The sequence below is a fragment of the Sesamum indicum genome, linkage group LG11, assembly GCF_026168435.1.
Source record: "Sesamum indicum cultivar Baizhima isolate 11 linkage group LG11, ASM2616843v1, whole genome shotgun sequence".
Lineage (NCBI taxonomy): Eukaryota > Viridiplantae > Streptophyta > Magnoliopsida > Lamiales > Pedaliaceae > Sesamum > Sesamum indicum.
The window spans coordinates 16,004,402-16,209,743 of record NC_142667.1 but is presented as its reverse complement, the minus strand read 5'-3'; the positions used below and the strand labels follow the sequence as shown (position 1 = coordinate 16,209,743).

Sequence of the window (205,342 nt, the reverse complement as noted above, 5' to 3'; positions counted from 1 at the left end):
CTGCACCACACTGTTCTCCCGCTGTCTTGAGTGCAGCTGGACGGAGTCCTGGAGAATTCAGTTTTTTGCATCTGATTACTGCCCAACTACCCATGTCAATGGGCGTGACGTCCAGCATCTCTAAACAATTGGATTATCATCGGAAAGAATGACTAAAAGGGACCATAATGTCATTCTAGAGTCGATGGATTAAATATGTTGTGCCCTAAAATTACTCCACGAATCAAAACGGGTAGTATGATAGTGATAGATTGTAACTAATCTCTCATCTTAAATGCGAATTGATGACATTTTTGTGACTCAGGAATGACGTGAGCGGTGAGGGCATAGAGATGTTGTGTAGGTGAATTTGTACGTAAATCACTATGATATCATCATTATCATGTGTTAATTCAATAATTAGAAATCATATTAATAAAAATTTACATGGGCAACATCCAATTCCTCATTAAGTAGTTGAGTAGTTCAGAGTTGATGAATTGAGCAGTTAATATCTTTCCTAGTTAAATGCAAATGGAACATAATGATTGACAATCAAGCCATTAAACTTCGGGGATGAAAAATTTGAGGAATGAATGAGACAGGACTGTTGAGCGTGCTGATTGGTGCATGATAACCTCACCCACCCAAAAACACACAAGACAATTATGATTGTTAGTCCACAACCAAAGGAAATAAGATTTCCCGTTGGAAGGATAAGCAGTGATGGTATAGGTTTGAGGAAGTGTCACATCTGCTGTTTGGGTTGGGTTGGGTGGGTAGAAACGGAATATTGTGACAGAATGAGAACCCCATTATGCATACAAGATCATGTTCTCTGACTGCGTCCCTTCATACTTGGTATTTTCTGACTGTCGTTTCCAAACTGACACGCCCATGTGCGTGAGAGCAAAACAAAAGAGGAGATTGATTAATGAGTCGTTTGGCCAATCTCAGAACACCCATTCCATCTCCTCAACTCAAATCAAAAAATCAGTTTATGTTACTGGAATGTAAAATCTGGGTTGAACTTTTGACGTGTAAATTGAGAAGCCCACATCCATGTTCTTAATTTGGTGTTGTTACGGCTTTTAGTCTCATGTGCAGTAGTGTTGGTTTAATTGGTTCACTTTAATTTGTTATTATGTTGAAGCCGAGGTAAAGGGATAGGATTAGGAATAATGAGCACGACCATGACGATGGAGGAGTGGGTGAATGGGAATTGGTAATCTTCATACCTCGTATAGACATATATTATTTCAATTTTAATAATTTGGTCATCAGAATATGGGTGCAGGTGTAGGTGTAGGTGCAACAGCCCAAAACCCTTCTTCCACTGCCCTTTTCATTTAATAATCTAATAATAAAGAATTATTTTTAATGTATAAAAATATGATGCATCTCTCTCTCTCTCTCCCCCTACGTACAGTTCACTTTTTCTGTTGTTGGTAGAAAATAATTGACATTATTTGCTGGACCCACGGAGAAAAAAAGGAAAATTAAAATATTTATCACACTCACACAGAATTAATTAATAATGACGAAATGTAACGTATTATGTATTTAAATTATCATTAAAAATAAGAGAGGTGGCTGTTGCATCCAATACAAGTAACGTATGATGAATCTTAAATACTTGAAAAAAATAAGTTAAGGAAATTGGCATTTGATTTGCATTGCACCCGCAAAAGTCAGAGGAATACGGGAGGTGGTCCCACCTTCACCCCTTCATCCTCAGATCAGATGCGTGTCTTCTGCACAACAAATCAGTTCACGCCCAGACTTACTGCTCCAAGTCCCACACTAGCACTGCTCCTGCTCCATGCTCCACTCCCATGACCCATCACAATATCTCAATATTTTTATTAGAGTTGAGGGTATGCGTATTTTGTACAAACCTCACCATTCATTGCCATTTTCTTTTCCTGTGATAACTTTTATTTGACATTTAATTACTTATACTAATATTTGGAGAAACAAAGTTCAGTACAACGTAAATAAGTAGTAAAACATCATCGACATTAACTATGAGTTCAGATACAAATATATCGTCATAATTTATATTCAAATTTTTAAAATTAAATATACATTAAAGGAATTTGATAAAGCAAAATAGTAAAATATTACCAAAAAATTGATATGTTTCTCCATCATTGGTTAACAAACGAGCTAATCTCATAATCAATCTCTTTTCAAATATGAAGACATTGATTGTGACCTTCTAAAATTAGCAGCAGAGAAAGAATAGAACATTTCCTTTCACACATATGTATTATAATTACTAGATATATAGTATTGGTAGTATGAAGCCATATCTTTGGCTGGTGGACCATAATGCACGCACCATACGTATCTAAGCTTGATCATCATGATTCAGAGACTCACATGCGGCTGGCCTTTAATAATTTACCTAATGGACATATGTGCACCACCTGTAAATGGACATATATCCAAGTTTCTATTTAGTATTTCATGATTATCTCTCTTTAAATGTCATTTTCTACGTCTATTTTTATAATAATTTATTATTTATTTTGTTAAATTTTAAATTTATATATAAATTGGAAAGAGGTAATAAATTGCATGCTATAAACATAAAAAATATCAATAATTTTTAAGAAAAATGCAAGTATTGATGGTTAGAGGTTAGGAGTTGGCGTGTGAGATGGGTAAAGGTCACAAAGTCATTTATGAAGCACACTACAAAAGTGATTATGATAAGTCATAATTATAGCCTAATCAAAATACAAGCACTCCAACATCCCACCCTGCAAAAACAAAAACCCCAAACCTTCCACCATCGAATACCACTTAACTTTTTTGTTTTCTACTAAATAATTCTGTCTCACACGTACACTGAACATAATGACGAGTGCCTTACTCTGTATATGCAATTTTAATTCTTTGCCATTTGATAATTACGCAAGTGATTATTTATTTGTGGTATAGCGTAATTCAGCAGCTCACAATCTTATTATGTATGATTATTTAGTATTTTACTTGCTCCAAATTAAGATGAGACTTTTATGCTAGTTTAGTTTAGAACTAATCTCCTCCTATTTTCACAAACCAACTCTATGGAAACTAATTTTCATTGGTGTGAATAAGTAAAGTTAAAAATTAATTTCAAATATAAAACAAACTCTATTAGGATTTGGGTACGGACATTAAAGAAAATATATTATATAATAAGCGTAATATATTTGGTGAACGATTGGTGTATAACATTATATTTGTCATATAATTGATTTGATTTGATTGAATTCGATTATTTTTTGGAATAAAAATTTTCCGAACAATAAATGTGTGTTTTTTAACGTTGTAATTTGTTTTTCTTTCCTTCTTAAACTCTCCTTTATTTCTCAACTCGTAACCGAAATACTTGGACAATTTCTTTTTTCTCTGTACTTTTGTGTGGGAAAGAAAATAGGAGTCATATTCAGTTGCAGAACAACCATGGGGACTTGAAAAGGTCACCTACTCCAATACTCAACTCCCACATTATACTCGCAGAGTTCATCAATGGACAAACACAGAGTCTTGAACTCATTGAAATCTCAACGCCCATGATGAGGTTTTTCAGGGTTCATTCTTGCAGACCTTAATCGGCTTTCTGTGTCTGGAAACAGGCCTTTCATTCTCATCTTTCATGTATACACCGAGATTGAAACTTTAGCTTGTTGAGTCAACAAATGGGTTCTTTGAAGATTCAATTTTGAAGGCTTTTTATACGCTGTTTGTGCCTCAAAACAATAATTTCGGCTTCTGGGTCCTCAAAATGGCTACTTTAGAGATGTCCCACATAGATTTGGAGTGCGGATACCGGAGCTCCGGAGGAGGCCGCGGCAGCGGCGTGACCAGTGAAGTGGAGGAGGAGGAGGAAAGTGTTTGCTTCTCAGACGCTGATGACGGGTCTTGCCACTCTCAGTTCTATTCCACTGCTGATGGTGATGGTTCTTATGATGATTACAGCTTTGCCTGTGGCTCCGAGATTTTGGAGGATGAGGCCATGGAATCTAGGAGAGTTTCATCAGTAGCTGATCCTTCTGACTCTGTGGATTTAGAAAGTGGTGAAAAGAAGGCGCATTTGGGAAGCCTTGAGAGAGATTGTAGGATTTGCCATTTGAGTTTGGTGAGTAGTAGCCCGGGTTCTGGGATTGCCATTGAATTGGGGTGTTCTTGTAAGGATGATTTGGCCGCTGCTCACAAGCATTGTGCAGAGACTTGGTTCAAAATCAAAGGAAACAAGTGGGTAATTTTTTATTATCTGTTGATCATAGTTATAGTCTGTCCTGAATTCGCTGTTTCTGAGACGGTCAATTCCATTGGTTTAACTGTGTCTTGATTTTGTTTCTACTGATCACTGTTTCAAATTGTTAGAATTTCCATGTTTGCAACATTATAGTACTTGGTTATTGGGAATATTGAGTTTAGTAACGCTGTATTGGTAAGGCTGATAAGAGAACATAGTTTTGGCAAAAGACTCAAAAAAAAAAAAAAAAGTGATTATTAAATACAATGAGGGCAAAGAGTAAAGCAAAAGACAGTAAAGCAGTTGGAGCAATTGCTTAAGTTTGTTATAATCTCCATGATTCCTTTATGTTATGTCTTTTCAATGAAGTTTAGCTGCTAGCTCATTCTCGAGATTCTCTTTCTTTATCAAAGTGAAAATTTGACCCCCATTTGGTACATCCATTTTTTCTTGATTATCGTTTGCTGGCCTCCACTTTGTGATTTTTATTCTTCATCGTTGGATTCCAAAAACTCTATTGCTTTACATGCTCAATTAGAGGTCCATCACCTCCTGTATATTCGATTGATCTCAGATTCTTCACGTAAAAGGTGTTTTACCATGCTATATTTTGTGTAAATGAGGTGAATGCATGTCAGAGTCCGACTTTAGTCTCAGAACTTCACATACACAATTAACAGTACGAGGTTGATACGAGAGGTACCGTGTAGTGACCTATAAATGCAAGAAGAAGTGGATGCCGATAAAATATGATGCTACTATATGTGATAAATACGTTTACTATCATGATTAACTCTTATGCATATTAAGTAGACTATCCAAGTGTAATAGCAATGTTTCTAGACGCTCAACTTTAAACCAAAGATGCTTCTGGCATGTGTAGTTTCAGATGCTTTTAAACCATGGATATCATCCAAGAGAATAGAGATCATCTTCTGACAAGTGAGGAACTACTACTTAAACATACGCGTTGTTGGAGCAACTGCATATTAATATGCTTTGTTAATCTTACCACCAATTTGTTCTTATTTATAGTTTCTTTCTCTCGGACTATTTATTGTTTAAGCCTTTGGTCTACATTCTCCAGCACACCCTCCCCTCGACTCCCCCTCTTCATTTCTTGAAAGGAAAAGAACTCAAACATTGGCGCCTCTTGCGTCTTTCAACACATCCAGATTTGTCAATTTATATTTATCATTCAACTCTAACTATTATTGCTCTTCCTCATTCTCAGGACTTGTGAGATTTGTAATTCAATTGCATGCAATGTTGCCGGCCCTATTGATACTGAGACTATACAACAAGCCAGTGAGAGTAGCACGGTTGTTGCGGCCACATCCTCAGCTCCACCACCCTCCATTTCCGAAAACCGAACGTGCTTAAACGGTCACCGGTTTCTTAATTTTCTTCTTGCTTGTATGGTATTTGCATTCGTCATATCTTGGCTTTTCCACTTCAACATCCCATCTTAAGTATTTTGTGAGGGTGCTTGTGAAGATTGTAAAGATGATGCCAGATTTGATATATTGCAATTATGAATTAATAGGTACTAGTAATCATAGTGCTGCATAAATTTATCCCGCCGACTACTTGATATATTTCTTTTTCCTTCTTCATTTTTCCTTTTGGGGCTTGTCGGGGGGTTTTAGCTGGGCACAGTGATCATTGCGTTCATTGGATTAGCTATATTGTTTTGTACAAGTAACTGGTTCGTTGTATAAAATGTTGATGGTACAAAGGTGCCCGATGGCTGCTGCTACGCAGTTGTATGCCTTTTGTTAATCATAGCCGCAAATTATGTCCAAATCTCAATGTACCTGTATAAATATTTTTGTTTTTATAAAATTGTAGGTACACACGTCCAAGAATATTAGTATAGTGTGCGTGTGCAGGGGAACAGAATATTTTCGTTTTATAACTTTGACTTGAAATATTTTCAGTCATTTAACTTTGACAATATTAGATGTAGGTCTTTATCTATCAATTTTACGTAGGTTCGGTGCTTTAGCCAAATTAAGGACTCTTCATGATAAAACTTAATAATCCATCCTAATACTCTTAAAGCCTCAACATGGTTCCAAAATAAAATTAAATCTCCACAAATTCATACCTTCTTTCTGAGCATTAGTTAAAAATTAAACAAATAATTTTATCAGAAGTATAGGTGTAAAATTATGATAACCACTAGAGGTATATGTATATTTATAATTAAAATATCAAGTTGGTTAGTAATACAATTCAAAGTTCATTTTGATATTAGATAATATTTTAAATATTATTAATTATTTAATTTTTAATCTTGAATTATTTTTTAATTACTTATTTTATTTCAAAGTTTGAATTACTTATAATTTTTATTTATTTATTTAGATATTGAAGATATAATCTGTAGCCTTTCTGAATTTTATTTTGCCACTTGAAAAAGTATTGCTTATGCTATATTACACTTATCGTTCATTCTTACTTAAAAGATTTAATTACTTTAATTTTTTTTTATCATTATTTACCTATATTTAAAAGTAAATAATTTATAATTTTATTCATTTATTTTCTCTTAAAAAAGATACAATTCTCCTCATTGTTGGCACGATTACTAACCAAACTATTTATAATTTTGCAAAGGACGAAAAATATAATTATATAATTAAATTTAATTTTAAAGATTAATTTAATTATATATATATAATCGTCAATATTTTTAAAACATGCAAAAACATCATTTATCATTTGAATTTCAATTTTTTTAAAAGTAATATATAATAGAAAAACTATTTACTAATCCTTTTGGATGGGGTGACGTTGGCGGTCCTGATCTTCTAAGGGCCTAAGGTGCAAGCTAATATCCTTGCACCGTTTCACACCATAACATTATCCTTGTAGACCCTGTTTCGTCTGGCCTTCCTCAGTTTAGGGTTTAAGTGGCTAATAAACCTTTTCTACTGTGCACCTGTTCAAGATCGTCGTTGTTACTTAAAGTTCAAACTCTTTCTCAATTTCATTCTCATATTTTAGATTTCAAAGGAATTGCGTTATATTAGCCCTCTCCGTTTCTCCATTTCGGATCTAATGGCTGCAGGCAATACCCCCTCTGCGTTTGAGAGAGAACAGGTACTTCTATGATCTCTACACACCCCGTGTAAAACGGTCAGATTTTATGTAGTGGGCTTTCTGATATTGGTGGATTTAATGTCCCTTTTGTGTCTTTTTCCTCCGCAGATTATTGGGATGATGGAGAAGGAGATGGAGTATAGGGTGGAGATGTTTAACAAGTAGGTAACAGTTGTTTTGTGTTTGTAAAAATGCACCACAAGCGAAGTTTCGAATTCAGCATTTTTGCACTGCCATATTCTAATAAATTTTTGTTTTATTGGTGGGTTTATTATTTCTCGTTTATTTTATGAAAGCTGGAATGGTAGAGATTGCTGGAAACAAAAAGTAGGGAAGTGCTAGAGTTTCGATATGCATTAATTTGATGATATCTCTGTTCTAATACAGGCTCACGCACACATGTTTCAACAAATGCATCGAGAACAAGTACGTACTGCGGACCCCTGTTTGAAGTGCGAATTATATAATTGAATGTTAGAAATCTTATGATTTAGATCAATTATTAAAAAAAGTTTTATCTATTAGAATCATCTAACGTGGTTGCTCAATAGACTATAAATCCCTTATCTTTTCAGGTACAAGGATTCTGAGTTAAACATGGGAGAAAACAGTTGCATTGACCGCTGTGTTTCAAAATATTGGCAGGTGATTAGTTGGTTTCTGCACTTTGGCTTCATTTATCATTGAGCATTAAATGATTTGTGTGAGAATTTGTGCTTTTTCATCATAAGCTTCTAAATTTTCAATGATATCAATGGAATTGCTTTCACACTTTCTTGAGCCAGTTAACTTAATTATTTATTAATTTTCCTGTATGAGAATGATCTGATGTACATGTGGTCTGTTATTACCTTGATTTAAAATTATTTCAATCTTCTCTATTAGGGGCTTACAAGAGAAGTCTTATGTATGTTATAAATGGCGTCAGTATTCTTTCTTAGGAGTTTCCTTGCTGGCCTATTGTCCCAGAAAACTGAGATAAGTGCCACTTTTGCAAGTGATGGATCATTATTGATTACGTAGACCAGAATGATGATTCTAACTCCTCATGTAATGTAAATGTATCAATCGAAGAACATGCTAATTTTCAGGGTACTTCTATGATTCAGAGAACTTAATAGTGGAAATTTAACAATCATAAGTTCTAAGGGGAAAGAAGTATTTTTTGGTTGAAGGAATATCGTTGAAGAGTTTATTCTCAATGCTGTTTTAGAACAAAAGATGTTCTAAACACTTTCAGATTTGCAGTAGAGGATTCTTATCACTGTCCAACTTTATTTGAGTCCTCAATGCTAGAAAGGCTCATTGTTGTCTGACTTTTATTTGAGTCCTCACTTGTCTAATACTGAACTTAAAATTATACTATTTGCAACTTTATTCAGGATTTGAATCTTTCTCTGATACCTATAAGTATCTTGGAACAATATCTAGTGATTGATGACCTCTATAAGTATATGCAGCTGCCAGGCATATATCCTGTGACTCTATAAATTACCAATTCCTTGGAGCAATATGAGTATGTCAACCCCAGATTTCATTTCGTGTTTTAAAGTAGATCTTATTCCTGGATTCTTACTGCTAAAAGGCAAATCTCTGAGGAGATACTTCCATGCTACACCCACTGTTCTGATGCTTGACACTCATCCCCACAGTCGGTATGTGTATGGAGATGCAACACCTGGTGTTTTGAGCACCAGGAGGTAGCATCTCAAAGACCTCTCTGAAGTTTAAGAGTGTACATAATCTTTCTAGTTCGTAGGAAGTTTTACTTGGTAGTCTTCTCAATCTTTTAGCCGCTTACTTCTGTGGTTCTATATAAAGCCCTTCCTGACTGAGCTCATATATTTACTGCAGGTGACTAACTTAGTTGGCCAACTGCTAGGCAACAATCGACCTCCTATGTAGAGGAACTTGCTTTATTGAGCCAAGAAGAGTATACATCGATTATGTTGTATTGGGCCAACTTAGTTCCAGCAAATAAAAATTGAAGCTGACAGGTATTATTTGGCATACTTGTAAGTCAAGTTGGATGATCTTTTTTAGATTTAGAACGAGTTGTTGTTCCATGGAGTCTTTCGATGCAGCAAAGACATCACGTGAGAAAGATCAACATTTTTCTGCTGATAATTACTTTTTTTTTTGTTTTTTTTTACGGAAATTGTCATCCCAAGTATTTGAGAAGAGTTTGGTACTAGTTTTACAATTCATGGAATTCATATTAATTGCAGCAGCTAATTCATAATATATTGGTACAATTGCCAAAATCTGTCAAAAATCTGATAGCTTTCATGGCGAAATTGTTATTTTAGAAAATCTGGCAGGGTTTTAATGATGCAAATTATTTGTACAACTTATAGGTTCTTAACCAAAAATCAAACCAGATTCGTTGGAGGCTGATTTCATATTTTTGACAGAATCAAAAGCATGACGTAGTCTTGTGCTGAACACATCAGGCTTTCAAGCGTTTGCATAAAGCAACGAAGCTGTCAAGAAACCCGAACCCTCTAATCAACTAAAACTGTTCATATTGTATCACTTGATGTTGATGGTTATGTTATAACCCTAAACAGGATCAATCAGCCCGTAACTAACTGCAACCATTAACCTCTTACAAAATGGAAACTGAACAAGAGAAGTGAAGGGCGCAAAGAAAAGGGTATGTTTTGCAAGGCAAGAATTGCTTGAGAATCGATCAGAAATCTAATGAATTTCCATTCAACAATTCAAAGAGCTTATGAAAAGAGAGCTCAAGTCTACAAAACTCAAAAAAAATGAAAATTAGCAATCAATTTCAAATAACCCTCTGGTTTCCAACAAGGGCGGAGATTGGAAGGCTAAATACATGAGAATCAAATTAACAAAAGGAGAAATCTGTACACTTTCAGGTTTTGTTTCTTTTGGCTTCCAAATTTGTGGCTTCCCTTAGCGATTCTTGCGCATCATTTTCCATTCCAAGTATGAAGAGTGAAACCGCTTGAAGGTGAAAAGCAGTTGGCCAATCGGGTGATACTACCAGTGCTTGCATGGCATCCGCTAGAGCTTGATTAGGCACATCACTCATCAAATAAGATAAGCAGCGACGAGCATATACAGTAGGCGACACCATTGTCCCACCATCAATGAACTGTCATAGGAAACGACAAGATCAGGCTCTTGATCGTTAAACTCAAATTAAGATGCAGATGCAGCTCATAGAACACGGCATTGTAGAATCCACCAACCAGGTTAAGCTAAGTCTGTTCAGTCTAATTCTGAACAGATTGAACTGACAAACCCTTGATTGCCAGTACCACAAACTATTCAAATGGTAGGGTTACCTGTGTGTAGCAATCAATAGCAGTAGCGAAATCCTTGGCTCGGAAAGCAGCATCCCCTTGCTTCTTGGAATTCAAGGTCTCCTGCATTTGATTTGTCCACATTTGAAAAGATAGCTGCATCAAGAGATAACTCATAAATATATCATGAGAATGAAATGCAACTTTGGGGAAGAGATGAAATCATATCTATGACAGACTTCCTTTCACTTTGACATTTACAACTTTGATGCCGCAAGGGAGTGGCTGGAATCAGGAAATCCTAAAAACTTGTGAGCAATAAATGCAAATAACTTCTCCCCCAAACATTCTATTCAGGGGCCACGACAGCAGATATGCTACATTTTGAAATGTAAATTGAAGATACATGTGTCTTCCATTCATCATATACTTGACAGGTTTTACTTCAAATTATCGAGCCAATAATAGGATATGGCTCAAGAGTATAAGCAACATTTCGTGTTTCCTATGCAAGACAAGGAAGATGCATATGCAGCACAGAACTTGAGATATGCAGGGAACTTAAAAGTTGCACATGTTCAGCAACCAGCATTTAATTTAGATATATTTACAACATAGTGCAAGAAAATTTATATGATATATGTTAAATAGTTAAAAGTTAGATGACATGGAAATAAGAAGCTGAACTTTGAAGAGGAAAGTGCAAACCTCATTGGCAATTCCTTCATCATCTTTATATCCAGCCTTATCCAATATTTCATGTATGGCAGTGAGATCCATTCTCAAACATGCTTCACCCATGGGTGTCAACAGTAATGGCTGAGTTCCATTTGCATTTCCTTGTGGAATTCCCAGTAAAACATAAGAAGGAACCTGACTTGTACACAATAAGAAAACTATTCTTCTCAGCTCACAAACTAAAGAAGTTTTTGACCATGCGTACATATAAATGTGGCAAAATACAAATTATTCTTATTTTGATATATGCTTCAAGCTGCATTTGAACAGGATACTATGTTTTAGAAGAGCACTACAGTTTCAATATTCTACAATCTCAGAGGAAATTCTTGCAAATGAAAATGATGCTCAAACCCTCTTTTGGAATTTCAGAGGAATTCAATAAAGCAACAAAGTAATTCGTCTGAAGCTAGAAAATGACATAGCCATTGTAGGTTTCTGACTTATACCTCAATTTCCTTCTGAAGAGACATGAGAGAAGTGACTAGAGATTTGGCATTAGGCCTCTCTCTTGCTTCATATTGCAGGCAACGGGTTGCTAAGCGCACCAACTCTGTTCCGTCATCGTTTGAGAAATGACCCTCCAAGCAAGAATCCATTAGCATCAGAAAGTTTTTGCCACGGATGAGATCAAGTGCCTGAAGTATAAGAGCGGAGAATCAAATCCAGTTCTCACTAAAACTAACAGCTGACAAGTACTCTACATTTCATGCATTCAAGGTTTTACAATCAACCTTGACTTAAAATATCAGCATAGTTAAAAAAGCTCAGCTAATACATACATGGCTTGGAGGTATATGCTTGCCACTTAGAAGATCTAGCAGCATGGTTCCGAAGCTGTAAACCACACTCTCCGCAGTTACTCTTCCTGGACATAGATGTTATGAAAATTATAAATCATGAAGACATGATGAAACTCAGAAAGCCACACTAATAGTTAAATCTAAGAATGTAATGTGGAATGTTGGGCAGAAAGAGAAGTGGAAGGGGGATGGAAGACACATGATATGAAAGCCATAAAGACTTTTGCAGTGCATGATTACAGAGTTCACCAGATGCAGCACATTGTTGAATATTACTATTTGAGTATGTATACCAGTTCTCAAGTACTCTGGAGGGGTGAAAGCTAAGTTTGTACTGTAACTTTTGCCATCTCTGCTATTTTTCATCAGGCCGAAGCAAGAGAGCCTGGGATTACCGTCCTACAGACGAGTAAATAGCATAATATAAGACTGCAAAATTTGAGTAGAAATAGCAAGCTTAGGTGTAGCCAGTTTCACCTGATCAAACAAGACTCTGTAAGCATTAAGATCATGATATAACGCCCGACCTCTACTACTGCAGTAGTCCAGAGCTTGTGCCAGATACAAAGCGACCCTCAATCTCATTGCCCATTTCATTGGTTGGTTCTCCCCTATTTTGGTCCAACCACTTACATATATTAGACACTAATCCATGGCATATACTAACAAATTTTCTCACACAGTTATAAAAACGGCAGGAAGAGCATAATTCCAAATCCTAAAATCAAAACATTGCCTGTTTATCTGTGTTTTCATCTCCAGTTTTCAGTTTTTGAAATAATAATAAAGTGAAAATATGTTTACTTATACGTATTCCTATTGAAAATATATTGTTTTGACACATAGTTCAATATAATACATTATCTCATTAACTAATCCAAAATATTCTCATCTCACACAAATATCTATACAAAATTGAAAATACATATTTCCATTGAAAACTGAACATGAAACATGGAACCATCCTTAGCCAGCTTAAAAAAACAATAGAAATGCAAACAAATATCGGAGATGTAAATAAATCTTCAAAAACAATTTACAAACATATGATTCAAAATTCTGTGTTCATAATGAAATGGTATATGAAACTCACAGTGAAATAAATGCTTGGCAAGAGTCTCATTGGGCATAAATTCTGCCACCAGCAACCTCTCCTCCCCATCAAAGCAACATCCGACGAGATTTGCTAACCTTTCACTTCTCAGGTTTCCCACTGCCTTAGCCTCATCCTTCAATGGCAAAACAAAACAATAACATGACGAAACAGAAAACAAAAATGTAAACCCAGTCTATTACTTAAAATAAAAAACTGTTCTTGATCCTTGCTTATAAAACTAAGAAAAAAAATGTTCAACTGCCCATAACACAACTTTTTCAGAAGGGCTATAAGTGCATATAACGTTGAAACTAGTCGGTTGTTAAAAGAGTTTCAAACTCATTGTACGGTACCCCATGAAGAAGCCAGACAGACATAAAAGATCAAATATAACATATGACTATATACAGAGGAAATGCATCACAATCTAGTATTTAAGATAAGAAAACAACAAGAAGAATTGTTAAAACAATTAACTGACAAGAAATTGGCGAGAATCAGGCCAAGCAGACTTGTTAAAGCGCTTAACAGCAATCCATCCTTCACTTTCAAGGAAGCCTTTGTAAACTACATTAGGAGCCTTCTCGCCATGCTCAGACACAATGTTTTCCGGAGAAAACCCATTTGTTGCAGCTTTCAGCTCCTCCCAGCTAAACTCTCTGAAGTTAGGAAACGAATTTTTCTCCCCATTCTCTAAAAACCCAAATGGATGAAATGAGAAAGATATCACTTTTAACCCACAGAAAGTAAACCGATCAAGATTGTGATGAAGGCATAAATAAACAAACCCAGATCAGAGGATTGAAGAACAGTGGGCTTGAGGTGAGAATGCCACCAGCAGAAGGAAAATTTGGAACACCTTGCACCCATTTAGTGGTGGGATAAGTTGTGCAGACAAGAAAACTGATATTTCAGCCTTCAAACAAGAAATATAAGAATCTGTGGTGCCTTAGTATCAGCACTGGAGATTAAGCATTGGGATATATACGAAAGATGAAAGATGGGATCTCTGGTTTTATGGATCCAAGAATAGTGATTGTTTGTAGTGGGAGAATAGCAGAGAAAATTTCAGCTTTTTCAGATTTGCATTGTAGAGCATGCATTATAAATCCCAAAGCATGGGGTTGGTGAGTGATGTAATATTGGCATGCTGTGGTATGCTATGCTTTTATTTTTCTTGTTGTGTTCCACTTTGGTGAACAGTGGTACACTAAGATGTGTGCTGTGTTTGCAAAAGAAAAGGTCCTTTTTTTTTTTGGGTTCCTGGTTTTAGCTCTCTGCTTTATGCTGCTGCTTTTCAACGTCCTCATCATTCTTCACTTGTGCCTTGCTCTCTCTCTCTCTCTCTCTCTTAGTTGGCGTGTTTTCTCTTCTTATTGATTTACAGAATCTCTGAGAATGTAAGAATTTGTCTGCCAAACCACATTTTTTCTGTAAGAAATTAATCAGTCCGCTGCAACTTCAAGAATATCATGAGAATCGACAACGTAGAATGAAGGGTCATTTTGGTTAGTGTAGAGAGGTCAAAGTCTGAAGGAAATCCAATGACGTATGTATCCCAAATCCTTAATTCTCTACGTCCTTTCCTGTATTATAAACAAATACTAATAAGTTTGAATAAATATCTTAGATGAGTAGTAAGTAATTATATAAAGTAAGAAATTGTTGGTGTTAGTGCAGCGAAAAAGAGAAAAAATTGTCATCATGTAATCCATGCATGTTCATGTGCCCACGCTTTTATGTTTTTTATATCCTCCACCCCCCACCAAAACAATCATATAATTCATTTCTACACCACATGACTTTCTCACTTTTACCATTTATAAGCTATTTATTCCCCTTAATTCAAACTCATAATATATATAATATTTACAAGTAAATTACTGCACTGGAGAAATCATGATGAGAAAAAGGATATATATTATGAGGGATGGAGGGAGGGAGGTAATAAGCTGCATCTTGCTTTGGTCCCTGAGCTGAGAATAAATTTGGAGCCAAAGGCTGCTCAGCTTATGATTAATTACACTCCACAAACACAACTACCCCAACTCCTTCTATGCTCTCATTACTCATTATTCCTACCACCCATCTTGGGATCAAGAGGACCCACCCCCTTGCTCTTCAAAATTTGAGCAGAAAAGATGTGTGTGTATATATATATATGTATCTTAATTATTCAAGATTGAATTATTAGTTAGCTGCATAAATTGCGGGAAAACATGAGTAATCCTTCCTTCCTGATTATGGTCACAGAGGTGGGGTATGACTATGCACGAACCTTTTATCCTTGCATTAATTAATGTAGGAACTAATTGTAAGAAAGGAGACAGTTTGCCGCACAAAAGTATTACATCAACAACAATCACACACATGAAAGAAAAGGCACATGCCTGTGCCTATAGCTGTATGTATCCATTTCCACGCCTGCTGCATTCACAAATATTATTAAAACAAAAAATAGATTGGTTACCCAATAAGTAGGATTGAATCCATAAGTTTTCATTTATCATTTCCAAATAGGGAGATATATTCAGATTTGTTTTAGATAAAAGCAAAGGTGAATTTGAGGGAGAGCTCTAGTCCAGTTTGATGTGGGCTTCAGCGGATCAAACCCCACCCAACTCACTTCATTCCTTCACCTTAAGAAAAAACCTTCTCCTTCTACCTTATTTTTATTTTTGGGTGGTATATCGACAGCAATACCATACTGTACATACACATTTTTTGTAATATTTCTGAAAAATAAAATGAACTATGCTAATCCAAATAGAATTTATTATTTTGTGAAAAAATAATTATTATTGAAAAAATAAATAAAATAATAAGCAAAATATAGTATTTTTTCAACATATAGAAACAAAATGATCGTTATTCAATTAAGTTTCTTTTAAAAGTGATTTTTTTTCAAATATTATCCAATTTAGTTTTTATCAACTTTTGACTCTTTTTTTACAAATACAACCTACTTTTAATTTTCTACAACTTCCACTTTTTTTTTTATATAAAAATAATTTTTTTTGCAAACACTCCCTAAGAATCTCAATGTAGCTATAATTGAGTTACATCTTATCACAGCTCCAACCCCCCTTTTTCGCTCCTCAGTCACCAAACTTCTATTTACACAAAACTCAACGTGCCACCAACTATCACAGCCAACCTCAATAAATGGCAAATATTTCCACATTATCAAATGCTATCAAAAGTTGAGCTCTAATCACATCATCATAAAAGTATTAATTCTGATAGAGAAAGAGACATTAACAAACAAGTTGGAAGCCATTCATGTAACGTATGGGCCCTAAAACTCAACGTGCCAGAAAATCAAACACCAGCCAAGAAATTCTGGCAGAGTACTAAATAATTCAACAGATGTGCTCTGCTCCCAATTGGACATGGGATGCGCTCGATTTTTCTTCCTTCTCAAATAAAGTAATGTAGACTCCATTGGTAAGGCATGTGAGCCAGATGCAAATTTCCATTAAACAAAGAGACGTAACCCCAGTTCTCAAGATTCCTTGATTCTCCATGCCAGCTGAATGCATACAAATATAATTTACAAAACTTATGTAGTCGGTTCATAGTATAAGAGAGAGACCACCTAAGTATGGCAACCACGATATGTACAGGGCACCAAGGCATAAAGAATTCAAGTGCATCGACAGCCCATTATTGCTGTAGCCTAACGAAACAACAAATCTCTCAGATATACGACTTGGATGCACAAAATTTAAATTTAGTGAGACTTATACTACTTAATCAGCGTCACATAAGGTGTAACTCAATGAAAATTAACAAGAGATGAAACATAACTATGTGGGAGATAATGATTAAAATGATTGATGCAATACGAAAAAAATGGAATTCCATGATACAATATGGCATTGTTGGCCACATGTTGATTTTCCAACCGACAACTACAGGACTTTAAAACCCATAGACTGGACCCCATGATCTAGATTACAAGTGGTGATTTACCAGTTACGGAACTGTTCTGGGGACACAATTTGAAGCAGAGCAACGGAACCTACAGCAATCTCGGCAAAGCTGTGTCGTTCATTAATTACACACCGTTAATGGCTGCTTCAACATGCACAACATTTCCTTCTTCCATAATCTTGCCATTGATTTGAGTTCTTGGCCTCTGGAATGGCATCAAGAAATTTTCAGAGAACTGGTCCAACCCATAATTGAAAGTTGATTAGAGGGAAAAGAAACTGGAAGCCGTGTCATACCCAGTCAGCAGAATCACCAGAATTCCCGTTCAGTTGTTTGTGATTCTCTTCCTTAGTCTTGTTGTCCTTTGTCAGGGGAAGGAACAGTGCTGCAGCACCATTGGACCGATCGGGCAGTTCTGCATGCATGTAATCCAAGTCAGACACGAACTTGGAAAATCGTACAGGTAAAGATGATACAACCATTTGAAGAGCAATAAATACTAACCTGGCAACTTTTTGTCAATAAAGAACACAACCAAATTAACAGTGTACCTGCAACAAATACATGTTTGGAAATTCATCACCCAATTGTTTCAGTTCACAAGCTGCAAAATAGAAGTTCTGATTATAAACATGACTTACCATGCCACGACGACGTCAACTGTGTAGTGCTTACGGGATGCGACAATCAACAAGCTTTGAATTACAACAATTAACCAAGCAAACTGCTTCACAAAACTGCCATACCCACACCAAGAAACATTACATTTCAAATAACCATGGCACATGAGTTAAAATTAGCATGTAAAGTTGTAATGGCTCATCACCAAAAAGAGGAGGGGGAGGAGGGGGTGGGGAACAGAATATCTTGCCAACTTTAACAACCATAACAATACAATTTACACAAAAAGTATTACCTTCGAGTGCCATACTTATGATACGTCCGTACAAAGACTAGCGAGAATATCATGTGAGAAGAAAATATCAAATCACCACAGCCATAAAGCACCCCTCGAGGAACTGCACAACAATAAAAGAGTGGGCATGCACGCACTATCAAAAAGTGTTGCAATTAGAAAACTAACAAACGACGTAATTTCACCTACAATTAATCAATAGAACTTCCAAAGCACTATCTGGACGAGGCAGCCTGGCAAGCTTTGAGCCCTACATCATACAGAACAAAAACTTTCCAAGATAAGCTGTACAATTCACTTACAGATTCTGAAGAATGTACAAAATGAATCAGAAGATCTTAAGTATAAAGAAAGAGGACTCTAAATCCAGTGAAAAAGAAACATGCTATCTTACCTCTCGACAATGATAGTTTGGCCCAGGCAGTTGAGTAGAATAGAAAGTAATAATCCGAAGAAATTGACAAGCCTGTAGCAAGTAAAAATCATTAACAGATTTATAAAACTTTCCTCATACAACTATAAATGCACAGTCAGATCCCTTATCCCTTGACCATGTTCCCACACATAATCTTATGTACCTGCTATCCACAGATCAAAACTTCTAACTTTTCTTACAATCTCTCAGTGCCTCATTATTGATGAGGCATTCTACCAACTACTACTAACAAGAGAAAAAACTTTCAAGAAGGCGAGAAAACTGCTTACAACTAAGAATGCCAACACCCTGCACCATATGAGAACTGTGTAGATCTTCTTGCTCTTGAATATGAAGGGATGGAAAGTCCACTGCATGATTACAAATATTTAGAACATTGATCTTAGTTGGGACTTGAAGATAAAAAATAAAACAATTGGGTGGTAGGAAAACTCACCAAGACAAAAGACAGAAAAATGAAGGTAAATACGGTTTCACTAATGTAGGCTTTGTCTTGCCCAAGCTCCTACAGTTCAACGAGTTAAAATAGTAAGTACAAATCTCAGAAGCAGCATGTCACTCGTAACACTTGGAAATGAAATTACAAGAATAACATTATGTTACCGGAAGAAGAAAGAAGCCAACATCCTGAAGTGTTGGTCCTGGCCGATGTAAATAATGAACTCCTCGAGCTGCTAGCCCATGGATGTACTGATGAACGGAAAAATATATGGTTGCATATTAGAATCTAGAAGAAAATAAAACCCCACAAGCCACACCCACTGAAGTTACCTTTAAACCACAAAATCGTTCATAGTCTCAAGGGTTGACATAAAAGATTGAAGTTAACTTTAGTAAGAGTCATCAAGTCCAGCAAGAGCTTACTTAATGCCAATTATCTAACCTAATATAGACTTTCCAACTCACTATTAGCATAGAAACGTTCAACATTAGCTGTTCAAAAGATCGGACATCTTCAAAGTGTAAACAAAGCTCATAAAATCTGACGGACAAACAGCTCAAGAAAATTTCAAAGCAATTTCTATTGAAGAAGAGCAAAGATAGCACCGTTTTTGCGCTTATGATCAAGATGCCAAGCTATAAAAATCTAAAAGGATAATCTGTAACTTGTTGCCTATGCCAGATGATTTACCAACCATGATGTTGTAACTTTCGCGCAATCGAACTCATTGTTGACTTTGAGTAAAAGCCTCATGATTCAGTAAGGCTTCAGAAATATAGTTAATAATAGAATTTTGTTTTTCCATGATTTGACTATACATGTCTTCAATTCAGAGTTGTTGGTTCTGTCAGGAGATTCTTCTTGCATTATCATTTCTCACCAGTCACTACAAGCAAGCAGAGATCAACCAATAAACAAAAGTTGTATGAACAAACCTGAAAAATGAGACCTCCTAAAATATACTTCCAATTTTCTGCAAGAAGGTTGATTTCTGTTGTGATCTCCGCACAAAATCTCTTCCATAACTTCTCATCACAAAAACCACAAACACATGAATACAAATGTTGGCGGATAAATAACTGGGATCAAACTAACCACAAAGGAGAAACCCAAAAAACTCTTTCTTGAAAAGGTCAAAAAAAAAAAAGAAGATTTACTAGAAAGTTTAAGGAAAAACAAAACGGCGAACCTTTGAAGCCTCGCGACCAATGTAAAGCGACATTTTCTATGTTTGTTACAGCCAACAACAGTGCCATATCATCTCAGAAAGAAACAGTTTCCAGAGCAAACATCCTTCATCGTTAAAATATTTCCCTTTATTTTCAGAATTCAATCAGGAATTCACCAGAAAAAAAGAAAACTAAAGAATTCGGCGTCGAAGATCTAAAACCAAAAAGGCAGTTGCCAAATCGATGATATGAGGATAATGATCGATTAGAGCAGTGTCAGAGCGAGAAAAGATTAGAATGATTGAAATTGAAATCAGGCTGCCTCTTTCGCCCTCTAGAAAACTAGGGTGTTTCTAGTTGCTCTCTTGTTTCTCTCTCTATCTCTATCTCTGTTTTCTTTAGTCTTTCTCTCTCTCTCTCTCTCTTCTCTTAAGTCTTTCTCTTCTCTATTTCTCTCTCACACTAAATTTATATAACCAAAGTAGTTTTATATTTTTGATTTGTCTCCTATATCTGCTAAAACACGAGTTGAACACGGACAGACAGTTGAGCAACACTAATATTCATTTTTCTTTTTTAACACTATTCTATATCAAAATATAAACCCCAGATATTTCTAATTTATGACGTAGAGGATTACGCACCTCCACCAACTCCATTTCGCCTGCACTATCCCATTCATTATTTTTAATTACAAAATAATATTATATGTTTTTGTGATTATTATATTATTTATACTAAATTTTGGAGTTTAAGTGTTATAATTATCCCAAGCTGTAAAAATCAATGCAGCAACTAAGCATGCCCATGCATATTATTCATTACTCATGTAGCAACACTTAAATTATGTACAACACTTAAATGATTTTACTTAATTGGAGCCAACAATTTTTGTCTCTATCTGCTTTTTTCATTTTTGGGTTACACTGTTTCTAATTATGTAGACTAGTCAATTATGAATTTCATATTATTGTAATTGTTATCAAATTAAATTTTTCATTTATTCAACTCTTTGATTTGGCAGAATCGAAAGTCACGAGCCTCCCGGCACTAATATCGATGATTCATACGGTAAATCTACTCTCTCTCTCTCTCTACTTTTTCTTTTCCTTTTAAAATTTGAAAGGGGGGGGTAGTGGGGATCTATCCAGTACAACAAACCAGCGCAGGAGACAACTCAAACTCAGCATAATGCATAACCAACTTGGTCCACGTGGCCATCATTAACTTCAAAACTCATCCCGTTAATTTTTTTTAAAAGAAAAAAAAAAAAAGAATTCCAATTAACATCGGCTTCGAAACAACTCAGTCTATGGCATGTCTGTCTGTGGCCCACTATTTTTTAACTTTTTCCTTCTTTTCTTCCATCCAACTCCAACTCCAACTCAAACCCTCCTTGTTTAATTACCAATCCAATATTTCCCTAATTAATTACATCTAAAACATATAATTACAATATATATTACATACATACCCTTGTACAGAAATATGGAACTTGTACTTTAACCAGTAGTTGAAGCTTTCAAAGTCGGAATTGCCAGCTGGGCTGCCCACTGCCCACTCTTCCCTTCTTTCAACTCTATTTACCATTTCATCCCTTTCATCTACTACTTGGAATAGTTTGATGTACGTAAGAATTCTTCTTCAAACATCTCTCAATTTTCATTTTTCCAATACTAAACACATATCCAACACACTTATACTAATCTATTTCTGGGACATCATAAATAAGATAAATAAACAATACTTTCCTATAGAATATTGAATTTCCCGACAAATCTCAACTTAATCATTCCAATAATTAAATATATTACAACTTGAACTAATTACCCATATATATATATAATGTGAATCATGAAATTTGAGAGTGGCCTAATACAAGATTTGACTTTTTCAGATTTATAGTTTAGCATTTCTATAAAGCATAAAGCACAAAGCACGGCTCAATGGCTCATCACTCGCTCACTCACCATCCACATCCATCCTTAATTTTACTTAATTAACCCTCCTACCTTATAATATCTAGGCAACTCCAGAGCCACTAATCTCATCATACCCCCCCCCCCACCCCCACCACCACACAAAGTCCAAAGAAAATAAAGAAACTCTAAATGAATTATATCATGTGTATTAATCACGTCCCATCTATTTTTCTCATATCAATTTTAAAAGTTCGTGAATTCGAGTCATATGAATATAAGTATTTAATCTATTTATTTATAATAGTATGTGTATGTTATTTTTTGTTTATTTAAAAATTATTAATATAATAGTGTACTGTTTGCTTTAAGAACATCAATATATATTTTTTTTTAAAAAAAAAAAGAAAACCACCTACTTTTCCCATTCAATTTCCATGTCTACTTATAATTTTTGGCGCCAAAATATGGAAAGAAGAACAAAACAAGTTGTATTGGATTCTTCTGAGCATGCATGAACGAGGACCATTTAATTTATAATAATTTTGATATGTGGGTCAATGGTCAACGGTCCATGGTGATTGCTAGCCGTCTGCTCCGATATTTGTTGCTTCTCACATGATTCAACATGTGAACCTTTGAATTCTCCACTAAGTTTCAACTAAAAATTTAATATTTTGTATTTTATAGGAATTTTTTTTTTAACATGAGATGAGAAGAGTATAGTAATTTTGACCAAATCTAAGCATCAATTATATTAAAAAAATATGATTATAAATTAACCATAATTGGGAGATAGAGCTAAGAATTATAATATACAAAGGAAGCGCGTGCATGCACCCGCCAATGACAAAATTGTTCGTTAGCCAGAACTTTGTTTCAGTTATGGGGTTGGGGGTCCTCATGGAGACTTGACCAAGAAACGAGTGGGCGGCTGCTTCAACGTGAGGAGGACGTGTCTTACAATTTTGATTTGCAAACCACCTTCTAACCATGTGAATTTATATCCTTCCAATTTGCTACTCATAACTGATTGCTTCTTCAACCCATTTTTATAATCAAAACAATTACATATTAAATTTAAATATATTGATTCAATAAATAAATATATAATACAATAGATTAATATTATAATAAACTCATATTAAATGATACAAGTATCAATATGTACCTTTCGGGGATACCCCAATATTTTGGAACTCAATATTTCATTGTGGATATATTGAGTTCAAAACTCATTGAGAACGTGTATGAATGTGTGCATGCATAGATAAAAAAGAAGAAAAAAAGTATGAATAATATGACGAAATTGTGAAAGTCGAACCCATAATCTCTACATTATTAATACTATATCAGCATTAATCACTAAACTAAACTCCTTCTTTCTAAGAGCATTAAATATATATTGTTACGGTTTTCACGCGTTTGGACCCAAACACGGGAGGGATTGAATTTGGATTTGGTAGTGGTCCATTATAGAGGGTTCCTCCCATCTTCTAAGAACCCATTTACAAAGGAAAAAAGCACGGAAATATATGACTGACAATTGATTTTTCTCTTAAAAAATATTCCGTATCATGTATTAGAACTGTATTCTGGGGAGCAGCATACTACGTACGAAACCACATGGTTAAATCTTCATCAACTATTGACAGTTGGTATTTATTTACAGCATGACAATTAATTGTATTAAGTCAGAGAATTTACAGACGGGAAAATTATATATACACAACTAATAATTAAAAACATATGTGAAAATTATATAACTGTAATTTGAATATATGGTTTTAGTTTAGGGAAAAGAAGGTATAGATAGCATTAATTGAAGGTGAAAACATATGGGGCGGCTGCAACAACCAAACTATAAATATGGGTGTGGGAGGGTTTGTGGAGAAGTAGGTTCTGAATATTCCTACACACACATACACGTTTGTGGTAATTGAGAAAAATAACATAAAGCGGTTAGAAAGGAAAAAAGAAAGAAAAATCTACCACACTCTCTGCAACTTGGATTTTCCAGTTATAAAGGTCCCCACAAACGATTACTTCAAATTCCTTCTGGTGGATTCCACAACTTTGATGAGTTGGTATTCATTAGCCACCCCAACATTTATGAAATTCCAATCATCCCAAACCCAATAAGCCCAAAGTAATGGTTTGGGTCCAACTCCGCCCAAGATAATTACTAAACTCAAGTGAAAGCCCATTTGTAGATAAAGCAAATAGCCCAAACCCAATAGAAGAATGCCGTGCAATCCCACGGTCACGTTTTCCTCCCCCAAATCGCTTCAGCTACCACCCCCGAATTCTATCATCAATCTCTCTCCTGATCTCTTCAACCAGTCAAGGACTAAGTCCAAGAGGTTGCTTATCAAACCATGCAAATGTTTTCTCCAACTATTTCATTTATTCGAAAAATACAATGCATTTTGTGGGGTCTTGTTTGGTAATGAATTGTATGATTTTCTCTGTTATTGGCAGCTGCTCAGATTTTTTCTTCAATGGAGGCCTCGAATTTTTCCGCTCTGTATATGAAGCCTCGGCTGAATCGATCTAGTTTCTTCAAACATGCGAGTGATGTAAGTTTTTATTCTTGTGATGTACTTGCTCTTCAGTTTTACGGTGGTGTTTATTAGTTTTTCATTTTCTTTCGATTTCGGGATTATCTACGATGCTCAGTTTCATTCGTAGTTCGGGATGGTATGAATGAGAAAATATGAGATCCAATGTATGTCTAAGACTTGTTGAATTTAGTGGAAAATCTTATTCTTTTGCTATAGTCTTGATGGGGCGTATGCCAATGCCACAAGGGTTTCATTGACTTTTCCTTTGAATATTCGATATATATATCTAGATTTTTCTTATGTCAGTGACAACGGGAAGAGGTAAATTAAATCAAGGCTTCACTCTGATTGTGTCGTATTGCATGATCGTTATGGTTGTAGGTAATGCTGGATTCAAGAGAATGCACACTTGTACCTCGCTCCTGCATTGGTAGTGGTGGGATGTCTCGGCATCATCTCCCTATGTGTCCGCAGAAGGGAAGCAATTTAGCTTTCAGTGCAAATATGCGAGCAGGAGCCAACTTTCTACCTGCTTCAAATGGTCTAACTTCACGGTATACTATTGTTAAATTCTATTCACTTTTGTCCTATAGCTAACAGGAGCCAACAATCTGGCATTTGTTATATCCTATAGCATGAGGATGAAAAATTCCTAGCCATTTGTATCCTGCATAGTCATTCCGCCCCCCACAAAAAAAAAATAAAAAAAAAAGTTATTCTTGTTTTAGTATCGCTACAGCTATAGGATAGATATCTTAATTCTTTAACTTTTCAGAGCAGTGCCTTTCAGGCAAGCATCCAGACCACACTCGCTGAAATCATGCCAAGTTACAAGAGAAGAGTCTGGTGGAACTTTGAGTGGTGAAAGTATCTTGCTGACTGAAAAGACCTTAGAGCGAGAATTGCAGGTTGCTATAAAAGAAGAGAACTATGCCCAAGCAGCAAAAATCAGGGATAGCCTTCGACTTCTCCAGGAGGACAGCAAGGCTTCAGTATTAGCAGCAAATGCTAGATTTTATAATTCATTCAGAAATGGTGATTTAGCTGCTATGCAGGCTCTCTGGTCGAAGGGTGAGCATGTGTGTGTTGTACACCCTGGAGTGAGCGGCATATCGGGTTATGACCTTGTCATGGGAAGTTGGGAATTTGTATGGGCAGACTATGAGTTTCCCCTAGAAATCGAAATTAAGGATGTCCAGGTTCACGTGAGGGGAGATGTGGGTTATGTCACCTGCATTGAAATGGTTAGGACAAAGGGTAGTAGCTGGGGAAGACATTTTGCCACGAATGTGTTTGAGAGGGTTGATGGTCAATGGTTTATCTGCATTCACCATGCATCGTATGTTGATCTGTGAATTAGAATGTACAATGTGAAACTTCTCCTACTCTGCTTTACAAAAATGTAATGCTATCTGTAGGACATTAGTCTTTTTGCTGGCCATTGAGGTTTACTGTCATGTAATATTTTTGATACAATGAAGCTGCTGAATTTGGTGATCCCTCTCTCTCTCTCTCTGTGCGCGCGCTTGTGGGGTTGTTGGGTGGGGTGATGCACATACACTTCATGGGCACAGTCAAGTTGCAGACCCGAGAGAGCTGAATGTGACAAATTTTAGTAGAATGCAGATTGTGCCATATAGAAGCGTCAACTACCTTGCTTTGTGCACAATTGGGAAACTCTTCAAGGATGCATCTGCTTTGATTATGAACGAAAAAACAACTAGACTCCTGAAATCTTCGCTGGGATAGCACTCCCAAACAATTCTGCGACATTTGGGCCGTGAATTATGATTATAACTGATTTTTCATTTGGTGCCCAACTCATCACAAAGAATTACTGACAGTGAAAATTGGTAACCTGTGCTACATAACATGACCAATCTTTCAGATGTTCAATTTTCAACTTTGTTGATATATTTATTCATTCATATACATATTCATTGTGGAATATGACTATGGATGTCATAAATACAAGTATCTGCAGAGAAAATAACAAAAGGCCTACGTGTACCCCTCGCTGCTCAGACCTTAGAACAAATTCCACTGGATATTAGCAGCACAGGTACACAACCCCAAGAACAATCTGTGAAGGGCTAGGGAGGGATTACAATTGTAACATAATACCAGTAATCAGCCTGAAGAACACCATTTGCAACAAAATCTAACTTTACAGATTAAGAACAGTTGATACAAAATTTCAGGTCATTTATGATTCTGCAATAGATCTCTTTACAAGATTAGGGAAGTCCCAGTACTTCTCATTTTCCCCCAATTCCAATTGATAGCAAAAGGAAATAATGACTACTGCCATTGACGACTCTCTTTGAAATATAGATGCGGCCTCGGTAATTATATCTAAATGCTGTCTGAGTCCTTGCTGCAGCCTCCTTTAGATCCTTCCAACTGGTGACAAAGGTGGGCACGTGACATACTTTGCAGGGAATTGCTCTTGGAATGTGCTTGCTGTTTTCCTCTTATCAGCTCCTACATTGACTTCTGGAAGATGTTCTGCATCTGACCGACCATTGGAATCTATGATTTCAGGAAATTTCCAACAAGTGACGTATGCTACACATATAGCAAACGCCTCTAATAGAGAAACTGATGCATCCAATTCAATAGAGTAGAAGCCGTTGCTAAATGGTTCCAAGGTGAAAACAGGCTTGTTGCTCTTTTGTTTTTCACCCTGTAAGAAGCATAGCAGAAAATCGTCATTCTACTGAGTTTGGGAAGAGATGGGGTAAACTAATAGAGTGAAACATTACCTGTATGTAAAGATTAACATGATCGACAGTAGCACTAGACATTGATGCTTGAAGTATGTTGCTGCTGTTTTTATGGTCAGCAAGTATTCGCAGCTTGCAGCCAACATCCCATCCTCCACAATCACATGATCCACCAGATCTCCAACGGCTAATTAACGATGAAGGTGCACCTTTAATTGGTAAACCATGAACACCACCAGGAAGGATGGCGACTATGCCATTAGAGTTTTTATTTTCTCCTGTGTTTAATATCATCCCTGGTAGATACTCCCTTCCTTTGTTCATTTGGTGGTCATCACTTAACTCTGCATCATTAGGCTTTTTACTTGATTTTTTAACAATAATAGCCACAATCTCCTTGTTAGCTGCAAATTCAAGTGTTTGCTTGTCTACCTCCCCTGGATCAACACCATACAGTACGCACTCCCTTGAACATTCACTAGAATCCCCTGCGTCTGCTTTCAGGTGATAAGAGTTTGAAATGTTCATTTGACCAACAAAATTATAGCCAAGGCTGCAGCTTTTCCCTTTCGATCCTTGACTTATCCAGTTCATGCTCTTTTTCCTAATCTCATGAACAGAGTAGAATGAGAAGATCATGCAAGGATCACTCTTTTGAGATGTTGGCAATTTCTTCACAGTTGCAGCTAGCATGTCATTGCTATTGTCAACAACAAGTTTAAAGAAAGGGAGTCCATTCTTCAAAGTCAGCTGCAAAAGAGCCTGAAAACTTGATGCTTCGGGCTTCCTATTTTGATATGGTCCCTTGGTCGCTGTGGTCCTGACAGTCATTGAACTTAAGCCTCCATTCGGCACCCCCACATTCTCAGAAGATTGAGCTCCTTTGTTCTTCAGCAATGGCTCCAGTAATCTCCTTAAAGGGCTCGACCTCCCTCTGTTGCTAGCACTTGCCTTTTCTCTTTCAGAGTTATCCATACCAGAGGAAACTTCGGGCCTCACTGGGCCAGATTTGACACTAGTGTAAGTAGAACTCAATTGTGGAACTGCAGAGCTCTCCTTAAAGCTAAAGCTTCTGCTCATCCTCCCAAGGTTAAAGCTGAATCGACGAGCAGGGGAGGAAGCTCTTCCTTGCACAGTGGGCTGTGCAGCAACATCAGCTTGTGTTTTACTGGAAGCCTCAACTAAAGATGAAGACCAAGCAGTTTCTTCATGCATCATTGAAGGTTTACCTTCAGGTGTTATGGAGGTGACCGGATTCGCACTTGGGCATGCACTTGGACGGATATCTGTTTCAACTGCCTGAGAAGTCACCAAGTTATGTAGCTCCATGGCACACTCAACTGTGGCACCAGAAGGCAGGGGACAAGAGTGTGGAATATCAGCAGATAATTCTCCAGTGTAAAGCTCTTGAGAAGAAAATAGATCAGACAATCTGTTTCCTGCCACTTCTGCTAATTGTCCATCAAGTGAGGTCCTGGATTCTGTAAACTGAGAACTTTCTGAGCAACTCTTCTTCGAGAAATGTTTGGGTACTAGGAGCACAATATTTTTTGGGTCGGCGGTGCAGGATTCAGAAGTAAATTTCACTTCATTGCTGAATCTTATGTCACTCTTTTTCCCCTGAGCATTAGTTTTGTTATGTGAGGAGAGAGAAAGGTTATGTTTGCTCCCCTCTGATGGTGATGCTTTTTTTTCTGACGTAGTCTTTTTCTTTGAATCCTTCCTCATGCTGTTAAACTTAACAGCCTGCTGAAAATGCTCTTCTTGCCTACCAATGGTGCTGCTTTCCGCAGTTTGAGATTCTTGGTTACATGTTTCCTTTTCTTTAGACTTGATAGGCTCATCACGTTTTTCCACCTTGCGATAGCTAGCATTTCTTGCCTCTGATGAATTGACAAGTGAATTCTGAGGTAAAGTCGACTGTCTTTGAGGTGAACTAAATCGTGAACCATGTGGCATCTGCTGTTTTCCTGAATATAATGAACTTGGATTACGACCATGTGAAGAGGGTTGCTTCCTCAAGTTTGGAACCATTTTAGGCGGTCCATTTGCTGAACAAGATGATCTGCTTGGTGATGTTTTCTTTGGATATTTGCTAGGCATACGTTCTGTATACTTCCATTTCTCCAAACGCTTCCAATCGAGGACACCAAAATTTAGTGCCTTCTCTTGAATGCTATTTTCCCTCTCCACTCGCTGGAGAAAGCCAGGTAAATTCGACATGTGCTTGACAAGCTCATCATCATCAGATGTCCTATGCCCAAGCCGAGACCTTCGCTCATTCCTTTCTGAAGGTTTAGACTGGATTACTTTCGTGGTATTTGCATTGTGTCTTAATTCACTATTTGGATCAAGGGATGGCTCAGCAAAAGAATGCCCTACTTTGTGCTTGTCTTGATAAAATAAACTTTTTTCTTTCCATGGCAATGGAGTTTTCTCTTTAACAACATCCATGTTTTGTTGTGTTGAACCTGTCCCCTGCCCTAATATATGTCCCATCTCCCGAGACTTTTCTATACTTTCAGGACTCAGTTTCACACTGGATAGCATTGTATTACATCTTCAATAATTTTGGAAAATCTTGATGAAGCCTTCAATATGATGAGTGCTGCAACAGCTCTTCTTCCTGGGAACAGAAAACACTAGCAATCACAATGTATTCACATTTACAAACTTCTTAATACAAGGCAATGGGTGTCACAATGATCAGTCACATGTAAATTCCAAGGTGATTCATATAATGTCTATTCACACAAAAATTAAAATATCTATTATGAAAAATAGAACAAGAATGTCACAGGAGTAAACATTGAATTGCTCTAGATTCCGTCAACAACTAAAGCAGAGTAGAACTCTCAATAGAAGAAGTAACAAAAACAAAGAGGGCCTCAACAAATATAGTAAATAAGTAAATAGTGTAACTTTGAGCTCATATAGTTCAAGCCACCGAAATTTCTCAATTGTCAGATCCCAGAAATGAGTTGATTCTGCAGTAAAACTGGGCACCGTCACAAAATGTAGTATCAAACAAAACATATCTGAACAACGTCCATCTAAAGTATCAAAGAAGCATGAATTACTGCACCACATTTAGGACCAGTAATCTAATTTCCTATAAATCCTCATACATAATCACAAAACAAGAGGAAGTGAAACAACAAATTATTGACATGTAATCTACTGGAAACGCTATATTGATTAGAAAAACCAAACTGCAAACAATGTGCAGATGAACGAGTTCTAAGCCAGGGATCCAGGCCAATTAAAAGCTTCTATTATCTTGCAATAAGCTAATTCAGCTTAGCAGTATACTTACAATGTCAAGTAAGCAGACCAAAAATACACCCATACTGTAACGGTGCCCCAAGACAACTGGTGATTCCAGACCCCAAATTCACGTTTAATTAAATTTCTGGACCGGATTCGCAAAGTTAAGCTAAGAGCAAGAAAAATCTCAAATGTGCCATTATTTTTCTATAAAAGGTTACAAATCAAATGGCCAAGATTCTGCATCCAAGTCAAGAAAATGACAGATCCATACGATAAGCTCAAACACATAAACAAAATGATCCCGAAGATTTGCACTTATTGGCCCTAGTCAACAGCAAGCACAAAAAACAACTCGAACAAAATCAAGAACAAGCATCAAAAACCAGCTCCAAGAATCATATGAAAGCCAGGGAAAAAAGGATTTAAAGGAAAATGCAAAACCCAAAATGCGGATTCAGCAAACCTTCCATGCTTTCTCGTAAAAAGGCCAAAAAGAAAAAAGAAAAAGAAAAAAATGTCAGAGAATATAAAATACAGAAATGAACCAACACCGAAGGCAAAGAAAAGAATTGCAGAGATGAGGGGAGTCAGAGAAAAGCAAGAAATCTTCTTAGAACAAGAAGAAGCGTACTCTTCGAAGCCGGTGAAGATAGAAAAATAGGAGTCCCACTCCCACTCCCACAGATAGAAATGTATAGATACAAGTGCAGAAAGTATAATTATAGAGAGAGAAAAAACCCCGCGAAGAAAATGTGCCACTGCAGTGAGTGAGTGACACTCAAGTGAGAGAGTGCTAATGATAGAGAGAGAGAGGGAATTAGCGAAGAGAGGCGTTCGGCTTTCTAAAACGAATCGAACGGTTAAGATTGAGGTGGCAATAGATGGGTGGTCACAGGGAGACGCACAATGGATCGCAGCTAGAATAATAGATAATAGAATGGGCTTGTGGGCCCGCAATGGAGGCCCATTTGTTGAGAACGCTTATTCTTATTATTATATATTTCTTTTTCACCTCGAATGCCAAAGTTGACTGTGGGACCCACTTTTGGGCCCGCCCAACCTGATCGGTCCTCTGAATTCTGATCCTTGTAGTGTAATGAATCTAGGGCTACAATGGATGATCTTTTTGTTTGTGGCAGCCCCACCCTCACCCTCACCCTGCCCTCTCTATACCCTCTACACCTTCTCCACTCCATATGCTAATATATATAATTTTCTTTTTAATATTAACACCATATTTCCATCTTGACAAGCAAAAATAATATACATTAAGTATTAATATTAAATAATTTTATTCTTTATTAATTTACGTTTTCAAATGAGATGGTCGTTTAGCATTCTATTAAAGTCACGATAAAAAAGAAATATTGGATTCGCATCTTATTTTCATAAAAAAATTATTTCACGTACAGAATTTATATATGAGAAAGTGTGTTAAAATATTAATATTATTTGACTCTTCTCTCTAATAATTTAAATTTTTAAAATAAGATATATAAACAAAAACAAATAATGGTAGGTAGTATATAATTTGTTTTTCCTATTTATGTCAAACATAGCACTCCATTTGTCGCAGAAAAGAGCAAATAAAAAGAGTGTATCCACACACACTTTGTATAGACTATATAATGATTCCAATCTCTTGTTTCGAGGTGTTGACAATATTTTACATGAATTATTGAGAACCAAAAAACCCAATCTATCTTTTTGACAAAATTATATTAGTTGGTCTGTCGTATACCAACTCATAATTTTATGGTCATTTTTCAATGTGGCCTTTTGGACGTTTACTGCAAATTGGTTGGAAAATTGCCAAATTGGAATGCCCCATATTACACGTTCTTTCAAGTGCAATCAGCGCTGGGGATTGATTATTATTTCTATTTAAATATATGGGTTTTCATGTTCATAATCATCATTTGGAATAAAGATTAAAGGAATTCATTATTATCTTTGGCACGTGTTTAGGGTAATCCATAAAGAATTGTTTTCATACCAAATTTGGCACCAATTAATTGCTAGCTAATTAAACTGGCGCCAATTCGGAATGATGTTGAAAAAAGTATTAAAAGTTTTGTGAAATGATAATTTTGTTTAAATTGTTTTAAAAGAGAATAATTAGATTTTAATATTTTGACATGCGACTTTACAAGTAAATTTTTTTTAATAAATGGATAATAATACACAAATAATGCATAACTGTGATTTATTCTTTTCACCAAATTCACTTCATCTTTATCGTGTTCATGTATTATACGATAATTCTTGAAAACCAAAGGTACAATAAAATCAAAGTATTTAATGAATTAATTGTTTAAAAAACTAAAACGGGTAGGAGGAGTATATTGTACATGATCTCAACCATTAATTAATAAGTAATAAATAGAAAAGTAGAAGATGGATGCGTTTAGGAAAGTGAATTCACACTTGTGATGCAATTCTAGTAAAAGACTTCATTTATTGAGGATCCTCAAATACATACGCACATTCACATCAAACAAACCCACAAAAATAAAGAAAAGATAGCCTACAATGGAAAAAAGAGAGCATCATCTCATCCACCCCCAAAAGTCTTAACGATTGTAGCACGCTTCTCAACTAATTAACACACTACGTACTTGCTTTTTATATATAGTGATTATTACACCTTTTGTCTTTTCTTTTCTTTTCTTTTTTTTTTGTTTTTTTTTTTGTGGGGGGGGGGGGGGGTTGTTTGTTCTATACATATATATATATATATATATATATATGTATATTCCAAACTTGTGATGCATTCGTGCCCCAAACACTTAACTTTACAAGCAAAGCTTGTGCTCCATTTATCCTTTCCTGCAGCGCATAAATCTTTACAAGCCAGTGAAAAAGTTACAATTGTAACTTAGAAGAATTTTACTGTTTTTGAGTTTGATTATGGATATAATTTGCTTGGTAATGAAGCATTGGTTAAAAGCAAGTAGATCACTATAGGCTGTTATGATTGGCCTTATCACACTAACTATGACGTGATGATGCCCGTATTACTACTAAGTCTAAGCCCAATTAGCCAATTTGGGAGGAAAATGGGCCAGTAAGGCTTCTAAGGATGGGCATAATGGAAATGGTGGGCTAGGAATGCACTCACTCCGGTGGATAGATACAACTCCGACATGGAACCAAAGATTTGGGACCAGCCCATGAATAGGAGTTCTGCTGCTATTAAAACAGCCACTGTTTATCTATTTATAGTAGGAAGTTCGTATTTAAGAGAGAGGACAAGTTTTATTCATTACAAAACCAAGATTACATGACTTTTGCGGGTGCTGATGACAGCGATAGTGATACCCCCATGAAACAACGAAATGGAACAAAGCTGAATTAACAATAGAAACAATCCAGAAATTATTTAAACAACAGTTTGGACGCCCTCCCCACACTTGGAATCAATCATCAATTAATTGGTGACGATTTCAATAGTCTTGATCTCAGGCTTCTTGATTTCCTGCTTAGGAATGGTGACAGTGAGTACTCCATCCTCCATCGACGCTTTCACTTCATCAGTCTTTGCATTCGCCGGCAAATAGAACCGGCGCTGAAACCCGCCCCGCGGCCTCTCCACGCGATGCCATTTCTCATCCTTATTCTCTTCTTCTGATTTCTCCACAGCCCGCTCGCCGCTGATCTGCAGAATCTTTCCGCCGTCTTCCACCTCAACTTTCACCTCTTCTTTCTTCAGCCCTGGAAGATCAGCTTTCAGCACATGGACCTCCGGCGTCTCTTTCCAGTCGACAGGCGCAAGCGCAGCGCTCGTTGAGTTAAAGGGTTGATAGATTTCTCGCAGAAGCTGAGGGATCAATGACATTTTTGGTTGTACTGAGAAAATGAAGATAATGCAGAGAATTAATTAGTTTATGTCGGAGGATTTATCTCGTCAGTGTTAACTTGATGGAACTTAGTCTGTGATCTTTGATTATTTATAGTAATTGTAATAAGGGGCATGAAGTTTCAGGGGTGTTCTACAATCCATTATTTGAATAGAATATATGTCTCAATTATTTTGGGTGGCAACTCGCTGTTGTTATACTCTAGAGGGTGCTCTTCTGAGATAGTGTAGAAAGTTCCGGTTTGCTCCATACTCGAACCTTCCTGTTCTTTCCATTCTCGCAATGATGATCAATTACCATACCTATCTCCAATTAATTCAAACTCTGACTCTTCATCCTCAATACTATTAGTCGTGCTGCATGCCCTGTCAGAAAGCTTGTGATGTTGAATTAATCTGATCCTCTCCTTAGTATGATAGTATATATCTTTGCTTTTTACATTTAGTATCGATCTCCACTGCAGTTGCAGTTGTTTTAGATTTGAGTGGAGTCATGAAAAAGCCAAGATTGTTATGATCACTATTGAATTATTAGACATTTTGCTTGTCCAAGATTAATGAAATGCATGTGTGCCGGCCCAGCTGCAGTTCTTGTCAGATCAAAGATTGCTGAATCTAGTTCCACCAAATGATCTTGAAATCCTATCGCTTCCCAATATCTTACTTCCACCTTTTGAACCAAAAAGAAGAGTTTATTTCCTCATTTGGCAAATTTCAATGCTTCTCAGTTCAACTTTTCTTTCCACTCTCCCTATGATCTTCTCATCTCTTTTCCGGATTCTGTTACCTAAAAAATATTGATCCATCCTTTCACCTTAAATTCCTTTCTTTCAATCATTTCTTTCCACACACACCTCTGCTGCTGACATACGTACTTGAGGGATTGCTTGCGAGAGAGAGATATTCCGTGGAACAAAAAGAAAAGCGTAGGCCTCAGCTTTGCTTTTCTCAAGAACAAGTTAGAATAAAATGTTCACAAACTACCATTGAAACGTGCCTTATTTAAATCATTATCCCACAAACTCCAACCACAGGAACTAAATCATTTAATTTCTAGCATGGAGCTAAGACCTCTCCCTCTTCACCACAACATAATCTCCGCCCCTCCGCCGCCGGGCGCCGCCCACAACCACCACCATCTTTTCCATACTTCCTTTTATTGGGGTAAAGAAGCCCAATTTCTGTTCTCGGGTTGGCCTGATAATAATTCGGGTATGTATGCGCTGGCTCTGATTCTTGTCTTCGCCTTGGCCATCATAGTCGAGTTTCTCTCCAACCTCAATCTAGTCAAACCCGGGTCCAACCGGGTCGCCACCGTTTTCTTCCAGGCTGGAATCCATGCCATCCGGGCTGGATTTGGATACATGGTGATTTTGGCTGTGATGTCTTATAATGGTGGTGTGTTCATTGCGGCTTGTTTGGGCCATGCAGTCGGGTACGTTATGTTCGGGAGTAGGCTCTCTAAAAAAGGAGGCCAGGCCTAGTAGATCCGAAATGGGCCTGCTTTTGGGCCCAAATTATTCGGACTCTTAATTCTGTATAAGGCATTTGGTGCTGGGATGCGCACTTGAATTAAAAGGGCCTGAATTTTGTTGTATATTTCACACAATAACATACATTTCTCAAATTTTCAGAATTTTTGAGATGTATAGGCATCATGGATCCCTTACATATAAACGTGAGGGGAAATTCTGATTCAGTTAAACTAATTATATGATAAGTGTAATATATTTATGATGTGATTGTTATATATTCAGAGAAAGTGATCAATTACAAGTATATCACACTTATTTTATAATTGATTTGGTTCGATATTAAACTTGATTTGAATAAAAAAATTTTAAGTTATGAGTACTCCCACCGAGTTCTTTGGTGGGTTTAAAAAATAAAGAAATATGTAACAATAATAATAATAATATGAGCATGTATTTGCCACAAGATTTGGGTCGTCCAGAAGTGAGAACTTTGCTGATGATCTCTTTTTCTTTTTCTCATGCTGTTAACCTGCTTCCCTTGTCATTTTGTTCATAAAAATTCAAGATTTAAGTAGAGAGGAATAAAGCAAGTTTGAAATTCTTGCAAGATGTGAAGTCAATCGGATTGCGTAGCTTCAAAGTCAAAAGTAGTGGATAGTGAGCATTAATTATAACACTGAATAGAAGGAAAAAGGGAAGGTGAAAAAAGATCAATAATTGACAATTATTTCTTTTTTAATCCTCAAGCAATGCATGGCGCAAACGCAATCATTTTAATCCATACTCCGTACCACACCTTATTTTATTTAATTCAAAAACAGCCAATTCTTCTGTCAACCTGCTGCCTTCACCCACTCCACAATATATAAATCTATCAGAAGCAGCTGCACAAAGATCATCAACCAAAGCAAATCATCAGTTCTGGTTCTGGTAATTAGTGAGTCATATATATGGGCTTCCCTTTTGTTAGCAGCTTCTGGAATTCATATTTGATGAGACTGTTCCCGGGGTGGCCGGACCATCAAACTCCCTGCACCTACTGTTTCTCTCTCTTGTTGGTGTTTCTGCTCACTTTTACGGCCGAGTTCTGCTCCAAGTATCCTGTCAGCCCACAGAATGACCGGAGGCTGGCGGCACTGACCGGTGCCGCCTTGCGGGGGCTCAAGATGTTCATGACTTACTTGGCGATCATAGCCATAATGGCAACTGATTTTGTGTTCTTTCTGGTGGCTGTGGGAGGCCATGCCGTCGGAAATTTTGTTGCCGGGCTCTGTCAGTACCACATTGAGCAAGCAGAGGTCATGTTGTGCGAAGGTAGCGATAGAAGTTACTGTACTATGTAAAGTTCTGATTTGTAGTGCTGGTTATTATAAGGTTCATGTAATTGTCAGGGTTGGTAAATCCTATGAAGGTTGTCTTAAGATGATTGATTCTGAGTGAAGTAATCTTGTGTTTTGGTCGATTCTGGAAATTGAAAATGTTTTGTCGAAAAACTGCCGTAGAGAATTTGCTTCCAATTAAGGGTAAGAATTATAATTTTAAATAGTATCTTATGATGCATCACAAAAGAAGTTGAACTTTTTGAAAGAAGCAAAATACATTTTTGTCGTAAATTGAGATTAGGTCTGGGATATTTTGTTTTATACATGCATATCATATGTATATAATATTCTAGTGACATAATATTTTATACGAATTAATTAATATATATATATATACATGAAATATAATACTAATTTATATATTATAAAAACTTGGGTGCATGAGTATAAGGAAATTTGGTCGTGGTGAGATCACGAGTAAACAAGCAGCTTGAAAATAAACCTTTCCACGTTGGAACTTTGATTTCACTGGTCCAGAGAATAATTTATTAACGAACAAGCAGCCATAAGATTAGAAGCTTCTTTACCCATATTTTCAGGAGGAAAGAGAAGACATAAAGAACTGTAATGACTCAAAAGGTACAACACCTTGAAGGACACTGTTTATATGATTAACTTTTCTATGATTTGATTATGTTAATTCTCCCCCTTCTGATGGACAGCAGTCTCGAGGAATGTTATACAACGAATTGAAACAGGAAAACAACAAACAAAATCTTTCAAGAGATTTGGGCTTCATAAGGATGATCCAGATCCAGATCCAATGTCACAATATGGTACATCTGTCCAATCCCAGACTGGTAAAAAGTCTTCTCCCACTAGGCCATAACCTGGACCATAAGCTGGTGCGTGCTGGTGGTGGAGCAGTTGCCTCAAGAAGATGTTCCTTTTCACCATCTAAAGCATCCCGATCATGGCTTTGATCAGGCTCTTTCTCTCCCAGATCCCGACCACCAGCCTCAGCAATCTCTCCAGGTTTTTTGTCAAACAATCCCTTAAATTGTTGACGAGCCTTTCTGTGGATTTCCTGCTCAACCCGAACGGGGGCATTCATTAAAGTTGGCAATCCAAGCAATGCTAAACAGTAAAGAGTTGAATACAAACAAAATATAAGGGAAGCATAACAGAGCAATTACAAAGTAATTTCTCCCCATTTATATTCTATTTTTCTCATGTTATAATTCCTTTATATTTGTTCAACATCGGTTCTTATCCGATTCACATGAGTCAAAATTGGAAGTTCTGACACTAACCTGCTCCTCCTTTTTAAGTTTAAGGAGGGCTGCCTTTGCGGTTGACTCCGATGATTTATCAATGGTCATCATCTAGAAGCATGAAGTGCAATTAGACGAGAGTGAAAAGTAAACCGAATCGAAATTCTTGAATGAAAGTTTACCTTATTGAAATCTGCTCTAGCTTCTTCAAAATCCCCAGCACCCATGTATGCCATTCCACGGCGATAAAGAGCTTTGACATGAACGGGGTTGGTGTCCAACACCTATACAAATGTACAGATTCAGATCGAGATTTTATTTCACTTTACATGCAGATGATCACATGTCTAATTGATGCAAAGGAGAATGTATGTACATGAATGCGTGAATAGAACCCATCTTAAGAATCTAAAATTGGAAAGTGGCCAAAGCTAATATCAGATTACGTGCCAGACTAGAGCATAAGGTCGTGAATTAATTTCTCTTCTCCACAATCTTAACATTTCTACCATAAAGGTTACCGAATTACCTTATTGCAAGCTTCAATTGACTTCTTGAATTCACCCATTTTTTGCAAGCAGGCGGCGACGTTCAGGTGCAACAAATTCTTAAAACATGTTGAATAAACCACAAATTACGACATGGAAACAAAATATCTTTAATATAAAAATTAACTCCTCTCTCGAGATATCACATTTTGCTGGGTACAAAAATTAAACAGAATCCTTTCTAGTTCTTACTCTTGTATCTGAGAATTCTTTTCCCTCTTCATCATTTTGAGGATTGACATGATTAAATTCCCTTAGCACCTGCAAGCAAATCCCATAATTTACTGCATATCAATGTGGAGTAGAAAAAAATACTCAAACCACTAGGAGTTGTAGAATCACTTGTGAATGACAAATGGGGTTGGAGCACACACAAATGATAGCAAGTGATACTGATAGGAAATATCCAGGGATTCTCACAAATAATAGGCCTTTAAAGTAAATTATTCCAGTATATGGCTCAATGGTGGAATGCAAAGTTCTTAATAAGAACACAAAACTGAAAATGTGAGAGTACCCTGACGTATGAATAGCGTGTTCGGTATCACCTAGGGTGGAGAACAGGTATACAGATTCGAATGTTTCACCTGTGTAGGTGAATAAAAACCCTCCAGTTGTTTGCTATAACAGAAGGAAGGATATGAGACCCCTTCCCCTGTTCTTAATATTAATAATATTGAAGGATGATATACTTTTTCTAGTACCATCCGTACAAATCTTCTTCCAACTTCTTCCAAATTAAAGGGATGAATTTGTATTGTTCTCTATCAATACCTCACAAATACATCCTACCAAACTCACTTTTAATGGAATGAAATAGTTGGATTTGTGCTGCAACATTTTGCTGTTGAAAAAATCAGCAGTGCCTAGTGATGAACAAATAACGGAACCAGTTCCCTTATGCACAAACTAAAGAAAAAGAGAGGGATTTAGAACAGTTGCTGCTCTAGAATGCTGAACATAGTACATCAGTTGAGTTTAAGAGAAACAGAAGACTACATGCTCATATTTTGCCTTGGCAAGTTCATATTTGCCTTCTTTGAACAGCCTGTTACCCTGAGATAAGCAGAGAGAAAAAAATTATCAGTATGCACCAAGGGCCAGTAACAACAATTTTCTCCAATATCAGAAGCTTAAAATTTTAATATAACATTGCTATCATGTCGCACGCAGCAAACAAGTACAACTCTGGGCAGAAGCTGCTTGTACCAATATATTTAAATGGCAAAAGTTATGCCATGTTAAACATACAAGCTAAAATGCATATACAAACACGTTAAAGAATACTTCCTCCATTTCCTTTTTTGGCATAAACAATTTCTAAAGAATGAAAATGAAGTTTTCTACAAAGTCAACACGTACCGTGCCCTTAATCTTCTCAACATCATCCATTATTTCTCTAAAATTGAAACCAGTCCAGTCCTGCAGCAAGGATTTCAATTACTAACAAGACACATTATTAGGAGCCAACCGCACAAATGAGAAAACAATGTGAAGATTAAGTTAACTACCAGCAAATTACCCATTCTTAGCAGATGTAATATCATAAACAAGACCTCAACTGTACTTAATATCTGAAGTTCCCAAATAACACGCAAGCTATCAGATGTAGAGATTTAGAATCTAAATTATACAGTAAACCCATTTATTCACTATAAAAACCTAAGAATTTTTATTGGGGTCCTATAAAGTGGAAGAAATTGAATCCTGATGCGTGTAATTAGCATTCTTATGTACGGCCATGGATAAAAATTAAGTTTAAAATAATTTAGCACTCAAGTTTTTTCCATGCAAAGGCAAGATAGAAGTAATGATGAGCAACCACAAGGAGTGAAGAAAAAAGTAAGATTTCTTTGGTCAATTTTTTCCATTTTCTTTTTCATGGTTGTAAATTTGCACACCTTTTGCTTCTCATAATCAAGCAGCTCAATCTCCCATTGGATGTGAGCACCTTGGGGAACTTTATCTGGCCTGTCCATATAGAAATTAAGAGAATAAGTAAATAAAATTATTTCATATGAAAACAGAACCACGATGACACATTCAGTGTGCTGAACTGCAAGTGTAATACTCAGAAACGACCACTGGTACGCTAAAGTTAACCTTGGAAACTTGTCATAAGCATAATCAGGGGGGCATGTGACCAGAGCTATCTCCCCAGGCAACATCAGTCGGGTGCACATTTCAAACCCTTCCGGCACCTAGCCTCAGAAGCACACCATAAATCATCAGCATAAGTAACAGGAGAATCAAAACAGTAAAATTAGGAATCAAGGGTCTTAGACTGTATATCTGGCCTCTGCATGAGCAAATAATAATTAAAAAATAACGGAAACAAAAAGCATAATGTAGAGCAAAGCATGGCACATATAAAAACTTCTTATATATAATTTAGTTCTCAATTATGGCTTACAAGGCCTTCCCCGGATCTGAACTCCAACGGTTGGCCATTATTATCAACTCTGGTATCATAGAAAACAGTCTTTTCTTCATTGAGAAGCATCCCCTTGTAGTGGACATGTAACAGACTGTCATGAAGAGGGCAATCCATTGGAAATTCACCTAATTATTTGAAGAAATACATAAGGACATAAAAAATTTAGCAAGTTGCAAATTAAATATAAGGATCATTCGGCAGTAAACACACAACAGATTCACTATACAATTTGCAGAGTATAAGCAAGAAGCATAATCAGAAAATTCGGTGACAATAACCAGATAATGAGGAGTGAGAAAATCTGAATGGTAGCTGGAGCATTAATCACTCAACTAGCATAAGCTTTACATTATGAAAAAGAAACACATATATAAAGAAGAGAGGACAACCAACTATATCCTATAACCCAAAAAAACAAAAAATAATTTACCCAAGCAAAAGCATGAGGAAAACGCACCTAATAAAATCTGATAAAAATTTAAAACACCTTCTGTTAGTGTATCGAAGTGCATTATCTGAGAACTAAAGTCCATGATAAACCCAAGAGGAAATCACAACAATGTGCTGGTAACACGCCAAAAAATAGTAGGTTAAATAGATTCATTTTAGGTACTTAAACTCAAAGGTTTTGCAGGAAAAGATATTCCAGGATCCTTCTATTTTCCCCAATAATTGGTCAATCTAGAAAATGTCGAATTAATAGGGGTGTACTAGCATTGGAATGAGAGTGGGGAAAGGTCCACATAGTGGCTGTGAAGATGAGGCAAAGCAAATTGTGCACTAAGCTCAAATCAAATGAAGAGAACGTGTTTCATTTCAACAAGCCCTAACCAATGATTTCTTTTCATGAGAAACCACCCTGAAGGAGCTATGAACGATACACAGAGTAGATCAGTTATATCTTTAATAATAGAGTACATGATATTTCTTTCCTATTGAGCAGTCCAAACTTTCAAGAACAAGAAAAGGTCGGTGACTTCTTTTGTGCAATTTTCAGCAGCTTAACAATTTGCATCTGTACAATCATAGAACAAATAAAGAACAGAGCAAAAGTTGAGTGACACCTCTTCCATCACGGAGACGGCGTTTTATTAAGCGTCCATCTCCAAGCACATCTCGCACCTGTAAATACAAACTGAGTCATCTCGAAGAACTTAAATGAAAACAAATCACTGAAATTCTCTCGAGTTGCAAGAAAGTACTACAATGAAAACTAGCTTCCTCATGTAAATTTGAAATCTGTTTTATTGAGTCTAACTATGCAGAGCAATGTTTCTCTTGAAATGATTCTAGCCTGGATAATCATATTAACCTCAGCATGCAGCTATTGTATTTCCTTCTTCCACATTAATGAACAATCCTGAGACAACTAATGGTAAGCTAAGAATGCCAAGTTTACCTGGACAAAGTGTACCAAGTCCACATCAAAGTGGATTTCAGCAATACCTTCGATTGAGGGAATCAGAGAGCACTCAGATAAATACTCCTTGGTGACATAAATTACTGCCTTTTCTCCTCGTGCCATTGTTCCAATTCCCATCTCAAGACCTTTTGGTATCTAACTCAGGAAGAATTCAGTATATTAACTAAATGCAGTTATCACAATGTTTTGGAAAGAATGATTGACCAAAAGCTTTAGTAATATCCATCAGGCAGAATATGCAAAATAGCATATCAGAAGACAAATATAGCCAAGCTAGGCTTAACATAAGCAAGAAGAACAACTGAAGTGAAGGCTTTGGTGCTTACCTCAGATTTTCCAAAAGTAAAGAAAAATGGTTCCCCTTGAGTATGTGAAAAGATTATTTTTCCATCTGCTGACTTCCCTGAAATCCTATGAGCAATCAAATGTAAAATAAATTTATAGCCAAACCACAAAGGAGGACGACTGGAGAAGAGTATTGTAGTGTCTATAAAAGAAACAAAATGCGAAATGAGACACCCAAGAAAGAGTAAAACAAAGACTTTGCTGCATACATCCAATGTAATTTAAGAAAGAACCAAAACAAGGAGAAATAGAAAAGATAAAAACAAATTCCTACCAAGCTTTAACTTCATAGGGTTCCCTAGGTTGTTCCCAACCTTGTCCTTCTTCCTTCACCTATTAGAATTAGACAAATGAAAATCAAAACAGTGTGCATTCAATAGCCTTCTATGTAATTTTGTTTACTACATTTGCAAAGAGCTACAAGTTTGCAACAATAATTTTAATTCTCAGTCCTCCACCAGCGGAGTTTTTACAATTACCTTCTTTATGACGCCTAAATCTTCACTAATAACCTGAAAATTGATGAACGACATGTTAACAGATCTAAAAATAGTATCACATTGCAAAAATCTCGGACTCTTCAAAACCATAAAAATAGTAAAGATTACCCAAAAACTTCAGTTGGAAAATTTGACAAGGTTTTCAGTTTTTACTTGACAAAAAATAAAAGGAAAAATGCAGTTGCCAGGTCAGGCAAACTCACTCATAACAAGGTAAAAGTTTTCCATTGTGAGTAGGAAGGGTTGCCCCTAATATAATAAACAAGTAGCAAACCATATTACTTACATTTTTATAGAATTAGGGAATAGTTACATGCATTGAGTTAAGAACAAATCTAATATTCTTGCCTTGACTTTAGAGAAATCAATCAACTCAATCTCAAAATGAAGTTCATCATCCTTGGGAAAGCTATCAGCAACTGGAACAGGGCAATCCCCCTCACCATAATGCAGCTCAGGCTTCATCTTGAACTGAAATCAGAGATTACATCTCAGAAAGAAACAAGAGAATAGACAAAGTTAAATGTAACTTGGCTAGTCATCATCAGCCAAATTCAAGGAATTTCATGAGTCCCCTCTTTGACACTATATTCCATCTGAAATGCAAAAACTACAGTACGTTTTTCCACTCATTTCATGTCTCAAACCACAAAACAAAGTAAATGGTGATGCCATACTCCACAAAAACATTGAAAAAATAACCACTTGTTGATATTGGTAAAAGTTAAGGGTGAAAGAAATTGAATTACAAAGAACTTAGGCACTCGGACAAGACTGGAAAGTGGACTCAGGGAAAAAAAAAAAAAAAAAGGATGCTTATCCTAATCAGCCTAGTTCCTTTGTGTTTTTCATGTCCCTTTCTTCCTTTGTAGTCAGTGGTTCAGAAAGGTACAGCGATGGTCTTTCTTAGCAGAAAACACATGCTAGCCTTATACTTCACTATACTCCCAATGTATAACAAATAAATAAATAAATAAAAACGACTACTCTAGTTATGAACAACTGCATATAGAGATAAAGCATTTTAAGTATTAAATGAGGGAAATTGTACAATATCACATACAGTTCCCACATATGGCAGCTAGAAAAATTTTCATCGACAAGAACAAGTTCCAAACTTACCATTGCAACTTCACCATTCAACATTGTTGGAATGCCTTCCAGCAATCCCAATATCATCTTGCTTTTCCCTAAAACCTGCCTTTTTGGGATGCCACTGCCTGTAATTCAAGATATGTGACTTATGACAAGCGTATAACAAATAAGGAGCAAATGCATCCCAAATTAGTTAGACAAACTGTGATTAAAGAATGGAAGAATAACACTAAAGCAACAGGAAAGAATTGTTTGCCGAAAAGGTTGATGCAGGAAACAAAAAGAATAGCTGCTGGATGAATTATCAGACACTAACTACATTCAGGTCTACAGCTAGCTAATCAACTTATAACTTTTTAATGTGTTGTAATAAAAGCTTAATGCAAGTATACAACAAAAATATACTGTAGCAGCAGTATGCTCAAACAATTGAACTGGGATCATTAAACTGGAATAAATTCACTTGGGAAAACTGTAAGCCAATTTAAGAAAGCAGCAAAAGCATAGCTGCTCCACCTGAGGATGGGCAAGGCTGACTCATGGATGGAATCGTGTGGTTTGGCATGAGAAAGTTTGATGTAGGCTACAGAACCCCCCCCCCCCCCCCCCACTTCCTTCATTTCTTCAAACTTCATTAACTAAGCTGTCATTACTTCATAAAGACCATGCATGTGAGCAATACGTGACCACATCAAGATTTTTTTAATCTTAATGCATAAAACCTTCAGTTTGGCTCTAGCTCAGTTATCCACCCTTCTTCCCATGGTTTCTAATTCCAACTTGAAGTTATAATTGCTTAATAATCCATTCAATTAGAAAGCAAAAAGAATACTTTTTAATTCAATCAAACTCACACTAGAGAAGAACAGCACAAATATCAGCCAATATGACATTCAAGTCCAACTTATGAAACTTCAACAAGCGCATAAATTCAGCTAAAACATAAATTGATCATGGTGACATACTAAATCCCACTGCAGGATATACAAGCTGCTAACTGTTCCCTATTTCTTTGGGATGTTTTATGATTCCAGCTTCCTATTACTACTACATGTTGCCAACATCTTTTTTATCTTAACAAATAGCAGGTTTAACTCACCTCCAAATTCCGCTCTGGTGGACTCAACAACCACCCCATCTAGTGTACGGATAGTACATTGATATATAACCTGCATAAATTATCAAAAAGTCTGTTACTGTGCATTCTATTACTTTTCTTCCATTTCTACATACAACTATCAGATCAGCATGTGCGTATCGAACCGAATGTTATTAGCTTAATAGGAACGGACTGAACATGATCAATGACAAACCTGATCACCATCAGTAGGTGTTTTTTCACCAGCTCCAGGCCGTATGAGAGCTTTCATCAAACTACCAGGGGTAATTTTCTTTCTCCTATACATGATTCAAAACATGAGTTCATAAACCATAAAGTTAGAAAAACAACAAACAAAAAAACCGGAAAAAGGGGCGTTGCCTATTGTCATCTTCAGAAGCTGGTTTTTTCTTCTGGGGTTTAAATTCCTCCTCCGACTCTTCAACTACAGCCATATTGTCGACAAATTCAGCTGTTTGAGTCTAATTTTTGTTAAATGATTGAAGTGGAATGGCGAAAAACCCTAGGCAGCATCCAACAATACAAGATTTAGGCCAAGGATTGATGACTAAATTAAGTGATAGCCGTTGGGTATGATCGCAGACTTTCTGATTGCTGAGTGATGACTCTAAGCCGTTGATTTTAATTTTCCAACCAACTACTTGTTCCCTGCGTTGATTCCCCAAATTCTTGTTTTTCTTTTTGTTTTTTTTTTTTATATAGATCATAAAAATATTTGCAGGCCAGGAATTAGCCCAAGCAGTCGAGAAGTGTATGAGTTCAAGGCCCAATAATTGGCCCATAACAAACCCACTACAGTTGATGGACAAATTCAATTTCAACCCAACCCTACAATGCAATCGATACTTAATTTTCGACTTTAGGTCTCAAATCTACATTCAGCTGACAAAAATTTTAACCAAATCAAATTGATTCGATTTGAATCAATTATATGATAAGTATAATATACTTACAATTTTGATAAAAATAATCACTTATTCTATAATTAATTTAATTTGAATAAGAATTTTCTTTTAATTGAAAATAAAGCTAGCTATTTTAAGGGGAGACTAGAATGCATGAGCACTAACCAGGTCAAAGAAGAAATTTTCTATTATACTAATGGCTCCATAATATTTGCTAATGTTTTGTGTGTGTCCCTTTCGATGTAATTGTTTCTAGTGAAATGATTTGTTGACATAAAACCATAAAGGTTGAAATTCTTCTCACAATAAGGCTTCATTTATGAAATTAAAATCTAAGCAGATCAAAAATAGGTAGTAATTTAAGTTAAATGAGTTGTATGTTTTGTTAAACTAATTACAAATATGTGATTGACTTAGAAATGAAAGTAATTTTGATGGTGATACACTTATATTACGGGACTAGTTTATGATTGAAATACAACACACCACAATTACTTGACATGGACAGAAAGAGTTACTATGTCGGAATTGTTGATGAAGAGACTTGTTAGGCACATGAAAGCATCAATTCATCTATTATTGCGTGTTGTATGCCGGGGATCACGTTGTCGCCTGCCTAACTTTACCATTATTTTGTACGACTATCATAATTTTTCGTTTCTTAATCAACATAGCAGCTCGACTATTATGATTATTATTTCCATGTATATTCTATAATGAATACATACATTTGGCGTAATAGCGTGAAGAAGGGTTGTGGCGCTGATAGTTGGTGAGCGACCCTTGAATTTGGGGGAGTTGACATACTTCACAAACTGCTAAACGCAACATCCTCAAATTACTCCTATGTTGCCACATGTCACGTTATACTCATCATCACATAATACAAGTATTTGTTTCTTCGGCCGATTCGCAAGGTACACAAAATCCGAACAAAACTACCTCATAATTCGATTATTACAACCATGTAATTTCCTTGCCTATATAAATTCATTTCGAGTTCGGGTCAACTACTACAAACCGAAACTTAAGTAAACATCAAAGCTTAAAAATATAATAGTTGTGCAATGTCTCGTAAATCTTGCCGGCTTGGAACATATAGAGTTAAATCTTCTTCTTGTCTAAAATATCACACAAAAAAATAAAAAAGTAAATATAAGGAGTTGAGAACAGAGTAAGTACTAGGAAAAAAGTTGATGGGGAGCATGATAAAATTCTTACTTAAATCGGATTTTTTAAACAAAATAAGTTATACATATTTATAACGTGATTAATTACTATTTTTACATTATAAATATATCATATTTGTTATGTAAATTTGATTTGGATTAAAAATTTTGGGATAGATGGAGAAAAAGTAAAAAGAGAGAAGGTGGAAGTGGAGGGCTAAGTCCGAACAAATCACGTAACAAAAATCTTACAACATGGGAAGCAGAGCAGACAACCCACTTACCCCTTCATCAGCATCAATTAACACCCTCCTTAACCACTCAAATTCTCACACGCACCCGCCCCCCAATTCTTTCTTTAATGCCAAGATAATAATAATTGCTACAATTAATATGCGCTTTTTCAGTGGCGAGAACACAAAGCAAAATACGTCTGGCATTGATGAAAAGGTGTTGTGATCTGATTCTTGGAGGAAAGGGGGGGAGCATGAGGGGTGTCGAGTGAAGCAGAGGCACATGGCGTGGGCTTCATCATATAATATCTCCGCCGGCTGGGCTGCCCCAGCCCCATCCCCATCAAATCTAACTCACTATTTCATTTCCCCACCCAAAAATATATAAAGGAAACAGTGCGATATGGGTCAAGTACCCGGAGGAAATACACACAAAAGCGGGGGGAGAGGGAGAGAAAGAGAAATCTTCTCTTGTGTGGGTGTGGGTGTGGGACAAGCAACCCTCCACAATAATAATTCGTCTACCACCACCTCCACTTCAACCTATTGACAGCTATTCTATTCCCAAGCCTTTCCCTCCAAGCAATTAATCTTCTGCCTTTTGATATGTAGACTTTAACATCTTGATATTTCATTCATTTATTTAACGTTTATTACACAATCTCATCACAATCAATTAAGACGAACGTGGTAACAAGGTAGCTGAGGAGGCTCCGATGAGTGAGTCTTGGGCTGTACTCAACCGATAAAAGTAAACTATACTACTAGGTCCTAATGATGTCGCAGTTTGCGGTTTGAAAATTTATTTTTTATCCAACTCATCATCACAAGAACAAGAACAGAACCAATAGTTAAGTAGTTTGATTAAAGACACAGGAAGATATCAAACCAATATTTTTCATGTTAAATAGAGGCACATTAGAAGACAAAAATTAGAGGAGGGAAAGCGCGTTCACATGGAGGAAAGGAAACCACATCACTGTTTAGTGGTTGGAAATAAATAATTAGTAGATCTAAAGACAACCTAGAAAAACTTTATTCAGAGCAGACACCAAAACAGAAAAAGGAAGGAGGGGGAGATTGGACTAATAGAGTCAAAAGGCAGAGTGTACCGTAGCATGTGCCAGCAAGATGCAAAGCAAACTGTGCAAGTCTGCTTTGCTTTTGCTTCTCCCCATGCTTTGACCATCAAACACCATTCCACAACATTTTATGAATAATAATAATTAATTAATCAATAAGAGTGGCAAACAGCCACTTAATAAAGGCAAAAATGGCTACAATCTAGGCGTTATTATTAATTAATAGTAATATATATATTCACTACAAACAAACCGTCATTCATTCCAATTCAATATATATATTATATATAACTACAAGAAGTGAAAAATCAAAAACAGGGCTGGGGTTTCAACCAAAACGACACCCCAACTCACTGATTCAAAACAACCTACTCTCGAAAAGAAATTAATGAAAATAATAAAAGAAAACCCTTCTCCTTTTATTTCCATTTTTCCGACGGGGAACTGTCCTCTTTCCACTTTCTTGTACCTCGAGCCAAACAAAGAAAACCCTATTCCTTTGCTGAGATCTTGCCCACTGACAATTTATTTTTCCCTTCTGAAATATAGTAATAAAAAACCATTCCTGCTAACATTCTTTTTTAATCATCATCATCATCATCTACTTAATTACTACTGCCACTGTCCTATGCTGCGCCTACTAATCCACTGTCACAAACAAAAAAAAACTACTAATAAATCTTCCTTTCTAATAAAAATCAACTTCTTTGCTGCTGCTTCTGCTACTAATCTTTAAAAATTCCAGCACATCCCTTCAACAAAAAACAACCCTTCTTCATCACTAGTTAATAAGTCCACTCCTGAGGAAGCCTGAGTTCCTGATTCATCACTGCCTGCGGCATAAAACTTCTCCTCTGTTCTCCCATCATCATCACATTACTTCTCTGCTTCAAACTAGCGTCTGCATGATTTTTACACAAGAACCATTCTCATATAAGATCTCCACAATATTAAAAACAACAACCGAAAAAAAAAATTAGGCAGCACTGCTATTGATTTTTATACCATATTCAGGTGTGAAATTTCCATTGCCTCTGAGTTGGGATTGGTCATCCACAGACTCCAGATTCAAATTCAAGGCATGGACCACTCTGTCTGGTAACAACACTGTAGAACATCCTGCTCAGTCACATCCAAAAAATTCACAGGAATCAGCACATACAAACAGAAAATGGAACCCTCTCGACTTCTGTGGGTTTAAAAAACAAATGGTAGCCAAAATAAAGACAAGGTAGGAACACCAGATCTGGAATCAACCGAGACAGTGAACAAATACTAAGATAGAATAGCAGAACCCATGTGACCAGCAGCCAACTCAATTAATAACAGTAACAATTTAATTAGCAAATTAATGCAACTACTAACAGAAAGGTTTGGGTACTATTAAGGCTTGGATTGAGCTAATGACCTGGTTTCTTGCGAGTTTCAGTTGGGTTAGATCCGAATCTTCTAGGCAAAAAAACTCCGGTCCCAGTTCGCTCCTTTTTTGCTCCGGTATCTCCGAGGAAAACAGCTCTCATCCCTGAACCGGGTTGCTGATGCTGCTGTTGTTGAGACTGTTGCAAAGTAGGCCAAGCCGCCATAGATAAACCTTGAGTTCTGCCAACTATGCCAGTCCTACCATTCTGAAACTGATAATCTAATTTCCCCTGCCTCCAGACGTTACTTTTCACCATCTGTTGTTGCTTCATCCGCTGAAACTGTAACAAAGAAACTTAGTGGTATACCCACAAAACATGGGGAGAAAGAAGGATGTAAAACAGAGAGTACTCACTTGAGTGGCTTGCAATTGCAAATAAGCAAGGTGCGCTTGTGTTTGAGCTTGATTCGGGTAAAAGCCAGTGGCCGGGTTTGGCTTTTTGACGGGTACGGCAACAGGGCTAGGTTTTGGGGGCGGAGCGAAGAGTTTGTTTGAATGAAACGGGGTTGTCTCCTCGATCATTCGCATCCTTGCAACTTCCCCTGCTGCCGCATACAGCAAATCCCACCCGACTGCATCTTTTCCATCCGGCGGTGAAGAAACCCGGGAAACGCTGTTCGGGCTACCACGGCTGGACCCCGGTTTGCAACCGCACAGAGTTGATTGTGGCGACCCGGAGAGCTTCCATCCCTGAACAAAAAACAAAACTCACCTAAAACCCAAACTAATTAAGAAACAGCTAAATAAAAACAAAAAATGGCCAAGTTTATAATACCTTGGCTGTGTAGTCAGAGGACAAATTGGAGTCGTGCAACGTGGTGTGAGCTATCTTCCGGGTCAACCCAGTGACAAAGTCATCTTCGTCGCTCTCAGTTTCTGTGGAGCCCATGACCGACTCAACGGGTGAACTCAGATCAGAAGCGAAACCAAACGAGTTGCCAAACAGATGAGAAAACTCGTCGTCCCTCTTCATCTTGAAATGGTCAGTTTTGAAATCCGTTAACAGGTCGTCGTCCGTCAGAAACTCGGACGGCAACCAGAACTCTCCGTCATCCAGCTCTTGCGCCATGAGAATCGAGTAGAGATACACAAGTCAGGCTACCTCGTCCGTGTGTATATATTTATATACGTAGCAAAAGAGAGAAATATCCAGAGAATGCAAATATCGAAGGAGGCGGGTATTTGGAAAGGGAAGGGAGGGGGGTTATGGGGTGTTGCTGCTTCTTGAAGGTTTAATTATAGCCACCAGAGAGAGAGAGGGAGGGGGGAGAGAGAGGGGTGGAAAAAATCCCAGGGGCCCAGCAAAATATATAGAGAGATAAAAAGGCAAAAAAGAAAATCTCCAAGATAGAGAGAGTGGCAGAGGCAGTGTTAAGAGAGAGAAGAGAGGGTTGGAGGCCGGAAGCGGTTTTTTACAAGTAACAAAACAATGTACACTACACTGCAATAGTGGGGTGTGAGGGAGGTGGGAACCCTAGCGGAGGGTGTAGCACAGGCGCAATGGTGGAGACTGCAGGCACGCGCGGCGGCAGAAAAGTTTGAAAAACAGTTGGAAAGAGTTGTAGCCAGGTAAGAAGGTGGTGGTGGTGGTGGTGGGGTCCGTGTCTGACACCGCTCACTCGGTTCGCATGTGAGGCCAAGTGCGGGGCCCGCCTAAATTCAGTTGCGCCTTTCCCTTCCTCTGCTTTGTGTAACGCTTTCAGTAGTAATTCTAGTATTTGAATAAAGTAATTATCTCCTTTAATTCGGGGAATTCTTGGCTCGCTCCCTCTCGCTGTAACCTTAAATCGTGTTTTACGTATTTTTGTTTTTTCGGGGGGGGGGGGGGGGGGGGGAGGAAGGGGTAAAGTAGCGTGGTGACAACGTGTTGGCGCCTTTCTGATTCGTTGAATGGTGGTGGCAGAAGGACCGGACATTTGTCGCCATCCACTTCCACGTGGCCATTATGCTTCGCATGTAAGCAAAATTAGAAGAGGCTGGGGTGGGACTGGGAGGGACCTGATGTTTAGGGTTTTTAATTTTTTTCCCCTCTTCTTTACAATTTTGCCCCCGAGGTTTTACAGATTGGCAAGTTTGCCCCTCTGGTGGGTGGATATTCATCAGGTTAGCTTTGAGCTCTATTATTTTTGTTTATAAGATTGATTAATGGTTTAACGTATAACGTGCGCCCCTCTTTCTCAACAAAATATACTCTGCATAAATAAATCGGTGTAAATGATATCAAGCACATTATTGCGATTTCAGTTTCTAATTAGAAATCTCAATTTTGCCCTCCTCGATTTATTTTTTCTTTTTCCTCTTGTGGGTTTTAAGGCACTGTATATGCTCCAACACATAAATATATTGTGCAACGTTTGAGTCAAATATACTCCTCTTGTAGCTGTAAGAAATAGCAGCTTAAAATCGCACATTGAAGCCATTGATTGCGGCACAACAAACGGAACTGGCGTAACAATTATTTGGTCTTTTGCTTGTTCGGTTTAACGACTCTGTGTCCATTTCTAGCAAAGTCTAAGATTTGAAGTGCTCTTATGTTGTAATTTGTTGGGTAATAACGATAGAATTAGCTACTCTCGACATGTTTCTTATATATCTATAATTACCGTTACCTAGGACTGAAATGAAAGGGGAGAATATTTAAAATTTATACAAACCAATAAGTAAAAATACCGAAAAGACGAGTAATGTAACAAAATCCTGAATTTGGTATGAATGGTTGGACGAAGGGGAGTGGGGATGAGTGGGCTAACCTACACCACTGGTCTGGTTGGGTCAGGTGGTGTGTATGTCGTATGCGTCGGGGTTAAGGACGAATCCGCCTGCCACGCGATATTTTTTTTCACACAAAAATGGCAATCCTACAGTTTAAAGTTGCCTGCTCCATCTTTGTTTGATCATGTGCCTTGTAACCGGCATGCTTTTCCCTCAAGCACAGGATTTTACCATATAATAATTAATTACTGCTCCCTATCAATTTAATTACCATTTATGACCAAAAAAGTGAAATTACAAAGAGATTGATTGTTTAAATTTTGATATTATGAAAGATTTGTGCACATGATGTGACCATTGATAAGAATTTGAGCGGTGGGTATGTAGGTGGAGTTTAAAAAGGGAGGTGATCAAATAATGATGGTATTGTAGTAATAATTAGGGTGGCATTAACAGACAGATAGTAGTCTAATTGAGTAAACACAGATCTAAAATAATGACTTTGTTGGAAATATTCCAGTCAAATGGAATCCCAATCATGTCGGGTTTTTTACCTTATTGTCTTTATACTTTTCACCCTTACTCTCTTGTCCGATCTTTTTCTTGGATAGTCCACTCCACTGCACTCACCTTGTCTATACCTTAATTAACCTTTTTTTACTAATAATTCCTTCAGTCAAATGACCCACTCTTTTTTTTTTTTTTTTTAATTAGCTTTGTGAAAACAGGAAAAACAGATATTTTTTCATCACAAACACTGTTGAACTATAAAGATCCAGGTTATAATCTCATGATGTTTAATCCAATAGATTGTAAGATAAATGATAATAAAGATCGTAAAAATATTACGGCAGCAAAAGTTATACTTGATTTATGGAAGATGACTATTTACAGATGTCTCTCAACTGTATAATCTTATATGAATGATGGACACCAGTATTATTTAGTGGTCACATGAGTCTACACATGTCAGAATTTTAAGATGCACTGTAATTGTGTTATAAAAATCTTAAATTAACAAAATGAATTTAGAAATTGTCTAAAAATAATACACATTCTATTCAGAGGTTTGCATATAACCTTTAAATATATACACACACCTCACAACACAAATGTATCCACATTCCCCTTCTTCATTTTTTGAACTTTTATTTCGTTATATAGTTGAAAATAAATTAAATTATTTAATTGCAATTAGAGAATAATAACAAAAGATATTTGAATATTAATTAGTAAATATAACAGATTAAATTGAAAATGAGATATATCCGAATTCAACTCGACTAATAATAGATTGAAATAAAAATAACTAAGTTCGATCATATTTAAAAAAATAAATTTATTTGTTTTATGATATTAAAAAAAAAAAGAACAATAATAATAAGGATCAAAAAATTGGAACTGACTAGACTATTTTAAAATAAATAAAGCTTGTACGAGATTTTCGGATTTACACACTTTTTTTTTTAGTTGAGATACATGAATAAATAAGCGTTTGGCTTCCTCTAGTGAACAAAGGATCTGAATGCTTTTATTCCCCAATGACGTGGCGACACTGCCCAACAGCAGGTCCGGCAGCTCAACGGCCTATCCTGCATTTGGTCAAACCGCTTTTCCGTCTGTTTTAACGGACATCTTCCTACGGCCCGTCCTTTTCACTGCCGGCGTCAGACGGCGGGTTCTTCCCGCCTCGTCCACGGACACGACCTATCCCTCTCAAATGAATTGAATAAATTTATATGCATCCAATTTTTAAAGTTCCAATACCATACAGTTTTAACTCAAAATAAAGCAGTCGCAAAATTCATTTGCATCTTGCACCGTCTTCATCAACTCATTGAACACTGTATTGAATACAATGCGCATCCAATATTTGCTCCAGATACAGGCTCTGCCAATTTCCATAAAATCAATTAAAGTTTCAATATTTTAATTTTATTATAAAAAAAACTAGTGATAAGGGGATGAAGTATATATTTTAATGTATAATTTAAGGAGAGCGAATAATAATTATTTTTACAACAAAATGAAATAATTGGCATGTAGATAGTAGTGTGAACTTCATCATCCCTTCATATAGAAGCACTAGCGGTGGAGGACGTATGAGGCTGTAGCCATTACCATTAATTATTAAAGGAGGAGGACACATGACAACCTTGTACTTAAATAATTGTACATTCCACGAAACAATGATGGCTGTAACCCATAATTATTTGCGGCTACCTCTGCAGTCCTCCCCATATATCTATACTATTAATTAAAGATGGAGATAACTATATTAATTCATTTTGGTTGTGTAATAAATGTATATTGACATAAATATTATTTCCTTTTTTAGAAAAATATTTAAACAGAAAATTTTGGTCACTCAAATTAAAATGCCATCTACAACTAGTCTACTCTATTCATCTTTCAACTTTATATTTTCACATAATTGTTTTTATTTTTCTTTATACAATTGTAGATAAATTTAATTTCTATTTTACTTAATTAGAATCGTTAATTTTGCATCATCAATTCACTGAATAAATGATGTAATTTTTTGTACTATAACTATATTGTATATGCACACATGCATCGAGCGTGCATAAACTGCTAGTGTAACAAGAAAGAGGGCGATACAATCCAGGTCGAGGTTCTTGACGATCTAGTGATGACTTGACGACTTTTTGGGGTATGATTATCTTGATTTCAAAGAGTAAGGTTTGGTCTGAAACACAGATTGTTAAGCTTGTTACGGTAGCTCACAATTAAAATCTTTCGATACTTAAATTAGTATTGACCTTTATATCGCAGAGTGCAAAATGATAGTAATAAAAGGCATACATTATGAAATTACTCAACTCGTATTTATAGAGACTTATGTGTCAGAATTCATACAAGTAACATATTATTTAAATAACCATCGAATACCTTTTTTGATACTAATGGTTGATAGTTCAGATCATTGAGTCAGACACACCCAACCCGCTGTTAAAAAAGCGTGACGTTTGGAGCATTTGAATTTTTTCTCATTTATGAAAGAGAAATATGTGGTTTAAAGTTTATTCATCGTATGTCCCCTATCAGACTGGAAAAGGCAGGCACAACTATAATTAGTTTAAAATATTGTGAATGAACTCTTCATATATTAATAGCCTATAAATAATTACCGTAAAATGATTGGAGGATTCTTGTAAATTCTAACTTAGTGGATAAATTAATAACAATATCTCTTTACCAAAAAGATTGTGAGATAAGATGGTGATGGACCAAGTAAACGATTGCTTAGCTTATCTACGCGACTTGTTTCCGACTATTCAAAATTTAACCAAAAGTGATCGTCTGGGCGGACATTTTTTCCTATGTGGCCATTCAAAAGAGAAAAAAGCCCAATGATTCTTTTTTTCTTTTCCTGAAAAAAAGGTAAAAGAAAAAAACTTTCAATAGTGTAAGTCAATTTTTTTTAAAAAAAATAAATAAATACATCGACAGTTCTAAAGTAATCAATTTGTTATTAATATAACATCTAATGCACAATACGTCAATATTTTTAAATCAACTAACAAGTTCAGAATAAACAAATAAACAACATACTACTGTTAAAAATATATTAAATATCTATATTCGTACGATTCAAATCCACATGCGCTTAATAACTTTAAGCTCTCAACCTCACCACTAACACAAGTGACGAGGTGATTGCTTCTTAATCCCGCAAGAGATTAAATTTTGGCGCCGAAAGAGTGCGAGAGTATGTGATGATGTATTATTATTCTTTCTGCCTAAACGTCATTTTCAGTTAATTTATTACACAAACTCTTTTTTTGCTTAATTTGATAACGATTCAACGGCCACGGATTCTTCGACGCAAGTGGAAGACCCCACTTGCAGATAACACTTGATCGACTTGCCTACAATATATATTGTTTTTAGATTGGTGCTGTCACAGTTTACTGGAATCGCAAGAATTGTGGATTTTTGCTTCATGGTCCGGACGCAACAAGTTGATGAAGAGTTCAAACCTGGTACACCATCTGTTGGATGTTGGAAGGACACTCATCCGTCTACGTATTCTCACGCTGTGTATGTAAGAATGTGATTGGGAATTCACAAATTGTAGTATTTATATGCTATTATCAATTATTCAATCTAAAAAGTCTGAGTCAATATAGTATATTAATTAATGCAAGACTTTATTTTATCTTGCCATTCAAATAACTTATATCACAAAATAAACGGAATTTTAAGTGATATAAGTACTCGATATAATGAATGACAGAAATAAATATATATATTTATATACGATGAATATTTAATAAGTTGAATACTGAGATAATTCGTTTCAAGTCCAGATGTTGACGTTTACTGTAATCTTATAGGCTAATTCCATGTATGAATTAAAATTTTAGTCACGTTTTAAATGTACGTGAGGAATAAATATTTTGAGAATAAATTATTTCCATCATGAATATTAATATGAAGCTATCTCTGCTATAGATAGAGGTGTTCAGTTCGGTTAATTGAACCGGTTCACCATTTCTCAAAATAAAAAATCGAACACAATTTTTTATTTTTTTTACTTTTTAATAGAAAAAGCTAACTTTTTGGAGAAAAAAAAATATAAACTAAATTATTGATTAAGATTGTTATAAAATAATATAATTAAATTACCATATTTTATATATATATATATATAATATTGTATAAATTTAAAAATAATAATTTTTGGTTCGGTCAGCAAATCTGGAGAGAAAAATTGACAAAAAAACTAAAATTTCGATTCGATTCGGTTTCGATCAATTAACCGAATTATGCACACCCGAGCCATACAAGGTAAAAAAAACAAGTTAACTAATTACTCAAAGTCACTTAAAATAAATATTTTCTTAAAGATGAATCATAAGGATCATAAATAATTGGTTACCCTACCTTCATCTAAAAGTTGGAATGTTTATATTATATGCATCAGAATTGTGATTAGGTAAGGATAAAATAAAAGATGGATTAAAATTCCAATTGATAGGGCGGAAGAGATAAAAGTTTGAGGGTCCATAATTTGGTAGTATTACCCAATAAATATCCAAGTTAGTTGGATAGAGAAGTTTGTTTGCACATATACCCCCCATTTTGGGATGATTGATGATGGGAAACACACTAATTGTGTTACTTTAATTTCAGGCCTCGAGATTTGGTTTGCGGTTGAAGGGAAATGTTGATGAGCAACAGTAGTGCAATGACCAGATTAGTGAATTGAAATGGGGTCACCAAAATTAAAGGAAAAAGATGTTTGGTAGGAAAGCAATGTGGGAGGGAAAAATCAAGAAATAGGTAAGATGTTGATAATCAAAATTTTAATCAGGATTTATTCCAACAATTATAGTTAAAGGGCTTTTCTTTTTCATGAATGTAGTAGTACGTAGTGTCCCACCAATTAGATACCTCTGGACGAAGCTTTGCATGCGGACGGATTTAATTATGAAAAATGGTGGGATTTATCATGTCACAAATTCTTCTCTACCTAAAAGGATCATTTTGTAGGGACCATTCTTCACATGCCTCCCCCATTTTATTAAATCAAACTTCATGCATTAATGTTTCCATCAAGATTTTGGATTATATATATAATTTTATTTAATTCAGATTTTTATTCCATCACACTAAAAAAAAAAAAAAAACAAGCATTTTGAGGTTTGCAAGTTGATTGAGTTAGGGTCTTTGGGTCGGATCGCTTGATTTAACCCAATCTGATGGCAATTACTTAATCTAATCGTTTAATCTGTAATGGATATAAAGATCAGCGAAACACACTATTTTAATGTGACATATCCAACTCTGAACTTTATCTTAGATCGGCTTTTAATGACTTAAAAATTGGAAGGTGTGCTTTGTGATTGCGGAACTAAGGATCGAAGCTCGAATGGACATATGACTTGAAGCAAAAGGAGAGACTCTAAGGCGGAGATAGTATTTGATTTTTGATGATTAAATCCATAGACAAGATGTCGTGCTTAATCAAGAGGGAATGACTAAACATTCTTAATGATTTAATTTTTTAGCGTTCTAAAACTTAAAAGTTGTCGAGCGATCACAAATTAAATTCTTGACATATTTATGTGCTAATTGATTATACAACATATATATAAAAAAACGTACCTTTCCCACTAATTGACATGAAAACTAATAGCTGACTTTTTTTTTTTATCGAAAGACCTAACAAACTGTTTAAACACCCACCATCACGTATTAAGATTCTCATAACAAATAGATATTCCTTTTACCATCATAATCCTCATCCGCTTGATTAATAATGGACTCTTAATTAATGGTCTGAAAAATGAGATCCCGAGCACTCATTCCGCATTAAGAAATTAACGGTTGAGACAGTGGTATAAGTTGATATAATTAATTAATCAGAATATCGTAGTGATGATGGTGAGTTGAACTAATTCACGTATTCATGTTTGAAATATTAATTAATAAGTAGTGCATGGTAGAGAAAGTGGTGGTTTACCTGCCATGGCATGCTGGGTCTGTGTCTGGGTGCGTAGCATATAGTCCATCGCACGTTAACATTAAAATAGGATTGGAATTAAGGATATGGTAGCTAGGTGTCATACACAGTAATGGTATAAAGCAAGAAATGCACATGGAAATCCTCCCCCGCTGTTAGATCTAGATCTCGTTTTTGTGTCTATTATTCAAATATTTCAACGTAAATTGATACTTTGTTATTTATTTCGAATTTTAATAAACTATACAAGGATAGGAAGGACAGAATATAAATAAATCTTCAAGTATGTATGTCGGTTCTTTGTTATTACTAATTAATGGTGAATTCGACTTTTCTTCAATCGGTCATGGAATGATGATATTAGATGACTAGTTTTCTTCAATCTGCTAGAAATATTTTTCACTTTGAATATATGGTGTCTTCATCTGTTTATTTCAATTATATTATAAGTTTTTATTTTTCTCTTACTCTTTTAGTTTTAATTATCCAATTAATATAAATATATATGTAAATTTTATTACAAATTTAAATTTAATTATGCACACACATCTCAGTGGTGTTGTGGGGGTAATATTTGCTCGGCAGTGCTTTTAACTAGTGATTTTGCAGGGAGGGGTTAAAGCTTCGGACAGATCCATAAATTTTATGCGTTGGATATTAGTTAATTTTACTATAATCTCAGGACCCAGCAGAGAAAGCATACAGGGAATGGATCTTCCTGATTTTACAGATTTCAATCATTAAGGAAATATAATAATTTATATGTTCCTAATATAATATTTTACGTCTTGGGCTTTACAGTCTCATGAATGCTTTGGGCCTTAGGACATGAAATAGGAGGAATTGGGGTTGGGAGATCAATCTGTAATTTCAGCCCAAATGAGTTTGGAATGTCGGCCCGAAATGCAGCCCAAATGAAGAATAAAGCAGAAAGCATCACATTCACACTCACATGTAGAGTAGGCATTTTGGCGACACGAATCAGGTCCTTTTTGGCTTTCAGTTTGTTCACGCAATAACTCTTGATATTTTCCCGCAAAACATTCGAACAAGGCAGAAGAAAGGAGAAGAGAAGAGAAATGGCGAAAGACAGGAGGATCGGGGTGGCCATGGATTTCTCCAAGAGCAGCAAGGCGGCGTTGCAGTGGTCCATTGATAATCTGGCAGATAAAGGCGACATTTTCTATATTCTACACGTCAAACACCATTCCCTCAGCGAGTCTCTTCACCAACTGTGGTCGGAATCCGGTTCTCGTAAGCTACTTTTTGTTTGAGCCTATCGTCGATTTATATTTGTGTAAAATGGTTGTTGACTCGGTTGTATATGTTTTGTATAGAGAGGTACTCGATTTGGAATCTCATATTTTGCTTATTCGCAGCTCTGATTCCATTGGCGGAGTTTCGCGAGCCACAAGTCATGAACAAGTACGGTGTTCCGATAGACATTGAAGTTCTCGACACCCTCGATACTGCTGCCAGGCAGAAAGAGGTTTCCTGAAAACCTTCACTCCTTCCTTTTCTCTTTATATACATGTATAGAGTTTTCTATATCCAGTGTTTCAATCGAATTTCAATAAAGTGAAATTTTATTGATCAGATAAAAGTGGTGACAAAATTGTACTGGGGAGACGCGAGAGAGAAGCTATGTGAAGCTGTTGAAGATCTGAAGTTGGATTCTTTGGTTATGGGCAGCAGAGGCCTTACTACCATACAGAGGTACTTTCCCTTTTTTTCATTTTCTTATTTGGAGGTCAGCTCTTTCAAACTTGAGCAATGGATTTTTATCAGTTTTGCAAAAATCAAGAAATTTAATTGCTTCAGTTCTTGTTATAAATGTTTTCTTCTCGTAATGTTTGGATGATGCTGATATAGGATAATTTTGGGGAGCGTCACTAGCTATGTGATGGCGCATGCAGCCTGCCCTGTTACCATAGTAAAGGATCCCAACTTTTACAAGAAGAGCTGATCCAGAAACGTTGTCTCAACTCATGATGTTGTCTCTCACTAAGTTGCAATATTTTCATACTTGGCCATTTGTGAGTGAATGTTAGGACGTTTAATTGTTATCCTGTACCATATACAATATTCAGAATTCATTACGGCGACTTTCTTGTGTGCTGGGTTGCAGTTTTTGAGAAGCAAAGGGAACTTGTCCCTCAGATCTTTTTCTATGCATTAGTAACTCTGCCTTTTTCACTTTCCAGCTAAATGGGCTGCTCCATCCGAGTGTGACCCTTATGATAAAGATGTATTCATATCACTGTTTGCTCTGGCCCAGGTTTGCCTTTCGATGGCCCACCAAATTCCTCAACGCACGTTCATTCTGATGAGCTCGGCCCATGCTGGATGGGTTAAATGGCCCATTATGGTGCTTAGCAGTATGTTACAATTGGGCGTTTGTGTAAATTATTCTTCACTCCTTTCCATTTACTTTTACTTTTAGGTTTCACTGCATGGGAAAACCCGACATCGGATTCCTTATAAAAGCCTTCTTCTTTCGGGTTCGTTCTGCAAGGTCCCCCAATGCCATTCAAATTTAAACAAGCTACCTCATTTTAAAACGTTAACGGCTACGAAAATAAAGTGTTAACAGTCCTCAGGGACTTTTCCAAAACCCACTAGTACAGAAGAAAACCTACTAGTTTTGAAGTAGTGAATTAAGACAGTGAAGCTAAGAATAGCGAAGTGGTTGGGAGGCGGTTGGTCTTAGTATATTTCTACTGTTAGAACTACCACCAGCACCATGCTTAATTGGTACCTTACAAGTAAAGTCTCAAAATACAATTGGGGATGCTAGAAAGATACTGCTACCATAATTATTATGAAATCTCAACTGCAGCAGCCATACTAACACTTTGTGGTCCAATTTCACATTACTGTGAAATCTCAACTATTATGAAATCTCAACCGCAGCAGCACTAAAACCTTGTGGTCCAATTTGACATTACTTGCAGAATTCACTTTTGAGCATTTGCCTTCATAATTAATATCATTGTTTTAGACCATGGCTATATTAGTTTACAATAAAATATTTCTGACATGGAATAGTAGTTTTTATATTGTGGGACATATTCATGACCTTTATAAGTGCTTCAGATGTATATATATGATTCTTGAATTTAAATTCAATTGCACTGGTAAGTTCAGTTTTAGTTCGGATATTGGACATTCCAATTGGGAGGGATCAGAGCATTGTACTCTTGAGCTTTGAGGGATGTCAATTTTGTTGCCGAAGGAAAAAAGGGTATGGACAAAGCGTCATCATAACTTATCCTGCAGGTCATAATATTGGGCACTAGAAGAGCCAGTGAACATGATTTTTGTCACTTAGTATCGAATAAAAATGTCTTGACCCCATGCTGCAGCCGCATGTGTATCCAAACTTTCTTTTCTACTAAAACACTGAAAAATTCTATGTACTAGATGCTATTCTTGGAATTTTGTAGGGAGTTTTGCCTGAATATTATGTTACCACGAGTCCAGAACTAAAGAACAACCATTTGTGAAAAATCACAGATAGACAAATGCAACTTTTACACTTTTACGCTATAGCAATTACCTTCCTTCTTGCCTTGTTTAATCATCCGACGTAATGATTATGTGAGAGCTGCTCCTGTTGAAGCAGAGCCTAACAAAGCAACGGAGTGAAACTGTGTAAGAGCGTAATTTTAAGCGAAAAGGCCAGCATTGAGGAGCCGCAAACCCCTTTCTTGGTCTCCTTTAATGCTCCGCACATCATTGTGCATAAAAACCCTCTCTCATAATCACTCTCTCTCTCTCTCTCAGTGTTACACACATTCGAGCATCATTCTTACACTTCAGTGCTTGAGCAACTATCTTTGAATAATTATTGCCATTTTCCACTCCCGTTTTCTTTGCCTCTTATTTTCTAACTTTTATCCCCCCACACAGAACCAAACATGGTTGAGGTTGAAGTTGAAGTTGGAACCTTATGGATAGAGCTAAGTCGTACCAAGAGGAGAATGTGCTCAGTGCAAAGAACCAAACAAAGCTCAAGCCTTTCTTTCCTTTGAAACAGCCCGGATTACCAAGAAATTCAAATCCTTCTTCTTCATTCTCATTGTGGGTGTTGAAATCAGTCAAGTTCTTGAAGAATAAAGCTAGAGTGGCGGATAGGATTGGGAGCAAAAGGTTTCAATTTGATGGAATGGTAGTTAACAACTCTGTGTATTGTGCTTCACCAAATTATCTCGAGGCTGCGATGGAGGCATTGGTGAATGAGAATGATAAAACAGGAGTGGTTAGTGAGAATAAGCGCAAAGTTGAAAACTTAACGTATTCGAATGAAGAAGGAAGTGGGGAAAGCAATTCAAGCTCTGATTTCTTGGCTTCTGAGGTCACTTTGAATTATGAAAATAGTAGTTCTGAGGACTCATCTTCATCCCCTTCAATGGGTTGGCCAATGCAGAAGGACAAACCGCCTTCTCGCCGAAGTTCTACCGTTTCTGAAGAAGTGGAAAAACCCCATCTGGACAAGAGAAAATTAGAGAAACAAGAATCATCTCTATCAGGTGCTACTTCCTTCATATATGCCCTCTTTGTTTTGGCAATTCATTATCATTAATTTGTCTGTGTGTTTTTATCTACGATTCCATCTCTGTTAAAACTACTGAAGTAACATATCTTGTTTCCGTGAATATAGAAACTGAGATGATGAAAGAAAGATTTTCTAAGTTGCTGCTTGGGGAAGACATGTCTGGTTGTGGCAATGGGGTTTGCAGTGCTCTGGCTATATCAAATGCTATTACCAACCTTTGTGGTAAGTTATTGACTTAGTTCACTGTCCTTGAACGATGTATATTTTTTAGTTGGTTTTACTTGCGCTATGAACGGATGTTACAGTGGTTGATTCTTGAACTTTGCTTTTATTGCATTAGCTACTCTTTTTGGACAAGTTTGGAGATTAGAGCCTCTAAAGCCCGAGAAGAAATTAATGTGGCGTAGAGAAATGGATTGGCTTCTCTGTGTTAGTGATCACATTGTGGAATTGATGCCCTCTTGGCAGACATTCCCTGATGGAAGCAAACTCGAGGTGAGTATCATTTCACTGTGGAAGTACAATCCAATTCAGTGCTGCCAAACATAGCATCAGTGTCATCTTTCATTGACTTGTCCCAACTTATCCTTTATGCCCCGTTTCAGGTCATGACTTCCAGACCACGGTCAGATCTTTACATGAACCTCCCTGCACTACGCAAATTAGACAACATGATCCTCGTAAGATACTGATTTCTTCTTCGCCGACTGCTATATATTCCTGTAATGATTCTCATTCTCAGCCTCTTATGTAGGAAATATTGGAAAGCTTTAAGGGCTCGGAGTTCTGGTATGTCGATAAAGGGATATTATCCCTGGAAGCCGATGAATCATCCGCCTATCCAAGACCACTCTCCCGTCAAGAAGACAAATGGTGGCTTCCAGTTCCTCGTGTCCCAACTGGTGGCATCAGCGAAGATGCAAGAAAGATGTTGCAACACAAGCGTGATTGCACGAACCAAATCCTCAAAGCTGCAGTGGCAATTAACAATACCGCTTTAGCCGAAATGGATGTACCTGACTCATACTTAGAAGCTCTTCCAAAGGTATTAAGTACCAAGATATATAAGCATCTCTTCAATGTGATTAAGTAACAAGGTAGGCCTTGATTGTTGTCGTCGTTATCGTTTGCAGAATGGAAAAGCAAGTTTGGGAGATCTTATCCATCGGTACATCAATTCAGATCAATTTTCGCCCGAATGTTTGCTTGACTGCCTTGATTTGTCTTCTGAGCATCATGCATTAGAAATTGCCAATAGAGTGGAAGCAGCCATTTATATGTGGCGCCGAAAAACGAATTCAAAACCTTTACATAGCACACACAGGTCCAATTCAAAGTCATCATGGGAAATGGTAAAGGATTTGGTTAGTGATGCAGATAAAAGGGAACTGCTAGCAGACAGAGCTGAGAGTCTTCTGCTTTGCTTGAAGCAACGGTTCCCAGGTCTACCTCAGACCACCTTAGACATGAGCAAAATCCAATGCAACAAGGTTTGTAATACTAATAATATCACTTCTTCTCTCATATCTATTCATGGATTTCAATCTCTTGTCCATTCTTCTTCACATTTGTACTAATGTACATGTTCTTCACTAGGATGTTGGCAAAGCAATATTGGAGAGTTACTCAAGAGTTCTAGAGAGCCTGGCGTTCAATATTGTAGCACGTATAGACGACCTACTTTATGTGGATGACTTGTCCAAACATTCAGATCAGTTCGTGTCAATCTCCAAGGTTGGTGTGATTACTCATAAAAGCATTGGGATTGCACTCCCAGTCTCCAGCACTGCATATAAGACAGCTTTTACAACTCCTACCTTTTCACCTTTACAGTCGATTAGTCCTGCAAAGGGAGATAAATCACCATATATTGAAAGCAGCAAACTTTCCCTTCGTGGGCTCGGCGTGAAAAGGGTATTGACAGATTATCTGAGTATTGATGGAAAAGGAAAGGAATTGAGCAGCAATATGAGGAGATCAGATTCAAATTCAAGTACAGGCGGAGAGATATCAGCATCTGAATCTTCCAGATGTTCAAAAGAGGCAACCAGTCCACAACCTCACAAATCTGTTGAGGATGAATGAACAAAATGCATTAGAGGTACTTTGTAGATTTTCGTTGTCATGTACATGCAGAAAGAGTATTTGAAAGTATTGAGGGCTGTGATGTATCTAATTTTTTATTGTATTAAGATTGTCATGAGGTAAGGACTTTGTAGTAGCCATGCACTTTCATATTTGAGATCGCACAAACAAATTATGAAGAAAACTGGTGAATACATTATGCTTTAAATAGGAGAATAGTAAAATTTTTTAAGACTATTACACTTGGAATTTGAGATTTGCGAATATATATGCAAGACATTTTCGTGCCAAAAGATAGATAAGAGGGAATCGGAAGCAAAAGTGCAGAATGAAATGAATCACTCATAGAAAGAATGGGGCATTCCGAGAATTGAACTCGGGACCTCTCGCACCCTAAGCGAGAATCATACCACTAGACCAAATGCCCAAGATAACACGTCAAATGGTAAAATAGAAATATATTATTCAAACACCCAGAATGACTTGTATACAGAAGAAATCAATAAAACACTAGAAATGATATGTCATTCAAAGGAAATTATTTTTTACTGATATACCATTTCTACTTATTTTCTGATACATATATATGTATATATGTGCAAGTAGTCATCAGGTCGTTGTAGTATAGTGGTGAGTATTCCCGCCTGTCACGCGGGTGACCCGGGTTCGATCCCCGGCAACGGCGTTTCGGGTTTTGTTCCTTTTTACTTTTTTTTTTTGGTCTTCTCCATTAGGTCCTTACAGTCAATTTGGCGTCTTCAACCCCCAGATTAATCTTGAGTGACATCATATACAATTTCATGCTTACATGAGTACAATATCCCGAACCCACAAACGAGTTACATCAACCTTCTTTTTAGATATTCAATTTCCTCGAGCTAATCCCCCAGACAAGTGTCGGGATACTCTACACTAGTTGGGTGGTTGGATCATTGATGACTGATCTTTCCAGAAGCAGCAAAGAGAAAAATATTGAGGAGGCCGTTCTTGTATGTGGGTTGGTAAACTCACTAACTTGTCTATCCATATGTCACTTGTTAACATCTAAAAGGATGAGCAAAAAATGTTATAGCCATAGCTATATACAGATGTACATAAGCCCGCCGACAACAGAAATGAAAATTAAAACAACACAAGATCATGATTGTCTATAGGAAAAACAATGCTGCACAGCATTAGTGCATGTCCCTTTAGTGCTTCTTCCATTCAACTAAAGCAGATGAGTGTTCACACTCCTCATCACAGTATAAATTCACCAAATTTAGAACATCTGAAGTCGTGCAGTCGCATAGACAACATCTGCATTGATTCTAAAAGAATGGCTGGTTGGTTGAAGGTTCTCTTCCTTGTGTGCTTTCTTGTCATAGCAGGTGTCGGAAGTGTGAAAGGCAAGGGGGTATGTGGGACACTGAGTCCAGACCAAGAGGCCGTGCAGCTGGCGCCATGTGCAGCGGCAGCAAGGGATGGAAAGGCACCCGTTTCAAAGAGTTGCTGCCTTCAAGTAAAGAGAATCGGGCAGAATCCCCGGTGCCTCTGCGCTGTTCTGCTATCTAATGCTGCTAAGGCAGCTGGCGTCAAGCCACAAGTTGCTATCTCAATCCCCAAACGCTGTGGTTTTGCTCATCGTCCTGTGGGATATAAGTGTGGACGTAAGTAATTTTGCTGATCATTATTATGCAAGTAGGAAACGAACTAGAATTTGTTTTGGGTTCTGATTCCTGTGTTTGGCTTTGCAGCTTACACCCTCCCTTAGCGGGAGGAGTCAGAAATTTGGAGCAAAATGGACTATTACACTTGAATAAGAAGGCAATAGTTGCTGGTGTTTGTAGTGGAAGCATATCAGCTAAAATAAAAGGCAGAGCCTTGTTTTGTAGATGGAAAACAAGTTACCATTTTGGTTCATGTCATGTGATTCTTGATCAGCTACAGCTTTTATGTCGTATCATATTCTAAACAACCAAATAAATGGCCACGTTCTTTACGAAAATATTGTGATCATACTGCTGCAAATATTCAGAAAAGATGTACAGCAATTCAAGATATTCATGTGATGAAAAGATTTAGAAAAAATATGTTTCTGTAATGAATATGCCATTGAGTAAAGATCAGCAGTGTGGGCATCCTTACCAGCAGACAAGGAACAGAGAATCCTTTTGCCTTATCCGAATTATCTGGTTGAGGCAATAAAAGACTCAAACAGAACATAAAGGAACAAAAAAGTATACAATCCTAGAAGCAGCTTCACTGACAATAACATTCCAACCGAATTCATTCTGATAAAAAAGCCTTATCGTTAGGCTGCAACCTTATCAAACAAAAACCCTGAAAGAACAGCAGTGGTCCTTCCTCGGGTCTATGTCTGCGCGATCTACTAGGAACCTTTCCATAATTGTAGATATACTGAATTTACTGTGGTCTCAAAAATGGGAAACGTGGAAAGACTTGTCTGGTCGGGGAAGAAGATTCGATAAAAACCAATAGACTTTTCCATGCATGTTATTTTCTGTTCAAACATTGTGTGATGGACTTTCATAGATGAAAGAACACAAATAATTGGTGTCTGGATTAAGATACTCATAGATAAATAAAACCTTGTAGTCTTGAAGAAAGAAACCAGAATCTGCATGATGCAAAGATTATCTAAGACACACCAAATATCATATACATCGAACAGTCAGAAGCCCCAAAAGCACCACGTTCATTATCCTTTACATTATAGAGACAAAAGACGCAAGGTTACCAGCTAGAGTTACATATAATGGTTCAACGATAGACGAAAGTAGGCCGTCATTTAGCTATATAAAACTGTCACTATGCACTATTTTTCCTATTACAAGAGTAGGATAGACTGCTACAGCGCTAGATATATTTATCTTCCTGCAAATAAAAGAAAAAAATTGGTAAGATGCTTAAATAATATCAATTAGACACTGCACAAAATATTACATGATTATAAAATGATAGGGATAAAAAAAAATTTAAAATCTAAAAAGGGCTGATAGCGTCAACAACAGTGCAATGGATGATACGAAACAAGGCAACATCTGAATATGATCAACAAATGACAAGAGTATGAGCATCAAAATAGGTTGTTGGTGGTGAGTCCATTGATGATATCCAGGAAATGAATTGACAAATTCCAAAGTGTCTTCGACAAGATCATGTATTAGCATCACAACATAAAGATGAAACGTCAACATTCCCAGAATAAAATTCATAATGAGTACCTAATAGGTATATGTAAATTCACATGCCATAGTGAGCTCTTAATAGTAAAGTGATCCTGCCAAAACAAAAAGTAGTAGTCAATACAACAAATCCTTAACCATAGTCATTTCAGGGAATAGAAGCAAACATACCCTGCCACCAATTCCCTCTTGAAGCACTGCCTGAGTCATCTTCGCCGCCATCTTTATTGAACTAATCATCGAACACACGAGAAAAATGCATTATTTAACTCTGAATAGTATCATTGATATTCCCATTAAAACCTTCTGACCTGACAATAAAGGAAACAGACATATAGACGGAAGGATTTTATTTTCTAAATCAAAACTTTCTTTTCCAGAACTCATCAATGCCAACAACTGCAGTTAGTATTTCAACAATGGAGATACTCGCCAAGACACTGTTATGTCAAACAAGCTTCTTAAGGCCCATCACTGTGACGTTATTTTCAAGTGGAAAACAAATAGGCGGAGATACCAACCAAATCATATAAATGTAAATAGAAAATGGATACTGATCTCTATGAAGGTCATGACTTGTAACAACACTGCTGCAAGATAAAGTAGTTTCAGCAATAATTCACATAGTCGTTTAAGGTTACTCACAGTGGTGTTCTGGGCACTCTGGGGCCGAGAATAGACATCTTGACCACCATAGTATATCGACGAGCTGTAATGAAATGGCTGGACCTTTTCCTCCTGAAAATATGAACTAATGGCCTTGCTTGTCGTGTCCTGGCTTTGGCCTTCACCACCTACAGCCTTGTTATCTGGAAAAGAGCCAAAGGTTAATCTACAGAGACTCAAAATAATGACCGACTTATTATTATACAAGAAAAATAAAAGATCCATTTTTGCCCAAATCTCTGTATTTCATCTACGATTTTTGAGTTTGCTGGCAGAAGTCATTAGGTGAATCTCATCAAAGAATCCAAAAGGGATACAATAACAATGGAGATTTTCTGAGTTCTCTGACAGCACATGATGATTGCTTTAAAGAAAACATTACTGTAAATGCTATTAAAACAGAGGCGGAAGCATAAAAACTGAAGCACCACATAGAGTGTTTGATGAGCAAATCCCATCAGCAAACTGAATGCAAACTACCTGAAACTCCAGGCTTCGCACTCCATGCTGGATTTCCAGAGTCATTCTTCTTATCAGCTTCGGACGAACGCACCGACTCTTGTCCCATGACCTAAAGTGGAGACAACAAACAATAGCACAACCCAAAAAGCTTAGCAAGAAGAATTGAAATGCCAAGTACTAGATTTAAATCGAACCAATTCATGAATTTTTTTCAGAATTACTTCACCTGCATAAGAAACAATGGTGTCTGAAATATTCATTGCAACTATAGGCAAATTCAAAATTTTAGCTTTTATTTTTCCCCCTCAGGCCGACCAAAGAAAAACAATCTTTTGAGGTTTATCCCCGAAAAAGGCGAGCTTTAATGGTATTAAATAACTTTTCTTAACACTCCAAAAGATTTCAAACTCAAAACAAAGAAAGAAATCCATCACAAACATTACATGCAACAGAACAAAATCAAGCCCCCTCGCAGTCGAAAAAGGCATCAAACAGCCAACTCCATGCAATCATGGGACTGTACATATATTATACTATGACAAAACCGTCAGCCATCAACACGATCCCATTAAAACTATGAGAATGTAGAGGGCATATTATAAAATGAAGCAAAACCCGATCAAAAACTCATAGCAGAATGATAGAACAACAAAAAAGGACGGTCTTTATTACCTTGGGCGGAGGAGGAAAAATGGAACCAAAAATTCCAGAAGACGAAGCAGCTGTAGAAGAATCCTTTGCCCCGAAAAGATCAGAAGCAAATGAAGAACCCGATTGCTTTCCTCCTTCCATTCTGTCTGTCTATCTCTTTCTCCCCACTCTCTTGTGTAAATTCTTGATATCAGAATGAGAGGTTTGGGTTAACGAGAGCCGTCTCGTATATATATACAACACCCACCGTCAAGAAAACGTAACCGCCGAGAATCTTTTCCCAGAAACAAACAGAAACCTCAGAAGAAAAAGCGAAATCGGATGGGAAAAGGAAAAAGAAAAAAAAGAGGTGAGGAAAGAAAAAAAGAGAGCAAGACACGTGAATGATCTCTTATTATGTATTATGTATATATATGAAAGAAATTAATGTATGCAAGACAAAGGGGATTATATTAAAAGAAAAACATAAAACTTTATTTATTATTATTACGTTTATGCATCTTCTCCATTTCGCATACATAGATAGATATAGAGAAGATGTGTATGTATGTATGTATTTATGTATGTATGTGGCGAACGATCTCTCTCTCCCTCCTCTCCTCCCTCTCACATCTGTAACTAAGTATACTTTAATTTATTTTTCTTTCTTGGGGGGGGGGGGGGGGGGTTGGGTTTTTTCAGTTTCGGTTACTCGGCTTCATTTGCTCAAAGTGTCCTACCTACCTGTCTAAATCAAACAGAGAGATGCCACGTGGAAAAATCGGTGCTGGGGAGTGGGCCCATGATTTCAACTCCCAACATATTACTGCCACGAATACCTAGTGGATAATAACGATCCCTGCCACTCCCACTCCCCCCTCCCCCTCCCCCGCCTTCAATCTCAACTGTGCTGTTTCGCCGCCGTTTGTTTATTCATCTCTCTCTCTCTCTCTCTCTCTCTCAATGTTTAGGTGGCTGGGCTGCATTAACTCAGTTGCTGCCTTTATCTCTTCACTCTCCTCTTCCCCATAATTAAAATCTTTATAGTTGACATAAATACACTCGCAATTTAATGTTTGTTCCATCCTTAAATGTTCAAAAATTCGTAGAATTGTCTTAAAAATGGTGTTAATGCGTATTGAATTTTTTATTCTAAATTATTATTACATCTTTTGTTTCATTCTATACATGATTCGATCGTATTTAATAAATGTAAATGTTTTATACACATAACATATATATATACATCAATAGGATTTTGAAATTTAATCCATCTCAATTCAAGATTGTTTCTTCTATCTAATTTTAAGTAAATTTCTACCGGTCCGCCGTAAGGTTTCTATGATCATTTATGGAAATAGTAGAATATAAGATGGTCCGGACAGGGGGATCGAATTGAGCTCGTAAACTTTATCCGTTATTAAATCACATAAATTAAATTTAAATAATTACAACCCTCGTCAATAATTTTTAAACTCACAAATCATAAAAGTTGATGAAATCTTGAATGATTCGTGCCTATTTATGGTCATGGATATGGCACTTTTGATTCAATGAATCTAGACCCGATTGCATCTATTTTGACAATCACCAAGATCATGAACACATTAAACCTTTTAACAGTTAGTTATGATATTTTGGGAACACTAAGAATCATTAAGATTTGTTAGTTTCAACTTTCCAAACAATGTACACACCAAATCACAAAATATCTGCTTACATATATAATTTGGTACTCATAAAATTTTTACTGAATAGAGTTTGGTAGAATGAAACCAATCACATAATAAATATGATATACTTATCATATAAATCAATTATTATCTTTAAATTATACATTAATTATAAAAAATAAACAATTGTTATAATATATAATTAATTAAGAAACGATGAAATTATGGGCAGAGTTTGTGAAGGGGGGGTTAGGCTGCAAAAGAAGGGTCAAAGGACTGAGCCTTATCTTTTTATCTTGTCGGACAAACAGAGGTTGTGGTCTTGTTCACTCTCTGTCTATCCATTACACCATCTTCAGAAAATGGTACATATATCCAACTTATGAAGACTTAGCTTTTGTTCAGTGGGACACTGACATTACATTGTAATTGATTTTAACTTATCATCATATTCTTCTCTCCATCTTGCTTTAATTGATAATATGCCACTCACCACCTAAAGTAGTTTTTTTTTTTTTTTTGTATTTTTGTTTATAGTACTTATCCTCACTTATCTCATTTTTCAGATTTTTGGTCCAATCAGAGTTGAAAAAGAAATTAATCCTTTTACCAGAATTATAATGCAAGATGCTTTGTAGTAATGCATTTGGAGTACTGGGAGTGAAATTTAAGTCGGTGGAGTCGGAAGCAATTAGTATGTAATAAATGTAGAAACGTCTTGAAATGAATGAATATCAAGTACGCAACATATGTAGATCACTCGTTTCATGAGATGAGATTGTGTTTGATTTTGTTCTTTTTTCTGTTGTTGTTATCTTAAAAATGGAAGTGGGATGGGAAAGTCTTATCCAGAAAGAAAATTTGGGACTCACATTTATGACAAGAGACAAAGCGTTTGGTTTGAGCACTTAAAGCCTTTTGGACAACACCGAATCAGGATTTGGACATGGGTTGGAATATTCAATGGCTAAAAAGATGCAAATGCAAGTATATATGTACATAGACACCTTTTGAGGTTTTGCAGTTTGAACCTCAACTGGAATTGATCGCTTCATAGACCCAAAGTCCTGAAACTCAACATTCAAATTACGTACGTTAATGAATGTCCATACGTTACAGTTACACAAAAGAAAACACAACCACTCCATTTCTAAAATCATATATACCCATACCGTACAACCAAAGCATCCAATTTCTAAAATCGTATAGACCCATACCATACAACCTACTCATTCGGTCGGAGTCGTAATTATAAATCCAGTTACAGAATACTTACATATTATCTGTTAATACAAATTTTAAATCAATAGAGAAAATCCAACGCACAATTTAAATTGTTGTTATCAGTGGAGGTATTTAATTATTGATCCGGGGAAAACAATAGTAGAGTCGTAGTGTGAAAGAGAGAGAGAGAGAGAGAAGGGGAAGACGGGGGCCTACAAGAGAGTGTTGCTCAGACCACTGAGAGTCGCCGCATGCTCTACGTGTGTGCTTTCAGTGTTCCGCCACATGCTCCTTATTATTACATTTATATATATATATATATATATATATATATGCTCCACCTCCACCCCCACCCCCACCCCCACTACTCTTATCATGCCCATATCTGGTTTTAGTCATAATACTCTCCACCACTCCTATTCTCAATAATCATTTTTCACTAATAATATCATCATCCTACTAATTATAAAATGTACAATACATAAAAATCAAAAGGTGAAGTTAATTAGAGACGAAATTAAGTTTGCGTAGTTGAACACCTTGTTATTATACTAATTTAATGAGTGGGTGTATAGTTAACCTCCCTTCTCTACAAATATTTTTTTAATACACAGATGGAATATGTATGGAATTGATGATAAGGAGAAAGATGGATTGATATATTGTGATTTTATTTCAAAATGAGCATATTTATTGTGGTTTGTGGGGCGGGGCAGGGCAGGTGTGGGTGTGTCATTGTTGGACCAACTGTTTTATAGGGTCAGAAAGCCTACTTGCAAATATGATATGTAGTAATTATGGTCCTGTCCCGAAATAGACATTTTTATTACTCCATAATAATGAAGAAAGAAAGAATACCTGCTGTTACATCCATCACTCTCAATTATTATTAATTAATAATATAGGTTTAGGTTCGAAACTATAGTAGCATTTCATATCTCACATTAGGCACAGCTTCCCCAATTGAGCCCCATTTTAAAGGCGTAAAATCGGTCCTCAACTGTGTTGTATTGGGCTGGTCATTTTTCAAACTTGTGTGGAGTAGAATGGAACATCCGATGATATTAAGGGCTTCTGGCCCAAGATTAACTTGGCCCAGAATCACAAGAGTCAGCAGGACGATATCATGTTCATGTGTATGAATCCGAACGCACTGGAACAAGTTTCCTGACATGCTTACAGAATCAAAAGGAACAAGCAGTATGTGTGTGTGGTACATATAAAAATCAAATTAAGAATTTTTCATGTATTTAATACTGTCCCTTTCAACAGAAATTTAAGAAAGAGTTGATATATTGTAGTAGTATGTGTATCTGTGTGTGTGCGTGTGATTCAAAACTTTAGTGGAATTTCCATGATTGACAGTGGAGTTTGATGCAATTAGATCCTTCCCAGGAAGTTGCACACACTTGATTATCTCCACGACCACCAGTGCCGGAAGCAGCATCATCTACTCCATCACAGCACTTGCAAACCACCCCAAGAGTTGCAAATGCTTTCTTGTAACCTATTCAACATCATCAACACAAACCACTCATCACAAACACCATCCCATTTATAAAACAAAAAATAAACAATTAATATACACACACACACACACATTTACATACGGCCGGAAAGCGGGAGGGATAGAAAGAGAGAGAGAGAGAAAGAGAGTATCGTGTGTGTGTCCAGTTGCATACTTTGACGAGGCAAGACAGGAAGTGGCCTAGCGTCAGCCATGCTTCTAATTTCTTGATATGGAAAATAGATTGCTATAAGCAAAAGCAACGCCGGAAATAGGTGGAACTTCAACAAACCCATAGATGATGATAATGTACTCCAGAGCTCTCAACTTTTAGTACGGGTGGTGGAAGTAGGGTTTTCATATCGCCACCCTTAATTGTATATATAGAGAGAGGGTTCAGAGAGAGCAAAGGTTTCTTCTACCACGGCTTTCTGACTCTTGTATATTTTCTGAAGTGGAGCAACTTGGGCTTCTGGAACAAGATGCACACGCATAGACAACCCCTTTGCTACGTACGACTCAAATTTTCCCACTGTTTGAATGAAATATAGTAGTGTTTTTTACAAGTTACAAGGACGACTCTGATTTGGTATAAAGTCCCTCGTACTTGTTACGACGTGTCGCATGGGCTCCCGTACCACAAATACGTTATCCTTCATTTTGTGGTCTCACTCTCTCACACAGTCAGCTTTTACGAAGAGATTGCTCGCACACAATGAACATTCTCTCATTCTACCAAAATCATGCAGGTCTAAGCTGACACATTCCGTCCGCAGTTGACAGCCCCAACTGGCTGCGAAAATTGCTAACCGACATCAAGTTCTACTTGGGCGTAACATCTACCATTTGTCTCGCACATTAGTGCCAACTTTACCCAAGCGCACGTATCATGTGCATCTGTCCACCATTTTCTGCAATGTCTTGCACATTTAGTCACAAGCTGAGAACACATTAGCTAACGATGGCCACAATGCCAAAAACCAATGGACAACACCCCATTTTGCGCCTAAGGCCCGCACATTCACCTAGGGTGCAGCCAAATTATGCACCATCACCCAACGTTTGGAATTACTATTTCGCATTTCACTCAACATTTCCCAATTGATCAATATTTTTCAATAACTGTACCACGTGCTGCTACATAGCCCATGTCATGGCATTAATACCTCCCCCCACACTATGCCGGCATGAACACAGTGTTGAGTGTAACGAGTGAACCTGCCACTGTAAGATATACATCTCAAAGGGCCAACACAAGGGCACTATGAAAGTTCTACATTGCCCCGCTGCTGATGAAGCTTCTATCTAAGAAAATTCTACATTGCCCGCTGGCGATGAATAATCATTACTTCTTTCCACTTTAATTGCGAAATACTATACTATTTTGGACATCAAGAATTAACAAAATCAAAAAATAAGCAAAATCATCAAAATAATAATTACAGCGCCAGTCAAAAACCCGTAGTATAGGTATAGACAGCAGCAGCGAAACCTGTAGGCTGCTTCCCAGAAGTCGGCTACTGTGAAAAAATGTTGAAATGCTTTTCAAGCAGAAGTAGGAAGTTAAATTTATACATTAAACCTACGAACCACAAAGAAAAACACTCTTTTGCTTCCATTATTATAGTTTTATATACTCTTTCCTGTATCTGTTACATATCTTAAACAGAACTAAAATCTCATGTCCCAAAGGAAGGCCAGGTATGAGTTCTCTCCCGTCAATAAAATGTCTGCATCTCTATATAAAATCAGAGCCATCATGAAAGTGCTCCAGGTCTGGATGTGTACCTCCCCCAGGCCTTCGTGGGTTTCTGCACATCAGTTAGGTATACCCACATGAGGTTTTTTTTTCAAGTGTGTGTGTGTAAAAAAAGGAGACACTAAGTCAGCCGACCATTTATTCCTACCTATATCAGTTAAAAAAAATATTAATACGAGACATCATTTATTTCTACGAGCTTCCGTAATCGAATTGCCGTGGGATCTAATATATAGAGAAATACGACATACTTGAAAAGCAAATAGGAAAAAGAATCTATATTGACACACCTGACAAACCGACCCGGCTCAAAACCCGGCACACCAGGAGGTCCATATGGATCAAAGCGAGCCCCGGGTGGCACTCCCCTGCATCAGAAGATAAATCAGAAAACGAGCAACAGATGTAAACACATATAAATATGCTGACAGCCAGATAGGATGAGCGACAATTACTCACGGTAGACCTCCATGAAAGCCAGGTTCCCCAATTCTACCTCCGAAGAACCTTGGATCGTCAGGACCTGCAAGCAGGTGATTTTACATAATTTTTAATAAGCTCCGATCAATCAGATTGCTATGGAAGGAAGTAAGATACAGACCCACTAGCATGCTTCCACCACCAATATCACCCCTGTAAAAAGATGAAATGAATTTTACAATCAATAAACGCACAACCACCAAAGAGGTACTGAGTAAAATTCCACTTAATAAACAGTCCATTTAGCGAATGATAGTTAGAAGAAAGCTGCAAAAACCTGGATGGATACATTCCAGCCCCAGGCCCAGGGAAGATGTCACTGCCACCAAAACCAGGTACTGGAGGAACTACAAACCTACATGGAACGGCAATATATATAGAACTTGCTTCAAAAGTCACATAATTATCATTATATATCACAAGAGAACCAAGAAACTTCAGTCAATATGGCATAGCTATGTCTCAAAACCTCGTACTTAATCTATGCATTTGGCACCTGGTGATTCACACAATATTATGTAGTAATCCATAAAATTGCTAATTAAGTTATTATAAACCACCCTAAACATAATTGATGAGGAAAGAAAATTAAAGCAAACTTTTAAAGAAAGAATGTAAATTATAATTTCAAGCGGTTAAAGAGAAAAAACATTTCTTTTATTTTACAGTAAATATTATTGTAGCTTCACAAAAGAGGCACAAATGCGAGGTCTTGGAGAGTTCACAACAATTCGCGACACAAAGCCAACAGCAAATACTGCCATGATCTGCGAGAATTCAGAATGTAGTAGATGAAGTTTCAGAGACACTTGGATGATGGTTGCCTAAACAACTATCGTACTACCACAACAAGCTCAATATCATATAGAATTTCTTAACAAGTGTGATCACGACAAAACTTACCCTGTAGGTGGAGGAGAAACATAAGGATCTTCAGTGTCATCAGCTCCTAACCTGGGCCTACTTCTGTCGTCTCTTGTCTCGGAACTGCAAACCATACAGATATACAACTAAACAAACAGATACATAAACAATAAAACAACCTAGTGCTAAACTATGTGATCAATGGAGGGTTACATCAAACCAATAGCTAAACATGCAAACAATCACCTACAACATGGACCAAATTTAAAAAAGAGGTCACAAGCATCTCTATAATTGAATTTTAAAATATACTTGGCAAAAACAAGAAGAGATGATTTAAATCAACAAAAACAGACACAAAACTGAAGGACCTACATTTAAGATAACAGACTCCTGCAGTAAGCTTGAATATAAGGTGGAACATTGAACACAATCTAGAAAGCATAATCTTCATGCCAGATCTGGTAGACTCAAATCAAGAGTAACTCGGACTCGGACAGATGTAAAGTACCTTGAAGGTTGACTCGACGAGGTAGTGGCCAAAGAACCATCCAGTTTATCTAAGAGTTCCTTTTTAACATTTGCTACCAGCTTCCCCAAATTCTTGAACTGTGAACCATAATTTGTCCCTCCATTATCTTCCACATACTCCCCAACACTACAAACTCAAAAAAGAGTTAATCAAGCACATGAATAAATCGTTAAACAACGGGAAACAGAAAGATTGAATCTCTTTATGTTAATTTAACTTACTCGACTTCAAGATGTAGAGGACTCGAATCACCTTCCTTTAAAGCATCAACAAGCAACTTTTCATTCATTACAAGACACTTCACAAGCACTTTCTTGGAACCCTTCTCAGGATTAGAGTACACGAATGCATAATTATCCTCAAGATCGTTCCAATCCTCCAACCCGACTTCATCTACCCAAAATAAAACCCATATATCAAAAGAAAAATTCACATATAAAGATGAAGAGAAACAGCCCTCCGGCTCCGGAGACTCCATATCAGTAAACTTATAAAAAAACACGGCGTTTGTTTAATGAAAAGTCTATGCCGAATTCAGCACGTGCTTCAGTCATGGAAAGGGAATAACTAATAAGTAACTTTAAATCTACTCAGGGAATAGTTGGTAAATTACCGTAGGAGGGGGAGGAGAGAGCGTCGTCGGTGAAGGCGGGAGGACCAGTGGCGTGAAGGACATAGCCTGCGGCAACAAAGGATGCGTGGACGACGAATGCCACCTTGTCATAGCGACTACGGAATGAAGGTCGCGCCGCCCGTATCACCGCCATTATCGACTGTTCAGTCGCCATGATGTCGGTTGTTTCTGCTCAGTCGGTGTGGCTAGAAGTTGTTCGCTTCGCTTTCTTCGTCTTCAAGTCTAGGTTATTTATATTTATTTCATCAAAACCCCAAAAGTCAAAAGTGTAGCGATAAATATTGTAAGAATTGAGTCTTAGTGGACCATCATAGCATAGAAGCCCACACAATTGGGCCGAAAATCCTTGTCCTACTCAGCGGCCCATTCTTAAAATAATTGATCCCTTCTTAAAAAATGAAAAAGCAAAAAGGTCCAATCTTTGTTCTTCCTATATTTTATATCCAAATAAAATCTCTTAATACATAATGTTGTGATTAGTTATAGGTTTCGAAATCTAAGTATAGAAACAATTATTTAAACAGATCCAATGTGTAGTCAAATTACAATAAACAAATTAATTTTAGTATTAAAGTACCAAGCTGGTGCATCTTGTACGATGTTAATTATTAGATGAACTTTCTTTAATATGTCTGGTAGCATGAATTTTTTTGTTTATCAAGAAAAGACTGGCAATGTCTTAACACCCATACTCTAAGCCTCCTGAGCTTTTTTATGATTCTCCTCAAATGCCTTGGGTATATTTTGTGCTTTTGAGAGAATCTGTGTGATGTAAAATGGGTGAATACTTCATGTAAAAAAAATTTAAAAAATTATCCTATTGTTTTTTAAAAAATGAAACAAATTATTCCTTTATCAATAATTTATACATGAGGTACTTTTCTATTTTATTTTTTACAGGAGGATTTTTACTCATTTTTCGTATATCACATGAAAGTAAATTGCATTTTTTTTTCTAGAGAATATATCATCTATTGACTTATATGTTTATTGAAAGAATGTATCAACATATTTATGCTGAAATTATATAAACTTGCAACTAATTTCAATTATTGGTAAGAAATCGATGCTAAAATGGACTGGATGAATCATAATATTTGTAAATGTAGATAAATTATAATCAAGAAAATGTATCAATTTAATCAATGGGATTTATTAGTAAATAGATATGTACATAACATAATCATGCACGTCTAATAAGTAACAATATTGTGTATACAATTTTGTACTCGTTTTGGCCGTCTAATACGAAGTTTCATGGAGCAGTAGCAGAACCGGGTCCGGCATTCTTCCCTCCACCGGTTGCAGGAAGTATAGTTTTCCTTCTGGTAGCCCGGATGTAACAGAAAACCGCCACCAAGAAAATGGCGGCCAACCCTCCAAGAATAACTCCCCCACCAGCAACTGAATTATCAATTGAAGGGTGGTGGTGGTGGTGGGTTTTCATTACCTGTTCTTGCGCAACACTACCTCCACTTTCCTCTACCTTAAGAGCTTCACTCGGGCTCGATGCAGTAGTATCGTTGCTGTGGATATTATGCCCTCCAAGTTTGCGGGCTGTGGCTGCTTCCGTTATTACATCCTCCCCCACATCATCAGCTACTGCTAAAATCAAATGGGCATTCACCAAGAACATCATCAAGCTGCAAACAGTTAGAACCCTAGCCATAAATACCGATGAAGTAAAAGCTAGTATATATTTTAATTTCTTGAATTTTCTTCTTCTGTTTTTGGGACAGTAGTGCTGCAGATGAGGCATTGGGGTTCAGTAGTGTTATTTATACACAATACAAGGTTTAATGTTCTTGGGTGGGAAGATGATGATATTGTTGTGATGAGAGAGTGCATGGGCCGGGTTAATTTGATGGAAAGTTCGTTTTTTAATTGTAAGAATTATTAATATGGGGGTGGAGGACGGAAATCAACGAGGATACACGTGAAGTCATTAAAGTATAATTAAGGAAAACAATAAGTAGCTAGAAATTGACATGGAGGGGACATGACTGGCTGACTGGTTTTGGAAGTGGAAATAACACACATTTTTCTGTTCAGTTCAAGTACATTAGAAACTCGAGTCTCCACCGCCAAACAGCTGTCCTCACCAGTGAAGCACACTACTTTCGTAGATCCCAATATACTTTGCCTGGGGATGGATGTACAGAAAGAAGTTTAAGAAGCCTCATGTCAAAGAGATCATGCATTAATCAATAATCATGCATGGGGTTGTGCTTTCGTTTATAATTGTAATTGATGTAAGCTGCACGTGTAGTGTTGAGAGAAGAAGAGGGGCACATGAAAACTGGGATTTGGATGATTAGGATAATAATTATTGGTTGAAAGGGCAAATGAACAAGTGGTGAATATATATAGAAGTTGAGATCATGTTAATTAATTAATTAAGAGTTGATGTGGTAAGGAGGCGAATATATAGGCTGTGGGTAGTGGCTGGGAATTAATGCTGATTGAAAGGGGTGGGGGTGTGATTCAGTCTTGATGGATAGCTGGAGCCTGGACTCATCATTCTTGTCTTCCGATGTTTAAGTAAAAATCGGAGGGATCAGGGATGCTTCCATAATTACTATTGCCCGGGAGACTGCAAAACCAGCCAAAAAATAAAAGATATATGCACCAGCCGGGAATCGAACCCGGGTCTGTACCGTGGCAGGGTACTATTCTACCACTAGACCACTGGTGCTCGTTTGTGCATGGGTGACTTAAGATTTATCACATACTTTCTGAATTTCATATCGTAGCATCCATGTCCCGACCAAGCACATCCCAGAAAGACATAAATGATCAACTCGCGACAGTTTCTTTTATTAACTGTGCTGGAATATAAATAAAATACCATATGCATTCAGAATTGCTTATGGTATTGCTCCAAAAGGAAGAAAATTGTAGATAGATATAATAATTCTTTTGGAATTTTGATCTTAAAATCATATTCTCAAAGGTGGACACACTTTTACTCGTAAGTATCATATGAACCCAAATCTCCTATATTTTCATACTTTCTTCTGGCTTTGAATCAAACTCTGGTTTTCAACTACCGAGACTTCCCCACTTACCCACAAATGTGAACCCAATTTAAGAAAGCCCAATATATACAAAGCCCAGTATAAAAGTCGTTGCCTTCAAAATCAAAGCCCAGTTCACCGCCACCACCAGATTTTCAGCCTATTCTGCATTCTCATGTCTCTTTTTCATTTTTTGGTTAATTTTGCATTCTCATATTCATCTAAATCTTCATCTTCATCGTCACAGTCACACACGCACACACACACACAGAGTCGCATAGTTCGCTTCCAGCTTATTGCATTTTGCAGCCTGCATAATAAAATACTATGTCAATCCTGCACATGTCTCTCTCCCCACAATCTCTCTCATTAGCAAGAACCCTGTCAGGCACCCCAATACCAGCCCAATCACCATCCCTCACCATCACCACAAGACTTTTCCATCTCTCCCTCACTACTCCCACCTCCATCCCCCTGAGAACGACGCCGATTCGGATGGGCGGTGGCCCCCGGACCTATCCCGGAGGGGTCTCCAAATGGCAGTGGAAAAGAATGCAGGCTAAGAAAGCAAAACAGCTGCTCAAGGCCCGTCTCGCTAGAGAACGTCAAATATACGAAATGAGGAAAAGAGCCGAGCTCAAGGCCGCCATTTCCGAACTTGAACGCCCATGGGAGACTGTTGAAAAGCCGCCAAATTTGTTCTCCGTCAGTGCTGATGAGCAGTTGAAGGTGTTGGCTGATCGGTTTCAGAAGCCCGGTGGCCTTGACTTGTGGTCTGATAGGGACGGCCCGGAATTGTTCAGGCCGGGTAATGGTTTGCCCTCTTCTAGGTTTTTCCCGAAAGGGGTTGTTCATAGCTCTAAACCGTACGGAAAATTAGAAAAAATAACTACTACGTCTGAAGAATTTGAGAGTTCCGAAATCGAAGAAGATTCCGGTCCAAACCCAATTCGTGAAAGCGTTGGGAAAATCGGTGCACGTAGAAAAGGGTATAGTAAGAATTCGATGAGCAGTTCTGGTGGTTCAGATAAAGGAGGAAATGTGAGTGATTTCAAGTCCAGAAGCTTGGTGGGCGTCGCAGAAGACCGTGAAAGTGGGGATTTTAAGGGAAAGGTCAGAAAGAAGGGAAGTACGAGAACTTATTTGAGTGATTCAGAAGGAATGAATTCTGGGGATGTAGGATTTGGTAGTAGGAATGCTGGGAGAAACAGCAGGCTAGCTGGCACTGCCAGAGAATTTTGGAGGAGCAAAAGTGATGCCGAGGAAGAAAATATGAATTCAGAAGTTTTTTATATGAGTTTGCAAAATGATGGGAGCTATGGATTTGAATTGGAGAACTGAGGATGCAATATGTTCTGCCTACAAGTGAAGTTGAACTTATGGTTTGAGCTTCCACATGATGTTATATTGAACCATCGTGCAAAAAATATAATCTTATGATCGGAAATATTCAGGTTGATGGCATTTCTCTTGGCTTTTTAGTGTTAGCTAGAGTGGAAAGCTGAACCTTTTGGAACATAGGCAGGTATCTCTTAACCATTTTCTTCGCTCTATTAAGCAGATATGTGTATTGCTGTCGCTCTGGCATGTGTGAATTGTATATTGTAAGTGATGTGGATAAAATGTGTGCAGAAGATATGTAGTGGGACATTTCATGGTCAATGCATTCCATTGCGACTTACAATCAATTGTGTTTCTGCATTGTCGTTCCATTCTGTTTCAGACTTGCATAAGATTGGAGTTTCTTTGAGTCAATGCTATAATGAATCCTATTGCTTGTGGCATATGAGCACTACTCCACTAGTACCTGGGGCTTCGAGTCAGGTTAGGCACTCCTCATAATTAGATCCCCTCAGTGGTGTAAGTTGGATTAAATATTTCACAACTTGAGATCATCCTTCCCAAGACCCATATGGGTGAGCGCCTAGTGCGCTGTCATGACTTCTCGAATTTTCCTAGTGATGGTTTGCTGTTAGCATTAGAAAAGACACTGGTGGTTATTCATGTTGGAGAAAAACTGTTTAGAAGATATTGAAACTATGGAGGAAAAGGGCTGTTTAAAAGATATTAACTACCTAAAAAAAGAGTACAAAGAGAACTTGTGAAAATAAGGAATGGTCCCTACTAGAATTCAATGAAAGCCAAACGTTGAAGATTATACAAGGACCAGAGCTTGCCATCTTAATTTCTTGTACGTATAAATTTGAAGACTTAGGTACTTGAACTTGACGTGCATATCCAAAGATATTTTTGATGAGCAGGAGTTGTGATTGTTATGGGTTGGTTTGTGAAGTACTAGAAAGTAGCAACTTACTCATCGTAGATGAACCAACAAACAGGAAAATTAGCTTGGATAAATTTTCATCCTACTAAAAATCATAATTATATAAGGAACTTTTGAACCTGCAGCATGTGATCTTTTATCCATCCAATTCAGAGTGATAAATTTAGTTTGGTTGCTCAACTTTGTATCCTAAGCTTTGAAATAATCTGTGTTTTCTCTAAGTTTATTAGCTAAGTTCCTTTTTTCCTTTGTCATTTATGATTGAGAACTAGACTAACTGTTTCTACCCATACGTATTAGTTAGACCTTCTGGCTCCTAGGAATATTGACGTATATTCATCATATCTGCCTTTGTTTCCCAGTACATCAGGACATCACTATCTTCCCCCCTAAAAGATTGCAGTTCAATTGGGATGGCTACTGAATTTGTACCTTGCTTCTATCATCATACATATCTTATTCAAATGCCAAGTCGGAATGAGCTCAATTATACTTATTATCATCCAATTATTTCCAAATATGAGACTATGGGAATGGATGCTATTAGTTTGATGTTGGGATTTGCTGGCTGAATTCTATTTCACTTGCTTTTTCCTCTGTTCTTCTTACTATTTTTCTATTTTTCTTTTTGTGAGATTTTGGCATGAATCTCTTTGGTTCTTCTATGATGAGAAAGGAATCCAAGAAAGTACTTATGATTGTATTTTGACCAACAAAATTAGGAATATCATAAATGCTTCAGGGTTTCTTTTTGTTTTGGTAGGTAATTATCTTTATGCTGTAGATTTGTGGTCATGCTTCAAGTTGATTGAATCTAAGAGGTCGTCTGGTGTTTGAGTAAGTCAGACGCCTTATTGACTTATAAAAGGGTCCTTGATTTCATGATTAGTAACAATATGAAAATATTAATCTTCTCAGTCCTGAAGGTACCATTTCCAAAATGGTTGATCAACTTTAACCACATGGTCTAAAATTGGTAAAAGTGCTGTTGTCTTAAGTGGGGTGTGGTCAGTATGTTCCTACAAAATGGTTTTCTGTGTATGTTTAGTGATTCATCACTCCGAAAATGGAAAGTTATCATTAGAACTCAAGATGATGGATTCATGGGTGTCTTCTGTCTAGTCTGTAATGCTTCATCGGTGCAAATAATGATGGAAAGCAAGAATTCGTAATTATACTTATGCTACCATTACCACTAGCATGTAGGGATGTAACTGCACTTTGCTTTGTAGACATTCATAATGCAAGAGATCCAACATCTAGAACCTCCATCTGAATGATTTCCCATTACTCCAATATCGAGTTGTGATTAGAAAATGCTGTGATTATTTCTGGAATTAGTGGATAAATATTTGAACAGATTATGTATACTGGGTGTTGAACAAGATATGTATTCTTTTACTGGAAATAGCATGTGACATATACTTGATTAATTGCTGTTTGAAAAGTATTTTGCCATTTTATAATAACGTCTTTCCCTACTGCTTTCTATGCCGTAGCATATTAACTGTATGAATATTAAAGGGCTAGTCTTTCCAAGCAGATGATGCATTATACCCTTTTTCATGGTTTATTACATTGAAAGTATTTAACCCAAAATTGATATCCAGACTAGTTGGGTATCATGTTATGCCAGAAGGCGTAAGTACAAAGCAGCAAAATGAACTGAAACTATATGCCAGAGAGAGAGAGACCATATTCTTGTTGGGTTTAGCTCTTTCAGACTTGCAGTTTGTATCTTAGATGAAGAATAAAGACTTCTCTCTCCATAAACTGTGTGCTGAGTTTTGCATATTAGTTCCAAAACATGAATCCATCGAAATAGCTGCAGTGAAATCTTCTTTCACGAGGTTGATTTTTAGATGAGCCCAGGTCAGAATGAAAGTACACGAGCTTCTTTCTTCTAATGCGGAAGCTGTAGGATGCATGTTTTCATTATGATTCACTGTACTCAAATCTTTCTTCTGTTATCACCGGGAAACTGTATTGTTAATTCTGGCAAAAGTTTGTGACATGTCATATTGTTGAAGGAAGGCGCACTCTTTGTTCAGTTCCTATCCCCATGATTTACAGCAACCAAATTGTTTTTCTCTCTTTGTGCCGGAGAAACTTGGTTCCTCAATTCTCAGATAAGGATTTCAACATTGACTGACCCATAACCTCTTCTATTGGCAGACAGCGTATGAAGCATCATTTGGATGTTTTTCAGACAGAATTAGGGTATACACATCACAGGAGCTACGATGGAGTAGAGGTTTAATGGGTGGTGAGGGAGACAAGTCTTGTGCGATTGGACATTGATAATAATCTCAAAGAAAGAAAAGCTAAAGCTGTTTAAAGGAGGTCCAAAATATGGGATCATCACCATCTTTGCTTACGTCAAAAGCCTATTTCTCTACTAAAGCATAAAAGTTTCCACTTAATTTTGCTCTCCACGACAATAATTGCTGTGATTTATGGGCATAACCACAACGTTTTCAGGTTACAGTCAAAGAACCTCCAATCAGTCTGTTCTAAGTATCACGTTTTATACGTGCGTTTTAGAGCGTCATTTTCACCTTTGATGAAAGAACATATTCTTTGCAGATGTGTGAAATCAAACTCAGAAATACTTCTCGGACACATTGGTGTGGTGGGAGTTGACAGTTGAGTGAATGCATGCATGCACAACTTCTTTTGGTCTTCCTTTCTCACTGTGTTGATGATAACCATTACTATGTATCAGCAGTTGCCTTCAAAACTTGGATCAATTATTATTTTGACCAATGTTCAAATTGAGAAACGCAAAATCAAATTGTACAATTTTCCATACTGTTCAACAATATATGTTTGAAAATTGTCGACTCATTCTCCCAGGCCACTACATGAAAGATACATATTTTCATGTGTGCTACTAATAATACAAGACCTTAATTGGCCCAAGTTGCTATTAATTAATTACTTAAACTACACCTACTTTAGAAAATGAATTTATGATATATAAACAACACTGCACTCTCAAGTGGTAAGATTGAAACATCACAAGTTCATTGTTATAAGTTTGACTTCCATGCATACATGTTTATATCTATTTTCATAATACTAACTCATTATTTATTTTCTTTAGTGTATGCTTTATTTGAAATTTGAGATTCGAATATATCTAAATGATGTAATTGTTCAGACAAATCTGAAGTTTGCAAAAGACAAAAAGGTTATGAAATTAGAAAATATGGACAAAAGAAACTTTTATAAATTTAAATAGAAAATTACAAATTATCCCATGTTTTTCGCTTCAAATTTCAAGGACTAGAAGTTTGTTCTTAAACAAGAGTTTTGGATTTTAAGTCCGTGGGTATGTTGTATGTTTGTAGTGTGTCTTGTGTATGTGGTAAAGAAAAAATTAGGTTTTATCTTAAATTGATACATAAAAATGCATATGGCTTAAATATACAAAAGAAATCTGTATATTTTGAATTAGTGTTGTTCATATTAATCCAGTTAGAGGTTGGTGAATTAAGTGTGTGATTGAAGGCCAACCCATTAATATTAAATTGAAATAAATAAAATTGAAGGAGGGCATTGAAATTGGTATATATGGGCTACACAAGATTCCCAAATCCCACGCAAACTCCTATTCCCGAATCTCAAGCATTTTATTAGAATAGAATGGTGCATGTCAACCTGTGTTTTAAAACTCGAATCCTTTATTAAATTAAAAAAAAATTAATTATGGGTCATTTTTTTAATTATTAATTCAATCGTGATCGAATTGATGATATCATATATATGTCATAAATAATTATAAAATATATAAAATTAATTTTAAATATTAAATAATATAAATATACTTAAAATTTTATTTTTTAAGCATTTTCCTCTTTGCAAATAACATTTTCAATAATATATGCCTATAAATTAAATAACATAAAATAAAGATGTAATAGTCTAATACAAAAAAATATAGTACAAAAATAAATAATATTTAAATAATAAGCGTCTAATACCAATGACTTAACAAATATACAAAAAATTAAGGATTTTTGGCTGATAAAAAAAAAAAAAATTCTTATGCTCAATTTATACCACTATACAACCCGATTGATTCGACTGGTCCGGGACCGATTCAAGCGGATCGACGATTGGATCGTTGGGTTATCCGATTCTCTTAAAAAATGGCAGTTATTACACCCCACTGAATTTTGCCTTTTGCCCAACCCACCTTGTGGGCCAATCAGCTATTTGAGCGATCCGATTGAGTCGGCTGGGATGGATTTCACAACACTGATGCCAACCTCCCTCTTATCTATCACTCATCCTTCCTATATCATTAAATTTTAGGCACCTAATTAAGCTACCTATTTTAATTGCTTAACCAGATTCCAAAATAGACTATTAATTATGCTCACAAATATATATTAAAAATACCTCACTTTCTTTTCTTTAATTATTAATTGGGTGTTAGTGGGTACAATACTCCCCCCCCCCCCACCCCAATTGATGATTACTATGGAAGAATAATGATGAGGATGATTATCCACTTCCAATTAAATTAGGGCTATATAATATAATATGATGAAGTGGCTGTGACTGTGGCCTCGACTTGTTTTTTAATTTGGTAATCCCTAACTTTAGATATATCATATTATGATTGGTTACTAGTAATATATAGCACACCATAACATCATTTAAAATTTTATGGCCACTCTGATTTTCACCATTCCTCTTATCAAATTCTAACTTCAATCATTATTTAAAGCTCCTAATTAACTTCTAGTTTCCATTCTTTAATTGGAGAGTGTCTATTTATTTGATAAATATTTTACTTTGTAATTTAAAAAATACAAGAAAGAAAAAGATTATATAATAAAAAAAAATGTTCAACTTAACGTCTTTTAGTTTTTAAAGTGATGCAAACAGATTTTTAGTATTAGCGGGGTAAATGTTATACGTGCTACTTTTTTTTATAAATTTTTTTTTTAAATAAGGTGGTCGAGAATTAGGTAAAAAATATGTGAATGGAGAGCATCATTATGACTCCCACAACAGTGGACTTATCCTAATTCATGCGCACATACTTATTTTAAAAATAAATTAAGTTTTGGATTGTAATCCCATATTGTCATTTTTGGTAAGTTGGTTTTAATTATGTGGCTGGGAGAACTTATAAAGCCATCAATGAGAGGAATTGCAATTATTCTGGGCAGCCATGATAATCAGAGTAATGATCCCAGTCCCACGATGTGTCAGAAACTGGTGGAGTTGAGAGTTTTATTTGGTTTGACTTGCTATATATATATATATATATGCTCTCTCCTTGGGTTTTCTTTTTTTCTTTTTTTTGGCTAGTCAATAGTCATGTGAGGGCCGACGTCTGTCCTGTCGCTGTTCTTTGAATACAATAAAACATTTAACACATGGAAATATAGATCAAATTGCACTATATTAATATACCACATGGTCAACTTGTTTGATGAGATACCTAGTGTGAAATTATATGCAGACGAGTAAGTCCACAAACCAATGTAGTTTAGTAAGGGATTCAAACACAATATTGTTATACGCGTGATGTCTATTTGAATATTTATTAATTGTTTAGTCGAATTAAAATGTGTATTTTAATATGTCTGTTAATTTTTATGTGGTTTGCTTTTAATTTTTTATGTCAATTATAGGGATCTTGACCGACACACATGGTACAAATGAAGATGTAGATACAATTCTCCTAGACAAGTGAGAGGGAGAGGATATTTTCGTATCATTATTTGATTAAGATTTTAATGGTTGTAAAATCAATACACATAAAATTCTTACGGTTCTTTCTGTTTGAGGAAATATTTCGTGAAACATATCACTAATCAACTAATGATCTGATTATAAATATATTTGAATAGAATAAGCACTCAATTAAAAATCTGACAACGTGATGTACCTTAACTCATAATATATAATATCATTCATTGTATACATATTCTATAAGTTTTGGAAATCAAAATATGTTCCAATTTGGTTGTCAATTTCTCAAACCCTAGCTACAATTCTGATCATGTTCACATGCATCAATATGTGGGTCGGTTGTTGCTATTTTTTCCTCCTGCAAATAGCCGCCACATAAAATGATACCGATGTAGGAGAAAATGACAAGAGTCATGAAGATAGAGACACAATGACATGCATGAACCGATTATACAACAATTTATTGTTCATACTTAGGTAGATATTGAAAGAGATATAGCTAGCTAGTACCTTGAATTATGTGTCTGAAGTGGGATTTGGGTGTGAACGTATATGTATATATATATATATATATGTGTGTGTAATTATGACAATTTTATTCGATCATGAGATGTAAGTCCTGAAGCCGGTGTTGCTCTTCCGGGTCAAACTTAATTGCTTATCATCAACATCACATGATTGATGATTCCATTCCACTATGATAATCATGGATCAGACATCCAGGAAATTAAGATGAGAAGATGTGGATCTCATCTGATCATTAATGTGGTTGTACTGATAGGATATTGTGAATTCCCAATCTAGAAAAAATGAATTCTAATTATATATATATATATATATATATATATTGACATGTTGTGGATGCATATATATATATACCATACATGCTCCAAGCAGACCAAATCACACAAAACTTATAACTAATATTATATTTGTTTGGAGATACTGTCTTGATTAAATAAAATTAGAACAGGGGGGTTGAAATAATAGCAACTGTCAAGAGGCAGACAAGTCTGTTTAAAATTAATACTAGTAATACATTGGACAAAAAAGCAGGCAAAAAGGGTATTTTATTATTCTTGATATATATATATATATCGACGTAACATCTATATATATACTTTAATCAAGATTTGATTAGATTTGACCTAATATTGTACTCATGTCTCCAATGGCATCTTCCTTTCCATTATCGGAGTTAACTGTTAAATTCCATAATCTTCATGGGATCCATCGCACGTCTTCGTAGCCATATGTAGTAAAGTACCAATGAATACTAGGCGATCACACGGTAAAGATTATGCGCGGATGAGACAAGTACATAGTAGTGTGAGGTAGCTGCCCACATGCAAAGATTTCGAGCAAGCATCACATATTGTGTTCTTGGATAGATGTTGTGCATAGGGTCCTTAATGAAACCACTTTATTCGCTTTTAAAAGTTGCATTTTAAAACTGGGGAATGGATACTATTCCCCAGTTAGGAGCAACAAGGACTGCTAATAAGTGGACGAAATCGTCTTTTTTTTCTTCAATCACAATCATTGACAAGAATGTTTTTTACTACAATAATGTTTTTACTTCTTTAATCCACATTTTCTGGGTTATCATCATTGTGGCAAAAATTCAACGGGAGTGAGCTTGAGGCAGTAGGATTCTGGCCTATATAAGGACAACCAACCAAAGTTGCCAACCACCCACCAACAATCAGAGATATCTTCAGATAGAGTATTACATCCTTGGTGTCTTATAAGTATTAATTTGCTTACAACTAAAGAACTAGAGATGGAGCAAGCAAAGAAACAGGAATCACGAGGTGGGGATGAGGATAAATGGGTGCATGATTCTTCTCTTGATCACAAAGGAAGAATTCCTCTTCGAGCTTCCACCGGTGCATGGAAGGCTTCCCTTTTCATTATAGGTAATGCAATTTCATGACCCGGTTCATATACGCAACGGTATCTTGATCCAATCCCATGAATCAAACATGAAGATCAATTGCATGCTCTAGCTGCATAGTGCTCAAAATTGTAGTTAAAGAAGCTGAACAAAGATTTTCTGATCATAGTAGGATAGTATCACCTGCAAAGTGTGAAATAAGTCTAACTAATCAAGTAGAATCTCTTTGTATGTTTGTTCTTGGCAGCAATCGAGTTCAGCGAGAGGCTGAGTTACTTTGGTCTAGCAACAAGTTTAATCATATACCTCACGAAGGTGATCCACGAAGACCTCAAAACGGCAGCGAAGAGCGTCAATTATTGGTCTGGTGTGACCACATTGATGCCCCTGCTTGGAGGATTTGTGGCTGATGCTTACCTTGGCCGATTCTCCACAGTTCTAATCTCGTCCGTCATTTATCTCCTGGTAAAAACATTCCCTTCAATTTAATTTATCTTAGTGCTTTATGTGTCTGTTCCAAACAATAAAGTGATGTGTTTCTTTTTGTTCTATGTGAAAACAGGGCTTGCTTGTTTTGACAATGTCTAGAGTGGTTCCAGGTTTGAAACCTTGCGACGTTGGGATCTGTGAGAGACCTCGAAGGATCCATGAGGTTTTCTTCTTCCTTGCAATATACTTGATCTCAATAGGTACAGGTGGGCACAAGCCATCTCTGGAGAGCTTTGGAGCTGACCAGTTTGATGATGATCACCCCGAAGAGAGGAAAAAGAAGATGTCCTTCTTCAATTGGTGGAATTTTGGACTGTGTTGTGGTCTGCTTCTCGGCGTGACCATAATCGTTTACATCCAGGAACACATCAGCTGGGCTGCTGCAGATGTCATTCTTACAGCAGTCATGGCTTTCACCATACTGATATTTTGCTCTGGAAGGCCGTTTTATCGTTTTAGGAAGCCCACAGGAAGTCCCTTGACGCCATTGCTGCAGGTATTGGTAGCAGCTATTGCAAAGAGAAGTCTTCCTTATCCGTCAGAACCTGATCAACTCTACGAGGTTCCAAAATCAGACCAGACTCAGAGGAGGCTCCTTTTCCACACCAAGAAGCTCAAGTAAGTTTCTTGCAAACTAGCTCTTGGCATCTAGAATAGATCAATCAGATGTACTGATGAATGTCATATATTATTTGCCAGGTTTCTTGACAAGGCTGCAATAATTGAAGACGGACAAGATTCAGCAGAGAAACAAAATCCATGGAGACTTGCAACTGTTACAAAGGTGGAGGAGATGAAGCTTGTCGTCAACATGATCCCAATCTGGCTGACAACCCTACCGTTTGGCATATGTGTGGCACAAGCCTCCACGTTCTTTATCAAACAGGGCACAACACTGGACCGTAAAATCACTCGTGATTTCATGATCCCACCAGCCTCCATATATGCCTTGGCCGCCATTGGGATGATAATCTCTGTCACAATTTATGATAAACTCCTTGAGCCCATCTTGAGAAGAGTAACGGGACACGAGCGAGGCATCAAAGTTCTCCAAAGGATCGGTATCGGGATGATTTTCTCAGTTTTGACCATGGTAGTAGCAGCCTTGGTTGAGAGAAAGAGACTAAACGTTGTGGAGAGAAATCCACTGGAAGGTTCAGTTTCGATGAGTGTCTTTTGGCTGGCACCACAGTTTCTCATCATCGGAATAGGAGACGGGTTCGCATTGGTGGGCTTGCAAGAGTACTTTTATGATCAAGTACCTGATTCCATGAGAAGCTTAGGCATTGCATTGTATCTCAGTGTGATCGGTGCAGCAAACTTCCTCAGCAGCCTTCTCATAACATTAGTCGATCATCTAACAGAAAAAGGTGGCAAGAGTTGGTTCGGCAAGGATTTGAATACCAGCCGGCTCGACTATTTCTACTGGTTGTTAGCAGGCATTACAGCAGGGAACATCTGCATCTTTGCCTTTGTTGCCAGCAGATATTCTTACAAGAACGTTAGAAAAACAACGGTGGCTGTTGCTGATTGTTATGAAGGGGATCACATAGAAGCAATGGCTTAAATCTATATATATATTCGTCCAAATTGTATTCAGTAATGAGTATTGAGAAGATTAGTGTACGTACTACGTAGGATTAGCATGATGTACGAAGTGATGAGATATATGTGGTCAGGTGATTGTATGTTTCAACCTAGGTGGGAAATAAGGCCTAAATATGGTGCTATACTAAGTTGCTTGTTGCTATGTTAGATTTAAATCTTGAATTCCGTTGGTTGACTAAGATCGCATTCTTATATAATTTTCGATCATTCATCTTAGGTAGTGATGGCAATTGGGTGGGTTTGTTCGGACTCGAGACTCCCCCTGCTTTGTGAACCTCCGCCCCATCCCCTTAAAAACCCAAACCCCCGCTCCGTCCCACCTGGTCTAAAATTTAAATTTAGTAATTTAATATAATTCATTTATTTAAAATGAATTATATATTACAAAATATATATTTAACTAATGTTTTATTTTTTTAAATAAGTAATATTAGTTTAGATTTAAATATTCTAACATAATATTCAACCTGAAATTAATTGTATAAGACAAAATATACACCCAAATTTTTATTTTTTATTAAGTATAATTTTAAAATTAGTAATTTAACATAAATTTTGATCTTAAATGAATTATATGATACAAAGAATACAATCAAGTAATTTTTATTTTAATAACTAATAGCATTTTAGATTTAGGTACATACTTTAACATAATTTTCGATATATAATATAAACAAAATATTCATCTAATTTTTAATTTCTCAGTAAGTAATATTAATTTAAATTAACATAATTTCATTTACAATAATTATGTAATACAAATAATACATTCAACTATTTTTTTCTATAATTAATACTAAATATCATTGTAAATTTAGATAATTTAACTTTATTTTTTCATCTAAAAGAAATTATATAATACAAATAATACATTCAACTATTTATCTTGGTATTTCATATATAGAGTTAGATATATGCAAAATTATTTAAAAATTTACTTATAATATCATAATTTTCTATTAATAATGTATTGCATATGAATAAATAAATAATAAAAATTATTAAAAAAATACATAGGGACGAATCCGATACAAAACTCGTAACTCGCTGGGACCCAGCCAAATCCAATATTGTAGGATTTGAACCACCTTGAGCCCGATAATATGAGGACCAAATTGGTCGGAACTCCGAAAAATCAAATCCAATTACCAACCCTAATCTTAGGTAGAAGGGCCATTGGAGTAAAATTTTGCGCCAAAATCATATGCAACTAAGAATTTAATGTTTATTGTATTTGGTATATAATTAATTTAAATTTGACCAAAATCAATTTAAATTAAAATTTTTTATTATCTTCTTTCTACTCGGAATAAAGATTTTTTAATGTAACATTATAATCCATGATATCATGTCTTATTTTATATATATACTTGTTTGTAATCTTTAGATTATTAATATATTTAAAAAATATTAAAGTCCATGATATCATATCTTATTTTATATATATACTTGTTCATAATCTTTAAAGTATTTATATGTTTTAAAAAACATTTTACTGTATATAATAAAGAACCTTTAGTATGACGTTACTTTTCAATTTAAAAAGAAGATGAATTGCGTCTTTGTTCCCCTCATCTTGATGGTGCGAAGATGATCAGTTTATAATTACCAAAATTAATTCATTCAAATTAGGACAAAGGAAAACGACTTAACTGTATTAATTATGTGAACCATAGTCCATAGTCTATAACTCTCTTATAGATGGAGACTTGGTAATGGCTTTATTGCCTTTGAAATTGAACTTTCAGTTATTATTGAACATAAAATCGTAATAATAATAATAGTTTATGAGTTATCATTCAATAAAAATTGACTTTCTTAATTTACAAATATTAATGCAGCTAAATAAATTTTCTTTACCGGGACTAAAGATGAAAACATTGATGACTGAGGTAGCAGTAGGATTCCCACTCCAACTGACATAATTCGAGAGCATATATAGATATATATAAATAACGTTATTTTATTATTATTTCTCTTTGTCCTGCTTTCAGGCACTGGAACGTCATCGTCTCTTGGTTTTCAACTCTTGGACATCACCATCCATCCATCCTTCCTCACTGACACAATCCACTGAAACTCAAACTGCCCCTTCACTTTCTCTCACTAAAATTCCCATGTCGACCACCAAGCTTCTACTATTCCTCTTCTTTTTCTTCAATGCCGCAACCGCCGCGGACCTGCTTCCCGGCGTGTGGGAGCTTCTCGTCCCAGACGCCGGCATAGCTTCCATGCACACGGCAGTAACACGTTTCAACACCGTCGTCCTTCTCGACCGGACCCACATAGGCCCATCAAGGAAACTCCTACCCAAAGATCGCTGCCTTGTCAATCCGGCTAACCCGCACCGGAAAGACTGCACTGCCCACTCAGTTCTCCTCGATTTGCAAACCAACAACATCCGCCCATTAACTATTTTAACCGACACGTGGTGCTCCTCCGGCCAGTTTCTCCCCGACGGCAGCCTCATTCAAACCGGCGGCGATTTGGATGGGTTCAAGAAAATCAGGAAGTTCACCCCCTGTGAACCGGGCTCATTCTGTGATTGGGAAGAACTGCAGGATCTTGAGCTGTACCAGGGAAGATGGTATGCTACTAACCAAATTCTACCTGATGGTTCAATAATTATAATCGGTGGAAAATCAGCTAATAGCGTGGAATTCTTCCCACCGAGAAAGGAAATTGGCGCCGCGAATTTCCCCTTTTTGAGTGAAGTAGAAGATAATCAAATGGATAATCTTTATCCGTATGTTCATTTACTCCCCAATGGCGAACTCTTCATTTTTGCTAACAATAAAGCTGTATTATATGATTATAATACAAATAGTGTGACAAAAACTTATCCTATACTTGAGGGCGGCCCGAGAAATTACCCCTCTGCCGGTTCATCTGTCATGCTTGCGTTAACAGGAGATTACTCATCGGCTACGGTCGTCGTCTGCGGCGGAGCAGAGTATGGGGCGTATCTGCAGAGGATGACGGATAGTCCGGCTCATGGTAGTTGCGGGCGGATTGAGGCGACCCGACCCGACCCCGTATGGGAAATGGAAGATATGCCGTTTGGGAGGATCATGGGTGATATGCTAATGTTGCCCACTGGTGATGTGCTGATCATTAATGGAGCTCAAGCTGGGACCCAGGGTTTCGAATTGGCTTCAGTGCCGTGCTTGTATCCGGTACTGTATAGACCGGATCAACCTTTAGGACTCCGATTCATGACCCTAAATGCCGGAACGGTTCCCCGGATGTATCATTCGACGGCGAATTTGCTGCCGGACGGGAGGATTTTGATCGCCGGGAGCAATCCCCATTACTTTTACAAGTTTAATGCTGAGTTTCCGACGGAATTGAGGATCGAAGCGTTTTCGCCGGAGTACCTGTCGGCGGATAAAGCGAATATTAGGCCGAGTTTGGTTGAATTGCCGGAAAGGGTGGGATATGGGGAGGTGTTCGAGGCGGGAGTGACGGTGGAGCTGCCGGTGGTGGGGATAGTGGAGGTTAATTTCGCGAGTGCGCCGTTCGCCACGCACTCGTTTTCGCAAGGGCAGAGAGTGGTGAAGCTGTTGGTGGAAACCCCGGCGGTGGAGGGTGGGGGGAGGTATAGAATAAAGTGTACGGCTCCACCGAACGGGAAGGTGGCGCCACCAGGGTACTATATGGTGTTTGCGGTGAACCAAGGTGTGCCGAGTGTGGCTAAGTGGGTCCAATTGGTGGCTTGATCCATCCTTTTCAACTTTCCTTTTTTTTTTGGAAATATGATTATAGGTGTCGGTGAATTCAGTAATTTCATAATTTTGATTTCTTGAATGAATTTTTGAAACAACAAATTTATTGAATTTTTGGTTTTTTTGGCAGTTTACATCTACACAAATGTTAAAAAAAAAAAAAAAAAGTTATCCTATAATGACAAATGACTATTAGTAATACCTATAGCACAAATTTTTATATATTAGATACGGTGACATACAGTATTTGCGCGCATAATTTTAGTATTATTTTTATTTTATTGAAATGCATAATTTACAACCTCCCATACAAAAACTGTCTTGTAATTTTTTTTAATGCAGTAATTATTAATACATATATTGCTCAAATCAAATTAAAAAATGACACTAAATTTGTACAATAAATATAATATTGACAACAATGACTATATATAGCTAAACAAATACCAATATGCTATTTCAATTCTAATGAACAATAAGCTTAAACAAATGGGAGTAAATTTAATTTTTAAGCCCATGTAACTGCATAGAATTAATTTTTAAAGAAAGTCGATTGAGTAGTTAATTCTACATGAGTCATAAAATAGAAGGGTATTTTTTATTTGATGTAGTGGCATCAAAACTACCATTTTAAATCTATATGCTCTCCTCCCTTTATAATTAATTGTGATTACTTGATTTTTACAAAATGACTCCGTGACATTTTAACACGACTATATTAATTTTTTTTATTACGTCGATAATATTTAAAATTTATTATATACATTGAGAACCATGTATCACAATGGGTGTCAATTAATAATTTATGGGAAGCAAAGTCTGGTAACGGCTAGTTTATCATAGGTTTGAAGTTGTATGTAACGAGGAGGAGAAGGTTCTTAATGATTTTTAACCCATCCCCATCTATATGCGACTAAATTATAATGGGCTTTAATAAAGTTTTCTCAAAAAGCTGCTTTACGTTTACGTTACATAAAACTTTATGCGTTTTTGGTACCTTTTTCCCTTTAGAATTGGTTGGTATTTTTTTTTCCTTCCTAAAAAGGGAATTGGTTGCTACAATGTATTTTATTACGAAATATTTTCACTCGAATTGAATTGAACTGAATCTAGATCAATATTAAAAAAAATGATCAATAATATGATAATTACACTAATTATATAATTAATATAATTTAAATTAGAATTTTGCACTTCATTCCCCAAATATTCAGCGCTTATAAAAGGATTCCTCTACTAATAAATGTGTCTGTCCCCACTCAACATTGGTGTTTCTGTGAGTACCCCATGAGAGTGAGAGAGGTCCAAAAATGTTGAGTCACAAATTAGCTGTCCGGCCCAAACACAAACACATACACACACGCACGCACATGCATGTCAATTGTGAATTGTGAATTGACACCAACCAACCTTATTTCCCCTTTCTAAATTAGCACACTAATTCATTCTCTTCTTCTTCTACTACGAAAACGCCACTTAATTTTGAACTTGAGGATTGAAAATGTTGACCCAGAAGTTATTTACCATTTCCCAGATCAAATTCTCTCATGCATTCATATATGTTTAATAAAATTGGAGAACCCAAGCTGGTTTTCACACTGCAACTCAATAGTCCAATAATTTTAAATAATGAATATATATATATATATATATATAATTATATAATTTGCACAAGAATGACATCATCTTCTACAATTGAGTAAAGGCAACCATCTAACCATCAGCTTCTTGAAATTCAGATGGTTGATCACATCATCATCAAATAGAACCCCTCTCTGCTATAAGTTACCCATCCATCTTCAGAAACACATTAATACATTCACATTCACCCAACAAAATCATGCATAAGCTGTCCATCCATATTGATGTCTCGTCCAAATTGTCGATTTTGTGCTGCAAACCCACTCGCCACGTATCCGTCCCCCTGCGACTCCAGACCAAAGCGACGAGCTGCATTTATCGGGTAGGGATCCGATAATCCCATACCATTCTGATGAAGGCCCAGAGTTAACGAAACACCCCCATTACCCCCAGTGTGGCTCACACCAACCCCCAGCCAAGGATTATGCAACAAATTATCGTATGAGAATCTCATTGGCCCCTCGTTTCCTCTTGTAGCAGTTCCGGTTGGGTCCTCCCGGTTACGTTTCGAAGGGATCTCTCCTATTCTCTGGACGGAAGTTGATGCATTTTCACACTCAATGGAGCAGCTTGTGGGCAAGTGATCATTTAGCCTATTGGGAGGTTGTTCCTCTCTTTGGGAAGGCTTTTGGCTCTGTCGCGTTTCAAGCATGTGTATTTCCTCCACCATCGGCTTCCAAAGCCTCACTCTTGCATTGATAAACCAGTTAGAGACCTGATCCATATGACATGTAACGCATTTAATATTAATGCACATGACCTCGTTGAATGCAATAAAAACAATTTCGAGCATCCCCCTCACAAGAATATGAATGCAGAGGTAATAAAATGGAATGCACCTGGTTCCTCGAGAGACCCGTCTGTTTTGCCAACATTAGTTTGTCGGTGTCAGTCGGGTAACTGCAGTAGTAGCATTAAGTTAAAATAGTGTACAAGCATATGCATGTGTTGCCAAGTTGAAGACAAAAATAGATACAAGGGATGCTCACGGATGCAGAAAGTGCTCAAACAGCCAGGCCCGAAGGACAGTAACAGCACGCTCAGGAAGTCCTCTTTGTGGTCGCCAGACAGGTTGATCGATAAATCCCGTGCTCTGGAACGTCCTTTCGCCGTAAGTACTCTTTCCAGAACTCTCCAGTCCGTGAGTTTCATCCCTCTCACAATTTATTTTGCCATGAGATTTAGTTGTGAACTGCAGCTGATCTGTAATGGCATTCTTTAGACTTCTGAAATGCTTAGACATGGCCTTTAAAGCCAAATTTGCAAATGGAGCTGCACCGCTGAGTCCAGCAACAGACTCAAATGCTGCTACAGCAGCCTGCATCTGCTGGTAATACTGCTTGTACCTCTTGTACACCTAATCAAAATGACAAGCTTTTTCAGGGATTTCAGTGATGTCAAAGCTCAATTTCACATATTCATTCCCCATTACATATTCCCAGTGATGCTGGTCACACGACTGATGTGATTGCAAACAACATATGAAGAAAAGCACCATAACATTCCACATCTTTCTAGAGAGCTATACACATCATTCTTATGTCTCCCAGTTTATGGACCAAGGACATTATGCTAAACAGCCCTCAACTCTATTATAAACTTTGAGATCCCCTGTAAGGAAAGGGAAGTAAGAGAAGAAACCTGGACAAATTCAGTGAAGAGGATATTCCACAAGGACTAACGTTTCACATCAGTCATACTATAATCTAATACCTCCACAATCACGTTGCACTAAAATGAAACCTCGTTGATAGAATACTGAACATCACTACTATAAGTATTGTATTCCCCACTTGCTCCATCAATTAATCTTTGGAAAAGAAAGGATTACCTTATTCTCAATGTAGTCATCCTTGAGCCACTCACATGCTACAGCACAAGTTCAAAGTCCAATGATCAAGCTCTAGACGAGGCCAATCCTTTCTTCTTTTACCAATATTTTTAAATCGATTTGACATAGTGATCACTAGAATGGGAATTCTTACTGGTATTCTAATTTAATGTGCAGAGTGGGAAAATTCCCATGCTAACGCTAAATTAGTATTTACTTAATCCATATCAAGAGAAAAGATAATATTACGAACTCCATATATGGCAAATTCATTGTCCCATTTTAACTTCTACGACACGGTTATCCAAGTAATGAAACCAAAACCCACTCCCATCACTTGTCACATGAATACTATTGCCAACTTTTAAGAAAACATCTGATTTCAATCATCACTTGCTGTTTTAATTCAGTAAGCCCCTCCAATTCTGTGAGCTCATTATGCACATCAACTAATGGCTGTGCAACTCATGATAAATTAACTTCTTTTGCATTTCTATTAACATGTTTACTGAAACTTGAAGGAGTAACCTCAACATAAGAAATGCATTATATGGTAACTGAATTTGGGAGTAGGTAGTGAGCGTCTGGGTCAATTTCTTTGATTAACAAACCAACTTTCACAAATTTCATTTCCATTTTGCTGAGGTATAGATGATTTAATTATACCAAGTAAAAAGATAGAAAAATATATAAACTCAAAGTAAATATGTCTATAGGACGATCACCAAATTTGGCATTTCACAGAAACAACTCAAATTCATGGTAAAATCAGAACTCTAAGTAAGCTGAACTTCACGAGTCGTTAATTTATCACACTATTTACGCATTTCTTGTAAGTTATTTTGGCTCAAAGGCAATGTAATGTAACAAGATGTATTGTTGAAGTGAGGGACAACAGACAGAATCATGTTCTTCCACTTCACAATATAAAAGAGGACAAAAGAACTCCAACACCATTACTTAATAAATATTAGAGTATATTCTCATTAGGCATATATAAACTTTCTCAAAATCTAACTATACACATGTTTCAGCGAATAAATCTTTTCAATTGATTCTCTTAATAACTTTATGCAAGATGGAAACCAAACTTGGTGACAATATCAGATATTAGAAACTCTCACTTAGGTTGTCAGACACTTTCTGGTACCATTTGTAGTGCATATATTCTCACAATAATACTTCCCTAGGAAAATGCATTCTTGACACCCTCTAGACCTATCTACAAGAATCTAGATGGCAAACATTTCAGATGGACAAAGCAGTACAGATCCATTTCTACCACACATGATCAAAGTTTAATGCTTTTTCTACCACTAAATCAAGCAAAACAAACCTTGCATGCTACTATCAGCAATGATGACTAGCCCTTTAGAGAATCTATCTTTAACAAGTTAAATAATAATATGACACAGTATCCACAATCAAAGTTTAGATACACCTAGATAGTACTACTAGGATGAACAGAAATATACACCACATAATGTGTACTGACGAGATATTATTTGCTGGAAATCTCAAGCTGACAACAAGCGAGTAAAGCTAGTGTTTCAAAATTATGATTAAGGTATAAAAGATTAAGTTTTGAGTTAACATATGTAGGATGAAGTTAGTAAAGTTACCTCATGAAGCATTGAAAGTAACCTTGACTTCTTTCTAGTTTGCTCACCTCCGTCAGTACTGAAATTCAAAGGATCATCGACAATCCCGCTCAAACTTTCCATTGGAGGAGGGTCTAACAAAAATGAATCAGCTCCAATTTTTTCTGCGTAAATTCCAATTCCCCTACCCACATCACAAAGCTCTTCCAACAACTGCTGAGCAGGTTTCAAAAATCTTGATCCCTTCAACACAGAAGCATAGCCAGTGAAGGGCCCTAAAGGCACTGAACTCTTAGACAACTGAATTGAGGTGGAACCACCATTGCAAGAAACGAGTAACCCTCCACTAACCTTGTTGTTGCTAAACATGGAAGATTCGTATCTCTGCAGATTGAGCTCCAGAGGAAGATTGTTACTGTGGTGGGAAGACAAAGACAAAGACAAACTCTGAGCATTTGTTGCAGCGGTGCTACTGTTGGGGTTGGGGTGTTGATGGGGTATGGACAGTGTCTGATCAGGCTTATACACCACAACTTCGTTTCCATGAAAAGACTGATCAAGAAGTAGTCCTCTATAACAGTGGGGGGATGGTGCTGCATACACACATGGGCTGCCGCTAATATCTTGAATAGAGGTAGGGTTTAACTGTAGGGGACCTAACTGCGGATCCACATACATATGATGATTTCCTCCCACAAAACCCATCAAATTCATGCCCTCTTCTTTCACACCAGCGTTAGTATTCGGAGCAAGACTGAAACTTTGGCGGTGGAGGTTGAAATCTGAAGAGATGAGTGGGGGATCGTGAGCAGAAAGTAAAGGAGCACAACAAGATTGGAGGTTATCAAGGCAGGCAGGTGAATGGTTGTTTACTCTGAGCTTATCTCTTCTGCTTTGTTGTGGGACATGATACGATTCAAGTCCCTCGGCCATGAGTACTCCTACTACTTACTGTGCGCTAAAGACAGGGAATCTGTGAGGGGTGTGTGTGTGTGTGTATATATAGTGGGAAGAGAGAGAGAGAGAGAGAGAGAGAGATTGGTAGTAAAAAGATGATGAGAGTTTAAGAGAAGAAAAAGAGAGCAACAGTGAAAGAGACGGGGTGATGATGAAATGAGAGGCTGTCTGCCAATGCCATACTATCATATGTAATCAAATTTCTGTTATATAGATATTTAGAAATACAAATATGTAATTTCTAAATCTCATTAATTTGGTTTCTTTTCCTGGAACAGCAGCAAGAGAAAGAAGAGGCCCCCGCCCCTTCTTTCTCCTGCCGCAGCCTAATTACCAGACAAAATCCATACGTCCAGTAGTGAAAGTGGAACTACTGTAGTCTATTGTACACTCCCCCCTCTCTCTCTCTCTCTGTTTTTTTTTTTTCTCCAAGAAAAGTCATGTATTATCATCTATGCATATATACATGCATTTGCCATACTCCGTTTTTCTCTTACTACTTTATAATTTAATAAAAGAAAATCCCGAAATAACGGCATAAACATCTTTCACTGCACTTTGTTGTTGTAACATTACGCTTTTTCCAATGGAATAATAATTATAATGATATGATATGATTCGCAAAGTTTGTGATGGATAATAGTTGATCGAGATAATTATATTCTCTTTTTATGTTTTGATATAATTATACGTAAATTTTTTATTGCTTGATAAATTACACCTAATATTTTTTAGGTTTATTTTCATCTAATACATAAATTCATTCATTAGTCAAAATTCACTAAATTTACTGATATAAACAAAAATTTAGAAAAAAAAAATCTATATTAACCTCTGATTGACTTATAACATGATAGATAAATTTTCTTATGACCAAGTTACTTTCATACATCTTCACGCGTTAATACATTTGAAAAATTATATTTTCATTGTTATATGAGTAGTTTAGTTTAAAAAATTATTTAACCTACAATAAGTTCATTTTAAGTCGATTAAGAGTAAGTATTAATTTTTATTTAATTTTTTTATTAATATCAATAAATTTAAAAATATTAAATATAATATTTCAAATTACAAAAAAATTATATATAAACATAGGAAAGTTCATAGTAGATATGTGATATAAATAGAGAGAGAGAGAGTGTGTGTGCGGAATGGCACACGTGAGCAGCAGGAGGGATTAAAGAAAAAAGAAAAGGAAAAAAGAGTGAGAGTGTTGGGCAGCCAACACTCTATCCGCCAAACAGTTGCTTTTTATAGCGTATCGCTTCTTCCCATGTTTCTTTATTGTTATTATTATTATTATTAAAGAAACGAAATGATTGATTGAAATAAAATTGAAAGCTTCTCATGTTGATGTTGATGTTGATGTTGATGTTGTTGTTGTTGCCCTACTAATAAGTAATACTAACTACTGCTTCTCTTAATTATTTCATTCTTTCTTTTCTATAATTAATAATAATTTTGAAAATATAATAGGGACTCATTACCTTAATTTAATACTAAAAATAAAATGTTAATTCTTATTGGATCAAACATCTATATTCATTTCTACAAAATTTTCATTTAAATTAAAATTTTAATTGAACTAAATAAATAATACATATAGTTGATTATTATTTTTTAAATTATACAATAAACGATTTAAATCTTGTCAAATCTGAATGGAGTTAAAAACTCAGAGTAAAACATTTTGATTAGGTGATTTGTTGTTGTTTTTTGTTTATGAATAATATGGAGGGTAACAACTAGAAATGAATTAGTATAGTCCATTGATGAGAGGTAAGGTAGGTAGGTTGAAGTGAAGAAAGTGTGTGTATGTATATGTAGGGAGCAATAGCAACAGGAGGTATATTCACCTTGTTTATTTTTATTTTTAAATTATTTTGAATGACTCAAATATATTTAATATTTTTAAACTATTTAGGTATTTTTAATTATTTAGCATAAATACATCTATATACAAATATATATATATATTATAAAAGATATGATTTAACAATAAATAATAATTTTTATCTGAAAAACACAACATTAAACATACAATACTTATTTTAAATTATCTTAAAAAATAAATGCAGATATATATAACAAATAATTATTTATTTTTATTTTTTTTTTCTATCTCAACAAAATATTCAAATTACGAATTCAAACACTACGAATATGTTTTGAATAATTAGTGGTCGTCATGCTCACGTTCTTTGTTGTCTCGCACACAGTAGGTTGAGTAATGTGTGTTATTATTAATTACAAGGAATGAGAATCCCTTGCCTTCCCTTCACCATAGGCCATATACATAGGTAGCTTAGGGTAATTGAATTAATAAAGGAGGTGGATAGGATGAGCGTTTAATTGCACAGTGAGTAACGTCACCACATATCTTTTGCTTGAAGGAGTTGAGAGAGAGAGAGAGAGAGAGAGAGAGAGAGAGAGATTTATATATAAAATCCTCCGAAATTGGCGAGGCCTGCTGCTTCTTCCATCAGCATCACCCCCCTTTGATGAATCAGGATTGGATTGGTTCTTCATGTGGAGTTGCGGCAATCTGTTTGAGGCGAGAGTTGCTTTTATTTGTTATTTTTGCTGAAATGAGAGAGAGAGACGTGGATATTGAGTCCTGGAAATGCGCATGGGACGTAGGTTGATTTCATTTCCCACCCTTCCTCCCTGTGTGTGTGTGTGTGTGTGTGGGTTTCCATCAAAGTTGGGGCCCCGCAATGCAACTGTGAGTAAAGAGAGGGAGGGAAAGGAGCTGCTCTGCTCTTACTCTAAACGCCTATACCTACCTAGTAGCCACTAGCAGGGCAGCCTTATAATTATCAGTTTTATCACTTTTCAGAGCTGCAGCAGTGAGCAGACCCCCAGACCCCACACCCACACCGCTTCATCCACTCACCGCTTGCCCCTCCATATGTAATCCCAATCCCAAACGCAAACAAACAAACAAGGTCCAACAATCAATTTCCATTTTCCCCCTCGCCCTCGTGCCTCGTTTAAACCAGACCAGACCGCAACAGTACCCTTGCTTCATTCCCAGTTCAAGTTGGGGCTGGGCTTCAAAATCCAATATGGGCTCTTCTATGGTGTACAAGACTTTTGGTTGGGCCCGGCCTTCCTTCCCCCTTTTTTACTTTATGTGGTAAAAACGTGATGCCATTTTTTACTTCCCGTTTCTTTCAAACCACCCAGACAATATTCAAAAAGTAATATTCCGCGGAATCAAACCCCTTCTTCTCCTCCTCCTCACTAGGGTTTTATTGCCTGTTCCTGTGCCCCAAAATTAATAAAGAATTCCAGACCAAGTACCGCGGCATCAATTAACTTCCACTCCCAAACCACTAACATGCTGAACATTCCCGGAGATCTACAGTGTTTATTTGACTCCTGGGGAGACACAACACACCAAAACCAATTCCATCATTGATTTTTATTCGACCTCATGGCAGCTAGAGTTGGGGTGGACGGCGGTTCTGCTACGAGGAAGCTTCTCCATCACCATCACCATCACTCACGCCCGCAGCAGCAGCAGCAGCCGCAACTATCGCAGATTGGTGCGGTGCCGCAGCTCCTCGCCGGCGGCGTTGCTGGAGCTTTCAGCAAGACCTGTACTGCTCCTCTGGCTCGCCTCACCATTCTCTTTCAGGTTTTGTTTTGTTTTATTGCCTTTTCTTCTTATGTCTCTCTTATGCTTTATTTGCATAGAGGACAGTGAGAGAAGGAATAGCAAAATCGTAATAAAGAGACGAATGCGATATCACTAATTCTCTTGGCGACCAATTTCTTAAATAAGGCTGAACGTTAAGAATTTTGATATGAAGAAGGTTCTTCAAAATTCCTCGCTACTTAAGTAAGATTGTCTTTTTGTACAAGTTCTACTTGGCGTTGTCCTCAAGAATCATATTCACTTTTCTTTAAAATTCAAGGTCCAAGGATAGTTTCCTCTCTTTTCTATTATTGGTTAAGTTTTACTGGGAATTCACCTGAGCAATATGACCAGAATTGAAGGAATTAGGAAAAATGAAAGTTTATGTGTATAATCTTGGATTAGATGATTTGAACCTTATGTAAATTTAACACCATGGTATAGCTGGAATCTAATTATATGGCATACTAATAAACCTCTATTTTGTTGTGCGTTTGAGAAGATGCATACCTATATCTAAATTTTCTTTGCTGTCTCTGTCATACGCCTTTTTGCCGTGCTGTTTATTTATTTCTTATTATTTTTTCTAATCTCCTGTTAGGTACAGGGCATGCATTCAGATGTTGCAACGATGAGTAAACCTAGTATATGGCGTGAGGCACTTCGTATAGTCAATGAAGAAGGTTTTCGAGCTTTTTGGAAAGGGAATTTGGTTACCATAGCTCACCGGCTTCCCTATTCTTCTGTCAACTTTTATGCTTATGAAAAGTACAAGTCTGTGAGTATTTATTAGACGTGAATGAATTACTATTCTAACCCAGCTGAAGAATGCCTAATGTTAATGTGCTGTCTTTCTCTTATATTAAATTTTTTTGCAGATTTTAAAATCAATGCTGGGCCTTGATGGAAATGGAGGGAATCCACATGCAGAGATTATTGTGCATTTTGTAGGTGGTGGCTTGGCAGGAATAACTTCCGCTTCTGCCACGTATCCATTGGACCTTGTCAGGACACGACTCGCTGCACAGGTGCAAGAGTAATACACTTTAAATTGAAGCATAACATTTTCTTATTCGGCGGTTTCCTACTCATAGCAGGCTGTGTGATCACTACCAATGAAGGATTCTGTTGAGGCAGTTATCTTCTTCTTCTAGTTATGAGTCAACTTACTTATATTGCCCCCAGCCTGCCCAATCCCAAAAAAAAAAAAAAGACTATATAATAAATTAGGAAAACGGGGGGGAAAAGAAAAACAAATGGAACTACCTTGATAAGATCAATCTAAGTTAATGAGGAAATCATTCTAAACCCTCAAATCACTATCCAATGCCAGATGGATTTGCCAAGGAACTTCGATTCTGGCTTTTTCTTCTCTTAGTTGTTGCTTGTCATCTTGGTTTTGGGGTATTATGCTTTACATTTTGAATTCCTTTCCATTTTTTGAGCTAGCAGTGGAATCAATGTGCTCCCTTTCTCTCCAGACTTATCCATGTTATTCATCTGTTTGAAGTATTAATTACTTGTATGGATATTGTTCTCATTTGGTTTTACAAAATATTTTAGACAAATGCAATATACTATCAAGGCATAAGGCATGCACTTCATACCATCTGCAGAGATGAAGGCTTTCTTGGTCTGTACAAAGGGCTTGGAGCAACATTATTGGTATTTTATAGTCATTTTCCTTATATCTAGTGTTCTGTAACCTACGCACGATTTGCATTCTGAAATGGCTATGATTTCATTTCATTTTCTTTTGTGGATGCAGGGTGTTGGACCCAGTATAGCAATAAGCTTTTCAGTTTATGAGAGTTTGAGAACTTCTTGGCATTCTCGAAGGTGAAGAACAGTCTGACTTTGTCTAATAATTTTGCAATGATCTCTTTCTTGTTTAAATGCTAAGAATATCTGGTTTTCCACTAGGCCCGATGATTCTGCAGTATTGGTCAGCCTCAGTTGTGGCAGTCTTTCTGGCATTGCATCATCAACAGGTGGGTGGGTTGTTACTCCTGCGTATTCTTTTAGACTTGTACAAAGTTCGAAAAGTATCTTTATTATTGAAGATATCTATTTTATTAGTTTAAAGCAACTGTTTTTACCTGAACTGTGCAGTTTACCATTATTGCTTAGATGAATGTAATCTTGTTCATTACAGCAACTTTCCCTTTGGACCTTGTGAGGCGAAGAATGCAATTGGAAGGTGCTGGTGGTCGAGCCCGAGTGTATAATGCTGGATTATTTGGAACATTCAGGCATATCATCCGTACGGAAGGTTTCCGAGGCTTGTATAGAGGGATTATGCCAGAATACTACAAGGTTGTTCCAAGTGTAGGGATTGTTTTCATGACATATGAAACATTGAAGAAGCTAATGTCTCATGGGCCTTTCAGTTAGCTGCATGTCCAGTTATGTCCCTTGATTTGATGAACAACTCATATTGAATCAATTTTGATTTAAAATATATGCCAGTTTACTAATAGGTAGGTACTACCGTCCATGGTTCTGTGGCGGTAAATTTTCTGATGCTGCCAATGACAATGTTTCAGTGTATAGGTGATTTGATAGTATAGTCTTCCACATTAATGTATTTCTTCAGTTCAGAGCTAAAGGACGTTGTATTGATGATTGTGTGATTAGAAAATTTTGTCAAATCACTTTGCCAAATCTTGTCGGCTGTCGCCACACTTTTATTATTCTTTAAGCATTTGTGTTTTTTCTTTTTGTAAATTCATTGTTATATCAGTTTTCTATTAGGGATGAGACTTGTGTACTGATTTTATAATCACGTATGAGAATTCAATGTTTTGATTTTTGTGAATTTTCTCTTTTTCTTTATTATTGTTATGGTGGATTTTAAATTAATTTAATTTCAGATTTATTTAAAATAGCGAGTTCTGAATTTTCTTTTTGAATTCATGTACCTCTCCATGCATCCAGGATGAAGTGTTTATGTTCCCGTGAGATTGATGCATGGATGTAACAGAGCTACTTCCATCAAATCCTGAAGAAATCTATAAAAGGATGTACACAGCTTAGACATATATGCATATGCTGTTGAAATGCAGCGACGATGCAACTCAAGATTATGAGATCTATTACTATGAATTTTGTGATTATATCATGAACTGTATGCCAAGGAAATCCTCTTAGATAAGGTCTTACATACCTCAAGGTGACAAATGCAACCATACCCACCTGGAATATTTTGGTAACATGTGTCATGCCTAATTTTGTCTCCTGAGTTATAACAATGGAAAGCTGTGCATCATTCTTTTCTAATATTTTTGCCTGTTCTTGCATTACCCGCTGCTGACAGCAGATTAATCCCTGGTGGGGTTGGATCATATATGAGTTTCTGAGAGCGGGGATTCAGGATACCAAAAATTTGCACTATTGACCTGTTGGGTTCTTTGGGGCCAATCTTCTATCTAAAGAAAAAGAAGCTGCACGTTTCACAGTTTTTGATTTATGTCCAAAATCTTCTAGTTATGAAAACAATCATAACGGTTTAGCCTTACTCTCATGAAATAAATGCTGTTTGTTTGGGTTAGGCACAAGCACATTTGAGAAAAGACATGAAAGTGGTGGAAATGGAATAAGCCTTCACATATTCCCTGGGATGCTGGGAATTGTTTTTTATACCTCATAAGATATCAACTTTAAGTTTGTTATTTTGATGTGGAAGTATAATCTGATGCAACTCTTTACTCAACTTCTTGTAGCCTCATGGATTGTGATTTGAGTTGCATCAGATTATGCTTTAACTTTACCAAGCTAAGGATGACAACATTTGTTCCATGAACAAGGCTTTTGCATCAATGCTCGGAGCCAGATGGAGATAATGGATTCATAGTGATGGCGATTGGGGTAGCAAATGGCAATCATGCATGACATGCAGTGTCGAGCTCTCACTTGTGGTGCGACACTGAAAGAAGAGATCAATCGTGTTTGAGGGCGGTAGTTCAGGTGTAAGAAAGCACTCAGAATGATTACAAACCATTACAGCTGTACATGCTGATTCACGGCATCATCTACCTTGGGAAGTTTAAACTAAAATGAAATCAAAGAGAAGAAGGAAAGAAATCCATTGCAAACTAGCATTCACAAACAATTAAACAGCAGTGACCAAATTGTTCATATATATCAATTCCCAAGGCAAATCAAGATAAAGAAACAGACCCCGTTCTTGATTTACCATCAGAAAGCCAAAAGTTGAAGAACCCACATGTAAACAAGAGCAGGATGCTTGAAACACGAACTTAACAAGCTTCTGGAGTACTCATATAAACCATTTCTAGTCTTTCACAATTCAACGCAACCAAGCAACTGAGTTTGTGATGTGAATTTTTTCTATATTTCCAGCTGAGCTGTTCTTTCTGGTCCTGTTGAGAAAGCAGTCAAGGATGAAATAGCATTGTCTAGTAAAAGGAAAGGTTCCCTCTTATCATTGGTTAGCGAGGAACAGAATAAGGTGACCGCACCTTATCATTGCCTATTATAATATAGATCTCTCGACACCTTACCACCCCCTCCCAAGGGGAATATAATATGGGAGCTTTGCGAGGCATTATATATGCATCTTCCCATGCACATGGATCATCAACCCTTTTGCATGAAAATATCTACAACTCTGTTTTGTTTCTCTTCTGCTCGAGTTACTTCACAACAGTAATACCATTGGGGGTGAGGATCAGGTAATCTGCATCCTGAGGTTTAGATGATTATTACATCTATTGAATCATTTAGGCCTCGGGCTGCAGATTAACCCTGTCTTCACATCCAGCAGAAACACAAGATCTTGAGATATCTACGTCTAAGGTAACATGGCTCTTTCCTCATATATCTCTAAAAGATTGTGTTTCTGATATTGTTTTCTCTACTCTCTACCAAGTTGAAATTGCTTTGTAAATCAGGAGTCCCATGTGTGTGTGGACTACCTTATTTTCCTACTCGTGATGTTATTATGTGAGCCTCACTACACGGACCACTTATACTCGGTTCCGTATGTCTTGTGTCAGGAGGATTACCCCGGATGTACATAACAATTCGAATGAAATAACAGGTCATATCCACCAAATAACAAGGAATTTCACTGTAATCAAAACACAATACAAATCTAATTAACATGCTATTTAAACAGTCATTTCTTCTTCCAACAATCTTTTTCTGCATTTTGCAGACATGGAATGGATGTTTCTGGCTTCCGAGAGCAAGCAAAAATATCTCTACAAGTTGATTATTTAAGCCTTTATTAGAAAACCACCATTGTGAGCACTAATTAAGCGGATTTCTGCAGAACTCCTTTAGCTTCTTCCTTGCTCTCAGATATATCTTTGCCATCTTTGAAGAGTTGCAGTACCATCATCGCCATGCAGAAAAAATTAGCTTCCACATAAATATGTTATGCAAGATTCAAAGTCTTTTCCAACGGCACAGTGCCATGTCATACCATAACATTCATCAAAATACTGCACTTATAACTTCTGAGTCATCATAAAACTTTCACTGTTTTTAGCAAGCACTGAGCTGTGTGTTAATAATTTGACGACAACGTGAAGGAAAATGAAGAATTCGGCTATTTGTTAGGAGCAAGATCATGATAAACCTGAACAAAAAATACTCTCACTAGTATAGAATATTTTTACATGGAAATTGAATATTATGTTGGAGCAACCCTAAAGTGTGGAAGCATAGAGTGTTTTCAGTCTGTCATAAGAAAGAAACCTCTTTATGGATAACCACCAGTGTTGAGTTCATATTTTAAGAACTTCATGGTTACGACACCAACTTGCATGAATACACTTTAGTTACCAATGCTCCCCCAAGAACGTATTTTAATGAGAGATCCACTACTTTTAGTTGCAATTCGTTCAAGCTCTTCAAATAAGTTAGAGTTGATCGAGCTGGCACTTCAGCGAGAAACCTTTGTGGCATTCCCTCAGTCTTTCAACTTTTAGGAAACAATAACACACGACTATTTAAACCTTAATCTGAAGTCATTTGTTCTTCATGCATCCCATGTGGCTTTTCAAACATTTAATCAGAGATATTGGGGCTTCTCTACTGAGGCACTCTATGACAAGACTTCCGATGGTTACTAAACCTCAGCGGCATATTCTTATTTCTGTTTGAGGAGAAAGTTAAAAAAAGGTGAATATATACTGATTAGACAAGCAAATAGGAAAAAGACTTACCTGTTAACTCTACTAAATTTGGGTGCTTGAGATTGCTATCATCCAAGTGAACCTTAACACTTAAAGTGAAGGGGGAATATGTGTATTCTATATGCTTTTTTCCTAAAGAGAGAAAAAGGAAAAAGGTCGCTTTACGTGGGATCAATGAACAAATATATAGCACAATAAGCTTTATTTAACTTTTCTTAAGAACAATAGAAGTGGCATCTTGTTATATGAAAAGACGGATGCTCTGAAACATCTCCATTAGCTTTTCTTTAACTTCTAACAGGATACATTCTTTTCTTTACATTTCTTAATGAATTTCCAACAATATAAAATTAAGGGTAAGAATTTTTTTTCTTTTAAGTTGGAAAAATTGAACAATGTTTAATCTTGTCGGAATGAACAGATGTTTGAGTTGGTACGGAAAGCTTACCAGTTTAATGATGTCTGGATTTATTCATTTCCAAGTAAAGTATCTGTGCTAACATATCATTCTCTTCGGTCCATATCTTTATACATAAAATCAGATTGGTTGTCCTTGCTCTCCAGTTAAGTGATCACTGTAAATTTGTAATTGATATGGTAAGTAGAGTTTTGGCCTAACTATTCTTAGATTCCTTGTTTGCTGCTATATGCTTCACAGAACACACATGAAAAAAGAAAACAGAAAGACATCAATTACTTTCGCTACCAGAAGCATTGGGTACACTAAGCTGTCGGAATGCAGCAGCTGTAACAAAGGTCTATTAATTTCAGTTCACTTTTCTGCTATGCCACAAAACCGGAGATGTTTATACCATGATGTAAACTCCTGATTATCTCAAGTCGTTAAATGAAAATGAAGACAAGAAACAATTTAAGCCCAATGACCAATACAGGAAGACCTGTCATCGGCAATGTTAGTTATACCTGAAAAAATGCAAAGTTTCAGGCCAATTGTAATTTAAAGTGGAAGTGGTCCAAAATTTTAATTAGAGGAATAGCTGTACACAAAGATTTTTGAAGTTTCGAACATGATGGGGGTATATTGAATCTGGCATTTTCTTTTTTGTGGCCAATCCTATCAATTTGGCTTGGCCTGGCCTGAAAAAGGGTCACTGCACATTTCAAAGGAGCTAGATTATGTGGAGAGTATTAATATATCATCAAAAATAAGAAAAGGATTGTAACTGAAATCCATGATTAATTCTTCAAATCTAAAGTCATTGGTTGGTTTGTAAAACTCGACATAGTATCACTCTCAACAGGTAAATCCAGAGCGATTCCTCGATTTCTATGAAGAAAAATAGAAAACCATAGAGTAGTAATCTACATGATGTCTGGAAAGCCTAATCTTTATTATCAATAACTGTCTAGGCTGCATATATGAAGAGAAAATGTAGCAACTGTTTGCAGATTTAAACCATTTCCAGGCATAGCATTCCAGAATCAAAGTAAAGCATCGACAGGACGAAATTCAGCCTACTGAAGCATAACTGTCATTCAAAATTCTAGGAATATCATGTATGATTTGCCAAACAGTCCAATCTAAAGACGATATTCTGCTTTTAGAAAAGATCAGTAGCATTTTCTCTTGAAAAAATGCTCTTTTCATACTTCGTATTTATAACAAGTTAGAGATGAAACATCAAACACAAGAGCAAATTGTCACACTGAATGACAACTCACTGAGAATCTTGCATTATTGTGTCCTGGTACATGTTTAAAGTTTACAATCACATAGATATGATACCCGCAATCAAGTATAATATCCAAAAGCATTCTGTTCTTATAGCACACACCTCATTACAACAATAGAAAAAGCAAAAGAGAGATGGATCATAATAAATGGACAAGAAATTGCTGAATTATTTTATTGCCAAAAGGGCCAATATGTTCGTTCTTCAAGTACAAACCAAACAATGTAAACAAAGAATGGAACGTTAAAGAAAGATGCAGATACATGAATCAATTTCTAACCAAAGCCGAGACAAGGAAGGAAAAAGAAAAAATTCTCTCTTACATGGGTGGATATTAACAACCAATAGTAATCTAGCCTACTTTTCTCGCAGAAGGTAAACAATAAATTTAACCTCGGTCAGCAGATTTTCCAAGCCTTGTTTTCCCAGAAATTGAGAATTCCAGGAGTGAAGAAGCAAGAAAACCGCAGTTTTCAAAGCTTTGACAAACGAAAATCCCAGAAATCAGAAAACCCAAAATTTTGTGATCCCCCAAGAAAAGCCACAACGACTTATTCACACCAAACTTTTCATCTTCCTACTGCCTGAATTATCCCTTCTTCAAACCACCACCGAATTTTCATTCATAACATCACTTAAACCTCAGTAAAAGAAAGCTGAGCTATTTATCTCTGAAAAAACTTTCTAATCTTGCGGCCAAAATTACCTCCGCTGTAAAAGCTGATAAATCATTTTGACCTGAGCAAGAAAATACTGAGTTCTTGACCAGGACCTTCATCAGGGTTGATCAAATGGAAGGACTCCGAGTCCGCACTCCCTACAACACGCTCATAGTTGGCCCGCATATACATGATCTCCTCCGAGTTCAACCCGGATCCGAACCCAGACCCACATGGAATCACACCCGCCCCAACTGTTATATTCTGCATGGTTTTAAGCAAGATTCTGTTCTGCTGCGTTGCCTTTCGCCGAACCGCGAAACCGAGCTTTCTTCCATTGCAGAAGAGCGTCCAGAGGGGGACCGAGTGCAAGGGGCAGCTGCTCAGCTCTGAATCGGCAGACTCTCCGGCGTTGAACTCGAGGGCTATGCGTACTAGCCCGCATTCCATTTCCTGAATGAGAGTGGAGGTGGGAATTGAAAGTTCGAGAAGAAGAACGGGAGTGGTGCTGAGGCGATCTTGTTGTATGCAAAACCACACGTGCCCACCTCTGCGGTGGCCGAATATGGTGCCGATCACCATTGTCCGGGAGCAGCGCGGCGGCGCGAATGGGGTAGGGATGTTGGGGGTGGACGGTGAGGAGGAGGAGGAGGTTTCTTGATTGTCTTCAGGATTTTCTGGATCGTCACGAAGGGAAGTGCTGAGGCGTCTCTTGGTGGTGGCGTTGCTGGTGGTGGTGGTGGTTGGTGGAGAACGACTAGGGGAATTGGTGTGGCTGATGCAGGGGAAGAGGAAACGACGGAGGGCGTCGATTTTTGTCATGATTGTTTTGTTTTCTTGAAGAATGACTAAATGGCTTAAATCACAGAAAAGAACTTTCTTGATGAAAATCAAAAGGGTTTCAAGAAAAAAAAAAAAAATCTTTCTTGATGGATATCAAAAGGGTTTCAAGGAAGAAAAGAAAAAATCGGGCAATGGAGGAGATGGCGGTATGAACATTCTTTTGTGAATTTGCAAAGAGGAGGAATTGGTTTAAGGCCTAAGGGGAAAGAAAGGGTGTGAGAGGTCTGGTCTCGTGTATTATAAATATATTAATACAAGAATTGAGGGAGGGCGAGAGAAAGAAGAAAAAAGGCGGGAAGGTAAAAAAGTAGCCGTTAAAGGGGAAGGAATTGAGTGAGAGAATCCGGTACAGCCACAGGGTTCCAGTGACTGAGGATTCCAGGATTTGACCATTGACCGAATTATTCAGGGCTTAGCCGTACAAGAATAGAACACATGTCATATTGCAGCTGGGAGGGACTACTGACTGGGGAGGGTTGCAACAAGGAACCAGGCTCAGAAGCAAATACCCTTTAATTAGATTCCCTCATTCTTGGTTTGCCCGAATAGTTCAATTAATGTGTACTATCCCCAAAACCAATCAGATGAAAATAAATGCTGAGTCGGGTTATTCAGAAAGCCTTGTCAAGTTACTTCATCTCTCCCAGCCAGGGTTCATAAGGAGGATGGTCGCTTTGCTTTCCAGGTTTATTGCAGCTGATATTCTTGCAGATTTTGCCAAATATGGCAACCGAGTCAAGATATATGCCTGCTTAGCTCAGCTTCACCATTCTTGGAACAAACCATAACTCCTCCCAATTACACCATCCTTTGCATGCCACCTCGAATTTGATATGCAATAAGCTTTTATTGTTTTTTCTTTTCAAAATATTCGATTATGGATCATATGGATAAGAGTAGTATGACATGAAAGGAATTTTCAATTTTCTCTTCGATTCTTGTAGGATGATCATCATATTTTTTGATAATCAAGATTCTTGAGCAATGAAAGAACACATTTTTTGTTTAATCAGATAACAACTTGATGATTGATTCATTCCAAATTGGAAATTATTGCAGGAATCCTTATATAAAGCGAATTCCTATTTTTAATGATATTCCATAATCAAGACAATTGGTGTAATCCCATCGTACAATTTCGTAGAAGTTCAATGGTATATTCTTTTTATAAAGCAAATCGACTTGGATTCATTGCCACACCTTGAGATATTCCAACATATTACCATTAGGTTCAGAGATAATCAAGTCAACAACATAACCGTAATAATCGGGCAAAGGCAGTTTTTTTTAAGAAAAAGATACTACTGGGGTTACACAAATTGCCCCCAACTTGAAGTACAACATACAAAGAAACGCTCAAAGGATTTCCCGCGGTTCAGAAGATTCAGAACCCCATGCGGCCATGTTTCTATGCTTCTTATTTAGTCATTGCACACCTGTCAACCTAGCCCAATCCACAAACTGCATGCCACCATAGACATTGTTGGCGAATCGCACACCAACTGTGAAAGCCATTGCAACAGGTGGAACCTTCTTTGCCAATGGAGATGCTTCAACTAAACGTTCCAACCCGTTGATAATCTGATAGCGAGTGTTGGAAGACACTGCCAGGAAAACACCTGCGAAGAGAAGATGGTTTAGCAGAAGATAAGGATCAGATGCACAAGAAATTGTAATGAACATAAGAACAGCCAAAATAGGGTTCTGGGAAAAATCCCTTTACCATCTTACTATACACATAAAAGATATGCATCAGAACTTGAATTAGGACCTCAAATTGCAGTTGGGCAAATTTTCACCGAATTTATTCAACACGTAAATCCCATTTATCACATCATCATCTAATTGCTTCTTTTTTGGGTAAAATATGTAGTAAGTTTGTGAAGCAATAGTAAATATTCTAGTTGAAAGGGTGAAAGTGCCAGGATATACGGGAAGCCGGATGCTTTATACTGCAACTTTGGGGAGTTGATATAATTATGCAGTGCTTGGAAAAGATATCTATGTATTTACACTAAAAACAGTAGCTGATAAGTTCCATAGTAAAAGGCCAAATAAAGATTTGATGCATGGAACTCGCATTTCTCTAGTGACAAAATTCCAATCATAAAGGCAAGGAAGCAAGTTATACCCCAAAGTGCTGCACTCTTTATAAGAGGTGGAACTGGAATGTCATCCTCTGATTTTTTAATGCTCCTGAAACACATAAAATTGCTTTTATTAGAAACAGGAATATTCATGTAGTGTAACTTAAAACTATCACAAGTATAAATGTTGATGACATGGAAAACATGATTGGAACTATTAAACTAGACACCCGTTCAGATAACTGGGAAAAAAAGAAGTAATAATTTAGATCCAACTTATTGGATCACTATCATAATTAGACCCAAATGAAACATAAACTCAATACAAATTTGGTGAAGCCACACCCGCTCGAAGGCAGCCTGGTAATTCCAACATTCATGTTCTAACAATTGTTTCTCTCATTCAATATGTATCTCTGATGTATTTATATGCATGCTTACAGTATCTTTTAGCAGAAACATACCGTTTGGCTGTCATTATTAGGTTTGCAATTCCTTGACCAATAATACCACATCCGAACCCAACTAATCCATATAAAATTCCCTGAAAAAGACAACATAAGACAAGGAAAAGGAAAGTAAAACTGATCAGCTTAAGAGAGTTTCAGGAGTAAATATATTTGTTATCACCTAAGATATCCTTATGCAGATAACATGCAACTAGCCTATTTTACGGCAGATGCATCTGTTACCTTATAGAAATAGGTGGCAATCCTCTGGTTTATTGAAAATCTAGACCCAGGTCTTTCTGCTTCAAAAACACTATATCATAGAATTCAGAAGTTAAGGAGTTCATAGTGCACAGCAGTTCAAGACATGAGTAAGAAACATGTGAGCGACTTGTACAGATGTGATACTGTGTACCGACTATTGTTACCAAAATTCAAGAACTATATACGCTTTTGATATGAAGCAGATACCTGCTAGGAAGTGCAGCATAAGCTCTCTGCATACGACCGAAAAATCCTTGAGATGCAGACGGTTGTCCAATTCGAGCATATGGAGCTAACATCCCAACTAGAGCAACATTAACAACCACCCCAACTAGGAGATCAGCAGTATACAGTTCAAATTCTGCCCAGAAGTCTTTCCCTCTCTTTTTGACTTCCGCAAACGTTGCACAGCAGGAATCAATAACTATCTGCAGATGGAAAAAGATTTCTCACATCATAAATGCACTGAATAAAAATATGCAAGAAAATGCCAAAAATATTTAGTTTTGTATTATAGCCAAGACCAATGAGCATTTCAAGCAGTATTCAGTAGTCATGACCTCTTGGGCAGCTACCTTTTCATGAAGAGATATCTAAACATCTTAGCAAACCATGTAAACTGGTGTGATACTTGAAACAAGTGCTTATAGTGGATTCGCCCTTCATGCAAGTGCATTTACCCACTAAATGTGCTTTGCAGATGGACAAAGTTACAAGAAACAAGCTTCACAAACCTCAGTTCCAATCTTGAATAGAAATGATGGATCAGCCAACATCCTGTTCCTGAGCATAGCAGAGGACTGCATTAGAAACCCGAGTGGCCACGCTGACCCCTGCAGTCTCAAATTACAAGACCATCACTAGCATACCAAAGGCTGACTGAAATATTTATCATCTGCTCGAGTAACATTCATTCAGCACAAATTTTACCTGCAAATCCAAATATCTATGCAGAAGCACCTTGCGTAAACCCACGGTCTTGGCAGCCTCCAACATATCAGCAGGAAGACTTGCCCCTCTTGCCTCGGTCTCTCTAATCACCTCCTCAAACTTCAATATTGGGCCAAACTCCTTCTCTTCATAATCGTCGCCGTCGTTATCCCCACCTCCACTACCACCTCCGCCACCTGAAAATTTTCCGTCCCCTCCACTCCCATCAATGGAATCCCCGTCACCACAAACATAATTCCTTTCAATAACCTTAGCATCTTTTCCCGCGAAACCAATGTCACCTCGTTCAGTTATGGTAGTCGCCGCTATACTTGATTGAGGCTCAGCCTCAGGGTTCATTATATTTACAATTACAAGTCTCTGCCTTATTCTTTTACACAGGAAATGCCCATTTGTTCTAGTTCCATTAATACCGAAACATGGAAACTTAGCAGCTGCCAGACTCTTGGAGCTAAAGCACCTTGGAAGAACGACCTCGTTTTCCGAATTCTTGAAATGGGCTATTCCAATACTTGACGAACAACCCGCCATGTAAGAAAACTCAACAATTTAACTGAATCAAAACTACTGAAAGTTCGACAAATTGTAGCAAATGCCCAGCACGAGTTCTAACTCTTGGCGGCGGATATGCTGCAAAAGAAATACACATATATTATATATAAAAAATCATACATACAAAAGGCTGGAAATTTGTTGCAAAAAGGGGATTAAAAGCTCGAAATTAAGCAAAAATCTTTACCCGGAAGAGCTTGGCGAGACACGGTGTGGGCGGCGGCTCGATTCCTTTTCTCTACTGAAAAGAAAATGTGAGTAAATGAGAGAAATGGAGAGAGGTGGGCGACGCCGTTCCCTACAAGCGAGTGACGCAGGGAGTGAGTGAGAGAGACTTGTGTCTGGAAGTGGCGGCTCGTCCGCCACACGTATGTGTTCCACACGTGAGAGATGTCTACACACGTGCGCACTTGTAGGGTTTCAATTTTAATTTTTTGGTTTTTATTTTTTCTAGTGTTCCTTTGTTTCAATCATCTCATAAATTTCGCTATTTTCAGAATATAATACTTATTATAATAATAATAATAATATCTTAAAATATATTTGTAAGAATAAGCTTCATCTTTTACACCTAATAAGAATCATATGTTAGTATTTATTTCGGTCTTTTTCACATTTTATACAAATTTTATAAAATTTTAATATTTTGTTTTTGAAGCTCCTAAATTTATGTATTGAACTTTCTTGAAAAAAATATTCAAAAATATATGAATTCAATTAAATCCCTTGTAATCATCTAAATCCAAATAGGACAAAACATATATATCTAGAACACAAGAATGAGTTCAGTCCTAATTAAATAAGATTTATTTATAGTGTTTAGATTTTTTTTTTTTTTGAGAGTTTTATTGTATTTTATGAAAATACAGAGATAAAAATAAAAAATATATAAATAAGTATGTTGTGAAAAAATCTTGTGGACCATTTGCCCTTATAGCCCAAGCCCAAGCCTCCTTCATCTATCACTTGGATGATTGGTTCTTCACTAACGTTCAATCCATGTTTTTTACTCCTCTATTTGTCCAATCCGTTTCCACCGTTTTAAATTTGGTGTCTCTTTCTTTCACTTAGTCAAAATCCTAACCCGATTTCCAGTGCCTCCTCGTTCTCTTCTCTCTCACTCTCTCTGGTCTTGGTTTTCTCCATCGTTGTCTTCTCTCTTGGTTATTCCTTTCGACAATCAATATCCTACTTTATAAATATCCTCAGTCTCCTTTTGGAGAAATAAGTGAGCCTGAAATCTTGATTCCTTCTTCTTCTTCTTCTCTCTCGATAAAAAGTTCTTAGTGAACTTTTCTTTGTGAAAACCTAATGCTCATTCGTGGTCTTATGTCTTTGTGGTTTTGGGTATTTTTTTTAACAATCGCGATAGGTTGTTGGGACTTTGTGATTCTTGGGCAAAAATGACTATAGATCTGGTTATATGAGCCCATTTTCTTTGAGCTATTTTCTGTTCTCTGTTAGTTTTAGATTTGTAGAATATTTCTGTATTTCATTCTTTTATTACTGTATTCTGTAATATTGTTTGTTTAAGGGTTTTAGGACCCATTGATATGTTGTAATAGTTGATAGGTTTTGGCATCTGGTTTTTCTTCTATCTGGTTGATATCCAACATATGTGTTAGAAATAGTGTGTATGTTTGAATTTATTTTTAAAGATAATCTAAAATAGTTTAAATAAATATTTTATATTTAATGTTGTATTTTGAAAGATAAAGTTATTGTTCATTATCAAATATTGCCAAATCATGTCTCTTATATATATGTATATATAAATATTGTGTTTTGATAGACAAAAGTCTCTATTTATTATCAAATATCTCTTTTATATAAATTTATGTATATATGTGTATATATATATACATATATTTATGCCAAAGAATGACGTTTATTTTCCTGAGGCTAAAATATTAAACATATTTCGGACCATTCCGGAGATGGGCCGATAACAAAGCGATAAAGTACTGACTCTAATGATGAATTTGAATCTTTGTTTCAATAGTAAAACTGTTTATTCCTTGCAAGAAAGGGTCATCAGCGGACCTTCGTGGACTCCAATAGTCTGAACCTATATATCCACTATACTCATGTTGACTACGCCTTTGAAATGTTCGGTAATAATTAGGGGTGTCTAAGTTTATGGGGTGCTAATTGTATAAATAGGGAGACGAATATAGCACAAATAACTAAAATTCATCAACTTTGTGAGTAAAATTTTGGGAATTAGATTTTTTAACAAGTTCGTAGTGTAATTTTATCATAAGTACCATCACATTTAATACTTACATAACTATAGCTATAATGAATGCAGTTAGTATGACCACTTGCAATAAAATTTTCACTTCCGAATAAAAAACTATTTTTACACAAGAATGGGTAGTGCGCAGATGAATACTGTAATTGCCCATCAAAGTTGAGTCTCATCTTCACATTCCAGCAATGTTTGCACTACAGAAGCCATGGTTGGCCGCTTGTTTCTGTCTTCCTCCACGCAAGAAATGCCGGTTTGAATCAACGTGACCGCCTGATTTCTGCTGAATTTGCCCTCCAATCTCGAGTCCACAACACTTTCCACCCAATTAGATGAGTTCCCGCTCTTCATCTTTTCTTTAGTTTTCCGCACAAAGTTCGTAAGAGCTGCTTCTTGCTCATCATCGTCCTCCTCCACCGCCCAATTACAAAGCCTTATTCCCCTCACCATTTCCAGGATCACCACTCCATATCCGAAAACGTCCACTTTTGCTGTGATTGGAAGGTTTAGCGCCCATTCAGGAGCCATGTACCCTTTTGTCCCCCGGATTCTAGTGAATTCTGAACCAGGGCCTTCTCTTTGCGACAGTTTTGCCAGCCCGAAATCAGCAATCTTGGGCTGGAATTCACCATCGAGAAGTATGTTTTCCGGCTTTACGTCACAATGGATAACCCATTCGAGGCACTCATGGTGGAGATAGGCCAAACCTTTTGCTGTGCCTAATGCCACTGCGTATCTTTGTTCCCATCCCAGGAAGTTGGGCCCGAAAAGATGCCTGTCCAGTGATAAGTTTTCGAGGTATTCATAGACCAGCAGCCGGTGCCTTCTTTCCGAACAAAACCCCCAAATTCTTACAAGATTCATGTGATTGATCTTCCCAAGGGTGCTGATTTCTGCAAAATACTCGTCTTGTGCTTGAAAAATGTCGCCCAATCTCTTAACCGCCACGACTCTTTCGTCGGATAAAACACCTTTGTAAACAGCGCCGGAGCCTCCCCGTCCTAGCTCCTCCTTGAAATTGTTGGTTGCTTTCTTAAGCTCCGAGTAGTTATAACACCTGAATTGACCTGATATCATTCGGTATCCAGCCTCAACAGAAGCTGGAACTCCGTGCTTTCTGAACAAAAACCACCAGCCTATAAGTACAAACATCAGTTCAATAGCCCCCAGTGCCACAGCAAATGAATAGATATACACCCATCTTACCCTCTTGTTCCTGAAATCATACATAGAAGGAGAGCCCACAACAATTTCTGCCTCGTTAGATTCACAAGTCGTGGGGGGGGCATGAACTATATCAGGCTTTGATGTCTCCAAACTCTCAGGTAGTTTGATATATATACTAGCAGGGAAATCTGGAGAGGCATAGCCATTGAACAGTGCACTCTTCACAAAACAGAAACCTTGACCCAATAGTCTGTAGCTGAAAGCCTGGCAACGAAAATCCTCCAGACAGATATCCCTGCAAGTTTCAAATGTAACAGGACTTGTTGCATTCAGATCAAAACCGTAGTAATCAGCATGAGGGATCTCCAGGAATTTCACTCGTCGGGAATTTACGAGAGTTTGGTCGAATGTAGCCTTGCATCCATCATTCCAGTTACTTTGATTGTTCGCCTCAAATCCAGGAGGACATGTGCACACGGGTTCCGGTGCATAAACACATATCGCATTTCTTCCACAAGCACCTTTAACGTTACAAGGTTGTGCAAGAGCCTGCCATGTTATATCCCAAAGCCCTGTCGAATCACTCAAGCTATAGACTCTCAGATTCCCATCATAGTCCATTGTCAGCCTCCTCTTTATCCCGTAACCCAAATCAGAAGCATTAAAATGCAACAGATCACTTGAAAAAAACCTGCCCATATCATCTAAAACTGCTATTCTGCTACTGTTATAATTTGTTCTACCATTTGTGTAAATATCAAAATCCGGATTTGGCCAATAGGTGGTTGATGTATCTGGGCTGTCAGATATCAACCTCAAAACATTGTCACTACCAAAATACAAATTGAAGTAGCCTGATTCATAACTCCCCTTTCTTAATACAGATGTCAATCTAGTATTTTTGGTGAATCTTTGAGAAGGCAAAAGAGTATCGGTGGGAAAATCAAAACTTTGCCAGAGAATTTCACCTCGTGGGTTCTTCAAAACAAGGTTTCCCGTGTTAAGAAGCTCAGCAGCAGCAACATCAGTAGTAGTAGTATTAGTCTGCCATACAACACTGCCATCCACATCCGTCAAGACCATTGTTCCGTCTCGTCTGATCGTTACTTTTGAGCCTTTGCTGTTGACCGGCCTGTCACGATTAGCCATCCAAACAATGGTTTTGTCACTGGAATTGGTGAACCATATTGCAAACCAGTAGGCATTGGTTCCCAAGCTATGGAAACCACAAGTGAAAGAATTATCAGGGGAGGTGATAAAACCTGATTCTTTTCCGACAGATATAGAGTCACCCCTCCTCAACTGGAAATTAGCTCTTGAAGTTGCAACAGGAAAGGAGGACAAAGAGCTTAATAAGAAGAAAAGATAAAGAGATTCAATAATAAGGCTTCTCATTTTGGAGAAAGTTTCAGTCTCTAACTGGATGAAGTATCTGCCAATTGAAACTGATATAGGAGTGGTGTGTATTTATGTGAATAGAGAAAGAATTGACAATTCAGCTCCATCAGCAATTGATCACCTTGGAGTCGGGCGTGTTATTTAATTCAATATAAAGAAGAATATTAAAATGATGCGTTGACAAGGACCCGGCGGCTCAACGGAATTGGCCAACTTGTCTGCAGTATTATTTCCAAAAAAAAAAACAAAATCATCATTTGAAGCCTGCAAATCAATTATAACAGAGCAGAAAGAAACAATGTCATGAGACATTACTTCCAAGTTCCAGCTACAGAAAGTTGACTTTGCATTAGAGAGAATTATATGATGCAACTAACAACATACACACAGACCCATTCCTGACATTTTGGTAGCTCTAGGATGAGTAAGAAAAAAGAGCCCCTAATAAAGCATATATAAAATAGTTGATACATGACTATATCTTTTTTATTATAGTTTTAATTGAACGATGATAACTATAACTTTGCTACTTTTTTAAAAGTAGCAAGCGATTTTTTTTTCTTATATATGTATAATACACTACTTTGGGATGGAGGCTCCCTAAGGGTTGGTAGGCCATCGTCCTAGACTCCCTACCCTCAGGAACGGGCCCGCTTACACAAGATCGAATTAAATGCTTGAAGCTGCATCAGCCATTTTTATTTCAGAAGAGTTTATTCTTTCAGAAAATTTCTAGAAGTGCTTAATATAGACATGTCCAATTTTCTGTTTTACGTTGCGTCAAATGGGAAGAAGACTAGTCTGCACGAGTTATTAGAATTAATCACAAGACTCAAACTGAGGTCTTCCTTCCTGTGAAACAGTCAGCAAAGAATTTGAAGTCAGTGATTGCGATCAAAATCAGTACTTTTTAATTTAGTAAGGACCATAAACGATTTTCTGAATCAACTTGACATAAAAAACCACACAATGTGTCCTGTTCGGGTCTGCTCTATATCACAATTCCTTTTGAAGAGGTAAAATTTGATACCAAATTGCTTAATTCGGTCAAACCTTCACAGCCTATCTTCTTTACAATAATTTATACCATTTCACACCATTATAAAGCTTTGTTTTAGCATAATTCTGCAGTATTATGGTGCTTGTGTTAAAAGTGTAATTTCAGTATAGGTTGCAGTAAATATACTTTTAAATCAATAGTATACAGTAAAACCTCTATAAATTAATAACGTTGGGACCATGAAATTTTATTAATTTAGAGAGATATTAATTTATCGATAAATTAATATTCTATTAATTAAAAGAGAGACTTTTTAAATTCAGCAAATTTAGTACATATTATTGAAAATAAATGAATTAATATATATTTCATTGATTATATTCATGCATCAATCAATTCTTTGTAACTAATTAAATATATTTATATATAGTATCAATTTATTGTATACAATTAACTATTATATTCATAGACGCATGTATCAATTCATTGAAATTACTTAAATATATATGATTACAGTAATTCGTTGCACTTAAATAATTATTATAGCCAATTAAATATATTCATGCATGACACCTAACCATGTCTTCTCATCTAAAAGGTATCGCAACATCATCCATGAATGATAAAATGCGTAAAGCATTACAGACTTCATATTTTAGCAAATTATTATAATATTTATAATTGTAATATTTATGAATTATTAATTTAGAGTTTTAATGGGACCTAGTATTTATAAAGGAATTTTTCAAAAAATTATTATCTTATTATTTTATCGAATTTGATAATTTTTTACAAAGGCCCAAGTCGGGACCGGAAGATTTTATTATTTTACAGAGTTTATTAATTTATAGAGTATTAATTTATAGAGGTTTTACTGTATTTATAAATGTCGGTTGTCATACAACTGAATGTTTAGAAATTACATCAGAAGAAACGTATAACATTCTCAACATCTCAGAATTACAACATCGTTTTTGATACCTTGCGCAAGAGTATAATCCAAGAAAGTAGTCGATAAAACACGAAAAATGCCAACATAATCCCGACATTGATCCACCTTGTGTCTTTATCCAATCCTCTTCTCTTCAAGACCTCTCTCCCAGTAAGCAAACATTCTGATAAATTATCCCCAACCCCTCTCGAAAAACATTCATTTCTTTCACTCCAATATTCATTAATGACCAGACAATCCAGAGGGTACCGATAAAGCGAAACGTAGTACATGAAAAGCCAGTACTTGGGAATGAACTCCCTTGGAATGAAGTAGCCTGAAAATAGAAAGAAGGCACCAAGAACAGTGCAGATCAAAGAATTCCCAGATATAAAATCTGGAGATATAACACTCAAAAAGAGCACTAAAGAGCTGGCCATCAGCACTATAAGCCAAACCACAAACGTGAAGAAAGCAAAAGCAGAAGCAGCGGGGTTCAGTCCCACGATCCAGTACAAAGGGACAGAAAAAAGGATCGCTACTATGAATAAGAATGGGAGGAAGATTATGGTATTGGCAATTAGGTATGATGAAATCCTGTAGGCACCCCTGGATGCTTCTTTCATTAAAACTTGGCGTTCTTGAAGGTAAATGGGCAGAGCTTCGACTGTGGATGAAAGAAGAAAACTGAGACTAAATGCAAAAAGGCCTAACCTCTCCGCAACTCCTCCTTCATCTTTCCTTACTCTCATGTAAACACTCCCGAGACCGAACCCTCCAACAAGAGCCTGCATTGTCCGTGCCAACAATAGTTGCTTTGTCCTATAGATTATTTTCCAGAACCTCAGGCAGAGCACCGTTATTTCAAACAGTCTTGAAAGAAATGGATCAACAGTGGTTTGCTTGTAGGCTAGTTCTATCTGCAGCGTTGAATAGGAGGGACATATTTCTTTTCTGTCTATTTCACAGGGGTGGCTTTTAGAATACGAGTCCTCCAGAATGGAGATAATCTCCATTGAGAATTCCAGGGGATTTAGCTGGGGTGGGACTTTGAACCCCTGTCTTGTAATGGCTAGCTCTAGCTCTTGGAGTGAGCCATGGTGGGCGACTGAGCCCTGAGAAAGGATCAAGAAATTGGGTATTTGTTGAATGATTCTATAACTTGGCTGGTGAATAGACAAGACTATGGTTCTCTGCTTGGTTCTGGCCATGGATGAAAGCAAGCCGATCACTTGAAGGGCAGAGCTGCTATCGAGCCCAGAAGTAGGCTCATCCAGAAGAAGAATTGGTGGGTCATGGATCATGTCTACCCCAATGGACACTCTTTTCCTCTCTCCACCTGAAATCCCTCGATTCTCGCCGTCTCCAACAAAACCGTCGGCTACATGTACTAGACCGAGCTCTTGCATTAGGCCCTCAACTCTAGCTTCTCTCTCTCTGCCACTCAGCTCCTTGAGCCTAAAGTTGGCACTGAAGGTTAGGGTTTCTTTCACTGTGAGAAGAGGAAACAGAGTGTCCTCCTGAGCTACAAACCCACATATCTTCCTCAGCTGCGGTTGGCTTGTTATTGCATTATCATTGAGTTTAATACTCTTGGGGTCAAAGTCTCTGTCTCTTATCCTGCCAGAAACAATTCTTAAGAGTGTAGACTTACCTGTGCCGCTTGGGCCAACAATTGCGAGAATCTCAGAGCTTCTAGCAGTGAAAGAGACTGATTTCAGGATATTCACTGGCTTCTGCTTCACACCACGGAAAATCAGGCTGGATACCCATGCTTTTTCCCTAATAGTGTACGATAGATTAGTTACACTTAGCTTATAAGCTGTTTGGTTGGGGTGTTGCTGCAGGGGGGAGTGGTTACAGGAGGAAGACTGACTGGTGGACTCCTCCGGCGAGTCGGATGTTGAGAAGAGGACAGCTGAATCATCTTCAAGGCTTAGCCTCGGTGGTTGAAAGCATGTGATCATTGTTTCAGGCTCAATGTTACAGAAACTTTGGGCTGGGGAAGATTATTGAAATTATGATTTAAAGAGAAGGTAGTTTGGGTTGGGAAGAAGAGGTTGGACCAACCAAGACGATTGCCGCAAAAGCTTTCTCCTATGGATGAAGAAAGGTAAACCATCTGGCAAAGTTTGTTGATCCAAATCCAAGGAGTTTTGACTAAATTACATTGTGTCTTCACAGAAAACCTCATGATACAACAATTCTTATCTACCAGCCACATGGAATTTTGGGATATAGTTCTAAGACAATCTCAAATCCAGATTGCAAGTAGTAGTTAAAAGTAGAATCGTCGATGAGAGAAAAATTAACACGCTCACTGTACAAAAGAACAATCTCATAGACAAAACAGAAACTCTTTACTTAAGTTTTGGGGTCCCAAACTGTCGTGGTCCTTAATGGGGGATTATTCAAGGACCACGGATATAATTTAATTAATACACCCTCCAAGAAACGGCGCCTTTATCAACTTTGTACTTTGAGCATCCTGTCAAATTCATGTGAATATCAACATACTTTTGTTCCACATGCTTAACAATTGGTTCCCCTCAACCCCACAAAAAATTACTATACAAAAAATAATAATAATAAAAAAATTAAAAAAATACAGAATTTATCATCACCAGTTTTAAGTAGTGCAGGACTGATCCTCAGCCTTTAACACAACCATTCTTTGAGACCGTGAAATGCTTTGCCTGTTATTGAGGACATCAATGTAGCTCTGAATACGATACCGATCTGAGTTTGTGAGGGAAAATGGAGGATTCACAATGAGACATGCTGCTTCCTTTAGAAGAAACAGTAATAAACACACTGCTTTTGAATAAAAAACGACCGCACTTTCGACATCACCCATATATTCATCCACCTGCAAACCATGCATAAAATGACATTAATTTAGCCTCCAGATAGGCCCTGAAATATTTCAAAGAAAAATGTAGTAACTTCATTCTATTGGTTAGGAGCTCTAGTAGACGATAGCATGTTTGTCAACCAATATCCTATTCATTCCAAACCCTCCAGCAATTAACCTTGCACTGTAGAAGTATTTTGGCTCTCCTCTTGAATAAAATACCTAGGCTAGTGCCTGCTAAGATCATGAGATTCAACAATTCTAACATCAAGTTTATATAATTTACTCTAACGTAATCCTGGCTGGACCTGAAGCAACTTGCATCCTATTCTATTACCACTATTTCCATTTAATAAAAGTTAGAACAGTTTCATGAAATAAAAATCTTCAATTGGAAATGGGGTACTACTAATTGATCTATAACAAACATTAACTAATGACAATAAAGCCAATTTACAGAGAATTTCAATATAGTTATCATGCAAGCTTATCATTTTCCAATAGTAAATCAGTCAAAGATGATCATCTCATGCAACTAGCTATGAGCCAAACCCATTGAATTGTTCATCTAGACACACTTCCAACATTTAAATATGCAATATACTCCAGATTCCAGAGTAGCACATTCATTGTAAGCCAGAAGTAAGGTGATACCTAACTCATGAAGAAATTAAAACTATTTTCCAATAGTAAATCAGTCAAAGATGATCATCTCATGCAACTAGCTATGAGCCAAACCCATTGAATTGTTCATCTAGACACACTTCCAACATTTAAATATGCAATATACTCCAGATTCCAGGGTAGCACATTCATTGTAAGCCAGAAGTAAGGTGATACCTAACTCATGAAGAAATTAAAATTAAATAATGTATTTTTCATCATGGTTCTTCTAAAACAGAGAGTTGGTGTTGATTTATTATGGAACTTAGCACGGAAACTGTTAGCAGAGGAAGAGAAAAAAAAAGTACTTACAGCTCCACGTCTGCCTAAAGCAAGGGCAGACTGATATATTAATTCCATTGCATCTGGCATCTCCATATTCCCTGAAATAAGTAAACTTGCAAAACATCATGGGCACAATCTACAACATATAGCAAATTTACAACATGTAGCAATAGCACATGGACAAATCATAAAGAGAGCATAATTTGCTACCAATGACCGACTAGGAATGTAGGTTATAAAATGAAAGGCATCTAACTGCCATATTATACCCGGCTCTATTAGCTCAGCAAGTTCCTCAGCGTGCCCAACTTCATGAAGAAATGCTCTCTCTATCTCTGCATAGATATCAAGTTGCCCCTGTGCATTGGCCGAATCATGGGACTTCTGGGAATCTGGACTGTACTGAACCTTAGAGACTTCTCTGAATCTTCTCTGTTGGCTTGGACGCCCTTCAGTAGCTGAAGCCGCATGAGCATGACAAATATGCAATGCTTTCTTCCAAATAGCAAGAACTACAAGCTGAACTGAAAAGGCTTCTAGATGCTTTCCTCCTTCAATCTAGAAATGGTAGCCACTTCTATTAGTATGAAATGGTATTAGCAACATTAGAAGACAGGCTATGTCAGCAGAGGATAAAAAAGATGAGGACAATTTAAATTAGAAAGGTCACAATGGATTGACAATGAACACAAGGGACTTACACTAGACTACGTTCAACTTCTACCGCGGATTTGATGCTCAATTGGCACAATGTAATCACATAGGATGACAGGAACATCTTTTCACTCCAAATTTGAACAATGACAGCAGAAGCACGCTATAATTCAGTAAACAGTTTGAACCATAAAGAAGATCCACCGGATAAGATGAAATAAGGCATAAAAGACCATACCACCATTGGCAGGCTGCCCAAAAGATACTTAAAACTAAGGGCTCTTTTAGATTAAGGGTGTTTGATCTGTTAATCTTGAGTACCATCTTTCGGATTACAAATATTTCATAAGAAACACATGACACCGTGAATTTAGCTGAAGTTATGAATACTTTCCAAAGCCAAATATTTCAGAGTATCATCTTTTCCTTGCATATAATAGGAGGCGAACAAGTCCCCTACCATCCCTTTCTCCTATAGGGTAGTTCTTTTTCACAATTAGTATTTCGTTTTGAATAACAGAATTTACTGATAATATAATAATAGCACGAAAGCGGTTGTTTCAAAAGTTTTGGTGGTTCAAATAACATTGATGGCAACTTTGTAAAATGTTTTAAACAGTAGAAAATAGAGCTTAGAAGAGCTCAAAGCAACATCTTGTGCGGAAAGGATAATGTTAGGGCCAACTTTGGACAGGTATGCAACATTTTTGAAACCTTAAAAATCCAATACCTAACACAGACATTAGTATATAAAACCAATGCTACTAATGGAGAAAGGTGAGTTTCGAGATTCAAGAAAATTGCCGGCGAAGTCGACTTCTAATTTTCAGTTTGCATATGGTTAAGACAAAGTTCAGTGAGGTACCTTGTCATTCACTAATTCTGTAATGGCAGCTGCAGAGCACTGCAATGAACTGATCAGTGTCATGCAGTCAGTTAATGGTTGCTCCAAAGTGTCTGCTATATCCATTGATCCTTGTGAAATCCCAGGAGCAGAAAGTCGATGTTCAATAACCCCAGTGTAATCAACTATACCAGTTGCTCCACCAATTATTAGCTCTGAAGCACTTGGTGTGGAGTTCATATTTCCAGAATAAAGAGATGAACTGCCACTTTTGGACGGAAAATGACTTGGCTTAGAAGCATGTGCCAAAGATGATAAGTCCATAAGAGGACCAGAGACGATTACATAATCCTGGACGATTGACTCCAGCGAATCCATGACTATCAAGTCAATGCAAACTAGACATAAGTAAATAAATATCTCCTAGAAAGAAAGCTTTTGGATGGTCCAAATAAAAAAAGAACATAAAAGATAATTAAGTTAAGTACCTTTTGGGTGATTGTCTAGTAATTCAAGGCCTGTGTTTTTAAGAGATTCTCTCAGGTTTCCTTCTGAAAGACAGCGGCTGCCAAGACTGGACCCTGTAATTTCGGTTTTGTGTGGGGCATAACTATACTTGGAAAATTGTGTTTTGTCTGCAAGAATAGGAATATCCCTCTGATCAGGCTTTGAATCAAGAGAAAATCCATACATGGATTTCATGTGTACCTACTATGGAAAGATGTACTGCCATCAGGGCTGCTGGAGAGGTTTCGTAGACTGAATGGTAGGCAATCTTCTTTCAAAGTTTTTCCTGTATTCCTCTCAGCAGGAGGAAAACCACCTAATACTCTTTCTGATTGCCTGTTTCTGAAACCAAATATGAAGACTATATCCAAATATGCACAGAGCTTATATTCTCAAGATAATTCAAACATGTAGATGTCACTTACCTGATGGATCCATCAGGTTGCTTTTGAGATAGATATGGATGGTTAAAAAATTCTTCAAATGTCAACCGCGCCACTGTTCAGCCAAGGTATGACAACCAATAGATGCAAACTTCAGATAAAATAAAGAATACAACACCACAAATTCTGACATTCAAATATTAGCCATCAGACAATCCAGATAACTGATCTTTGTGGGAAACCACAGTAAAGGGTGGGATGCCAATTTCATACCGCAATAGCTTAGTAAGAAGAACCTTGTCAAGGATTAACCTCAGAACAACTTCCTTGAACAAACAAGGTTCTGAAGTTAACAGCTAACAAGAACATGGACTTCAGCTAAAAAAACTGCAAGATTGCCACAGTAGTTAACCAAGTCGAATACCTGGATTACGCTGCAATAATTTCTTACACAAATCCGTGCAGTGAGGACTCAAATGCTTGGCCTCGGGTGGAAATTGCAAATCAGTTGACCTTATGATGTTCTGGAGCAGCTGAAATATGATTTTGCCACCAGAAAAAATCAGGAAAAAACCAAAAAGATATCTATTTTTAGTTGCAAGAAGAAAGAAAGAAGAAACATACATGTATCTGGTTACTTCCAGTAAACGGAGTTTTCCCAGTTACAAGTTGATAAAGGATGGTGCCAACACTCCACAGATCTGCCTGCATTACTGGATCAAAATAAATAAAGGATTTGTTTGATTGGTGTATGAAATATGTAAAGTCAATCTCACCTTAGCATCATATTTTTGGAGCTGCATTATTTCTGGAGCCATGTACAGTGGTGAACCACATAAAGTTTCCGCAAGGCCTCTAGGTTGTAGAGATCTGGCAGAAGGAAAAGGAATTTCTGAGCTGCAATTTCAAGCTTTCAACAAGCAATCATGCCTATGTCTCTTAGCACATTCCAAGGATAAACACACTATTATTTTCTAATACATATTACTAAAGCGAAAAATACTTTGTAGGATACTAGTTGAGCCCAAGCCTGAGGACACAACACTTCTGGATCCAGTGTTTGATGAAGGATACGGAGCAATCATTTCAAATGACTCCGGTAGTTTGGATATCAGATCCATCATAAAGATAAAAGATAAAGCTGCAGATAGTTGCTACAAGGTTTGCAAACCATATTAAAGTTCCAAACAAGTGCAGCAACTTTGTAATCATGGATTTGAAAAATCATGAGCAGCTAAGTCATCCAAATCCAAACATAATTTTATGTTAATTTGCTGACTCATGTGACTATCTAAAACAAGAATGGCCGATAAGAACAGCATAAAATTAATGTCTCTCTCCGATAAGAAAGATTTAGAAAAGAAAAAACTGTACCATCAATAAATTTCGTTTGTTCCTTCCAGGCCAGATGTCCAATGGCACAGGTTGCATATTCAACATTGTAAGAAACATTTTGGTGCAGATACTTTATTAACAGCCAATGTAGAAAATAGCATGTAACGCATTGAACTAATCCAGAATGAGGCTAGTGGACTTAAAAGCCAGTATATTAGAGAAAATAGCTATACCTTGCAAAACCGAAATCAGCAATCTTCAAGATACAGTTGTCACCATCAGTGGAAAGGAGGAGATTCTGTCCAGAAATGAGAAGCAGGAAAATGCAATTTTCAGTTCATATGACCATCTATATTATCATTACATCTGGAACTGGTGCACAAAGATGAAAGCCTGATTGATGAAACAGAAATATTTCTAGTGAAGAAGGCAACTATACTTAAGAACATCCGAGGAAAGTTAATAGTAAGCAAGCTTGAAACAAAGTACTCCATTGCAAGTTATCATTGCTTGAGCGCACCAAATACCTTTATGGAGTTGCAATGTTCACACTAACGGATGAAGCCCTTCTAAAATTTTATCAGTCATCAAACTTCAGGCATTCAATGAGAAACTGCAGATGATAAACTTAGAGATTGCCTTCCCCTTATTATTTACAATAACTGATGCTTCAGAATAACTCATGACCAGAAATATTCTATATGTAGAAACCTTTAGCTATATTGATTATGGGAAAGAAAGTTCACGTATTTTTTATGCAAAGCGGATGTTTTTCTACTGGCTAAATCTGACAATAGGCAATATTACTTAGCAAAATCTCTTTTCTTTTTTTCCTTTTTGGGGTGGAGTGGGGGTGGTCGACAGAAATGTGAAACCAGCATAAACTTTGGTGGCGTTCATGGAAAGAATCAGAAAATTTTAATAGGGAATTGAGTTCCTGAATTCTGCCACATGGTTGCTCGTCTTTGATGAGCCATCTAACAGAACTGTGTATTAAGTTCAAATATTTATATTAGCAACAAGAAAATAGATGAAGTTTAAGGTTTGGTTTCAAGGCAGACCTGTGGCTTTAAATCCCTGTGTATAAAGTTGTTTTCACGAAGAACTTTCAGACCCTCCGCTGCATCATTTAGAGCATAAAGAAACCTCTGAATTATGCAAGGAATGAAGCAGAAAAATAGAAATACAGAGTAGGAACAAGGGATACCTAGTTGCTGCATAAAGTGCTTTGCGGTTGCCTCGGGAACTCTTCCTTGGCTTTGTTGAATATACATCGAAAGGTCACCCCCTTTGCAGTACTCCAAAATAATATACATCTTTCCAGGTTCCTAGTTACACATAATAGAACTTATTTCCATCAATTACTACTCAAAAAACATTACCTAACTTATAGTAAGAAATACTTCTATAATTTAAAATGATTACGATGCCCAAAATCTGTTCGTGCTCAACTTTTCTTTATATATATCCAATGAACTCAAGGCATGTTGTATTTTACCAACCATTGAAATTCGACATGGAAAAAGGTAATGCAAAAATAACATCATGCTTGATGTTTCCCAAAAATGCCAGAGCACATGATTTATTCCATCTTATATACCCACCAGCAAGCAGAAATTATCTGAAGCCGCAATTGGTGAAAATATCCGCCAAAAGAATGCTAGATTAAAAAACAATATTTCTTCGGTGTTCTGTTATAGAGCTAACCGTTGCCGGCTTTTTCTAGGATTAAAGGCGCCAACAACATCAGAACAAATCATGATAGAAATAACTAGTCGACGTAAAGTGTGCATACGCAAGCCGGCAATCACGAAAAACAGCCTATAACTGATAATAACATTGACCATATGGAAAAGAACACTTGTTCATTTCACTTGCGACTATACAATCCTGGCTTTACTTGTTCCTTTTAAATTCTCTATCGGATTTTGGTTTCCATCTAGTCCTTCTGTTCATTAGCCTCCTCTAGCTGGCTAGTACTAAAGCAGCCATGCAACACAATAATGACTTTCGTCAGAGCAAAATTACAGAACTTAAGTATATCATCTCCTAATACAATAACAAATTCAGTGTCCTACATGTGCATTCATCTGAAAAACAAACTACATAATTTTACTTCATAATCAAAATACACCCCCCCCCTCCCAAAAAAAATGCATTAAACTCCAAGAACACTAGAATCAACTCCAAGTAGTTCATCACTCCAACAGAATAAAATCAACAAAACATAAATCAGACAATAAGAACCTACTCTCTTCACTTCACATCTTTTGCTTCACATATAATTCTTTCACTTTGAAGAAAAAGACAAAACAAAACCGACAGAGAGAGCAGCCGCGAACCTCGATCATGTCGTGCAAGCGGATAATGTTAGGGTGATTGATTCTCTTAAGAATAAAAATCTCCGACTTAAGGCTTTCCTGCAGTTTAGGACTCAATCGAGCGGTGACGATTTCTTTGATCGCCACTTCAGTCCCATGGACGCGGTGGCGAGCATGCCACACCGTCGAGAACGAACCTGCCCCTATCTGCTTCCCCACCATATAATCCCCCACCTCGTCATACCTCCTCGTCGATTGAGACATTGGAAAGTTGCGTTTATCCTTGGATGCAAACCAGCAGAGTAAGAGGAATGAGAAGAAGAAAATGACGGGTTTTGGTGTAGACTTGGGTTGGTTTTGGCCCTTTTTCCGCTGGTTTGCTTCCTTTTCCACTGAACTTTTTGTACGTATTTATTTACTTGTTTTGAGGTGGGTTTTGGTTTTTCTTCTGCCTATAGTGCTTTCTTACGGAGGGTCGTGGGTAGGGGGGATGGAAGGTGGAGGGAACTGGAAGATATTAATGGAGGCCGTCCGGAGGAGTTTTGATCTGTTTAAATAGTGTTTGCTTGCTTAAAGAGTCGTAATAGAGCGGACATATGCTTACAAATTTCAATGATTGGAATTTCGGAGTAATTAAAGTTAGCTTTTTATTTATTTAGGGTGATGGAGGTGGAGGCGCAGCAGGTTAAGGAGTTGGATGGTTTGCTTGAGGCTATGGTGTGCCGATCGCGTGGAGTGCAGTTTTGAGGTGCCGCAACCAGTACAGGAAACGACAACGTTGTTGTTGGTACGTGGCAACTTCTTGTTGGCGCAGTCGCATTAACTTTTTTACTTTGTATGGTCAGACCTTTTAGGTTTAGTTTAGATAATCAATCAAACCCATTAGAACTGATTTAGTGACATTCCTCATGTGCGAAAAACCTATCAAAATCATCTATTGGATTTAGCTTCATTAAATATATTAATTTATTTTTTTATTTATTGAAATGGTATAATTAATTCCTTTAATAAGCGATCGAAACACAAATATAATGTAATTTTTTGTTGTATTTACTTTATTGAAACATATAATGGACTAAAATTACTAAAATAAATTACTTCTTTCAGTGTCTTATGAATAGAAATTGAGCAGAAAGATTGTTGTTTGTGTGAATTAAGAATATGTAACACTCATATTTTGTTTAACAAGCGAAGTTGTTTTAAGATTTAAAAATCTTAATAACAAACATTTGCTTCCATTGTTACCCCTCATGGGGGTAGTTTGAACAGGTGAGGACTTGTAATTTTATATTTATTTTTATTTTGTTCCTTCTCCTATGTTTTGTAAACTTAGAAGAGCAATGGGCAAATTGTTGCAAACCTCTTCTTCCCTAGGGGAAAGGAAATGGAGCAGACCTACCTTATAGGGGAAAGGAAGTTAAATTATGATGTTATCAAGAGTCATTTCCATTTGACAGCGTATACGAATCCAACCAAACAAGTTCTATATGTTTAATCTATGGCAGTCGAATTTAAGTTGAGTATTGTTCAACTAAAAACACACAAATCTTCAATAGCTGATATATGATTATGTATATTCTTTTATTATTAAAAAATACTTCTTTAGTGTCTCGAATTTTTATTTATTTTTTAAATATTTTCGCAACTTCTTTATTTTTTCTCACTTTCATCAACTTCCATGTTGCATTTTTCTTTTTCTAATTTTTAAAATTATTTGAAAAACTTTTGATTTTCTCCTTATTTTCGACTTCCAGGTTCTATTTTTTCTGATATAATGTTTGATGTCAAAAGTGATGTGTTTGTGAACAAGATATGTATTATGGAGGCGTATGGCAGAAGCTGTTGCCAAGACTGTAATTCAATAGAACAGGCCCATTAATTATGTCAAAAGCAAGTATTCTATTGTAGATGAAAATTTATTTCATAATTTAATTCCATCATTATTTGGTTTATTAAAATTTTAACTTTCTCAAGTCTCAACACCGTCTGGGTGGTGTAGTCGGTTATCACGCTAGTCTCACACACTAGAGGTCCCCGGTTCGAACCCGGGCTCAGACAATAATTTTGTTCCTCTATCACCGTGGCCCTCGCAATTTCCAGTTATCTTCCTGCCCAGTGCCCCTCTCTCTCTCTCTCTCTCTCTCTCTCTCTCTCTCTCTCTATATATATATACATACATACACCATAAATCTTTATTTAATCTGAGTGGTATTTCACTATTTCTCTCAAAATCTTACGTAAAAATCCCCAAATTAATCTGTCGTAAACTCTTTCATCTCCTTCACTTTTCTTCTTTCCATCTATTATCTTTGCTGCCTAGGGTTCCTTGCAGTTAATTGATTAGTCAATTGAGGGTAGATGGATTGGAGTAACGTGACAGCTGAGGATCTGATCGAGGCGCTGCGAGAAGTGGACTGGTCATCGCCGCCGCGTCCTATCTCGGAATTCTTTTCCCGATTCACTTTGCCGCGTTCTTATGCCAAATGGAACAGTCGCCTCAAGTGCAACCTCTATTAGTACGGTTTTGACGTTATACGGATAATCATCTGTGTCACAATTTACAAACGCGGGCTTGTTTCTACATTTTTTACATAATAGATTGGTCCAGGGATCTTTATATTGTCAATAGTTAATTCTACTGTTCGTTGGTCGGGTGAATTGGGAAAACAGAAAAGAAAAAGAATTAGAGAAACTTCAACTGGTGTGAAAATTTTAATGCGACTACAGTTTTTCCACAAGAAAATTCTTGCATTAAGATTTTAGTATTTGTTTGAAAATAGCTTGTGAAAATTTTGTTTCTTACCAATGGCATAAAAAAAGAAAAACGTGTTTGGAGCTTTTATTTTCACGTTTCTGAGTCAGTTCTCATATTTTTATCTTATTTTTGCAGCTACCGGACCAATTATTTCATCATGATTGTTTTCATTCTTGGTAAGAGAGCTAAAAGATTATGGTGAATACTTGGTTGGGTTTATGCCATGTAGTCACATGTTTATTTCTTTGCTGGACTATTAATTGAAGTATTCCTGGACTGCGAGTTTCAGGGATGGCATTTCTTAGGAGGCCACTTGCAATTGTTGCTGCTCTAACGACAGCTCTGAGCATTGCTTTTCTAAATGATAGGTAAGGATTTTCATTACACCATCACAGTGCCCTGCTTTGTCATCCTGAAAACAGCCAGTAGTTTCTGTGGTGTGTTATCAATAGAATATGCAAGTTCAGCTATTCATATTACGAAGTTAGCTGAACTACGTAAACTTGCAGTTCGATGGAGTTTCACGATGGGGCCAATTCCTATATTGGATGTAGGATTTGGTTATTCCCCATCTAATATCTTGTAGATTGTGTAATGATATTGTTTGATGTGTTGAAATAAATGTTGAGTGGTCCCAATCGTGGAAAATTCCTAACTATACTGGCTTATTTGGAGACTGCAAAAGTTGCTTAGTTCAATTACATTGTGAAAAAGTATTAGAAAAAGATAGGTACAAGTTATATACAGAGTAGAAGGTTGCAATGTCGTGGCACATTAGGCTTTGGATCATCTGTGTGCAAGTATGAAGAGTGGTATTGCAATCTGCAACTGCGAGAACCTGTGAAAATGAGATCTATACCAAATTTGAGGAGACACCGTGCTGCTTCAGAAGCTTTTTATCACTTTTGATGAAAGGGGATTGGGGGAGTGATGTAAAGAGAGTAAATCGGGAAAGGAGCATAGACTGGTTAGAAAAGAGCTGCATAGACATCAGAGGAGGAATAAAAAAGTACAGTGGCCACTTCACTATTTTAAGAATAGCAATTTAGTTCAGTGTGTAGATATGTTTGCATTACTAACCCCCTTTAGTTTTTTGCCACTGTACACTGTTTCTCTTATGTCTTGGTTGTTGCATCCCACTGCCCACCTTGATGATAACTCCATTGGGATGCTCATCAAAGACTCTGAGAATTTTTGGCTTGCATGCTTCAATTTGTGGTTTTGTGTCACAATTTTGATTTTTACGATTTGGGCATAAAATGGTAATATATGGAGAATCAAAAGCTGTTTGTAGGTTTATCCAAATGCTCTAACCACGCCTTTCTCTGAAACAATAATAGAGTAGTATTACTCAATTCTTTTAGTGTTTCCTTTAGTTTTCTTTTCCTTGAAGTGATTACAGCTAGTGTATGTGATACTCTGTTGGGTCCCTTGTTCATTGTTGATCATTTCACTTTCTTTATGCTGCTCCAATTTTTGTGTCTTCAGCTTTGCAGGTACTTTTAGCGAAAAAATTACAAGAACTGTCAGGCAGTTTTCTCCACATTTAGCTGCCAAAATGAGACCTCCTCTTACGTGAGTACATTTGCAGCTCTGAGATTGCTGATCATTTGACTATGCTCCTTACTTGGATATCTAACTTATTCAGGCCTGTTATTCGGGGACGCCCATCTGCAAAACGAGCAATACATATATGTGGACGCCCTCGATGGGTGTTTGTCTTGGTATTTTCTATTGGTAAGAGATTCCCAGCTCTTCATCATCTTTGACTTTTTATCTGGTACTTGGTGATTGTAATGTAACGTGTGTGCAAATTTTTCTTGCTGCAGTGAGTTTCATCCTTTGGTCTGTCTCTTGTGGCATTCTCACTGTCTTGTGGGCATTCACTATTGGCCTTCTTGGTACTTTAGTGCTTAACTTTAAGATTATTTCCTCGTTTACATTCATTTATTTCTCTGACCCATCCCTCCCTCTCTCTCTCTGCTAGCCACCGTCATCCATGCAAGCTTTAGGACGCCAAACCTGAAAGCTCGCTTGAACACATTCCGTGAGGAATTCCGTGCTGTTTGGCGCAATTATAGTGAGCTGTAGCTTGTGGATGACAGATAAATGTTAGTTTCTTTAACCTCAAAACTGCCTATATATCAACTCATTTTTCTACATCTTTTAATTCTTATATTCATTTTTATTTCCTTTATAATGCATGTTCTATTGTTGCATTACATGTATTATACCAAGTTGCGGCCAAGACCCAGGCTTAGGATAATTTAATTGATCTGGCTGTGGCCAGCCTATGGAAAGTCTTACTTACTGGTTGCAAAGGGGTTTTAGCAGTAGTTTTTGCGAGTGGATTCTTGATGCTTCTTTGAAAGTCTCTATTATGATCTGACTTGACATTTTCTTCTATAATTTTTGCTTTCTATCTAGGGTCTAAGGGCCGCGTGTTGCTTATGAAGATTATCCCTTGTGTTCTCATGCTCCTGTCTTCGTTCGAGCTGTTGACAAGACACAGGGGCTCCTGATTTGCAGATTAAGCACAAGTTTGTAAAATTCTCGAATTCTTTATTTGGATAAATGGATCACTACTATTTATGGTTTGATTCTGAGAAATCTTTTTGAATTAGATAAAAGATTTCTCACATGATGTAAAGAAGTCCACTGCCGGTGTTGGGTCTGAACTTATTGCAGCTTACGAGATCGTACAATATTTCATTGGAACTGTGCACTGTTGTGTTATCAGAAGTATGTATATCTTGCCTTTTCTGCTAACAGGTGAACTGATGTTTCAAGCCTACATAGGCTTCTCCACCAAGCTGTATCTTTTCAAATGGAATTGCTCATACGCTGAGCTCTCTGTGCCAGCAGCTTAGAACCCAAAGCTAGTTAATGATAAAATTTGGAGCATTTCCAGCATTACTCGTTTTAGTTTTGGTGTATTGAACTAAGCTATATCGTTCATTTTCTTTGAGGAGACATTGTTGAAGAGCATTTTAGTTTTTCTTTCCAATATGCAACATGTACATAATTGCACATGACCAACCAAATTATCGATGCGCCGAGCGTCAACAAAAAAAGAAGTTGATATAAAAACAAATAGAAAAGGAAGAGAGATGAAAAAGAAGAGAAAAAGAAAGGAAAAGAAGAGAGAAGCACAAAGCAGAAATTCCATAAGGGGAACAGCGGAGCACACGCGTGGATTTTTGAGCGATCGATGCTATGCAGGCCACGTCTCTTTTGGCATTCTTTCTCCAGATCCTCCACACGCTTTCTCCGCTGCTCATTTAATTCTTTGATGCCGTATCTCCCAAAGCGAAAAGCACCTGAAATTTGCTAATTAAGAAGACGACCTACAACTTTTGAATTCAGTGGAGCATATTTCACAATCCATGCGGATTGCCACAGATCTAATATATTAATCCCACATTTGCAGCTCTTTACCAGCAAAATAAAAGAGAATGCCAAACACAAAAACTTAAAGTAAAGCCCACAGAAACAAACCGTTGCAAAAAAGCCGAAAGCATATTATTTAATTTCAATCAGTTGGCCAACGGAACCCATCACGTTCAAAGCGAACCTTTAACCATCTCTTTATCTTACAGCATTTTCTGCTTGATAATGAGTGCTCCGTATGCTCTTTTCAAGACGCAATCTGTTGCTTCCAGCATTACACTACCCAAATCCGAAAGAAACTATTACACCATTACAAACAAAAGTTTAATAAAGTCGTGTTTTTCTTTTTGTTGGTCTTTAAGGACGGCGACTTAAGGTGTTTACTTACACAGGCTGGCCCAGGCTCTCCTGTCCTCTTTCTACTTAAGACCATGTGCACCACTATCTCAATTTCTCTCCATTTAATGACAATTAATATAGCATGATATAAACATATATATATATATATATATATGCCATTATGCCTAACTCAAGATTCCCATATATTCTTTTCTCCAAAGGAAACCGGACGTATACAATAGAGAATCAGAGATGAATACTTTGTCCGGTATTCATCATGAGTTGAGCCAATGACAGGTCTGAAAGAAAGGTGGAGCAAAAGCAGCAGCCGAAGCTAAGGAAAAATGGATGATTACTGGCATTGGGCTCGAGCTCTGGCCACGGCCTGTGGCTTCATGCTGTTGATTGGGTTTGCTTGCTGTTGTCTCAGCAGCAAACCACGGCCGCACGGCGACTCCACCAGTGGCACCGGCGCTTGCAGTTGCGATGGCGGTTATTTTGGTGTGTAGACTAAGTCCGTAGTACATGATCATCAGAGAGGGTAAATTCTCCTGACAAAGTCTCCTTTCTACCTAACAGGCTTTTATTGCAACAGTTGATATGGTTTTCTTAGGTGGGGGCTTCTGTTCTTGAAAATTGCAGGATAGTTTTTTTTATATTTTGTGGCTGAATGCCTGTATAGATAGGTATTTGACGCTGGATTGGCTTGGTTTCTTGCTTAATTTGTTAGCTGTATAGATTCTTTGGTATTGGTAGGCATTGAGGAACATGGTTCTTTGTTTGCTCTGTGACGCTTATGACTGAATTCTGACATAGCGTTCGTAAATTTAAGAATTTGGTTTGCGGAGTGGAAATTTATTCTCTCGCCCGACTTTTAGGGACTAGTAATTTTTAAATATCAAAATTTACTATTTATTTCACTTCTTCCGTTTAAAAAGATTTGATCAAATTAGTACTTTTAATATTTTTTAATAATCTCATAATTATATATAGTTATTATCTTAACTACCTACTATTCCACATTTTTTTTTACCTTACTTCTTCACCATTTATTATAATCTATTCTTTTCACATTTTCTTTTCTTATCATCTCACACTAAAATTCTTTTCATTTATTCCCGACTCTCGAGAACCGTGTGCGACGATAACTAGTATCTTAAGTGGAAGACCTTTTTTAATAACTACCACTGGTGTGTCAAACACGCGTAAACTAAAATACCCACTGCTGCCACCATTTCCACCATCTCGTTAACATTAATTTTTCATCAATATATTTTTATTCATACATACTTAAGGTTAATTCATTTGATCAATTTTGAATATTTATCTTTTTTTTAATTTAATTACAATAATGTAGTAAAAAGATTACGTTATGAACACATACCAAGAGTACTTTGAGTACTAATATATAAATACATCCGTCTAAGTGTAGAGCATTTTGATGGTTTGAAATTGAAAGAACGTCTTAAAAATTTCCGGTATTATTGCAGAATCGGATTCAATTAATCATGATTATCTTCACCACCGCTAAACTTTTAGACCATCTGCAGTTATAATGCAGTTTGGCAAGCTTCATCAAAGATTTAAGAAATGGTGGGGTGGAGTATCGATAATCACATTTTGCAGCAGGAATTAGAATGAGATTCAAACGAAAATGAAAAGTTGCTCAACTTTCTGCCTGTTTAGACAAGGTTAACAATGCTGCAAAACACTATGACTCCAGGACTATGTTCTATATTTCTCATATCGAGTACTTAAAAAGAAACAAAAAACAAAAAAACAAAGAAGCTATCTTGATTTCCTCAATTCAAATTATATGCATTTACGTATGTGACAAACACTAGGGAGAAAAGATGGTGATGCAAATGTTTCTTTCTCAGAAATCAGATATATTCTGCTATGTATCATCCGACACTATTCCGAGAAGGTAAAGACATTATGCAAAGATTCAGAAATAAGAGGAATGACTTTATGATTTCGCCACCCATTCACACAAGCTCTCGAATAAGTTTATCAAGAAAAATACACTTCAACTCAAGGTAATTGTTGCATATCACTGAAATGGAGGCAGTAGCAAAAGAAAACACACACCACATTATTTGGAAACTCTTAAATTGGAGTTTGCTAGAGATTTTAGCAGCTCAGTTCGTCCTTGATATGGTTCGCCATTGAATACATTCTCCTCAAGGACAAACATTATATTATAATATCAGCCACCACTATGACAAATTTGGGGCACCCTACTGCATAACCTCTAGGGATAATTACACTCCCCCTTCCAATAAGGTTTGGTGTAGTCACATGTATCCCCCTGTAATTTGGGAAGTTACATCAATCACCCTTGAAGTTTGATTCCATCTAACAAATAAGTCCCTCCGTTTTGAATTTGCTGATATTAACAAAAAAAAAGGAAAAAAACTGAATGAAAATTAATATTTACCATCAATTGACTTAATACTGATTTATTGAATGTCAAACAATTTGTTTCCGACTAACCTAACCTTATGTTGGTGAAGATATACCTCCTCACATGTATTAATGTATAAAAACATATAAAGGTAATTTTGTTATAAAAATATTTATTTAACTAGCAATAAACCAATAATAAGCCAATTGGGAGTAAATATAGATTTTTTTTCTAATCTTTTTGTTAATATCAATAAACTCGGCGAATTTTACTAACTGAAAGAATTATTTATTAGACGAAAATAAACCTAAGGTATGCTATATGTAATTTCCCAAACCAAAAGGATCTACGTGTAATTACACCAAGTTTCAGGAGAGGGGAATGTAATTATTCCTAACCTATATTACTTCTAAAGTGAGCACAATGGAAAAACGGTTTCGCTCTCACTACATTTCTACTTACGCGGAATTATGGAAGGGCTATGCGATTTCCATAATTTTATACGTTATATATCAAATTCGATTAGGTAAATCAGGAGAATTCACATCTGGATTCAGAGATAACAACTACTTTACAGATTCATTCATAATGATGATTTTTTCTTTCGTTAGTAAAGTGTAGCAACCAAAATCTACAAGGGATTTACAGGATCTAGCAGAATTCAGCAGATCTTGGTATATGTTACATGACTATAAAAGACACAGCACTCTCAGACACCCGCACCCCATCCCACCCCCAAAGGACGAGGGATACTAAGAGAGTGAAAGATGGATGTTACTACATTATACATTATGTGTGTCTCAGTTGTCATTCTGCTTCTGGGGCTGCTAAGCTTTATATGGCTCAAATTTTTGGAACAACGAGTCTCAACCTTCAGAATGAGTAGGACTTTGCAAATTTATGCTTACACTATCGATGGCCGTGACACAAATCACACTAGCCATGTTGAAAGAGATGGTGGAACTGCTACAGCACCATCCCGCTCCGGTCACAGAGAAGACAGTGGACAAGATGCTTAGTGTTATCATGAAATAAGAGTTGTAACTTTCCTGATGAAGATGTTTGAATTTGATGTTACTACACCAGAGGATGAGATATGTAATCTTTTGAAGATATTCAACTGATTAAGATACTACCAAAACAAGCCACTCCGCCCATCCCAACTTTACATCAGTTATTCTGCTTAGAATAATTAAACATGTAATAAAGAATAAATATACAGGAATGACAGCACAATAGCACTACTGCATCGCAAAACAGAAATAATAAATTGAAAAACATAATACAGAATTGCAATTTGCAAGCATTAACAACTGAAAGATAATAGGAATAAAAACTCTTTTCAACAAAATAATCACATTGTTTCCTCGGTGAATTACTGAACTCAATGAAGATCTTAAAGGTGTAACATGATCTCTCATTCAACAAATCCAACATTTGGATAAGTTTACGGAATTTCTGAGGATCTATGCAGTTGAAAATTGGTAATTTTGTCCAAAAAGTATGACTGGCTGCTGACTGATATTCCAAAAATTTAGGCAGAGCTTTTCATACCTCAGTGATATCAAAATTGGAAGTTATGAGGATGGAGAAGATTAACCTAGTTGTACAATTTGCTAGATTTATGTGCCGAAGCTACGGTCCCCTGCATCTCCGAGTCCAGGAATTATGAACCTGCAAAATAGTCCAGAGAATTCAGGAAAGGACAAATTTAACCGAGTCTCCAGCAATTCTATTAGCTCACTTCACATATTAGCCTACCCTTTGTCATTAACGGTAGGGTCGAGAATTCCAGCATATACGTGAAGCCTGACAAAAAATAGACAATTCCTTAAACCAAAATATGCAAAATAGAGGTTCTGAAGGTAATGGGAAATGTGACCACATATATTGTTACCCAGGGAACTTCTCGCTTAACTTCTTCAGTGCAGGAGGAGCAGCAACAGCAGATATCTAAACCAAAAAATTAGCACAGCTAGTAAAGCTTATACATAAAATCAGAAAAAACATTCAAACTGTGTAAATCTAGTAAATGAAACATATCACATTCAAGATTTCAAGAACCTAATAAAAAACCACACGAAGCAATCTTCCCCGTTTTCATCAATGGAAATTTACAAAGAAAAATGAAGACTTCCAAGGACAACTCTACACTCAGGTAACCAGGCATCTTGTGCCAAAATTAAGCCACAATGACGACTATACAGCCAATACATGGAACATTTAGCAACAATCTTCTGAAATCAGAAAAACAAATCTTGATAAAAACAGAAGATAACATAAACAAGAACTCCTACATAAATGAACTGAAGAAGAGTTTAACTAGAAACCAACCACTTTTATTTGATTGTTGTCAACACCTCGGTCCTTGATAAGTTCAAGCGCTGCAACCACTGTACCACCTAAAAGAGTTACATGCAGACACATCAACAAACATTTCCTTGCAACACTAGAAGAATATAAGCACTATTATCCTATCTACTGAGCCATGTGCAATGTGTTTGAAGCATTCTTGCAGTTCTAGTTGAGATAGACGATATAGATGCCATTATGGCAGTATATTTTATCCTGTGACACATTACAAAGTCTACAGTATAGAATCATTTCAGGATAAACATATCCAAACTAAGTAAGGGTTGAAACTCTGCCATCCGCTTCTTTTGTATCGTACTCATTGAGCAATATTGAAATAGATCAACACAAAATGTTGAGCAAGCTGATATGCCGTAATAAACCCAATATAGTACAAACAGTATAAAATAAGTACCTGTAGCAAGCATGGGATCTATGACAAATACTCGAGAACCTTCAGGAAATTTCTCAGGCAACCTACAGTGGATGTAAAACTTCTATTAGACTTGTCAAAAGGCTGACCTATATGTTAGACTTGTCAAAAGGCCGACCTATATGGCCGATATACAACATAGAACTCATGACATGAGGTAAATTAAATGAAGATGACAAAAGGTTCTGGCTTATGCACACTCATATATCAGTCTATAGGACAAGACAGGCTTTAAATGACAGAAAACACATAAGACGAACTTATACTGATATCCTATCAAATTTTGTCTGTGATGTATTCTTACTTGTTCAAATATACAGTTGGCTGAAGTGTTTCTTCGTCTCTGCTAATCCCTAGCATGATGAGTTTCAACAATACCACAAAGTTTCAATCAGAAGGAAAACATGTAGAACAATCAGCACAGAAATGGATAACAGTGATACATAAAGAAATAAAAATAATAATGAAAATAAAAGGTATTGCATGAGAATGAACTAATATATCAACTATTTGGAATAGAAAATGTTATTTCTTCACAACCAAATTTAGTATGTAAGATGTATTGTTTTATTTCTCCTCAGAATGTAAGAACATTCTGGAACACAAGATGATGCCATTGTTGCTGCTGCCAACATGTAGAAGTGTATACATGAGGCGCAACAGTACTTAAAAGGCGCCTAATGTGAATCCAATCAATGTTTTAATATGCCATCAATAAAGAAGAGGAATCTCAGGATCTGGATATTGGTTTCAGTTTCCAATATGTAAAGAGAGCAAACCTTCTATACCTAGATGATATGTCTTTGTTGCTGGTAAAATTGATGATGCATGCTCTGCCAGAGCAAGCCCAGCTCTCAATATGGGAACAATCTGTAGAGCAACATAATGATAAATCAAGTCTTTACACAAAGAATCCCCCTCTAAAGTCCACATGGGATGATACAAAGTACACAAAACCAGAAGATGCTTCCAGATATGCAGAATCCTCTGTCTCCGGTAAACAAGAGTAATGTGGTTCTAAGCACTAGATACCCATCCGTTACTCTTATCCACCAATTGTTCCAGAGAGTGACTTTATAGACCATAATGCCTCTACAATGAAAAATCTTGGAATGAAGATAATCTAATCTCCTGGGGTCCGTCTTGTTACTAGGTTAAGTTTTCTTTTGGTTAATTGGTGCCAATTATTCAGACATTGTATGCATGTGCATGGTTGTATGTGCGTGTATGTGGTCTTGTGGGCAGCACAGGGGGTTATTTGTGTTAAGAGAGGGGGTTAGTTGTGTTAAGAGAGGGGGAGAGAGAGAAGACACTCACTGCAATAGGTTCCCTTGGATCAATAAATTCCACTGAAGCGTCACCCATAGGCGACTGGATCTCACCCGTAATAGTTGGCTGGCAGCAATTACAAAATAGATATTCTAGATATCAGAATAGGCACAGTCTTCCAATCCGCAGAAGTTTCCAAACAATAAGTTCACACTTCACATTATTATATAAATTTCAGGCTTGCAGCTTCCATGTATTGCTGCTTAGTCGAAAGAAGTAGTAATTGCAGAAGTTTACAACACTTGTCAACATGTAAACTGTAAATGCATATCTCAGACAGAAAACCTCAAATGCAAATATCAAAACTCACCAACCAGTCTCTTGATGCCTCGTACATTAGCAATCTCCCAAGCTCAGCCATAGCATTCTCTAAAACAGTAGAATGGAAGATAAAGGGAAAACATTAAAAAAGACTGGACATAACTTGGAAGAATACATGACCAGCCACCTTCATAAAACTGGAATGTTACAGAAACCCCATGCATGTTCGCGTCATTAACTCAAAAAATCTTGAAACTTGATATTTATTTCTTAAACGTAAGCAAAGCAAATTTTCACTTTCATACACTAAATCTTTGATCAAAATCACCTTTTTCAGATCAGGAAAGAGTCCGGTAACTTAATACTCGTGACCCCATAAGTTCAGATTTATAAACGAAAGTTGGACTCACTGAATATCGGGCAAGGCGTCTGCTCATTCCGAAGAACTGAAACCCAGTGCTTAATTAGAGGGTGCGGCGGCACAAACACCTAAAGATAACACAACCACTATACCAATCACATCATAACTAGTTTACCAAACAAAAAAATCTCAGTTTTCTTATACAAACCAACAAAAAAAAAAAATTGAACTTTGAAACTGCCCAGAAAACATTGAGTGTTCTTCGAATTAGCAATTTATCAGCAGCAAAAACAGCGCAGCAAGAACGACGACAAGAACTGACCAGCATTCTGTCGCCCGAAATAGGTCTTTTCTCAGTTGTAGTTTGGCAATTCACACAAACGGCGCGTCGTTTACGACGATCCAAACGCAAAACCTATTTAAGTACAATTAATAAAAAAAGATTACAACTTTAAAGGAAATTAAAATATGAATGAAAAAGACGGTGTCCGTCTGTATGTGTTTGTACCTTGGGATTAATTATATGGTAGGAGGTGTGATTGGGTGCGGGGCGGTGTTGTGGAGGGCAAAGTATTGACGAAAAAAGAGGAGCATCGGAGGCGAATGGCGGAGGAGGATAATTATAGATTGCGAAACCCATTTTAATGCTAAAAAATGAAAAGCAAAAAGGGAAAGCGGAGTGAGTGAGTGAATGAGTGATTGGTTCTTGGCGTCCAGATTTTTCGGGTGCTGTGAAGAAGAGTGTGCGGGAGCATATGATGAGGCGTCCCACATATGATAACTTCCCTTATTTTTAGATTAATCATAGGATTTCTCAGAAAATAAATTTATATAAATAAAATCTCATTTAGTTATACTAACCGTTATGGCACGTTATTTATTTATATATATAATAAATAATTTTTTATATTTTTAAATATATTATAAATAAAAATAAATATGTTATATTAAAAAAAAAGCTAACTTATTAGTTAATATATAATTTGAAAAGTTAAATAAGTTGGTTATCTTATCAGTTGAAGGGTATTTTTGTCTTTACAAAAGATTGGTGCAGCGGTATCATTAACCGTCATTTGTGAGTATGGAGCCTTTTTTCTTTTTATATTAATATAAAAAAAATTTGAAAAAGTTATATATATTTCGTGTAATACATTTTTGAGGAAGTAAAATATTATTTTGAAATATTTCAAAGAAAGACACAATTAATAAATTTTAACGTGGAAAAAGTATTTCTTTTTCATAATATTGTCATATTAGTGTGTTCTTTATCTTAAATACTAGCGGCATGCTGTGCTCAACGCTCTATATCTATAAAAAAAAAAAAAAATTGTAGAATTATTAATATTTTAGTACATAGCATCAAATGTTTTGAGTCAACTAATAAAGACTATTTTGTGTGTTTTTTTTATTTAAAGACTACTTGATGTGTTCATGATTTTGTGGGAAGCAAGTTGAGTTAAATATCGAATTGAATTTTTATTTTAAATTTTATTATATTTTTTATTTATTTAATATATAAATAATTGTCCAAAAAAAATTAATGGTATGAGGTGAATAAAAAAAAAAGAACTTTGTGAAAAGAGACAAATATGGTATGAAAGATGAAAAAGAATGAAGTTTGAGTTGAGAAAAAAGAAAAGTTGTGAATTTATTAAAGTATTATTATGGCCAGATTCTTTTAAAGGAAAAAAAATAAATTAAAAGATACTTATATTAAAAAATTAATACAAAAGATTGTCATATTCATAATAGTACTAAAGCATATTGTTGGTAGTTGACCCAAAGGCTCATCCAGCAACTCTGTCCCAATGTATGAAGCCAACTGCACAAACTATCCAAGTCTTCGTCTTTAAAATTCAAAGTCTTCTCTACTTGTACATATTATAAACTACAACCAGCAGCTAGATTAATACAGCTTAGTGTAGAAAGCCTTTGTTTGTCCTCCTCTTGCTTGACAGTTTCAACCTCTGCCATGGCTCCCTTACCCAAGAATCCCATTCTCCATTTCACTCACCCTGCGCATCCATTAACAGCATTTGACAGTCAGCAAGATTACTTGTGCAATGGATGCAAAACTCTAGGAAACGGAAAGCGATATCGATGCCAACGGTGTGATTTCGACTTGCACGACTACTGCGGGACGTGCCCTCGGGTCCTCTCCTCGTTCATGCACAAAAATCACTCCCTTAGCCTGGTGACACGAAAGCCACAAGGCACACGCCAGGTCCATCGAATTTGCGACGTCTGCAGAGATCCCGTGGAGGGCCTGTTTTACAGGTGCAAGGACTGTCAGTTTGACGTGCATCCACTGTGCACACAATTGCCTGAGAAACTCCAACACGCCCTGCACAAGATCCACCTCTTGATTCTCCAGTCGTCGACGGTGCCTGGTTTCTGTGCCGTTTGCAGAGGATCTTGCAGTAGTTGGCGGTACAGGTGTGGACTTTGTAACTTCGACATACATTTGGAGTGTGTCTTAGTGCCTGTTGTACCATGTACGCAGAATGGGCGAGGTTCCAAGGAGAGGGGAGTTCCCATATTTGATCAAGGGATTCCTTTCCAGCCCCCGCCACAGTTTGCTGGACCTTACAGTTATGGGTGGCCTGGTGGCCCTGGTAACGGTTATCCTTTCGGACCAAATATGCAGCAGAATCATCAGTACACGTATCCAAACAATTTTATGCCGCAGAACCAGGTAGGTAGTAGTAATAATGGTACAGGGCGCCTTCGCAAGTCGATGTTTGCTTTAGTAGCGCAGATTGGGTTTGGAGTGGTTTCAAATATGATCTTTGGAGTGGATTTACCTTCTCTGTTCTCAGGTTGAGGTCAATGTTTCAAATTTGGTGTGTTTTAAGTTGTTGTTGGGAATGTGAGGGAAGTTCAGGTTTTGTCTCTACATATTTTGGTACATGCCAGAAAGAAAATATTGTATGAGATGTTCTTCTTTGTTGTTTCTGTTCACTGATTATGAATGGTTGTGTCCGTGTTTTGGGAATAATATTCTATGTATATTAAGCTTTAATTATGATTACTGTTTGATCAGCGCATTAAAACTTTGCTTCGACTATGTACAATTTTTTCTAAAGTAAATTTTATGGCCATGTAACAAGAAATATCTTGAATTTTGAAAAAGAATAATTAATTTCCTAATCATGTGCTCATACAAGAATACCACATTAATTACTTCTCTTAATCCCTTTTGATCATTTCAAGAAACTTCTTCAAATCAACCTGCAAATCACTGTCAGAATCCCTACACAAGAAACATTTTGATATATATACTACACACATAACACCTATTTATGCAGTTACATGTTTATAATCTTATTCATTAATTCATCCTTTTTCTTTATAGAATTACAAACAAGATCCTATTATGTAGGTTCTTAAAAATAGCCCTCGGACTGAATGCAAAAAAAATCAAAACTGAGCTATGCGTCAACATATGCATGTTTATACAGTCCCCTCATATCAATTGGTGCCGAGTGCAATGTGATCCTTGGTGGCTGATTCTATAACATAAATCCAAATATCCAAAATGGAGCAATATCGCACCAGTGGTCTAGTGGTAGAATAGTACCCTGCCACGGTACAGACCCGGGTTCGATTCCCGGCTGGTGCACTCCCTTTTTTTGTTGATGGATTTTTTAATTTCTATTGCTATATACCCCCCTCCATTGCTTTCTCCAATCCGTGCAATAATAGCCATCAAAGGTACACTTCTATCTTTCGCATTTATTTTGGAGGATCAAAAAAATCTTCCTGCTTGAACATAATTCATTTTACTCTGTTTACTTGTTTTCTAAAATCCTAAATATTACGAGAAAATATAAAACTTTTTGGAGCGAGTCCCACCCACTGCCCATCAAGACTAAAAATCACCTGTCTTCCGACTTCTATAAGCCCCTTCCAATCACTATTTGATCCACAATTCACTAGCTATTTGGTTCACATCCTTGCGGACCTTGCCATATCAAGGCTTAAATTGTCACAAATTCATAAGCCTCAGGCTTTCTTTTCTATTCACCACTTGCTAAGTTGCCTTCGTAACCAATTCGTCAACTGATATCCTAAAAATCCAAATTCCACTTTTCATGTGGCCTTCCTTGTTTACTTCTTTTTCGCGAACCCTTTGCTTCACACTCTCAACATACATGCAATTGATCCCCTACTAACACTTGTATGTAGAATGTTCGAACTTTTCTGACTGTACATCGTGAAATAGAGAATAAATTCAGAAAGGTTCACGACATACTAAAATATAATGACAAATCCGTTTTAAACAAAGATATAGTAGGTTCATGAGGATACATCATACATGAATTATTTCCTAATCCTTCCATAACTATACCAGCATAGAGCAAACTCAAATCTCTCCATCCCACAGTTCTTCAAGAGTTTTGTACTGGCTCAGTGTCTCATGGACCGCATAAGTACCTCTAATAAGTCTTGCCTGCCAATTCAGAAACAAACATCTTTCAAGACCTTAGGAATACAAATCCACAAAAATTATCAAATAAATTTGGGTCCTTATGCTGTAAGGAACCAAAACATGAAAGATCCAGGGAAAAAGGTTTACTGTGTGCCACATATGGATATACAATGTTTGATGTATCTACTACGCGCAAGTGATTTGATTGCAGTTATATATCTTTAGATTAAATGCAGAAGATTCAGATGCTGGAATGGATCCAGGGCAAGCATTCTTTGTTTAATGTTTAACTCTTTTTCCACTATTTTTGCACAATTAAATCAATAATATACTCACAACAGTCTGCTGTTGACAGAAGTATCAACTGAGATATATGGATATAACAGTAACAGAGAAATTAAATAGAAAATGAGTACTTGCCTGCTCGATTTCAGAGAACTTGGCAAATAAGTCATCCGGTATGAACCAACTAAATACATCAAAATTCTCTTTGATCCTCGATTCTGTTGTGCTTTTTGGAAGCACACTATGACCCATCTGCAGACCCCACCGAAGAGCAACCTGTGCAGGTGTCTTACCAAGTTTTTCAGCAGTAGAAACTAAAACAGGGTGCTTGAGAACTTCACTTTTGATCCATGTTGTGCCAGGAGAACCCAATGGTGAATACCCCTAAAAGATATAACAAGCATTAAATTGAAGGATTAACATAAACCATTATTATTAATAACAAAAGCACTTTTCTCTTCCAAATTCAGATACGGGACTAGCAATTTTCACTTATATAAGTGAAGTATAGTTCATCAACAAAAATATAATTTCCTTCACATTAAGGCTATGGACTGAAGGAAGAAAACATGACAGTCTATTAAGTGATCAAGTATCAAGATGTGAACTCACGGATAGGTGAACTCCCTTGGATTTACAGAATTCCCTCAGTTTGGCCTGCTGCCATGAAGGATGACATTCTACTTGGTTGACAGCAGGGGCAACACGGGCCACATCCAGCAAATCACCAAGCTTTTTCACCGAGAAATTGCTAACCCCAATAGCCCGGGCCTTACCAGAATCATAGAGTGCTTCCATGGCTTTCCATGTGCCCGGTATATCTGTAGGAAGAAGGTTTTCAGGAGAAAAGCCAACAGCGTCCTTCTTCATCCGAACAGGCCAATGTACCTGAGAAATCAAACAGCTCCATTTATCTGGATAATAGTAAATGGTATAATGCAAAATCCACAAATGCATCAATGATATATATGCACACATAAATATGGGGAGGGGAGGGGAGGGGAGGGGGAAGGGGGGTGAGATGTCGTGTACTTGATATAAACCCATTAAATTGTTCTAAAGCTTCTTAATTTTCAACTTTTCATTAATCTATCTAAAGATTGTTTGATTCAAATACTACCATTGGTTTCAACTTGATAAAAGATTACCATACAACAAGTTACATACAAGGTATAAATCGACATAGTCAAGTTGCAGTTCTTCCAGTGTTTTGTTTAATGCCACAGGTACATCTTCAGGTGCATGGTCATTATTCCTGAAATTGTGAAGAGATAATACAGAAAAAATATGAGAATGAGAAGAAAGGTAAGTGAAGCATTTAGTCAATGAAACATATTACAGCAAGCGCCTTAACAATAAGGGTGTCTTTGGCATCGGGAGGGGGAGGGAGAGCTGGATGACAGATGCAGAGAGGATTGCTTTTATGCATTTAGGAGGCTTGACTAATTATTCATCCTTTCTCTCCCCCCACCCTTCACTTCCAACTGAACAAGGATGAGGACCAACCCCTCTTCCTGTCCTCCCTACCACAACACAGAACAGAAGTAGCTCAAGCACAAACAACACCATACACCTACTAAAATGTCCCAGTAAAATAGCATAACAATCCACATGTTCCAATTCAAACTTAGAAAAGGTGATGGCTGGTGATTAACTTGGCAAAGATTACAAATCTGATAAGTCAAGTTTACATACTAAGATAAGAATAATAGTCAAAGCATCAACAATCATCTCATAAGTTTAGAAAATAGGATCAGCTTGCCATTACCTATCTTAGAATAAGAAATTTTACCATCCCACTTCACATAGTAAAATAATAATATTCAAACATCAACAGTCAGGCTCAAAGTTTTCACTTTGACCAAATCAAGTAAGAGCCAAATGACTCTTGAAAACATTTTACTTGTCTAAATCCATTTACCGGAGCTTAGAGGTAATAAATAGCTCCTCCCTCTTCACAATTCCATCATCAAAAAGCTTCTTCAAAACTACACCAATCTGAAAAGAAAAGAACATTGATTAGTATCAGATGGATTCACAAACTGCGTAGATTCATGCATGTGAGAATGTGTCAATGCATGCCACACATGCACAAGCATCATTCTAAAACCAAAGTCGGAATAATGTTTGGATGTCCTAGCTAGACGCTTAGAAATTTTGAAATATTGGTTTACCATGGAATGTTGTTAATCTGTCAGCAAATGGGCTTCTGCATTTGGGGATACGACAACAGTATTTCATAAGACCAAGTTTTGGATGACAAGCAACTCGAGGAGCACTCTATCACAGAGGCTTCGTGCGGGGCCTTAACTTATGTACTTGTGTCCATGGGTTTTGTAGGAAAAAAGCAATACGATGAACAAAATTTGACTTTGTGGTCATTTGTTTTGGAAAATTTTAGTTTCAAAATAATTTGAACAACATTTTGAAATATAACAAACTGATTTAGAAATCAAAAGCAATTAAAACCACACTGGAACAAATAACATAAAACAATTAGAAACGCTATTTATGACAAGAAAAATTTAATCGAAAACTTACAATGAGAATTGTATCGTAATAATTCTCACTCCAATTGTAATCGTTAATTTAACCGAATCGCAAAGTTACTGCTTGTCCTTGAAGAAAATATACGTCCCGTATCAATAGTGCACCGGGTACAACGTAATTTCTCCCAAAATAAGACGATTGTAGTTCTTTCTGTTTAGCACTATACTGAAGAACACCTCGAAAAAACACTCAAAAACTTGTTACCAAAACTAAGCTCAAATTTCTAAAATATTGGGAGAGAGGCCGAGAGAGAAATTGTTTCGGGAGAGAATTGAGAAAGAAACTTGAAGTTGTTGTGTCTTGCAAATGAGAAATGGATAGCATATATATATATATATATATATATATGCATGACCAAAATCCACTACTAATTGAATAAATAAAATCAGCCATAAAATGCCTTCAAAATCCAATTGAAATAGCCATGAAATGGCCAAAAATATTTTCTGTAACAGCAAAGAGATTAAGAGGGCATAATGAGGTGATTCAATTCTCTTCAAATTTCAACTCTATAGGTTTCTATTTGAAATCAAATTCAACAGTTTGAAATTGAGCACGAGTGATTCTTGAACATACACGCGATAGTTAATTTCCATCCCTTTCCTCATCTAGCAATGATTGTTATTCATAGTTCCTTATGAGTCAAGCCCTTTGCACATAAATTGAGCTATGTGCTTTTAAACTTAACGCCCTAATTAATTTTTCTACTCAAAAAATCATAAAAATACTTTAAAACAAGTGTGTACCTCTTTCTCATTCCCATAAGCACGAGCACAGTCAATGTGGCGATATCCACTCTGCGAAAAAAAATTGCCAGAAACTGATTAGTGGTGATTATATTGTATGGAAATGGCTGGACATATTCACAGTTTCAAACTAAGAGATACTATCAAATCGTGTGGCGGATATTCGTACGAATTCTCTCAACAGTAATTTCAGTCATATTTTGTCTACTGAGGTCAAACTACTAAATATCATCTCATCATATATCTCCAAATCTTCAAAAAACACCACAACAAAAACATATAAACTCATAAACATAATCAGAACAGTTGAATAGAGTAAATAAATAAACACCAGACACATTCCTAAACATTTGGAAAAATTTTCAAAAGACAATCCTAAAAAATTAAGTTCAATTGAAACAATACTAGAAAAGGCCAACTAAATTAATCAAAATTAAACGAAGATAGATCCTATGCCATACTATTGTCTAAAGATACAGATTCAGAGACAGAGAGACACCAGGCTGCGGTCACCTTGATGGCTACTTCAACAGCTTGGCCGACGACACCCGGCTCAGCCTGCCACGTACCAAGCCCGACAGAAGGAATTTTAGCACCGGTGTTCAACTCAAAGTATCCAATTTCCTGCACCATTTTTGGAGAGAGAAAGAGGGGGGGAGGGGGATACGGATTTGTGGGAAGTGAATAATAAGAATGAGGAATGAATGAGTAAGGAGGGTGTGTAGTGAGGACGTCTTCACACTTTATAAGCGGGAAGAACCGAGGCTGTCCTTTTCGTTTGACAAGAAGACCTGCCCAGGCCGTTGATTTTTCTGCAATCTGACGGTGGAAATCACGAATAAATGATCAAGTGCCAATCATGTCGATGGTTGTGGACCATTTTATGAGAAATTTCAGTGCGGATATTATTCAATCGAATTCAAGCGAATTATATCATAATTGTAATATATTGTTTTTAAATACATAATAAATACAATATATTTATTTTAATTATATAGTAAATTCAACACACTTATCATATGATTGATATACAGATCAAATATATAATAAATGTGATATATTTAATTTAATTCAAATAATAATTTTTTCATACATTGGGCGGCAGGGGATCAGTCATAAGCAGGCCTAATGGACTTTCCTTATTTAATTTTTATATCTTATCGCGCGGCTTTCATCCAAAAAAATATTTAAGTACAAATGGAAAGAAAGTAAAAAGAGTAAAGAACGTGGAAAGAAATATTATTGTTTTTTCAAAATTTATTTGATATGATAAGACGTACTTTACTTAAAAAATATCTCAAATAAAATGAGTTTTAATTTAGATAGTTGAGTAAATAAAAATAAAATATGTATTTTTTTCATATCTTCTTAGCTAAATATTTCTATTTTCCTTCCAATTTCGTAAAAAAACAGAATTAGGTTTCATATACATCTAATTCCGCTTTATTTTAATTTATCCACCCTAACTATATATATATCTCATTTTACTTTCACTTTCTTATATACTCATTTATAATAAGAAACAAGCAAACTCAAAGTAAATCAAATTCTTCAATATTTATCCCTTTTGGATAGTCTCGGTCCTCAATTCAACATTGTTAATGTGCGGGATGAACTTGCTACGACTTTGTCTTCTCTTACTTCATTAGAAGTCAGTCGACCAGATCATCTCATTTTTCTATTGTGAAGGAAGATATTTCACCAAAGAAATTGCAGAACCCTTTTAATTGAACTCCTTGAAAAAAATATGTGAATCGAAATGCATCTGCATAATAAGCACAATTTCTGAATATATATTTTGGTGCACGATAAATGTGATAAGAAGTTCCCAAATTTGGGATGAAATGACACACAGAATATCCAAACGGGCCTTTGGGGCCACTTGGAGTGAACGACCTTTTATTCCCCAGTGAGGCACTATGTCTATGTGATGAAGCCTCAACATGTTTTCTCTTGAATGCACCTTTTTATCATCACGCCATTAAACACTACACGCTCAGATCTCTCCGTCCCAAAGCTCTTCGATATTCTTGTTTTCACCGAGTGTCTCATGGACAAACAAATAACCCCTGAGCAGTCTCACCTGCAAATTTGAAACACGGCCCCATTACTTTGTGATATACAAAGAGAAGAATTCCACTGAAATTCTCAACACAATCTGGGACCTAAATGCGCGTTAGTATCTAGACAAACGTTAAGAACAGCATGACAAGAACTTGCCTGCTCAATTTGAGAGAACTCGGCAAATAAGTCATCTGGTATAGACCAACTGAAGACATCAAAATTCTCTTTGATCCTAGATTCCTGCACGCTCTTTGGAAGTACACTATGACCCATTTGCAGTCCCCACCGTAGTGCCACTTGTGCAGGTGTCTTACACAATTTTTCTGCTGTAGCAACTAGAACAGGATGCTTGAGGACTTCACCTTTCATTGTAGTTGTGCCAGGAGAACCCAGTGGTGAATAAGCCTAAAAGTTATTTAAAGCTTTAAATGAAAGGACTGGTTATGGCAAACCTAGATCATGAACATAATGTTGAAACACGACAAATAGAGACGACGGAATTCATCTTACTTCAGTTATGGATGACAGAATTGCATAGTCGAAGTCCAAAACAATATATTCAACAAATGATACGTTGACAAATCTTTTGAAAAATGGAAGTTTATGAAGATTTTGTCTACTCACAGATAGGTGAACTCCCTTGGATTTGCAAAATCCCCGCAGTTTAGTTTGATTCCATGTAGGATGACATTCGACCTGGTTGGCAGCTGGAGGAATGCGTGCTATAGCCAACAAATCACCCAGCTTTTTCACGGAGAAATTGCTGACTCCTATAGCCCGGGCCTTGCCAGAATCATAGAGTGCTTCCATGGCCTTCCATGTAGCTGGTATATCCGGTTTAACAATGTTGTCAGGCTTAATACCTGTTGTCCCCTTCTTAAAGCGGACAGGCCAATGAATCTGCAAGATCATATGGTCTTATCCATAATCCATTCGCATGTAGTTTAACATGTAACATGCAAACTAAAAGAAAACTGGGACTGCTCATGCACTCCAACTTGAAACCCATCACACCATGTCAAGATCCAACAAAGCAAATCCTATTTACGGCAGAGTCAAAGTTCTTAAAACTTCATTAATGACTTTGAGGTGTCTATCAATTGACCTTTTCATTCTTATTCTAATGGTCGTTATATGAGATTAGTTGCTTCATGTGCGTGTCATTCGTATCCAGAAGAATTACAAAAAGAATTGATGAAAGATCACAAAACATACGAGGTACAGATCAACATATTGAAGTTGCAAGTCTTCCAGTGTTTTGCCTAATGCCACGGGCACATCTTCAGGCGCATGGTCAGTACACCTGCAGAAATCAGGAGGTCATTTCAAGTAAGATACAACAGTAAGGACAGTTAAATGTGCTGAGTGGAAGTTTATGGGGGGAATTAGTTCATGAAACAACAACTTTGAGCACCTCCAGAGTGGTAGATGCACGCATGTTACTATACATATCGAGAAACAGAACTCACCAAATATCGGAGTATAATTTCAGAATAAACATACTCATACATTCCAAATTCAAGCTTCACGAAAAATGATAGCAACATTTTTTTCTCTTTCCGGATCAATTAAGTAATCAGTAACTCTGCATCACTTTGTATTAATCTTAATATGATTACCATAGTTTGGAAGTAATAAACAAATCCTCCCTCTTGACAACTTTCTCGTCAAACAACTTCTTCAGAACTACACCAATCTGAAAAGAAGGAAGAAGGAAATCTAGTTCAGTCTCACAGATATGAAGAAATATCATCACCTATGAAAAACTTCACCAACTCCATTAAGACTATTAATAGATCTTCCTACAGAATATAAAGAAGTATTTACCTCCTTCTCATTACCATAGACTGGAGCACAGTCAATGTGGCGGTACCCGTTCTGCAATATGAAAGTAAGATAAATTGATCAGTGGAACATGTTCTATAAATGCCTAAAACTCCGTGATTTACACTCTCCTTTGTAGCCACACCTTGTATGACACAAGTCAATAGTAGTCATTTTCTGTAGCTTAGAAAACGAAAAAAGGTTTCAGATTCCAGGTGCAGGGTGGACTATAGCATTAGCAGCAACATGTGGTAAAACCAGTCAGTACTTGTTCATTTTTCAATAGGGTGCCATATTAATACAACGACAAAGATAAACCATCATAACCTATCAACATGAACACTTGAGATCGCTCACAAACAAATTAAAAGAAAATGAAAATGATAATGAAGTAACACACACAGACACCTTGACGGCTGCTTCAATAGATTGACCAACGACACCAGGCTCCGCCTGCCAGGTACCAAGTCCGACTGAAGGAATTTTCGCCCCGGTGTTCAACTCGAAGTATTTAATCTCCTTAGCCATTGTTAAGCCTTACGGAGATAAAAAGAATGAAAACGGTGTGAGCAAACAATAAACCAATAGAAGTGCGGCGTGAAAACGAGAGGGGACTGAGCTCTCACTTTATAAGCAGGAGAAGACGAATTTAACTCAAACTTTCCATCCTTGATTTTGACCTTCACATTTAACCGTTATTAATTCGGACTTCGGCGCAATGATCTGGCGCTGCAACGCGGTCAATAAATGCCGGCGGACGTAACTGTGATCCGAGATTAGCAAGCGGACCACCTTACCGCTATGTATCACCAATTTCTGCCTTTTCGGGTGTCGCTTTATGTATAATTCTCTCTCCCTCCCTCCATATCTATGGAACAACTCTACGAAGCTGGGGCCATGACTGCGAAATGTTATTCTATTCGAATTTTATCAATATGTATGATATTATTTTATTTTAATAGGATGTGTAGTTATATTTTAATTATATTATTATATAATTATTGTTATTGTTGATAATTATTTAATATTAATAATTTTAATCGATTTATTTAAGAAAATAAATATAATCGTTAATGGTTTTCGCTTCAAAACTAAAAAAAAAGTCCATATAAACTATAAAGAGATTGCTTTCACATCTCATGCATGTTCTCTAGTGAGGTGATGAAGTTGAAATAAATAGGTTTATTTATGTGATACCTAATTCGATATTAGTTAGAAATTCATGACATAAATATATATAAATCTTTATCAAAAACACTCAAGTGCATTTATTGGTTATTTCACAGTGTTTAATACCATTTTTGTAAGATGCACTCTAGTTGTTATGACATTGATTTCGTGAGTAAATCATACTGAATTGTCATTTGTTGATTAAGGCTGCGTTTTGATTACAAAACACAAATTGATGGAAATAACAGCCATGGACTATTGTAAAGCAACTCTTTTGATGCTTGTTCACTCCAGAACACAGCAGATTGCGACAATAATATAGACAACCACCGTCCCGTCGTCATAAATCATCAAGGCAAACTTGACTATCAGGAAACGCTAAAATATCCATCTACATGGAAATTAATTATAAAAAAGAAATCGTGAGAACTGCGTTGATTTTTCGACTCAGGTTTCGCCATCCCAGAGCTCTTCCATGGTTCTGTAGGAGCCGAAGGTCTCATGCACAAAAGCAGTTCCTGTGATTAGCCTCACCTGCTCAATTTGTGAAAATTGGGCACACAACTCTTCAGGAATATCCCAATCAACCACATCGAAATTCTCTTGAATCCTCTTCTCATTAGTGCTCTTCGGGAGAACACTGTGCCCCATCTGCAGCCCCCAGCGGAGGGCCACTTGTGCTGGACTCTTCCCCAACTTCTCAGCAACCAAATTCAGAATTGGATTTTTGAGCACTTCAATTTTTCTAGAGTCGTTCCCACCAGAACCAAGAGGTGAATATCCCTTAATAAATCATTCCAAAATTTCAAAAAAAAAAAAAAAAGGCATGATATCAGATCAATCAAAATCTCCGATTAAAAAAAAAAAGAAGATGAATCAAAATCTAAAAAGATCATAAATAGGTGATTCAAGCATAGAATTTTCCGAAATAAATACTTTGAATGTACTCACTGATAGATGAACCCCTTTGGATTTACAGAACGCATGTAGCCGGGGCTGTTGCCATGAGGGGTGGCATTCGACCTGGTTGACGGCCGGAGGTATACGTGATACTTCGAGCAAATCTGCCAGTTTCTTGCTAGAGAAATTGCTGACGCCAATAGCTCGGGCCTTTCCAGCATCACAGAGTGCTTCCATTGCTCTCCAAGTACTTGGTATATCGACTTTAGTAAGATTTTGTGGTTCAAACCCAACAGAACCTTTCTTCATGCTAACTGGCCAGTGTATCTTCATAACATACAAAGCAAACAACCTCAATAACGATCAATGTATTTCGAAAAACATATCATCCCCGAAACTGGTGTGAGAAGCGCAAATTAAGTAATGCAAAATACCAGATAGAGATCAATATAATCAAGCTGCAAGTCATTCAAAGTTCTGTTTAAAGCCAAAGGTACATCCTCCGGAGCGTGGTCCGAACACCTGAGAGTTTCAGATTTTATAAGCCAATAACTCATGACGAATAGTACTGGAGCATGTGAAAATTTGACAAACCAGAGTTTCGAAGTAATCCATAGGTCCTCACGCTTCACTATCCCATTTTCAAATAGCTTCTTGAGGGCATCACCTATCTGCAACGAGAGCATCATGGATCAAAAATTACGAGACCATCATGCAATGCATATATATATATATATATATATTATATTAATAGGCAAGAACGGGTTGAAGTTGATTCATAAGACTTTCTTGCGACATTAATTATTAAATGAGGCAATGCCGCATGCTGCTCTAACAAAAACGTCCAGCTCGATCTTTACTTCTCTAACCCTAAAATCATCCTTTCAAAGAGAGATTAGAAACCATTTCAGCCATGTAACCCTGCGAATTTACAGTTATCAATTACATATTGTGAAAAACTGGTGAGAAAGGTGCAGAAAGTACGTACCTCCTTCTCATTGGCGTACTTTTGCGCGCAATCAATATGTCGATATCCTGCCTGCATTTTGAGACGTAGATCGAGAATCCCATCACTCGTTTTCAACAAGAGCGAAATCAGAAGAATCAAAAGGGTTTACTACTAGCAATGTACGTACCTTAATTGCAGCGGTGATGGCGTCGCCGACGACCCCGGGTTCTGCCTTCCAGGTACCGAGTCCAACCGACGGGATTCTGGCGCCGTTGTTCAGCTCGAAAAATCGAATCGCTTTCGACATTCTAATTTCTCGATTAAACTAATACTTTATCACAAAGTGCCGCCTGCCTGGTGTTCTTCTTTGCTACTGTTACATATCATGAAAAAAAAGGGTTTTGGCGTTGTCGAGTGGATGAGAGTGAGTTTCGGCGGCGTCGCGGAGGGGATTGCTCGTCAGCAATGACGTAATTCTTGAATTTCATATTTTGTTTGAGTGCTGCTGTCAAGGAATTATTTGCCTTCTTGCATAAATTCCAAATCATCTTATTCGTTAATTATTAGTCGTAACCACAAATCAGTCATTAATTTTATTTTATATTTTTAAATAATTAATTATAATTAAGAGTAATTGACCACTAAACTATGAATACGACAACTATTAAAAAGACGATATTATAATTCTCATAAATTTAGTATAAATAATTACAATTAGTTTTTTAGTTCATCTATGCTGCATTTTAATTGTTTATCTAACTATACTAATAACAAAAAAAAAAGACCCTTCACGTTCACAAACAACGATCAATCATACTTTTAATTAATCTTTTGTAAAGCAAAAAATGACCTACAAAAAATAATCTTCAACTAATAAAATAAATAATTCACGTTTTCAAATTTTACATGAATCGATAAATTAATTAATTTTCTTTTTTTCTTTTCTTTTTGATGTAGTCATATATTGGTTTATATATTTTATACTTCTTTATAATATATTTAAGCATGAAAGAATACAAGAAGAATTATAAAATTTAACTACGTTTAATTGTCATTATTAATAACAAATCCGTAACAAATAGTTATTGAACGCGGTCACGCAATGGTAGTTAGTCGTGGTCTTTGCGAAGATTGCTAAAATATTTATTATTGTTAAAAGCAATTGCAAATATTTTGATCATGGCTCTTAACCGGGGCAAATAATTTTTTTATGGTGGAAAAATTTATTTTTTGCATCAGTTTGGTTTAACCGTAATTAATAGAAGTCATTTACCATGATTTTTAGCCATAGTCATCAATATTATAGTCAATAGTAATTTTTTTTTTCTACTGAATTATTTATTATACTAAACATGTATCCGCGCAGGTATACTTTTAGTAATGCTCTTATCTTATTGAAGCTCATAATTATTCTTTTATATTAAAATTTCTCATTTCGTACAAACTCACATGCAAAAATAGTTTGGTAATTTTTTTTAATGCATTAATTATCAATACATATTTTACTCAAACTAAAAGAAAAATTGACATTTTGTACAATATATGTTATATTTATAACAATAATTATAATAAACATGCAAAAATAAATACTAATATGTCATTTTAGTTTCAATTAACAATAAGATTAAACAAAATGGGAGTATTTTAATTTTTTAGTACATGTAATTACCTAAACTTAATTTTTTAAATGAACTTGATTGAATAGTTAATTTAATATGGATTGAGAAGTTGAAGAATATTTTTTGTATTATAATAATTTTGTGAGTTGTATAAAAACTACCACTTTGTATCTATAAATCCTCTTCCATTAATAATAGTATAAATGCACACAAGAACAGCATGCCGTATTAACAACTAGTACTATTATGAAGAAAAGATGTGTTATAGGCACAGAGTAATGATTTCGACACCGTTGCACTAAATTTTTTGTGATCTAAAAAATGCCCAATTAATATTAACTTAATCGTTCAATTCATATAAGATAATTAATTATTTTTATTTCTAATCTATTTTAAAGTATAAAAAATTATTATTATATGTATCTAAAAATAATATATCATAACGACTAGTATATATATATATATAACACTTATTCTTGTAGAATATACAAAAGAATTAGATTGTGTTTGCTTGTCAAATAATAAATTAATTGAACTGTGTTGAGCATATATTTGATTGTAAAAAAAAAAAAAGTTTTTTTTTTATCTAAAAAGGATATTTGAAAAGCACAATATTCTCTAAAAATATCATATTAACTTCAGTTATTATATTTTATACATTATATTAGTTGTTATCATTATACCTTCATTGCAAATCATTTCAATTAATTTTTTTAAACTGAAATAATATGAGATGAAAATTACAAACAAATGCAAATTTATAATTTCTTATGATCTGATGCCGACAAGAGCGGGGCCTATGTCCAACGTGGCACGAAGAGATTCGACTTGAACAAAAAGACACTGAAGTAGTTCCGACAATGAGACCAATGAACCACGAGAAAATAGAAAGAAATAAATAATGGTGATAACGGAAAGAATTGAAAAAGGAAAGGGAAAGATATCCACGTAGGACTGTCAGACTCACTCCAAACTAATTATTAAATCCCCAACACTTAAACTAATCATAAAATTAAATGAATGAAGTATACTACACAAAGAAGGGGTAATATACTTTTTTATTAAAAGGCTGGTAATTTGCATTTATCCCACGCATAAACTGAGCACAAAATATTAGTATAATACCAACAAGCCCATCAACAGTTCTTTAATGTGTTCAGCAGCTCAACGGTTCATTTGGCTGCATGATTTTGGGGATGATTCCATCTCTATCACCTCCCTCACAATCAACTCTTTCCACCCAAATCCTCTAAGTATAAGGCCGTAAGTTTCTCTTGAAATACAGTGGGTATACTGAGTGGGTGGTGATTTTTTGGCAGAAAGATGGGGAAGACTAAGGAAATCTAGGGATTTGAGGAGGGCCCTTTTTTATTTTGAGGAAAAGGGCCCTTTTTGTGGGAAGAAAGAAGTAATTGAGGAAAGGAAAAAAAATGAAGGATTTGTTAGGTAGTCCTGGAACTGTGAGTGGGTTGCTATTAAGAATAGGTCAGTGTTTGTTTGCAGCTGGCTCCATTGGAGTTATGGTTTCGGCTCTTGGCTTTTCTAACTTCACTGCTTATTGGTATGTTTACTTTCCACCTGCCCCTTCTTTATTCTGCTAGTTTAATGCTCCTTATTAATGAAAATGAAGTAATTGGAGTTGTTGAGGTGATTGATTCCCCCCCCCCCCGGGCGAATATGGTTATAACTTATACGATTTGGTGATCTAAAAGTACATAATTTTGGGAAGTTTATCATATTTCTTGAATTTGGAAGTTATCAGTAGTAAATGCTAGTTTTAATTTTGGAAATTGAGTGGGGTTGTGTATATAGTATTTTGTTGGTTCAGAAATGGTACTATCTTGATAGAAATGGTCACAGTCAGCTAAGATGCTTACAGTACTTTTATGGAAAGAATTTCTATGCTTGCTTATGAAGATATTTCAGAGTTAGGTAAGCACTGGTTTGTTGGATACGCTAATTTTGAGCCACTTAGATCACTCTGCCATATGTTAATGGCTCACAGAAATGAGTCTTCTTCTAAATGCACCGTATTGGGTGTCCAATGCCTCATGTTTGATTAGTTTCTATTCTCTAATATCTGCAAAATTCTTAAAGTTTTGAGCAGTTAAATGTGTGAAAGAGGGGGAAAAAAAATCTGTCTAGGGACTCCATGGAAATGGACATTTTTGTTCTTTATCTTGTCCGCTAGATATGTGTTGGTTTACTCCAGCTCACTCAATGTCGAGAATGTAGTCTTACTTGCTTTTACTAAGTGATCACTGGATTTTCTCCTCAATAAAATTGACTAAAAATAACTTCTGGATTCAGCTATCTCATCGCATCAATGGGGCTTCAAGCACTGTGGAGCTTTGGACTTGCGTGTCTTGATATCTATGCTCTGCGGATAAAAAGAGACCTCCGTAATCCGGTCCTAGTTAGCTTGTTTGTTGTTGGTGATTGGGTACTTCCTACGCCCTTTACTTTTAATTGCTTGCATCTGCTAAAATTTGTTATGATGCTTGATAATAGGCAAAGCCATCTACAAAAGGTCCTCCTCTCTCTCTAGGTTAAATTAGCTATTTATTGAATGAAGTGTAGTTACATCTTCACTAGGAAGGAGTTATCATCCCAGTGTCTTCCCTCAATTTCATCTTCCAGTCTCATTTATCTGCATGAAGATCGTCTCCTCAACTTCACAAAGTGATTTGGACTACTTATTGTCTTTCGTTTGTACTTGAGACTGGTGTTGTCATCTCCCCACAATCCTAGCTATGAATTTTTTAACTCCACATAATCTAGTATAGCAGATCATACCTAAGCATTTTTTAACTCCACATAATCTAGTATAGCAGCTCCATATCGGAGAGTTGATTCCTTCTTTCTGTGTCATTCTATATATATGACTAGATAGATTTCATATAGTTCGACTATTTTACTGGACAAAAGCACAAGTTTGCTCGGGGCTGTTGAATCTTAAATTCCTAGTATTAGCTACGTCTGTTGCAAATATTAGGACCTTGTGGACTTGGCCATTGGACTACTTATTTATGACCCTTTCTGTTCTGTCTTTCTCATGAGGCTATCTAGCTTTACAAAGCCTGCGATATATCATGACTCTCTGTTACAACCTCATTCTTCGTTTATGTTCAGTCTTAACTCTGTTCTTTTTTACCTCAGCCAACTTAACAATCACAGATTAAACACAGGTAACAGCTACCTTATCACTAGCTGCCGCATGCTCTTCAGGTGGGATTGCGGTTCTGTATGCAAAAGACTTGAAATTTTGTACAGGTCCAACGCATCTTCCATGCAACAGATTTGAACTCTCCATAGCTCTCGCATTTGTAACATGGTTCCTCATTGCAATGTCTTCTCATGTAATGTTCTGGATTTTAGCATCAGTTTAAATGCTTTCAGATTCAATATTTCCTTGCCACGTTTACATAGTTCCTTGCATGTTTCCACATGTAAATCAGTATTTTGGCACCGTGAGAAGTTATTGATGTTCTCTTCGAGTTGGCTTGTAGCAGAATTTTGTAATATTTGTTCTGTAATCCGTCCCTTTTAAATCTGTATGATGTTGATTTGCACTGTCACTGCATTATGTTCTCCCATCGTCATTTATGGTTTTCTCTCCCTCTGCTATCTTTTATCGAAGTTACCAGCACAAATCAATACAAATACAATCTGCACCCGCGTCTTCTACACACACACATATTTATATATACACAGTAACCTTCAGAAGAATCAGAATCATTCATCAGAGGCCTGTCAGATTGCTGAATGATCTGTACGCATTAAATTCCGAGTTTAGTCATGTGAATTCAACTTCCTGTGAAATTAAAAATGGTTAGTACATGTGTTCTTGTCTGATATTTGTAAGTTGGTCCAAAATAGAATGAAGCCTAACTCGGGCTGTTGGTGGAATCTTTTTAGGAGTTAGATTTCATGAAAATTAGTTCTGATTAACACCTACAATGAGACATTTACGATTTCAGGGAAAAGACAAAGAGAAAAAAACAAAAAAAATGAAATCAGATAAAAAAAAAAAAAAAAAGCAGAGAGCTTCATATACTTGAATAATAACGATTTCTAGTTGCTAATCAGGTCATTCCCTATCACCTGGAATGTTAAAATTGCCTATGTTTTCGGATCATCACCTGTAATGATACTAATAACACATTCAATCTCATCAGCAACTTCTTTCATGGAAGGGCGATTCTGCCTTCGTTCATCCAAGCATGCCGCAGCCAAATCCCCGATTGCTTTCATGGTCTCCAATTCAACTTGAGAAGCCCCCTCTTTAAGCATTGGATCAATCACAGTCATGAACCTTTCCTCATTAAAAATCCTTTTCATGTACACCACCAGGTTGACATTCTCCTCCTCCCTGTTGAAGTCAATAGCTTTCATAGAAGTCAGGAGCTCCAGCAAAACCACGCCAAAGCTATAAACATCACTCCTATCAGTCAATTGGAGATTGAGGTAATATTCTGGATCGAGGTACCCTAGTGTCCCCTGAGCCGAGGTGTGAATGTGAGTACAATCTTGTTCACTCAACTCAACCAGTCTCGAGAGCCCAAAATCAGACACTTTTGCATCGAGATTTTCATCCAATAGTATGTTGCTCGTTTTCACATCACGATGATAAATGGGGGGCACAGCAGAAGAATGGAGATAAGCAAGGCCATCAGCTGTTTGATGGGCGATGAGCAAACGGCGCAACCAGCTCAGTGGCGACCTCTTGCGCATGTCAGACCTATGTAAATGATCAAAGAGGGTCCCATTTGCAACGTACTCATATATCAAGAGAGGCTGCTCGAGCTCTACGCAGCAACCGAGTAATCTCACCAGACTCCGATGATTAACCTGGCAAAGGATCCGGACTTCGTTCAGGACTTGAGCTGTGCCTTTGGAATTTCCAGGCTTGGCACGCTTGACAGCTATAGCAGTTCCATCGTCCAGAATGCCTTTGAAGACCTCGCCGAAGCCACCAGAACCGAGCACGTTTTCCCGGGAGAAGTCACTGGTTGCTTTCTTGATTTCTTTTCCTGAAAAAATTTTGGCTGATTTTCCGCTTGGATTGGCGTTTAAGATTTCCTCTCGTTCTCTGATTAATGTCTTTCGTGCTGTTTCTTTCATGTATTTTCGCTGCCTGTACACTAGAAATCCCGTTAGGGCCAGGAGCACAAGCACGCCGACAGAAGCTGGCGACAAGTTATGTTTCAGTCAGTAGTTTGATGATCAAATCAAATTTCAAATTAGCAATGGCATATTATGATTTTGAAGTATGACTGCTCAAGGATTGCAGAAAGGATGCAAGTTCGATGCATTTTCATGACTGAATGGGACAGATTACAGAACTAAAGCAATTAACTTTTGGAAGATTAAAGAGTTGAAATTTGGAAACAAATCATTCTCACAGGAAGGCCAAGCAACAACTTACATCCAATAACAGGAGTGTGATTCTTATGATACTTGCATCCTGTTCCACGTCGACACTCTGCAAAAATGAACATCAATTTCTCAATGAAGTACTACTAAATCAAACTACAAGAACTCAAAAAGGATCAGTTTCTTATTTTATTTGTTAAAGTTAGTATTTCTGCACAAGAAAAGAAAAGAAAGTAAAAGTCACCAACTTTGACAATATCCAGAGGCAGGATCCCAGTACCGCCCCTTCTTGCAAAGGCACCTCTTCTGCCCAGCATTGGATGGATCCGGCGAGCACTTCGAAAATGGCAGGTCACGGCAGTCTAACTTTGTTTTGCAGGGCGGCTCCTGTGGCGTCGCCCACATGAGCTCCAAACCAGGCGCAGGCCATTTGGCAAAGGGCAGTCCAGGATCCAGATTCACATAACTCTGATATCCCATGCACCCATTTGCATGAACACGTATGATATACGCATTCTGTGAACCCCCTGTCCGGAACGAACAGCACAACCTCTCCTTTCTACACGCAGCAGCTGATGGTGTGTTGTTAATGTAAGTGTGACATAGGCAATTGGCCGAACAGTTGATAGGCACCTGTATGCAGTGGCAGGTTCTACACTTGTTATTTATCAACCAATCATATCATAAGTACTACATCTACCGTGAGATTTATGTAAATCTTGATCCTAACTAGATTTAATCAAATTAAAGTTAAATACATTATACTTGTTATAATTGATATATAATATAAAAAAATGACCAATCACGCTACATAAAATAATACTTGTAGGTAGGATCCGTTTATTTGGTGAGAGTGGCCCGAACATTCCAAATATTGGGCCCGATCGGCCATTTATTTGCAAAGTGACCAGCCCAGTATTGGAATGGATATCCTAGGGATTTAAAATCCAGCTGAGCTGGTGGATCTAGGCCACCTGTTCGGATTAAGTTTTGCAGATTACTGGTTGTCCTTTTGCACAGTCGCTAGTTGAAATAGTGCAGGGGCACGATAATAAAGTTCAATATAGTCAGCAAAGTAATCTCAAATCGTAGACAATACTAAACAATATATTATTATATCCATTCATATATACATTGTCGATAGTAGTAACATAATATTAGGCCAATTAATTTAATTACATTTAATTCAACCCCAAAAGCTATCTATACTACACCAATCCCATCGAATAAGCAGGTCATAATATAATCAATTTGATTTGAAAAAAATATTTAATTAAAAAATTTAATTAAGTACCCCGGTGGCAGACACAATTTCGGAAAGGGGTTTAATATAATTTATTTATGTAAATGAGTAAATTACTTATTATTAAAAAAATTAGCAATTTAACATAAGATAAATTGATATATTTTAAAAAAATACATAAAGATAAATTGTTATTTTTTTTATAAAAAATAATTAACTTGTTTACAACATCATATATTGCTTGCATTTTTCCCTTTCAGAAGTTGAAAGCAAACCTGAAGATGCAACATATTGTCAGTGCAATTTAGAAGCAGTATCGTATTGCTGCTGCTGATGTTGAAGGGAAGCGCATCGTCGATCTGAAAGCCTTCGCTCTTGAAATCTTGGGAGAAACAGGTGTTTGGGATCACTTCCGGCGGCCTGATAACCATTCGTTGCGCTTTGGAGTTGATGGACGTGATCATGTAAGGTAGGCCAGCCTTTGAGTCCAGATACAGTGTACTTGTATTCGAATCGCACTTGATTTTATAGGCCTGGTCGCCGCAGTTGGGCCTGGTGCTCAGGGGGTATGGCACCGGAGTCTTGCCGCAGAACCCGCACCTCATGTCACCCATTAATGTATACGGTAACGACAGAAACATTACAAGCAGTAGCAATGGCGGCATTTTATTACACCTCTCCGTCGATCACAACAGAAATCTTTACGTACTGCTGATGAAATATGTATATATATATATACCTAGATAGATAGGCTTGTACTAGCTATGTGTTCATGATGAGAAGTAGTATATATTTCATGATCTATTCATGGGATGCTGCATGCTAAGAAATATTAATTAAAATGTAAGAATTTGGGATGCAGAGTGGGAAGGAATCGGGATTCTACTCTTGTTGTCCATTTTGAACCTCGTACACAGCAAGTGGGCTGCGTACTAGTATGAATTCCTGATTTCTATGCCTAGGTTTTGGAGGGAATTAAGGACATGGTTTTCGAGAAATATGGGGGGATTGGATTGGACACATGAGTCTTGAATGTCAACTTGTTGTGTTCGATGTTTATAGGGCTTCTTACAAACCAGACAACAGGTTTTGAGAAAGATTGGTGCGATCAGAATGTAATCATGAACAACACATGCATGTTTGGGGTTTCGATACAGTGAATTAATGGCTGATCTATCAGACAGTAATCAACATATATACAATGGCTGGCTCTTTCATGTGATGGATGTTTTCATATTGATATTTGTAGTAAATCTTGCATTGTGGAAATGATTTTATCAATGTGGGTTTTGGGGGGTTCTGGTTATAATTTTTTGGAGTTACTAATTAATAATTAGTATAGTACTTGATTAGTTATGGAAACAAGATCCAAGTCCCTCAACTTTGATTTAGGTTCCCCAAGCAGGAAGCCCCTGTTCAGTTGCCACCCACCCACTACCTCTAATGTTGCATGTGTAATAATTAAATCTGCTGTTTATTGAATTTTTTAACTCTATCAATACCGTCTAAAGTTGGAACTCCATCACTATAAAGAAATAAGTTCAAATTCACACATATATATAGACGTTAATCTATTATAATATTAGTAATTATTTATTTGTTATAATATTTGTTATTGTTTAGTTATGAATGTTATAATTAGATATTGGTAATAAATGATACATCCATTGCTGTAATTTGTTAATATATTTACAGTGTAAAGATCGGACTAAATATATTATTTTTTGTTCTGCAAGTTAGCTCATTTAATTTTTCGTCCTTTAACCTTTTAAAATACCTTTTGGTTTTGTATCTTTTTAATTCTTGCAATTTTATCATTTTTTTTGCCAGAGTTCACCTTCACTTGCAAGAAGGGCGAACTCCAAAACAAAAAGGGTAAAATCATAAAAATTAAAAAAATATAAGACCAAAATACTACACTAAAAAGTGAATGAACAGAAGTGCCCGACAAAAATGTCCGAATAGAAACAATAGTCACTTTGAAAGATCGCATAAGATGTACTTGTATTTTTCAGTAAGAAGGTTGAATCTTGTATTAAAAAAAAGATTGAAATCACAAAACTAAGACAACGTCTAACCAAAATACTACCTTAGAAGATTAAAGAACAAAAATACTAAATAATTTAAATTATAAGATACAAATGCATTTAACTCTCCACGATTCATAATATATATATATATATATATATGTATGTATCTGTTTTTAACAGTGGTGGTGGAAAACAAGTGCTCATAAGCCCGATCAATCTAGAACCTTACAGGTCATGCTGACAGAATTTTATATTGGTTGGTGGCTAACTTTTCTTAATTAATCCGAATTAAAGCTCAACTTATGGGAAATATTAATTGTGGGCAGTCCCCAGAAAATCATTACTGAAGTCTTGTTTCTACAAGTAATATTCATAAGAAAAGATTTATCTATTGCAATATGATCTCGATCCGTTTCTTTTTTTCTCATAAACAACTTTTTTCACGTGAGAAATCATAAATTAACTTCCAATTGTCAATTTAATTTGTTATAATGTAGATAATTAGTCCTAAATCTGTGTGACATACATTAAAATTGGCGGAAGATAGAGATAATTAAAGCTTTGAGTACAACTTAAAAGTAGATTACATGTTACTGAGTTCACGTTCGAGAAGTAAGGTGGAAACTTAATCATAAATAAGAATGGGTCGAAGTTTCATGAATATCGATATATAGCCTATTTAAAATAATAACGTCTTGTTCCATTATCTCATTTAAATATATATATTTATTGATTTAGAAATAACAATATACTGATCAATAAATATTAATTTTTTATGTATTCAATAAATTAGTCACGAATCATAAATTTGTTGAAAGAAATTAGAAAAGGATAAGCAAACCCTTAATCTAATTGGTGGGGTTGATGTTGATTTAATTAATTTTCAATCCAAAAATAAAATATTAAATTTGCTTGAATTATTTGATGTCAGTCGTCCATTCCCCTTAATCTAAAACTTCTATTTAAATTATTATATATTAATGAGCAACCAGTTCCTTGGTTACGCATTACAACAAAGTATTATTGACCCCAAATATATATATTTATAAATTGCATAATAAACAATTAATGTTATTTGGGATTGTATATATAGTTTTTTCTTTATGTTTCGTCTAATTGCCACCCAAGCTATTCTTTTCAGTTAATTATTTGACCAAGTTACGTAGGGAGCTTTTATATATTTAATAGTTTGATTATAGCTAATTATTATGTACAAGTGGTTATTATATAATTACACTAATATGAATAAATTGAGAAAGTACATCAATTCGATCAATAAATTCACGTTAAATGAGATTATAAGTACCTATTACAATATCATATTAAATTAAACGAATATCCACACGTTTGGTGGAATTCGAATCCATGAATGCAAACTTATTCATGGTATCTCAATTTTGACCAATAGACTAAAACATGATCATTAGTGACAATAAATCAACTTGCAGGCTCTATTTTTTAAGTTCTTTTAGTTATAGTACGTCGTTTTTCTATCAAAAAGAGATAGAAGGATCATGTGATCGGGTTTGGGGGAGTGTTTTATCAGTTCATACAAAAATAACCAAAATTTTACTTGTAGACAATTACAATAATAGTGTTTTGAGAGAGACGTTTAGACATTAATAGTTCATTCGGGGAAAATTGGGCACTTTTTGACCATCCATTTATGATGGAGTGCAAGTCGAGACCTCCTCAAATTTTGATAATAATAAGCAACAGTGAAATATTATACTTAATTGAAATAATTGTAATGAATTAATATTAGTTTGTGTATGTTTGGACAGCGTGCACATATATATATATGGTTGTGGTGAAATCAAATAACAATGAACAGACATATTTTGTTGGGAAGACAATATTGAATCAAGTGGCACCTGTCTCCAAAGGCATGCCAATCTTTAGAACAGACCTGTCTTACCCTCAGTACCAACTAGCTAGGGTCCGAAAATTCCTCGTCAACGTAATTAAAATATTACCTTGTGGAAAATTAAGTTATTAAACAAATGAATATATTCAACTCAGATTGAGTGGAAAATTCTAATTGAAACATAATTTAATTAGATTAAAACCAATTATATAGTAAATCTAATACCCTTGTCGTGTGATTCACGTATAAAGAAGAAATGATCAATCACATAAAAAATATATCAAACTTATTATGTGATTTATTTGATTCAATCAAATCTGATTTGAAGCAAAATCACATTTTGGACACTAGTTAATTGAAAATGGTAAGTCCTCTGTCCTAAAAAATATTACTTCCTTTTGGACAGGCGATTTATATGTTTATTACATATATACATATATATGTTTAGTAATTAATTGTTTAAAGAATGCATTCAATATTAAAACTTCAAACACATTCAAGATAATTACCTGATTTTATTAATTCTGATAATTTATTCATTTGATCTTAATATATTACTTTCACTTAATGCAGTAAAATGTAATAAAAATTTATATTATAGATGCAATGGAGCGTGCTTCGCTAGTGGAAGAAACATAATTGTATGGCGAAACATAAAAGATTAAAGAATGATGCAATAACCACACCAACCTAATTAATTTCCTTTGCACTTTTTACACAAACATATGTACTTTCTACAATTTGACATCTTACAGAATACACAACACAAGTATATGTTGTGTATGTGGACCCTTTCTGGTTTTCCACAAACCAAAGATATACACGTGTAGTATGAAACATGTTGACGCACACAATCAAGACTGAGAAATCACCATGATCGAGGAAGAAAAGGAAAGTTGCTTAATTATTATTACAATTATGGAAACCACCTGGCGACTTGAAACTTTACGTGCCCTCGGCTTTCCTTAGGCACGTACGTAACTTGTAATATTTGGTCTCAATCATCATCACTTCACAGCCCGGCAAGAATTAATCAACTGGTGTTGCCCCGACGACTGAACAACCCTTTTGGTGGCGGCGCGATGAGTCGGTGAACAGGCGGAGAAGCTACAATCAGCTGGTCGGAAAAGCTGCATATCGGAAGTGGAAAACCGCCCTGAGTCACCGGGAAGCCTCATATACGAAGCTGACGGCGATTCGCTTCCCCATGTCCCTGTTACCCCTTCTCCTCCATTTTTGTATTGGATGATTGCTCTATAGAGAAATGGAATTAATCCCTCCATTTTTCTCTATCTCCTTGTGTGTGTTGTGTGTGTAATTTTTTCAGTGACGGGTGTGTTTGAACTCGGATTAAAAAGGAAGGGGTTACGGGGTGGGGTTGGGGGGGGTTGATGACGTGTCGTAATGGGTTGGGTTGGAGCCTAGCTGTTTACGCTAAGACAAGCTGACCATTAAGCATGGAAAGGGGCTTGGAGGCAAATCGACACTTGCGCACGAACCTTTGAAACCATTCTTTGAAAGTTGTATCTTAACTACATTCTCATTACATCTCACCAACCCTAATATTTTTATCTCCTACACTCACTATAATGCTTTTCTTAAACTTTCTTCCAGTGCCCCTAATCCTTCCTTTAATCATATTTTGGTTGGTTGAAGAAGAAATAATTTAACCTCTATAGCTCAATTCTTTATCAAAAAAATAATGTATTACACATCTTCCGCATCTTCATTAGACCATTAATTAATTTATTAATTAAAACAACGGGCGCCACGCGTATGTTAGTACACAAATATATGTCACTGTCTGGATTAGGAATTTCGAAAAGAATAAAGTTGTAAGAATCAGATTTAGCTAATGTGTTATTTTCTTCATGCCTGCACGAACGAGACTTGATCACCCACTGAGTGATGATAGAATTAATATATATAGATAATGTTACAGATAAGCAATATCTTCTGTGATAGGGTAATGAATCAATCTCAAGTTCTCCGGAAATGTCATGTGATTCATGTTTGAGGAGCATAAAAATTTATGTGTGAATGTTACATTTCTTGGACAGCTGAACTACGGAGTCTAAAACAGAATTGTTTTATGCTTTTTATAGATCACAAGTCTTTAATCCTATGGTTGGAATAATGAAGAGAGGTGTGTAGTGTCTGTCTGTCTTGAAGAAGAAACTTTTAGGACAATGAGTTTTCACCTAATTATGCGTATTAATCTTGCTATATACTAGATCCAATATGATTACTGCTAATTAAGTAAAGTTGAAAAAGGAAGGCCATCGATATCTCTGTCATCGATCCATCCATCGTGCAGAGTAGTCACATTGTTTTGATTGGATCTGAAAGTTTTTTTACGTTATACACCAAGAATAAGATTTTAATGCTCATAAACTCTTCTAAAAAATAAAGAGTTATTTAATTTATTTTTAAAATTTAATAAACTCCTCTAGAACAAATACCAAATTGTCGCTGTAATAATATTTATCAAGCCCTATCATCTTAGTCTACTTAAACACATAATTAATTTATTTTTAAAATAAAATTTGATATATTACGAATTTAAGAAATATCTTATAAGATGTATCAAATCTTTTAGAAAAAAATATTATTCAAACACCCTCAATTTAAAATCTTGGCTTATTATGAAAGAAATTAACGGGACGCAAAACATAATTACAATCCATTAATGTTAAAATAAAATAGCTATATTTTAGTAATACTACACGTCAGAAATGAGAGATTGAAGAGGAGAGGAAGTCACGGACAAGTTGGAGAAGGATAGTTTTGGTCCGAATTGAAATACAAGGGGCGTTGATCTTATATCAAGTGTGACACCACACTTATATATAATAATAAAAAGAAGAAAAATAAAATAAGTTTAAATTATTATAGTTGAATTGACTTAAATCTGGGGCCTCAACTGCTTGATGATTATATCCACTTAATTAAAGTTTAGTATGGCACCGGGATGAAGTCATTTCTTGCATCATCTAAATTATTCTTTTACTAAAAGGTATCTCCCTCAACCCAAGTTGAAATTCAGCAAACTAGAGATGGAGCGTATATAATTTGTCTTAAAATTCTAGTTCAATCGAATTTGGTCAAATTTGAATCACTTGTATGATAAGAGTAACACACACACTTGTTGTGTTAATGTACAGTTCAAGAAGAATGACCAATCACTTAAAAAATATATTACATTTGTTATATGATTGATTTAGTTTCGTCAAATCTAATTTGAGTAAGAATTTCTGTAATTTACGAAGGTTAGGTAAGGAAGAAAGATGCCGTCATTATATTTATATCCTATTAGAAAATAAATCATAATGAAAGAGTCGAAATTTGGATTGGGCCTATCTATGTGAAGTGATATAAGTCCACTGGACAAAGTTATGGGCCAATGTAAAAAGCAAAAATGCCAGTTTGCTGGAGAAGAAGCCCAGATTGGATTTTTAAGCTCACTGAATGAAGCTGGAGATGCAAATCGCTAGTGAAAAATAAATTAAATTACTTGAGATTCGATTGCAATTAATTAATAAAAATTAATTTCGACTTAATTTGTTAGATTTATCAATCAAATTTGAACAAAATTTTTGGTTAGATGAACTTTTAAACTATGTTTGAGTATGATTCAATTAGCACAAAAATAATAAAATATATTTAAAAATATAAAAATTACTCGACTTTGAGTCGACTCCATTTAAATCATTTATCGGTGGTTTGCTGTCTCAAAATGGTGAAATTATGTTCAACTACAAAGTCTAGCACTGAATCCGCATTAAGGATAAAATTCATCTCTGAAAAACCAGAACATTAGTTATGAAGGTATTCTGATTTTCTTATATGTTGGTGAATTTATGAATTACCAAGAAACAGATTCTAACAAATCAAACTAAAAATTAAATTAAACAAAGTGATTGTCAGCAAATTGTCAGACGTGCTGCACGGAAACGGGAAGCAGCGGGAGCATGTGAGTGAAAGTCCCTTTTTATCTTTTCATTTGTTTCCAACTGTGGTGTGGTAGGTGCTGGCGAGTGGCGAGTACTGTTGGAGGAGCATTTGCAAGATTGACTTGGAGACACGCATGCTTACTGCCCTTTTACGCCCAATCGCATGACGAACCCTTTGTCTCACTTCACTTGTGCCTTGCTAGTTTAATTCCATCATTCATGTTTTCCTCATTTCTGGCAAAAATTCCCTATTTTTCCACCCTTTTACACGTACATTCATACATGGTCCCAACCAAAAGTGCACCACGTATCAGATGCCGTGTGGCTTTAACCTCGGAAGAGCATCTCAAAAGGAGTTCTATTCATTCATTTTTATTTGGTGCATTGTGTCTAAATCCTTACGCCTATGAATCTTGTGATTTGGTTCATGCCTTCTGTGTTAGGATTGATTAAGAATATGATATCATTAATGTAATACATGTATTGGTAATACGTAATAATATTTGTCATGAAAAATGCAAGGTTCATCCATCCGCCTAATTATTTTCTTTGTCCGTCGGAATAATTAATAAACGTTGAGTTTCATGATGGTTATATTCCGGGTCATGACTCGTCACGTACAACGGATTACCACTAATTTATCCTACATAAAACATGAAGCATGCCCTTTTTTTTGTCGTTTTTATTGTAATAAAATCAATCTGATAAGAAATAACACTAAAGTTGAACACAAAATATATGCTATCTTAAGAGTCGTACAATATTAGGAACGCATGATATTATTGAATTATCATCAACAAGCAAAACGATAGATAAATAGAGACGGCAACATGTAAAAGTACCCAATCAAGAAATTATATAAGAATTTAGATTAATTAATGAATAATTACAGATAATATCAATTTCAACATTCAGAACAAACTTGACTTTGTGTTGCTCTTGTGGTGTGTTTCAGTCAAAAACCCTCAATTCAAACCGACCAAGGCTGGCTAGCACAATAAATTAATGTTACACACAATTTAAAATGCATTTGGTTGTAATGAATCTGAGAGTTGGTCCACATGGAAATTATTACAGTAAATATTTGGAGTTCATAGGATTGAAGGTTTGTCTTTGGAATGGCTGATGCAATGATAATGTTGGGCCTAAAGTTGGCTTCACTCACACTCCTTGTGCATCTGCCAATCAAAGCAGACCACCCTAAAATATAGGGTCCCGACCTCCCAAACCCCTTTTTCACTAATTACCAAACACAAATACAAACAATTGGTCCACTACTATCATGCATACACCACCACACCCCCCCCATCCCTATTGATTTTTATTTTTACTTTCTCTTCTCTATTGTTTCCGACTCTACAGGTCCTTTTCTTTTTTTTCTTTCATGGGAATTGAATTTTTTATTTTAAATTATAATATATATTATTGTACACATACTGCATATTAATTGAAATAAAAAATTAATCTAATTCATTTTTTGTATAATTAGTTGGTACGCCAATCATTGAATTTGTTTTGTGTAGTTAGATTCTAAGGTGAAATTTCGTATTATTTATTTGGGTAGTATTAAGTGAATGGATGATTAATCAGTCTTAACTAGCATTAATTCACGTTTTAAGCCAATCAGACCATAAAAATTCATAAAACTAATTAGAATTCGGTTTAAGATCTAATTCAAAGAAAAAAATTCAGAAACCAAAGAAATTAATTTTATATTTTTGGGCTAAGATTGAGTGGGATTCTTGTTGGTGGTGGAGGGGAAGGATGCGGACGGGAGGTGCGTTGATGTACTTGATTGTTAGCAGCTCGGCGGACCAACACCCACTCTCAACTGCCCTCTTTGTCTTTGTCCTTGTCTTGTTCATGTTGTTGAATTTTCCCACCATCCTGTCCTCATCCGCCCGCCGCTGACCTTACGTATCTCACTCTATAAACAACAAGGTGAACCCTATTATTGGATGAACTGATATCACTTCGATAATAATAATAAATTATTAAGTGTTAAATTTTAAAATTATCACTTTCAACTATGATAATTTAATTTGGTCGCGATATAATTAATTAATAGTAAAAAAAAATTATGTATTAAGTTATCAATATAGATTATCAATGAGACAGATATTTGACAATACATTTATATGTGTTGTCATTAATTATTTATAAATAATAATAGTGGCAATCATTTACTTACATATTGTGAAATTCTGGAAATTTGAAGAAATATTTAGGTCAACTGAAGGAGCCTTCCGGCCACAACAGGAGGAATCCAGTTGCATCATCCACTTCATTTATTATTCATTATAATTACCAAAACAATAATTTTAAAATTTAAAATATATTGAATTATGTAATAAATCACATATTATAACAGAAAAATAATGAATAGTGATTATTATTGATTTGATATGTAGTTTGAAAATGGGAGGGCAATGGGTAGGAGCCACTTCACATCCCCTCAACTTATCAAACTCATCTGAAAACCTGCTTCGTCTTAATCTTCTTCTTCCTTGTTTTTTCAAAATAAAGAATCAGATATTAACCACATAAAAGAATTAAAAATTATTAGCTTATAGTCTTACACCTCAAGTAAAAAATTAATGCAATATAAGTTGACTTACTGTATTTGAATTATTAGTAATAAATGTAATATTTTGTTGAAGGTTTCGTGTAGTTGAGTTATTAGATAGTCGGCTACAATTTATTTTTATTATGCCCTCATATTAATTAAGCTAAAATTGCAGCTTGTACCTCATCCCATTTCCATCTCTTTTACTTGTTTGACATTTTATTAGGTTGTGATGCCTACTTTTTGCTTTTTTTATTAGCATGTAATTTATTATATTATTCAATATATTTAAATTTAAAAATTAAATTAATATATTATTAATTTTAAATTAATAAATGTATTTAGATTTGAAAATTAATTCATAATGTTTTATTGTGAAACGTTAATTTTATCATGTAAACAAAATTTTATAGACAGTTTGTGATGGCTACCTAAAAAACAACCCGTCACAACTATTATATAAATACATCACTATTTTGTTACAATAAAATAAATTTGTTGTAATAATTTGAAATATACTTAGCAAACTCCACCAAAATATATAGAAATCAAACTCTAGTGATGAAGTTTGTATTTTTGAATAAAGCAAAAGAAATAATAATTTAATTATGAAAGTATTTTAGTAGGATAATAAAAATGTGGGTAGTAGGCGGCGGGAGCAGCAGCGCAAGTCAGCTCTTCATCCTATTTTGTTTTGTTAAAATTAAAATAAAAAGAAAAGAAGGTAAATTCAACGGAGGAGAGGAAAGTGGGGGGCGGAATCCCACTCCTCCCGAGGAATCATTAAATCCAACTCTGAACATATTTGAAATCCGGAAAACGACAAGATAGGGGAATAAAAAGGCCTCTCCCCAATCAACAATAGCCCACTCACCTACTGGGCCACCAGCCCAATTTTTCTTTTTCTTTTTTAAAATATATTATTATTATTATTATTGTAAATTCTAAATTATAAATAAACAGTCGCTCGCTCGCTCGCTCTTAAAAAGTCTTCCCACCAAAAAGCAAAAGGCATCGTCGCCTCGTTCCTTTAGATTTTCGTATCATTCCAAAATCCAGACCCATTTTGCAGTTGCATCGACCTGAAATCTCTGCTCTTCTGTGAACTATCAGAAATGGAGGCTCATGAGTTTGAACTCTATCACGACTCTGTCATTTGAACTGCAACTCACTGTAAGTTCCGCTCTTGTTAGTGTTTAAGTTGAGTTTTGCTTTTTCAGTTTTGTATGATGTTGATGAATTAGGAGCGACAGAATAGAATCACCAAGTGTTAGCACATTTGCTGATGAAATTAACGGGTGAATTATTGTTTTTACCTTAATTGTGGTTTTGGACCAGGTCTTGTTTATGAAGATTTTTTAATAGCTTCACAATTCAACATGGGGGTGTAATTTTTTGTAGAGTGGTGCGTGAAGTGTCTTGTTGGGTTCTGATTTATTTATGCTGACCGTTTTAATTAGCGAACTTGGTTGATATGCTATGGAAATTTGATCCAACTTTTATTCAGGAATAAAGTCTCTAGTTTCAAGACAGAAATTTTATTGGAGAACAAAAGCAGCTATGGTATAGAAAAGGAAACAAAAACCTATGGTTAATAATATGAGTAGAAACATATAGAGACTAACATTGTTTTGCTCTTTTGGTTTAGTTAGGACTATTTGTAATTTTCTTTCTGATAACTTATCTTTCTTTATATTTCTGAGCTATTTCTTCTGTGAATTTTGCAGTTCTGAAGTTTTGTAACAGTTACAGCTTTGTGCTTCTTATATTTCTTGCAGAAAGCTGCATTGGAGCTCCTTACATTTCTCACTCAAAAGCAGTACTTAGTAGTTTTCTGTGATTCAATTTGGAGCATCCCTCCTGCTTTTATTGGCTATCACTCAGTTTTCTCGTAAATCATTGAATTACAAGATTATGGAGATTACTGGCAAGAAAGTCTCTGTTCTGTCTTCCAACTAATTTTCTCCTTTAATATTCTTTACAACGGTGACATCAAAATCAGTTATAGTCAAGGGAAGATATAAAATGTTGGACTTACTGAAACCAATGGAGCCACCAATGAAACGAAGAGCTGGTCTACGGATTGTACAGGCAGGACGAGGATCATATCGGGGGAGTTAGTAATTCTTTTGGTTTAGCTGGTTGGCCTTTTTAACTTGTACTGGGTATTTATTTCTTTTCATAACATATTAATCCATGGGGATGAGTTTCTTGGGATCATTTCTCCAAAGTCTTTGCAGTAATTCTCCTTGGAATTATGCTGTGTTTTGGAAGCTTAAGCATCAACATGAAATGTAAGTCAAATCTCTACCTGCATTTTCTATATCAATCTACTCTCTTTGTTTTAAATTAAGCGTTTGTTGGGCAAAGTCGGTTCTATTCCACAGCGGGTTCTTGTCTCAATTTTTATGTTTAATTGTCTATTATAGGAAAAAGAAAAAGAAAGTCTTGCATATGCTTTATTATGTCTGTTTCTGTTCGAGACAGAGTTATGCTTTTTTTTTTATTCTTTTGTGGTAATTCAAAAGTTTAAATTATCTAAAATGTCAAATGACCTTCCATTTCAGGGTTTTGGAATGGGAAGATGGTTTCTTTGACAATCTGGGGCTGAGAGATCCCATGGTGGGTCCAGATGCTCTCTATTTTGAAAAGTCATATAAGATATTGTCCGCTCCCGGTGAATATTCAGTTGGACTTGCAGTAGCAGAAATGTCAAGTGCTTTTCATGTAATGGGAAAAGGGTAAACTTCATCCCTCTTTTCAACGGAATGCATTTTATTATTTGAGGAGGGGGAAAGGGAGATCCTTTATGTTACCCAATTCATTTTATTTACTTATTGTATTGTCTAATACCTTTTTGTTTAACTAGGCTTGGATGGGTTTGTCCATTATCATTTGTTTGTCTTTTGATGGCGCTTGAAACTTTTCTTTCTTCATCACAACCCAGATGTGAGAGTTTTCAGTATGTTGTCACAAGCCATTTGATCACTCAGCATTGTGAACTAAGTTGTAAACTTGGTTAGAGAGGAATAGAGGATAATATATTTTAGAAGAGAAATGGAAAACCTTGAAGAAACCATTATTTTCAGATAGTTGGGATCCTTTTCACTTGATTTGTATGGTGCAGCAGGAAATGGGCTTTGACATCTAGTGATTAGGACCTTGAGTGTCCTGTAAAATAAGTTACATTTTTTGGGATGAATTACTGAAATCAAATTGTTAGTGGGCCAAACAAATGGTTGTCAGATTATACAGCATACTTGGTTTTTGAACCCCATTGTTGTCCCTTACTGACACTCCCTTTGATTCTAAGTATGTTGCTGAATGACCTTTGTTCAGCGATGAGAAGGGGATATATATACATGGTAGCTTGCTCAGAGCTCATGTGTCGAGTGAAAATGGTTAACATTGAACCAAGATTTAGTTAGTTGAATAGACCATAAACTAAATAGAGAAGGCCCATCCTATGTTATGAACTATCTTCTTGTTGTGCAATAAACAGGGTTGTTGGAGAAGCTGCTTTTACAGGAAACACTCGCTGGATTTATGCAGACAACATAGCACCTGATGTGTTCAATTCCGTTTTAGCCCCTGAGGTCTGTATCTGGATCAAAATTTGCAATCTGGCTATGCTTCTAGTTTGTTGTTTAAGTATGAAAACAGGCTCTTATCAGTTTCTTCTTTTAACAGTATCCAGATGAATGGCTGCTTCAATTTGCTGCTGGCATAAAAGTAAGCAAATAGAAAATTAGATGATGGCCTTTTCTTATATTCTCTGCTGTGCTTCTGATATCACATTTTATTTTTTACAGCTTTGAGTTATTTATGCATGGTTTAAGTCTTTGCTGAGTTAAATAAACACTTAAAATTAACACATGATGAATTTTATTGCGATGCGTGCAGACAATATTGCTTTTGCCTGTAATTCCGCACGGGGTTCTACAGCTTGGATCTATAGAAATGGTTCGTATTCTGTTTTCGTAACATTGATATTTCACAACTCCCCCCCCCCCCTCTAAATTTCTAAATTTTTTTGGTTTTATAGTCTATTTCTTTAGTCCTATTACATTTTTCATGACCCACAAATAGTTTATGGTGTATAACTGGATCATGGACTAATTAATAAATGTCATCTATCTTCTCGTTTCTGAAGTCAAATTAGTGTCTCCCGGTGCTGGAATCCTGTCTGACTGTCCCTTTGTTGTCTCTGTCCTCTTTGTGTGTGGGCACGTTGAGTTCAGTAGTGCTTGCCTTGTTAAAATTCAATTTGATAATGAATGAATCAGGTAGCTGAAGATCCAGCTTTAGTTGCTCACGTCAAAGTTAAGTTTGAGACCCATGGGAAACCTGATGGATGTGACTGGAGATATTCATTTCAGCAGTTTCCCCCTATGTCTCCTTTCATGGAAATTTTAGATGAACCATCAACCATTACCGTGGAGAAAGCATTGAAGGGTAATAGTGCCATTCATGCTGTCAGGGCAGAAGATTGCGACATGTTTGATCATCAGATGACACTAGTTCCCATGGTCCAAGATTTTTGCAACACATCTGTGCAGGAGGAGGCAGACACTCTTGAAAATGTGATTGAAAGTGAATTTAGGCACCAATCTTTGGGTATGATTCATGTAGCTGAACCATGTGAGCTGCGATGTGAAGATAACAAATCCTTCATAACTGAAAATGAGATTTTAAAATGTTTTCATCATGAAGAAATATTAAGGGCTGGCCCTTATTGTGACGACTTTGAAAGGAAAATGTACGGGAATTTCATGAATGAATTGATGGATTTTAACTTTGAGGAAGGTGCAACTGATCCAACTCTTGTAGGCATTGACTTCAATGGCACCATTTGTGAGAATGGAAGTGACTATTTCAGCTTTCCTGTGGACTGTGAACTGTACAAAGCACTTGGAATGGCTGTAGAGGATGACATTTACCAACATACCTATGGCACATCCATAGGTCATGATGTAGCTTGCCGCTCAGTTGGTGATAGAGAGCCCTCCTATGGTATGTCAGGAGTGGAGTCTGTTGGAATTCTTATGAAAGAAGTGGATGTGGAACACCTCTTAGAAGCTGTTGTTGCTAATGCATCCAGCAGTCTTGATGATGATTCATCTAACAAATCTGATGTTACTTCGGTGGGTATGTCCTTGAGAAAAGATTTGGCGTCCTCAAGAAAACATGATCAAACCAAACACTGTGTGCCAGCGGAAGAAGATAAAATTCAGTGGGACTTCTTGACATCCAAATTTATCACTGAGGGAATAGATACTGCAGCATCCTCAGTTGAAAGCAAGATTTGTGCATTATCTGATAAGAAGCAACATAGAAAAGGATATGGTTCCCTGAACTCCGGGAGATTGTCAAGACTATCAACTACCAACAAGAGAAAGGCCCACACAGGGGATAATCAAAGGTCTAGACCACGGGATAGACAGTTGATTCAAGACCGGATCAAGGAGCTACGGGAGCTTGTCCCAAGCACTGAAAAGGTGGGTGCTATTTGCATTTGAGTATTCCCTTATTATTCCTTTCTTCCATCTTTTCAAGTGCTTATTGTTGTGTTTTCTACTTTGCGTGCAGTGTAGCATTGATGGACTCCTTGATAAGACCATAAAGCACATGCTCTTTTTAAGAAATGTTACCAATCAGGCCAATAAATTGAGACACCAAGTTCTTGAAGAGGTAAGTTTATTCCAGAACCCTGTACCTGCATGCCAAGATAGCATCTGTTTATGCATTCAATTTTCTTGAGAGTATTTTGTGTTAAATGATCATGTTTCTTTGGCAAAATGAATATGCTGTTCTCCACCGTGTTTGAGCACTGTTGGGGTGGGGAATCAACAAAAAGAAACCTCCAGAAAATTGTTAATACCAAGTCTAAAAGTGGTGTTTTATTATATTTATAAAAGAAAGATTGTTTCTGGGATCCATACTAGTCAGGGCATTTTGTTCAGTTTTGTAGAGGCGAAATCCGAGCAGAGATGCATGGAAATACTATGGCAATTGCTAATATTCTCAATAATTGCTTATCCAATTGCAGCTTAGACAGGCCACTAAGATAAGATTTTACGCACACTGTACTTACAATGCTGTCAATGGAAAAGACAGAGTTTATATGGAGAAAAGAAAAAGAAAGCACATGGACATAAAAAGGCTGGAAAATTGAAAACCCTCTTTTACCATCATCTAGAATTTTGTTACCCGACTCATTGTTTTGCACGCGATTGACAAATAAGAACTAATGGAGAGATGAAATTCTGAACTTCTTCTCAGGAAGCTGATGAAAAGGCGACGAGAACAGCTGAAGTCAACTACGGCCATCAGAACGGGAAAAGCTGGGCTATAGAATTGGGAACTGACCAACAGTTTTGCCCCATAGTTGTGAAAGATCTCGAACACTCTGGACACATGCTCATAGAGGTATTTTTGTCTTTCAGAAGGCAGAAAAGCAAGTTCATTTCATCATTCTATCAATTGATGTTTATGAACTAGACTAGTGAGATTCAATTGCTTCTTGATGACTTGTATTTTAACCAGATGCTGTGTCCTGACCATGGTCGCTTTCTGGAAATTGCTGATGCGATTCATCGTCTGCAATTAACTATCCTCCAAGGTGTGATGGAAAGAAGCTCTGATAATTCATGGGCCCGCTTCATTGTTGAGGTATTGCTTTCTTACAAAACATAAGTTGCACATGATTAGAAAATAATATGATTGAAGGCAAAATAACTAGAAACCTTCATTATATTGCATAAATAATGCTACATTTCTTATCTTATATTCCCAATGTCCTTCCATGCAGACGTCAGGAAGCTTCCATCGCCTGGATATATTTTGGCCACTGATGCAACTGTTGCAACAAAGTCGGCTGCCTGTCTCAATCAAGACTTAAGCCTTTCAGTTCTGATTGTAGGATTCTGCTGTATAGTCATATGCAGTGTTGGTATGATATTGGGATCAATATTGTTAGTTTGAGCTGTAACATAATCATTTAGAATGTGTTGGAAACAAGAAACCCAGCTGATATTACCATGGGAAGACAAATGTCTGTACGCTAGACGAGCAATGTTGCATTCTGGAAAAACCTCTTTCATGTGAGCCAATTCTTTTACAAGGTGGTTGTGTACAGAGAGGTCAGTGTCGTCGTATTTGACGACAGGCGACTTTTTCAAAGATTTAATGGATTTGAGTAATCCATTTAGATACTACTAGCTACACAATGAGAACATCTCCTTAATTATCCACTTAGCCATAACTTCACGCCCAGAGTAGTCTAACAAGAAGGATGCTCTGATCGCTATATATCTCAAAACTTTTATAATTCCATTATCAAATATAAACTACTGTTGAGTCATGTTTGCATACAAAGACAAATCCAAATGGTATAAAACTTTGAAGAAAGGGAAAGTTGGAGCTACAGAAATCCAAGGCACGTGTTGTAATGTTAATAAAACTGAGGTTCTCTTCTCCACTGACAGTTTATCCAAGAACGAAGAAAGTTCAACTCAATTCAAATACATAAGCAGGTACAGCAAATCGGCATGCAAAAAGCTAAATTCAATTTGATAATCCTATCGACTATCATATATTATACGTTATATGGGTTACAGTTCAGACAAACCCAGCATTGTAAACTACAAAAGCTAGCAAGAAATCTTTGATACTACACACTTGTCTTCACTTTTTTTAATCTACACATCCGCAAACACCAATACTCTGCCAGCTTATTTATTAATCGTTTCCTAATGCGTTTTCCTGCAGAAAAATTGCTGGTGTCCGGAACTCGGCATCATTAATCTATCGAAAAAGTATGTGTTGTCTCTCCGTAATCAGACATCCATCACTTTTTTTCTTTTTTAATTAATAGTAAAGCCCATCATTCTCAATTTTGCGAATTCTTTATTTTCCCGTCGGGCTAATTGATCTTGTGCAGTATCATTTGGATTTTAATGGTGAAAAAAATTTCAAAATCATAAAAAAAACGAGTGTTTTTTATTTTTTTTAAAAAATGTCATAAGGTCTTATTTATTAGTAGCTAGTATAATACCTCGCACAAGCATCTTGTTAAAATTTCTCATAATATTGTTATATCTCATAAAGCGAATGGAACTTAGTAATTTAATTATTGCAGTTAATGAAATTAATTATTAATCTTTTAATATATAAAATAACTTACAAAGATTTATTTCATTAAAAAAATAATAAAATTCTGATCTCTCTCTCTCTCTCTATATATATATATAACATTGATTATTGTTCCATTGTCAATGTAAAATTATGTCGGACATGCTTCATGTTTGCAGATTCCCAGAATTTGGGTGAGCAAGGTGGGTTTGGAGTGGAACAAGGCACTCACTCCTTTTGTAATTTCTTATTATTGTCCGTGCATGTCAGTCCTATTTCTCGGTTCAGGATTACTTTATATATATATATATCTATCAAGAACGTTTTCTAATAATTGGTAATGGTGTTTCTTTCTTTCTTCCTCATCAACATCCAAATAGTGTTTAATCAGTTCATGACTATTTTCAGGCAAAATTTTGCTATTCCCTTATCAGTACCACAACCAAGATCCAGGAAATTGATATTCACTTGTTCTCAGTCGGAAGTTGTTGTTTAATTAATTACATCATACGGCATGCAAATGGTAAGAAGCTGATGCCACAAATTAAAACACTATAACAGTCTTTTAAAAATTTACATATCTTGGCATAAAAAATCATGTAACATGCATTATTTTCACAAACTGAAAATCCAGGATTGATATAATCAAGTAATTAAATCCAGCAAAGTCTGCCAGCTAGAAGCTGCCTGCCGTAAATCCTCCATCGACATAAATAACCTGTCCGGTGATGTAGGAAGCAGCCGGAAGGCAAAGGAATGTAACCAGCGAAGAAACTTCCTCAGGCTCTGCTATTCGTCCAATAGGAGTCCGACCCATTAACGGGATAAACATTTCCAGAATTGATGGATCTATGTCCTCCTGATGAGGATGATCAAAATAAAAATAAAAATAAAAAATAAATCTAATTAAATATATATAATTGAGATGATGTGAGGAATCATACAGGTTTGAGGATGGAGGTTCTAACTCCAAATGGTGCTACAGTATTGGTGCGAATGTTGTCCTTAGCCCATTCGCATGCTAAATTTTTTGTGAGTTGATTTATGGCACCTGAGAGATAACAAATATTAATCACAATTAACCCACAGATGCATACATACATAAATTAATTAATGATGCAAATTAAAATATTGAATAATAATTAAATTAATGGGCGTAGGTAGAGCGACCTTTAGATGCAGCATAAGCAGAAATAGCAGGGAGTGCAACTCCACCAGCAACAGAAGAAATGAAGACGATATTTCCCAATCCAGATGCTTTAAGAAGAGGGTAAGCCAGTTGGCAGATATGATATGGGGACTCCAAGTTCGTCTCCATTATACGCCTGTAATCTTCAGCCGTATGATCACTAGCTCGTTTCAGCAGACTCATTGCAGCATTATTCACCTATATATATATATATTAATCAATTCAGCTAGTAGTTATTCCGGCACCTACCTACCTATTATTCATTCTAATTAAGTTTTAACAAACACTTGATAACTATTTCTTATAAATTACTAAACAACAACTTATATACACGTACGGTGTGCTTATTCCAAAACAGCCTGTTCCTCTGTATACTCAGCTCATCAAAACAGTGACTCTTATAATTAATTTATGATTATGCTTTAATAAGCCAAGTGTATGATTAATTAAAACTAGCAAGATTTTCAAGTGATTCGGACGCGTAATAAGCAGCTTAAAATATAACAAATGACGGTCCACGACTGTGTAAGCTAGCGTCTATCTTTATTCACTCTCACACACACTTATATAAACAAATACGTACACATATATGTTGGATCTTATTTTAAAAATAAGCTTTTAAAGTATTTGAATAAATAAGATGTGAAAACATCTTATAAGATGTTACGTTATTTGGCATAATAAGGTCTTTTATTGGTAAAATGATTAAAATGTGAATGCTACTATTAAAATCTAATAAGTTATTATTTCTTGGCTTATTTTGCTTCAAAAGAATTTTAAAACGCTTTTATAAATACTACTCGTTAGTTTAACTCAAAATAATTTTAATAGATAATCTTTTTACAATAAAAAAATATCGAATTATTACCTATATTTTTGAATAAAAATAATATATATGTACATGCATGCTGGTGGAATATTAATTTAGACATATAGTTTATATTTTCTTTGTTATGTAATAATTATTTATAGTCGTATAATTTATAATATCTTAAATTTTATATTTTTCAGTAAATATAATATCAATACCAGTCTTATTTTTATTTAACTATAATAATTTATTTATTAAATAATTGAGTATTTTTTTCTTTTTTGAATGTTAGTAAAATTAAATAATAAAAAAGTTTTTTTAAATTCTAGAGAGAGAAAAAGTGTGTTTTTGTGTGTGTGTGTGTGAGTGAGAGAGAAAGAGTGAGTGAGGAGAGTGTATATACAGAGATACTTTTGTCTTATAATATATTAATTTTATATAACTTATAAGATCTTTTTAGGAAAATTAACTTTCTTTTAAAAAGCTTATAAGATCCAAAACATTTTATTTTGAGATCTTATAAGATTTTTTTTTAAAAAAATTAGCCAAACACTTTATTGGATCTTATAAACTCTCAAATATCTTATAAAATATTTTAAAGAGCTTATAAGCTCAGGCAGACATCCTCTAATTCAAGAATACAAGGGGATTGCGAAGGAAATGAAGAAGAGATGAGGTTGGGTGAGTGTAGTATTTATATATTGTTGGTAGACAACAACTGATGAAGTCACCTGTTTTTGAGTTTACCAATTTAAGAGAGTAATCGGTAATAAGAAACTGAGGGTGAAGTCACCTACAAAATAATTTATTCATGTAATGAGATTTCTTGGGCCGGCGAATTGAACTTTCTTACATCGCTAACTCTATATACATTGTCAGTAGTCTCATTCAGTTCCTATACGATAATTATTTTACATGTTATGTTTGTCAACAAAAGACATCTATCTACCTTAAGTGTTGATGTCCCCATCCCCAACTAAACCATACAGCTAGATGGAAATTAATGATATATTCCCTAAATTCAACTCTAATTTAATTTGGCTTCATCTTACCACTTTATTTCAACAATACACGCACCTAATGTTAATGTTTGAACACAGAAAAAAACCAAAGAAAAAATTCGTATGAACTAATCAACGAAAAACCTGACTGCAAAAATGCATTATTTTCCGGAATTCAGAAGAAACTTGTCGTGGTGAAGAATTCGGGAAAAATGTGATTAGAAATGGAAAAGAAACACAGCCACAGTCGGCTGGCAATTAATTATAGTTGTAGAAATGTGAATGAAACTACTTACAAGAATATTGAGCTTGCCATCGAAGGCTGCGGAGACACTTTGGATGAGCTCCTCTCGTTGCGGGCTGGAGGACAAGTCGCATGCAGAACCCTTCACTTTGAACCCTTTGCCTTCCCATTCTTTAAGCCTTTCACTAAGTTCAGCCTGGTTTCTCGAACAAGTATATACCGTAGCACCGAATCCAGCAAGCTCTTCAACTATCGCGTATCTGAAATCACACACACACACACACACAAAATCAGTGCAGCGATTATATACAAATCTGCAGTAACTTATGAAGGATATAATTACCCAATTCCTTTGGTGCCGCCGGTGACCAGCGCCGTCATTCCTTGGAGAGTCCATCTTTGCTCCCTGCTGCGACTTTGCTCTTCCTTTGCCATAATTAATTCTTCAGATTCTTGATACCTATTTGTTTTCCTGATCGGGGCCAGAAAAAACACTCAGCTGTTGCCTTTAGGCCTCCGGTATTTATAGCCACCTAATTATTTACTTTGATATACAAAGTTAGGAAACAAATGGTTTTGGTTTGTTGCTTTCATATACATATGGCCATGAGCTCAAAGTTAAGAATCCTTGGGTACGTACTTGAAAGGCCGGCGCCAAGTGAAGTGAGAATAATAGGCAATATTTTTGTACGTATGTATATGTAATTATAAAAAAAATTTGTTTGGATCAGATTTGGTCCAATCAAATTAATTACAAAGCAAGTATGATATATATTTGCTATATAATTGATTAATTAAATTGTACATTTGTCGTACTGCAAGTATATGCCACATAATAAATTCAAATTTGATCGAATCGTGTCCAAATTAAAATTTCTCGTGTTTGAATTAATTTATGGATGCATCCTATACTTAACTATTAAACGAATTAAAAAAGAAATGCCAATCGAAATGATTGTGGTTGTTAATTTAAAATTTATGTTGGACATATATAAATATTTGGAATCTAATTCTAAGGTAAGGGCCAATGGTGGGATTATCTTATGTTATAAGTCTATAGTGCTCAAGTCATTCTGCACTTAAGATTTAAATATAGTAATTATGACATTCTAGAACAGTTCATCAAATGAAAGTCAGAAATGTAGATGAAACCAACACGAGCTTTCTTGTTAAACTTATCTAATTCTTATGCAATGAGTGGATACAAACAAGGTATAATTTTAAGCAACGACCACTTAATTAGTACTGTTAATGCTCCAGAGATTTTGTTTTTTTGGTGGCTTCTTTCTTGCTCTTCGGCTTTTCTATATATATTTTCTCTTTTATTTGAATCTTTCCCTCTCCATCTGTTATAAAATATTTCGGTGATTTCGAACTTTTTTTCCAGAAGAAAGCTAAGACGAATATATATCAGTGCAGCTAACTAAGCTAAAAATGTCATACAATTGCAAGAGCAGTTGGACGGACTAAATACAATTCTGGAATAAGCCGGAAAATATAATTAAGTGCAAACACCACCCAAACTAAGTGGATGCAGCACGTGGCAAATAAGGGCTTGGGCGTCCGCCTCTCCACCACCGTATAGACACTCATTATGATTAGTCCAAAGCAACCAACACAGTAAGGAATGCCACGAACTCCCCTCAATCAAGTATCCCGTGACGCCCTCCTAAACCAGTCTTTCACACATGATATGTGATATGGACCCATACCAGACGTGCGAAGGGACAGTTGGCTAGAACGTGCTACAGGCCTTCCTCAACGCCTCCACACATGGCACACACTCCATCCACCTTGATTCTTCGGCAGCGTAGGCCTTTTTGAGTGCGCAGCACTGCATGAGAGCACCTCCAAGCGAACTAGCGCACCTTTGGAATCGCCTTGGCCCGCTAGATAGAGTTCCGGTCCTATCGCTCCATGGAAGCATCACGATCTCTAGGGCTTGAGGAGTTCGACTGCTGCAAGGCCAGGCCATATGAACAATCAAAATCATAGGGTATTTAGAGAATTACTTGCAATATATCCATCAATACAATTTTAAAAGAGAACCGATACCTATGATAATTTAATTGAAAATTGTCCATTTGTACTAATTGAACCGATGTATATTAACATTTGATCAATCCTCTTCAATGTATATACAATATGAAGAGATGGAAATTAAAATTTATATCTCGATTTGGTGCATATAGTAATTTTCCGTTAAACTAATTAAACATATGAAATTGTAACTAAGTATCAATCAATTATCAATTAAACAGACAAAATATGGTCCACGAATTTCCAATTTAGTATTAGTTAAGCCTTTCACCACAAATTTGGGTGGAAAAAGATGGCTACCTAAAGTACGTACGTATATATAGCCACCAACTCATTCATAATTAATACCCTATGCATGCGATGAGGGCGCTTAATAGACAAAGACTCTCCAATTACCACTTTAATATTAACATGTCAAGCTTTTGGGGTGAGAAAAAGGTTAAGGGCAGACGGACGGAAAGGAACATACTGCGCGCAGGCAGTTGTACGTATTTCCATGATAAAGGGTGGCAGACAGTGTTTTCTCGTTCACTGCGCCGGCCTTGCTCTTTCTTTTGTGCTACTAATTAAGGATATTGGGCTTTGCACAGGCCTGTTTAGGAACAATGTGTGTTGGGCTTCTGTTTAAATTAGACTCGAATTTAGTTTAGTATTTCCTCAACCCTAATTCTCTTTGGACATCAACATATTTTTGGGTTTGATTAATTGGATTTTGAACTAATACCAATTAACATTTGACTACCCATCCCTTCTTTTTTCTTTTGATGAAAAGCGATTTCATACTATTTTAATCCAGATCAAATGTAGCAATTTCGCTTGAGGTCTTGTGACACGAGCTTCTTGTGCTTACCTTGATAAGTAATATGAATTTTGAGAAAAAGAGAAGCTTGTTAGGCTAATTGACTCTTTGATGCTTAAGTCATTTTTGAGTCGAAATGATAGAAAGCAATCAAGATATTAAATGAAGTAGAAAGTGATAAAATGTGTATGTGTCCATCGTGGCTTGATCTACGTGACACTGTCTATTCAGAACATGAATTGTCAAGAAATCTACAGGTATTCTTTCTTTCGTCAAGAAAAGTAATGTTAATTCAATCGATTAATTATTGCTGAAAGATCAAAATTTAATGAATCAACCAACCAAACAGCAGCAGCCACCTGGTGGGCCAAACACACAGCGACAGGAAATGAAACAAATAATTCACCACTAAAGCACAGAAGCTCATCAGGCACGCAAACACACATTTGCACGCACTGCATGGTAATTTTCAACAGCAAACTTGCATCCCTCCACTTGAGAACTCTGTTAAACTTAATTGCGCTTATCTTTGAAGTGTGCTGATGAAAATACAAGTGAAAACTCTAATTACTCAATCAACATATATATATAATACTGATTAGTTTAAGTGTACGATAATTATCTGGTTCACCTAAATTTTGTCGTACCATATTACTAAAATCTATATGCAATATTATTATGATTATTCTATGCTCACAAATTACCGACACATATTTTCAAAATCTCCTAAAATCTTTGGACGTTGACGATATGGTTAGTGCACAATTAATATTAAATTAATTTTATAAGCTGGTCTAAGTAGTTACTTTCCTCTTCCCATCCTTTCAAAATAATTAATTATAATTTTTATGAGGAATTATTAGGTAAGAGTCGAAAAGAAAGACTTATATATTTTATTGAGACTTGGAGGAGTGTACTGTATGCAGACAATTGTTTAAGGATACTAAACTTTCAAATGTCCAATTTGCATCTAAATCAAACCATTAATGTCAGGGATTTCTTAAATTTGATTTTCTAGTTACATAATTAATTAGTGAATAATCTAAAAACCATCTGTTTCACATAATTTTTGGCATCTGTCATTTTGTGTGTGTCTCTTTAATTAGTTAAAGGAGAAAATAAAAGAAAGATGAAGATGGGGAGGGGCCATCCCTGTTTAAATCTGACCTGTTGAGAATGAAGACATGCGTGTTAAGTAGAATGTCTTAATAGAGACAATTTGTGCATATTATTATTATTAATATTGTATGTAGTTGATGAGGAGGACAAACATTACCCCCTTATATTTAAGCTTTTTGTGTGTAGGTGCAGAAAGTTGGGCGTCTCTTATGTGTCTTATCGTTTGGATTTGCGTGTGCTTGCGACTAATCTTGACTCCTTTTGTAAATTGCCTCTAACACTAATATATATATATATATAATTAATTTCATGACAACCACACTACACATTCCAGAATTGAGACTCTCTTCGACCTAACTTGGACTCCAACCTTATATAAATTGGACTGTTTCACGAAAAGATTAATAAAGAAATATTCAGACATGGAACCAACTTGTATATATAGCTAGGATAACTTAGATTCGCGTTGCGCCCAAGTAAAGGCCTCAACATTTTGAGCCACGAATATTAAGTTACGTTTGGATCGATAAATTTGAAAAAATGAATTTCTTCGAATTAGAAGAATTTGAAAATTTTGAAGTTTTTTGGACATGTTAGACTATATTTCTAGCTAGGAAAGCATTCCTCCTCGGTCAACAACTGCATGCACAAGCACCCGGCAACGTTCAATCTAATGCTGCCATTCATATATAGCTTATAAACTGTCTTGTTTTAACTGCTGTTTATTTACCCTTCACACTAATGAATCTTCAGTGTGATTGCTAGCAATCATTTGATTGAAATTGCATTTTTTATTTATTTACAAAAGCGAAATAATTATATATATCAAATATTTTAAAAATTGAGTAATACCTCGATTCGATCAATACAAGATTCATGAAGTTGCATTTATTTACTTAATTAGACATGCCCATATATATATATTATATGCAGCAACCACAAGTCTTGAAAAATAAAATATTTGCTTTATCTTGAAATTAAATAAGATTCCAGCAATCATTCTATCTAGGATTTGAAAATTGGACGTTGAGGAGATTGTTACATGCTCTTCAATTTGGTTCTTTTAAGATAATTTTCTATAAGTGTCAATGTTCTGACATATTCTGTCCGTCTCTTTACAAAAAAAAAAAATTAAAAAAAGAAATCGTCTGTCTCGAAATTTTTATTCTTTTTGCAATGGGATAAAGTCACGATATTTAATACATTTTACATTAGTAGTATTAGTTTTTGTGACAGTTTTATAGTCATGAAACTCGGCTAGCTAGATGTTGTCCCTAATAAATCACATTGTCTCATAAAACACACAAATGTCATCAGACTACAAAATTTATATGAAGTATGGAAAATTAAAAGAAAAATTGCAGATTGGATTTAGTTTATAATAAGTTGCCGTCTGCGTAGTTCATCTAATATATGATTGCATTATTATGCTAATTAATTAACAATGTTTATAGTACTTAATTTGCTAAGTTAAAAGTGGAATTAAGTCTCCCACGCTTATAATTCATTTTAAAAATATTTGTTTGACCGGTGGACAAAGAACAAGTTGTTATAAGCGTCTCATGACCCTCAGCTCATCATTTCTGAATTAATTGTAGGCAAATAGCTAGGGACGGAATTTTACAAGCATTCTTCCGTTAATTAAGGGCCAACACACGCCAATAATTAAAGATGGTAATTTCAGATTATTTTACTTAAACTTGCTGCAGAAAACACTCAAATTGGTTTGTATATATATGGTTTTAATTCTATGTAGTTTTGAATATGAGTTGGAAGACGTGTTGGACGACATATTTTAAAAAGAATAAAACTTAACCAATTTTAAATTATATTATATGTATAATTATAAAATATAAAAATAAAATTATTATTTAAAAAAAATTCCCCCCACTCTCCCAATGTCCACTGCACAAGGGGCGACGACGACACCCTAGATCAGAAATAGATTTGGGTGACATAGAGGTGGAGGGCGATGGAGGCCGTCGTCCTAGGTAGAGGACGACGGAGGTGTTGCCCTCCACTGCGGTGGCAACGGCAGTCGGTTGGCGCTGCCCAGAGGTGAGGAGGGTGCGGTGATGACTGTTGCCGCCAATTTGAAAAAAAAAGTTAATTAAATATTAATTAATTTAATTAAAAATAATTTAAGAAATTAAAAATATAAGTTGTTAGAAGAAAGTTAAAAAATATTTAAAAAGTTAAAGAAATTATTTTTTTAATTTACAAATTATAATATAAAAATATAGTTACTATTATTTATACTAAATAATGTAATTATTAAAATATATTTAATTTTTATATTGTAATTTTAATTTAAATTATAAAAATTTAAAATTTTATATATTTTTTTGGAATTTTGGTACTTAATGGCTAGTCAGCATTATATAACACATGGTTGTACACGTGTATAAATTGCCAGACATCCAACAAATTGCCTGCCACGTGAGCAATTTCATGCTGATTTTTAAAATATCGCTGGAAAATCATGTAGAACACCCTAATTCGGACTATTTCTCATCAATTTTAAAATTTAAAAGGACTTAGTAAAAAAAAAACATACTTATAGGACTAAAACTCATAACAGCTAAGTTAAGGTCTAAAAAAATAATTTTTTCTTATAATTAATATGTCCTAAAATGCATGTTCGGTAATATTGTCTTGTAATAAGCTTAGGAAATAAGAGATTAAGCCTAAGATACCTTGTAATCATCTCACTGTAGTGAGGAAAAATGAGATGATATGATTCTGGTTAATATGAGATTTTTTTAGCACTCGACGCAATCAGATGCGAGATAAAAGTATAATAATTATAATTGATGTGATAGGAAAAAAGAATTTTTTTGATCAAACTTGAATCAATTGGGAGCACAAATACCATGATTATAATTAAGATTATAGCTTAAAATTTCAGCATGTGGTTGGTGTTAAGTGTTCTATATTAACAGCAGTTATGTGTCTATTTCAATTATATGTGTTGATTAGTTATTAATAATTAATATTCATAGTAAGTGTATTGGTAGCTATAATTAATTATTAATGACTGAAATCAGGATGTAATTTTACTTGATTTATTTAAAAAGATATTATATATACTATAAATTTCTTTAAAGAAAAAACATAGGAGTCTCTGATTTATTTTAAAATTTTATTTAGTTTAATCATACTAATTGTAAAATTATAATTACTACCCAGTCACATGAAAGCTTTGTTTATTTCAGAGTCTGATTGGTTTTAATTTGTGGCATGTGCATCCAGAGATGAATTGGCACTTGTTAGCCTCATCCTTACCAGACTGGAAATATCTGTTTAATTAAAGCTAATTTGGCCTCAGGCCAAAGGTTTGTGATAGTAACATATGTACATCTATCCTTCCCTTCCTAACATAATTAAGCTATTATTAAGTTTCATGTGCATTAAATTATGTATGGGTTTGAGTTTAATAAGTACTCATCTTCAAGAAAATATGTAAGTTTTTTGTTCGATAAGATTCAATTCGTTCCATATCATTCAATGTATTCAAACTCAATACTAATTAAATATATCAATATTTTTAAATCGATTAACATATTCAAAGGAAATAACGAAACAGACATTACTACTAAAAGTAGATTATATACCAACATTTGTGAGATTTGAACCCACAATCTTTTTAATTGTGAGTTAGATTTCGTCATAATTGATGTATTTGATCACAAATTAGTTAGTTACATTAATGTGATTTATAAAATAGACAAAAAAATAAATATAGTTAGTCAAGTTTGATGTCAAAATAGTTTAATAATTTAACGTAAGAAGAAAGAAGCATGTCAAAATTTGGTTTAAACGTAAATAATATTGG

General features: G+C 36.2%; 35 protein-coding genes and 5 non-coding genes across 58 annotated transcripts; 18 read left to right on the top strand and 22 right to left on the bottom strand.

Moving 5' to 3' along the window:
• Positions 1 to 3,341: 3,341 nt before the first annotated feature.
• On the top strand, positions 3,342 to 6,013 carry LOC105174514 (uncharacterized). The gene is made up of 2 exons (XM_011096643.3): positions 3,342 to 4,227; positions 5,466 to 6,013. Exons 1-2 carry the CDS (start codon positions 3,758 to 3,760, stop codon positions 5,701 to 5,703), a joined length of 708 nt encoding a protein of 235 aa, XP_011094945.1. The 5' UTR covers positions 3,342 to 3,757; the 3' UTR covers positions 5,704 to 6,013.
• A 1,075-nt stretch (positions 6,014 to 7,088) lies between these two features.
• On the top strand, positions 7,089 to 9,561 carry TIM10 (Tim10/DDP family zinc finger protein). The gene is made up of 5 exons (XM_011096642.3): positions 7,089 to 7,339; positions 7,448 to 7,500; positions 7,727 to 7,765; positions 7,915 to 7,984; positions 9,194 to 9,561. The coding sequence occupies exons 1-5, from the start codon at positions 7,298 to 7,300 to the stop codon at positions 9,242 to 9,244; spliced, it is 255 nt and encodes an 84-aa protein (XP_011094944.1). The 5' UTR covers positions 7,089 to 7,297; the 3' UTR covers positions 9,245 to 9,561.
• Positions 9,562 to 10,016: 455 nt separating this feature from the next.
• On the bottom strand, positions 10,017 to 15,005 carry LOC105174512 (serine/threonine-protein kinase BSK5). 2 transcript variants are annotated; one of them, XM_020697652.2, is made up of 10 exons: positions 14,040 to 15,005; positions 13,733 to 13,944; positions 13,249 to 13,384; positions 12,633 to 12,766; positions 12,449 to 12,554; positions 12,135 to 12,220; positions 11,802 to 11,990; positions 11,323 to 11,487; positions 10,657 to 10,737; positions 10,017 to 10,463 (listed from the first exon to the last, which is right to left on the bottom strand). In XM_020697652.2, exons 1-10 carry the CDS (start codon positions 14,119 to 14,121, stop codon positions 10,221 to 10,223), a joined length of 1,434 nt encoding a protein of 477 aa, XP_020553311.1. In that variant the 5' UTR covers positions 14,122 to 15,005; the 3' UTR covers positions 10,017 to 10,220. The 2 variants fall into 2 exon arrangements, with proteins under 2 accessions (XP_020553311.1, XP_011094943.1); XM_011096641.3 differs by having other exon boundaries at positions 10,657 to 10,770; positions 14,040 to 14,992.
• A 2,070-nt stretch (positions 15,006 to 17,075) lies between these two features.
• On the bottom strand, positions 17,076 to 20,620 carry LOC105174511 (phosphatidylinositol:ceramide inositolphosphotransferase 1). Of its 2 annotated transcripts, none has more exons than XM_088875269.1 (12): positions 20,164 to 20,620; positions 19,917 to 19,995; positions 19,143 to 19,229; positions 18,976 to 19,044; positions 18,809 to 18,889; positions 18,498 to 18,569; positions 18,293 to 18,353; positions 18,104 to 18,206; positions 17,829 to 17,924; positions 17,692 to 17,738; positions 17,484 to 17,602; positions 17,076 to 17,392 (listed from the first exon to the last, which is right to left on the bottom strand). In XM_088875269.1, the coding sequence occupies exons 1-12, from the start codon at positions 20,235 to 20,237 to the stop codon at positions 17,312 to 17,314; spliced, it is 969 nt and encodes a 322-aa protein (XP_088731395.1). In that variant the 5' UTR covers positions 20,238 to 20,620; the 3' UTR covers positions 17,076 to 17,311. The 2 variants fall into 2 exon arrangements, with proteins under 2 accessions (XP_088731395.1, XP_011094942.1); XM_011096640.3 differs by having other exon boundaries at positions 19,917 to 20,006; positions 20,171 to 20,619.
• A 3,427-nt stretch (positions 20,621 to 24,047) lies between these two features.
• On the top strand, positions 24,048 to 26,132 carry LOC105174510 (Nuclear transport factor 2 (NTF2) family protein). 2 transcript variants are annotated; one of them, XM_020697650.2, is made up of 4 exons: positions 24,048 to 24,432; positions 24,551 to 24,648; positions 25,015 to 25,187; positions 25,424 to 26,132. In XM_020697650.2, exons 2-4 carry the CDS (start codon positions 24,571 to 24,573, stop codon positions 25,986 to 25,988), a joined length of 816 nt encoding a protein of 271 aa, XP_020553309.1. In that variant the 5' UTR covers positions 24,048 to 24,432; positions 24,551 to 24,570; the 3' UTR covers positions 25,989 to 26,132. The 2 variants fall into 2 exon arrangements, with proteins under 2 accessions (XP_020553309.1, XP_011094941.1); XM_011096639.3 differs by having other exon boundaries at positions 24,065 to 24,432; positions 25,409 to 26,132.
• A 649-nt stretch (positions 26,133 to 26,781) lies between these two features.
• Positions 26,782 to 31,443, bottom strand: LOC105174509 (uncharacterized). Of its 2 annotated transcripts, none has more exons than XM_011096637.3 (3): positions 31,261 to 31,443; positions 27,399 to 29,985; positions 26,782 to 27,319 (listed from the first exon to the last, which is right to left on the bottom strand). In XM_011096637.3, the coding sequence occupies exons 2-3, from the start codon at positions 29,907 to 29,909 to the stop codon at positions 27,023 to 27,025; spliced, it is 2,808 nt and encodes a 935-aa protein (XP_011094939.1). In that variant the 5' UTR covers positions 29,910 to 29,985; positions 31,261 to 31,443; the 3' UTR covers positions 26,782 to 27,022. The 2 variants fall into 2 exon arrangements, with proteins under 2 accessions (XP_011094939.1, XP_011094940.1); XM_011096638.3 differs by lacking the exon at positions 31,261 to 31,443 and adding an exon at positions 30,676 to 31,254.
• Positions 31,444 to 33,867: 2,424 nt separating this feature from the next.
• On the bottom strand, positions 33,868 to 34,616 carry LOC105174508 (18.1 kDa class I heat shock protein). Its single transcript, XM_011096636.3, has one exon. It carries the CDS (start codon positions 34,465 to 34,467, stop codon positions 34,060 to 34,062), a length of 408 nt encoding a protein of 135 aa, XP_011094938.1. The 5' UTR covers positions 34,468 to 34,616; the 3' UTR covers positions 33,868 to 34,059.
• A 48-nt stretch (positions 34,617 to 34,664) lies between these two features.
• On the top strand, positions 34,665 to 37,456 carry COPT4 (copper transporter 4). The gene is given in 2 exon segments (XM_088875383.1): positions 34,665 to 35,951; positions 35,953 to 37,456. Coding segments are annotated over 2 exon segments (474 nt in total). The 5' UTR covers positions 34,665 to 35,546; the 3' UTR covers positions 36,022 to 37,456.
• A 491-nt stretch (positions 37,457 to 37,947) lies between these two features.
• PAS1 (FKBP-type peptidyl-prolyl cis-trans isomerase family protein) lies at positions 37,948 to 46,673 on the bottom strand. Its single transcript, XM_011096635.3, has 20 exons — positions 46,388 to 46,673; positions 46,221 to 46,305; positions 46,007 to 46,076; positions 44,935 to 45,032; positions 44,161 to 44,283; positions 43,792 to 43,824; positions 43,587 to 43,645; positions 43,294 to 43,378; positions 42,944 to 43,102; positions 42,609 to 42,666; positions 41,521 to 41,669; positions 41,211 to 41,308; positions 41,009 to 41,078; positions 40,470 to 40,529; positions 40,107 to 40,163; positions 39,300 to 39,368; positions 39,089 to 39,166; positions 38,742 to 38,843; positions 38,599 to 38,670; positions 37,948 to 38,372 (listed from the first exon to the last, which is right to left on the bottom strand). Exons 1-20 carry the CDS (start codon positions 46,459 to 46,461, stop codon positions 38,112 to 38,114), a joined length of 1,860 nt encoding a protein of 619 aa, XP_011094937.1. The 5' UTR covers positions 46,462 to 46,673; the 3' UTR covers positions 37,948 to 38,111.
• Positions 46,674 to 49,653: 2,980 nt separating this feature from the next.
• On the bottom strand, positions 49,654 to 52,140 carry LOC105174506 (TIP41-like protein). Its single transcript, XM_011096633.3, has 5 exons — positions 51,612 to 52,140; positions 51,191 to 51,526; positions 50,825 to 51,116; positions 50,422 to 50,535; positions 49,654 to 50,317 (listed from the first exon to the last, which is right to left on the bottom strand). The coding sequence occupies exons 1-5, from the start codon at positions 51,903 to 51,905 to the stop codon at positions 50,202 to 50,204; spliced, it is 1,152 nt and encodes a 383-aa protein (XP_011094935.1). The 5' UTR covers positions 51,906 to 52,140; the 3' UTR covers positions 49,654 to 50,201.
• An 8,862-nt stretch (positions 52,141 to 61,002) lies between these two features.
• Positions 61,003 to 62,200, top strand: LOC105174505 (universal stress protein PHOS32). Its single transcript, XM_011096632.3, has 4 exons — positions 61,003 to 61,295; positions 61,421 to 61,530; positions 61,639 to 61,757; positions 61,914 to 62,200. Exons 1-4 carry the CDS (start codon positions 61,121 to 61,123, stop codon positions 62,005 to 62,007), a joined length of 498 nt encoding a protein of 165 aa, XP_011094934.1. The 5' UTR covers positions 61,003 to 61,120; the 3' UTR covers positions 62,008 to 62,200.
• Positions 62,201 to 63,294: 1,094 nt separating this feature from the next.
• Positions 63,295 to 66,892, top strand: LOC105174504 (rop guanine nucleotide exchange factor 7). 2 transcript variants are annotated; one of them, XM_088875689.1, is made up of 8 exons: positions 63,297 to 64,573; positions 64,705 to 64,821; positions 64,940 to 65,094; positions 65,205 to 65,279; positions 65,354 to 65,644; positions 65,733 to 66,089; positions 66,196 to 66,333; positions 66,433 to 66,892. In XM_088875689.1, the coding sequence occupies exons 1-8, from the start codon at positions 63,994 to 63,996 to the stop codon at positions 66,682 to 66,684; spliced, it is 1,965 nt and encodes a 654-aa protein (XP_088731815.1). In that variant the 5' UTR covers positions 63,297 to 63,993; the 3' UTR covers positions 66,685 to 66,892. The 2 variants fall into 2 exon arrangements, with proteins under 2 accessions (XP_011094931.1, XP_088731815.1); XM_011096629.3 differs by having other exon boundaries at positions 63,295 to 64,573; positions 66,196 to 66,892.
• A 147-nt stretch (positions 66,893 to 67,039) lies between these two features.
• TRNAP-AGG (transfer RNA proline (anticodon AGG)) lies at positions 67,040 to 67,111 on the bottom strand. The gene has a single exon. It is a non-coding gene; the product is annotated as a tRNA-Pro (tRNA).
• A 186-nt stretch (positions 67,112 to 67,297) lies between these two features.
• TRNAD-GUC (transfer RNA aspartic acid (anticodon GUC)) lies at positions 67,298 to 67,369 on the top strand. The gene has a single exon. It is a non-coding gene; the product is annotated as a tRNA-Asp (tRNA).
• A 579-nt stretch (positions 67,370 to 67,948) lies between these two features.
• Positions 67,949 to 68,671, top strand: LOC105174503 (uncharacterized). The gene is made up of 2 exons (XM_011096628.3): positions 67,949 to 68,333; positions 68,421 to 68,671. Exons 1-2 carry the CDS (start codon positions 68,003 to 68,005, stop codon positions 68,435 to 68,437), a joined length of 348 nt encoding a protein of 115 aa, XP_011094930.2. The 5' UTR covers positions 67,949 to 68,002; the 3' UTR covers positions 68,438 to 68,671.
• Positions 68,672 to 69,320: 649 nt separating this feature from the next.
• Positions 69,321 to 72,228, bottom strand: LOC105174502 (uncharacterized). 3 transcript variants are annotated; one of them, XM_011096627.3, is made up of 6 exons: positions 71,673 to 72,220; positions 71,019 to 71,109; positions 70,518 to 70,681; positions 70,044 to 70,104; positions 69,912 to 69,967; positions 69,321 to 69,561 (listed from the first exon to the last, which is right to left on the bottom strand). In XM_011096627.3, the coding sequence occupies exons 1-5, from the start codon at positions 71,790 to 71,792 to the stop codon at positions 69,951 to 69,953; spliced, it is 453 nt and encodes a 150-aa protein (XP_011094929.1). In that variant the 5' UTR covers positions 71,793 to 72,220; the 3' UTR covers positions 69,321 to 69,561; positions 69,912 to 69,950. The 3 variants fall into 3 exon arrangements, with proteins under 3 accessions (XP_011094929.1, XP_088731858.1, XP_020553515.1); XM_088875732.1 differs by lacking the exon at positions 69,321 to 69,561 and having other exon boundaries at positions 69,911 to 69,967; positions 71,673 to 72,224; XM_020697856.2 differs by lacking the exons at positions 69,321 to 69,561; positions 69,912 to 69,967 and having other exon boundaries at positions 70,044 to 70,183; positions 71,673 to 72,228.
• A 5,204-nt stretch (positions 72,229 to 77,432) lies between these two features.
• Positions 77,433 to 80,553, bottom strand: LOC105174501 (proteasome inhibitor-like protein). The gene is made up of 9 exons (XM_011096626.3): positions 80,283 to 80,553; positions 79,891 to 80,062; positions 79,649 to 79,795; positions 79,177 to 79,260; positions 78,551 to 78,628; positions 78,395 to 78,426; positions 78,253 to 78,316; positions 78,084 to 78,161; positions 77,433 to 77,845 (listed from the first exon to the last, which is right to left on the bottom strand). Exons 1-9 carry the CDS (start codon positions 80,455 to 80,457, stop codon positions 77,773 to 77,775), a joined length of 903 nt encoding a protein of 300 aa, XP_011094928.1. The 5' UTR covers positions 80,458 to 80,553; the 3' UTR covers positions 77,433 to 77,772.
• A 2,374-nt stretch (positions 80,554 to 82,927) lies between these two features.
• TRNAG-GCC (transfer RNA glycine (anticodon GCC)) lies at positions 82,928 to 82,998 on the bottom strand. The gene has a single exon. It is a non-coding gene; the product is annotated as a tRNA-Gly (tRNA).
• Positions 82,999 to 83,467: 469 nt separating this feature from the next.
• Positions 83,468 to 88,226, top strand: EMB1513 (copper ion transmembrane transporter). 3 transcript variants are annotated; one of them, XM_088875896.1, is made up of 3 exons: positions 83,468 to 84,845; positions 87,784 to 88,085; positions 88,191 to 88,226. In XM_088875896.1, exon 1 carries the CDS (start codon positions 83,648 to 83,650, stop codon positions 84,659 to 84,661), a length of 1,014 nt encoding a protein of 337 aa, XP_088732022.1. In that variant the 5' UTR covers positions 83,468 to 83,647; the 3' UTR covers positions 84,662 to 84,845; positions 87,784 to 88,085; positions 88,191 to 88,226. The 3 variants fall into 3 exon arrangements, with proteins under 3 accessions (XP_088732022.1, XP_020553689.1, XP_088732021.1); XM_020698030.2 differs by having other exon boundaries at positions 87,784 to 88,226; XM_088875895.1 differs by having other exon boundaries at positions 87,780 to 88,226.
• Positions 88,227 to 92,941: 4,715 nt separating this feature from the next.
• Positions 92,942 to 95,468, top strand: LOC105174499 (Major facilitator superfamily protein). Its single transcript, XM_011096624.3, has 4 exons — positions 92,942 to 93,238; positions 93,464 to 93,681; positions 93,779 to 94,323; positions 94,405 to 95,468. Exons 1-4 carry the CDS (start codon positions 93,103 to 93,105, stop codon positions 95,270 to 95,272), a joined length of 1,767 nt encoding a protein of 588 aa, XP_011094926.2. The 5' UTR covers positions 92,942 to 93,102; the 3' UTR covers positions 95,273 to 95,468.
• Positions 95,469 to 97,162: 1,694 nt separating this feature from the next.
• LOC105174498 (glyoxal oxidase-related protein) lies at positions 97,163 to 99,167 on the top strand. The gene has a single exon (XM_011096623.3). It carries the CDS (start codon positions 97,431 to 97,433, stop codon positions 99,030 to 99,032), a length of 1,602 nt encoding a protein of 533 aa, XP_011094925.1. The 5' UTR covers positions 97,163 to 97,430; the 3' UTR covers positions 99,033 to 99,167.
• A 1,480-nt stretch (positions 99,168 to 100,647) lies between these two features.
• Positions 100,648 to 105,443, bottom strand: LOC105174497 (BEL1-like homeodomain protein 9). Of its 2 annotated transcripts, XM_011096622.3 has the most exons (5): positions 104,463 to 105,443; positions 104,133 to 104,354; positions 101,669 to 102,036; positions 101,519 to 101,579; positions 100,648 to 101,394 (listed from the first exon to the last, which is right to left on the bottom strand). In XM_011096622.3, exons 1-5 carry the CDS (start codon positions 105,042 to 105,044, stop codon positions 100,864 to 100,866), a joined length of 1,764 nt encoding a protein of 587 aa, XP_011094924.1. In that variant the 5' UTR covers positions 105,045 to 105,443; the 3' UTR covers positions 100,648 to 100,863. The 2 variants fall into 2 exon arrangements, with proteins under 2 accessions (XP_011094924.1, XP_011094923.1); XM_011096621.3 differs by having other exon boundaries at positions 104,133 to 105,443.
• Positions 105,444 to 107,539: 2,096 nt separating this feature from the next.
• Positions 107,540 to 111,378, top strand: LOC105174496 (uncharacterized). 2 transcript variants are annotated; one of them, XM_020697568.2, is made up of 7 exons: positions 107,540 to 108,714; positions 109,322 to 109,492; positions 109,593 to 109,742; positions 110,278 to 110,379; positions 110,483 to 110,553; positions 110,638 to 110,705; positions 110,870 to 111,378. In XM_020697568.2, the coding sequence occupies exons 1-7, from the start codon at positions 108,511 to 108,513 to the stop codon at positions 111,106 to 111,108; spliced, it is 1,005 nt and encodes a 334-aa protein (XP_020553227.1). In that variant the 5' UTR covers positions 107,540 to 108,510; the 3' UTR covers positions 111,109 to 111,378. The 2 variants fall into 2 exon arrangements, with proteins under 2 accessions (XP_020553227.1, XP_011094922.1); XM_011096620.3 differs by having other exon boundaries at positions 107,588 to 108,714; positions 109,316 to 109,492.
• Positions 111,379 to 116,743: 5,365 nt separating this feature from the next.
• LOC105174720 (MIZU-KUSSEI-like protein (Protein of unknown function, DUF617)) lies at positions 116,744 to 118,904 on the bottom strand. Its single transcript, XM_011096908.3, has one exon. It carries the CDS (start codon positions 118,051 to 118,053, stop codon positions 117,301 to 117,303), a length of 753 nt encoding a protein of 250 aa, XP_011095210.2. The 5' UTR covers positions 118,054 to 118,904; the 3' UTR covers positions 116,744 to 117,300.
• A 377-nt stretch (positions 118,905 to 119,281) lies between these two features.
• On the bottom strand, positions 119,282 to 122,726 carry LCD1 (reticulata-like protein, putative (DUF3411)). The gene is made up of 8 exons (XM_088875157.1): positions 122,565 to 122,726; positions 121,805 to 122,455; positions 121,609 to 121,707; positions 121,082 to 121,302; positions 120,854 to 120,923; positions 120,626 to 120,705; positions 120,206 to 120,270; positions 119,282 to 119,693 (listed from the first exon to the last, which is right to left on the bottom strand). The coding sequence occupies exons 2-8, from the start codon at positions 122,354 to 122,356 to the stop codon at positions 119,500 to 119,502; spliced, it is 1,281 nt and encodes a 426-aa protein (XP_088731283.1). The 5' UTR covers positions 122,357 to 122,455; positions 122,565 to 122,726; the 3' UTR covers positions 119,282 to 119,499.
• A 1,966-nt stretch (positions 122,727 to 124,692) lies between these two features.
• On the bottom strand, positions 124,693 to 127,309 carry LOC105174494 (putative receptor protein kinase ZmPK1). Its single transcript, XM_011096617.3, has one exon. It carries the CDS (start codon positions 127,188 to 127,190, stop codon positions 124,785 to 124,787), a length of 2,406 nt encoding a protein of 801 aa, XP_011094919.1. The 5' UTR covers positions 127,191 to 127,309; the 3' UTR covers positions 124,693 to 124,784.
• A 1,758-nt stretch (positions 127,310 to 129,067) lies between these two features.
• On the bottom strand, positions 129,068 to 131,315 carry ABCG23 (ABC-2 type transporter family protein). The gene has a single exon (XM_011096616.3). The coding sequence runs from the start codon at positions 131,089 to 131,091 to the stop codon at positions 129,154 to 129,156; it is 1,938 nt and encodes a 645-aa protein (XP_011094918.1). The 5' UTR covers positions 131,092 to 131,315; the 3' UTR covers positions 129,068 to 129,153.
• Positions 131,316 to 131,465: 150 nt separating this feature from the next.
• LOC105174491 (serine/threonine-protein kinase ATG1c) lies at positions 131,466 to 139,675 on the bottom strand. Its single transcript, XM_088875562.1, is given in 14 exon segments — positions 131,466 to 131,993; positions 132,954 to 133,024; positions 133,196 to 133,484; positions 134,446 to 134,804; positions 134,913 to 135,125; positions 135,128 to 135,273; positions 135,357 to 135,429; positions 135,739 to 135,847; positions 135,939 to 136,019; positions 136,091 to 136,184; positions 136,883 to 136,947; positions 137,711 to 137,769; positions 137,857 to 137,977; positions 138,992 to 139,675. Coding segments are annotated over 14 exon segments (2,163 nt in total). The 5' UTR covers positions 139,235 to 139,675; the 3' UTR covers positions 131,466 to 131,753.
• Positions 139,676 to 140,954: 1,279 nt separating this feature from the next.
• TRNAV-CAC (transfer RNA valine (anticodon CAC)) lies at positions 140,955 to 141,028 on the top strand. Its single transcript has one exon. It is a non-coding gene; the product is annotated as a tRNA-Val (tRNA).
• Positions 141,029 to 141,082: 54 nt separating this feature from the next.
• On the top strand, positions 141,083 to 144,443 carry LOC105174489 (PRA1 family protein A1). The gene is made up of 8 exons (XM_011096612.3): positions 141,083 to 141,486; positions 141,861 to 141,901; positions 142,015 to 142,093; positions 143,214 to 143,300; positions 143,374 to 143,462; positions 143,555 to 143,626; positions 143,713 to 143,836; positions 144,153 to 144,443. Exons 1-7 carry the CDS (start codon positions 141,329 to 141,331, stop codon positions 143,814 to 143,816), a joined length of 630 nt encoding a protein of 209 aa, XP_011094914.1. The 5' UTR covers positions 141,083 to 141,328; the 3' UTR covers positions 143,817 to 143,836; positions 144,153 to 144,443.
• Positions 144,444 to 144,747: 304 nt separating this feature from the next.
• UPP (uracil phosphoribosyltransferase) lies at positions 144,748 to 153,348 on the bottom strand. Of its 6 annotated transcripts, none has more exons than XM_020697769.2 (13): positions 153,106 to 153,346; positions 152,920 to 153,012; positions 152,647 to 152,725; positions 152,286 to 152,344; positions 151,964 to 152,041; positions 151,426 to 151,516; positions 150,951 to 150,999; positions 150,629 to 150,690; positions 150,196 to 150,263; positions 149,759 to 149,814; positions 149,623 to 149,670; positions 149,462 to 149,535; positions 144,748 to 145,045 (listed from the first exon to the last, which is right to left on the bottom strand). In XM_020697769.2, the coding sequence occupies exons 1-12, from the start codon at positions 153,235 to 153,237 to the stop codon at positions 149,484 to 149,486; spliced, it is 867 nt and encodes a 288-aa protein (XP_020553428.1). In that variant the 5' UTR covers positions 153,238 to 153,346; the 3' UTR covers positions 144,748 to 145,045; positions 149,462 to 149,483. The 6 variants fall into 6 exon arrangements, with proteins under 6 accessions (XP_020553428.1, XP_088731601.1, XP_088731602.1 ...); XM_088875475.1 differs by lacking the exon at positions 144,748 to 145,045 and adding an exon at positions 147,406 to 147,843; XM_088875476.1 differs by lacking the exon at positions 144,748 to 145,045 and adding an exon at positions 147,406 to 147,765.
• A 1,149-nt stretch (positions 153,349 to 154,497) lies between these two features.
• LOC105174719 (protein VACUOLELESS GAMETOPHYTES-like) lies at positions 154,498 to 155,595 on the top strand. The gene has a single exon (XM_011096907.3). The coding sequence runs from the start codon at positions 154,570 to 154,572 to the stop codon at positions 155,419 to 155,421; it is 852 nt and encodes a 283-aa protein (XP_011095209.1). The 5' UTR covers positions 154,498 to 154,569; the 3' UTR covers positions 155,422 to 155,595.
• Positions 155,596 to 156,148: 553 nt separating this feature from the next.
• Positions 156,149 to 156,219, top strand: TRNAG-GCC (transfer RNA glycine (anticodon GCC)). The gene has a single exon. It is a non-coding gene; the product is annotated as a tRNA-Gly (tRNA).
• Positions 156,220 to 156,826: 607 nt separating this feature from the next.
• Positions 156,827 to 161,337, bottom strand: LOC105174488 (NADPH-dependent aldo-keto reductase, chloroplastic). The gene is made up of 6 exons (XM_088875829.1): positions 161,124 to 161,337; positions 160,611 to 160,661; positions 159,236 to 159,312; positions 158,482 to 158,569; positions 157,927 to 158,202; positions 156,827 to 157,698 (listed from the first exon to the last, which is right to left on the bottom strand). Exons 1-6 carry the CDS (start codon positions 161,241 to 161,243, stop codon positions 157,390 to 157,392), a joined length of 921 nt encoding a protein of 306 aa, XP_088731955.1. The 5' UTR covers positions 161,244 to 161,337; the 3' UTR covers positions 156,827 to 157,389.
• Positions 161,338 to 162,383: 1,046 nt separating this feature from the next.
• Positions 162,384 to 165,359, bottom strand: LOC105174487 (NADPH-dependent aldo-keto reductase, chloroplastic). Of its 2 annotated transcripts, XM_011096609.3 has the most exons (8): positions 165,125 to 165,359; positions 164,907 to 165,034; positions 164,502 to 164,552; positions 164,294 to 164,370; positions 163,890 to 163,977; positions 163,299 to 163,574; positions 162,831 to 163,079; positions 162,384 to 162,693 (listed from the first exon to the last, which is right to left on the bottom strand). In XM_011096609.3, exons 2-8 carry the CDS (start codon positions 165,024 to 165,026, stop codon positions 162,607 to 162,609), a joined length of 948 nt encoding a protein of 315 aa, XP_011094911.1. In that variant the 5' UTR covers positions 165,027 to 165,034; positions 165,125 to 165,359; the 3' UTR covers positions 162,384 to 162,606. The 2 variants fall into 2 exon arrangements, with proteins under 2 accessions (XP_011094911.1, XP_011094912.1); XM_011096610.3 differs by lacking the exon at positions 165,125 to 165,359 and having other exon boundaries at positions 164,907 to 165,092.
• Positions 165,360 to 165,985: 626 nt separating this feature from the next.
• Positions 165,986 to 167,988, bottom strand: LOC105174486 (NADPH-dependent aldo-keto reductase, chloroplastic). Its single transcript, XM_011096608.3, has 6 exons — positions 167,705 to 167,988; positions 167,557 to 167,607; positions 167,163 to 167,239; positions 167,003 to 167,090; positions 166,620 to 166,895; positions 165,986 to 166,451 (listed from the first exon to the last, which is right to left on the bottom strand). The coding sequence occupies exons 1-6, from the start codon at positions 167,822 to 167,824 to the stop codon at positions 166,116 to 166,118; spliced, it is 948 nt and encodes a 315-aa protein (XP_011094910.1). The 5' UTR covers positions 167,825 to 167,988; the 3' UTR covers positions 165,986 to 166,115.
• Positions 167,989 to 170,254: 2,266 nt separating this feature from the next.
• On the top strand, positions 170,255 to 172,714 carry LOC105174485 (CASP-like protein 5B2). Its single transcript, XM_011096605.3, has 3 exons — positions 170,255 to 170,697; positions 171,447 to 171,579; positions 172,325 to 172,714. The coding sequence occupies exons 1-3, from the start codon at positions 170,567 to 170,569 to the stop codon at positions 172,523 to 172,525; spliced, it is 465 nt and encodes a 154-aa protein (XP_011094907.1). The 5' UTR covers positions 170,255 to 170,566; the 3' UTR covers positions 172,526 to 172,714.
• Positions 172,715 to 173,130: 416 nt separating this feature from the next.
• On the bottom strand, positions 173,131 to 176,439 carry LOC105174484 (wall-associated receptor kinase-like 20). Of its 2 annotated transcripts, none has more exons than XM_088875830.1 (4): positions 176,031 to 176,439; positions 174,761 to 175,145; positions 174,565 to 174,621; positions 173,131 to 174,325 (listed from the first exon to the last, which is right to left on the bottom strand). In XM_088875830.1, the coding sequence occupies exons 1-4, from the start codon at positions 176,418 to 176,420 to the stop codon at positions 173,259 to 173,261; spliced, it is 1,899 nt and encodes a 632-aa protein (XP_088731956.1). In that variant the 5' UTR covers positions 176,421 to 176,439; the 3' UTR covers positions 173,131 to 173,258. The 2 variants fall into 2 exon arrangements, with proteins under 2 accessions (XP_088731956.1, XP_011094906.1); XM_011096604.3 differs by lacking the exon at positions 176,031 to 176,439 and adding an exon at positions 175,336 to 175,489.
• Positions 176,440 to 187,151: 10,712 nt separating this feature from the next.
• Positions 187,152 to 193,385, top strand: LOC105174482 (transcription factor LHW). The gene is made up of 11 exons (XM_011096603.3): positions 187,152 to 187,344; positions 187,950 to 188,465; positions 188,739 to 188,912; positions 189,674 to 189,767; positions 189,862 to 189,903; positions 190,075 to 190,134; positions 190,458 to 191,669; positions 191,761 to 191,862; positions 192,454 to 192,600; positions 192,718 to 192,843; positions 192,983 to 193,385. The coding sequence occupies exons 2-11, from the start codon at positions 188,368 to 188,370 to the stop codon at positions 193,070 to 193,072; spliced, it is 2,145 nt and encodes a 714-aa protein (XP_011094905.1). The 5' UTR covers positions 187,152 to 187,344; positions 187,950 to 188,367; the 3' UTR covers positions 193,073 to 193,385.
• Positions 193,386 to 194,752: 1,367 nt separating this feature from the next.
• LOC105174480 (tropinone reductase homolog) lies at positions 194,753 to 198,208 on the bottom strand. The gene is made up of 5 exons (XM_011096601.3): positions 197,893 to 198,208; positions 197,602 to 197,809; positions 195,475 to 195,691; positions 195,249 to 195,355; positions 194,753 to 195,163 (listed from the first exon to the last, which is right to left on the bottom strand). Exons 1-5 carry the CDS (start codon positions 197,982 to 197,984, stop codon positions 194,981 to 194,983), a joined length of 807 nt encoding a protein of 268 aa, XP_011094903.1. The 5' UTR covers positions 197,985 to 198,208; the 3' UTR covers positions 194,753 to 194,980.
• Positions 198,209 to 205,342: the final 7,134 nt, after the last annotated feature.

Bases quoted from the DNA above. Each gene is read 5' to 3' on its own strand.
- LOC105174514 (XM_011096643.3), top strand. From the start codon at position 3,758: ATGGCTACTTTAGAGATGTCCCACATAGATTTGGAGTGCGGATACCGG. The intron at 4,228-5,465 runs GTGGGTAATTTT...CCTCATTCTCAG, and splicing joins TTCAAAATCAAAGGAAACAA to GACTTGTGAGATTTGTAATT.
- TIM10 (XM_011096642.3), top strand. From the start codon at position 7,298: ATGGCTGCAGGCAATACCCCCTCTGCGTTTGAGAGAGAACAG. The intron at 7,766-7,914 runs GTACGTACTGCG...TTATCTTTTCAG, and splicing joins AACAAATGCATCGAGAACAA to GTACAAGGATTCTGAGTTAA. The intron at 7,985-9,193 runs GTGATTAGTTGG...TATTTACTGCAG, and splicing joins GTGTTTCAAAATATTGGCAG to GTGACTAACTTAGTTGGCCA.
- LOC105174512 (XM_011096641.3), bottom strand. From the start codon at position 14,121: ATGGGTGCAAGGTGTTCCAAATTTTCCTTCTGCTGGTGGCATTCTCAC. The intron at 12,767-13,248 runs GTGAGTTTCATA...GGACCAAAATAG, and splicing joins TGCCAAGCATTTATTTCACT to GGGAGAACCAACCAATGAAA. The intron at 10,464-10,656 runs GTAACCCTACCA...TTCCTATGACAG, and splicing joins CTATTGATTGCTACACACAG to TTCATTGATGGTGGGACAAT.
- LOC105174511 (XM_088875269.1), bottom strand. From the start codon at position 20,237: ATGGCACTGTTGTTGGCTGTAACAAACATAGAAAATGTCGCTTTACAT. The intron at 18,354-18,497 runs GTAAGATAGCAT...TGTATGATGTAG, and splicing joins CAAACTATCATTGTCGAGAG to GGCTCAAAGCTTGCCAGGCT. The intron at 17,925-18,103 runs GTAATACTTTTT...TGGGTATGGCAG, and splicing joins CATAAGTATGGCACTCGAAG to TTTTGTGAAGCAGTTTGCTT.
- LOC105174510 (XM_011096639.3), top strand. From the start codon at position 24,571: ATGGAGGCCTCGAATTTTTCCGCTCTGTATATGAAGCCTCGGCTGAAT. The intron at 24,649-25,014 runs GTAAGTTTTTAT...TTATGGTTGTAG, and splicing joins TCTTCAAACATGCGAGTGAT to GTAATGCTGGATTCAAGAGA. The intron at 25,188-25,408 runs GTATACTATTGT...TTAACTTTTCAG, and splicing joins TCAAATGGTCTAACTTCACG to AGCAGTGCCTTTCAGGCAAG.
- LOC105174509 (XM_011096637.3), bottom strand. From the start codon at position 29,909: ATGCTATCCAGTGTGAAACTGAGTCCTGAAAGTATAGAAAAGTCTCGG. The intron at 27,320-27,398 runs GTAATGTTTCAC...TGCTTCTTACAG, and splicing joins ATGTTAATCTTTACATACAG to GGTGAAAAACAAAAGAGCAA.
- LOC105174508 (XM_011096636.3), bottom strand. From the start codon at position 34,467: ATGTCATTGATCCCTCAGCTTCTGCGAGAAATCTATCAACCCTTTAAC.
- PAS1 (XM_011096635.3), bottom strand. From the start codon at position 46,461: ATGGCTGTAGTTGAAGAGTCGGAGGAGGAATTTAAACCCCAGAAGAAA. The intron at 45,033-46,006 runs GTGAGTTAAACC...CTTGAATTACAG, and splicing joins CACCAGAGCGGAATTTGGAG to GCAGTGGCATCCCAAAAAGG. The intron at 43,825-44,160 runs GCAAGAATATTA...ATCAATTTTCAG, and splicing joins TTGATTTCTCTAAAGTCAAG to GTTATTAGTGAAGATTTAGG.
- LOC105174506 (XM_011096633.3), bottom strand. From the start codon at position 51,905: ATGGCGCAAGAGCTGGATGACGGAGAGTTCTGGTTGCCGTCCGAGTTT. The intron at 51,117-51,190 runs GTGAGTACTCTC...TCTTTGTTACAG, and splicing joins TGCAATTGCAAGCCACTCAA to TTTCAGCGGATGAAGCAACA. The intron at 50,318-50,421 runs GTATAAAAATCA...AAAATCATGCAG, and splicing joins AAATTTCACACCTGAATATG to ACGCTAGTTTGAAGCAGAGA.
- LOC105174505 (XM_011096632.3), top strand. From the start codon at position 61,121: ATGGCGAAAGACAGGAGGATCGGGGTGGCCATGGATTTCTCCAAGAGC. The intron at 61,296-61,420 runs GTAAGCTACTTT...GCTTATTCGCAG, and splicing joins GTGGTCGGAATCCGGTTCTC to CTCTGATTCCATTGGCGGAG. The intron at 61,531-61,638 runs GTTTCCTGAAAA...TTTATTGATCAG, and splicing joins CTGCTGCCAGGCAGAAAGAG to ATAAAAGTGGTGACAAAATT.
- LOC105174504 (XM_011096629.3), top strand. From the start codon at position 63,994: ATGGATAGAGCTAAGTCGTACCAAGAGGAGAATGTGCTCAGTGCAAAG. The intron at 64,574-64,704 runs GTGCTACTTCCT...CCGTGAATATAG, and splicing joins ACAAGAATCATCTCTATCAG to AAACTGAGATGATGAAAGAA. The intron at 65,645-65,732 runs GTATTAAGTACC...TATCGTTTGCAG, and splicing joins ACTTAGAAGCTCTTCCAAAG to AATGGAAAAGCAAGTTTGGG.
- LOC105174503 (XM_011096628.3), top strand. From the start codon at position 68,003: ATGGCTGGTTGGTTGAAGGTTCTCTTCCTTGTGTGCTTTCTTGTCATA.
- LOC105174502 (XM_088875732.1), bottom strand. From the start codon at position 71,792: ATGGAAGGAGGAAAGCAATCGGGTTCTTCATTTGCTTCTGATCTTTTC. The intron at 70,682-71,018 runs GTAGTTTGCATT...GCTCTTTTCCAG, and splicing joins TGCGAAGCCTGGAGTTTCAG to ATAACAAGGCTGTAGGTGGT. The intron at 70,105-70,517 runs GTGAGTAACCTT...TTCGATGATTAG, and splicing joins AGAGTGCCCAGAACACCACT to TTCAATAAAGATGGCGGCGA.
- LOC105174501 (XM_011096626.3), bottom strand. From the start codon at position 80,457: ATGGCGACTGAACAGTCGATAATGGCGGTGATACGGGCGGCGCGACCT. The intron at 79,796-79,890 runs GTAAGTTAAATT...TTGAGTTTGTAG, and splicing joins CCTCTACATCTTGAAGTCGA to TGTTGGGGAGTATGTGGAAG. The intron at 78,629-79,176 runs GTAAGTTTTGTC...CGTTCCATGTAG, and splicing joins GTTTCTCCTCCACCTACAGG to GTTTGTAGTTCCTCCAGTAC.
- EMB1513 (XM_088875896.1), top strand. From the start codon at position 83,648: ATGTCAATCCTGCACATGTCTCTCTCCCCACAATCTCTCTCATTAGCA.
- LOC105174499 (XM_011096624.3), top strand. From the start codon at position 93,103: ATGGAGCAAGCAAAGAAACAGGAATCACGAGGTGGGGATGAGGATAAA. The intron at 93,682-93,778 runs GTAAAAACATTC...ATGTGAAAACAG, and splicing joins CGTCCGTCATTTATCTCCTG to GGCTTGCTTGTTTTGACAAT. The intron at 94,324-94,404 runs GTAAGTTTCTTG...ATTATTTGCCAG, and splicing joins TTCCACACCAAGAAGCTCAA to GTTTCTTGACAAGGCTGCAA.
- LOC105174498 (XM_011096623.3), top strand. From the start codon at position 97,431: ATGTCGACCACCAAGCTTCTACTATTCCTCTTCTTTTTCTTCAATGCC.
- LOC105174497 (XM_011096621.3), bottom strand. From the start codon at position 105,044: ATGGCCGAGGGACTTGAATCGTATCATGTCCCACAACAAAGCAGAAGA. The intron at 101,580-101,668 runs GTGAGCATCCCT...CTACTACTGCAG, and splicing joins TTTGAGCACTTTCTGCATCC to TTACCCGACTGACACCGACA. The intron at 101,395-101,518 runs GTGCATTCCATT...CATATGGATCAG, and splicing joins CGGGTCTCTCGAGGAACCAG to GTCTCTAACTGGTTTATCAA.
- LOC105174496 (XM_011096620.3), top strand. From the start codon at position 108,511: ATGGCAGCTAGAGTTGGGGTGGACGGCGGTTCTGCTACGAGGAAGCTT. The intron at 108,715-109,315 runs GTTTTGTTTTGT...ATCTCCTGTTAG, and splicing joins GCCTCACCATTCTCTTTCAG to GTACAGGGCATGCATTCAGA. The intron at 109,743-110,277 runs GTGCAAGAGTAA...AAAATATTTTAG, and splicing joins GGACACGACTCGCTGCACAG to ACAAATGCAATATACTATCA.
- LOC105174720 (XM_011096908.3), bottom strand. From the start codon at position 118,053: ATGACAAAAATCGACGCCCTCCGTCGTTTCCTCTTCCCCTGCATCAGC.
- LCD1 (XM_088875157.1), bottom strand. From the start codon at position 122,356: ATGGCGGGTTGTTCGTCAAGTATTGGAATAGCCCATTTCAAGAATTCG. The intron at 120,924-121,081 runs GTATCTGCTTCA...TCTATGATATAG, and splicing joins TATGCTGCACTTCCTAGCAG to TGTTTTTGAAGCAGAAAGAC. The intron at 120,706-120,853 runs GTAACAGATGCA...TGTCTTTTTCAG, and splicing joins TTGCCACCTATTTCTATAAG to GGAATTTTATATGGATTAGT.
- LOC105174494 (XM_011096617.3), bottom strand. From the start codon at position 127,190: ATGAGAAGCCTTATTATTGAATCTCTTTATCTTTTCTTCTTATTAAGC.
- ABCG23 (XM_011096616.3), bottom strand. From the start codon at position 131,091: ATGATCACATGCTTTCAACCACCGAGGCTAAGCCTTGAAGATGATTCA.
- LOC105174489 (XM_011096612.3), top strand. From the start codon at position 141,329: ATGGATTGGAGTAACGTGACAGCTGAGGATCTGATCGAGGCGCTGCGA. The intron at 141,902-142,014 runs GTAAGAGAGCTA...TGCGAGTTTCAG, and splicing joins CATGATTGTTTTCATTCTTG to GGATGGCATTTCTTAGGAGG. The intron at 143,463-143,554 runs GTAAGAGATTCC...TTCTTGCTGCAG, and splicing joins TGTCTTGGTATTTTCTATTG to TGAGTTTCATCCTTTGGTCT.
- UPP (XM_020697769.2), bottom strand. From the start codon at position 153,237: ATGGGTTTCGCAATCTATAATTATCCTCCTCCGCCATTCGCCTCCGAT. The intron at 153,013-153,105 runs GTACAAACACAT...GTACTTAAATAG, and splicing joins ACCATATAATTAATCCCAAG to GTTTTGCGTTTGGATCGTCG. The intron at 150,264-150,628 runs GTACTTATTTTA...TAACTCTTTTAG, and splicing joins AGATCCCATGCTTGCTACAG to GTGGTACAGTGGTTGCAGCG.
- LOC105174719 (XM_011096907.3), top strand. From the start codon at position 154,570: ATGGCTCCCTTACCCAAGAATCCCATTCTCCATTTCACTCACCCTGCG.
- LOC105174488 (XM_088875829.1), bottom strand. From the start codon at position 161,243: ATGGTGCAGGAAATTGGATACTTTGAGTTGAACACCGGTGCTAAAATT. The intron at 160,662-161,123 runs GTGACCGCAGCC...TTTTTTTCGCAG, and splicing joins CTGTTGAAGTAGCCATCAAG to AGTGGATATCGCCACATTGA. The intron at 158,570-159,235 runs GTAAATGGATTT...TCACAATTTCAG, and splicing joins TTTATTACCTCTAAGCTCCG to GAATAATGACCATGCACCTG.
- LOC105174487 (XM_011096609.3), bottom strand. From the start codon at position 165,026: ATGGCTAAGGAGATTAAATACTTCGAGTTGAACACCGGGGCGAAAATT. The intron at 163,978-164,293 runs GTAATCATATTA...TGATTTCTGCAG, and splicing joins TTTATTACTTCCAAACTATG to GTGTACTGACCATGCGCCTG. The intron at 163,080-163,298 runs GTGAGTAGACAA...AATAACTTTTAG, and splicing joins CCAAGGGAGTTCACCTATCT to GCTTATTCACCACTGGGTTC.
- LOC105174486 (XM_011096608.3), bottom strand. From the start codon at position 167,824: ATGTCGAAAGCGATTCGATTTTTCGAGCTGAACAACGGCGCCAGAATC. The intron at 167,608-167,704 runs GTACGTACATTG...CTCAAAATGCAG, and splicing joins CCATCACCGCTGCAATTAAG to GCAGGATATCGACATATTGA. The intron at 167,091-167,162 runs GTTTGTCAAATT...TGAAACTCTCAG, and splicing joins TGGATTACTTCGAAACTCTG to GTGTTCGGACCACGCTCCGG.
- LOC105174485 (XM_011096605.3), top strand. From the start codon at position 170,567: ATGAAGGATTTGTTAGGTAGTCCTGGAACTGTGAGTGGGTTGCTATTA. The intron at 170,698-171,446 runs GTATGTTTACTT...TTCTGGATTCAG, and splicing joins TCTAACTTCACTGCTTATTG to CTATCTCATCGCATCAATGG. The intron at 171,580-172,324 runs GTACTTCCTACG...GATTAAACACAG, and splicing joins TGTTTGTTGTTGGTGATTGG to GTAACAGCTACCTTATCACT.
- LOC105174484 (XM_088875830.1), bottom strand. From the start codon at position 176,420: ATGCCGCCATTGCTACTGCTTGTAATGTTTCTGTCGTTACCGTATACA. The intron at 175,146-176,030 runs GTTTGCTTTCAA...CACTGCATACAG, and splicing joins ACAATATGTTGCATCTTCAG to GTGCCTATCAACTGTTCGGC. The intron at 174,326-174,564 runs GTAAGTTGTTGC...ACTTGTCGCCAG, and splicing joins TCACACTCCTGTTATTGGAT to CTTCTGTCGGCGTGCTTGTG.
- LOC105174482 (XM_011096603.3), top strand. From the start codon at position 188,368: ATGGGGATGAGTTTCTTGGGATCATTTCTCCAAAGTCTTTGCAGTAAT. The intron at 189,768-189,861 runs GTCTGTATCTGG...TTCTTTTAACAG, and splicing joins ATTCCGTTTTAGCCCCTGAG to TATCCAGATGAATGGCTGCT. The intron at 189,904-190,074 runs GTAAGCAAATAG...CGATGCGTGCAG, and splicing joins AATTTGCTGCTGGCATAAAA to ACAATATTGCTTTTGCCTGT.
- LOC105174480 (XM_011096601.3), bottom strand. From the start codon at position 197,984: ATGGCAAAGGAAGAGCAAAGTCGCAGCAGGGAGCAAAGATGGACTCTC. The intron at 195,692-197,601 runs GTAAGTAGTTTC...ATATATATATAG, and splicing joins ATGGCAAGCTCAATATTCTT to GTGAATAATGCTGCAATGAG. The intron at 195,164-195,248 runs GTATGATTCCTC...CATCCTCATCAG, and splicing joins GAACCTCCATCCTCAAACCT to GAGGACATAGATCCATCAAT.